We start from the raw sequence: 245,954 nt of genomic DNA, 5'->3' as shown, positions 1-245,954 counted from the left end.
AGGTGTGGGTCACTGCACTTGGCCATGACTTATTCTTCACCTCTCAATTCAGTTGGAACTTCCTTGGGGAAACCTTTCTGGATGCCCCAGTCTACTTTTAGGTTCCCTATTAGATGGTGTTAGCATCCTTGGTACTTCTCTATACCACTTATTAAAACCATCATGTAATTAATTACTTGTCTATTGTTAGTTTCCCCTGTTAGATTCTAAGCTTGAAGTATGAGCTTAACTTCAGTGGCCTCTTGCTGCATGTTGCAAAACCACCTTCTGTCAAAGATATGAGAAGTTTGCTTTTCCTCTGAATACAGCTAATCAGCTAACACAGTCACCTTATCAGGTGAATCTAGGATGAACTGTGTGTGACAACTGGTACTGTTAAGTCCTCTTACTGGAAGACTAGTTATTGTTTATCTTGTGACCGTATATGTAATGCTTTGTATCTGCTTGGCTATATGAAAAGGTGAGATTTCTTTGTCCTTGCAATCTCTTAGCAGATTGCCTGTGACGGACATCACATTCTGGTTTAATGCTTATTCAACAAATGAAAGCGCTTTCTCTACTACCTTTGTGGAGAGGCTTTCTGGGTTGGGAAAATATTTTGTTTTTAATTCTGTTTCCCCAACAGAGGCACTCAGAAAATATTTGTCACAGGTATGAGTGGGTTACCATGGTAATGGAAGAGATTACCATTATCAGGAATAGACTGAGGAATATTTTCTAATATCATACATTCAAAATCCTTATAAAAGAGTCCCTCTTTGAATCAGATCATTGCTTCACTCCTGTGGCATTTTAAATATAATAATAATCACTAACATCCCCTAAGTTTCTGCCCACTACATTCTATCCTTAGAACCATAGGGGCCACAGCTTCTAAGGGACTAAATCTAGTACCATAAACATTTCTGGATGCATAAATCAATACATCTTTACCTAGAGTCAAAGATATATGTTGAATATGTGTGTGTGTGTATTTATTTATTAATTTATTTTAGGTGGAGTCTCGCTCTGTCACCCAGGCTGGAGTGCAGTGGCACGATCTTGGCTCACTCTAACTTCTGCCCCCACTAGGTTTAAGTGATTCTCCTGCCTCAGCCTCCCGAGTAGCTGAGACTACAGGCGCACGCCACCTTGCCTGGCTAATTTTTGTATTTTTAAGAGAGATGGGGTTTCAACATGTTGGCCAGGATGGGTCTCAATCTCCTGACCTCGTGATCCACCCACCTCGGCCTCCCAACATGCTGGGATTACAGGCGTGAGCCACCGCGCTCAGCCTATATTTCCTATATACATGCCATTTAATAAAATACTATAATATTCACTTTGATTTACTTACTATTTGTTTCAAACCATACTTTTATCCTACTTAGAACAGTAACAACAAAAAGAGTCTCTGAAACACATTAATTAGTTGTATTATAAGCAGTTTCTCAGTGTATCAAAGTATAGTTCCAAGCCCTGTGGGTACCTGGACATCTTTTCAGGGGCTCCTTAAGGAACTCTCTTTTCTAACTATGTATCTGTGTGAGGCCAGATTTTCTTCACTTAAGTCGGCCTGACGCACTGTCTCATACCTATAATCCCAGGACTTTGGGAGGCCGAGGTGGGCGGATCACTTGAGGTCAGGAGTTTGAGACCAGCTGATTGACATGGTGAAACCCCGTCACTACTAAAAAAATACAAAAATTACCTGGGCGTGGTGGTGGGCGCCTGTAATCCCAGCTACTTGGGAGGCTGAGGCCGAAGAATTGGTTGAACCCGGGACATGGAGACTGCAGTGAGCCGAGATAGTGCCACTGCACTCCAGCCTGGGCGACAGAGCGAGACTCCATCTCAAAAAACAAAAAACAAAAAAACCCTCTCCCTGAGACAGAGCACCTGGGGGAAAGGGCGGCTGTGGACACAGCTTCAGCAGACTTAAAGGTCCTTGCCTGATGGCTCTGAAGAGAGCAGCGGATCTCCCAGCACAGCATTTGAGCTCTGCTAGGGGACAAACTGCCTCCACAAGTGAGTTCCTGACCCCCGTGTCTCCTGACTGGGAGACACCTCCAGTAGGGGCCGACAGACACCTCATACAGGAGAGCTCTGGCTGGCATATGGCAGGTGCCCCTCTGGGACTAAGGTTCCAGAGGAAGGAACAGGCAGCAATCTTTACTGTTCTGCAGCCTCTGCTGGTGATACCCAGGCAAACAGCATCTGGAGTGGACCTCCAGTAGACTTCAGCAGACCTGAAGCAGAGGGGCGTGACTGTCAGAAGGAAAACTAACAAACAGAAAGGAATAGCATCAATATCAACAAAAAGGGCGTCCACTCAGAGACCCCATCCGAAGGTCCCCAACATCAAAGACCAAAGGTAGATAAATCCACGAAGATGGGGAGAAACCAGTGCAAAAAGGCTGAAAATTCCAAAAACCAGAACGCCTCTTCTCCTCCAGAGGATCATAACTCCTCGCCAGAAAGGGAACAAAGCTGGATGGAGAATGAGTTTGACAAGTTGACACAAGTAGGCTTCAGAAGGTGAATAATAACAACTCCTCCGAGCTAAAGGAGCATGTTGTAACCCAATGCAAGGAAGCTAAGAACCTTGAAAAAGGGTTAGATGAATTGCTAACTAGAATAACCAGTTTAGAGAAGAACATAAACGACCTGATGGAGCTGAAAAACACAGCACAAGAACTTCATGAAGCATATACAAGTATCAATAGCAAAATCAATCAAGCAGAAGAAAGGATATCAGAGACTGAAGATCAACTTAATGAAATAAAGCATCAAGACAAGATTAGAGAAAAAAGAATGAAAAGGAATGAACAAAGCCTCCAAGAAATATGGGACTATGTGAAAAGACCAAATCTATGTTCGATTGATGTACCTGAAAGTGACAGGGAGAATGGAACCAAGCTGGAAAACACTCTTCAGGGTATTATCCAGGAGAACGTCCCCAACCTAGCAAGGCAGGCCAACATTCAAATTCAGGAAATACAGGGAACGCCACAAAGATACTCCTCGAGAAGAGCAACTCCAAGACACATAATTGTCAGATTCACCAAAGTTGAAATGAAGGAAAAAATGTTAAGGGCAGCCAGAGAGAAAGGTCGGGTTACCGACAAAGTGAAGCCCATCAGACTAACGGCGGATCTCTCTGCAGAAATCCTACAAGACAGAAGAGAGTGGGGGCCAATATTTGACATTCTTAAAGAAAAGAATTTTAAACCCAGAATTTCATATCCAGCAAAACTAAGCTTAATAAGCAAAGGAGAAATAAAATCCTTTACAGACAAGCAAATGCTGAGAGATTTTTGTCACCACCAGGCCTGCCTTACAGGAGCTCCTAAAGGAAGCACTAAACATGGAAAGGAACAACTGGTACTAGCCACTGCAAAAACATACCAAATTGTAAAGGCCATTGATGCTATGAAGAAACTGTATCAACTAACGGGCAAAATAACCAGCTAGCATCATAATGATAGGATCAAATTCACACATGACAATATTAACCTTAAATGTAAATGGACTAAATGGTCCAATGAAAAGACACAGACTGGCAAATTGAATAGAGTCAAGACCCATCAGTGTGCTGTATTCAGGAGACCCATCTCACATGCAAAGACGCACATAGGCTCAAAATAAAGGGATGGAGGAATATTTACCAAGCAAATGGAAAGCAAAAAAACCAGGGGTTGCAATCCTAGTTTCTGATACAACAGACTTTAAACCAACAAAGATCGAAAGAGACAAAGAAGGGCATTACATAATGGTAAAGGGACCAATTCAACAGGAAGAGCCAACTATCCTAAATATATATGCGCCCAATACAGGAGGAACCAGATCATAAAGCAAGTTATTAGAGACCTACAAAGACACTTAGACTCCCACACAATAATAGTGGGAGACATTAACACCACACTGTCAATATCAGACAGATCAATGAGACAGAAAATTAACAAGAATATTCAGGACTTGAACTCAGTTCTTGACCAAGCAAACCTAACAGACATCCACAGAACTCTCCAGCCCCAATCAACAGAATATACATTCTTCTCAGCACCACATCACACTTATTCTAAAATTGACCACATAACTGAAAGTAAAACACTCCTCAGCAAATGCAAAAGAATGGAAATCAGGCCGGGCGCGGTGGCTCAAGCCTGTAATTCCAGCACTTTGGGAGGCCGAGACGGGTGGATCACGAGGTCAGGAGATCGAGACCATCCGGGCTAACACAGTGAAACCCCGTCTCTACTAAAAACTACAAAAAACTAGCTGGGCGAGGTGGCGGGCGCCTGTAGTCCCAGCTACTTGGGAGGCTGACGCAGGAGAACGGCGTGAACCTGGGAGGCGGAGCTTGCAGTGAGCTGAGATCCGGCCACTGCACTCCAGCCTGGGCGACAGAGCGAGACTCCATCTCAAAAAAAAAAAAAAAAAAAAGAGAGAATGGAAATCATAATGGTCTTTCAGACCACAGTGCAATCAAATTAGAACTCAGGATTAAGAAACTCACTCAAGGCTGGGTGCAGTGGCTCATGCCTGTAATCCCAGCATATTGGGAGGCCGAGACGGGTGGATCATGAGGCTAGGAGTTTGAGACCATCCTGGCCAACATGGTGAAACCCCATCTCTACTAAAAATACAAAATTAGCTGGGCGTGGTGGCGGGCACCTGTAATCCCAGTTACTTGGGAGGCTGAGGCAGGAGAATCACTTGAACCTGGGAGGCGGAGGTTGTAGTGAGCTGAGATCGTGCCACTGCACTCCAGCTGAGGCGATAGAGCGAGACTTTGTCTCAAAAACAAACAAAAAACAAACAAAGAAACAAACAAACAAAACTCACTCACAACCGCACAACTACATGGAAACTGAACAACCTGCTCCTGAATAACCTACTGGGTAAATAATGAAATGAAGGGAGAAATAAAGATGTTCTTTGAAACTAATGAGAACAAAGACACAACATACTAGAATCTCTGAAACACATTTAAAGCAGTGTTTAGACGGAAATTTATAGCACTAAATGCCCACAAAAGAAAGGAGGAAAGATGTAAAATTGACACTCTAACATCACAATTAAAAGAACTAGAGAAGCAAGGGCAAACAAATTCAGAACCTAGCAGAAGAGAAGAAATAACTAAGATCAGAGCAGAACTGAAGGAGACAGAGACACAAAAACACACAAAAAATCAATAAAGCCAGGAGTTGGTTTTTTGAAAAGATCAACAAAACAGACCGCTAGCCAGATGAATAAAGAAGAAAAGAGAGAAGAATCAAATAGATGCAATAAAAAATGATAAAGGGGATATCACCACCGACCCCACAGAAATACAAACTACCATCAGAGAATACTATAAACACCTCTATGCAAATAAACTAGAAAACCTAGAAGAAATGGATAAATTTCTGGACACATACACCCTCCCAAGACTAAACCAGGAAGAAGTCAAATCCCTGAATAGACCAACAGCAAGTTCTAAAATTGAGGTTGTAATTAACAGCCTACCAACCAAAAAAAGTCCAGCACAAGATGGATTCACAGCTGAATTCTACTAGAGGTACAAAGAGGAGCTGGTACCATTCCTTCTGAAACTATTCCAAACAATACAAAAAGAGGGAATCCTCCCTAACTCATTTTATGAGGCCAGCATCACCTTGATACTAAAACCTGGCAGAGACACAACAACAACCAAAAAAAAACAAAATTTCAGGCCAATATCCCTGATGAATATCAATACAAAAATCCTCAATAAAATACTGACAAACCGAATCCAGCAGCACATCTAAAAGCTTATCCACCATGACTAAGTTGGCTTCATCCCTGGGATGCAAGGCTGGTTCAACATATGCAAATCAATACACGTAATCCAGCATATAAACAGAACCAATGACAAAAAACACATGATTATCTCAGATGCAGAAAAGGCCTTTGATAAAATTCAACACCCCTTCAAGGTAAAAACTCTCAATAAATTAGGTATTGATGGAACGTATCTCAAAATAATAAGAGCTATTTATGACAAACCCACAGCCAATATCATACTGAATGGACAAAAACTGGAAATATTCCCTTTGAAAACTGGCACAAGACAAGGATGCCCTCTCTCAACACTTCTATTAAACACAGTATTGGAAGTTCTGGCCAGGGCAATCAAGCAAGAGAAAGAAACAAAGGGCATTCAAATAGGAAAAGAGGAAGTCAAATTGTCTCTGTTTGCAGATGACATGATTGTATATTTAGAAAACCCATCGTCAGCCAGGTGCAGTGGCTCATGCCTGTAATCCCAGCACTTCGGGAGGCCGAGGCAGGTGGATCACCTGAGGTCGGGAGTTCAAGACCAGCCTGACCAACATGGAGACACCCCATCTCTACTAAAAATACAAAATTAGCTGGACATGGAGGCGCATTCCTGTAATCCCAGCTACTTCGGAGGCTGAAGCAGGAGAATCGCTTGAACCCAGGAGGTGGAGGTTGCAGTTGGTCGAGATTGCGCCATTGTACTCCAGCCTGGGCAACAAGAGCAAAAACTCTGTCTCAAAAAAAAAAAAAAAAAAGTAAAGAAAGAAAACCGTATCGTCTCAGTCCAAAACCTCCTTAAGCCGATAAGCAACTTCAGCAAAGTCTCAGGATACAAAATCAATGTGCAAAAATCACAAGCATTCCTAGACAACAGTAAGAGACAAACAGAGGGCCAAATTATGAGTGAATTCCCATTCACAACTGCTACAAAGAGAATAAAATACCTAGGAATACAGCTTACAAGGGATGTGAAGGACCTCTTCAAGGAGAACTACAAACCACTGCTCAAGGAAATAATTGAGGACACAAATAAATGGAAAAACATTCCATGCTCATGGATAGGAAGAATTAATATTGTGAAAATGGCCATACTGCCCCAAGTAATTTATAGGTTCAATTCTATCCCCATCAAGCTATTATTGACTTTCTTCACAGAATTAGAAAAAACTACTTGAAATTTCATATGGAACCAAAAAAGAGCCCATATAGCCCAGACTATCCTAAGCAAAAAGAACAAAGCTGGACGCATCATGCTACCTGACTTTAAAATATACTATAAGTCTACAGTAACCAAAACAGCATGGTACTGGAAGCAAAACAGATAATATAGACCAATGGAACAGAATAAAGGCCTCAGAAATAACACCACACATCTACAACCATCTGATCTTTGACAAACCTGACAAAAACAAGCAATGAGGAAAGGATGCCCTATTTAATAAATGGTGTTGGGAAAACTGGCTAGCCATATGCAGAAAACTGAAACTGGACCCCTTCCTTACTTATTATACAAAAACTAACTCAAGGTGGATTAAAGACTTAAATGTAAGACCTAAAACCATAAAAACCCTAGAAGAAAACCGAGGCAATTCAGGACATAGGCATAGGCAAAGACTTCATGACTAAAACACCAAAAGCAATGGCAACAAAAGCCAAAATTGACAAATGGGATCTAATTAAACTAAAGAGCTTCTGCACAGCAAAGCAAACTATCATCACAGTGAACAGGCAACCTGTAGAATGGGAGAAAATTTTTGCAATCTATCCATCTGACAAAGGGCTAATATCCAGAATCTACAAAGAACTTAAACAAATTTACAAGAAGAAAACAAACTACCCCATCAAAAAGCGGGCCAAGAATATGAACAGACATTTCTCAAAAGAAGACATTTATGTGGCCAACAAACATATGAAAAAAAGCTCATCATTACTGATCATTAGAGAAATGCAAATCAAAATCACAATGAGATACCATCTCACACCAGTTAGAATGGCGATCATTAAAAAGTCAGGAAACAACAGATGCTGGAGAGGATGTGGAAGAATAGAGACACTTTTACACTGTTGGTGGGAGTGTAAATTAGTTCAACCATTGTGGAAGACAAGTGTGGCAATTCCTCAAGGATCTAGAACTAGAAATACCATTTGAACCAGCAATTCCATTACTGGGTATATACCCAAAGGATTATAAATCATTCTACTATAAAGACACATGCACACGTATGTTTATTGCGGCACTATTCACAATAGCAAAGACTTGGAACCAACCCAAATACCCATCAATGATAGACTGAATAAAGAAAATGTGGCACATATACACCATGGAATACTATGCAGCCATAAAAAAAGATGAGTTCACGTCCTTTGCAGGGACATGGATGAAACTGGAAACCATCATTCTCAGCAAACTAACACAAGGACAGAAAACCAAACACCACATGTTCTCACTCATAAGTGGGAGCTGAACAATGAGAACACATGGACACAGGGAGGGAAACATCACATACCAGGGCCTGTCGGGGAGTGGGGGGCTGGGGGAGGATAGCATTAGAAATACCTAACGTAGATGATGGGTTGATGGGTGCAGCAAACCACCATGGCACGTGTATACCTATGTAACAATCCTGCACGTTCTGCACATGTACCCCAGAACTTAAAGTATAATAAAAAAATAAAAAAATTAAATTCTGAAGGAAAAAAAAACTTTTGCCCTAGAATAGTATGTCCAGTGAAAATATCCATCAAACATGAAGGAGAAATAAAGACTTTTCCAGACAAACAAGAGCTGAGGGGTTTCATCAGTACCAGACCTGTCCTACAAGAAATGCTAAAGGGAGTACTTCAATTCAGAAAGAAAAGGATGTCAGTGAGCAATAAGAAATCATCTGAAAGTACTAAACTCACTGGTAATAGTAAATACACAGGAAAACACAGACTATTATAACACTGTAACTGTGGTGTGCAAACTACTCTTAAGTAGAAAGACAAAAATGAACTAGTCAAAAATAATCACTACAACAAATTTTCAAGACATATATAGGACAATAATAAATAGATGAGATAAAAAGTTAAAAAGCTGGGGAATGAAGTTAAAATGTAGAGGTTTTATTAGTTTTCCTTTTGCTTGTTAGTTTGTTTATGCAAGCAGTGTTAAGTGGCTATCAGCTTAAAATAATAGGTTTTAAGACAGTATCTGCAAGCTTCACGGTAACCTCAAATCAAAAAACATAACGGAAACACAAAAAATAAAAAGCAAGAAATTCAATCATACCACCAAAGAAAATCATCTTTACTAAAAGGAAGACAAGAAAGAAAGAAGAGAAAACCAGAAAAGAACCGGAGAACAAATAACAAAATGGCAGGAGTAAGTCCTGACTTATCAATAATAACACTGAGTGTAAATGGACTAAAGTCTCCAATCAAAAGACATATAGTGGCTGAATGAATTAAAAAAAAAAAAAAAAAAACAAGACTCAGTGATCTGTTGCCTGGAGGAAATGCACTTCACCTATAAAGACACACAGTCTGAAAATAAAGGGATGGAAAAAGATGTTCCATGCCAATGGAAACAAACAAACAAAAGAGCAGGAGAAGCTATGCTTATTCAGACAAAATAAATTTCACGACAAAAACTGTAAGGGACAAAGTTATTATATAAATGATAAAGGAGTCAATTCAGCAAGGGGATATAACAATTTTATTTTGTTTTATTGAGATGGAGTCTTGCTCTGTTGCCAGGCTGGAGTGCAGTGGCACCATCTCGGCTCACTGCAACCTCTGCCTCCCGGGTTCAAGTGATTCTCCTGCCTCAGACTTCCAAATAGCTGGAACTACAGGCATGTGATACCATGCCCAGCTAATTTTTGTATGTTTACTAGAGACGGGGTTTCACCATGTTGGCCAGGATGGTCTCAAACTCCTGACCTCAGGTGATCCACCTGCCTCAGCTTCCCAAAGTGCTGGGATTACAGGCATGAGCCACCATGCCCGGCCAACACTTAAATATCTATGCACTCAACACTGGAGCACCCAGATGTTTAAGGTAAATATTAGTAGAGCTAAAGAGAGAGACAGACCCCAATACAATAATAGCTGGAGACTTTAACATGCCAATTCTCTACAATCTCTTTCAGAAGATTAGAGTTAGAGAAAACAATTCTTGCTTCTTTTTTTTTTTTTTTTTTTTGAGATGTAGTTTCGCTCATCTCCCAGGCTGGAGTGCAATGATGCGATCCTGGCTCACTGCAACCTCTGCCTCCTGGGTTCAAGCAATTCTCATGCTTCAGCCTCCTGAGTAGCTGAGATTACAGGCGTCCACCACCACACCTGGCTAATTTTTTGTATTTTTTGCAGAGACAGGGCTTCACCATGTTGGCCAGGCTAGTCTCGAACTCCTGACCTCAAGCGATCCACCCATCTCGGCCTCCCAAAGTGCTGGGATTACTGGTGTGAGCCACTGTGCCTGGCCTGAGAAAATATTTCTTAACTAATTATATAAGTCCAGCATTACCCTAATATCAAAGCCAGGCAAAGACAGTGTAAGAAAGCTACAGACTAATATCACTCATAAATATAGATGCAAAAATTCTCAACAAAATACAAACAGTCCCTAACTCACTATGGGTCTACTTAAAGATTTTTGACTTTATGATGGTGTGACTGTAATAACCATTAAGTAGAAATAGTACTTCAAATTTTGATTTTTGATCATTTCCTGGGCTAGTTATATGCAATATCATACTTGCTTATGCTGGGCAGCTGTGGTAACCTGCAGCTCCCAATCAGCCATGCGATGATGAGGGTAAACAATGAATACTGTACTATACTGTATTCAATATATTCAACAATTTATTATAAAATAGGCTTTGTCTTAGATTATTTTGCCCAACAATAGGCTAATATAAGTATTCTCAGCATTTTTTTTTTTTTGAGACGGAGTCTTGCTCTGTCACCAGGCTGGAGTGCAGTGGCCCAATCTTGGCTCATTGCAACCTCCATTACCCGGGTTCAAGTGATTGCCCTGCCTCAGTCTCTCGAGTAGCTGGGACTACAGGTGCACGCCACCACACCTGGCTAATTTTTTTGTATTTTAATAGAGACAGGTTTTCACCATGTTGGCCAGGATGGTCTCGATGTCCTGACTATGATCTGCAAATCTTGACCTCCCAAAGTGCTGGGATTATGGATGTGATCCACCATGCCTGGCCAGTATTCTGAACGTATTTAAGGTAGGCTAGGCTAAGCTATGATGTTTGATAGGTTAGGTGTACTATGCATTTTTTGATTTATATTTTCAATTTACAATGGGTTTATTGGGACTTAACACCAACAAAAGTTGAGGAACATCTCTATTAGCAAATCCTGTGCAAAAAGAATTATATACCACAACTGAGTAGGATTTATCCCAGATATGCAAGGCTGGTTTAACATTTGAAAATCAATTAACAGCCAGGTGCGGTGGCTCACGCCTGTAATCCCAGCACTTTGGGAGGCCAAGGTGGGCGGATCACTTGAGCTCTGAAGTTCAAGACCAGCCTGGCCAACGTAGTGAACTCCTGTCGCTATTAAAAAGTACAAAAATTAGCCCAGCGTGGTGGCACGAGCCTGTAATCCCAGCTACTTGGGAGGCTGAGGCAGGAGAATCACTTGAACCTGGGAGGTGGAGGTTGCAGTGAGCCAAGATCACATCACTGCACTCCAGCCTGGGCAACAGAGCGAGACTGGGTCTCAACAACAACAAAAAAAGAAAATCAATTTACATAATCAATCACATGAGCATATCAATAGATACAGGAAAAACACTGGACAAAATCCAACACCCATTCATGATAAGAACTCTCAGCAAACTAGGAATAGACAGGAATCTCCTCAACTTAATAAAGAACATCTACAAAATACCTATGCTAACATCAGATATAATGGTGAGAAACTCAAAGCTTTCCCTTAAGATCAGGAACAAAGTAAGGATGTCCTCTCTCACCACTGCTTTTCAACATCATATTGGAAGTCTTAGTTAATGCAATAAGATAAGAAAAGGAAATTTTATACAGATTGGGATGGAAGAAATAAAACTGTCTTTGTTAGCAGATGACATGACCATCTATGTAGAAAATCTGACCAGAAAATCCCTCCTGGAACTAACAAGCAATTATAGCAAGGTTTCAGGACACAGAATTAATATATAAGAGCCAATCATTTTCCTATACCAGCAATGAGTAAGTGGAATTTGAAATTAAAAACACATTAGCATTATGTTAGCAACACCCAAAATGAAATACATAGGTATAAGTCTAACAAAATATGCACAAAACTTGGATGAAAATCTTCAAAGAACATCTAAATAATTGGAGATACATTCCATATTCATGGACAGGAGATTTACTGTTATCACTTCTGGCTGGGTGCGGTAGCTCATGCCTGTAATCCCAGCACTTTGGGAGGCCGAGGCGGGCAGACCAAGAGGTCAGGAGTTCGAGACCAGCCTGATGAACATGTAAACCCCATCTCTACTAAAATACAAAAATTAGCCGGGTGTGGTATTGTGCGCCTGTAATCCCAGTTTCTCAGGAGGCTGAGGCAGGAGAATCACTTGAAACCAGCAGTCAGAAGTTGCAGTGAGCCAAGATTGCGCCATTGCACTCCAGCCTGGGTGACAGAGCGAGACTCCATCTCTAAATAAATAAATAAATAAATAAATAAATGTCAGTACTTCCTCACTTGATCTACAGATTCAATGCAATCCCAATAACAATTCCAGCAAGTTATTTTGTACATATTGACAAACTGATTCTAAAATTAATATGGAAATGCAAAAGATCTAAAATATTGAAAGACAACATCATCAGAGGACTGCCACTACCCAACTTCAAGACTTGCCACAAAGTGACAGTATTAAAGACAGCGTAGTACTGGCAAAAGAATAAGCAAATGCAGCAGAATGGAGATCTCAGGAATAGATCATGAATATAGTAAACTGATCTTTGACAAAGGCACAAAGGCAATATTAATGAAGCAAAGATAGTCTTTTCTTTTTTTTTTCTTTTTTTTTTTTTTTTTTTTTGAGACGGAGTCTCGCTCTGTCACCCAAGCTAGAGTGCACTGGCCAGATCTCAGCTCACTGAAAGCTCCGCCTCCCGGGTTCATGCCATTCTCCTGCCTCAGCCTCCCGAGTAGCTGGGACTACAGGCGCCCGCCACCTTGCCTGGCTATTTTTTTGTATTTTTTAGTAGAGACGGGATTTCACCATGTTAGCCAGGATGGTCTCGATCTCCTGACCTTGTGATCCGCCCGCCTCGGCCTCCCAAAGTGCTGGGATTACAGGCTTGAGCCACCGCACCTGGCCGCAAAGATAGTCTTTTCAACAAATGGTGCTGGAACAACTGGACAGTGACATGCAAAAATATGAATCTAGACAAACACTTTACATCCTTAAAAAAAAAATTAACTCAAAATGGGCCACTGACCTAAATGTAAAACATAAAACTGTAACATTTGTAGAAGAGAAAACCTAGATAATCTTGGGTTTGGTGATGACTTCAGATACACCACCAAAGCACAGTCCATGAAATAAAGAACTGATGAGATGGACTTGCTCTACGAAAGACAATGTTAAGAGAATTGTAAGTGAAGCCACAGACTGGGAGAAAATTTTGCAAGTCACTGCTGATAAAGGGCTGTTATCTACAATATACAAAGAATTCCTAAAACGCAACAATAAGAAAATGAATAACCTGATTGAAAAATGGGCAAAAGACCTGAACAGACACCTCGCCAAAGAAGATATATAGATGGCAAGTCAGCATATGAAAAATGTCAACATCCTATGTCATTAGGAAATTGCAAATTAAAACAATATGATACCACTACATATCTAGTAGAACAAAGAACAAAGAAACCCAAAACACTGACAATACCAAATACCGACAAGGATGTGAAGCAACAGGAACTCTCATTCATCGAGTATAGAAACTTTGGAAGGCAGCCTGGTGGTTTCTTAATAAACTAAATATATTCTTACCATATGATTCAACCATCTTGATCCTTGGTATTGATCCAAATGAACTGAAAACTTATGTCTATACAAAACCTTGCACACAGATGTTTATAGCAGCTTTATTCCTAATTGCCAAAACTTGGAAGCAACCAAGATGGTTTTCAGTAGATGAATGGATAAACTGTGGTAATTCAGACAATGGAATATTATTCAACTCTAAAAAGAAATGAGCTATAAAGCTTTGAAGATAAATGGAAGAAACGTAAATGCATACTGCTAAGTGAAGAAGCCAGTATGACTATATGACATTCTGGAAAAGACAGAACTATGTAAACAGTAAAAATGTCAGTGGTTTCCAGGGGTTAGAGAAGAGGGAGGAATGAACAGGCAGAGCACAGAGGATTTCTTAGAGCAGTGAAACTATTTTGTATGATACTACACTGGTGAATACATGTCCTTATATACATGTCAAAACCCATAGAATATACAACACCAAGAATGAGCCATAATGTAAGCAACAGACATTGAATGCTTTGAAAAAATCATGCTGTGCCTATATGCTGGACTGTATGGTAACTTCATCAAAGTGGAAATTCCAAAAGAATTAAATTAATACAATGGAAAGAGGCACCAAAAAACGTGGGTATGGGGATCATCTGCTCCTTAAAATTGCTTCTTTTCCTCCCAGAAATTCTGAAATCTAAATTTTAATTCATCAATAGCATGCACTACCCTGACAATTATTCTATCACAGTGACTTTATTTCTCTCACATACATGTTTAAATAACACACTGGTGGCCGGGCGCGGTGGCTCAAGCCTGTAATCCCAGCACTTTGGGAGGCCGAGACGGGCGGATCACGAGGTCAGGAGATCGAGACCATCCTGGCTAACACGGTGAAACCCCGTCTCTACTAAAAATACAAAAAAAAAAACTAGCCGGGCGAGGTGGCGGGCGCCTGTAGTCCCAGCTACTCCGGAGGCTGAGACAGGAGAATGGCGTAAACCCGGGAGGCGGAGCTTGCAGTGAGCTGAGATCCGGCCACTGCACTCCAGTCCGGGCCACAGAGCGAGACTCCGCCTCAAAAAAAAAAATAAAATAAAATAAATAAATAAATAAATAACACACTGGTGGCTGGGCATGGTGGCTCATGCCTGTAATCCCAGCACTTTGGAAGGCCAAGGCGGGCGGATCACTTGAGGTTAGGAGTTTGAGACCAGCCTGGCCAACACGGCAAAACCCCGTCTCTACTAAAAATACAAAAATTAGTGCTGGGCGTGGTGGCACGCACCTGTAATCCTAGCTACTTGGGTGACTGAGGCACGAGAATTGCTTGAACCTGGGAGGTGGAGGTTGCAGTGAGCTGAGACCGCACCACTGCATTCCAGCCTGGGTGACAGAGTAAGAGACTCTGTCTCAAAAAAACAAAAACAAAAACAAAAAAACCCACATTGGTGAAAACATCAGTGTGTGTGTCAACTGACAGTACAAAGTTCCAAAGTATACACATATCTCATATATATATGATGGATATGCCTATATATATGAGATATATATATATGCGCTATAGGTGCATGCCACTACACCCAGCTAATTTTTGTATTTTTGGTAGAGAAAGAGTTTTGCCATGTTGGCCAGGCTGGTCTCGAACTCCTGGCCTCAAGTGATCTGTCCACCACGTGCTGGAATTACAGACATGAGCCACCATGCCCAGCCTCTAAAAAATATTTCTAAAGGTGTTTTTGCAAAAATACTATTTGGAAAAAAGTACACTAATTTTGATGTTATTATATCACACTAAAAATAATAATAACCTTAAAAGAATCCTTTCTGACAACTGTAATATTCTGAGTTTTTGTTTTTTGTTTTTTTTAACGACAGGTTGGTCTTGAATTTCTGGCCTCAAGCAAGCCTCCTGCCTCAGCCTCCCAGAGTGCTGGGATTACAGTGTTAGCCACTGCACCTGGCCAGATTTTCATTCTCTTAAAGCCCATCAGAGTGTGTATTTTGTGGGGGCTAATCCAACTTTTAATATTCCAAATACACCATTTAAAAATAGAGGTGCTCTTCTAAGAGGCGGGCGAAGTCATTCACATAATCCAGAAGCCATTTTAAAACGGTGTTCCTTCTGCTCAATGTCATCTATCAGTATCTAATCAGATTTTGATATATTTTTCCCTTAAATATAGAAGACTGATGCTAAAGTTCATCAGCATCGTAGCATAATAAGGTAATTACTTCCAAGATATGAATTACTTGTGAGATTCATTTTCTAAATCTGTTATTCAGCCTAAAAATAGAAAAATGAAAACTGACAATGAAATATTTTTTGTACAATCAATTCTAATGACTGCTTTACACTGACAAAAACGAAAACAGTAATTATATATACTTTGTACAATAAATAAAATGTAAAAAAATATTTCAATACATAAATAGAAGCTTTACACATCTAAAATACAGTAAATATATATGAAATATCTCTCTAAAATTCAATGAAATACTACAAACTACTATAATTTTCATTTATAAATTATATATATTTCAATATAGAAATATTTTTCTTTAACATTTTAAATTTCAGAGATAACCTGCATGGTAATATTGTGGAGAATAATTTTATATACCAAGCTTTTTAGTAATTAATTGTAATTAGTAATTCAATGGAAGGGCATGATTGTGATAATATGAAGAAAAATTTCTTAATTATGTCAAATACCATTTTTAGGAATATAAAGATACAGTGTTCTATTTCTGTATAGATGGTAATGCTGAAAATAAAACGGAAGGTATGAGATTTTTTCAGTGTCCGTCTTGAGCATAACTCTGTGGAATAGTGTGGGCCAAACTGAGGGGTTTCTATAAAGTCAAATTACTAGATTACCATCCCATCTCACTACTTACAAAAATTACTTTAGAAGCAGTCTTCTAAGGCAAAATGTATTTTAATATGTCTCAAAAAGTTAATAAAAATACTGCTTCTCAATGTTTCAAAGCCTGTATGATAAATAAACCTCCACTTTATGTACTTTAAAGCATGGTCTTTATATATAAACTGACAAACTAATAACTTAGGGGTAATGGAGAGAAAATTGAAGACATTTATTCCTCTATTCGAATAAAGGTGAGGAAAAGTTATGATGATGATGCCTAAGAATACTAGGTAAGTGTCGAAAAGGGCAGGAGTTCAATATTTAATACCATTCTGGTGTTTGCCTATTTTATAATATTTGGCCCACTGTATTAGTTATTCAAGGAGAACCTTAGGTAACTTTAAAATGACTTGAGAAAGTTTATTCTTTCTGAAAGTGTGTATGTAGTGTTTTCACATACATACATGTATTTATATATTTATGAAATTATGTTGGGGATTTCTGAAGTTCTTGAGAGTAATTTCTTATTCTCAAATGTATGTAATCTTTCCAGTAAAGAATACACATTTGAGTTAAAATCTGTTATAACTGTACTTACTTTCAGAAAGAATCATTACTGTAGCTTGTAAGGAAATTTGTTTACAAATATAAATTAATCTGCATTAACATCTTTTTTCCATATATCCCATGGCATATAGTCACTTAACAGAGTATTTGTATTCCAAATTTTATCCTTTAAATAGAGCCTGCAATTTGGGAGTGTAAATGTACAGTCTGATTAAAATGTTAAGACATACTAAATATGTAGAGTATATAACAATTTAATTGCTACTGATCCACTGATACTTATTTTCTGTTTCTTCTTTTTGGACTCTTTGTTCTTCTCGGTGATTAGCTGCAGCCCAAAATGTTATTTTTTTGAGTACTTGTTGCAGAAGTTTAGGAGGTAATAAAGATATCTGACTTTCTAACATGATAGAATTTTTACCAATGCAGTCAAGGCATGACCTGTAAATAAAACATAACAGAATTATTAGTCTTGAACCTGAGGTTATAATATAAAAGATTTATAGTTAAGAATTCTTTCTTTTTTAACATTGTAGTACTGGACTTCCACCTTTTTTCAGTTTTAATTTTTGTCAGTACATAGTATGCATATGTATTTATGCAGTACATGAGATGTTTTGACACAGACATGCAATGCATAATAATCATGACATGGAAAATGGGGTATCCATCCCCTCAAACATTTATCCTTTATTATAGTTAAGTATTCCTAAAATTTAAAATCATCATAAAAATTTTACATGGCAATGCATTCATTTGTCTTGTTTGGAACATGATAGGATTTTTTTCCCCAGAGCACCACAATAATCATATATTTTTATAGCATAGAGACTAAATCTGACCAAAATCCAACGGAAACAGAATATACGGCTTACCATGCATAATGTTCTTTAAGTAAAAATGATTCAGACTTAATTTCAAACCAGATGAGTCTACAGCAGCTCCTGTTTATGTTATCCTTTCAGTCAGCCCAAAAACCATATACCCGTCTCTCAGAACTGCCCTTTGCTTCTGTCACCTCAAGATGAAACATCTAACATCTATTTTTATATCTGCTCCATGTTTCCTCCATGAACAACTGCACGGGGGTTACATACTTGACTTATCTGACCCAGAGAGAGCAGGTTGAAAGACAGGAATGGAGCAATACAGAAAGTGCCAAGAGACCACTTGGGTTTCTACTCTTCTGGGGGCCTGGGTGTTCATTTCTTTTCCCCTTTGATTCCATTAGACTAGAGGGCAGTATCCTTCCAAGTATAATGCCCTTTTAAATCTTACGCTATTTTGAAGAGGATTTTGTACTTTAAAACCAAAAGAAACTTAAGAACTATCAAAAAAGCACCTGTTTCAATTAATAAACTTTAATTCAAAAAAATAAGTGTTAAAAAAATTTTTTAACAGACTCATTTGATTCTGCTGTGGTTTAGTTGTCATTTTTACAAGCACTTAGACTCTTAGAGATTTAGATGTTCTTCCATACTCTTATGAAGCTTTTTCCCTCCGCTCTGGAAAAACTCTAAACAAGAAGTGAGTTAAAATGTCCTGGGAGGTCAAAGTACAGGTACAGGGTTCTGTGGGAATCAGAGGAAAAGAATAACTAAGACAACCTTAGCAAGCCCAGGGAAACTCTCCCGATGGGAGGTCCAAGCTGAGACCTTGAGGTTCTCAACAAATTAAAGGAACAAAGGTATTCCAGCTAGAAGAACCACATTGGCAAAGCCCTAGAGATGAGAAATAAGATTACAGAAACTGCACTTCTATTGTCTAAATACAGCTGGAAGGCAGAGCATTAGAGTGGGGCATGGCCAGAAGTGAGACAGATAAATGGAGGCCCTGAGTACCACTCGAAGGAATCTGCAGTTTGTCTCTGGCAGTGGGAGCCAAGCAGGAATCATCACAATACAACAGGTGATATGTCAGCCTTCCATAGGAATATATAAGAATATTTCATGACGAAATTTTTTTTTTTCCCTGAGATGGAGTCTTTCTCTGTTACCTAGGCTGGAGTGCAGTGGCCTGATCTCGGCTTACTGCAACCTCTCACTCCTGGGTTCAAGCGATTCTCCTGCCTCAGCCTCCTGAGTAGCTGTTATTACAGGTGTGCACCATATCACGCCCGGCTAATTTTTGTATTTTTAATAGAAATGGGTTTTCGCCATGTTGGCCAGGCTGATCTTGAACTCTTACCTCAAGTGATCCGCCCACCTTGGCCTCCCAAAGTGTTGGGATTACAGGCATGAGTCACTGTGCCCGGCCTCATGCCTAATTTTTATAATAGCCCCAAACTGCAGATATCCTAAATATCTATTAATAGACTAGTTCATAAATGTTTTTTTTTTTTTTTTTTGGGATGGAGTCTCACTCTGTTGTCCAGGCTGGAGTGTAGTAATGTGATCTCGGCTCACTGCAGCCTCTGCTTCCCAGGTTCAAGCAATTCTCCCACCTCATCCTCCTGAGTAGCTGGGACTACAGGCGCATGCCACCACACCCAGCTAATTTTTTTGTATTTTTAGTGGAGATGGGGTTTCACCACCTTGGCCAGGCTAGTCTCGAACTTCAAACTCCTGCCCTTGGGTGATCCACCTGCCTCGACCTCCCAAAGTGCTGGGATTACAGGCTTGAGCCATTGCACCTAGCCAATAAATTGTATTTCCACGAGATAGAACCTATATAGCCATTACTAACAAGTACAGATTTATTACACTGAATGATTATTTACATGAAAGATATTACAAAACAGCCTGCATAATTTGATCCTTTATACACACTCACATATACATATATGTGTACTGCTCTTGCTGAGGTTTCCAATGACCTCTTAGCATGATTAAGTCCACTCTAATCATTTAATAAAATCATTAAAATCATGTTTATAGGGTTATATATTGATCATTATATAAATGATTTATATATAAAATCTCTCTCTCCTGGGTGGTGTGGCTCATGCCTGTAATCCTAGCACTTTGGGAGGCCGAGGGGGGCAGATCATGAGGTCAGGAGTTCAAGACCAGCCTGGCCAATATGGTGAAACCCCGTCCCTACTAAAAATACAAAAATTAGCCGGGTGTGGTGGTGCATGCCTGTAATTCCAGTTACTTGGGAGGCTGAGGCAGAAGAATCGCTTGAACCCGGGAGGCGGAGGCTGCAGAGAGCCAAGATTGCACCACTGCACTCCAGCCTTGGCAACAGAATGAGACTCCATCTCAAAAGAAAAAAAAAGCAAAAAAAAAAAAAAAAAAACTCTCTCTCAGTATATATATATATACACACACACACACACACGTATACACATGTACAATTTTTATAATTTTACTAATACATGTGTATATGTATGTCCCCTACGATGGTTCATAGGTGATTTTTTTACCATATACTTTTCATATTGTATGAATTTTCTTGGTAAATACATCTTTTTACAATCAGAATAATATAGCTCTTTCTTTTAATTTCTTATAATATTCTTTTATATCCAAAGGTATGATGAACACGATCCCACAAATCTACTAGACAATATAAGCCACTTTCTATCATTCCTACATTTCTTCATCTACCGCATTACTGCTTATCTTCCCTCCCAAACCTGGGTTTTCTGCTTTTTGGAACACCAGTTGTATGTTCTATAAGCACCCCTGCTTCCTCTGACTTTCTGAAATCAAAGAAAATTGTTGTGTGTGCAGCTTTCTTGAGAAAATAGTACTCCCTCGTCTCCATTTTCACAGTCAAGGATCCAGTGTCTGTAGTCTCACTCCTCACCACTGCTTCCAGGTTATATCATTTCACATGCAGGTGTTGCCATCCACTAACCTCTGGCTCATTTTCCCCCAGTCACTGAAGACTTTGGCCTGGCTCACCACAGTCCCTTTTCTTAACTGGTTTTAGCATCTGTGTGGAGAACCCTTTTCATTCTTTATGATCTCGCTCAGGACAGTTCCACCTGTGAAATCTTAAACTCCCATCCTCTTCTTGGACCAGAAACCTCTTATCCTTTTAATTCTTACACTCCCTTACTGCTTGGACTCTTCTGGGTTCTCCAAATAATAAGACCCTTCCAGTTTTAACTTTCTTTTGTATCCAGCCTAGTTCCCTGAACTTCTTTCTCTTGCCAGCAATTTTAATCCTCTTCTCCGCCGTTTCTGTTACCCATCCCAGCCAAACTGCAATGATGGATAAATTCAGCCGGTCATCTCCTTTCTGCACCTGCGACCCAGCTGCTTAGTGCTACTGGGGAAAGCCATGTTTCTCAGCTATGGTGACACTACACATCGATGATATTCTACCACAGCTGCATGCTCCTTTGTTATATATCCCACAGACAGAAGTCAGTATCTTCCTGCTGTCACCTAGGCAGCTACTTCAAATCTTCACCATTCATCTTAAGTTATTATCCTCACCTCTCTTTTCTCTTATCAGATGACCTCACTATCAACTGGAACTTCTCAATATCCTGCCCCAACCAAAAAAGTTTTCTATCTATCCATACTTCCTTCTTTCTCCACTATTTTAAAGAAAAGAATCCTTTCTCCAGTCAAGGACTAATTTAAAAATCTTTTTGCTAAAATCACCTTCTCAAGACAGTGCTCTACCTGCTTTTCCTACATTTTCTTGTTTCTAACAACCTACTCTGCATTGGCTTCTCCTGCCCAACCAGCATATAAACAAACATACTCAGCCTCCCTTGGTCTTGGTGCTCTTCCCCAGAAGTCATCTGGCTTCCACCTTCACCAACAGAGAAACGGTGGAGAAGGGGATTAAAATTGCTGGCAAAAGAAAAGAAGTGCAGGTGAACTAGGCTGGATACAAAAGAAAGTTAAAACTGGAAGGGTCTTATTATTTGGAGAACCCAGAAGAGTCCAAGCAGTAAGGGAGTGTAAGAATTAAAAGGATAAGAGGTTTCTGGTCCAAGAAGAGGATGGGAGTTTAAGATTTCACAGGTGGAACTGTCCTGAGCGAGATCATAAAGAATGAAAAGGGTTCTCCACACAGATGCTAAAACCAGTTAAGAAAAGGGACTGTGGTGAGCCAGGGCCAAAGTCTTCAGTGACTGGGGGAAAATGAGCCAGAGGTTAGTGGATGGCAACACCTGCATGTGAAATGATATAACCTGGAAGCAGTGGTGAGGAGACTACAGACACTGGATCCTTGACTGTGAAAATGGAGACGAGGGAAAATGTGTACTATCCACAGTGCTTTTCAATCCAAATATTCTGGGATCTCTTTACAGTAGTCTTTCCTTGTTCAGATCTCCCTTCTCTTGGTTTTTGTGCTACCATTATCTCCTGGCTAGCCTTCAACTTCTCTGGTCACTCCCTTGCTGCCTCCTTTTCTTCTCCCTACCTCTCAAATGTAGTAAGTTCCTAATGCTGAGTTGTTGGCTTCCTTCTTACTCCTAAAACTCCTCCTGGCCAGAGCTAATCCACACTTACTAATTCTCCAGTGATTCTGAAATTTTATGTCTGGCCCAGACCTTTTTCCATATATTTAAGCATTTAATGAATAGCTCCACTGGAGTTCCCATAAACACTTAGCACATCCAAAACCAAACTCATCATTTCTACCCTTATCCCATCTTCAGACCACTGCCTTTCTCCATATTCCTATCATTAATTCTTCCCACTCCTTTTCCTTGGCATCTATTTAACTACCAAGTCCATTCTCTCTCCTAAATATCTCCATCTCCCTTCCTTCTCCAGCCCCATTGATACTTTCCAGATCAGATGTTCACTCTGTACCTGACCACGGTAATAGTCTCTTTACCGATTTTCTTTCCCAATCACATATCCCTTCAATTTTTCATCCACTCTGTTGCCAGAGGAATTGTCTAACTTGTAATTTGATCATCTTATTCTCTTGCTCCAAATTTTTGAATGGCTCTTGATCTCTTTTACACCAGATACTGTAAAAGAGAGATAAAGTTCTAGATGACATATGATTTCTGATTTCTTGTCCAACATCATTTCTTGCAACTCTCTGCCTCATACTACATTCCAGGGATGCTGAAGAATTCAGTTTCCAGAACACACTATGCTTTTATATATATCTTTACACTAACACCCTTTCATTGTTTGTTCATGGCAAATTCTTAGCTCAAACCCTTCTTCTGTGAAGACGTCCCTAACCTTTGCCATCTTAATCATAGACAGACAAAAGGCCTTCTTCTCCAGTATTCTCATAAACTTTGTATATGTTTCTCTTAAGGCAATTTCCTTTTTCTATTGTAGAAAAAGTCTGAAAGCTTGAAAGTCTACCTTCTATATTATTAGCAATTTTAGGGAAAGGCCAAGCCTTTTTATTTCATGGCACAGTGCCTTCCCAAGTAGGCACTCAAGTGTTTCTTGATCCCCGCATATGAGGAACCTGCAATCCAAAGTGCAGGCCACACCCTGGACTAATTAAATCACCACCTGTGGGGGCAGAACACAGGCATTAATTTTTTTGAAGCCCCTCATGAGAGTTTAGTTTGAGAACTACTGTGCGAAGAGAAGGGGTAGTTAAGAAAGATATTAGAAAGGTCCAGTTTGAGCTAGTCTAATGGTTTTCAAGTGGTTCATGTTACAGAATATCTAAATGTTACAGTATACTCCTTGAAATATAGCATGTCCTCTCTCTTTCTCTCTCTCTTTCTCATATGTCTTCACTTATGTTATTCCCTCTGCATAAAATTCCCACACATGTTCACTGGGCAACTTCTACGTCTCTCAAATCCTGTCTCCCAACTCTCATAGATAGAAATAGGGGTTTCTTCTATAATCCTCCCACTAAACTTTGTATGGACTCCTTTTAGAGCAAGAATGTATGAGCTAAGACACTATAAGTCATATCACCAACTTAATACTAGCTTTGGGGTTAAAAAAGAAATTCTTCGATATTAAATGTCTGTGTATGTGTATATATACAGTCAGCCCCCTGTATCTGTAAGTTCCTCCTCTGTAGATTCAACCAACTGCAGACTGAAAATGTAGTTAGGCTTATGAAGGTTGTATCTGTACTGAACATGTACAGACATTTTTTTTCTTGTAATTATTCCCAAAACAATACAGTGTAACAATTACTTTCATAGTATTTAAATTGTGTTAGGAATTATGAGTAGAGATTATTTAAAGTATATAGTAGGATGGGCATAGGTTTATATGCAAATATTACATCACCCTATATAAGAGACTTGAGCATTCATGAATTTTGGTATTTAAGTGGGGGTTTTCCTGGAACTGATTCCCACAAATACCAAGGAATGACTGTATATAACATATATATGATATATATTATTAGGCAATTCTAATTTCCAAAAAGTTAAAATGTGAAAAATGTCAGGCTTAGAATTAAGGAAATACAGTATGTTTAATATTACCATATAAACTAAAGGCAATTTTACAAACAAAACAGTGACTGTATTGTATGTATACATACACACACACACACACACAAAATATATATACACACATGTATGTATATATGTGTGTGTAATAAATATTTATTTATTTATTTTTGTAAAATAATAAATGTAAAATATTATTTATTTATTTTTGAGACAGGCTTTCAGTCTATTTCCAGGCTGGAGTGCAGGAAACATGATCACAGCTCACTGCAGCCTCAAACTCCCAGGCTCAAGCCATCCTCCCACTTCAGCCTCCCCAGTAGCCACAGTAGCCAGGACTACACACGTGAGCAACCATGCCAGCTACTTTTTTTTTTTTGTAGAGATGTGGGTTTCATGATGTTACCCACGCTGGTCTTGAACTCCTGACCTCAAGTGATCCTCCTGCTTTGGCCTCTCAGAGCACTCAGATTACAGGTGTGAGCCATCACACCAAGCCAGTATATTTTAATTTTTAAAACTCACATTGGTGTATAGTTCGCCATTATAAATTTGATTATACTCTTAGGAAGATGTGAACATATTCTTGAATTCATGTCATAAACAACCTGAAAACTATTTCAACTCTTCCCAAAAATGAGAAAGAAATTATCATATATTCATAGCAACTATATAGAAAATATTAAATTTGCTTACCTGAGTAGTGAATAAGGCTGTGTTTGAAAGATCAATAAATCATTACAGTGGCCCTAATCAACATAAAAAAGGCATGATTGAGTTTTTGATAAAAAAACAATGAGTTAGTAAGTGAATGTTTTTTAATTTTATAAATGTAAAAGATTGTATAAGGCAGCAAATAAATCTTTCTAGCTGTTGACACATAAATTCATGCACACACATAAACATACACGTACATACATATACCTGCTACCTACAAACTTTGAGTTTGTGGTTTCCAATTTTCAGTGACCACATTTTTACCTAACCAATAGCCTACATAATTACAAATTTGAAAAGAAGAAATACATTCTTCACCAAGAAGTGAGTTAAAAAATAACAGTAGTGGTTTTCCTTTTTTTTTTTTTGAGACTCCAGTCCCACTCTGTTGCCCAGACTGTAGTAGAGTGGTACAATCTCTGCTCACTGCAACCTCCAGCTCCCAGGTTCAAGCGATTCTCTTGCTTCAGCCCCCTGAGTAGCTGGGATTACAGGTGCCCACCACCATGGCTGGCTAATTTTTTTTTGTATTTTTAGTAGAGACAAGGTTTCGCCATATTGGCCAGGCTGGTTTCAAACTCCTGACCTCAGGTGATCCACTTGCCTCAGCCTCCCAAAGTGTTGTGATTACAGGCGTGAGCCACCACACCCAGCCCAGTAGTGTTTTCAAAACCTTTTTTTTTTTTTTTTTTTTTTTGAAGACAGGGTCTGGCTCTGTTTCCCAGGCTGGAGTGCAGTGGCACAATCAGAGCTCACTGCAACCTCTGTCTTCTTGGCTCAAGCCATCCTCCAACCTCAGCCCCACAAGTAGCTGGGACCACAGGAACAGGCTACCACGTCCAGCTATTGTACAGACAGGGTTTCACCAGGTTGCCTTGAGTTCAAGCAATCTACTGGCCTCAGCCTTCCAAAGTGCTGGGATTACAGGTGTGAGCCACCATGCCTGGCGCTTTTTTTGTTTTTAAGCTGAACTTTTTCTTTCAAATAACTCATATGTTAAAATTTCCTCTTCACTTTGTCCTCCTTTTCCAGGTGGTCTCAGGATTCCCCGGAAATCCTTTTTTTTTTTTTTTTTTTTTAGTTCGGAGTCTCACTCTATTGCCCAGGCTAGAGGGCAGTAGTGCGATCTCGGCTCACTGCAACCTCTGCCTCTCAGGTTCAAGTGATTCTCCTGCCTCAGCCTCCTGAGTAGCTGGGATTACAGGTGCACACCACCACACTCTGGCTAATTTTTGTAATTTTTAGTAGAGATGGGGTTTTGCCATGTTGGCCAGGCTAGTCTCGAACTCCTGACCTCAGGGTGATCCGCCCACCTCAGCTTCCCAAAGTGGTGGGATTACAGGCGTGAGCCACCACGCCCAGTCCTCCCCGGGAATTCTTAATTTGAAAGTCAAGATCTCAAGATTATTTGAATAATGACTCTCTCATCTAAAAGTTAATGTGGTAGAAAAGTCACAGAAAATTTATCTAATCCTTTCAAATAGGTCTTTCGAATTTCATAATTTATGATCATACTTTTGATCAGAATTCCTATTTTCTTTTTTTTTTTGAGACAGAGTCTCACTCTGTCACCCAGGCTGGAGTGCTGTGGCCGGATCTCAGCTCACTGCAAGCTCCGCCTCCAGGGTTCACGCCATTCTCCTGCCTCAGCCTCCCGGGTAGCTGGGACTACAGGCGCCCACCACCTCGCCCGGCTAGTTTTTTGTAGTTTTTAGTAGAGACGGGGTTTCACCGTGTTAGCCAGGATGGTCTCGATCTCCTGACCTCGTGATCCGCCCGTCTCGGTCTCCCAAAGTGCTGGGATTACAGGCTTGAGCCACCGCGCCCGGCCACAGAATTCCTATTTTCATGATAAACTTTGCATCCTAAATGAAGATTTCTAGTGCCAAGAAAGAGAAGACAAACCACAAAATTTGCTTTTTTAATAAATGCAAAGTTGTAATCTTTTAGTGAAGCACTGAATTCTCAGCCAAAGAAAGCTCTAAAACTTTCAATATACAAAACATTTAAGTTAGGGGCTTCATAACTACAAAATAAAGCAAATTCCCTGGAGAGAAGCCATCCTGTTTTGGAGTTTGCCACTCCATAGGAGAAGCTCTGGAGATAACTGCACCTGAAGAGATGAAAGGGAGCTATTGTCCTCTGGGTTAGTCTCTGGCTCGCAGTACCCCGTCCCTGATGGCTCAGAATGCTCTATTTTTGAGTGCACTACACAAAACCAGACAAATCGTTCCTGAACTCCTGTCCCATTGTATATAGTATATAAATATGGCCACCCTGCTCTGAATTTCCCAGGGTGCTAGGAGTGAAATGCTACTCATTTATACCTTTGACCTTAGTTTTATCAAATTTTAAAATTGAAATGCTATAAACGTAAATGTAAAACAGCTGAGTAAAGCAGTGGTAAAAGATACACAGCAAAAAAGAGAATAGGCCAGGCACGGTGCTGATGCCTGTAATCCCTGCACTTTGGGAGGCTGCGGTGAGTGGATCACTTGAGGTTACGAGTTCAAGACCAGCCTGACCAACATGGTGAAACCTCATCTCTACTAAAAATACAAAAAATTAGCCAGGCGTGGTGGCACACACCTGTAATCCTAGCTACTTGGGAGGCTGAGGCAGGTGAATCGCTTGAACCCAGGAGGTAGATGTTGCAGCAAACCGAGATCATGCCACTGCACTCCAGCCTGGGTAACAGTGAAACCCTGTCTCAAAAAAATAAAAAAAATATACTTGAAATATTTCAACAAAGTAGTTTCCTCTTGAGGGGAGAAGCTAGTAGGTAAGATTCAGAAGGAATAATCAAGTGGCTTCAACAGTACTGATGATGTTCTAACTCTAAAATTAGCTAACAAAATTCATGGGTATTTATTATACTTAGAATCTACATGATTAATATTCTTTTTATGTATCAAATATTAGATACAAATATATATTTCTTTGAGACAAGGTCTCGCTCTGTCACCCAGACTGGAGTGCAATGGCATGATCTTGGTTTGTTGCAACCTCCACCTCCTGGGTTCAAGCGATTCTCGTGCCTCAGCCTCCCGAGTAGCTGGGACTACAGACACGCGTCTCCGCACCTGGGTCATTTTTGTATTTTTAGTAGAGATGGGTTTTTGCTATGTTGACCAGGCTGGTCTCGAACTCCTGGCCTCAAGTGATTTGCCTGCCTTGGCCTCCCAAAGTTCTGGGATTAGAGGCGTAGGCAACTACACCTGGCCTACATACAAATATTTTAATTCAGTAATATTAGAGAAACCCATGTAAGAGAAAAGAGAAACAGGAGTCATCCTTTAAAAGGTCTTCTTAATAATTTGGCTAATCAAACTAATAGACCTGTTTTGATTTGTAAATCCAAAATATCTAGAAAGGCTTCATAAAAGCCAGTCATTCTTGCTGGGCGCGGTGGCTCACACCTGCAATGCCAGCACTTTGGGAGGCTGAGGCGGGTGGATCATGAGGTCAGGAGATCGAGACCGTCCTGGCTAACACGGTGAAACCCCGTCTCTACTGAAAATACAAAAAAAATTAGCCAGGCATGGTGGCGGGCGCCCGTAGTCCCAGCTTCTCAGGAGGCTGAGGCAGGAGAATGGCATGAACCTGGGAGGCGAAGCTTGCAGTGAGCTGAGATCATGCCACTGCACTCCAGCCTGGGTGACAGAGCAAGACTCCATCTCAAAAAAAAAAAAAAAAAAAAAAAAAGCCAGTCATCCTGAAGATCATTTAAACCACAGAGTAACATTTCATGCCCTTCATATTTTGCAATGTTAGAATATCAACATTCTTGCTGAATAGCCATTTAGGCTGAAAAACACAACTACTCAGAGGACATATTTAGATATAAAATTTTCTTACTGTATCCAAGGCAAGTAAGTCATCTTTGCTCCCACCAAATACCATTATTTCATTTTCTTTTCCCAAACAGGCTGTGTGCCATAACCTGTGATTGAAAATTATAAACAGAGTGAAACACTGTCATGGAAGAAACTGTATATTATACATAAATCAATTCTAAATTTCATACTCTAAAATGTAATTTATTTAAAAGAGACATGATTGAACTTGAACCTTTGGAATATCCTAAAAGGGGTTATAAAGATTCCTCTAGAGTACATTAAATCACACCATTAAGGAGATGACGCTCTCTGTTTTTTGTTTTTGTTTTTTAAAGAGATGAGGCTAGTTTTGAAATCCTGGGATCAGGTAATCCTCCTGCCTTGGTCTCCCGAAGTGCTGGGATTATACGCATGAGCCACCACATGCAGCCAGAGATGACTTAATAACTCTATTATATCCTTCAATATTTTTATAATCTTTTTCTCTCATACATATTATTCCTACAGTGAAATAAATTAAAAAGGAACTGATCACCTTATTGCTGAAACAGGCACTTTCCCAGTTTTCTTATTACTATCTGCCATGTTACTGTTCTTATAATTTTTGCCTCTTTTTTTACTACTCTATGCTCCCCATCACCCAACAAATCCAGTTTGGCACTCCTTCACATTTCCATTGTTACACTACTCTTCACTCTGAGTACAGAACAGCATAATACGTTCCGTTCCTAGTTTTTCAGTCTCTCATCTCCCCCAGCTACACATGGCTAATAACAAATATTTTTGAAATATTGTTTCTAACCATGGAAATTTCCTGATGAGGAAGTATCTGTGCTACCAATGGCTGTTTTTCCTAGCCTAATATTTGTGATCAACCACTGTTTCTTTTTCCCACAAATCTAAATTCTTGGCTTCTTCCTAAATGAGCCCTCTACTTAGCTAAATTCATTTCCTTGCTTCCCCTATGAGAAAAGCTTATTATCTATCTCTAGACTTTTGTTCACTCTGTTTCTTATGCTTAGAATAATAAGCCATTCTTACTGGGCCTTAAAAACAGGCTCCAAATACCCAGGAAGTATTCCAAATACCTACCCCAAACTGGTTCTGTTACCATCTCTATTCAGCACCCTTTAATGTTTATGTGCTCATTTTATACTCGCCTCACTTATATTTGAAGATGAACTGCTCTGTATGCTACTTTAGCTGTTTGACTAGCTACCTAAGGTTAAGAGGTCCTTGAGGTAAGAAATTGTCACAGTGGTGTGCTGGAATCGGCTTACTGGCTAGCAGAAGCTGATTGTGCGTATCTGCATCCAACTCCACGTGCAGTGACATCATGTTGGAAGCTTGAAAGTGGCCAGGGTAGGAGTATTTACACCTTGGAAATCAGGAAATGCTACAAATTAGGGCATCCTCACACTCTGAAGAGTGGTTGTTGGCCATTACCAGCACACCATGGGAACCTGGGGAATCTAATTTTATGGTTTCTTAAAAATGCCTCATGTGGTGTTCTGTACCCAGTTTTCTGCTCAAAAACTTGTGAATAACAAAAGCAAACATGAGGCTGGGCGCGGTGGCTCAAGCCTGTAATCCCAGCACTTTGGGAGGCTGAAGTAGGCAGATCACAAGGACAGGAGTTCAAGACCAGCCTGACCAACATGGTGAAACCCCATCTCTACTAAAAGTAAAAAAAAAATTAGCTGAGCGTATTGGCACGTGCCTGTAATCCCAGCTACTTAGAAGGCTGAGGCAGGAGAACCGCTTGAACCCAGGAGGTGGAGGTTGTAGTGAGCCAAGATCACACCACTGCATCCCAGCCTGGGCGACAGAGCGAGACTCCAACTCAAAAAAAACAAATGAACAAACAAAAAAAACAACCAAACAAAAGCAAACAAGAAAAAAAAAAACATAATATATTCAGTGATTAGATACACAAATTATTTCTCCATGCACTCCAGCCTGGGTGATAGAGTGAGCCTCCGATTCAAAAAAAAAAAAACAAAACAAAACAAAAAAACCAACCAACCTAACAAAAATAAACATCAAGAAACAACATAATATATTCAGTCATCATATATACAAATTATTTCACAAAGGAGTAGAGCATCTAATGTTCTTTTGGAAGTGGTCTGATAGCTCACGTCTATTTCCAATATCACATTATTAACAAACAGTAATTTTCTCCTGTAGTCCCAGCTACTTAGGAGGCTGAGACAGGAGAATCGCTTGAACCCAGGAGGCAGAGGTTGCAGTGAGCCAAGATCACGCCACTGCACTCCAGTCTGATGACAGACTGAGACTCCATCTCAAAAAACAAAAAAACAAAACAAATACTAATTTTATAGTTTTACAAAGTTGAATATTTCCAGAGTATGAGAACTCTCAAAAAACTTTCCCAATTTTAGAGGGTAAATTAGGGATTTTTACATAGTCATTGCTTTGACTTTTAGAGTACTTTGATTCCTTTTCTTTTCTTTTTTTTTTTTTTTGAAACAGGATCTGGCTCTGTCACCCAGGCTGGAGTGCAGTGGCACAATCTCCACTTCCTCCATCCTCTGTCTCCCCGGCTCAAGCAATCCTTCCACCTCACCTCCTGAGTAGCTGGGACTATAGGCACACGCCACCACACCTAGCTAATTTGTTTTTTGTTTTTTTTTCTTCAGAGATGGGGTTTCACTGTGTTATCCAGGCTGGTCTTGAACTCCTGGGCTCAAGCAATCCTCTCATCTTGGCCTCCCGAAGTGCTGGGATTACAGGCGTGAGCCACCACACCTGGCCTTGATTACTTTTCTTAATATACCAACTGTTGAAGCAACAGATACCTAAAACAATTATAAATCATAACTTACTTTATTACCACACAACTTATTTTATTTTTTCTACTTCCCAGGAACTGGGACACATAACTAATTTTTAGTATGTGAATCCCTTTTACTTAAATTTCACAAGTGCAAACAGTGGAATTATGCACAATTCGTTAAACCAAATACTTTCCTCAGACAACCATGTACACATTTAATGACAAATGCACTTGTGGCCCAAAATGGAACCAAGTCATTAGGAGATGTTGTTTGGGAAATACTCTGCCCAATTCTCCAACTTTTATCTTAGATGATACATTGATATAAATCTTCAACAAGAACCCAGACTATGTGGTGGGGTTGAGGATGGAGACTGGAAGAGGGTTAGGTAAAGGAGAGAGAATACAAAAAATGCCCTCATACATGGGAAGGAACAGAATAATTTCCTGGAGAGAAGGCTATGTGTAACCTTGGCAACACTCACCAGATCCAACAGTACTTGGGGCTCTATACACTAACATTTTCTCCAACATCTTTTTCAGACACATAAAACAGGGTCCTTGCTGACAGCCAACTCTACAAGCTATCAGGTCTGGCTACATATATGGCTTTTCAGCCATAGGTTTATTGAAGGTGAGACCCAGAGAATAGGAGTGCTACACTGTAGAACAGTTGTTCTCAACCTGGGGCAATTTGTCCCCTAAAGAGGCATTTCACAGTATATGGAGATATTTTTAGTCGTCACAACTTGGGAGAGAAAAGGTAGTACAACTGGCATCTACTGGGTAAAGGACAGGGATACTGCTAAACATACTACAATGCACAGGACACTCTCATGACAAAGAATTATGTCGTCTAAAATGTCAGCAATGCCAAGGTTGAGAAACCTTGCTATAGAGTTCTAAGAGGAGAATTGGGCAGCTTACATTTCAAATTACAACTTGAAAAGTTTGCACAAAATGCTTAAAGATCTTAGCTAAATTGTCACTTTTATAAAAATTAGTATATATATATACACACACATATATATGTTCTCCTTACACTCAACTGTATCCCACCTGTTCTCCTCCTCACCTCATACCTGTAGATCTGCCTCTGTCTTATCTGCCTTAGGGAAACTCTGGCCTGGATTTCATCATCGAAGAACACTGGAAAGCCTTTCCTGCCTTGATTTTGGTGACATCTAGCTTGCAACCTGATGTTTTTTCTACAGACTGATAGTTTATGTCCTTTCACAGCTGCTCTAAACTTATCACCTAAACATTCTAATAAAGCATATTATTTACATGACACATCAGCTGAATTAAAAGAAATCTCTTTACATAGCTCTAGTTCTAACTAATAGTATATTATAGATAATAGTTGTGTTGCTCTAATTACTCATTAAGGGTTGAAATATAAAATAGGAGCAACTTTAAAATTAAACATTTTTACTAATACTTTGGTCTATAATTAATGCATTCATACAATCAAATAACTGGAATAAACTAAGAGATTATCTAGTCCAACTCTCTTATTTCAGAGATGAAGAAATCGATGCTCAGTTTCTTTTTCTTTCTTTCTTTTTTTGAGACAGGGTCTGTGTTACCCAGGCTCGAGTGCAGTGGCGCATCTCAGCTCACTACAACCTCAACCTCCTGGGATCAAGTGATCCTCCCACATCAGCCTCCCGAGTAGCTGGGACTACAGGTGTGCACCACCACACCCGGCCATTAAAAAAAACGAAACTGTAGAGATGGGGTCTCACTATGTTGCCCAGGCTGGTCTCAAACTCCTGGACTCAAGTGATCCTCCTGCCTCGGCCTCCCAAAGTGCTGGGATTAATAGGCATGAGCCACCACACCTGGCCAATGCTCAGTTTCTTTAAGTGACTTTTCAAAGCCAAAAATGTAGGTAGTAGCTGAGCAAGGACTGGAACTCTGGGCTCCCATGTCTTAGTACAAAACTCTTTACATCAAAAAAAAAAAATTTCAAAAAAGCCAGAATTGTTAAAGTAATACATTCCAATGAATGTTTTTACATGAAAACATAAGAATCACAAATGCAATTATGAATTCTAAATATATTGTGAATATTAATATAGACACATATAAATATTTTCAGGTCTTTTTCTCAAGTAAGCTGTCATTTATTAAATAACAAAAATACATATCATTAAATTGATTTCACACTAGCATAATCTGTATTTTTAAAATTCTAAAATACATAGCATAAAAAAGAATTACCAATTATAATGATCATAATGTACTGAATCTGAATTTCCTATGAAGATATTATTATACTATTCAATAAAATTAGAAAAAAATAAGAATTATAGTACAAATGTAGTTTTCTTTTTAGTCTAATAACAGTATATAACTTCTAAAATTTTTAATCCTATGATATACCATAAATAACATTTTCATTTTCAAAAAATTCCCATCACTGAATACATCATGCAGCTAATAAAGATTAATAATAACCTGCCATCCACTGGATCAACATGGAAGCAAATTTCCTGATTAATTTGCTTTAAACCTCTTCCAAAAACAAATAACTACTATTAAAGCCAACCCCATTTTTGCCTGCTTATGAAAAATATTAACATTAAAAACATTAATCTCATATGATGCTTTTAATTATCTTAATTTTCACAGTTATCAGGCAAGATTATGCATTTACCTAAAATAATAACATTTTCAAATATGCAAATATGGGTGAAAACTGGATAGATCATTTCTAACAATCAGATATAATTAAAATAATAAATTATTTAGGTAACATCAAGCTCATTTGAAAGATATCCTTCTTAATGGCTTATGGTTTCAATGGTAAACACTATAAATTCGGTACTATATTTTAATACTTTAAAAATTCTTAACTATTTTACTATTTGTGAATTTCTAGACTTACCTAGGTCTTGTTTTAGGTAAATGAGTAAGTTGTTTCCAACAATTTGTTGTGACATTATGAATCCAACCATCACCTGCAATATCATGACGGTTCAGAAATTAAGATTAGGTCTTTGAGATACAATTTTAATTTTCCCCCAAATGTATCATGCTACATTTAAATGACTATCTTTTCTGAGTGCGCCTATTTTACCATACAAATTTTCAAACATTTACAAAAGTAGAGTGACCATGACAATGAACTTCCATATATTGCAGATTCAACAACTATCAAGACTTTGCTACATGTGCTCCACTTATCTTTTTGTTATTCTCATTGCTTAATTTTTCTAAATGAAATCCTAGATTTCCTATCATTTTCCCCATACATACTTCAGTATGCATTACTGAAAATAAAAGGACATTTTTTACATAACCACAATGCCATTATGACAGTCAACCAAACAAAAAAATTTCTTGGGATCATCGAATATCCATATGACCAAATCTTATACTGAAACGGAATCTTTAAGGGAGAAAATAGACTAGCTTATGAGTTAGGACATTTAATTTCCCATAGGTCAATGACCAAAAACAGAAAACAGGACCTAAAAACACTAGAGATCATGAAGATATGATATTAAACAGCCCCTAGTGAAATGTACAGATGTTAGTTTTTTGTTAGATTCCAAATCTCTTTTAATTAAAAATCTGACAAATTGGAGAAGTATAATAACATGCAAGAGGCCGGGCGCGGTGGCTCAAGCCTGTAATCCCAGCACTTTGGGAGGCCAAGACGGGCGGATCACGAGGTCAGGAGATCGAGACCATCCTGGCTAACACGGTGAAACCCCGTCTCTACTAAAAATACAAAAGCTAGCCGGGCGAGGTGGTGGGCGCCTGTAGTCCCAGCTACTCGGGAGGCTGAGGCAGGAGAATGGCGTAAACCCGGGAGGCGGAGCTTGCAGTGAGCTGAGATCTGGCCACTGCACTCCAGTCCGGGCGACAGAGCGAGACTCCGCCTCAAAAAAAAAAAAAAAAAAAAAAATAATAATAATAATAATATGCAAGAATAACTAACATCTCCTACTAGGAACTGTTGTTTCTCCAGCTAACCTCTGGAATTTGTTTGGTGGCCAGCTGACTGCCAGACACACAGCTGATGCTCAATAAACTTTTGTTGAAAAATAGTTGTTTCCAGACCCTAATATATAATTATATAAATGTTTTAATAGTATATAATGTTTCTTAATGAAAACATCTCTAGCCATAGAAAACTTCTGGGTTAAGAAAACAGAAAACGGCCGGGTTTGGTGGCTGACACCTGTAGTCCCAACACTTTGGGAGGCTGAGGTGGGTGGATCACGAGGTCAGGAATTCGAGACCAGCCTGGCCAACATGGCGAAACCCCACCTCTACTAAAAATACAAAAATTAGCTGGGCATGGTGGTGGGCACCTGTAATCCCAGCTCGTTCCTCAGGAGCCTGAGGAATGAGAATTGCTTGAACCTGGGAGGTGGAGGTTGCAGTGAGCCGAGATTGCGCCATTGCACTCTAGCCTGGGCCACAGAGCAAGACTCCATCTCAAAAAAAAAAGAGGAAAAAAAAAGAAAAGAAAATAGAAAACACAAAACATCTAACATGCCAAATTAAGAAGTCGATATTCTTGGTCATCTGTCTATCCTGATGCCACTATTTTACTGCTGAAAGAAAACCTGCATTCCAAAACCCATAGCCACTGGGACCAGCAATGATAGGAGTTTAAAAAACCTAGCTAAACACTTTCCTCTACAGCTCTGGAACAAAAAGAGAAGCAACTGGGCTTCCCACTTTGTCTTTCCAGGGCCTTCTAAGAAAACCCCCTAGCCTGGAGTATAGCACAAGCGAACACAGTGCAAGCATCCTACCCTACAGTACAAGCATCTGGATCAAAAATCAGTGGACAGAGAATCACAGAATATAGTAGTAGAAAGGGGCTTTATTTAATCTAGCTTCAATCACCCTTCCTCTTCTCTTTCCCTAGAAAACAGGTGAATGTGGAGAGCCAAGGGTACAAAACCAAAGAGGTCACAATTCATGCAAGAAAACAGTTGAAGATAAAGGCAAACCAGAAAAACAGGAAAAAAGAAAGATTTACTTCACTGTAAGTATGAAATACAATTAAGAAAAAAGAATGAGATAATAATTATAGGCAAAACTTCAATCAACTTACTTAATGGGATATTATCTGCACTTAGTCCACCACATAGGAAAAGTTTATCATCAGCTATAGGTGTTAAAGTATGCCATGACCGATGTTTTGGGCTTTCTCCATTAATAGTAATCCTGTGGCAAGGGGGAAAAAAGTCTAGGTACTATGTTAATCAAAAGAAAAGATTTTTAATCATCTTAGATCCTGAAAAAAAATCTGCCTTCACTGTTCCAAAATACTTTTACTAGTCCCACCTACATGAATATTTGAAAAACATTATTAAATTCTTAGATGAATTTTAAAAATCTTTCCATTTAATGACCATTCCACTTCGCTACAGAGTGAAAATAAAAGTCAATTCTCAGCCCAACATGGTGGCTCATGCCTGTAATCCCAACACTTTGGGAGGCCGAGGCGGGTGGATTGCCTGAGCTCAGGAGTTCGAGACCAGACTGGGCAGCACGGTGAAACCCCGTCTCTACTAAAATACAAAAAATTAGCCAGGCATGGCAGCATGCGCCTGTAGTCCCAGCTACTCGGGAGGCTGAGGCAGGAGAACTGCTTGAACCCGGGAGGTGGAGGTTGCAGTAAGCCAAGTTTGCGCCACTACACTCCAGCCTGGGTGACAGAGCGAGACTGCTTCTCCAAGAAAAAAAAACAAAAAAAACCATCAATTCTCCGTTAATTCACAATGCATACTCAGCATCATTCTTATTGGCTAATCAGCTGCTCCCTCGGTTTTTCAACACAATTTTTTTTTCATGTCTGTAACTTTTTACTGTTGTTTCATGGTTAATTTTGTGTTTTTAGCTGATTTCCCCAAGGATATTACGGGTTTTTATAGTGTTGTTTTTACTTCGATCTACTTCTAGAATTTCCCAAAACATTATCCTCCTCTGAAAAATGCTAGCTATTCTAACTTCAAAGTAAAAGCATGAAAGTCATTCCAGATCCAGGGTAAACCTCTAAGGATTTCTAAAAAAAATAAAAATAAAAACAAGGCCAGGCACAGTGGCTCACTTCTGTAATCCCAGCACTTTGGGAAGCCAAGGCAGGAGGATTGCTCGAGTCCAGGAGCTGGACGGACCATCCTGAGCAAAATAGAGACATTATCTCTTAAAACAAAAGAAAACAGGACAACAAGAATAATCATAGTAATAAGAGGGACATTTAAAAGAAATGGGGCATGAAAAATAAAAACATAAGCATAAGTGATAGCTGGGCCTAGTGGCATGCGCCTGTAATCCCAGCTACTCAGGAGGCTGAGGCGGGAGAATCCCTTGAACCTGGGAGGTGGAGGTTGCAGTGAGCCGAGGTCGCGCCATTGCATTCCAGTCGGGGCAACAAGAGCGAAACTCCGTCTCCAAAAATAATAATAATAATAAAATTAAATTAAAAAGTGTAAGTTAGAAGCAAAATAATTTAAGAGGTGAGAAGATACCATTCTTCCACATTCTGGAATGTTCCAGAATAACACAGGCCATTTTTGGAAGATATAATTTGTTTTTTACAAAATGGAAATATTTTTACTGTTTGTGTTGATTATAAGAAACTTTTTTTTTTGAGGCAGAGTTTCACTTTTGTTTCCCAGGCTGGAGTGCAATAGCGTGATCTCAGCTCACAGCAATCTCCGCCTCCCAGGTACAAGCAATTCTCCTGTCTCAGCCTCCCAAGTAGCTCAGTTTACAAGCATGTGCCAATACAACTGGCTAATTGTTTTGTATTTAGTAGAGACCGGGTTTCACCATGTTAGTCAGGCTAGTCAAGAACTCCTGACTTCAGGCGATCCAACTGTCTCGGCCTCCCAAAGTACTGGGATTACAGGTGTGCACCACTGCGCCCGCCACATTTTATTTTTATTATTATTATTATTTTTTGAGACAGAGTCTCACTCTTACTGGCCAGGCTGGAGTGCAGTGGCATGATCTTGGCTCACTGCAACCTCCACCTCCTGGGTTCAAGTGATTCTCCTGCCTCAGCCTCCTGAGTGGCTGGGATTACAGGCATCTGCCACCATACCTTACTTTTCTTGTATTTTTAGTAGAGCCCGGGTTTCACCATGTTGGCCAGGCTGTTCTCAAACTCCTGACCTCTGGTGATCCATCGGCCTTGGCCTCCCAACGTGCTGGGATTACACGTGTGAGCCACCACACCCGGCCTAGGTTGAACACCTTTTAAAAATAATTTTTACCTATTATTATTTCTTCTGTGAGTTGTTCATGCATGTTCTTTGTCCACTTTTCTGTTAGATTATTTGTCTTTTTTTAAATTGATTTACTGAGTTCTTGTGGATCTTTGCCCTGACATCTCTCTGTTAAAAATACTGCAGATATCAGCCAGGTGCAGTGGCTCATGCCTGTAATCCCAGCAGTTTGGGAGGCTGAGGTGGGCAGATCACAAGGTCAAGAGATCGAGACCATTCTGGCCAACATGGTGAAACCCTGTCTCTACTAAAAATACAAAAAGTAGCTGGGCGTAGTAGTGCATGCCTGTAGACCCAGCTACTCGGGAGGCTGAGGCAGGAGAATAGCTTGAACCAGGGAGTCGGAGGTTGTAGTGAGCCGAGATCACGCTACTACACTCCAGTCTGGTGACAGAGCGAGACTCCATCTCAAAAAAAAAAAAAAAAAAATTCCAAATATTGCTTCCAGTTTTTTTGTTTGTATTTTACAATTTGCCATTTAATTTTTTGTGGCACATTTTTCTATAGAGAAATATTTAATTTTTAAGTGGTCTTATCGATCAGTCTTTTCATTTATGAATTTTGAGTTCATAAATGAAACGATATGTCTTTACAAAGCTTTCTCCATGACAATATTTTTTTTTTAGGATTTTTTTTCTTTTTATTTATTTTTTATTATTATACTTTAAGTTCTAGGGTACATGCGCACAACGTGCAGGTTTGTTACATATGTATACTTGTGCCATGTTGGTGTGCATCCATGTCAAGATTTTAAAGATAATATGCTATATTTTCTTCTGAAATTTTCATGGTTTTATGGTATTTAATGGTATTTATACTTTGGAATAATATATAGCTCTGATTCCATCTCATTATATAAATTGCTAAGTTGATAGCTAAATATATTTGTTCTATTATTAAATACATATTATGAGCTACAAATAAAATCTGACTTTACTCCATTACTTGTTTACCTGAGATGACCCCATTCAACCACTTCTTCATTTCTTCTACTGATCAATCCTCAAAAAATACTTAGTATAAAACCAGTACTTTTATATAATCTAATTTCAACTGTTAGTATTTTCATGTTTAATCTTGTTTGGTTAAGGAACAAACTCTATTTAAATCTATATAGTCCTTGCTTAAACATACAATCTGAAGGAAAAAAATGCCAGTTCAGTTTTAAAGACCCACATTTGGATTATGGACACATACAGACACACACACATGCCTATAGATTAAAATGTACTTAGACTTCAAACTTACCTTCCAGACCAAGTCCAGTTGTCTAGGTTTAGATAGTGCAAATCATTCATCCTAGTTTGCTAAAAGAAAAGTGTGTTACATTGGTCAGTATTTCACATCTTTTATCAGCTAAAATTTTTCTTTTAAAGTAAGTTCAGATTAAAAATAGACTATCTCTATTTTACTTCACATGAGAAGTTTAAATATTGGAAAACAATAATAATTAAGACTGACACAGAGCTCCCAAATCAAGGTGTCAAAGGGGAAAGGAAGAAATAGGTTTAAATTCACAGGCTTTAGATGACAAGAAACTAATTTTTTCTGATACTGCACTGAAAGATTCTCATTAAAATATGATTTATAATCATCTATGATTGTTCATGTATTGTCTGTTTACGAATTAGAAGATAAATAAAAGTACTGAATGCCATTTTAATCTCTAGATTACATGAATGTTCAATTATTCCACGAAATCAGAGGATAAATTTTTATAAGGAGCATTGCACATTTCCATTAAAAACACTCACCAAAACACGTCCGCCAAAGATATAACCCTTATTTCCAAGAACTGCACACGTATGCGCGGCTCGTGGCTGTGGTGGAACTCCACCCTGCAAGTAGAAATCAGAACAGATTGCAAAGACTTGAAATATCTGTAATAAAGTTACATTCCTATGCTCAGTATGAGAAAGTCTTAATCACTAAGTTATCATTACCTATGTAATTCAATTAAAAATGCTAATGCAAAAGTTTATTCTGAATAGTACTAATTGCAGACAAATACTGTTTGTCAGAATAAATTTTATTCTCCCTGATCTTTACTTTTGCAAATATTTTTCTTGTATGTCTGACACTATTTAGCAAAATAAGGTTTCATGTAAATTTTTGTTTGAAATACTGTATAAAGATTTTTAAATCAAATTTTACAATTTTCGCTCTCTCCCTCTCTCCTCTGTCTCCCTCTCTCACACAGAGTTCCTATTAGAAGTGAGCGGCGCATATTGCGATTATCTCAGAAACTCTGTAAAATTAAAAATGGCTCCAAAACTCTTGATGCCTCAAATTTACAATAAGAAGTTCACTCTTGGCTTAAGTCAGACAGTGCTCTCTCTTACTAAAACTCTTAACATTGGTAATACTTCTCTACACTTTATTTTGAGTAAATACAGCAGATCTTTTCTTCAGAGAAGTTTTGTTTTTTGTTTTGAGGCAGTCTTGCTCTGTCACCAAGGCTTGAGTGCGACAGTGCGATCTTGGCTTGCTGCCACCTCCACCTCCCAGGTTTATGCAATTCTCCTGCCTCAGCCTCCCGAGTAGCTGGGATTACAGGCGCGTAACACCAGTCCCGGCTAATTTTTGTATTTTTAGTAGAGATGGGGTTTTGCTTTGTTGTCCAGGCTGGTCTCAAACTCCTGGCCTCAAGTAATCTGCCTGCCTCGACCTCCCAAAGTGCTGGGATTACAGGTGTGAGCCACCATGCCACCCTAGAGAGGTTTTTAATTGGTGGCAAAAGCAAGTATCATGGGTAGATGAATGAATAAGATTTAAGGGAAGAATCTTCTGCATAATTTCCATGTTTTCATGGTGAGTGCCTTTATGTATGCATTTTTTTTTTTTTTTTCTTCGAGACGGAGTCTTGCTCTGTCGCCCGGGCTGGAGTGCAGTGGCCGGATCTCAGCTCACTGCAAGCTCCGCCTCCCGGCTTTACGCCATTCTCCTGCCTCAGCCTCCCGAGTAGCTGGGACTACAGGCGCCCGCCACCTCGCCCGGCTAGCTTTTTGTATTTTTCAGTAGAGACGGGGTTTCACCGTGTTAGCCAGGATGGTCTCAAACTCCTGACCTCGTGATCCGCCCGTCTTGGCCTCCCAAAGTGCTGGGATTACAGGCTTGAGCCACCGCGCCCGGCCTTATGTATGTATTTTAATTCCAAGTCCTGAAAGAACCTGACATTCTCAGCTCACTGGCTACTCAAACTGGGTATAGGAAATTAAAGCCCTGCATCCAATATCAAAACTTCCTAAACTTTTCAGGCTTATTTGAATAACTGTGCTGAGGTCAACTTGGTAAGACATAATTCAGATATTACCTATATAACACTTAAATGAGAACCATTTAAGAATGTTGGTTCCCAGCCCTTCCAGCAGAACAAAATTTTTATTATTACCCCAGGCTTGATCTGAAATTTTGGAAGAATTCTTCTACTATATAGAAGAGAACAGAGAAGCACTGGAAATCTGAAATTTACTGCCTGGAAAAGAGGATCCAGAGAATGGCCAAACTCTAACACTTACTATTTTGCATAGACCTTCCCATCATTTCCATGAACAGAAGCTGGACTGTAAGGAATTCTAGTCATATATGTGTATTAGTAGACACATATGTAACTGCGCATATACAACCTGCTTAGCATTCCACACTGTTCAATTCTGGTAAGCTTATCAGTCACAATACCCTGCTGTCCCTAGCAATGAACATGTGACTCAAGACCGGCCAATCATCCCTTTGGCATCAGGAATTGCTGTAAAGCGTAGGAACACGCCCAAGTAGAGGCCGAGTCCTTTTCTTGTCCTTTTCTTTCTTTTTTTTTTTTTTTTTTTGTAGAGATGGAGTCTCATTCTGTTGCCCAGGCTGGAGCGCGGTGGTGCAATCTCGTCTCACTGCAACCTCGGCCACCAGGTTCAAGTAATTCTCCTGCCACAGCCTCCTGAGTAGCTGGGACTACAGGCGCATGCCGCCACACCTGGCTAATTTCTTTTGTATTTTTAGTAGAGACGGGGTTTCAAGGTGTTGCCAGGATGGTCTCAAACTTCTTAGCTCAGGCAATCCGCCTGCCTCTGCCTCCCAAAGTGCTAGGATTACAGGCATGAGCCACCAAGCCCGGCCCTTTTCTAAGACTAATAATATAGACGTTGAGAGAGTACAATACAAACAACTGTGTGTGTAACCAGGACCATATTCCCTTCTAAATGAGCCAATGTGTCTGCCATAGACGGAATGAAACAAGCACACAAAGAGAAGCAGAGAAAAGCAGACAGAAAGACAGAATGTATTGTGAGGATGCTGAGTAACCTGCTCCAGTTCCTGAGGCCGTGGTCCCTGCGGCTCTTCCTTCTACTTTGTGAGCCATTCCAATATGTTTTCCAGCTATGTGAGAATTCATTATTGCTTAATCTAATTTGAATTTGTTTTTGGTCACTAACAAATGAAAGAATACTGATAATGTTACTTTTTGTCATGCCATAATTGCATCTACCTCTGAATTCAAGGGTATATAAAACATGGGCTTTGTTATAAAAGGATTTTAAAAAATAGGCCTTTATTAAATCAGGGCATGACACCTGTGGAAAAGAATGATGATGGCAGGCCGGGCGTGGTAGCTCAAGCCTGTAATCCCAGCACTTTGGGAGGCCGAGACGGGTACGAGGTCAGGAGATGGAGACCATCCTGGCTAACACGGTGAAACCCCGTCTCTACTAAAAAATACAAAAAACTAGCTGAGCGAGGTGGCAGGTGCCTGTAGTCCCAGCTACTCGGGAGGCTGAGGCAGGAGAATGGCGTAAACCCGGGAGGCGGAGCTTGCAGTGAGCTGAGATCCGGCCACTGCACTCCAGCCCAGGCGACAGAGCGAGACTCCGTCTCAAAAAAAAAAAAAAAAAAAAAAAAAAAAGATGACGGCACCTCATTAAAAGATTTTTTTCTAGAAAACCTTAGCTGACATGGAGAAGAATATGCATTTTTTTTGTTTTATTTATTTATTTTCAGAGATGGGGCTTCGCTATGTTGCCCAGGCTAGAATGCAGTGGAGTGCAGTAGCTATTCACAGGTGTGATTGTAGCACACTACAGCCTCAAACTCCTGGACTAAAGTGATCCTCCTGCCTCAGCCTCCTGAGTAGTTGGGACTACAGGTGCCATCTATAGCTCTGATATTTTTCTTAATGCTATTAATGAAAGTACTCTAGAGAACTACTTGGTATGTGATTACAAACCAAATTACAAAAATTCAAATAACAGGTTGGGTGTGGTGACCTATAATGCCTGTAATCTGAGCACTTTGCAAGGCGGAGGTGGGCAGATCGCTTGAGGTTAGGAGTTCGAGACCACTGTGGCCAACAAGGCGAAACTCCATGTTTACTAAAAATACAAAAATTAGCCAGGCATGGTGGCCCATGCCTGTAGTCCCAGCTACTCGGGAGGCTGAGGCAGGAGAACCACTTGAACCCGGGAGGCGGAGGTTGCAGTGAGCTGAGATTGTGCCACTGCACTCCAGGCTGGGCGACAAAGCAAGACTCTGTCTCAAAAACACAAAACAAACAAACAAAAAAACCCCCAAAATCCACAGTAAAAAATTGATTTTTAAATACAAATATATAAAGATGACTTTTTACAACACTTACTTTAATTTCTGGTTGAAACCAAGTCTGTGTCTTTGTGTCAAATATATGGACATCATTATGCCATCCCCAGAATATCTGCTCTTCCTAAAAGAGAAATTTTTTAAATATCTAAAAGCTTTAATAATTTTTACATTATTATTACAGTTTTATCACATATTTACTGGTAAAATAATAGACACCTTACAAAAATAGAGTTAAGTGTTACCACAGTCACAAAGCCAATGGATACATGGGTTCCTCCCAAAGCATGGTCCCCAGACCAGCAGCAGCACCACCTGGCAACTTTTCTTCTCATAGTAATGTTTGCAGTGAATCATAATTTTACTTGTTGACAATCTTTCAATTTTCTCAAAGGATGATCATTTTTAAAATTGCAGAGGGTGGAATAATTTTTACATTTTTAAATCTGTTTTCCTAAAGTACATGCTCAGAACTCATTTTTGCCATAATAAACTTTAGAGGGTGGGCATGGTTCCTGTTTCCAAAAACTTCTAATCACTTCTACTTCACCAAGCAACTGGTTCTTATAGATTAAACTTATGACCACTCTCTTCTTTTTTTTTTAAGATTTCTTTCTTTCTTTCTTTCTTTCTCTCTCTCTCTCTCTTTTTTTTTTTTTTTTTTTTTGACAGAGTCTCTCTCTGTTGCCCAGGCTGAAGTGCAGTGGCGTGATCTTGGCTCACTGCAACCTCCATCTCCTGGTTCAAGCGATTCTCCTGCCTCAGCTTCCCAAGTAGCTGAGATTACAGGTGCCTGCCACCACACACGGCTAATTTTTTTTTTGTATTTTTAGTAGAGACCAGGTTTCACTGTGTTAGTCAGGATGGTCTTGATCTCATGACCTCGTAATGTGCCCACCTCCGCCTCCCAAAGTGCTGGGATTACAGGCGTGAGCCACCACGCCTAGCCAACCACTCTCTTCTTTATATCCTAAGATATAAAATTCTTTGTCAGCAAGGTAAAGACTTAGCAGCTATACTGTATTTAGCATCTCCCAGGGTGCTGAAATCCTCTATCACTACTCTAGATGATGTCTGTGCCAGTTTTATATTGTGTGTCAGAAATACATCATTTATTTTTGTCAGGCTTTGTCAAGCAAGACAAATAAGCTAAACAATTTACTTAGTTTAGAATCTATTTTTTAATTTTATTTAAATTGAAATGGTCTCACCATGTTACCCAGGCTGGTCTCAAACTCCTTGGTACAAGTGATCCTTCTGCCTCAGCCTACCTAGTAGGTGGGATTATAGAAATGTGCCACCACACCCAGCTCATTTAGAGTCTAAATGAAAAAAAACCCATTTCTGTTCCAGAAACTTCAGGACATGATATTTAGCTTAGTAACTGTATTGTAGGAGAAAAAAATTGAGTTATTTCACTGATGAATAAAAATAACTAGATATAAATAGAAGTTATATTCCCGAAAATTCTCAGCAATAATTTAAGTAGCAAAGCTTTAATGATATATCATTTTTAAAACTCAAAAACGACATAGAAACATGGGGAATTTTCAAAAATACCCATATACAAAGCAATATACATGAAATATGTGTGTGTGTGTATATATATACACACACATATATACATGTATATATTTATTTACATTAATAATATAGAATAATACACACTAGTAGAAGGTAAAACTAATAAGACTGCATCTTGGTGAGAGGATCAGTGGTTTTTTAAATCATCTGTTTAAAAATTTCATTTTTGTAATTCATGACTTATTTCATTAATAATGATTACTGTCTAATCAGTAAGAATAAGTAGAAAAATTAATATCACTACCCATGGACTCTTACCTAGAGGCCAGTCTGACCTATGAATAATTCTAGTGGACATATCTAAAAAGAGATGTATGCCAACAAGAGCTATTGTGGTTAAATATGAACATAATTTTTCTAAGTTGCACTAAAGTCACTACCTGTCTAACAGAAGCAGGTATCTGTGATTAATGATATAAGAAAAGAAATTACTCTGCCAATAGCCATGAAGGCTAACACCACTAGATGAGATACCTCTTGCCAAATGGATACAAATGTTAAAGAGAAAAAACACATTTTTTCATAGTGTCTGGTAGTTCCAAAAATGAGAAAGACCAGTCTCATTATTTCTAAGAGGTTGAGGCTATACTGAATTGGAAGGAAATGTAAACAGTGATTACCATCTTACCCAAGATGCATCATGAACATCAAAACAGTCTTGGAGTTCACTGTGTCTCCTACACCCATAACCACCAAAATATATTAGTCTGAAAAACAAACACGAAAGGATACACTTTAGGAATTCTGTTTCCAGTTTGTTCATAGAAAGCTGAAAAAGATCCTCTCACCTTAACAACCCAAACACAAAATCACAGTTTAAAAAGAATAATTTCAGAGCTGAGGGAACAAAGAGACCTAAATAAACCAGTTCCAGAAAGTGATGAGCTCTCAATGGGAAAGAAGAGACCCATAGCTGCTTTCATCCCTTGTGTAACAGCAAGAGGAAGAATCCAGCACACACAGGGTTTGTAAGAAGAAACTACTCAAATTTTTAACAGCTACATTTATATTGGCATGGCAAATTAGATTTATGTATTCATTCTTTTTGAGATATGGTTTCCCTCTGTCACCCAGGCTTGAGTGCAGTACCATGAACATGATCTCGGCTCACTGCAATCTCCACCTCCCGGGTTCAAGCAGTCCTCCTGCCTCAGACCCCTGAGTAGCTGTGACTACACGTGTGTGCCACCATGCCTGGATAATTTTTGTATTTTTGTAGAGATGGGGTTTCACCATATTGCCCAGGCTGGTCTTGAACTCTTGGGGTCAGGTAATCCTCCCACCCTGGCCTCTCAAAGTGCTGGGATTACAGGCCTGATATGGTTTGGCTGTGTCCCTACCCAAATTTCATCTTGAATTCCCATGTGCTGTGGGAGGGGGACCCAATAGGAGGCAACTGAATCATGAGGACAGATCTTTCCCAGGCTGTTCTCGTGATAGTGAGTAAGTGTCATGAGATCTGATGGCTTTTTTTGTTTTTTTTTTTTTTGAGACAGAGTCTCACTCTTGTCTCCCAGGCTGGAGTGCAGTGGTGTGATCTCTGCTCATGGCAACCTCTGCCTCCTGGAGTGAATCTCCTGCCTCAGCCTCCCGAGTAGCCTGCCACCATGCCTGGCTCATTTTTATATTCTTAGTAGAGACAGGGTTTCACCATGTTGGCCAGGCTGGTCTCGAACTCCTGACCTCAAGTGATCTGCCCACCTCGGCCTCCCAAAGTGCTGGGATTACAGGCATGAGCCACTGCGCCCACTGATCTGATAGTTTTCAAAAGGGGAGTTTCCCTCCACAAGCTCTCTTCTCTTATCTGCCACCATGTGAGACTTGCCTTTCACTCTGAGCCATAATTGTGAGGCCTCCCCAGCCACATGGAACTGTAAGTCCAATAAATCTCTTTCTCTTGTAAATTGCCCAGTCTTGGGTATGTCATTATCAGCAGTGTGAAAAACGCCTAATACAAGGCTTGAGCCATGGCGCCCGGCCCCAAATTAGCATCTGAAGAAACCCAGCCGCTCTCTTCCACAGGAGGCCTACACGCCGCCGCTTGTGCTGCCGCCATGTCTCTAGTGATCCCTGAAAAGTTCCAGCATATTTTGCGAGTACTCAACACCAACATCGATGGGCGGCGGAAAATAGCCTTTGCCATCACTGCCATTAAGGGTGTGGGCCGAAGATATGCTCATGTGGTGTTGAGGAAAGCAGACACTGACCTCACCAAGGGGGCGGGAGAACTCACTGAGGATGAGGTAGAACGTGTGATCACCATTATGCAGAATCCACGCCAGTACAAGATCCCAGACTGGTTCTTGAACAGACAGAAGGATGTCAAGGATGGAAAATATAGCCAGGTCCTAGCCAATGGTCTGGACAACAAGCTCCATGAAGACCTGGAGCGACTGAAGAAGATTTGGGCCCATAGAGGGCTGCGCCACTTCTGGGGCCTTTGTGTCCAAGGCTAGCACACCAAGACCACTGGCCGCCTGTGGCCACACCGTGGGTGTGTCCAAGAAGAAATAAGTCTGTAGGCCTTGTCTGTTAATAGTTTATATACCTAAAAAAAAAAAAAAAAAAAGAAAGAAAGAAAATAAAAAGAAACCCAGCCATAGAGGGAATTTAACTTACTCCTTAACTCTTTCGCATAATCTTCAGGGAGGGATGGGGGTCAGTCACCAACAGCTGGAGGCAGAGAATTCCTTTAGGCAATCTGAGCTTTGGACTACTAAACTTTGGGATGCAAACAGGAGATCTGAAAGAAACATCTCAGGGGCATGCCAAACATTTACACCCTATAGAGTACCTGCCCTCCAAAGGCCAGGGGAGGAGATGCAAGGCTGAAAGAGGTCTTCCAGGGTGCAGAAAGCATAACGTGGGATTAGAGAGCAAAGAGAACTGCCTCATGACCCAATGACCTACCAACTGGACTATAAAACATGGAGAGATCTCCCACAGTTCTGAGCGATAGGAATGCAGCTGTGAAGCACAGCAGAAAATCTCAGTGCTCAAATAGGGAGCCCCAGTATAGGAAAGTACTGTTCTAAAACATTTGAAGCCAGAGGTAAAACTCAGTCAAACTAAAGCTACAACAAAGCTCAAATACAAATTACCTATAAGTTAGACTGACTCAGCTCTTACTCTAGCACCTAAAAAAGAAGAAAGGGCATATCCCTTTCTGAAGATAAATATAATTTATTCCAATCTTTACTGTTCTTTCAGACAGAAGATCTGGCATATAATTTAAAAACTACAGGGAGGTTGAGGCAGGCAGATTGCTTGAGGGCAGGAGTTTGAGATCAGCCTGGGCAACATAAGGAGACCTGTCTCCACAAGAAATTAAAAAAAAAAAAAAAAAAAGGAAAGAAAGGTGTGGCGGCGCATACCTGTAGTCTCAGCTACCCAGGTGGCTGAGATGGGAAGACTGCTTGAACTCAGAGTTCAAGGTTGTACTGAGTTATGATCACACCACTGCACACCAGCCTGAGTGAGGTGGGACCTTGTCTCAGTTGTACCCAGTTATGATCACATCACTGCACTCCAGCCTGAGTGAGAGTGAGACCTTGTCTCAGTTGTACCGAGTCACCACTGCACTACAGCCTGAGTGCGAGTGAGACCTTGTCTCAAAAAAATAAAAATTACAAAATACACAGAAAGGCACAAAAAAGCGGCCCATGATGAAGAGAGAAAAGACTCAATATAAATAGACTCAGAAAGAGGTGGTCTAGATGATGGAATTATCAGAAAGGGCCTTTAAAAAAACTATGATGAGAATACTAATAGTGGAAAAATGTGAACAACATGCAGGAATAAATGGGTAATTTCATCAAAGAGGTAGAAACATAAAAAAGAACTAAATGGAAATGCTAAAAATAGAAAATAAGATGTCAGAACTAAAGAATTCATTATATATGTTAAACAGCAAACTTTTAAAAAAAATTTCCTTTCTGGAACTTGATAATTAACAAACTTGACACAGCAACGGAAAACATCAGTAAACTTGAAGACAAGTCAATAGATTCATAAAAAATATCCAAGTTAAAACACAAAGAAAAGGAAAGAATGGAGGAAAAGAAACAGGTAGCCAAAGCTTTGTGGAACAGTATCAAAATGGTCTAACATGCATGTAATGGGAGTCCCAGAAGGGGAGACAAAGAAATATGGAAAAGAAATATTTGATAATTTAATTACTAAGAAACTGATGGAAGCTATCAACCTACAAACCCAAGAAGCTCAGCACACTCCAAGTAAGATAAATACAAAGGAACTACACCAAGGCATAATTAATCAAATTATTTAAGGACAAAAACACAGAAGAGATAAAGAAAAAAAAAGACATATACAGAGAAACAAAAACACAAATGAGGGTAAATTTGTCACAAAAAAGATGGAAGCCAGACCCCAGTCTGGGTCTGGGTCACACCTGCAATACCAGCAATGTGGCAGGCTGAGGCAGGAGGACTGCTTGAACCCAGGAGTTTCAGGTCAGCCTGGGCAACATAGTGAGATCCCCATCTCTACAAAAAATAAAAAAAGGCTGAGTGCTGTGGCTTATGCCTATAATCCCAGCACTTTGGGAGGCCAAGGCAGGCGGATCACCCGAGGTCAGGAGTTTGAGACGAGCCTGACCAACATGGAGAAACCCCATCTCTACTAAAAATACAAAATTAGCTGGGTTTGGTGGCGCATGCCTGTAATCCCAGCTACACAGGAGGCTGAGACAGGAGAATTGCTTGAACCCAGGAGGCAGAGGTTGCGGTGAGCCAAGATTACGCCATTGCACTTCAGCCTGGGCAACAACGGCAAAGCTCCGTCTCAAAAAAACAAAAAATAAAAAAAAATCAGCTGAGTGTGGTGGCATGCACTTGTAGTCCTAGCTACTTGAGAGGAGGAAGGAGGAACACTTGAGCCCAGGAGTCTGAGGCTGCAGTGAGCCATGATTACATCACTGCACTTCAGCCTGGGTAAGTGATGGAGTGAGACCATCCCTATAACATAAAAATAATAATAATAAATAATGGAAGGAAATAAAAGTAAGAAAGGAAGGGAGAAAAAAGAGAAAGAAAAATGGAGGCCAAAAAGCAGTGTAATAAAACCTGTAAAGTGCTGAAAGAAAAAAAATCCTGTTAACCCAAATGGTCAAAGAAGAAATCATAAGGGAAATTAGAAATTATCTTGAGATAAATGAAAACAAAAACAACAAAACTTATGAGATGCAGCGAAGGCAGGGCTCAGAGGGAAATTTATCACTATAAATGCCTACATTAAAAATAAAATCTCAAATCCATAACGTAACTGTACAAGTTAAGGAAGTAGACAAGAACAAACTAAACTTACAGAGAGCAGAAGGGAGAAAATGATAAAGGTTGGAGGCGAGATAAAATAGTGAATAGAAAAACAATCAAGAAAAACAACAGACCAGACAGGGTGGCTTCTGGCTGTAATCCCAGCACTTTTGAGAGGCCAAGGCAGGCTGATCACTTCAGGTCAGGAGTTCGAGACCAGCTTGGCCAACATGGTGAAACCCCGTCTCTACTAAAAATACAAAAAAATTAGGTGGGTGTGGTGGCAGGCGGCTATAATCCCAGCTACTTGGGAGGCTGAGGCAGGAGAATCGCTTGAACCCAGGAGGTGGGGGTTGCAGTGAGCCGCGATCATGCCACCGCACTCCAACCTGGGCAACAGAGTGAACAGAGACTACGACTCAAAAAAAAAAAGAAAGAAAAGAAAAGAAAGAAAAGCAACAAAACAAAAGTTGATTCTTTGAAAAGATCAACAAAATTGACAAATGCGTAGACAGCTGCACTAAGAAAAAAGTGAGCAGATTCAAATTACTAAAATCAGAAGTGAAGATACTACAGAATAAAAAAGATGACAAAAGAATACTATGCTGGGCATGCTGGTTCACATCTTTAATCCCAGCACTTTGGGAGGCCGAGGTAGGCAGATTGCCCGAGTCCAGGAGTTCAAGACCAGCCTAGCCAACACGGTGAAACTTTGTCTCTAAAAGTACAAAAAAATCAGCTGTGCGTGATGGCGTGCACCTGTAGTCCCGCCTGTTTGGGAGGCTGAGGTGGGAGAATCACCTGAGCTTAGGAGGTAGAGGCTGCAGCAAACCAAGACAGCACCACTACACTCCTGCCTGGGCAACCAGAGTGAGCCCCTGTCTCAAAAACAAACAACAACAACAACAACAACAACAAAAAACAGAATACCATGAAGAAGGGTATATCAACAAGTTGGATAACTTAGATGAAATGGAAAACTTCCTGGAAAGACCCACACCCTCAGTGCCGGGCACAGTGGTTCATGCCTGTAATCCTAGCAATTTGGGAGGCTGTGGTGAAAGGATCACTTGAAGCCAAGAGTCTGAGACCAGCCTGGCAACATAATGAGACCCTATCCCTACAAATAATAAAAATCTTAGTCAGGGATGGTGGCACGTGCCTGTAGTCCCAGCTACTCAGGAGGCCGAGGTGGAAGGACTGCTTGAGGGTTCAAGGAGTTCAAAGCTGCAGTAAGCCATGATAGCACCACTGCACTCCAGCCTGGGTAACAGAGAAAGACCCTGACTCTTATAAAAACAAAATATATCTCAAGAAGAAATAGAAAATCTGAATAAACCTATAACAAGTAAGACGATTGAATCAGTAATCAAAACCCTCCCAAGAAAGAAAAGCCCAAGACCAAATGGCTTCACTGGCAAATTCTACCAAATATTTTTAAAAGAATTAACACCAATCCCACTCAAACTCTTCCAAAAAAAAAAAAAAAAAGTGAGGAAGGAATACTTCCTAACTTAGTTTGAGACTAGCATTACCATGATACCAAAGCAAGACAAATAAAATACAACTAAATATATTGATAAGGGATCAACACCCAGAATACATAAAGTACTACTGTAACGTAACGTCAAAAAGACAGACAACTCGTTTTTTTAAATGAGTAAACAATTTGAATAGACATTTCTCCAAAGAAGATGTACAAATGTCCAATAAGCCAACATCATTAGTCATTAGGAAAATACAAATCAAAATCACAATGAAATGCCATTTCACATCTGCTAGTATAGCTATTATTAAAAACACACACACACACACACCCAAAATAAGCATAGGTGAGGATGTGGGGAAACTGGAACCCTTGTTCCTTGCTGGCAGGAATGTAAAATGGTATAATCACTAAGGAAGATAGTTGGTGGTTCCTCAAAAACTGAAACATAGATTCACCAAATGACCCAGCAGTTCTATTCTTAACATATATACTCAAAAGAATTGAAAATTGAATCAAACAAAGTTATACGCCAACACTGACAGCAGCATTATTCACAAATAGCCAAAAGGTAGAAACAACCCAAGCATCTATCAACATATAAATGGCTAAACAACATGTGGTATATATATACAGTAGAATATTACTCAGCGATAAAAAGGAATAATATATGCTACAACATAATGCACCTTGAAAACATCATGTTAAGTGAAATAAGGCAGACAAAAAGAACAAACATTTTATAATTCAATTTTTATGAAATACCTATTATCTGCTTATTCGTAAATTATTATAGATGGAAAGATTAGAGGTCACCAGAGGTTGGAAAGAAGGGAGAATGGGGAGATATTGCTTAATGGGTACAGAGTTTCTGTTTGGAGTAATTAAAAAGTTTGGAAGTAGGTACTGGTGATGGTTGCACAACATTATGAAGGTAATTAATGCCACTGGATCGTATACTTAATATAGTTAAAATGAAAAATTTTATGTTTTATGTATTTACCACAACCTTTCAAAAAGGTGTAGCAAGCCGGGCGTGGTATCTCATGGCTGTAATCCCAGCACTTTGGGAGGCTGAGGTGGGCAGATCACCTGAGGTCTGGAGTTTGAGACCAGCCTGGCCAACATGGTGAAACCCCGTCTCTACCAAAAATACAAAAATTATCTGGGCATGGTGGCAGGTACCTGTAACCCCAGCTATTTGGGAGGCTGAAGCAGGAGAATCCCTTGAACCAGGAGGCAGAGGTTGCAGTGAGTGGAGATCATGTCACTGCACTCCAGCCTGGGTGACAAGAGCTAGACTGTCTCAAAAAAAAAAAAAAAAAAAAGAAAGCATAGCAAAAGGCAAGTCTCCCTCCTACTCTGTCACTTAATTCCCTTGCCTTGCTAGGGCAATCACTGTTACTGGTTTCCTTTACATATTAACAACAACAAAAAAACCTTTAAAGATCCAAAAATATAGGGTAGATTAACCTGGAAAAACAAAGGCAGAAAACCATAGTGGCTTACAGAAACACATGTCATTGTCATAAGCAAAGATATTCCCTTTATACAAGCCTATGTAAGGTTCAGAGACACAGTTCAGTCCTATGTTTGCCTCTAGCCCTTAAAATGCTTTTTGCAAACCAAAATGACAAAAAGTTAAGCGTAACCAGGAGGCAAATCAATAAAGCTATCAATTACTCCTCCTAAAAAGTTATGTATATACCTGTGAATAAAATTCAACAATACGTTGAAATACTTGTTACAACCAAGTAAGATTTATATCAGAAACACGAGTATATCATATAAGAAAATATTTAATGACATCATTAATATGAGATTAAATGAGAAAAAAACCTCAAACGATTTCAAAAGAAAAAGTATTTAATAAAAATCAATAGTCATTGCTCATAAACATCTAGGTTTAAAAGGTAAGGCTATGTTTTATCTTTTATTTTTTATATATATATCTTTTTTTTTTTTTTAAGACAGAGTCTTGCTCTGTCGCCCAGGCTGGAGTGCAGTGGCGCAATCTCGGCTCACTGCAAGCTCTGGCTCCCGGGTTCACGCCATTCTCCTGCCTCAGCCTCCTGAGTAGCTGGGACTATAGGCGCCTGCCACCGCGCCTGGCTAAGTTTTTGTATTTTTAGTAGAGACGGGGTTTCACCGTGGTCTCGATCTCCTGACCTCGTGATCCGCCCGCCTTGGCCTCCCAAAGTGCTGGGATTACAGACGTGAGCCACCGCGCCTGGCCTATTTTTTTTTTTTTTTAGACAGAGTTTCACTCTTGTCACCCAGGCTGGGGTGTAATGGTACAACCTCAGGTCACTGCAACCTCCACCTCCCAGATTCAAGCAATTCTCCAGCCTCAGCCTCCTGAGTAGCTAGGACTACAGGTGCCTGCCACCACGCAAAAAAATAATTTTTGTATTTTTAATAGAGATGGGGTTTCACCATGTTGGCCAGGCTGGTCTCGAACTCTTGATCTCAAGTGATCTGGCTGCCTCGGCCTCCTAAAGTGCTGGGCTTACAGGCGTGAGCCACTGCGTCTGGTCTGTATTTTATATTTTATATATACTTTTATATATACTTAATATAATAAAGTAGGCTGGGCGTGGTGGCTCACGCCTGTAATCCTAGCACTTTGGGAGGCCGAGGCCGGCGGATCACGAAGTCAGGATATCGAGACCATCCTGGCTAACACGGTGAAACCCCGTCTCTACTAAAAATACAAAAAAAAAACAAAAAAAATTACCCGGGCGTGGTGGCAGGCACCCGCAGAAAGCTACTCAGGAGGCTGAGACAGGAGAATGGCGTGAACCCAGGAGGCAGAGCTTGCAGTGAGCGGAGATCGCACCACTGCACTCCAGGGTGGGTGACAGAGCGAGACTCCATCTCAAAAAAAAAAAAAAGGTAGCTATGGGCCAGGCGTGCTGGCTCACGCCTGTAATCCCAGCACTTTTGGAGGCCGAGGAGGGTGGATCACAAAGTCAGGAGTTCAAGATGAGCCTGGTCAACATGGTGAAACCTCGTCTCTACTAAAAAATGCAAAAATTAAGATGGGTGCGGTGATTCACGCCTATAATCCTAGCACTTTGGGAGGCGGAGGCAGGAGGATCACGAGGTCAGAAGTTCGAGACCAGCCTGGCTAATATGGTGAAACCCTGTCTCTACTGAAAAAAAAAAAAAAAAAAAAAAAAAACTAGCCAGGCATGGTGGCACATGCCTGTAGTCCCAGCTTCGGGAGGCTGAGGCAGAAGAATCGCTTGAACCCAGGATGCGGAGGTTGCAGTGAGCCGAGATTCCACCACTGCACTTCATCCTGGGCAATAGAGGGGGACTCCGTCCGTCTCAAAAAAAAAAAAAAAAAAAAAAATTAGCCGGGCATGGCGGCAGGTGCCTGTAATCCCAGCTACTTAGGAGGCTGAGCTTGCAGGAGAATCACTTGAACCCAGGAGGCGGATGTTGCAGTGAGATGAGATTGCACCATTGCACTCCAGCCTAGGCAACAGAGGAAGACTCCATCTCAAAACAAACAAACAAACAAACATAGCTATGAAGTACTTTTTATTTGCTCCCAAACCAACAACCAACACAAGAACATTAATTTGCTTAAGTTTCTAGATCTAAGTACCAATTTACAGAAAATAGAAGGTGTAGAGGAATACGTTAAATGATATCACAGAGACACAACCAACACAGTGCAGACTATTGGGATTCTACAGCCAAATGACATGGTTTCTTTATCAAATAAATTTCAAGAACAAAACAACAAAAAAAGACCAAAAGGAAATATCTAGAATAAAAGCAACTTGAAAGGCATATTGGCCGGGTGCAGTGGCTCATGCCTGTAATCCCAGCACCTTGGGAGGCCAAGGCAGGTGGATCATGAGGTCAGATCAAGACCATCCTGGCTAACATGGTAAAACCTGGTCTCTACTAAAAATACAAAAAATAGCCAGGCATGGTGGTATGTGCCTGTCGTCCCAGCTACTCAGGAGGGTGATGCAGGAGAATTGCTTGAACTTGGGAGGCAGAGATTACAGTGAGCCGAAATGGCACCACTGCATTCCAGCCTGGGCGACAGAGATTCTGCCTCAAAAAGAAAAAAAAAAGAAAAAGAAAAAAGAAAAAAGACATATAAATTGATTGCAAAGTATAGACCTTACCTAGTCCTCTACTGAACAAATTGTTTAAAAACATTTAAGAGACAAACAAGCAAATCTGAAAACTGGAAATTGAATACTGAATGATATTTTAAAACACAAATAAAATTTAATAAAGTAATTAGCAATGAAGAAAACCCTTAAAACAAAAAATATAAGAACTCAAATAACAGAGTTGATGGCCATGAGGAGCTGAAACAGAATTGTTAGAAATTAGGAAAGAAGGCCAGGCACAGTGGCTCACACCTGTAATCCCAGCACTTTGGGAGGCCAAGGCAGGTAAATCATGAGGTCAGGAGTTCGAGACCAGCCTGGCCAACATGGTGAAACCCCATCTCTACTAAAAATACAAAAATTAGGGCCAGGCGTGGTGGCTCATGCTTGTAATCCCAGCACTTTGGGAGGGCTGAGGCTGGGGGACCACAAGCACAGTGGATTGAGATCATCCTAGCTAACACAGTGAAACACAGTCTCTACTAAAAATACAAAAAAAATTAGCCAGCGTGGTAGCACACCCCTATTGTCCCAGCTTCTTGGGAGGCTGAGGTAAGAGAATTGCTTGAACCTGGGAGGTGGAGATTGCAGTGAGCTAAGATCGCGCCACTGCACTCCAGCCTAGGTGATGGAGTGAGACTCTGTCTCAAAAATAAATAAATAAATAAAATAAAAACACAAAAATTAGCTGGGCATGGTGGCAGGTGCCTGTAATCCCAGTTACTCAGGAGGCTGAGGCCAGAGAATCGCTTGAACCCGGGAGGCAGAGGTTGCAGTGAGCAGAGATTGTGCTATTGCACTCCAGCCTGAGTGACAGAGTGAGGCTCCATCTCCAAAAAACAAAAAATTAGGAAAGAAATAAAAGGGGAGAAAAATTCATTTCAGAAATGAAGACAATGTCACAAACAGCAAAGAGACAGTTATCACAGAAGATACAGCAAAGGACATAAAGAATAAAAATGTGAAAAACCACAAAGAATAGTTAAAAAGAATTAGCAAGAAATGATAAACAGGGAGTGGGGAGCTAAAATGTTCATCACTAAAGTTCCCCTTCTTTCCAAAAATGGAACAGAAAGATTACAAATGTAACTCACAAAAACTGGTGTTGAAGGAATGGGAGGGAGAGAGGGATGAAGAGGCTACCATCTAGTTTTACTGATGCTCAGAGTAGGGGAATGATAGATGTTGTTCAGAGAAAAAGAATGAGTAATATATGAAAGTGTAAACATAAGCACTGGATTTACTCAAGGTCCTACCCAGTGCAATAAGGAAACAAAAAGTTTAAAGATTAGAAAGGAAGAAATACAACGGGCAGTATCCACAGATACTCCGATTATTTAGAAAATCAATTGCTATCCTGAAAAAACTCACACCTTTAAGCATTCTGTATTTTAGCCAAAAGTTATTATCTTTGCTTAGGTAGACATAATGCATTAAGTGCAACTGCTGCATTACCTGTCTTTATATACCCAGCAGGAAAGTTTATCACGTGGTGTGGGTGGTTGTCCTTCAAAGTTGGTAATTTTTTCCCAAATGTAGGTTCCATCTCTTGTTCGTAAATTAACAAAATAAAGCTTTAAAAGACGAGAACACTATTAGCAGACACGGCATTTAAAAATTAAATCTACATCAGAGGCAATGTGATCCAATAATTAATACTATTTTTTTCTTTTTAATAGGTAAGTTTGTTACCTATTAAAAAATTAAAAATTGTAGAATTAATAAAAACAAGACTGTTTTAGGAGTAAAAATGATATATAAAACATATTAAAATAGGTCTTTTCCATCCTGCTCTTATCCTATGAATATCAATTAAATATGCAGTTAATTCTGAAGCAGAAAGACACAGAAGAAGAGCAGAGCAGAACTGCTGCATTTTCAATCTAGCTTTAAAATCTTTAATCATAAGTTTAAGGTTTTCTATATATATATTCTTTTTAAAATATTTGTAACTTGTGAGATGAAATGATACATTAAATATTACATTTTGCTGCACTCTTGAATTAAAGAAATTATTACTCGATTGCTGTATCCTTTGTCATCATATCCTCCAAAAATGTACAGCTTTCCATTAATGCAAGCACCACAGCTTCCTGACATGGAGGCTGGGAGTTCTCCTTCCATGAGGTGCATTCTCCTGCAGCAAGAATAACATGGAATCCCATAACTTTCCAGAAAGGCAAATTAAAATTCTCTTTAAACTCCATGAGTACTTTTGTCAGTGAAAACTGTCACTGTCAGTTACAATTATAATGTAATGGTGACTAATAATGTAAAAACTCTAAGAAGATCCAGGGTAAAAATTTTTCAATTTGCTAGGAAAAAAAAAAAAAAAATCACAAAATTTCACACGTCACCAGAACTGGGAATTTGCAGAATAAAACAAAATCTTCAGAGACAGCACTGTTCTTGAGAGAAATACTAAAAGACAAAAAATGGAGCAGGGAAGACAGCAGGGGAATGAAAGCATCAGAAAATTAAAGCATTGAAAGAAAAGGAAAGAGAGACTTCAAAAATGTAGCAGTATATTCAAAGTATGGTCTCAAATTCCCTAAAGTCTACAGAAACATTTATAATAGAAATTAAGATCAGACAGTATGCAATTTAAAATTACTTACCACAACCCACTATCAATATCATAGGTCCAAATTTCATCATTAGGCAAATATACTTCATTGTCTTCAATAGACTAAAAATACAGAATACATAAAATTATGTTTATTAAGTACATAGCAAACAGTTACACAGCTTCTCAGGATGAGAAAAATTGCTAGGAAAATACCATAAAACACAAAAGAAGGCTCAAGGATTTTTTTCAATATAAAATAAAATGTATCAAAAGAAAAGGAAAGAAAGATTTTCTAAGAGAAAGTGGGAAAACAATAAAAGATCCAAATAAAACATAGCAAGTATATAAGTCTCAAGAAAATACTTAGGACAATTAAACCTTTAAAAGGGGCTTTATGTAAAACAAAACAGCAAAACAATAAGATTTAGAGCAGAATATTAAATACTATAAAGCCAGGAAGAAAAAGATCATCAAAAAAGGGCAATATATTTTGGGTGACAGGAAGTATCAATGGAGGAAATTTTTAAAAGATACAATTAAATATCTTATTAAGATATCTCAGATACTTTAATTCACTGAACATATTTTTTGAGTGCCTACTATATGCAAGGCATAGTATTAGTTGTTCATTAAATCTAGAATATAAGGATCACAATACATTTAGTCAAAACGACAACTCTGAACTTGAATAATCTCTAAAGAAGCTGATCACAAATAGAATGGCACATTTTTACATTCATGATGAAAAGAGAAGTAAGACTTGTATAACAATCTTACTTACTTTGAGCTTAAACAAACTTAGGGCTTAAAATCAATTTTTACACAAATCTGTGATAGTTCTCAGAATCTATATAATAATTCAAACATAACCAGTGGGGCGCAGTGGCTCAGCCAGCACTTTGTAATCCCAGCACAGTGTAATCCCGGCATTTTGGGAGGCTGAGGCAGGTGGATCACCTGAGGTTAGGAGTTTGAGACCAGCCTGGCCAACATAGTGAAACTCCACCTCTACTAAAAATACAAAAAACCTAGCTGGGCATGGTGGCATATGCCTGTAATCCCAGCTACTCAGGAGGCTGGGGGAGGAGAATCGCTTGAACCTGGGAGGCAGAGGTTGCAGTAAGTTGAAATCGTGACACTGCACTCCAGCCTGGGCAAAAGAGTGAGAATTCGTCTCAAAAACAAACAAACAAACAAAAAAACTAGAATTTTAAAATAGCACTTTAAGAATTTCTAAAACTATATAATACATAAGTTATTAACATGCTAAGAAGATTTAGCTGTTTCTCACTCTATGTTCTTTAAATTTAAAAATAGGCCCGGTGTAGTGGCTCATTCCTGTAATCCCAGCACTTTGGGAGGCCAAGGCAGGAGGATCGCTTGAATCCAGGAATTCAAGACCAGCCTGGGCATCATAGCCAGACCCTGTCTCTAAAAAAAAAAAAAAAAAAAAAAACCAAAAAATTAGTTAGGCCTGGTGGCACACACCTATAGTCCTAGTTACTCAGGAGGCTGCAGTGGGAGGATCACTTGAGCTCAGGAGTTCGAGGCTGCAGTGAGCTATGATAGTACCACTGCACTCCAGCCTAGGTGAAAGAGGCAGACACTGTTTCTTAAAAAAAAAAAAAAAAAGGCTGGGTGTGGTGGCTCACACCTGTAATCCCAGCACTTTGGCAGGTAGAGGCAGGTAGATCACGAGGTCAAGAGATCGAGACCATCCTGGCCAACATGGTGAAACCTCATCTCTACTAAAAATACAAAAATTAGCGGCGCGTGGTGGCGCGTGCCTGTAATCCCAGCAACTCGGGAGGCTGAGGCAGGTGAATCACTTGAACCCCGGAGATGGAGGTTGCAGTGAGCTGAGACTGTGCCACTGCACTCTAGCCTAGGCAACAGATGGAGAATCTGTCTCAAAAAAAAAAAAAAAAAAAAAAAGAGTATCTCGTCTACCATGTCTCTCTCTCTCTCTCTCTCTGTCACACACATACACACACACACACACGTAAAAACAGAAAACTGTTGTATTACTTCCAAGGAAATTAAACTTACACTCATGTCTGAGTCTTTTCAATAGATGGTGCAAAAGAATAAAACTAGACTCCTATCTTTCACCATATACAAAAATAACATCAAAATGGATTAAAGACTTAAATCTAAGACTTCAAACTATAAAACTACTACAAGAAAACAGGGGGGAAACTCTCCAGGACATTGGTCTGGGCAAAAATTTCTTGAATAATACCCCACAGGCACAGGCCACCAAAGCAAAAATGGACAAATGGGATCATATCAATTTTAAACGCTTCTGCACAGTGAAGGGAACAATCAACAAAATGAAGTGACAACCTACAGAATGGGAGAAAACATTTGCAAACTTCCCATCTGACAAGGGATTAATAACCAGAATATATAAGGAGCTCAAACGACTCTACAGAAAAAAAATCTAACAATCTAATTTAAAAATGGGCAAAATATTTGTATACACATTTCTCCAAAGACATATGAATGGCAAACAGGCACAGGAAAAGGTATTCAACGTCACTGATCATCAGAGAAATGCAAATCAAAACTACAGTGAGGTATCATCTCACTTCAGTTAAAATGGCTTTTATCCAAAAGAAAGGCAATAACAAATGCTGGCAAGGAAGTGAAGAAATGGGAACCCTCATACACTGTTGGTGGGAATGTAAATTAGTACAACTACTATGGAGAACACTTTGGAGGTTCCTTAAAAAATTAAAAATAGAGCCACCATATGATCCAGCACCCCCACTGCTAGGTATATATGCAAAAGAAACGAAATCAGTGTATCGCAGAAATATCTGCACTCCCATGTTTGTTGCAGCACTGTTCACAATACCCAAAATTTGGAAGCAACTTGTGTCCATCAGCACATGAATGGATAAAGAAAATGTGGTACTCATACACAATGGAGTACCATTCCACCATAAAAAAGAATGAGATCCTGTTATTTGCAATAACATGAATGGAACTGGAGGTCATTAGCTAAGTGAAATAAGCCAGACACAGAAAGACAAATATCACATGCTCGTACGTGAGATGTAAAAATCAAAACAATTGACCTCATGGAAACAGAGAGCAGAAGCACGGTTACCAGAGGCTAGGAAGGGTAATGGGCAGGTGGGGGTGGGTGGGTAGGGATGGCTAATGGGTACCAAAAAATAGTTAGAAAGAATAAGACCTAGTATTTGATAGCACAATAGGGTGACTATAGTCAATAATAATTGTACATTTCAAAATAACTAAAAGAATGTAATTGGATTGTCTGCAACACAAAGGATAAATACTTGAGGGGATAGATACCCCCATTTTATATGATGTGACTATTATGCATTGCATGCCTGTATCAATATCTCATGCATCCCATAAACATATATACCTACTATGTACTCACAAAAATTAAAATAAAAAAATTCAAACAGTGAAAAAACATAAACTTACATTCATGTCTGACTGAGGAATCCATATTAAATGTCTAAGTAAACAAATAATTTTAAGAAGGGGAGCTACTGTATAAGCATTAGGTTCCAGTAGTCTCATGTGCACTCCTTTACAAAAGAAATATTATAGGCTGGGTGCAGTGACTCACATCTGTAATCCTAGCACTTTGGGAGGCCGAGGCAAGCAGATCACAAGGTCAGGAGTTTGAGACCAGCCTGGCCAATATGGTGAAACCCTGTCTCTACTAAAAATACAAAAAAATTAGCCAGGCGTGATGCCGGGCGCCTGTAGTGTTAGCTACTTGGGAGGCTGAGGCAGGAGAACTGCTTGAACCCAGGAGGCAGAGGTTGCAGTCAGCTGAGATCATGCCACTGCACTCCAGCCTGGACGACAGAGCAAGATTCCATCTCAAAAAAAAAAAAAAAAAAAGAAATATTATGAAAGTGAATTGTCATTATTCTGTTTAAGTCCTTTCAATGGCTCCCTATTACTTTTAGCATAATCTAAAATGTTTATGATTCTGTATTATATAGTACCTGCTATCCCTTGAAATTTCAAGTTGCCTTTCACACACAGTACGCGTTCAGTACTTAAACATCTCCTAGTTCCTTGCTATGATAGGACCATTCATGTATTCTCTTTTCTCTTCTTGTAGTGCTCTTTCAGAGTTTGCCTAACTCCTCCCTTTTTGGGAATCAGCTTAAAGGTACTTCTTTAACCTATTCTCTATAATAGTTTAAGTATTAAGGTCCCCTATTAAAGGCTCTTATAGTCCTGTACTTTCCCTGTGAAGTTCCTTGTCTGTATCACACCCACTCTCACCACCACCAATACTACTAAACTGTAAGCTTCATGAGTACAGGGATCTTGTCTATCTTGTTATGCTCCCAGAGCCTACTACAGTGCCTCACACATAAAAGACAAATATTTATCGATTGAGTGAACGGGTAAGTGAATAACATCTGTTAAACTCACTGCACAGTCACTTCAAACTGGTATTTTTTAAAAGTCAGTTTCACTAATATCTCAACACAGATAAAGCACAGAATTGAAAAGTTTAGACCTAGTTCCTTCTCACTTTCTCAGAGACTTCCCTCCTACATTATCCCTTCTTTTCCCCAAGTTTTCCTTCTCTTTTCTTTTTTTTTGAGATGTAGTCTCACTCTGTCACTCAGGCTGGAGTGCAGTGGTGCCATCTTGGCTCACTGCAACCTCTGCCTCCCGGGTTCAAGCGATTCTCCTGCCTCAGCCTCCCGAGTAGCTGGGAAATAGGCACCTGCCACCACACCCAGCTAATTTTTGTATTTTTAGTAGAGACAGGGTTTCACCACATTGGCCAGGCTGGTCTCGAACTCTTGACCTTGTGATCCACCTGCCTCGGCCTCCCAAAGTGCTGGGATTACAGGGGTGAGCCACTGCGCCCAGCCCAAGTTTTCCTTATTCCTATCAATACACAAACATGCCTCATCTCATCTTTCAAAAAAAAAAACAACTCTCCCTTGACTCCTCTTCCCGTTTCTAGGAATGGTTAGAATATGTTTGACAAGGCCAGGCACAGTGGCTCATGCTTGTAATCCCAGCACTTTGGGAGGCCAAGGTGGGCAGAACACCCGAGCTCAGGAGTTCAAGGCCAGCCCGGTCAACATGGTGAAACTCTGGCCTCTACTAAAAATACAAAAAATTAGCTGGGCGTGGTGGCAGGCACCTGTAATCCCAGCTACTCAGGAGGCTGAGGCACAAGAATTGCTTGAGCCTGGGAGGCAGAGGGTGCAGTGAGCCCAGATTGCACCACTGCACTCCAGCCTGGGCGACTGAGCGAGACTCTGTCTCAAAAAAGAAAAAAAAAGAAGAAAAAAAAGAAATAAAAAGACAAGCTATAAATTGAAGACATATTGAACTCACACAATTATGTATTTTAAAACTTGTATAAATTAGTTTTTTTAAAAAAGCAAATAACCCAATAGAAAAAAGAGCAAAAGACATGAGCCAGCATTTTTACGGAAGACACAAATAGTCCATAAAGTTAGACACTCAATTTTATCAGTAACCAAGGGAAATGAAAACAAAAACTACAATGAACTATCATGTGGCACTCACCGGAATGGCAAAAATGTAAGGCCAGATGGTACCAAATGTGTTGTCAAGGATATGGGGCAAGGAAGTGGCTAGTGGGAGTGTAAATTGATACAAATGTTTTGGTAACAGTCTGACATTTCCAAATAATTTTGGAGATGTGTATATCAAGTGAACCAACATTTCATTCATTGGTAGATTCCCTAGGGAATGTACATGCCCTTATGAATACACAATAGGAAGCATGTTATAAGAATGCCTGGCCAGGCGCGGTGGCTCAAGCCTGTAATCTCAGCACTTTGGGAGGCCGAGACGGGCGGATCACGAGGTCAGGAGATCGAGACCATCCTGGCTAACCCGGTGAAACCCCGTCTCTACAAAAAAATACAAAAGATTAGCCGGGCGAGGTGGCGGGCGCCTGTAGTCCCAGCTACTCGGCAGGAGAATGGCGTAAACCCGGGAGGCGGAGCTTGCAGTGAGCTGAGATCCGGCCACTGCACTCCAGCCTGGGCGACAGAGCGAGACTCCGTCTCAAAAAAAAAAAAAAGAATGCTAATAGCAAAAAATTAGAAACATTGAAATATTCACCAATAATGGAATGGATAAATTGCAGTAAACTCATATAGTAGAATGTTATATAGGATAAACATCAAATGAATAGATCCAGAGATGATTTTCAAATTATTTAACAACTGGCTCACACCTGTAATTCCAGCACTTTGGGAGGCCGAGGTGGGTGGATCACCTAAGGTGAGGAATCCAAGATCACCTTGGCCAACATGGTGAAACCCTATTTCTACTAAAAATACAAAAATTAGCTGGGTTTGGTGGTGGGCACCTGTAATTCCAGCTACTTGGGAGGCTGAAGCAGGAGGATCACTTGAACCCAGGAGGTGGAGGTTACAGTGAGCTGAGATCGTGCCACTGCAATCCAGCCTAGGCAACAAGAGTGAAACTCTATCTCAAAAAAAAAAAAAAAAAATTCATGAAAGAAAACATATGCTATGATTCCAAACCAAATAATAATTGTTTAGAGATATACGTGAGGTACAATTATAAAGAAATTTAAGACAGTGGTAACCTGTATGAGTGGGGGTGCTGGGAGCAATGCAATCAATGCAGGATAAAAGGAAGCTTCTAAGGTATTGTTTATTTCTTAATCTAGAAAATAAACAGTTGTTTACATTTAAATAATACTTATTTTATACATTCTTTTGTACATATATTTCAAATTCAAAAATTAAGTAAATAAAATGGTAAGAAATGAATATTAAGTAGCTCACAGAATCATCAGGGAGGCTGGAGAACCAGCCTCTGGTCTATGTAAGGAAGAGCGAGGTCTGAAACCATGCCAAGAGAGCAGGTCTGTGGTCACTGGTGTACACCACACTGCTGCCTTTTATGCAAAGAACCTTGATCTTCCTAAACTGTATTGCAGGCTAAGAATCTTCTACAGGTCGTGGTTTTTTATATCTTTATTCCCAAGTCCAGATCTAGCACAGATTCATTTAACCAATGGAGTCCTAGCCACTTGACTGCAACCTAGCTGCAAGTGAGGCAGGAAAAGTTAGTACCTGACTTTCAAGTATTTTTATTGGGTACCTACTATGAGTTATAACCAGTTCTAGACATTGAGGATACAACAGAGAACAAGTTATATATCTTATATTTTATGAGGATAAGTAGGAGACAACTAGAATGAATACCCTGACAATATTCACTCACTAGGGGAATACCACAAATAGAGAAAGGAGGTTTATATTGTGGTCATTTAAAAAGAATGATAAATGTCTTCCATATGACACAGATGACCAATGTGATCATTTATTAATATATAAAGTGGAACTATTAGGTTAAAGAGAAAACACACCTTACACTTTTGATACACATTGCTAAATTTCTCCTCAAAAGTTACACAAACTTGTACTCATATTACCAGCGTACTAGTAATTCATTTCTCCATGCTCTTCATCAAAATTCTTTCTAATCTTTGCAAACTGGAGAAGAAAAACCTCATTGTGATTTTTACCTGGGTTTCTTTCGTTTGTATGATATTTGTATTTATTTTGTAAATTGTACTTATCCATTGCTCATTTTTCAATGGGGATGTTATCTGTACCTTTTTTTTTTTTTTTTTTTTGAGACAGAATTTCACTCTTGTTGCCCAGGCTAGAGTGTAGTGGCGTGATCTTGGCTTACTGCAACCTCTGCCTCCCAGGTTCAAGCGATCTCCTGTCTCAGCCTCCTGAGTAGCTGGGATTACAGGCACATGCCACCACACCCAACTAGTTTTATATTTTTAGTAGAGACGGGGGTTTCACCATGTTGGTCAGGCTGGTCTCGAACTCCCGACCTCAGGTGATCCATCCACCTTGGCCTCCCAAAGTGCTAGGATTACTGGCATAAGCCACCGTGCCTGGCCAAAAATCAGTTTTTTAAAAGTCTGATCTGCCAATTTTTTCCATTATAGTTTTTTCCTCAAGATTTTAGAAGTCATATATTCTCTTCCAGTATTATATAGCTTAATTTTTCTGTATTTAACCCTTCAATCCGAAGGCACCAATAATATTTTCCTCTAGCTATCCTAGGATCATTTATTGCATAAGTGATCATTTTCTCAGATTTGAAATGCTACCTTTTAAATACAAAATAGTCTTATATTTTTCTCCTTACATGCTTGGCTGTTTTTGTAGTTTTTTCGTTTTTCTTTTTCTTTTTTTTTTTGAGATGGAGTCTTGCTCTGTCGCTCAGGCTGGAGTGTAATGGCGCGATCTTGGCTCATGCAACCTCCACCTCCCAAGTTCTAGCAATTCTCCTACCTCAGCTCCCCGAGTAGCTGAGATTACAGGCATGCGCCACCACACCTGGCTAATGTTTTATTTACATTTTTAGTAGAGACGGGGTTTCACCATGCTGGCCAGGCTGGTCTTGAATTCCTGACCTCAGGTGATCTGCCTGCCTTGGCCTCCCAAAGTGCTGGGATTATAGGCGTGAGCCACCGTGCCCGGCTGTTTCCGTAATTCCTTTCACATTTCATTGTACTATCTCTACTTGCATCAAGTCAACTAATTATTATGGTATTGTGATATGTTTTAATATCCGACATGGTAAGGCTTCCATCTTCACTCTTTTCAAACATTTTCTAAATTGATGCTTTTTCCCTTTAAGTCCATATCCATAGCAGAAACACGTAGTTAAGCATATGTATACAAATATTTCTTTCAAGTGACAGGGTCTCTGTCACCCAGGCTGGAGTGCGATGGCACAATCATAGTTCACTGCATCCTTGAACACACGGGCTCAAGTGATCCTCCTATCTCAGCTTCCGAAGTAGCTAGGACCATAGAAGCACACTACCATGCCCAACTAATTATTTTCTTTTTGGCAGAGACAAGGGTCTTGCTATATTGCCCACACTGGTCTCAAACTCCTGGACTCAAGCAATCCTCCTGTCTTGGCCTCCAAAAGTGCTGGGATTACAGGCCTGAGTCACCACACCCAGCCTGTGAAGACACTTTGGGAGGCCAAGGCGGGTGGATCACCTGAGGTCAGGAGTTTGAGACTAGCCTGACCAACATGGTGAAACCTCGTCTCTACTAAAAATACAGTAATTACCTGGGCATAGTGGCATGCACCTGTAGTTCCAGCTACTCGGGCGGCTGAGGCAGGAGAGTCAGTTGAACCTGGGAGGCAGAGGTTGCAGTGAGCCGAGATCGCACCACTGCACTCCAGCCTGGGCAAGAGCGAGACTCCATCTCAAAGAAAAGAAAAAAAAAAAAAAACGTATTCAGAGCAAAACGTATTAATATCAACTATATTACAGAAATAAAACGGTTCAAATGATTAGGACCATAAAAGGAAAACCATACTATCTGCAAACATGCCAAGACATCGAGTTTTCTCCCTAAATTTGGAAAAGCTATTCACAACTTTTAATGTTCCTTGCAGTAGCACCAAAGTCTGTGTGAATTTCTGTAATGTGGAAATGATGTAGAACTAAGAGCAAAATCATATTCTGACACCAATTAGAATCGACCATTTACTTTTTTGATATTATCATTCTTACCTCTGGGAGGGGTTATTTTCAGATACTAATATAATGGCCTTCAGAATATGTTTGACAATGGAGCAATTAGTAATTTAGACAGATATCAGTGAGCTTTAGAACATATGTTTGTCCATTTTAATACATTGTTTGTGTCAATGAAGAGGAAAATTGTGACTGGAATATCTGGAACCATCGATCATTATACTTAACTACTGAGTATTGAATACCACCAGATTCCAGGGCCTTTTAACTATCTTCTGTTTAGAACGATGGGAATAAGATAATTGTTAGAAGAATTCTACTTTTTCTCCTGATATGCCATGTCTTCTGATTTTTTTTTAAAGCCTATACTACCCATATGTTTTCTTTTTTGCCTCCTACTCTCCCTTTCCTTCCACTTATGCCTTAGACACTTCTTGACTGCTGATAATCCTTGGAATTTAAAAAAGTGGTAGACTCAGGATCTACATCTGTATTGTATTTTCCAGAGTGGTTCTTACAGCATCTCTACTGACTAGATTAATAAACAGGAGAAAAAGAAGTATTTCAATTCAATAACTGCCACCTAAAGAACTGTGATCTTATCAATTACACAATTTTCAAGATTAAAATGAGATGTAAAAAATTCAGATATTTAGGCCAGGCACAGTGGCTCACGCCTATAATCCCAGCACTTTGGGAGGCTGAGGCGGGCTGATTGCCTAACATCAGGAGTTTGAGACCAGCCTGGCCAACATGGCAAAACTCCGTCTCTACTAAAAATACAAAAATTAGCCGGGGCGTGGTGGCGCATGCCTGTAATCCCAGCTTCTTGGGAGGCTGAGGCAGGAGAATCGCTTGAACCCAGGAGGCAGAGGTTGCAGTGAGCCGAGATGGTGCCACTGCACTCCAGCCTGGGCAACAGATGGAGACTCTGTCTCAAAAAACAAAACAAAACAAAAAACAAAGGCCAGGCGTGGTGGCTCACGCTTGTAATCCCAACACTTTGGGAGGCTGAGGTGGGCAGATCACTATGTCAAGAGTTTGAGACCAGCCTGGCCAACATGGTGAAACCTCATCTGTACTAAGAATATAAAAATTAGTTGGGCGTGGTGGCATGTGCCTATAATCCCAGCTACTCAGGAGGTTGAGGCAGGAGAATATCTTGAACCTAGGAGGCGGAGGTTGCAGTGAGCTGAGATTGTGCCACTGCACTCCAGTCTGGGCGACACAGCAAGACTCCGTCTCGGAGAAAAAAAGTTTTCATTTATGGGCTCAAAAGAAATCTATACAGATATATTACAGATTGCTATTTTAAGTGAATTTTTCACTTAACTTTTACAACATCAAGAATACAGCAGATGAAGTCTGACACCTCTACAAGTGGCAGAACTCAAAACAATCAAAGTTTATTTCTCATGCATATAGCCATCTTTATACTAGACTCTTTGCATCAAGAATAAATGGTGGAAATATCAGACACTAACAAAGCACAATCCCCTAATTTATCATTAAAAATTTGCCTTTGGAAATCCAATACATGTCGGTTGGTATCTGCTGCCCTTGAGGTCCAATGGCCATTAAAGTCACTTACTCTAATCGACTCATTTTCCTTATTTATACTGTAGGGATATGACCTACTTTACGGGAATACAGTAAGAATATGTAAGATTAGGGATGTGAGAGTACCTAGCACATGCCAGATGTAGTAAGCACTCAAAAGTTAGTTCTCATTTTCCCCCACTGGTACTGAAACAAATTAAAAATAAACACACAAAACAACAACAAAAACCAACTTGAATCTGAGAATTATTTAACATACACAGTACAGGCATACCTCATTTTATTGTGCTTTGCTTTACTATGCTTGACAGATATTGCATTTTTTAAATAAATTGAAGGTGTGTGGCAACTCTGCATCAAGCAAGTCCATTGGCACCATTTTTCCAACAGCATGTGATGCTCACTTCGTGTCTATGTCACATTTTGGCAATTCTCACAGTATTTCAAACTTTTGCATTACTATTATATCTGTTAGGATGATCTGTGATCAATGATCTTTTATGTACTACTGCAATTGTTTTGGGGCACCATAAACTGTGCCTGTATAAGATGGCGAACTTAACTGATAAATGTGTGTGTTCTGACTACTCCGCTGACCAACCACTCCCCCGTCTCTCTCCCTCTCCTTGGGCCTCCTTATTCCCTCCTTAGTCCCAACACTCTGGGAGGCCGAGGCGGGCGGATCATGAGGTCAGGAGATCGAGACCATCCTGGCTAACACGGTGAAACCCCGTCTCTATTAAAATTAAAAAAAATTAGCTGGGCGTGGTGGCGGGCGCCTATAGTCCCAGCTACTCGGGAGGCTGAGGCAGGAGAATGGCGTGAACCTGGGAGGTGGGGCTTGCAGTGAGCCGAAATTGCGCCACTGCACTCCAGCCTGGGCGACAGAGTGAGACTCCATCTCAAAAAAAAAAAAAAAAGTAAGTAGGCCAATTAGTAACTCTACAATGGACTCTAAGTGTTCAAGTGAAAGGAAGAGTGGCAAGTCCCTCACTTTAAATCAAAAGCTAGAAATTAAGCTTAGTGAAAAAGGCAAGTCAAAAGCTAATACAGGCCAAAAGCTAGGCCTCTTGTGCCAGTTAGCCACATTGTGAATCCAAAGAGAAAGTTCTTAAAGGAAATCAAAAGTGCTATTCTTTTTTTTTTTTTTTTGAGATGGAGTCTCGCTCTGTCGCCCGGGCTGGAGTGCAGTGGCTGGATCTCAGCTCACTGCAAGCTCCGCCTCCCGGATTTACCGCCATTCTCCTGCCTCAGCCTCCGAGTAGCTGGGACTACAGGCGCCCGCCACCTCGCCCGGCTAGTTTTTTTCTATTTTTTAGTAGAGACGGGGTTTCACAGTGTTAGCCAGGATGGTCTTGATCTCCTGACCTCGTGATCCGCCCGTCTCGGCCTCCCAAAGTGCTGGGGATTACAGGCCTGAGCCACCGCGCCCGGCCCAAAAGTGCTATTCTAATGAAAAATGAGTAACATGAAAGCAAAACAGCCTTATTCCTGACGTGGAGAAAGTTTTAGTGGTCTGGATACAAGATCAAAGCAGCCACAACATCCCCGTAGGCCAGAGCCTAACCCAGAGGAGGGTCTTAACTCTCTTAAATTCTATGAAGGCTGAGAGAATTGAGAAATTGCAGAATTTTGAAGCTAATACGAGTTTTTAGGAAGGAAGCTGTTCTTCATTACATAAAATTGCAAGGTAAGGCCAGGCACGGTGGCTCACACCTGTAATCCCAGCACTTTGGGAGGCCAAGGTGGGCAGATCTCCTGAGGTCAGGAGTTCGAGATCAGCCTGGCCAATATGGCAAAAATACAAAAATTACTAAATTACTACTAAAAATACAAAAATTAGCCAGGAGTGGTGTCATGCACCTGTAATCCCAGCTACTCAGGAGGCTGAGGCAAGAGAATTGCTTGAGCTCAGAAGGCGGAGGCTGCAGTAAGCTGAGACCTTGCCACTGTACCACAGCCTGGGCAACTCTGTCTCAAAAAAAAAAAAAAAAAAAAAAAGTGCAAGGTGAAGCAGCATGTGCTCATGTAGAATCTGCAGCAAGTTATCCAAAAGATCTGGCTAAACCCTGTCTCTAGTGTAGCTACCTGATGAAGGCGGCTACACTAAACAATAGATTTTTTTTTTTTTTTTTTCTGAGACGTAGTCTTGCTCTGTCGCCCAGACTGGAGGGCAGTAGTGGGATCTCAGCTCAGTGCAAGCTCCGCCTCCTGGGTTCTCACCATTCTCCTGCCTCAGCCTCCCGAGTAGCTGTGACTACAGGCGCCTGCCACCACACCCAGCTAATTTTTTTTTGTATTTTTAGTAGAGATGGGGTTTCACCATGTTAGCCAGGATGGGCTCGCTCTCCTGACCTCGTGATCCGCCCGCCTCAGCCTCCCGAAGTACTGGGATCACAGGTGTGAGCCAACACGCCCGGCTGACAATAGATTTTTAATGTGGATGAAACAGCTTTATATTGGAAGAGGATGCCACCTAGGACTTTCATAGCTAGAGAGGAGAAGTCAATGCCCGATTTCAAAGGACTGGCTAATTCTCTTGTGAGTGGCTAATGTAGTAGCTGTCTTTAAGTTGAAGCCAATGTTCATCATTCTGAAAATCCTAGGGCCCTTAAGAATTATGCTAAATCTACATTGCCTATGCTCTAACAACGGAACAAGAAAGCCTGGATGACAGCATGTCTCTTTAACAGCACGGCTTACTGAGTAGTTTAAGTGTACTGTTGAGAACTACTGCTCAGAAAGTATCACTCACTGCTCATTGACAACGCACCTAGTCACCCAAGAGCTCTGACGGAGATCTACAAGATTTATCTTTTCATGCCTGCTACCCAATATCCATTCTGTAGCCCATGGATCAAGGAATCATTTTGACTTTCAAGTCTTATTATTTAAGAAAATACATTTCATGGCTGGGCACAGTGGCTCACGCCTGTAAAAAATACAAAAATTAGCCAGGCATGGTGGTGCACACCTGTAATCCCAGCTACTCAGGAGGCTGAGGCAGGAGAATCGCTTGAACCTAGGAGGCGGAGGATGCAGGAGAGACTCCGTCTCAACACACACACACACACACACACACACACACACACACACACACACACAATCAAACTGCATTGCATGCTACAGAGAAATATTTTGTGAAAGGAAGGGTCAATGTGGCAAACTTCATTGTCTTATTTTAAGAAATTGCCACAGCCACTACAACCTTCAGTAACAACCACCCTAATCAGTCAGTAGCCATCTACATGGAGGAAGACCCTCCATGAGCAAAAAGAATACAACTCACTGAAGGCTAGATAATTCTTAGCATTTTTAAGCAATAATTTTGAAATTAGGTATGTACAATTTTTCGTTTTGTTTTGAGACGGAGTCTCCCTCTGTCGCCCAGGCTGGAGTGCAATGGCGCGATCTTGGCTCAGCCTCCCGACTAGCTGGGATTACAGGCATCCGCCACCACGTCCGGCTAATTTTTGTATTTTTAGTAGAGACGGGGTTTCACCATGTTGGCCAGGCTGTTCTCGGACTCCTGACTTCCGGTAATCCACCCGCCTCAGCCTCCCAAAGTACTGGGATTACGGGTGTGAGCCATCGCGCCCGGCCAGGTATGTACATTTTTTTTTTACACATAATACTATTGCATACTTAACACACTACAGTGTAAACATGACTTTTATATGCACTAAGATATCAAAACATTCGTATGACCTCGCTTTATTGCAGTGGTCTGGGACAGAACCCGCCATACTTTCGACGTATGCCTGTCTGTTGGTCATTTCAATGTGATTCAGTCACGTTACAGGTCTGTCACATAATGGTAGCGAGACAGAAGATGTAGGTTCTACTATCAGTAGAACTTCCAGATGGCTTAAGAAAAAAAATCTGTAAACTAAGAGGGTTGGCATATAGTATTCCTGTTTTCCAGCTTTACCATTCTTGCTTCTATAATTCTGTGATTATGGACACACAACACACACATACGTTCAAACCTCCATTGTAATAAGAATTTTAAAGCATAATATTTCTTAGCATATTATTGCTAACATGGGTCTATTTTGAGACCAGAAAAATATTCATAGTCATTAGTAAAGAAACACCACTAATAATAGCTTAGAAATATTTAAATATATAGGCCAGGCACGGTGGCTCACGCCTGTAATCCCAGTGTTCTGGGAAGCCAAGGAGGGCGGATCACCTGAGGTCGCGAGTTCGAGACCAGCCTGACCAACATGGGAAACCCTGTCTCTACTAAAAACACAAAATTAGCCGGGCATGATGGCACATGCCGGTAATCCCAGCTACTAGGAAGGCTGAGGCAGGAGAATCGCTTGAACCTGGGGTGGCGAAGGTTACAGTGAGCTGAGATCGTGCCATTGCACTCCAGCCCTGGGCAACAAGAGCGAAACTCCATCTCAAAAAAAAAAAAAAAAAAATTTAAATGCTTCAGTGATTTCAATATTTTATTTCGAATCGCGCCGTGGGAATAAGGAAATATATACAAAATGATACAGCGCGGCGTCCTCGGGTCCTTCTAAGTCTGCGCCAGTATTTAAGGATAATACTTAATCGCGCTGTAACTGCCTTTGCATTGGGCAAACCTGGGTTACTGAACTGCTGGGGGTGGGGGGTGGAGAGGGGAAAGACGCCCGGAACCGGGTCTGAGGCTTTAATAGAAGAAGTAACGGCGGGACGACGTCAAGCCCTGGCGCGGTTGTGGGGGCGGCGGCCAGCGGAGGGGCTGGGGGGGCTGCAGGCGCCGGGCGCGCCAGGCCTGGGCCGCGGGCTCGGGAGCGGGTGTGGCGGGCGCTGCGTCCGCTCAGGCCGAGCGTCTCCCGGCGCGAGTTCGCCCCGTCCCGCCTCTTCCCCTTACCACGTAGCCCCCCCACACGTAGAGGAAGTTTCCGTCCACCACGGCGCAGTGGCCGCTGCGTTCCTCCGCCACGCAGAACAGCTGTGAGTCCGCCATTCGCGCCGTCGCTGGCCCGCCGTTTGCCGCGCCACAGCCCCTGCCCGCCCGGCGGCCTAGCCTCCAGTCCCGACTGCTCCACGCACGAACGGAACGCGGCGAGGGTCGAGATTGGTGGAAGGCGGAGTCAGTGCGTCTGCGACGTCCCGCGGCTCTCGCTCGGGAAGTCGAGCGAGGGGCGGCGCGGCTGCGGAGGGACGTCTGGCTCCTCGCAGTGGGGAAGGGGTGTGGGCTTCCCATGCGCAGATTCCTTCTCTCTTGGAATTGTGTTTTGGCAGTACAGCCTCATTTAGTAGTCAGTCTGTAGTCAAATTCCTTGATTATCTCAAAATGTCGTTTCTACAGTTGGTTTGTCCAGCATTGTATTTCGTTGTTAACGCCTCTTAAGACTTTATGTCTTTTTTACTCTAGAATAGCTTCTCTCCCTTCTCTCTTGTGCCATTGGTTTGTTATATGGATTAGTTTTCTTATTTTCCTACAGCCTTCTGGGTTTGGTTCCTCAATGTCCTTTCTCATTAACTTGTGCAAGCTTTCACCATATTTCTTTTAGGCTGGAAGCTGTATATAAAAGCTTTATTAGATTCTAGTTCAGATTTTTTTTTTGGAAAATACTTCATATTGCATCACATTAGAAGGCACTTAAGTGTGGTGCAACTTAAAGATACTTTCTATTGTTTATTTTTGACGATACAAATAAACACAGAGTATCTGCTCCTTTTCTTACACAAAAGGAAGTATATACAGTGTTACTTAACTTGCTCTTTTCACTTGAAGATCCATATCAGGGTACAGCGGTCTCCTCAGTCCTTTTTATAGCTTCATAGCACTCCACTGGTTGGAGGTGTCAGAGCTTATTCAAACAGGTTATTGATGGACATATCGGTTATTTCCAGGTTTTTTGGCTATCATAAATAATGCTGCGATGAATAACGTTATGCATATGTTATTTTGTATTTGTAGAAGCCTATCTTTGGAGTAGAGTTCTATATGTGGAATCCTATTTAACTTTACAAGACGTAACTGGATTTCCCTCAATAGGAGTTTTGTGCCCGGCGCAGTCGCTCACGCCTGTAATCTCACCCCTTTGGGAGGATGAGGTGGGCGCATCACTTGAGCTCAGGAGTTTGAGACCAGCCTGGCCAACCTGGGCAATCCTGTCTCTACTAAAAATGCAAAAATTAGCATGGTGGCGCATGCCTGTAATCCCAGCTACTCGGGAGGCAAAGGCAGGAGAATCGCTTGAACTAGGAAGGTGGAGGTTGCAGTGAGGCGAGATCGCGCCACTGCACTCCAGTCTGGGCGACAGAGCAAGATTCCTTCTCAAAAAAAAAAAAAAAAAAAAAAAAGAAAGAAAGAAAAGAAAAGAAAAAAGAAAAATTCAAGATAGACAAAAGTGATCTATGGTAATAGAAAGCAGAAAAGTGGTTATTTGGGAGTAGGGAGGTGGAGGGGATTTGATAAAAAGGAGTACAGGAAGTGTTCTGGAGTGATGAAAATGTTCTACTGTATCTTGATTGAGGTGGTGGTTACATGGGTGTATACATTTATCAAAATGCATTCAACTGCATACAGATATGTGCATTTTACTTAGTGTAAACTCTGTGTCAATTATGATTCTCACTCCATCACTTTGTTGTTACTAGTAATATTGGTATTGTATTTTTGAAATGGAGCACTTGTCCTCCTGGACTGTAGAGTCTGGTGGAGTCTACAGACCAGCAAACAGACAACATACCGTGCAGTAAGTGTGAAAATAGCAAAAGTCCAGGGCAGCTTGGGTTTACAGAGGTCCTTTAACTCAGATTAAGGGGAGACGGAAGGTTCCTGAGAGAAAGTAAAGTCTAAGCTAAGAACTGAAAAATGAATGGAAGTTGTTCAGGGAACTTTGATTTGTGAGAGGGAAGAGTCAAGGATATGCCTAGTTTACCAGCTTGGTCACTGGGTGGAAGGTGGGTGGAGCCCTTTACTAGGTTAGTCAATATGGGGGGAGGAACAGGTTTTGGTGGTGGTCGGGGAGGGCAGGGGCAATGGTGAGTTCATTTAGAGACACAGTGAGTTGGATTTGAAGTCTAAGAGAGCTAAGGGCTAGAGATAGGGATTTTGGAGTCATCAGCATATAATTGTTCATTTAAGTATTGGGACTTTATGAGCTGGCCAGGTGAAGGAGCCATAGAGGAAGAAGTTGAAAATGTATGAGAGAAACAGAATTGTGATTGGGAAAATGTATGGGAAAAGGGGAATTGTGAGGTCAGATTGTGAGAGGAAGCTGGGCAACTGGAATTGATTATTTTCTCTCCAATTTCTTAATATAAAAAATAGCAAACAAAAAAAGTTGAAAAAATAGTTCAAGGAGTACCTGTGTATCTTCCACTCCAGGTTAATAATTATTAATACTACCATGCTAGTTTTATGTTTGTTGGTATGTGTGTGTGTGTCTTTTTCATTTTGTTGAATTATTTGAGTGGGAGGTATAATGTTGCACTTCAGCACGCATTTTCTAAAAACAGGGATGTTTACCTACATAACCACAATGTTATTACTACACGTAAGAAAATCAACTTTTTTTGTTTGTTTGTTTGTTTGTTGAGACGGAGTCTCTGTTGCCCAGGCTGGAGTGCATTGTCACATCTCCGCTCACTGCAAGCTCCGCCTCCCAGGTTCACGCCATTCTCCTGCCTGAGCCTCCTGAGTAGCTGGGACTACAGGCGCCCGCTACCACACCGGGTAATTTTTTTTTTTTTTTTTTCAGTCGAGACGGGGTTTCACCGTGTTAGCCAGGATGGTCTTGATCTCCTGACCTTGTGATCCGCCCGCCTTGGCCTCCCAAAGTGCTGGGATTACAGGCGTGAGCCTCCACGCTTGGCTGTTATTTCTTGATATAATTTGATATTCAGAATTCCTGAATTGTATTCTAACTATAGCTTTTTCTTCCAAACTGGGACCCAATCAAAGCTTACCTATTGCATTTGGTTGTTAAGTTCTTTTAGTCTTTTTTTTTTTTTTTTTTTTTTTTTTTTGAGACAGAGTCTTGCTCTGTTGCCCAGGGCAGAGTGCAATGGCACAATCTCTGCTCACTGTAACTTCCGCCTCCCAGGTTCAAATGATTCTCCTGCCTCAGCCTCCCGAATAGCTGGGATTACAGGTGCCTACCACGACGCCCGGCTAATTTTTGTATTTTTAATAGAGATGGGGTTTCACCATGTTGGCCAGGTTTGTCTCGAACTCCTGACCTCAGGTGATCTGCCTGCCTCATCCTCCCAAAGTGCTGGGATTACAGGTGTGAGCCACTGCGCATGGCCGGTTTTTGTTGTTGTTTTTTGTTTTTGAGACGGAGTCTCACTCTGTGGCCCAGGCTGGAATGCAGTGGCATGAACTTAGCTCACTGAAACCTCTGCCTCCTGGGTTCAAGCAATTCTCCTGCTAAGTTTGATACTTGATTAAGGTGGTAACCTCTGAATGTTCCATTGTAAAAGTGCATTTTCCCCTGTATAATTATCAGTTATCCGGAGGATATTTTGGGACTGTGCAAATATCCGTTTCCTAAAACACTTTACTTAATAGCTTTATCATTTTATGTCCCTATTCCCCCTCCTTTCCTGCCCGTAGGTAACCACTTATTCCTTGTTCATCCTTCTAGGGGGTAAGCAAATAATCCCCATTATTTGTGCATTCCTTATTCGCGAAATTCACCTATTCACTAACATTTATTTGTAATGCCCAAATCAATGTTGGAAGCTTTCATGGTCTTTTTAGGATATGCATAGAGAAGCAGAACATTTGAGTTGCCTATCACGTACATTCCCAGATAAGGTTAAACAGAGTGACACTACCTTCTCGTGTCATCTCTCATACTATAAGTAAATGTCCCTTTTCTGGTACATTTAGTGCTGTATTTTCAGCATTTTTGCTATTTTTGTTGGTGATTTTGCTGTTTAAAGTTGCCTCCAAACACAGTGCTGAAGTTTTGTCTAGTATTTGAAGGCACAAGAAGGTTGTAATGTGCCTTATGGAGAAAATACATGTAATAAATAAGCTTCCTTCAGCTATGAGTTATAGGGCTGTTGGCCCTGAGTTCAGTGCTAATGAATCACAATATAAAGAGTCTTTAAATAACAACACACATAAAACAAGGTTATATATTGGTCAGTTGATGAAAACATTGTCACCAGACGCTCACAGGAACTTAATTCTGTACTTCCCCTAGTAGCAATGGTTTAGTATTCACTAATTATTTGTTGGTGGCTACTTATAAAATCTAACTATCACAGGTACAGTAATGAGAATTAACTGTATGTCTTTCTATTCCTATCTCCTATTCTTTCTTACATAAAAATTAAAAATTTCTTTGTACTTTTTGTCTTTGAAAAATATTTCACTAAATAAAGAGAACTGTGTTCAAAAATCACTTGTGATGTTATGTTACCAATTTAATATGCAATTAGGTGTATCAGTTTTAGTATGCATTCAATTTTAAGCTCACCTTTTTATTTTCTATTTTTTGAATACGTAAGACACACACATGCATTAAAAGTCTCACTGTAAAGAAAGTTTTCACTTTCATCCCTATCCCCTCACCCCTTTATAGTTAATCATTTTTGTGGTCTCCGGTTTAACCTTCCAGAGTTGTTCTGTTGTTGTTGTTGTTTTGAGACAGTCTCGCTCTTGTTGCCTAGGCTGGAGTGCAATGGCACCATCTTGGCTCAGGGCAACCTCCGCCTCCCGGGTTCAAACGATTCTCTTGCCTCAGCCTCCCGAGTAGCTGGGATTACAGGCATGCGCCACCATGCCTGGCTAATTTTTTTGTATTTTTGTAGAGATGGGGTTTCTCCATGTTGGTCAGGCTGCTCTCGAACTCCCGACCTCAGATGATCCGCCCACCTTGGCCTCCCAAAGTGCTGGGATTACAGGCGTGAACCACTGCGTCCAGCTTTTTTTGTTTTTGAGATAGAGTCTTGCTTTGTTGTCCAGGCTGGAGTGGTGGCACGATCTCGGCTCACTGCACCCTCCGCCCCTGAGGCTCAAGAGATTCTCCTGCCTCAGCCTCTCAGGAGCTGGGATTACAGGCACGCGCCACCACACCTGGATAATTTTTGTATTTTTTTTGTATTTTCTTTTCTTTTTTTTTTTTTTTTTTTTTTTTTGGTAGAGACGGGCTTTCACCATGTTGGCCCGGCTGTTCTCGAACTCTTGGCCTCAAGTGATCTGCCAGCGTCGGCCTCCCAAAGTTCTGGGATTACAGATGTGAGCCACCGCACCGGGGCCCAGAGGTTTTTTAAAATGCGAAAACGAATACATATATTTTTGTTTCCCTTCCTTCATTAAACTGCGCTTTAAAAAAAAAAAAAAAAAAACTGTATACGTTGGAGGTCACTTTATATTGGTAATGCAAAATCATCCTCATGTTTTATAAGCCGCGTGTTTACTTATAGTACTCCATGGTTTAGTCAACTCATTGGAGCAAGCGTTTTGAAGTGTGGCAGATTGACAGTCCACTTGGAATCAGAATACCTGAGTTCAGATCCTGACTCCACCACTTAACTCGTCGTTTCATCTTGAGCAAGTCCTTTATCATTTTTGTGTCTCAGTTTTCTCATCTGTAAAATGAGGCTGTTGTGGAAAAGACAGCACACAGCTCATCGGGCTGTCATGAGCAACACATCAATTCACACATTTAAAGTGCTTATGACAGTGCATGGCGCATACGAAGCCCTCAAGTTAAATAAAAGTGGGGTAGGTGGGAGCGATGGAGACTTATAACAGCTTCCAGTAAATGTCGAGGCACAGTATTTCCAGAGCTTGTGCGAAGTAGGGAACCCAACAGCTCTCATGGCCTTCAAAGCAGGGGGATCCTGGGTCCGGGAAGCTCGGCCGCAGTCGTGGAATGTCTAGGGCAGCGGTGAGACCGCTGTGGCTGGCTCAACGCAGCCCGACACCAGGGAAGAAGCTCTGGCCCTCAGTTTCCCGGCAGCAAAGGAGCGCGAGGTGATCTCCACTTTCAGCCTACTCGGTCCGGGGTTGCGAACTGCTAGGTGCGAGTGGCTGCGGCGCGGCAGCATGGACCAAGCAGGGATCTTAACAGGGTCGAGCGCGACCCGGGACAGGTCCAGGGGCGGAGCTGGGCCGGGGCGCGCCCGGGAAGGGGCGGAGCTGCGGCGGTGGCGCCAAATCGCGAATATGGCGCCGGAGCGGTTGCGGAGCCGGGCGCTCTCTGCCTTTAAGTTGCGGGGCTTGCTACTCCGGGGGTGAGTGGGCTTGGGCAGCTTGAGGGGCGAGAGGAAAGAGCTGGGGCCCAGCTGCCTCGTGCGGCAGCGGGACTCACCGCGGCGGCTCCCCGCTCGCGGAGAGGGGGCTTGACCTTAAATGACAGAGTTCTAAGAAGCGGCCGGGCGTGGTGGTTCACGCCTGTAATCCCACCACTTTGGGAGGTCGAGGCGGGCGGATCACGAGGTCAGGAGATCGAGACCATCCTGGCCAACATGGTGAAGCCCTGTCTCTACTAAAAATACAAAAATTAGCTGGGCGTGGTGGCGCGCGCTTGTAGTCCCAGTTACTCGGGAGGCTGAGGCAGGAGAATCGCTTGAACCCAGGAGGAGGAGGTTGCGGTGAACCGATATTGCGCCACTGCACTCCATCCTGGCGACAGAAAGAAACTCCATTAAAAAAAAAAGTTCTAAGATCTTGAGGCTGCCGTGCCTTCTTTGGTTTCACCGACCCGTGCAAGGAGTTTAATGTTTCTTCTAGGCCGGCCCAGTCTCTTTTCACGTGTCAAACTGAGCCCGAGAAGCGGCAACCTGTCTATGGCAGCCGGTTATCAGCGTTGTGACGTGGTCAGCTCTCAGGCTCCCGGGAAGGTGGCTGAGACATCAGATGAGAGACCCAAAAAAGCCCGCTCGCACGTCTACAGTTGCCAATTTATGTGAAAGTCAGGTTTCCTGGGCATATCTGTGTTTTTGAGGACCTATAGAACATATTAACCTTTCCAAGATTTTTCTCATTAAATCTGTTACTTGTTTTAGAGTTCTGTGTGTGTGTGTGTGTGTGTGTGTGTGTATGTGTTTGAGACATGGTCTCACTGTCGCCCAAGCTGGAGGGCAGTAATGCGAACTTGACTTACTGCAGCCTCAACCTCCTGGGCTCAAGTAGCTGGGACTACAGGCGTGGGCCACCATACCTGGCTAATTTTTTGTTGTTGTATTTTTTGTAGAGACAGGGTCTGGCTATGTTGCTAGCCTGGTCTTGAACTCCTGGGCCCAAGTAATCCTCCCGCCGTGGCCTCCCAGAATGCTGGAATTACAGGCGTGAATCACCGCGCCTGGCCTAGAACACAATATTTTATACATATTTAAATACCTGCTGAACTGGATATACCTCACTGTATCAGTTTTTATTGCTCTCGTGTGTGTAGATTTTTGGTTGTTTTTTGTGAGTTTTATGGGACTTTTGACTGTACTTTTGGTTAGTAATGGATATACCTTGGGGGAAAATAATGAGTTTTGTTCAATTGGTCCTTGACATTGTGAAAGCATGAGCAACTGATGAATTATTCTTTTCACTTAGAATTTGACCTAATATTAAGCTTTTGTCATTAATTATTTCAGTCATAAGTATACTTAAATCTGTTAGCTGCAAAGCACTGTGCTAGGGCAAGGGGGTGCAAGAGAGAGCAAGAGCTTTGTAGGGGGCAGATAGTGTATTCTATTGCTGCATGACAAATTACCCCACAACTTAGAGGCTAAAACAGTGCACATTTATTATCTCACATTTTCTGTGGGTTAGGAATTCAGGTGTGGCTTCGTTGGGTCCTCAACTTCAGGGTCTTTTCACAAGGTTGCAGTCAAGATGGATCATCTCAAATGTTGACCAGGCAGCATTTGCTTCAAGCTCATTCAGTTGTTGGCAGGATTCAGTTCCTGATTGCCTTGCAGGCTGTTGGCTGGAGGCTACCCTCAGTCCCTTGCCATGTATGCCCCCGACATGGCTTCATCAAGAGAGAGAGTCCGCTAGTAACTCTGAAGTAACCTAATCAAGGAAGTGACATCTTGTTATTTTTAAATTTTTTCTTTTCACTTTTAAATTTTACTTTCAAAATTACAATACAGTAAGTTTTTCTATCCCTTGTGCTATATCCTATTTTTAAAAACAAGTTACTAGGTCCAGCCCACACTTAAGGGCAGGGGATTACATAGGTGTAACTACTAGGAGTAATGGATTATTGGGGCGGCCATCTTAGAAGTCTGTCTACCATGGATATTAAATGACTATTTCACAGCTATTTAATCTCAGTTGTGAAAGGGATTTCAGGAAAGAAGTGCTATGAGAGTGTATAATAATGTGTATAAACTGCTGTAGAGTCAGGGAAAAACTTCACTTCAGAAGTGGTTTGGGCTGACTGTTAAAGAATGAGCAGGACTTGGCCAGGTATGGTGGTTCATGCCTGTAATCCCAGCACTTTGGGAGGCTGAGGCGGGCGGATCACGAGGTCAGGAATTCGAGACCAACCTGGACAACAAAGCGAAACCCCATCTCTACTAAAAATACAAAAATTAGCCGGGCCTGGTACTGTGCGCCTGTAATCCCAGCTACTCAGGAGGCTGAGGCAGGAGAATAGCTTGAACCCGGGAGGTGGAGGTTGCAGTGAGCCGAGACCGCGCCACTGCATTTCAGCCTGAGCGAGAGAGCAAGACTCCGTCTCAAAAAAGAAAGAAAGAAAAAAAAAAAAGAACAGGACCTGACTAGGTGGAGAGAAAAGTGGGAGAAAATGGCCACGTAAAGACCCCGAAGCAGGAGAGTGCCAGGAAGGCCAGGGACATGGTATGAGCTTAATGGGATTTGGTAGGGGCAAGATCCTGTATGGCTTTACAGGCTTTGGTCTATGCTAAGAACTGTCCCAAGACGCACCCGAAAGGTATATGATTTTAGGGACTCAGTGGTCAAATATTTATGGACCACTTTCAAGTGTAGTTAGAACCCCGTGGAAGGATGACACAGAGTTCTAAGTTACAGTTTTTTGTTTTTTGTTTTGAGACGGAGTCTCGCTCTGTCGCCCAGGCTGGAGTGCAGTGGCCGGATCTCAACTCACTGCAAGCTCCGCCTCCCGGGTTTACGCCATTCTCCTGCCTCAGCCTCCCGAGTAGCTGGGACTACAGGCGCCCGCCACCACGCCCGGCTAGTTTTTTGTATTTTTTAGTAGAGACGGGGTTTCACTGTGTTAGTCAGGATGGTCTCGATCTCCTGACCTCGTGATCCGCCCGTCTTGGCCTCCCAAAGTGCTGGGATTACAGGCTTTAGCCACCGCGCCCGGCCTAAGTTACAGTTTTAAAGTTATCTATAATAACTCAGTTCTCAGTTATCTATAATAAATTGGAGAGATGCAACACCTACACACAAAACAACTAATAAGCAACCCAACATATAGAACAATTAGTGTGATGACTATAACAATAATATGTGAAATGTTAAGTTGTGTGCTACAAATACAGAATGGCATGTAATTAGCTAATTGTTTAATACTGTAATCAGCAATAATATTGATATGAGGTGTAAAGTTGTGTGCTGCAAATACAGAATGGCATGTAAGGGCATGTAACTAGTTAATAATGTTCATTCTGATCATTTTGGGATTTAAGTCAGGAATTAATGTGATTTTATTTTATTTTATTTATTTATTTATTTTTTGAGACGGAGTCTCTCTCTGTTGCCCAGGCTGGAGCGCAGTGGCGCGATCTCCGCTCACTGCAAGCTCCGCCTCTCGGGTTCACGCCATTCTCCCGCCTCAGCCTCCGAGTAGCTGGGACTATAGGCGCCCGCCACCACGCCCGGCTAATTTTGTTTTTGTATTTTTAGTAGAGATGGGGTTTCACCGTGTTAGCCAGGATGGTCTCGATAGCCTAACCTTGCGGTCTGCCCACCTCGGCCTCCCAAAGTGCTGGGATTACAGGCGTGAGCCACTGCACGCCCAGCTGTGATTTTTTTTTTTTTTTTAAATGATGGTCAGACTCATCCATGAAGCAGGTGGCAATGCCTTAACAATATGCGTATTGTCAGGCCTGAGGGCCTCTTCCATCTTTGTCGAGGGGAGTGCCAACCTCTCCTTTCATATAACACAAATTCATGTGATTTTAATGAGTGTTGCTTCTATGATTATATTTCAGATGTCATAGTTTTTTTAAGCCTTTTTCTTTTTTTGAGATGGAGGCTTGCTCTGTCGCCCAGGCTGGAGTGCAGTGGCACGATCTCGGCTCACTGCAAGCTCCGCCTCCCGGGTTCACGGCATTCTCCTGCCTCAGCCTCCCGAGTATCTGGGACTACAGGTGCCCTGCCACCATGCCTGGCTAATTTTTTTGTATTTTTAGTAGAGATGGGGTTTCATCGTGTGTTAGCCAGGATGGTCTCCATCTCCTGACCTCGTGATCTGCCCGCCTTGGCCTCCCAAAGTGAGGGGATTACAGGCGTGAGCCACCGCGCGCGGCCAAGCCTATTTTCTTTTTCTTTTTCTTTTTCTTTTTTTTTTTTTTTTTTTGAGACGGAGTCTCGCTCTGTCGCCCGGGCTGGGGTGCAGTGGCCGGATCTCAGCTCACTGCAAGCTCCGCCTCCCAGGTTTACGCCATTCTTCTGCCTCAGCCTCAGGAGTAGCTGGGACTACAGACGCCCGCCACCTTGCCCGGCTAGCTTTTTGTATTTTTTAGTAGAGACGGGGTTTCACCGTGTTAGCCAGGATGGTCTCAAACTCCTGACCTCGTGATCCGCCCGTCTCGGCCTCCCAAAGTGCTGGGATTACAGGCTTGAGCCACCGCGCCCGGCCTTTTTTTTTTTCTTGTTTTATAATTGAAAACAGTGATTATTGGAATTTACTTTGAACAAGTGCATTATGAAATTAAATATATGAGTGTCTGTTATGTTCAGAATATGGTGCTTGACATTGAAACAGATGGACTCTTGCCTTAAATGTAGGGTAGTAAGTAGTACAAGGCTAATGTGATATATCAGATCTAAGGTATATGTAAATATGATTTTTAACAATTTCAGAAGAAAGGGAAGATTGCAGCAGGTAGAGCTGGTCTAGGAAGGATTCTTAGAGGAACGATGTGATTTGAGGCTTTATGTTAGCAAGATATAGGAGGATGATTTTGTTCAGAAAGCACAGGAAAGATGAGTGCTATTTGAAGAGAGAAGTTAGTGTTCTTCCTTTCAGTGCCAGATTGATGAGTGTTTGCCGCTCTTTGGCAGAAAACTTTTAGCCTTTAATTACTAATGACCTGCCTCATTTTTTCTTTCCTTTTCTTAGTGAAGCTATTAAGTACCTCACAGAAGCTCTGCAGTCTATCAGTGAATTAGAGCTTGACGATAAACTGGAAAAGATAATTGATGCAGTTGAAAAGCAACCCTGTAAGTAATATTTTCTGATAACTCCTAAATTGTTAATATAGTTCTGCATTTCAGTTAGATGTATAGGTTTAAAGTGAAGTTGAGGCTTCAGTATTAAGATGTCCCAGTGTTATAAGATGTATGCATGGTAGCATTTCTTTCCAAGGGGTAATACCTTTAGTTTATTTTAATTTTTTTTTCTTTCTTTTTTGGGACGGAATCTCGCTCTGTTGCCCAGGCTGGAGTGCAATGGCGCTATCTCGGCTCACTGCAACCCCCACCTCCTGGGTTCAAGCAATTCTCCTGTCTCAGCCTCCTGATTAGGTGGGATTACAGGCACACACCTCCATGTTGGGCTAATGTTTTGTATTTTAGTAGAGACGGGATTTCACTGTGTTGTTCAGCCTGGTCTCAGACTCCTGGGCTCACGCAGTCCACCCACCTCAGCCTGCCAAAGTGCTAGGATTACAGGTGGAAGCCACCATGCCCGGCCTTCTTTTTTATTTTAACTGTTGAAGACATCCAAACCTTTAATTTAGTTGGAACCTCAAGATGTTCCCCAAGGGCCCTTTTATAGTTCCTCTCCCCTGGTGGAGGTGTCACCACCGTGTTTCCTGCACTTGGCTTCTCATTTTGATCTGGTCTTTTACAGTCACTTTGTCTCTCCTAGTGGCTATTACCATGTCGTATTTAAGTGAGGTACTCCTAAATGTTTGGGAGGAAAAAAGAGTAAAGTAAGCAGAGCTGCCATTCTCTTCTTAATTTCTTCAGGGAATTTTTTTTTTTTAATAGAATGGCTAGTCGTTTTAACTTAATTTTGTAAGTCTAATTTAAAGGGCAGAGATAGTAACTTTTCAGTAAAAAGCAATTCTACTAATGCACTGATAATGAATATACTAAACAGAGTTGGAAAGCATTTTACTGAAAGCAAACTACAGAAAATAGACTTTTTTTTTTTTTTCCAAGGAGTCTCTCACTGTCACCCAGGCTGGAGCTACAGTGGTGCGATTTTCGGCTCACTGCAACCTCTGTCTCCTGGGTTCGAACGATTCTCCTGCCTCAGCCTCCCGAGTAGCTGGGATTACAGGTGTGCACCAATATGCTTGGTTAATTTTTGTGTTTTTAGTAGAGACGAGGTTTCACCGTGTTGACCAGGCTGGTCTCGAACTGTTGACTTCAGGTGATCTCCCGCCTCAGCCTCCCAAAGTGCTGGGATTACAGGTGTGAGCCACCGCGCCTGGCGAAAACAGACATTTATACAAAATTATATAACACTTGTGATAAGAATAAGTGGGCCCAGACATGGTGGCTCACACCTGTAATCCCAGCACTTTGGGAGGCCGAGGCTGGTGGGAATGCCTGAGGTCAGGAGTTCAAGATCAGCCTGGCCGACATGGCAAACCCTGTCTCTACTGAAAATACAAAAATTAGCCAGACATGGTGGCAGGCGCCTATAATCCCAGCTCCTTGGGAGGCTGAGGCAGGAGAATCGCTGGAACCTGGGAGGCAGAGGTTGCAGTGAGCTGAGATTATGCCACTGCGCTCCAGACTGGGTGACAGAGTGAGACTATGTCTCAAAAAAAAAAAAAAAAAAAAAGAATAAGTGGATTTCAAGAAAAGCGCATTCTATAAAAGATGGTCATTTTTTTTCTTGAGTATACCAAAGTTATGAAACATAAGGTGACCCAGGAAGGTAGAGGTTTGGGAATTCCTTCAAGGATTTCCTTTCTACACAGCGCTTCCCTCTTCTCCTTCTTTTTTTTTTTTTTTTTTTGGTAAGAGGGGGACAGAGTTTCACTCTGTCGCTGTCGCCTAGGCTGGAGTGCAGTGGCGCGATCTCGGTTCACTACAACCTCCGCCTCCTGGGTTCAAGCGATTTTCCTGGCCCAGCCCCCTAAGTAGCTGGGACTACAGGTGCATGCCACCACACCCGTCTAATTTTTATATTTTTAGTAGAGACAGGGTTTCACCATATTGGTCAGGCTGGTCTTGAACTCCTGACCTCAGGTAATCCACCCACCTTGGCCCCCCAGAGTGCTGGGATTACAGGCGTGAGCCACCACGCCCGGCCCCTCCACTCCTCCTTCGTGTCTTTTTTTGGAAATTCACATCTGTTGAAACACGCCCAAAGAAGCTAGAATGGGACCACCAATACATGTACTAAACCTCTGTTCCACTGTTTTTTTGGTTTTTTTTTTTTTTTTTTTTTTTTTGAGACGGAGTCTCGCTCTGTCGCCTGGGCTGGAGTGCAGTGGCCGGATCTCAGCTCACTGCAAGCTCCGCCTCCCGGGTTTACGCCATTCTCCTGCCTCAGCCTCCGGAGTAGCTGGGACTACAGGCGCCCGCCACCTCGCCCGGCTAGTTTTTTGTATTTTTAGTAGAGACGGGGTTTCACCGTGTTAGCCAGGATGGTCTCGATCTCCTGACCTCGTGATCCGCCCGTCTCGGCCTCCCAAAGTGCGGGGATTATAGGCTTGAGCCACCGCGCCCGGCCCCACTGTTTTATAATTTGCAGTCCATTTCAGCCGTATACCTGGGGGAGTTTTCTGAAAGACCTCTCTATTCAACCTGTCAGTAAAACTGTATCAGCATGTTTCTTCCTGCCACTGCCACACTGCCATAGGGATTCAGGGACCTTTTTGTTAAATACTTAATACCACAAGCATGGGCATGGAAAGAAGAAATGCTCTTGCCCTCGGAAAAAAAGTCTGATATTTATAGCACCCTAAGGATAGAAGCAGGTATGGCTCACTCTCCACTTGATCTTGGTAGCCAAAAGGCTGAGAAGTGCTGAGTTTACTCTTAATGTTATATAGATGCTAGTCTCTTCAATTATATAGGAAGAAACATACTCCGTGATATAGGATAAATGGTTATTATATCTCATTTTCATTCCTAAAGGCAGAATTTTACATATACCTTTACTTAAAAATTCCTTTACATTTGAAAATTTAGAAAATGATACTTGTCTCACGCCTGTAATCCCAGCACTTTGGGAGGCTGAGGCAGGCAGATCACGAGGTCAGGAGATCGAGACCATCCTGGCTAACACGGTGAAACCCCGTCTCTACTAAAAATACAAAAAATTAGCCAGGCGTGGTGGCGGGTGCCTATAGTCCCAGCTACTCAGGAGGCTGAGGCAGGAGAATGGCGTGAACCCAGGAGGTGGAGCTTGCAGTGAGCCAAGATCGCTCCAGTGCACTCCAGCCTGGGTGACAGAGTGAGACTCTGTCTCAAAAAAAAAAAAAAAGAAAAAGAAAATGATACTTGTCTCTGTGTACATTGATTTAAGATGGCACATGGTATTTTGCTTGACAGCATATCAAAGTGATTAAAAGAGCCCACTCTGGAATCAGACCTGGGTTTTTGTTGCTTTCTATCTCTTCTAGTTTTTGGGCAAAATTTTCAACCTCTTAAAGTTGTATTTTCCCTATCTATAAGATATGGGCATTTTAACATCAGTCTTACAGGACATCTACCTAATGGAATAATACTTGTAAATAAAGTACTGAGCATGGTGCCCCACATTTACTCAGTGCTTAATAAGTGGTAGCTGCTATTGTTATTATTGTTACTATCATGCTCATTGAAACTGAGTAGTTATGATGATAAAGTTATACTAATGTAACCTTATTAAAAGTGGGAGCTTAGGGAATTTTTTTTTTTTTTTTTTGAGATAGTATCTCACTCTGTGGCCCAGGCTGGAGTGCCAGTGGCATGATCACAGCTCACTGCAGCCTCCACCTCCCTGGGCTCAGGTGATCCTCCTACCTTGGTCTCCTGAGTATCTGGGACTATAGGCGTGTGGCAACCCACCCAGCTAAGTTTTGTATTTTTTGTAGAGATGGGGTTTCACCACATTGCCTGGGCTGGTCTCAAACTCCTGGGCTCAAGCCATCCTCCTGCCTCGGCCTCCCAAAGTGTTAGGATTGTAGGTGTGAGCCACTGACCCTGGCTCAGAAATGTTCTTATAACTAAACAGGGTTTAGAAAATTAAGGCATTTGATTGTATATTAAGGTATTGTAACTTTGAGTGTGGAAAACTTTGCAGTGAGCTGAGATTATGCCACCGCACTCCAGACTGAGAGTCTGGAGTGGAAAATTAAGGTATTTGAGGTAAGGCTTTTGTTATTGTTCTGACCTAACACTTTTTTTCTCCAAGAACTGTATAATGAGAATCCCAGTATTAATATTTGCAAATTATTTTTGGGAAAAGAGCTGTCTGTGGAAAGAACTAATTTTTTTTTTTTTTTTTAATTTGACTCTGCAATTCTCTTTTCAGTGTCATCAAACATGATTGAACGATCTGTGGTGGAAGCAGCAGTCCAGGAATGCAGTCAGTCTGTTGATGAAACTATGTATGTGGGTATAGTTAACTTTTTTCCTCATAGGAGGTGTTATTGAGCACTTAGTTTTAATTATTATCTTGGAAAATTATTAGTGATCAACATTTCCACAGTGGTTACTGTTGTTATTTCTGTATGTCTTTTTAAATAATGGCTTTCTTTGCAAACCTCATTATTAAATGATTCATCTTTACTGGTTTTTCCTAGGATTTGAAGTTACAATGTTGCTGTACCATTCATTACTAACTTTTGCTGCCTACCCAACCAGTGGATCTGACTTTTTATTCTGTATGCTACAAATGAGTTGAATTGAAATGAATATTCAGAAGTATAATTTACTTTGCTCTTAGGAAAGTACCACGCCCAGAGAAGTTCAGCAACTTTACTTGGTCACATGGTGAATGGCAAATGAGAGTAGGACCTCAGTTTTGTGACTCTACTATCTCATGTTTTTAGGTTTAAGAATTTATATGGCAGTAATTCTTCTGGGTTTTATTTCTGTGAATATCCCTCTTGATATGATACTTCTATCCAAATTCATGGCATTTAACTGGAAGGAAAACACTGGGGAAAATGGGCTGAGAGACAGTTTTAACATTGCCACTTCTTTCCTATTTGGGGTAATAGAGGTGATTGAAAGGAGTCATTATCTTTATTTTAGTCAGAAGTTGTAATCTTCTCCGTGTCAGAACTTGTAACTGCTAAAAAAACAAATAAATAAATAAATACAGAAATTGAGGATTTTTAATTTTAAAAACGCTTGCAAACTCATTTAAAATACTAGTGTGACCAGGCACAGTGGCTCACGCCTATAATCCCAGCACTTTGGGAGGCCAAGGTGGGTAGATCACTTGAGGTCAGGAGTTCAAAACCAGCCTGGCCAACATGGTGAAACCCCATCTCTACTAAAAATACAAAAATTAGTCGGGTGGTAGTGGGATGCACCTGTAATCCCAGCTACTTGGGAGGCTGAGATAGGAGAATCACTTGAGCCTGGGAGGTGGAGGTTGCAGTGAGCTGAGATCATGCCACTACAGTCCAGTCTGGGTGACAGAGTGAGACCCTGTCTCAAAAAATAAAATAAAATAAAATAAATACTAGAGTATAATGAATGTTCCCTAAAGCAATCAATAGAAATTCAAAATGATTATATTAAGGTTTAAGGATTATTATCCTAAAATAGACATTACTCATTGTTTACCCTAAAGTTACCTGTTATTTATTTATTTACTTATTTTCCTCCACATCAATCTGCATTCACTTTATTCTTCTGTTTATACATTCTCCTGCTCCCAGATTTGGAGGCAGAACATAATAATAAGAGCTCAACAGTCCTGCACAGAGCCATGTACCATATCCCATCAGTTTTCCTTTTCCCAACCCCTGTCCCACCCCCACTTAGTAAAGCTCCTTGTCCAGGTGTTGCTCTTGGGGGTAAGAAAGCAGAAAATCAGGCTAGGCACAGTGGCTCATGCTTGTAATCCCAGCACTTTCGGAGGCTGAAGTGGGCAGATCACCTGAGCTCAGGAGTTCGAGACCAGCCTGGCCAACATACAGTGAAACCGCATCTCTACTAAAAAATACAAAAATTAGCTGGGCATGGTGGTGTATGCCTGTAGTCTTAGCTATTTGGGAAGCTGAGGCAGGAGAATCATTTGAACCTGGGAGGCGGAGATTGCAGTGAGCCAAGATCGTGCCACTTTGCTCCAGCCTGGATGACAGACGAAAAAGAAAAAGAAAAAAAAAGAAAGAATGGGTAGAGACTCCAGTGAGGGATGGGAGCCTCTTTCCAAGGCACAAGGGGCTACCTTCTCAACATGGCCACTGCTTCGTTCAGATTTGGGTAGTGTGCTGGCCAGGAGCTGGCGGCTGCAGTACCTCCAGCTGATTGAGGAGACAAGCATTGTGAGGGTGCTGCAGCAGGTCCACAGTGATCACTGAGGCCAGGAGCTGCCACACTCCTGAAGAATGCATGGGGCTTTGTAGGATGCTGTGTTGGTTCTGCACAGCAAGGGCCACACTGTCACGTTTCCTGAACACCATTTCATAAGGGCCTTCCCCAAACATTATGGCATGTATCACACAGCCCAGGGACCAGACATCAGTCTATTCATCAGTGACACTGACTGCTCAGGGAGGAGCTCTAGGGCTCAGTAGGAGATGGTGCACTGCTGGGTCACCTAGTCCTGCAGGGTCAGGGCCTGGTGGGAGACCTTCACTCGAGGCATGTTTGATTCATGGCATCCAAGTCTATTAAAACTGGCTGCCCCTCATCTCCAAGCAAGATACTGGTGGGCTTCAGGTCCCTGTGGGTCTAACCCTTGGTATGAATGGCCTCATGGCTGCTATAGATACCCAGCAGCAGCTGAAAGATTTGATCGTAAGTGAGGAAGTTGCCATCATCCTTCGGCCTTTCTCTCCATTCCACAGTATACCTCTCTTAAAGAATGGAAGCAGCAGCTAGGCCTCATGCTTAGCACCCTGCTCCCTCAGACAGTAAGCCGTGAGGTAAAGGATGTTGGGGTGATTGAAGAGGCGATGCATGTTCTCTTCTTGGCTGGGCCTCCTCCCGGTCCTGCTGCTTGTGACGCAGGATTCACTTTAGGGCGTAGAAGTGTCCATCCTGTAACACCTCCACTAGGTCCACATAGCTGAACCCACCCTCCCCCAGGTTCTGGATGAAGAAATAGCTATTGTCAATGATGACATTTCCCTAAGAGCAGGCACACAGTGTGTGGCCCATGATGTCTCACTCATCCTCCTCAAGGACTGTCTGAGGCAGCCAAAGGGCTCGTCCAGGGTGAGTGGGCTCTTCCAGGCAATGCACTATGCGCCTAGGGATCATGATTCTCATCTAGAGTAAACAGGTCCTGGTGATGCCAGTTCCAACAAGGGTGGGGTCAGGTGCCTTAAAGCCTCAGGACACATAGCAACTACTAGGCTGCTTCCTCCAACCCCAGCCCACCTTTGGGCAGCCCCTGCTCCCACACCTGTCAGGCCTCAAAGGCAGGGCACAGTTTCAGAGGAGGTGCGAGGCTCAGGCCTATCCCTGGCCTCAGTGCGCAGTGCCAGGGTCGGCCAGCCCGCACTCTTCACTGACCTGGCTCAGCTATTTCTGTCAGGCTGTTTATATGTTACAGCCAACCTACATGGAGGTCCAGTGAGGACTGAACGGTGAAGGATTTTTGTACCTTCAGTTGTCAGAATCATTATATCATACCACAATAGAGGCTTTTGTTCTCATAGATGAAGAGATGGCATGAGAAGTTCAATAACTTACTCAGACTGATCCACCAGAAAATAGTGGAGCAGTGTCTGGAGTCTAGGGTTTCCTCAAGTTCACTGATTCTCAGCTACTCTATACTTGTTACCTCTAGGGTAGCATTAACCTTTTTTGATCATTTTCAATTTGGGAGATAAACATATAATTTTAGGAAAGATTTTTAGGTTGGGATATTTATACAATAGTGCTGTGGAAATTTTTAACTTCTTTTAAACATGGTTGTATTATTAAAAGTGTCTGAAATTAAATAATTTTTTTTGGTTTTCCATCTCTAACACTATATATATATTGTATAAGTCTGAAAGATATGGCCAGAATTGGGGGGGGTTCTTTTTCCATTGTATAACTTTTCCTGGGACACTTTTGCATAACATTTTAGATTTGGCAGGATGCGGTGGCTCACGCCTGTAATTCCAGCACTTTGGGAGGCCAAAGCAGGCAGATCATGAGGTCCGGAGTTTAAGACCAGCCTGGCCAACACAGTGAAATCTCGTCTCTACTAAAAATACAAAAATTAGCTGGGCGTGGTGGAGGGCGCCTGTAATCCCAGCTACTTGGGAGGCTGACGCAGGAGAATTGCTTGAACCCAGGAGGCAGAGGTTGCAGTGAGCCGAGATTGTACCACTGCACTCCAGCCTGGGTGACAGAAGTAGACTCCATCTCAGACAAACAAGCAAGTAACAAACAAAAAAAATTTAGATTTTTAAAATTGTTGGGGTTGGGCATGGTGGCTCATGCCTGTAATTCCAGCACTTTGGGAGGCTGAGGCAGGTGGATCACTTGAGGTTAGGAGTTTGAGACCAGCCTGGCCCCTATGGCAAAACCCTTTCTCTACTAAAAATACAAAAATTAGCTGGGTGTGGTGGCACATACCTGTAATCCCAGCTACTTGAGAGGCGGGAGAATTGCTTGAGGCCAGGAGGAAGAGGTTGCAGTGAGCCAAGATCACACCCCAGCCTGGGCATCAGAGTGAGACTGTCTCAAAAAACAAAACAAAAACAAGAAAAATTGTTGGAACTTAATCATATCCTTTGATAATACTGTAGCTCATGGCTGGGCATGGTGGCTTATGCCTACAATCCAGCACTTTGGGAGGCTGAAGCAGGCGGATCACCTGAGGTTGGGAGTTAGTGACCAGCCTGACCAACATGAAGAAACCCCGCCTTTGTTAGAAATACAAAATTAGCCGGGCGTGGTGGTGCATGCCTGTAATCCCACCTACTCGGGAGGCTGAGGCAGCAGAATCTCTTGAACCCTGGAGGCGGAGGTTGTGATGAGCCAAGATCGACCCATTGCACTCCAGCCTGGGCAACAAGAATGAAACTCCGTCTCAAACAACAACAACAACAACAACAACAACAACAACAACAACAACACTGTAGCTCATAAAAGTAGAGATTTCTTTAAGATGTGACTATTGTTTATATAATTGTTCTTTTTCAACAGATGAAATTCTTACCTGGAAGTTAACTTGATTAATTTTTTTTTCTCGTGAGTTTTGACAATGCTTTCTTGTCCCTTGAGATGAAAATGCACAAGCTAAACATTTTACCTCCATAGTACTTTTGATACTACAAGAAATTGTGGGCCGGGCATGGTGGCTCACATCTGTAATCCCAGCACTTTGGGAGGCCAAGGTGAGTGGATCTCCTGAGGTCAGGAGTTTGAGACCAGCCTGACCAACATGGAGAAACCCCATCTCTACTAAGAATACAAAATTAGCTGGACATGGTGGTGCATGCCTGTGATCCCAGCTACTTGGGAGACTGAGGCAGGAGAATCACTTGAACCCGGGAGGCAGAGGTTGCGGTGAGCCGATATCATGCCATTGCACTCTAGCCTGGGCAACAATAGCGAAACTCTGTCTTAAAAAAAAAAAAAAGAAAAAGAAAAAGAGAACGAAATTGTGTGCCTGGCCTGAGAAAATGTGAAAAGTATGTTATTACAAAGACTTATAATGCAAGTTATCATGTTCACCTAGAGTACTTATGTTTTTAGTAAATCAGGTCTGTGTTTTGTGGGATGTTTTTCAGAGAGCACGTTTTCAATATCATAGGAGCATTTGATATTCCACGCTTTGTATACAATTCAGAAAGAAAAAAATTTCTTCCGTAAGTATGCCATCCACTGATTTTAAGTTAATTTCAAATGTTTTTTCCAGAAGGTATATAGTCTCTTGCTTCACTTTTGGCTCACCTTTGTGTATTATGATAGTCATTCTTTTTTTCTAGTCTGTTAATGACCAACCACCCTGCACCAAATTTATTTGGAACAGCAAGAGATAAAGCAGAGCTGTTTCGTGAGCGATATACCATTTTGCACCAGGTAAGTTTGGTAGCGGGCGGAGGGGAGGATACTAGGTAAACGGAGAGAAAAAGAGACTGTTTCAGTTAGGGAAATCTCAGGGATGTTTAATGAATGGAATTTTGTGGTCCAAAGTTGGTCATTCAATAAACTGTTGTTGAGATTTCTGTGATTGAGACCATGTAGAAGATACAGAGATGAAAAAGCTATTTTCCCCTTAACGACAATGATGATGGTAAAAATAGTAGTTACCATTTAATACATGATATGCCAGTTAGCACTTAACATACATTATTTACCTCATTTAATCCTCATAATACTAATATATGTGTAAATGCTATTATTATCCCCATTTTACAGATGAGGAAACTGAGGCTTAAGGAAGTTTAGTAACTTGCCTATAGATCACATATAGTAAGACATGATTTCAATCCAGCCTGACTCTAAAGCCCAGCCATTGCCTACTATACTTTACTACCTTCAAATAGCTTACAGTCTATGGGATAGACTGTAGCTGGGATAGCTTATGTCTATGAATAGACATTTGTGCAAATATATAAAGTAGAATTTTATACGTGCTATAAAAGAGATACAAACAATGTATTCAATAAAAGAATCAGGGAAGGCTTCAAGGAAATGATGGCATTTGGCATGGACCTAGATTGCTTTAATCTTGTGGAAATGGGGAAAGGGTGGTGGTGATTGTGAACAAAGGTACAGCAAAAAATAGACTCTGTGCAGGAAATGATGAGAAAATCAGGAGTAGCATGGGATCAGTTTGGAAAGGCAAGTGGGAGCCAAATTGTAGGAGCACTTTGGATGCCACCCTTGGGAGTTGGGACTGTTCTCCTTATGCGAGGTGCTTTGGAATACCAGAGAAAATCGCAGCCAGGTTTTTTGAGTGCTTCCTCCACCAGCAGATATGGGGATGACTTAAGAGTGTGAGAGAAGCCTTCTAGAAGTCTGTGCTATTAGTCTTGGCATAAATGATAGCCTGGACGAAGGAAGTGGCAAGGGGTGTAGAATGAGGGCATCACACTCAAGCAGCAGAAACTATAAGCACATGGTGACTGTCTGGATGTGAAGGAGAATGGAGGGGGTGAAGAATCAGAGATGAGTAAGGCCTGGAGTCTGAGAGAGTAGAATATAGAATAATACGTTAAACAGGAAAAAGAGAATGTTTGTAGAAGGTGATGGCAGTTTCTGTTTTAAGCATTTGAGTTAAGATTGCCAGGAGAAGTAAAGTGTACATCTGGAGCTAAGGAAAGAGAGCTGGTAGCATGAGAGATTTGGGAGCATCTGCATAGAGTAAAAAATGGAACTGCAAGGACGAGACCCTGGCAGAAAGAGAAGTGACAAAAAGAGAAGAGGGAGGCTAGGCACGATGGCTCACGCCTGTAATCCCAGCACTTTGGGAGGCTGAGGCGGGTGGATCACCTGAGGTCGGGATCTCGAGACCAGTCTGACCAACATGAAGAAACCGTGTTTCTACTAAAAATACAAAATTAGCCAGGCATGGTGGCGCATGCCTGTAGTCCCAGCTACTCGAGAGGCTGAGGCAGGAGAATCGCTCGAACCCGGAAGGCGGAGGTTGTGGTGAGCCGAGATGGCGCCATTGCACTCCAGCCTGGGCAACAAGAGCGAAACTCCATTTCAAAAAAAAAAGAAAAAAGAGAGAAGAGGGGAAGAGGATAGATAGAACTTGGGGGCCAGGCGAGGATGGTGTTATATGGCAGAAGCACAAGAAGGCTTCAAGGAGGAACAGATGGTCAGCAGTAAGTTAAATAAAGGTCGAAAAGAATGATCCTTGAGGAAACAGTATCCTCTGCTGCTTTCATTGCTGACATAGTGTTGCCAGGTTAATCTGCCCAAAGTGTAGCTCTGACCACCTCATGGGTTTTGCACAGAAGTCTTTCAAGGAAATTCACTGCCTATTCAATGCAGATTATCCTTAATATGTAAGATCTTCTCTTACACATAATTGGCCTAATCTCTACTTTTCCTGTAGTCATACTCTGTGCTGGAGCCAAAACTGAAACATGGAATTATTGTTTCTGTTTCTTTCACTACTTCTGTGACTTTGTTTATCCTGTAGACTGCTCTTCCCTCTTACCTCCACTGTTGAAACCGTCCTAATTTTGGAAGGCTCTTCTCAGATTCCTCCTTTCTGGAGCCCTTCTTGATCTTCAGTTGGATGCAATCTTTTTCTTTTTTATTTTATTTTTGAGATGGAGTCTCACTCTGTTGCCTAGGCTAGAGTGCAGTGGTGCAAACTTGGCTCACTGCAACCTCTGCCTCCTGGGTTCAAGTGATTCTTCTTCCTCAGATTCCCAAGTAGCTGGGATTATAGGCACATACCACTACACTCAGTTAACTTTTTTATTTTAGTAGAGACGGGGTTTCACCACATTGGCCAGGCTGGGCTCGAACTCCTGACCTCAAGTGATCTGCCCACCTCAGCCTCCCAAAGTGCTGGGATTACAGGCCTGAGCCACCATGCCTAGCTGAATGCAGTCTCTTTCTGCTTGAACCAAGTAGTATGTCTTTTTTTTTTTTTTTTTTTTTTTCCTGAGACAGAGTCTTACTCTGTTGCCCAGGCTGTAGTGCAATGGCGCAATCTCGGCTCACTGCAACCTCTGCCTCCCAGGTTCAAGAGATTTTCCTGCCTCACTCTCCTGAGTAGCTGGGACTACAGGCACGTGCCACAACACCCGGCTAAGTTTTTGTATTTTTAGTAGAGACGGGGTTTCACTGTGTTAGCCAGGATGGTCTCCATCTCCTGACCTCGTGATCCACCTGCCTCGGCCTCCCGAAGTGTTGGTATCACAGGCGTGAGCCACTGAGTCCAGCCGAGTAGTACATCTTTTATGTCACTGACTGGACTTGGCCCTACCTTGCATTTGAGGTGTTTACCCTGTGATTAGACTGTGAATTCCTTGTTTATCTCCTCTGCCACATTTGGCACTGTCCTTTATACAAAGAAGGTGCTTAGTAAACACCATATTTCTTTTTCTTAAGTATGTTTTGAAGTCTATTCTGTTATTGTGGGTGTGCCACTTATCCCTTCTGAGCCTCATTTATTCATCTGTGAAATAAACAGGTTGAAGTTCAGTCCATTCATATTTTCATTGCAGTTATCTTCCAGAAAATCAATCTGATGTTTTCATTATCCTACTTCAAAATCTTTGTTTCTCATTGTCTATACGACAAACTTCTTGGCTGGGCATACACAGTTTGTATTGTCAGGGCTTTTTGAGTTGGAGGTTACGGAAACTCAAACTGATTAAAACTGAAAAAGGAATATATTGGTTTAGCTTGTATTATGAAGTCTAGAAGTCCACCAGTTTCAAGCCTGGCTGGATCCAGGTGTTCACACAATATCAGGAGGCATCTGTCTCTTTCCATGTCCCACCTCTTTTAAAAAATTGATTTTACTTTCAAATAGGTTCTCCCTATAAAGTGACAAAGATCTCCACTAGTAGCCTTAGCAACTCTTGGAAAGAGAGTTCCTCTTTTCTAATAGTTCTAGCAAAAGTCTTGAATCTGTCTTTTTTGAGCCTACCTTGAAGCACTTGCTCATCCTTGAACCAATCACTGGCCAAAAGGATGGAGTACTTTCACTTTCTAGGCCTTGAATTCCTATCTATAGAAAGGGGAAGGGGTATCAATCCTACCTAAACTATATGGACTGAGAGTTGGGGAGGGAAGTATCCCCACATGGATCTTACTAATCTCTGGCCTTGTCTGCACTCCATAATTCAACTGTATTAAACTTTGCATAGCTTCCTAAATACTCTAACTCTGATGATTTCTCTGCCTGAAATGCTGTGGGGTTTTTTTGTTTTTTTTTTTTGTTTGTTTTTTTTGAGACAGAGTTTCGGTCTTGTTGCCCAGGCAGGAGTGCAGTGGCACGATCTCAGCTCACTGCAATCTCTGCCTCCCAGATTCAAGCAATTCTCCTACCTCAGCCTCCTGAGTAGCTGGGATTACAGGCACCTGCCACCATACCGAGCTAATTTTTGTATTTTTGGTACAGACGGAGTTTCACTTTGTTGGCCAGGCTGGTCTCGAACTCCTGACCTCAGGTGATCCGTCCTCCTTGGCCTCCCAAAGTGCTGGGATTACAGGCGTGAGCCACTGTGCCTGGCCCTGAAATGTCTTATCTCAGCCTCCTTTTCTTTCTTTCTTTTTTTTTTGAGACAGAGTCTCGCTGTGTCACCCAGGCTGGAGTGCAGTGGCGCGATCTTGGCTCACTGCAAGCTCCACCTCCCGGGTTCATGCCATTCTCCCGCCTCAGCCTCGGAGTAGCTGGGACTACAGGCGCCTGCCACCACGCCCGGCTAATTTTTTGTATTTTTAGTAGAGACAGGGTTTCACCGTGTTAGCCAGGATGGTCTCGATCTCCTGACCTCATGATCCGCCCGCCTCGGCCTCCCAAAGTGCTGGGATTACAGGTTTGAGCCACCGCGCCCAGCCTCCTTTTGTTTCTTACTATCCAAACCTTATTTATCATCTGGGCTGTTGTTCAATGGCCCCTTTGGCCTGGGGTACAGTCAGCCCTCACAGTACTTTGTTGTGTGGTGGCACTTCTCTTTCAGTAGCCCCAGTGCTCTCAGAGTGACACTTGGTTGTTCTTCATACCCTCAGTCTACAATGTGCTGCTGCCATACGCACAATAGACCTTTAAAATTTTTACTTTTATTTTTTTAATTTTAAAACTTATATTACTAGATATTTGTATGTTAAATTATGTGGGTTTTCAAATCTGTTGAGAATAAGTAATAGAGACATTAGTTTAAGGACAATGTTTCATCAGGACACTATTTTAGTGAATCTTATGTTTAAATGTCTGTTTCAGGAATTCATGTGAATCTTTCTTTTTTATAGAGGACCCACAGGCATGAATTATTTACTCCTCCGGTGATAGGTTCTCACCCTGATGAAAGTGGAAGCAAATTCCAGGTTAGAACATTATTCTAGTTATGTAGGGGATATAAGTGTATAAGTTTAATATTTGTTGCTTAATTCTAATTCGTTGAATTTTAAATGAAAATAAACTACTGGTAACTGTTTAGCTAACTGGACTGGCTGCATGCCCACTTTTGATATAGTCCATTCCTAGAGTCCTGTGTCCCACAAATCTCTAACAGAAGCTACTGCTTCCTTTGAGAAGGCCCTGATCCAATGCTAGCCCCAGATACACTCTGGCCTCCAAGATAGCTTCCTAGCCCATTTGGATACTACACTGGCTTTCTGATAACTTTTCAACATTTCTTTTCTTGCCCTCACTCATCCCTTAGTGACCATAGCACTGAGGAACTCAAATACTGGTTTCTTGCCCAACTCATCCCTCGTGACCACACACACAGTTATTGAACTAGAATGTGTTACATTGGTTGAAGTGAAAACTTTACTTAAGGTACTAAGGAAACAACATTTATAGAATGAATGTGAGAACACAAATGGATCCCACAACCTGGGCAACATAGCAAGACCTCATCTTTACAAACAATAAAAAACATTAGCCAGGCATGGTGGTGTGCACCTGTGGTCCCAGCTACCTGAGAGGCTGAGGTGGGAGGATGACTTGAGCTTGGGAGATTGAGGCTGCAGTGAGCTGAGATCATGCCACTGTACTCCAGCCTGGGTGACAGTGTAAGGACCCCCTCAAACAAACAAACAAAACTTTTATTAGAGTATAAATTAGGTTTTAGAAATTGGCATTACTTATATTTCCCTACCAAAGATCATCTATATGTTTTCTATATTAGGTTTTCTCTGGCAACTGAGATGCCCATAGCCCAGGAGCCTTTTCCCTCGTCTCCTCTTTGACAAAGCAATTTTAAGGCTTAACTAAATAATTACTCTTTTCGAACTGTCTAATTCTGTATCTGTGATGGCACATACCCTACTTAAATTACATTTATCTACCTGTATGATAATATCCCTTTACAGATTGCAAAAACGATGTGCTAAAAAATACTGTTATTTTTACTTCTCCTGTGTTGTTTAAGGTCTCTTTTTTTTTTTCTTTTGATAGAGACATGAGGTCTCGTGATGTTGCCCAGGCTGGTCTTGAACTCCTGGCCTCAAATGATCCTCCTGCCCCAGCCTCCTGAGTAACTAGGACAATAGGTGTGCACCACTACACTTGGCTAGGTTCTTTTCCCTTCCCTTCCCCCTTCCCCCTTTCCCTTTTCTTTCCTTTCTTTCTGACAGTCTTGCTCTGTCACCCAGGCTGTAGTACAGTAGTGCAATCTTGGCTCACTGCAACCTCCTCTTCCCAGGTTCAAGCAATTCTGCCTCAGTCTCTTGAGTAGCTGGGATTATATGTGCACATCACCGTGCCTAACTAATTTTTTTGCGTTTTTAGTAGAGATGGTGTTTTGCCATGTAGGCCAGGCTGGTCTTGAACTCCTGACCTCAAGTGATCCATCCGCCTCAGCCTCCCAAAGTGCTGGGTTTACAGGTGTGAGCCACCACGCCCAGCCCTACGTTCATATTTTTTAAGAGTAACTCCAGTATTAAATGTTAATGTGATTATTATGGAACGATAGGATTGTATAAGTTTTTATTTCTTTCTTGTCTATATTTTAAATTTTTTTCTATAGTAAACATGAATTATTTGTAATAAAAAAACAAAGATAAAACATAAAGATAAAAGAAGCTCCACTTGGTAATTTCTATAAATATGAAAACTTATATATCCTTTTATCTAGCAATTGTGTTTCTAGAATGTGTAGAACTTTATTCAACAGTTATTATCTGTAGCTGGATGCAGTGGCTAGTGCCGGTAATCATGGAGACTCAGGGGGCTGTGGTGGAAGGATCACTTGAGCCCAGTTGAAGGCTGCAGTGAGGTATGAGAGTGCCACTGCACTCCAGCCTGGGCAATGTGAGACCCCATCTCAAAAAAAAAAAAAGAGAAAAGTTTCTATCGCTGTTGTGGGCCAAAGAAAGGTGCACAGAAATATTAAAAATTGTTTTTATTAGTAGAAAACTGGGAACAACTTAAATGTCCTTTAATAGGAGTTTGATGAAATAAATGGTCATATGTATAATATAGATATCTCTATTCTTTAAACAGAAGGAAATTTATATGTAGAAAAATGGAAAGCTATCTCAGATATTAACTTCAAAAAGTTAAGTTGAAGAATAGTACATATACTATGATTTCATCTTTGTGAATAAACTGTATAGGTGTGTGTCATAAATTATGTATGTATTTACATATATTTAGGATTACATACAGAAAAAGTTGGAAAGGATTTTTATTTGTTTATTTATTTATTTTTATTTATTTATTTTTTTTGAGATGTAGTCTTGCTCTGTTGCCCAGGCTGGAGTGCAGTGGCACGATATCAGCTCACTGTAAGCTCTGCCTCCTGGGTTCACGCCATTCTCCTGCCTCAGCCTCCTGAGTAGCTGGGACTACAGGCGCCCACCACTACGCCCGGCTAATTTTTTGTATTTTTAGTAGAGACGGGGTTTCACTGTGGTCTCGATCTCCTGACCTTGTGATCTGCCCGCCTTGGCCTCCCAAAGTGCTGGGATTACATGTGTGAGCCACTGCGCCCGGGTGGAAAGGATTTTTTACAATGGTGTCCCAATTTTTACTACCTTGAACTTTCTGATTAGAAAAAAAGATCAGATTGAGAATGTAAATAATAATGAGAGCCTTTTAAAATACTAAGTAAAATTAGAATATATATTTTTAAATAGCTTGCTAATTTTCAAAAGGTACTGTTCAAATAAAATAAAATTGATATCTTTTCTATATTTGAAAAATAAATGTACTTATCATTATTCGGAATGATAGGGTGTGGATTCCGTCATTGGTAGGAGCCTGAGTTGATGTGGTGTTTCTTTAGGCATGATTCTTCTAGGCCATCATACACTTGATCTTACAGCTTTTTTGTAGGACAAAATTAAACATCCTAAGTTTAATTTTACAACTTTATTTCCATTTTATTTGATTTTCTACTGTAAAGTAGCTATAAATGCTGAAATGTGTACCCCAAATTTACTTATTTATAAAAGTTTAGTTTCTTGAAAGAATGTATTTATAGTCTTTAAAATTTATTTTGTTTTATTTTAGCTTAAAACAATAGAAACCTTATTGGGTAGTACAACCAAAATCGGAGATGTGATTGTTCTTGGAATGATAACGCAGTTAAAAGAGGTAACTTAATAAACATCAAACTTTTAGTTTTGGCCTTGGATTGATGAAATGTCGGTTACATAGAACATTTTTGTGGCGGGCACAGGAATGTACTCTTTATTGAAAACTCGCCTCACGAACAGAACAATATTGGAATAGTGGTAATATAAGGAAATAGTATCATCATGTTAGAAGCCTTGGAATGAGGATAAATAATGGCTGTTGGCCAGGCACGGTAGCTCACGCCTGTAATCCCAGCCACTTTGGGAGTCCGAGGCGGGCGGATCACCTGAGGCCAGGAGTTCGAGACCAGCCTGACCAACATGGAGAAACCCTGTCTCTACTAAAAGTACAAAATTAGCCGGGTGTGGTGGCACATGCCTATAATCCCAGCTACTCTGGAGGCTGAGGCAGGAGAATTGCTTGAACCCAGGAGGTGGAGGTTGCAGTTAGCCGAGATGGTGCCATTGCGCTCTAGCCTGGGCAACAAGAGCAAAACTTTGTCTCAAAATAAATAAATAAATAAATAAAATAAAATAATGGCTGTTCAGCAGAGAAACCCATTTCCTGTCTCCATAGGGCCTGTTTTACAATGATGTAAAAATTAGGTCATGTACATTTTCATATTAGACTTTTTGTTAAATAAACTTTTGTAATAGTCAAAAAAAAAAAAACATAAAAAAACAAAAAACAGAAAACAAAAACACAAAAAACTTTTCTCAGTTACCAAGTGTCTTTTTCGTTTGTGTTTGGTTTCCTGAGTAGACATCAGGACAGAGTGTCTTGTCCGGGAGCCCAGTTTGCATAGCCTGAAATTAGGCCCCTAGTGACCTCTGGATAAACAGAGAGTACTGGGTTTCTGAACAAGCAATCTGCAGAGTATGTGCTGGTCACTTGGCGATGCTGTTGGCTGTCTTAGAAGGTACCTGGGGAGACCCTCCCCATGGCAGACATTGAGTGTCCCTCTTGCCATTTCTTATCTGTAGGAGTCATTCTCCATTTTGTACCTGTGAGGAGTCAGAATCTCAGTTAAGTGATTAGTCTGGGGTTATCAGACTAGTAAATGGAAGAGCCTGGACTAGAAATAATAGCTGATTTTTAAAATCCACTTTTCTCTCGACTGTATTCTGTTGTCAAACTTGTAGTTTAATTTTTTTGTCATAGTTTTCATTGTTACATAAATGTGGATTTATTTCTTTTCATTTTTTTTTTTAGGGAAAATTTTTTCTGGAAGATCCTACTGGAACAGTACAACTAGACCTTAGTAAAGCTATATCCTTCACTTGTATTTTTTAAAATCTGCATTACGTGAATTGGGGAAATTGACTATATATCCTTCTAAAATTTACCTATTTGGGTTCTCAATGTAACTTCTCTATGTTGCTGGTATAGGAATATAGAGATATAATCCTAAACAGAGACAGAACAACTTTAATTTCCTCTTATTTGAAGAATCTAGACAAATGACTGATGAAGTTTATATCATGGTAAGAATGATCCACCTTGTCAATATTACCAAGAATTAAACATGAGGACATTTAAACCTAAATTTTTTAAAGCTCTTTCTAAGCTGTGGTCTATTCACAGTTTCAAATGGGAAGTCTTTGAATTTATTATTTAGAAGCCTTGTTGGTCTCAAAATGTATGTTGACTTTATTACTGCCTCAAGAATAGAATTATTTTCCTCAGCTGTTGTGTACCAGTTCCACAGTGGTTTATACACAGAGGCATGCTTTGTCTTAGCAGAAGGTAAGTCAGTATACTTTGTTACTGTCCTCCTTCTCATTCTCCAGTAAAACTATTTCTGCTTTGGGTAAAATATGTTAACATGATATAATTTGGGATACCATTAATTAGAAGAGCATATTTTTGGCAAAATAACTGTTAATGGGCTAATAGAAATCTTTCTGGGGTGATGAAAATGTTCTGAAATTAGATAGTAATGGCTACACAACTTATGAATATACTAAAAATCACCAAACGACACACTTTTTTTTTTTTGAGACAGAGTCTCACTATGTCACCTAGGCTAGAGTGCGGTGGTGCGATCTCGGCTCACTGCAACCTCCGCCTCCTGGGTTCAAGCGATTCTTATGCCTCAGCCTTCCGAGTAGCTGGGATTACAGGTGCATGCCACCATGCCTGACTAATTTTTTTGTATTTTAGTAGAGACGGGGTTTCACCATGTTGCCTAGGCTGGTTTCAAACTCCTGAGCTCAGGCAATCCACCTGTCTTGGCCTCCCGAAGTGCTGGGATTACAGGCGTGAGCCTTGCCCGGCCTGAATTATGCACTTTTTTTTTGTTTGTTTGTTTTTTGAGATGGAGTCTCACTTTGTTGCCCAGGCTGGAGTGCAATGGCACAATCTCGGCTCACTGCAAGCTCCACCTCCTGGGTTCATGCCATTCTCCTGCCTTGGCCTCCCTAGTAGCTGGGACTACAGTTGCCTGCCACTACACCTGGTTAATTTTTTTTTTTTTTTTTTTTGTATTTTTAGTAGAGATGGCGTTTCACCATGTTAGCCAGGATGGTCTCAATCTCCTGACCTTGTGATCTACCCGCCTCAGCCTCCCAAAGTGCTGGGATTACAGGCGTAAGCCACCGCGCCCGGCCCTGAATTATATACTTTTAAAGGGTGAATTGTATAGTATGTGAATGATATCTCAATAAAGTTGAAAAAAACACTTAATTTTATATAGGCCATAAAATGAAACATTTCCTAATATGTATTTCAACACGTACTGCCAAACTGAAAAGTGAAAAGTTATGAATCTGTTTCTATTTAATGAACTTTATAAGTTGAGACTCTCTGTGGATCTAAAGTTGTTGTGTGGTTCATTGAGGCTGGCAACCTCTGTAATTAGTTCACAGGGCATGAGACTAGCCTGGCATTACTGCTTTGTTGTAACATAATTTTGTCTTTTCAAACACAGAGGATTAGACAAATGAAAGTTATGTTACTTTTTTTCAGGTTGGTTTGAAGATCAAGTGTTTCATGTCAATGCCTTTGGATTTCCACCCACTGAGCCCTCTAGTACTACTAGGTATTAAAATGTTTGGTTTATACTCTACGGGAATTTGATAATGCTGGCAGGATTGAGTGTAAGATAGTACGTCATATCTCAGTTACTACAAGGTGTCAGGCTTTGTGTCAAAATGGAAAGAGCAATGGAAAATGAGAATTAGAAGACTGGGTTTTATATGTAATGTGAAAACTCACAGATTGGCCAAAGATTAGTTGCAATACCGTCTTTGTACTTCAGCTTTAACTGGGAAAGATTTCCAGTCTATCTGTTTTATCTTTGGGGTTGATGAGAAGTTCAAGTGAGATAAGAGAGATAGAATAACACTTAGAAGAATATAATTCCATGTTAATATAAAATTCTCACTTTTATATTCTAATGAACAAAAGTTATGTGAGGTAGCTTATAGCTCCTTAATATAAGTAAAAGCATCATAATATTAGAGCTATTCCAAAATGGCCTTCTCTTAGAGGAAATGAGCTCCCTGTCACTTGAGTTATTTGGGCAGAGGCTGTATGATAGTATAAAAGTTGTACTTGGTGGCTCATGGGTTGAAAGTAGTCTATAGACCTTTCTTTTCTTCTCCCCACTTTGAGGTGTTTAAAAACATTTTGAGTTAGTTTCCATTGTATAAAAATTAGAAGATTTCTCATAAAGGTCTAGGTTTTGGAGTTCTCTTTTAACAGTAGGATCTGGCAATAGAGTGCCTGAATTCTCACATGGCAAAAACTAAACTGCAGTGGTTGCCCACTTTGGGCAGGGCAGGTATGTCTGCCCTAGTTACTGTCAGTGGACTGCTGCTTTGCTATTTGGTGTTATCTTTTTGGAGCCTGTAAGCATTCGAGTTTGCCACCTCTGGGGGAATTAAAGTAGTTGACTTCTAATCATGAGATTCTATATGATGGTGATGATATCAAAAGGAAGCATAAGGATTAAGATTTTAGTTTTATCAGGAGGCAGAGGTTGCAGTGAGCTGAGATTGCGCCGCTTCACTCCAGCCTGGCAACAGAGCGAGACTCCATCTCAACAACAACAACAACAACAAAGATTTTAGTTTTAGTATGCCTGTATAAATTCAGGATGCAAAGGCAACATTTTCTGGCTGGGAGTTGACTGGCAGGGCAGCCTTTGCAGAGCATCTACTCTTCCTGTTGAAGTAACTAAGGGAAAGGTACTGATCTTGCTAAGGAGAACAGAAGCCCTAATCAAGCCAATCTCACCTCGATTTGAGTGCTTTTGGTGCAGTTTGTGGCTTTTTCCAATATGGTAAGTTTCCTTTGGAATATGTTTAGAGCAAAATTGCCATTGTTGTGTTTTGTTTGTTTGTTTTTTTTTTAATTATACTTTAAGGTCTAGGGTACATGTGCACAATGTGCAGGTTTGTTACATATGTATACATGTGCCATGTTGGTGTGCTGCACCCATTAACTCGTCATTTACATTAGGTATATCTCCTAATGCTATCCCTCCCCCAGGCCCCCACTCCACAACAGGCCCCGGTGTGTGATGTTCCCCACCCTGGGTCCAAGCGTTCTCATTGTTCAATTCCCACCTATGAGTAAGAACATGCGGTGTTTGGTTTTCTGTCCTTGCGATAGTTTGCTCAGAATGATGGTTTCCAGCTTCATCCATGTCCTCAAAAAGGACATGAACTCATCCTTTTTTATGGCTGCATAGTATTCCATGGTGTATATGTGCCACATTTTCTTAATCCAGCCTATCATTAATGGACATTTGGGTTGGTTCCAAGTCTTTGCTATTGTGAATAGTGCTACAGTAAACATACGTGTGCATGTGTCTTTATAGCAGCATGATTTATAATCCTTTGGATATATACCCAGTAATGGGATGGCTGGGCCTAATGGTATTTCTAGTTCTAGATCCTTGAGGAATCGCCACACTGTCTTCATAATGGTTGAACTAGTTTACAGTCCCATTAACAGTGTAAAAATGTTCCTATTTTTCCACATTCTCTCCAGCACCTATTGTTTCCTGACTTTTTAATGATTGCCATTCTAACTGGTGTGAGATGGTATCGCATTGTGGTTTTGATTTGCATTTCTCTGATAGCCAGTGACGATGAGCATTTTTTCATGTGTCTGTTGGCTGCATAAATATCTTCTTTTGAGAAGTGTCTGTTCATATCCTTTGCCCACTTTTTGATGGGGTTGTTTGATTTTTTTCTTGTAAATTTGTTTAAGTTCTCTGTAGATTCTGGATATTAGCCCTTTGTCAGATGGGTAGATTGTAAACATTTTCTCCCATTCTGTAGGTTGCCTGTTCACTTGAATGGTAGTTTCTTTTGCTGTGCAGAAGCTCTTTAGTGTAATTAGATCCCATTTGTCAATTTTGGCTTTTGTTGCCATTGCTTTTGGTGTTTTAGTCATGAAGTCCTTGCCCATGCCTATGTCCTGAATGGTATTGCCTAGGTTTTCTTCTAGGGTTTTTATGGTTTTAGGTCTAACATTTAAGTCTTTAATCCATCTTGAATTAATTTTTGTATAAGGTGTAAGGAAGGGATCCAGTTTCAGCTTTCTACCTACGGCTAGCCAGTTTTCCCAGCACCATTTATTAAATAGGGAATCCTTTCCCCATTTCTTGTTTTTATCAGGTTTGTCAAAGACCAGATGGTTGTAAATGTGTGGTATTATTGCTGAGGGCTTTGTTCTGTTCCATTGGTCTATATCTCTGTTTTGGTACCAGTACCATGCTGTTTTGGTTACTGTAGCCTTGTAGTATAGTTTGAAGTCAGGTAGCATGATGCTTCTAGCTTTCTTCTTTTGGCTTAGAATTGTCTTGGCAATGCAGGCTCTTTTTTGGTTCCATATGAACTTTAGTTTTTTCCAATTCTGTGAAGAAAGTCATTGGTAGCTTGATGGGGATGGCATTGAATCTATAAATTATCTTGGGCAGTATCACCATTTTCATGATGTCGATTCTTTCTATCCATGAGCATGGAATGTTCTTCCATTTGTTTGTGTCCTCTTTTATTTTGTTGAGCAGTGATTTGTAGTTCTCCTTGAAGAGGTCCTTCACATCCCATGTAAGTTGAATTCCTAGGTATTTTATTCTCTTTGAAGCAGTTGTGAATGGGAGTTCACTCATGATTTGGCTCACTGTTTGTCTGTTATTGGTGTATAGGAATGCATGTGATTTTTGCACATTGATTTTGTATCCTGAGATTTTGCTGAAGTTGCTTATCAGCTTAAGGAGATTTTGGGCTGAGACAGTGGGGTTTTCTAAATATACAATCATGTCATCTGCAAACAGGGACAATTTGACTTCCTCTTTTCCTAATTGAATACGCTTTATTTCTTTATCCTGCCTGATTGCCCTGGCCAGAACTTCCAACACTATGTTGAATAGAAGTGGTGAGAGAGGGCATCCCTGTCTTGTGCCAGTTTTCAAAGGGAATGCTTCCAGTTTTTGCCCATTCAGTATGATATGGGCTGTGGGTCTGTCATAAATAGCTCTTATTATTTTGAGATACATCCCATCAATACCTAGTTTATTGAGAGTTTTTAGCATGAAGGCTGTTGAATTTTGTCAAAGGCCTTTTCTGCATCTATTGAGATAATCATGTGGTTTTTGTCTTTGGTTCTGTTTAAATGATGGATTACATTTATTGATTTGCATATGTTGAACCAGCCTTACATCCCAGGGATCAAGCCCACTTGATCATGGTAAATAAGCTTTCTGATGTGCTGCTGGATTCGGTTTGCCAGTATTTTATTGAGGATTTTTGCATCAATGTTCATCAGAGATATTGGCCTAAAATTCTCTTTTTTTGTTGTGTCTTTGCCAGGCTTTGGTATCAGGATGATGCTGGCCTCATAAAATGAGTTAGGGAGGATTCCCTTTGTTTCTATTGATTGGAATAGTTTCAGAAGGAATGGTACCAGCCCCTCTTTGTACCTCTGGTAGAATTCGGCTGTGAATCCATCTGGTCCTGGACTTTTTTTGGTTGGTAGGCTATTAATTATTGCTTCAATTTCAGAGCCTGTTATTGGTCTATTCAGGGATTCAACTTCTTCCTGGTTTAGTCTTGGGAGGGTGTATGTGTCCAGGAATTTATCCATTTATTCTAGATTTTCTAGTTTATTGCATAGAGATGTTTATAGTATTCTCTGATGGTAGTTTGTAGTTCTGTGGGATATATGGTGATATCCCCTTGATCATTTTTTAGTGCGTCCATTTGATTCTTCTCTCTTCTGTATTAGTCTTGCTAGCAGTCTATCAATTTTGTTGATCCTTTCAAAAAACCAGCTCCTGGATTCACTGATTTTTTGAAGGGTTTTTTGTGTCTCTATCTCCTTCAGTTCTGCTCTGATCTTAGTTATTTCTTGCCTTCTGCTAACTTTTGAATGTGTTTGTTCTTGCTTCTCTAGTTCTTTTCATTGTGATGTTAGGGTGTCAATTTTAGATCTTTCCTGCTTTCTCTTGTGGGCATTTAGTGCTATAAATTTCCCTCTACACACTGCTTTAAATGTGTCCCAGATATTTTGGTATGTTGTGTCTTTGTTCTCATTGGTTTCAAAGAACATCTTTATTTCTGCCTTCATTTCATTATGTACCCAGTAGTCATTCAGGAGCAGGTTGTTCAGTTTCCATGTAGTTGAGTGGTTTTGAGTGAGTTTCTTAATCCTGAGTTCTAGTTTAATTGCACTATAGTCTGAGAGACAGTTTGTTATAATTTCTGTTCTTTTACATTTGCTGAGGAGTGCTTTACTTTCAACTATGTGGTCAATTTTGGAATAAGTGCAGTGTGGTGCTGAGAAGAATGTATATTCTGTTGATTTGGGGCGGAGAGTTCTGTAGATGTCTATTAGGTCTGCTTGGTGCAGAGTTGAGTTCAATTCCTGGGTATCCTTGTTAACTTTCTGTCTCATTGATCTGTCTAATGTTGACCGTGGGGTGTTAAAATCTCCCATTATTATTGTGTGGGAGTCTAAGTCTCTGTAGGTCTCTAAGGACTTGCTTTATGAATGTGGGTGCTCCTGTATTGGGTGCATAAATATTTAGGATAGTTAGTTCTTCTTGTTGAATTGATCCCTTTACCATTATGTAATGGCCTTCTTTGTCTCTTTTGATCTTTGTTCATTTAAAGTCTGTTTTATCAGAGACTAGGATTGCAACCCCTGCTTTTTTTTGTTTTCCATTTGCTTGGTAGATCTCCCTCCACCCCTTTATTTTGAGCCTATGTGTGTCTCTGCACATGAGATGGGTCTCCTGAATACAGCACACTGATGGGTCTCAACTCTTTAACTAATTTGCCAGTCTGTGTCTTTTAATTCAAGCATTTAGCCCATTTACATTTAAGGTTAATATTGTTATGTGTGAATTTGATCCTGTCCTTATGATGTTAGCTGGTTATTTTGCTCATTAGTTGATGCAGTTCCTTCCTAGCATCGAAGGTCTTTACAATTTGGTATGTTTTTGCAGTGGCTGGTACCAGTTGTTCCTTTCCATGTTTAGTGCTTCCTTCAGGAGCTCTTGTAAGGCAGGCCTGGTAGTGACAAAATCTCAGCATTTGTTTGTTTGTAATGGATTTTATTTCTCCTTCACTTATGAAGCTTAGTTTGGCTGGATATGAAATTCTGGGTTGAAAATTCTTTTCTTTAAGAATGTTGAGTATTGGCCCCCACTGTCTTCTGGCTTGTAGAGTTTCTGCTGAGAGATCCGCTGTTAGTCTGATAGGCTTCCCTTTGTGGGTAACCCGACCTTTCTCTCTGGCTGCCCTTAAAATTTTTTTCCTTCATTTCAACTTTGGTGAATCTAACAATTATGTGTCTTGGAGTTGCTCTTCTTGAGGAGTATCTTTGTGGTATTCTCTGTATTTCCTGAATTTGAATGTTGACCTGCCTTGCTAGGTTGGGGAAGTTCTCCTGGATGATATCCTGAAGAGTGTTTTCCAACTTGGTTCCATCCTCCTCGTCACTTTCAGGTATACCAATCAAATGTAGATTTGGTGTTTTCACATAGTCCCATATTTCTTGGAGGCTTTGTTCATTTCTTTTTACTGTTTTTTCTCTAAACTTCTCTCTTCATTTCATTCATTTGATCTTCAATCACTGATACCCTTTCTTCCAGTTGATCAAATCGGCTACTGAAGCTTGTTGCATGTGTCACGTAGTTCTCATGCCATGGTTTTCAGCTCCATCAGGTCATTTAAGGTCTTCTCTACGCTGTTTATTCAAGTTAGCCATTCGCCTAATCTTTTTTCAAGGTTTTTAGCTTCTTTGCGATGGGTTCGAACATCCTCCTTTAGCTTGGAGCAGTTTGTTATTACCGATTGTCTGAAGCCTTCTTCTCTCAACTTATCAAAGTCATTTTCTGTCCAGCTTTGTTCTGTTGCTGGCGAGGAGCTGCGTTCCTTTGGAGAAGAAAAGGCGCTCTGATTTTTAGAATTTTCAGCTTTTCTGCTCTGGTTTCTCCCTATCTTTGTGGTTTTGTCCACCTTTGGTCTTTGACGATGGTGACGTACAGATGGGGTTTTGGTGTAGATGTCCTTTCTGTTTGTTAGTTTTCCTTCTAACAGTCAGGACCCTAAGCTGCAGGTCTATTGTAGTTTGCTGGAGGTCCACTCCAGACCCTGTTTGCCTGGGTATCACCAGCGGAGGCTGCAGAACAGCAAATATTGCAGAACAGCAAATGTTGCTGCCTGATCCTTCCTCTGGAAGTTTTGTCTCACAGGAGCACTGGGCTGTATGAGGTGTCAGTTGGCCCCTACTGGGAGGTGTCTCCCAGTTAGGCTACTCGGGTCAGGGACCCACTTGAGGAAGCAGTCTGTTCTCAGATCTCAAACTCCATGCTGGGAGAACCACAACTCTCTTCAAAGGTGTCAGACAGGGAAGTGTAAGTCTGCAGAAGTTTCTACTGTCTTTTGTTCAGCTATGCCCCGCCCACAGTGGTAGAGTCTACAGAGTCAGGCAGGCCTCCTTGAGCTGCAGTGGGCTCCACCCAGTTCAAACTTCCTGGCCGCTTTGTTTACCTATTCATGCCTCAGCAATGGCAGATGCCCCTCCCCCAGCCTCGCTGTGCCTTGCAGTTTGATCTCAGACTGCTGTGCTAGCAGTAAGCGAGGCTCTGTGTGCGTGGGATCCTCTGAGCCAGGCGTGGGATATAATCTCCTGGTGTGCCATTTGCTAAGACTGTTGGAAAAGTGCAGTATTAGGGTGGGAGTGTCCCGATTTTCCAGGTACCGTCTGTCACAGCTTCCTTGGCTAGGAAAGGGAATTCCCTGACCCCTTGCACTTCCTGAGTGAGTTGATGCCCCACCCCGCTTCGGCTCACACTCTGTGGGCTGCACCCATTGTCTGACAAGCCCCAGTGAGATGAACTGAGTTCCTCAGTTGGAAATCCAGAAATCACCTGTCTTGTGCATTGCTCATGCTTGGAGCTGTAGACTGGAGCTGTTCCTATTCGGCCATCTTGGAACCTCAAGCACCGTGGTGTTTTTGTTTTGTACAAACTTCAGAATTACTACTTTGGAAGAGAGGTATATTTGAGTTGGCTGGCTGTCAGTTTACCGTTTGTTTCTCTTCAGCCAAGAGATCATTATTATAATGTTTCAAATAATTTTCCACATAAATTATACCATTTTCTCTACATCCAGCTGTTCAGTATATGCTTAGTAAACCAAAGGACTGGTAATGAGGTGTAATAAAGTACATTAAAATGAAATAATCATTTTATTCTTGTTAGGATTATAAATTACTTTTCTCTTAAACTGCCTTCAAAATACAAAATTCAGGGTGCTAAATCTGGTGGCAGACAATCAACTCAACAACTAATATTTTACTGAGTTTTTTTATGTGTAAAATACTGTTTTAGAAATAAGTGCAAATAGGTCTACAGCATGGTCCTATCCTAAAGAGATCTACACTGACTTAATAGCCTCCCTACCATTGTGTAGTTAATGCAAATAATTTTTTTAATGGAAGATGTGAGTAAGGGTTTTCTGAAGTTTAATTTCTCAATATTTAGCTTAATAGGTGTTTCTGTGATGCTCTGGTTTATGTTTGGGTATATGCTTAACTGAAGTCATCATATAATTATATCTACTTACTGCATTCCTCTAGCAACCGCAAAATTATTACCGTACCTTTGAAAATGCCAGTTGGTCCACTTGGTGGGAACAATATCAGTTACCATGTCTAAGGGCTCACAGTGTACTAAGTACTGTGCCCTATCTGCTTTCTGTACATTATCACTTTTATTCCTTCTAGTAAACCTGTGCAGTAGACATGAGTTTAGTTTTTTTGCATGAAGAGTTAGGTTAAGAAGTGTTGATTTCGGAGGCTGAGGTGGGTGGATTGCTTGAGCTGTGGAGTTCAGGACTAGCCTGGGCAACACGGTGAAACCCTGTCTCTATTAAAAATACAAAAATTAGCCAGGTGTGGTGGCATGTGCTTGTAGTCCTAGCTACTTGGGCGGGACAATCGCTTGAACTTTGGAGGTGGAGGCTGCAGTGAGCCGAGATCCTGCCACTGCACTCCAGCCTGGGCGACACACTGAGACTTTGTCCCTCTACCCCCCAAAAAAGAAGGGTTGGGTAATTTTTCCACGGTCACAAACTTTTTTTTAAGATGTAGTTTCACTCTTGTTGCCCAGGCTGGAGTGCAATGGCACCATCTCAGCTCACCGCAACCTCTACCTCCCGGTTTCAAATGATTCTCCTGCCTCAGCCTCCCAAGTAGCTGGGATTAGAGGCATGTGCCACCTCACTCAGCTAATTTTGTATTTTTAGTAGAGACGGGGTTTTGCCATGTTAGTCAGGCTGGTCTTGAACTCCCGACTTCAGGTGATCCACCCGCCTCGGCCTTCCAGAGGGAGGCTGGGATTATAGGTGTGAGCCACTGAGCCCGGCCCAAACTTTTTAGTGTTAGAGATGTGCTTTGATCCCCAGGTTTCTGACTCAAGCTGGTATGCTGCACTGGAAAAGTAGTTGGGTCTTGAAAAAAAAAAGTTTTTTTCTTATTAACAATGTAGTTTATGATTGCAAAAAAAAATTAGAAAATATACAAAGGCACACAAAAGGAAAGGAAAATCACCTGTAATTTTACTAAACAGAGAAAACACTGTTAACATTACTTTTTTTTTTTTTTTTTTTTTTTTTTTTGAGGCGGAGTCTTGCTCTGTCGCCCTGGACTGGAGTGCAGTGGCCAGATCTCAGCTCACTGCAAGCTCCGCCTCCCGGGTTTACTCCATTCTCCTGCCTCAGCCTCCCGAGTAGCTGGGACTACAGGCGCCCGCCACCTCGCCCAGCTAGTTTTCGTATTTTTAGTAGAGACGGGGTTTCACCGTGTTAGCCAGGATGGTCTCGATCTCCTGACCTCGTGATCCGCCCGTCTCGGCCTCCCAAAGAACATTACTTTTTATATGTATATACAGTTGTGTATTACATAGCAACAGGGATACATCGTGAGAAATGTGTTGTTAGGTGATTATGTCATTGTGCAAACATCACAGTGTACTTACACAAACCTAGATGATATAGCCCACTGCACACTAAGGTTGTATGGTACAGCCTGTTGCTTGTATGCTACAAACCTGTATGACATGTTGCTGTATTGAATACTATAGGCAACTGTAATACAATGATAAGTATTTGTCTATCTAGATGTAGAAAAGATAAAGTAAAACTATGGTGTAAAAGATAAAATTGGTACACCTATATAGAGCACTTATCATGAATGGAAGTTACAGGACTGGAAGTTGCTCTGGGTGAGTCAGTGAGTGAGTAGTGAGTGAATCTGAAGGCCTAGGACATTACTGTACACTACTGTAGGCTATTAACACTGTACACTGAGGCTACACTAAATTTGTTTAAAAAGAGTTTTCTTTTTTTTTGAGATGGAGTCTCACTCTGTCGCCCAGGCTGGAGTGCAGTGGTGTGATCTCAGCTCATTGCAAGCTCCGCCTCCTGGGTTCACGCCATTCTCCTGCCTCGGCCTCCTGAGTAGCTGGGACTACAGGCGCCTGCCAGCATTCCCGGCTAATTTTTTGTATTTTTAGTAGAGACGGGGTTTCACTGTGTTAGCCAGGATGGTCTCGATCTCCTACCTCGTGATCCGCCCGCCTCGGCCTCCCAAAGTGCTGGGATTACAGGCGTGAGCCATCGCCCCCGGCCAAAAAAAGTTTTCTTTCTTCAGTAAGAAATTAACCTAGGCTGGGCACAGTGGCTTACACCTGTAATCAATCCTAGCACTTTGGGAGGCTGAAGTGAATATTGCTTAAGGCCAGGAGTTTACGACCAGCCTAAACAGCATAAAAAAACCTCATCTCTACCAACAACAACAACAACAACAAAATTGGCTGGGTGTGGCAGCGTGTACCTATAGTCCTAGCTACTTGGTGAGCTGAAGTGGCAGCATTGCTCGAGCGAGCCCAGGAGTTCAGGGCTGCTGTCAATTATGATTGTGCCACTGTACTCCAGCCAGAGTGACAAAGCAAGACCCTGTCTCAAAAGAAAAATTTTTTGGCCGGGCGCGGTGGCTCAAGCCTGTAATCCCAGCACTTTGGGAGGCCGAGACGGGCGGATCACAAGGTCAGGAGATCGAGACCATCCTGGCTAAGCCGGTGAAACCCCGTCTCTACTAAAAAATATTTAAAAAAAACTAGCCGGGCGAGGTGGCGGGGGCTTGTAGTCCTAGCTACTCGGGAGGCTGAGGCAGGAGAATGGCGTAAACCCGGGAGGCGGAGCTTGCAGTGAGCTGAGATCCAGCCACTGCACTCCAGCCTGGGCCACAGAGCGAGACTCCGTCTCAAAAAAAAAAAAGAAGCAAAAAAAAATTTTTTTTAATGAAATTAACTGTAGTTTACTATAACATTCTTACTTTAGAAACTTTAAAAAATTTTAAACTTCTTGACTCTTTTGTAATAAACAGCTTAAAACAAACACATTGTACAGCTGCACAAAAATTGTTTCTTTATATCCTGATTTTGTAAGCTTTTTTCTTTTATTGATTAATTGACTTACTGACAGAATCTTACTCTCTCTTCAGGCTGGATTATAGCTCATTGCAACCTCAAATTCCTGGACATAAGTGTTCCTCCTGCCTCAGCTTCCCAAGTAGCTAGGAATGCTAATTTAAAAAAATTTTTGTGTAGGGATTAGTCGGCGGGGGGGGGGTCTCACTATGTTACTCAGGCTGGTCTTGAACTCCTGGCCTCAAGCAGTCCTCCTGTCTCAGCCTCCCATAGTGCTGTGATTACAGGCATGAGCCACTGTGCTCAGCCACTTTTTTCCATCTTTATATTTTCTAAAAATGTTTTTTCTTAAAAACTAAGACAAATGTATTAACCTACGCCTATACACTGCTAGAGTCATCAGTATCACTATCTTTCACCTCCACATCTTTTCCACTGGAAGGTCTTCAGGGGCAATAATTCATGGAGCTGCCATCTGTAGTAACAATGCGTTCTTCTTGAAGGACCTCCTGAAGGACCTGCCTGAGGCTGTTTTACAGTTAACTTAAAAAAAAAAAAAGTAGAAGGAGTACACTCTAAAATAATGATTAAAAGTACAGTAAATGTTTACATATTTACTAGTAACATAGTCATTTATTATTGTTATCAAGTGTTACATATTGTACATTATTGTATGTGCTCTACTTTCCTGCAACTGGCAGCTCAGTAGGTTGTATACACCAGTGTTTCTACAAACACAGTAATGTGTGGCACTAGGACATTTTGACAGCTAAGATGTCACTAGGCAATAAGAGCTTTTCAGTTCCATTGTCATTCTATGAAACCACTCATATATGCAGTCCGTCATTGCCAAAACGTGTTATGCTGTGCACGACTGTCCATATATAGTAGATCCTCATTATTTACAGATTTGTGCTAAAATGTTTTTGTACCTCCTAAAGTCAATACTAAAGGTGCTTTAGTCATTTATGCTCAGCAGAACAGCAAAACATTTTGAGTCACCTGGCATGCATGTTCCCAGCTGAAGTCGAACAAGACCACACTGCCCTCTTGTTTCAGCCTCATTAAGAGATGACCAGAGGGGCCAGGGGCGGTGGCTCACGCCTGTAATCCCAGCACTTTGGGAGGCCAGGGCGGGCGGATCACTAGATCAGGAGATCAAGACCATCCTGGCTAACACGATGAAACCCTGTCTCTACTAAAAAAAGAAAAAAAAATTAGTGGGGGTGGTGGCGGACGCCTGTAGTCCAGCTACTCAGGAGGCTGGGGCAGGAGAATGGCATGAACCCAGGAGGCGGAGTCTGCAGTGAGCCAAGATCACGCCATTGCACTCCAGCCTGGGTGACAGAGCGAGACTCATCTCAAAAAGAAAAAAAAAAAAGAGAGATGACCAGAGGACAGAGACTGCAGGGAACAGTACAGGGTAGTGCAAGAAGCTCTGGCCCTGGGGCCAGTTGTGAGTGGGGTGGCGGGGGGGGGAGCATTTGAATCTTAGCTCTGGCACTTGTTTTTGGAGCAACCTCAGACAAGTCACTTAAACTTTTCTCATTTGTAAATTAGAATCTACCAGGATAAATTCGTTTTAGGACTTAAGACTATAAACAATCCATGTATATATATGTACAAATTTTCTCATGGAGCAGTGGTTCAGTGTTTGCCAATTCATTGTGGAGATTTTATAGAACATGACTATCACTAATAACAAGAATCAACTGGCTGGGCATGGTGGGCTCATGCCTGTAATCCCAGCACTTTGGGAGGCCGAGGAGGGCGAATCATTTGGGGTCAGGAGTTCAAGACCAGCCTGACCAACATGGTGAAACCCCATCTGTACTAAAAATACAAAATTGGCTGGATGTGGTGGCACGTGCCTGTAATCCTAGCTACTTGGGAGACTAAGGCAGGAGAATTGCTTGAACCTGGGAGACAAAGGTTGCAGTGAGCTGAGATTGCACCATGCACCACTGCACTCCAGCCTGGGAGACAGAGTGAGACTCCATCTTTAAAAAAAAAAAAAAAAAAAAAAGGAAATCAACTATAACAGGGTATGTATGTGTATCTGGAGAGTTTCTTTTTATGCATGAATGCAGAGGTCTATATTCCCTTTTTTTGGTACTATAAATGGATACATACTGTACCTTGCTTTGTACGTGTTTTTCATCTAATAATATGCTATCAGCATTTTCTATTACTGTGAAATATTGTTTTATAGCATGATTTGTGACATTTAGGAAATATGTTTTGAGCACATACTGTTTTGCCACTAGGTGGGGGAGACAGACATGAAAGAATCGCCCAATTACAATTGACCAATTACAATTTTTTTTTTTTGAGACTAAATCTTGCTTTATCGCCCAAGCTGGAGTGCAGTGGCACGATCTTGGCTCACTACAACCTCCGTCTCCTAGGTTCAAGCGATCCTCCTGCCTCAGCCTCCCAAGTAGCTGGGATTATAGGTGCCTGGCACCACACCTGACTAATTTTCATATTTTTAGTAGAGACTGGGTGGATTTCACCATGTTGGTCAGGCTGGTTTTGAACTCCTGACATCAAGCAATGCCCCCACCTCGGCCTCCCAAAGTGCTGGGATTACAGGTGTGAGCCACCCTGGCCTGATTACAAATTTGATAAGATCTGCAAAGGAGAAGCGCAGGTTCCTATGAAAGTGTATAATGGGAAAATCTAACCTCTTTTGGGATCCTCAGAGGAGGCCTCTGGGGTATTTGCATTTAAGCTGGGAACTGCAAGATGTCAGTGTAGACTGGGCAAGAGTGGTCGAGGCTGGGAGTGTGTAGATTACCCACTTTCCTACTGACCCTTGCTTGGTGAGCGTTGAATAAAACCAAGCTTTGAAGGAACCGTTGAATAATTTTTTTCACAGTTCTTGGATATAGGCTAGTCTCTGTATATATCCTTAATTCCTTAGGATTAACCATTCCAGAAGTGGAATTACTTGGGCAGATGGTTAGCACATATTTTGAGGTTTCTATTAGGTATTGTTCAAATGGTGTACTCATTTCTCTTACTTTCAGCGACATAGGAAATTGTTATTTTAATGTTTGCTTTAGTCAGTTTTAAGACACAGATATAGCCTATTATTTTATTTACTGCTTCCATATTGCTTGTCTTATTTTAGAATATTTAGATAACCTTTGTACTTTTAAAGTATTACAAAGAGTACATTTTCACCTATTTACACTGGAAAATAACTTCATTAGATAAAAAGAAGCTAAGTGTATAAAATTATTAGAAAAATATCTCTAGTAGTATATAGAAGATAATTATGTTATAATTATCTAGGGCATACTATGGAAATATTAATTTTTTTGGAGGTCCTTCTAATACATCTGTGAAGACTTCTGCAAAACTAAAACAACTAGAAGAGGAGAATAAAGATGCTATGTTTGTGTTTTTATCTGATGTTTGGTTGGACCAGGTGGAAGTATTGGAAAAACTTCGCATAATGTTTGCTGGTAGGTCTTATTTTTTTTCTTCTTTCTTGAACTCTTATGAGGGTTCATATCTTAAAACTTTTTGAGTATTATATTTATCTTTTTGAGTATTCTATTTTAAAAAAACACTGAGTTAACAATGAGATAATTTAAATTAGATTTCATTTTAAAGACTTAAATTTTTACATTAAGAACAAAACCTGTGTGTGTGTTTATAGTCATGATAAATAAGAATTGGTCCTGAAGTTCAAGACCAGCTGGCCAACATAGTGAGACCCCATCTCTAAACAAAAACAAAAACAAACTGGGTTTAAGTGTGAGCCTATTACCTTGGGCATGTTATTTAACCTAAGTCTCAGATTATATGGACATTCTAAGGAGTAATTAAGCCAGTGCAGGCCTGGCCTATAGTAAGTGCCCAATAAATGAGTACTGTTATTAGTATTATTTTAGTAAGTTATTAAAATGTTATTTTAATTAAAATAAATTTTTATTATTAAAAAGTCATAGTTAAAGGTTTTTAACTTGATTTGTAGACTAGAAAAGTATTGTTCATTACTCTTTTATTCTTTAGGTTATTCACCAGCACCTCCAACCTGCTTTATTCTGTGTGGTAATTTTTCATCTGCACCATATGGAAAAAATCAAGTTCAAGCTTTGAAAGGTATTAAGGGTCTATTTAATAAGAAGTGTTTCTATAGTCATATAAACTAAAGTAATAAGGAATTATCCATAATATTTTAATTAAGAATATACAGAATTGTGTCTAATCAAATATAATTTTTATGGCATTATATGCAAATTTAATTCAATACCTTTTTAAAATTTTAGATTCCCTAAAAACCTTGGCAGATATAATATGTGAATACCCAGATATTCACCAAAGGTAATGATCTCACCACTATATATCTTTTTCACCATTTTGCTTAAAAAAAAACCAAAAAATGAATTTTTGTTTTATCAGCAATAATTATTACAAAACTAAGGAAGAAAGATAAAGTTGAGAAAATTAAAAAAGCTAAGAGATAAAGTTATCCTCACATTGTACTAGAGGTTTATAATGAAAAGTACTGAAAGGGATAGAGGTAATTTCAGCCATACTTGGAATTTCTTCGTGACATTACTCTTAAGAGTCTAGAGCTTCACTCTCCAATATGATAGTCACTGGCCACATGTCTCTTTAAATTTAAGTTTAATTGAAGTTAAATAAAATATAAAATTCAGTCCATCAGCTATGCTAGCCACAATTCAAGTGTTCAATTGGACAGTGCGGATATAGAACTTTTCTATCATCACATTACTAGACAGTGTTGGTCTGGAGACTTAATAGTTCATTTATTATAATGCATGAAATTTAAACATTTTTTAATTTTAAAGTGAAAACAAAGGGAATAACTTGTTTTTAAGCTATTGGATAGTGTTACAATAATATTTTGAAATGAATTGTGTTGAATTTTGCTACAGTAGTCGTTTTGTGTTTGTACCTGGTCCAGAGGATCCTGGATTTGGTTCCATCTTACCAAGGTAAGTTTTGTTCAAATTTTTGCAACAGTGTAGAAAATGTTGTAAAATTTAAAAAGATAAACTATATCACATAAATTGTTTTTATAGGCCACCACTTGCTGAAAGCATCACTAATGAATTCAGACAAAGGGTACCATTTTCAGTTTTTACTACTAATCCTTGTAGGTAAGAATTAGTATTTTGTGTTAAACATTTTTCCTTTCATTTAAAAAATAACTCAGCCAGCTGCGGTGGCTCATACCTGTAATCTCAGCACTTTGAGAGGCCGAGGCAGGCAGGCTGCTTGAGCTCAGGAGTTCCAAGACCAGCTTGGGCAACACAGTGAAACCCATCTCTACAAAAAATACAAAAATTAGCTGGGTGTGGTGGCACACGCCTGTGGTTCTATTCAAGAGGCTGAGATGGGAGGATCGCTTGAGCCTGGTCGGTGGAGAGGTTGCAGTGAGCTGAGAATGCACTACTGCATTCCAGCCTGCAGCCTGGGCGACAGAGTGAGACCCTGTCTCAAACAAACAAAAAAAAAAACAGCAAAAAAAACCTAACTTGATTCCTAAAGTGTGTCTCTGAATTTCAACTGTTATGGAATAAATATAAGAAAATTTATTTTTGTTTTAGGTTTCTCAAAACTTTGAAAATAGTTTAACTATATTTAAATAATTTATTGGTAGTGAATTCAGACTCTTGAATAATGGATAGCGATTTAAAAATAGATACTATTATTACACATCCTTTAAGAAAGGTTACAAAGGAAGAATACAAAGATTACTTATTTACTGTTGGTATTGCTCATTGTAATCATGAATTCTTCCTGTAGGAATACTGTCAGAGTCAGCCTTGGTTGGCCTCTCTTTTCTGCCTACATTCACTCCTTTGCTGGCCTTCTCCAGTGTCCTCTGGCTTTAAGTATCATCTGTGTATTGACACCTCCCACATTTATATTTCCACCTCAACCTACCTTCCAAACTCCAGACTCAGGTATCCAGTTGCCTACTTATCACCATCCCAACCTAAGTGAACTCCTGATCTTCCTCCCCACCAGTGCCCCTAACCTCTTCTGTAGACTTCTCCATCTTAGTTCGTGGCACCTTCATGGCCTGAATAACAATTATTCCAGTTGTTCAGGCCAAACACTTTAGGGTTTCTCTCACATATGTTTTTTCAGGAAGTCCTATTAACTTCAAATTATATCCAGAATCTGCCACCTGTCTATACCTCCACCTCCACAACCCTCTACCACAGTGGTACCCAACCTTTTTGGCACCAGGGACTGGTTTTACAGGAGACAGTTTTTCCAGAGACCCCAGGGGGCTGGGGGTGATTTTGGGATGATTCAAGCATGTTACACTTATTGTGTACTTTATTTCTGTTATTATTACATTGTAATATATAATAAAACAATTATACAACTTACTGTAATATAGAATCAGTGGGAGCCCTGAGCCTGTTTTCCTGAAACTAGATGGTCCCATCTGGGGATGATGAGACAGTGACAGATCATCAGGCATTAGATTCTTATAAGGAGTGTGCAGCCTAGATCACTCACATGTGCAGTTCACAACCGGATTCATGCTCCTGTGAGAATCGAATGCCCATACCGATCTGACAGGAGGCAGAGGTCAGGATGTAATGCAACTGATGGGGAGTGGCTGTAGCTACAGATGAAGCTTTGCTTGTTTGCAGCCTGCAGCTCACCTCCCGCTGTGTGGTCCAGTTCTTAACAGACCATAGACTGCTACCAGTCCGTGGCCCAGGGGTTGAGGAGCCCTGCTCTGCCATCTTGTTGGCCTGGATTATTACAATAGCCTCCTAATTGGTCTCCAGCTTCTACCCCTTCCCCTCCATATTCTACTCTTAATGCAGTGTGAAAGTGATCCTGTAAAGCATAAGACATATCCAGTCCATCTTCCTGATCCTGGAAAAAGGGCCCCCTCATGTGATTTAGTGACAGCCATATCCTTGCAGTGGGAATCAAGGCCCTGTGTGATCTGGCCCCGTTCTCTCTGATTTCCTCTCCTCCCCATTTACTCCAGCCACCCTAGCTTCTCTTCTGTTTCTCAAGGATGCCAGGCGAGCTCCAGTCTGAGGGCCTGTGCTACATCTGTTCCCTTTGCCTGCAGTGCGCTTCCTCTGGATATCTGCTTGACTAAGTCCCTCTTCCGCTTCAAGCCTGTGCTCAAGTCATACTAAATTATGAGCCCTGCCTGTTCTGATCATCCTATTAATATGCCAGCCTTCTAGGCTCTCTCTTCCTACATATGTTATCCCTCTTAGCCTGTCTTTTTCTCATACACTTAATTATCTTAAAACATACTATATAATTATGTTTGCTTTTTATTTTCTTAGCCCCACTCCTCACTAGAATATAAACTGTATGAGGGCTGGGATCTCTTGGTTCTGTTCGCTAATCCCTAGAATGAGGTAGGCACATATTAAGAGCTCAATACATAGCTGTTAAATGAATGGATGAATAGACAGACTCTGGTTGAAGTTTTGTGTGGTGAACAGTTGATGTGGGAATGGGGTTGTATTCTAAGAGATTTTACCTTTAAAATTAATCTCATTTTTTTCTGAGAAGTCAAATTCAACTACTGTTTTCATTTCAGAATTCAGTACTGTACACAGGAAATGATTGTCTTCCGTGAAGATTTAGTAAATAAAATGTGCAGAAACTGCGTCCGTTTTCCTAGCTAGCAATTTGGCTATTCCTAATCATGTAAGTGAAACATCTTTTTTATTAAACTGTCTTACATGTTGCATTATATAAAATTTTATGAAGCCACTTAATAATTTGTCCTTGGGTTAGGACATTTATTTATGGTTCAAAATAGTTTGAACATACTTTTGTCAGTAAGTTAATTTTTGTTAGTGAAGTCAGTGTTTCACAGCTTTCTACCAAAGTGCATACCCTAAAGGACAGAGAAAAGCTGAGAATAAGCAGAAAATTTGTTTCAAGCTTTGTGTTTTACCTTTTAAACTCTTAAATCATACTTTAAAATATATGTATATTTGTTTTAATAAACTGTTCTTATTTATCCCATTGGTTACATATTTTATATAGTATGTCCATATCACAAGAATGTGCAGTATTTATCTTGTAGCTTCAAGGTTCCCTCACATACAGTTGTCAATCCCAGGTTACATATACCTCCGTTTGAGAAGTATGGAAATAGATGTTACAGAGCATTTGTGTTACTCATTTTATAATATTTAAAGTTTATGGACCAGGCGCAGTGGCTTATGCCTGTAATCCAAGCACTTTGGGAGGCTTGTTTGAGGCCAGGAGTTTGAGACCGGCCTGGGCAGCATAATGATGTATATATATATGTTATTATATGAAAACTCATAGACTTTTTTCCCCTAAAATACAGAATAGTTCATTTCGTTTTTAAATTAGTGTCTCCCAAAGCTCTGTGAGTCAAAGCTTTCCTAGTTGTTTCTCAAATTTTCTGGTTCCTTTTGGTTTAATTTGAAGTTATTTGTTTAGCTATTTTCACTTTTGCAAATGAACTGAAGTATGCTTTGTTTTGTGCTTTTTTGTAGTTTGTAAAGACTATCTTATCCCAAGGACATCTGACTCCCCTACCTCTTTATGTCTGCCCAGTGTATTGGGCATATGACTATGCTTTGAGAGTGTATCCTGTGCCCGATCTACTTGTCATTGCAGACAAATACGATCCCTTCACTATGACCAATACTGAATGCCTCTGCATAAACCCTGTAAGAATGTAATTAATCTTATATAGTCATTATTTGTCAAGATTAGAGTGCATTTTTTAATTTAAAATATGTATTTAGGCCGGGCGCGGTGGCTCAAGCCTGTAATCCCAGCACTTTGGGAGGCCGAGACGGGCGGATCACGAGGTCACAAGATCAAGACCATCCTGGCTAACACGGTGAAACCCCGTCTCTACTAAAAAATACAAAAAAAACAACTAGCCAGGCGAGGTGGTGGGCACCTGTAGTCCCAGCTACTCGGGAGGCTGAGGCAGGAGAATGGCATGAACCCAGGAGGCAGAGCTTGCAGTGAGCTGAGATCCGGCCACTGCATTCCAGCCTGGGCAACAGAGCGAGACTCCATCTCAAAAAAAAAAAAATATATATATATAATAAAATTACTGTTGAAGTAAAAATATGCTATTAATGAAACACTGAATTAAGTTTCTATACACAGAAAGTTCTTAAATTTTCAGTATAGTATGTGACTATAAAGTAATGTGACTTAAAAAAAAAAGCAAAAAAAAAAAAAAACACCATACCAAAACATGAATCCAAAACAGTATTTTCTCCTCTTTAAAACTTATATTGGGATTCCCTTCTGGGAATTGCTTCAGAGTCTGTATATTGGTGGTACCTGTTCTTTGAAAATGATTTTGATTTTTAGAAATTGCACAGGTCCCAAAAATCTAAGCCTGATTAATGTAGAAACCTCATTGGTACACATTTTATTACTTTTTATGTAGAACCTTGAAATTGCTTCAGAATTTTGACGTTGCTTCAGAATTTCTACAGAAATATAATTGACTTTTAGGCTGGGCGTGCTGGCTCATGCCTGTAATCTTAGCACTTTCGGAGGCCGAGGCGGGTGGATCATGAGGTCAGGAGTTCAAGACCAGCCTGACCAACATGGTGAAACCCCGTCTCTACTAAAAATTACAAAAATTAGCTGGGCATGGTGGCACACGCCTGCAATCCCAGCTACTCAGGACGCTGAGGCAGGAGAATTGCTTGAACCCGGGAGGCAGAGGTTGCAGTGAGTGGAGATCACGCCATTGCACTCCAGCCTGGGCAACAGAGCGAGACTCCATCTCAAAAAAAAAAAAGAAAAGAAATATAATTGACTTTTGAACTTGGAGAATAAATACTGCATAAACAATGACATAAGCACAGTTATGTCAAACAAAATATTATCTCCACTAGTGATTTTTGAATTGCATGCTTCCTTGATTCTTGTGAATTTTAGACTTTACTAATTTTTTGTTTCATCTGAGTAATTTTTAGAAACATCATGCCTTAGTTTTGGCATGATGCTGGACCTGTAATCCCAGCACTTTGGGAGGCCGAGGCAGGAAGATGGCTTGAGTCCAGGAGTTCACAACCAGCATGGGCAACATAGGAAGGGCCTGTCTCTACTTACTTTGCTTTCCTCAAACACACAGTTTGTCCGGCTTCCTCTAAGACGTGGCTTATCAGCCTTGGCACTTTCGACATTTTGGACCAAGTAATTTTTGGTTGTGGGGGCTATCCTGTGTACTGTAAGCTGTTTAGCAGCATCCCTGGCCTCTATCCACTAAATGCCAGTAGCATCCCCCAGCTGTAACAATCAGAAGTGTCTCCAGACATTGGCCAAATATCCCCCTGAGGGACAAAGTAGCCCTGGTTAAGAACGTCTGCTTTCGCCGGTCATGGTGGACAAAGTAGCCCTGGTTAAGAACGTCTGCTTTGGCCAGGCACGGTGGCTCACGCCTGTAATCCCAGCACTTTGGGAGGCCGAGGCGGGCGGATCACGAGGTCAGGAGATCGAGACCATCCTGGCTAACAAGGAGAAACCCCATCTCTACTAAAAATACAAAAAAAATTAGCGGGGCGTGGTGGCGGGCACCTGTAGTCCCAGCTACTCAGGAAGCTGAGGCAGGAGAATGGCATGAACCCGGGAGGTGGAGCTTGCAATGAGCCAAGATGGCGCCACTGCACTCCAGCCTGAGGGACAGAGCGAACCTGTCTCCAAAAAAAAAAAAAAAAAAAAAAAGTCTGCTTTAAGGATGAACACAGTTAACTGATTTGATTTGGTTTTATTGCTTAGAAATTTATGACCTCATTTTTATTCACATTGAAATAGTCTTTCATGGTGATCCTATATCCTTACTTAAACTTTGGGCATTCTAGTTAATGCTCTATTTGAATACAACTTATTTCTGAATTTTTCTACTTTTTCGTTCCTGTGAGTAAACCACCACCTCCTACACCATCATTATATCTTTTTTGCCTTATTTATACCTTTTGGGCAAGCTCAAAACTAGCTTTAGACATTACTTCATCCTTTCTTGAAGTTTATTCACATTAACGAATGCCTGCTATAGGCTAGGCGCTGGGTTCAGTGCTTGGGGCACAAAGACTGAAAAGACAGGGCCTCTGCTCAGCCACTTCAGAGTTTCATAGTAGACAATTGTATGTGTGATTATTGCTCAGTTGCTTTACAGGCACATAGGAAGGGAATCAAACAGGCACATAGGAATGCAAATCAGATTTGCATTAGAGGGAGGGGCAGGAAAGACTTCTTGAACTTGCTGATTGTCTCACATGCATATTTGGCATCACGCAGTCTATTTCTTATACTAAGTAGAGCTCCTCCTCAGCATTTCCAACCTCATCTTTTAGCATAAGACTGTCTAGCCAACTCGAAAGACTTGCTTCAAGTGGAGATATTTTATAGTAACAACTCTGTACAGAGATCATGTAAAAATCTGTTGTGTTACTTTATAGTCACATCTTGTCATTTTAAGTCATAACCAAGGAATTTAATTTAAAAAACAGGGATTATTTTATAAAACTTGAGTATTCAGCTGGGCACGGTGGCTCATGCCTATAATCCCAGCACTCTGAGAGGCCGAGGTGGGCAGATCACATGTGCCCAGGAGTTCAAGACCAGCCTGGGCAACACAGTGAAACCCCACCTGTCTTTACAAAAAAATACAAAACTTAGCTAGGCGTGGTGGCCCATGCCTGTGGTCCCAGCTACCTGGGAGGCTGAGGTGGGAAGATCGCTTGAATCCTGGAAATGGAGGTTGCAGTGAGATTGCCCCCACTGCACTCCAGCCTGGGTGATGAGAGTGAGACCGTGTCTCAAAAAAATAAAGAAATAAAATAAAATATATATATATAGTTTTTAAAAATTTATTTTAAAAAAAGTTGGAATATTCACTTACAGGCATTTTTCTCCCCCAAAGGGCTCTTTTCCAAGAAGTGGATTTTCATTCAAAGTTTTTTATCCTTCTAATAAGACAGTAGAAGATAGGTAAGTGTGTGCACAGACACAGTAAAAAAGATCTTTCTCTAGGTGTTAAATTACTGAAAATTAGATGTTCTATCAGTGTGTTGAGATTTTTTGAAAATGTCTACACTGGCCCGTAAGAAATATTATCGGCTGAGCTTATCATGGTTATGCTATGTGACACAGAATTGTGCATACATGACAGTACGTTTGTGTTGAAATAGATCAAGAACTGTTTTTTGGGGGAAATCTCAGGCCAGCTGTGGAGGTGGGCTAGTTCTCTTATAGGCTGACTCCTGATGATGTTCTCATTCTTCTGAGAGGTCAGCCCTACTTTCCCTTAAATTAACAGTGAGGGAGCTGTGTGTGAGTTTGGTGATGGTATGGGGTTGGAGTTACAGAAAGGTCTTGGGAGAGAAGAAAATAACTACCTAGTGGGTAGTAGTTTTCACAGAGTGATCTATATAGATCACCCACATCAGAATCCTCTGGGGTCCTTGTTAAAAATGTTAAGTTTTAGGATTTTATCCCAGACTCATCAAATGACTTTCTAATTGTAAAGAATAGGCATTTTAAATATTATTTCCCTTGATTTCAGACATCCTAATGTGATTTCTCAGATAACTATATTTTGAAAAAGCTCCCAGCACTGGTTAAGAACAAGTGACCAGGCAGGGCGCAGTGGCTCACACCTGTAATCCCAGGACTTTGGGAGGCCGAGGTGTGTGGATCACAAGGTCGGAGTTCGAGACCAGCCTGACCAACATGCTGAAACCCCGTCTCTACTAAAAACACAAAAATTAGCCGGGCCTGGTGGCATGTACGTGTAATCCCAGCTATTCAGGAGGAGGAGGCTACGGCAGAATTGCTTGAACCTGGGAGGTAGAGGTTGCAGTGAGCAGAGATGGTGCCACTGCACTCCAGCCTGGGCAACAGAGCGTCTCAAAAAAAAAGAACAAGTGACCAAATCAAGTAACTCCCCTCCAGATTCTCGTCAGAGAATATAATCTTGAATACAGCCCAATTGTCTTTTTCTTTTTGGAATTAACATATTTATTTAAATAAAAGTGAATACAAAATGAATAACAAAATTTTCAAAATAATGCTTACAAATATAAAATTAAGAAGGAGGCCGGACACTGTGGCTCAAGTCTGTAATCCCAGCACTTTGGGAGGCCGAGGCGGGCAGATCACCAGAGGTCAGGTGTTTTGAGACCAGCCTGGCCAACATAGTGAAACCCCATCTCTACTAAAAATACAAAAAACTAGCCAGGCATGGTGACACGCACCTGTAGTCCTAGCTACTCAGGAGGCTGAGGCAGGAGAATCTCTTGAACCCAGGAGGCTGAGGTTGCAGTGAGCTGAGATTGTGCCACTGCACTCACAGCCTGGGTAACAGAGCGAGACTCTGTCTTAAAAAAAAGAGAGAAAAGGAAAAACACCTCTGTTTCCTAATCCTGAAACCATGATTAAGTTTCTTAAATATATTTATTTTAGAAAATTTTATGCATATATTCTTGCTGCTTAATACTCATGGAAGATTTAAGTCCATTTATTCTATGATATATTCTAAATTTTATTCTTGAATTTGCTTATTTTACATACAGCTGATTCTTGCTGTATTCCAAGCACAGCTTAGTTCTTGGAATATAGGCAGATATAAAGGTCATAGATATTCTAGCCCCTAGTTTTATGAAAGCCTAATGTGTATTTGATTTTACCTAGCCCACACTGAATACTTAAAAAATTGATTTGGAATGCCTTTAGGTAAGGGACAGACATATGCTCTTTTCCAGTCCACTTGTCTACGCTGGATATCCTGAGGGCACTTGATTTTGTGACCTCAAGACTAAGTCAACTCTGAGGGCTGTCAGCCTGGAGCATATGGTCTTGTCCACTGTTAGAATGACTTTTACTAAAGTAAGATTTGGCATAAAACTTGTAGACATAAAATGGCCTGCAGCCATTCGTGGTGACTCACACCTGTAATCCAGCACTTTGGGAGGCTAAGGCAGGGAGATGGCTTAAGTCAAGAGTTTAAGACCAGCCTGGGCAATATAGCAAGGCCCTTTCTCTACAAAAAATTAGCTAGGCGTGGTGGCCCACGCCTGTGGTCCCAGTTACTGGGGAGACTGAGGTGGGAAGATCACTTGAGCTCGGGAGTCGGAGGCTGCAGTGAACTGATTGGTCCACATTGCACTCCAGCCTGGGTGACAGCTGTTAAGTACCGTCTCATGGTACTTGTAGTTGATGCTCACTCTTTGTCGAACTGAAATAGTTGCTTCCTTTATCTGCTGTGGCCTCAGATGCTGAAAGCCTTGACATACTTTCCAAACTATAATTTTGTATTGGTAACTGGGGAATCTTTTCAATGCTAGATCAAACAAATTGATCTAAGTTTATGTTTTGGGAAAACAGAGAAGTTTCAAGATATATTGAAATAATCTGGTCTTCTTGCCACTTAGTTTCTTCTAAGAAGTCTTCTGTTAGAATATTTGCGAAATTATATTGTGGAATTAATCACAGAAATGTAGTCAAAGTTGATAAAATTAACCCTATTTCAACATGACTTTCAAGTAGTTTTATTTAAAAACAATATTGGTGATGTAGTGGAGGAAAGACACATTCTCACATGTACTTGGTCAGAATGAAAAATGGCAAAAACCTTTTCGGAGGACAATTTGACAAGATTTATTAATGCCTACACCAACAATTCCACTTTTAGGAATTTATCCTAAAAGGAATTTATCCTTAAGGTATACTTAAGCCTATGTATACAAGTACATCATGTAGAATTAGGTACAATTGGCTTTTTACTGCAGTTTTTTTTTGTGAGACGGAGTCTCACTCTGTTGTCCAGGCTAGAGTGCAGTGCCACAGTCTCGGCTCACTGCAACCTCCATCTCTCAGGCTCAAGTGATTTTCCTGCCTCAGCCTCCCAAATAGCTGAGATCACAGGCACACACCATCACACCCAGCTATTTTTTGTATTTTCAGTAGAGATGGGGTTTCACCATGTTGACCAGGCTGCTCTCAAACTCCTGACCTCAGGTGATCCACCAGCCTTGGCCTCCCAAAGTGGCTGGGATTACAGGCATAAGCCACTGTGCCCAGCCTTTTTACTGCAGCTTTTATACCAAGAAATTTTAAAAATGTATATATATATCTAAATGTACCTATTCAGAACTTTCTGATTTACTTAAATTTCAAAGCCTTAAAAAATTAAATATAAATATAATGTATTTACTACTCATGGAAAAAAGGTGTAGAAAGTATGCATAACATCCTAAGACCACATATACATGTGCTTACATAGGATTAGACTTACTTTTTTTTTTTTTTGGAGATGGAGTTTCGCTCTTGTTGCCCAGGCTGGAGCGCAGTGGTGCCATCTTGGCTCACCGCAACCTCCACCTCCCGGGTTCAAGATCTCAAACTCCAGATCTCAGGTGATCCATCTGCCTCTGCCTCCCAAAGTGCTGGATTATAGGTGTGAGCCACGGCGCCCAGCTACCTTTTTTAAAAATTAGCCTACCTTTATAAGGACATACAGTTATTGGCAGGGCGCGGTGGTTCATGCCTCTAATCCTAGCACTTTTTGGGAGGCCGAGGCAGGTGGATCACTTGAGGTCAGGAGTTCGAGACCAGTCTGTCCAACATGGTGAAACCTTGTCTCTACTAAAAATACAAAAATTAGCCGGATGTGGTGGCGGGTGCCTGTAATCCCAGCTACTCAGGAGGGTGAGGCAGGAGAATCACTTGAACCCAGGAGGCAGAGGTTGCAGTGAGCCGAGACTGCGCCATTGCGCCCCAGCCTGGGTGACAGAGTGAGACTCCATCTTGAAAAAAAAAAAAGGATATACACTTGCTTTTTGGGGAGCAGAAAAGGGGCGTGAGAATGACTTATTTTTTAGAGTCTCCTTTTGAATTTGAAACAGTATGTATGTAGTAACCTACTTTTTAAAATCAATTATACCTATTTTTAAAAATTAACTACAACTAAGTATTAGTAAGTATACAACTTAGGTTTCCAAATATTTAATTTTCTTTTTCTATTTTCAGCAAACTTCAAGGCTTTTGAGATCCTGAAGACCATCTGAAGAAAATTCATCAGTTTTCTGCTTAACTCTGTATCTTATGTGATTTTGATATTACAATAAAATTATGGTCAACTTTAGGATGTTCTGCTTAAATTTGTATTTTGTGGAATTTTGATACTAAGTGATAAATATGATGGTATACTTTAGAAAGTTTTCTAGGAAAAATATTTTCTGCATATTTTTAAGAAAAATATATGGGGGCCAGGCGTGGTGTCTCACACCTGTAATCCTAGTGCTCTGGAAGGCCGAGGCGGGTGGATCACCTGAGGTCAGGAGGTCAACACCAGCCTGGCCAAGATGGCAAAACCCTGTCTCTACTAAAAAAAATACAAAAATTAGCTGGGCGTGGTGGCGGGCACCTGTAATCCCAACTACTCAGGAGGCTGAGGCAGGAGAATCACCTGAACCCAAGAGGTGGAGGTTACAGTGAGCCAAGATTGTGCCATTGTACTCCAGCCTGGGTAACAGAGCGAGACTCCGTCAAAAAAGAAAGGAAAGGAAAGGAAAAGGGAAGGAAAGGAAAGGAGGAAGGAAGGAAGAAGAAAAGAAAGAGAGAAAGAGAAAGAAAGAAAACTATGTGGATATGTGTTAAGATATACTCTTTTTTTTTTTTTTTTGGAGACAGTCTCGTTCTGTCACCCAGGCTGGAGTGCAGGGAGAATTGCTTGAACCTGGGAGGCAGAGGTTGCAGTGAGCCAAAATCGCACCACTGCTCTCCAGCCTGGGCAACAGAGACTCCATCTCAAAAAACAGAAAAGACAAAAAACCCCAAAATTCAATAATTAGCTGGGCGTGATAGCACACGCCTGTAGTCCCAGCTACTCAGGAGGCTGAGATGAAAGAATCGCTTGAGCCTGGGAGGCAGAGGTTGCAGTGAGCTGAGATCAGGCCACTGCACTCCAGTCTGGGTGACAGAGTGAGACTCTTGTCTCAAAACAAAACAAAATTAAAAAAAATGAAGAACCTGGACTGGAAGACATTGCTTTCAAAGGGAATTAGCTTTTGAGAGAAAATAAAAATGACACAGTGAACGGGAAATTCCTCAAGGAAATTTAATATGAATGCAGTGATAAGTGAATTTAGCAGCAAGGACATGACAATCTGACATGTGGTTTGGGGATGGAAAATTGGATGTTAGAAGGGGCCTAATGTTAGAAAAGCAAGGTTTAGCTTTAATTTCAAGAATAACCTGGTAAAATCAAAATTTAAAGATGAAATCAAGACATAAATTTAAACAGGGCTTAGAAAGTGGCAGTAAAATACACATGCAAGGCTGCTGGTCCAGTTATGAGAGTCACAGAGCTAAATATGAATGATGATGGGCAGAAGTTTATAAATGGAAATTGAAATCAAGGTGTCCTCTCATTCACTGGTTACATAATTACTTCTATAATTAGAGGTATTTTGAGATCTTTTCAAGAACACAGTGAAAGTGGGGTGTATTTAGGGATTAAACAAGATGAAGTGAAGTGAAACAAGGCAGTTAACCCAGAGCAGTAAATTGCCAGAAGCAGGCCATCAATAGAATAAGGTAAGGCAGGAGCGAGAACCAGGTGAGGATCAACATCATTCAGAGATGGAAAAGAAAGCCAAAGTCTGTGAGAGGAGACAGCAGAGGAGCTGGTGTGAAAGAGTGTCTGGACTTTGCTTTAGTAAAGAACAGAGACAGCATGTTCCCAACTGGGTGTTTAATCAGCTGAAGCCCAGCTGATCTCACTGCTGCAGTCTGTTTAGGAGGCACCATTAAGTAAAGGTGCACCTCAGAGCAGGAGCCAGATTATTAACACACAAAAGATTTCTCTACTATAAAAGCAAACACGTGGTCTCTATAGGGAAACCATGGAAAACCAGAGACTGGACAGACCGAATGAAGCATTCTTTAGCCACGGGCGGCCATGCAGGAAAACCAGGCCTATAGGGCCATTTTAGAGAAATCTGGATTTTTTGGTACAATATCCTGACTTCGCAAGCACAAATTTAAATTGCAGTTTGCAACCAAGAAGACATGCTTACAGATTGGATTGTGCTCACGAACTGTTTTCTCTCCTTTATAGGCACAGGAATTTAATTTTGTGGTCCATAAGATATCCCTATTAAGCAAAATCAGGTGAGCCCCAATCATTCACCACCATCTGTGAAATTTAGTGTCCTCTTGTAATGGTGACGAGGGAAGGTAAACAAAATGGGACATTTCATTCTGATCCTGTGCCCACATACACGTTTTCTCTGGAGCTAAGGCTCCTACACACTATTCAAAAGCTCCACTTTTACTGTTTTTATTGTGCTTACACTTTGGGCTTCATTTTTAGGCAGGTTTTCTGAATTAAAGGGCTGGGGGGTTGCGGAAAGGGTTGCAAGACCGTTGCTCCAATTCCTTAATACATGTATTAAATGTTTACTATGTTAGGCACTGTGCTAAGTGCTTATTCATTGCGCAGTTTAATCCTCATTAGGTTCACTATTACCTTTAGTTATACATGAAGAAAACAGGCATAGGGAGGTTAAATAAGTTGTCCAAAGTCACACAGCTGGTAAGGGTCACAGCAGAGTTGATGCTGGGTTATCTGACTGGAACCCAGGCGCCTCACCAGCATAGTATTGTCTTGCCTTCCTCTACTTCCTTACTGAACATGCTACTGAAGCTACAAAAGATCATTTATCTTGAGCAGTGTTTCAGACTGAAGGTCAAACTAGTCAGTGGGTTGAAATATAAACGAGTCACGGCAGAACAGAAAATTCCAGTGCATTAAGTTTTGTCTCATGAAGCTGTTTGTTATGTATTAGGATCTGGCATGTGCTATCACAGTGTCTCACTTAAGTCAGTAGGTCTCAGCCATCTACTCTGGACCTCTACTTCCCAATAAATAGAACAATGGCATCTGAAGAGAGCAAAAGCAGTATTTGTGGAAGGACAGGATAAGACAGGTTGCACGAAGGGGTTAATAACTGATAATGGCTCTAATACTTAGGACCTTCTCCCTCCAAAAGGCATTAATTCTTTTTTCTTTTTTTTTTTTTTTGAGACGGAGTCTCATTCTTGTCGCCCAGGCTGGAATGCAATGGCACAATCTCGGCTCACTGCAACATCAGCCTCCCGGGTTCAAGCAATTCTCCTGCCTCAGCCTCCTAACTAGCTGGGATTACAGGTGCCTGCCACCACTCCTGGCTAATTTTTATATTTTTAGTAGAAGTGGTGGTTCACCATGTTGGCCAGGCTGGTCTCAAACTCCTGACCTCAGGTGATCCACCCACCTCAGCCTCCCAAAGTGCTGGGATTATAGGAGTGGGCCACTGCGCCTGGCCCATTATTTTTTTTAAGGACAGCTTTCTTTAATGGATGAATTTTAGTCAAGGGAACATTTGTCTTGGGCAAGGGGGCTCTTCCACAACTACACTGTCTTTTCCCAAAGAGACTCTTCTGGGAAAGAGAACATCACATAGTAAGAAATTTGGCAAAGCAGAGGGTAGGAACCCTCAGAAAATCTAATGAAAGCTACGGGCCCTATGGGCCTCTACTGAGACCCATGTCCCCCAGCCCCACATGAACCTACCCCTACGTGTAATTTCAGAGGGTTCAGGAACCCTAAAGGCCATCATTACTTCTAAACAACCAGTTGTCTTTTGAAAAGTATGGTGTGTTCATGTTTGGAAATGCCTTTTTTAAGGTCAAACGTCCAGAATTTTGACATTACAAAGGTGAGTGAAAATAAGTTGACAATCCTTGGTTATGCTCACTGACCTCAGGGTTATAATAGAGAAGAGTGCAATTTTACACATCCCTCAGGTACTTTTTTTAAACCTTTTGGAACTCATCTTTATGTCTCAAAGCTATTTTAGATGCAAAGCTTTAAAACCTAACAGCAGGGTGTTCTAAGACTTTTTACTAAACAAGTTCATAGAAAATTATAAAATATAAGCAAGCATAAAGAAAAGTTTTAACAACCTGCAATTCCACTATCAGAAATATTGTTAATATTTGGTAAATATGCTTCCAGATTTTTCTCTATGTATACATTTTTCCTATAAAAATATTTTGGGATCATACTATACGTACTAAACTTGATTTTTTTCTTTACTATATTAATTCATCTGCCTGCCCAATAATGTTCTAGGCATCAGAGAATGCAGTGGTAAACCAGAAAGGCAAGGTCCTAGATTTCATGATGCTTCCCTTTTCAAATGGGGAGAGCCATACCCTATGACAAGAAAATACCAAATATAAACCATGGTTTAAAAAAAAAAAGTCAAGCATGGTGCCTCACGGCCATAATCCCAGCACTTTGGGAGGCTGAGGCGGGCAGATCACTTGAGGTAAGGAGTTCGAGACCAGCCTGGCCAACATGGAGAAAACCCCATCTCTACTAATACAAAAAAAAAAAAAAAATTAGCTGGGCATGGTGGTACCTTCCTGTAGTCCCAGCTACTTGCAGGCCGGGGCATGAGAACTGCTTGAACCCAGGAGGCAGAGGTTGCAGTGAGCCGCCATCGCGCTGCTGCACTCCAGCCTGGGTTACAGAGTGAAACTCCATCTCAAAACAAGAACAACAAAAAACGTTGCTGGCCATAATTATATAAGGTGTTGGAGGTGGGAGAAGCATGTTGCAGGGGGTCACTAAGGTGACATCATTTTAGGTCTTGAGGTTCAATGGCCTGTACCCAGGCTGCACAGGAGTCAAGAGTATTCTGACATTAGATTGATCCAGGGAAGAAAATTAGATAGTGAATATGAAGAGGGTTAGGGATTAAGTGTAGACACATGTAAGGAACCTGGATATGAAGCTACCAGGTTTTCAGCAGAGAATGATGTAAATTGATTTGATTTTAAAGATCACTAAAGCAATTGTGTGGAAAAGAGATTGTCAGAAGGGAAGAGCTGAAGAGACCAATTGGAAGCTATTGCACTAGTCTGCGATGGAGATGATGGTGGCTCACAGCAGAAATAGAAAGAAGTGGATATATTTGGAGTGTACAAGAAGAGGCAACAGGACTATGTAATTGAATGGCAGCAGGGTGAGGGAAAGAGGAATCGAGAATTATGCTTATGTTTTAGGTTTAAGTAGCTGGGCAGGCAGTATCATTTAGTGCAACTGGGGAGAGAACAAGTTCAAGATGTAAAAATCAAGATTTCTATGTAGAACTGTTAATGTGAGATGCCCATCAAACATCCAGGTGGAGAACTCTGTGGGGCAGTGGCATGTAAGTCTCTTAAGAGTTCAGTGGTCAGATAGAACTGGAGATACCATTTTGGAGTCACTAGTCTCACCCCAGATGAAATCCATGAGGGCAAAGTTTTTTATTTTTTAACAAAAAAACCAAAGTTTTTTTTTCTTTTTTTTAGGCTGAGTAAGGTGGCTCATTCCTGTAATCCCAGCACTTTGGGAGGCTGAGGAGGGTGGATCACCTGAGGTCAGGAGTTCGAGACCAGCCTGGCTAACATGGCAAAACCCCGTCTCTACTAAAAATACAAAAATTAGCCAGGCGTGGGTGGCAGGCATCTGTAATACCAGCTACCCAGGAGGCTGAGGCAGGACTACTGCTTGAACCTGGGAGGCGGAGGTTGCAGTGAGCTGAGATTGTGCCACTGCACTCCAGCCTCGGTCACAGAGGGAGACTCTGTCTCAAAAAAAAAAAAGTACATTTTTTGACTTTAAAAGATACATAAAATCCATTGTCAGTGTACAGCACAATGAATTTCACAAATTGCACACCCGATGTAACCAAGATTAACAGACCCTCACCCCAGAAGCTCTCCCAAAATGGCCATCACTAGTTTGGCTTAACAGATTTATTTTGCCAAGTTTTATCTATTATATGACAGAGTCATATGTATTATTTTACATCTGGTTTCTTTCAAGCACCATGATGTTAATCATATTCATCTATACTGTTGAGTAGTGCATTGTGTGGGTGGGTATTTACCATTTATTTATCCATTCTACTGTGAATGAGAATTTGGGTTGTTTCCAGAATTTGTCAGTTATGAATAGTGCCGCTATGAATACACACATTGTAGTACATGTCTTTTGGTGGGGATACGTGTTTCTGTTGAATGTGTATCTGGGAGTAGAATTTCATTGTCATAAGCATTATGTTAACAGGGTTCCAATACAGACTCTCAGGATATGAAAGTGTAATTGCTGGCTGGGCATGGTGGCTTGCGCCTGTAATCTCAGCACTTTGGGAGGCTGACATGGGCGGATCACCTGAGGTCAGGAGTTCGAGACCAGCCTGACCAATATAGTGAAACCCCATCTGTACTAAATAATACAAATATTAGCCGGGCATGGTGGTGGGCCCCTGCAATCCCAGCTACTTGGGAGGCTGATGCAGGAGAATCGTTTGAACCCAGGAGGCGGAGGTTGCAGTGAGCCAAGATCGCGCCATTGTACTCCAGCCTAGGTGATAGAGCAAGACTCTGTCTCAAAGAAAAAAAAAAAAAAGAAATGCAACTGCTTCACATCCTTGTTAATTACCTATGTAATAAGTGCAATGAGCACACAATAAATATTTCTTGAAAGGACTAATTTGAACACAGATGGCATTTAAAACTATGGGCCTGCATAAGACATCTTGAAAGAAATATGATTAGGTAAGAGGGCTGATGAACAAAGCCTTGGGTGACTCCCACATTTGGAAAACTGGCAGGAGCATAAAGGAGGAGGAAAATGGGAGAGTTTGGAATTCTGCAAAACATGAGAAAAATGTGTTTCAAGGGGGCAGTCAACTGCTTTGAATGCTTCCAAGAGACTATAAGATGAGGCAGTGGTTTGGGAAGACAGTCAGGAGTTCTGTCCGATCTTGATCATTTCAAGCCTGAGTAGCTTATGCATTAATCACTCAAATGGACACCTCGAATGTGCAGCTGGATATAGGAGTGTAAAACCTGAGTGTAAGACAAGTATGTGTGAGTGTAAATATATTTCTGAAGGAGAGTATAGATGGGTAAGAGACTGGGTCCTAGTTTTGGGGCATTTCCATGTAGAAGTTGAAAAGAAGTAGATACCTACAGAGCAAAACTATGAGAGTGACTGATGAGATAGAAATCTGGAAAGTGTCTTGTCACTGAGGTAATGCCAACATCAACTGTATTAAATGTTGCTGAGAATAGAAAAATGATCACTGAATTGACCAATTACCAATGAATAAATAACTACTCTAGTAAATAAACATACTTCATATGATCATTTTGAATGGTTGCACAAAATTCTGTTGTGTGGCTCTACCAAAACCTGCTCAATCAGTTCCATTGTTGAATTTGTAGATTCTTCTCAAACCTTTAGAATCATAAATGATGTCACCTTGAGAATGTTCTAAGAGTATTGTGTCACATACTCTAAGGGCATTTGGGTCAAAAAAAAATACGCACATTAGAAAGGTTTTAGGCCAGGCGCGGTGGCTCATGCCTGTAATCCCAGCACTTTGGGAGGCTGACATGGGCAGATCACTTGAGGTCAAGGGTGGGAGACCAGCCTGGCCAACATGGTGAAATCCCATCTCTACTAAAAATACAAAACTTAGCCGGACAGTGGTGGTGAGTGACTGTAATCCCAGCTACTTGGGAGGCTGAGGCAGCGAGAATTGCTTGAACCTGGGAGGCGGAGGTTGCAGTCAGCCATGACTGCACCACTGCACTCCAGCCTAGGCAAAAGAGTGAGACACCCTCAAAAAAAAAAAATAAAGGGTTTTGGACCTGGTGTGGTGGCTCATGCCTATAATCCTATAATCCCACCACTCTGGGAGGCCAAGGTGTGAGGATCATCTGAATCCAGGAGTTAGAGACCAGCCTGGGCAACACAGTGAGAACCCTATCTCTACAAAAACTTAAAAAATTAGCCAGGCATAGTGGCGCATGCCTGTAGTCCCAGTTACTTGGGAGGCTGAGGCAGGAGTACTGCTTGAGCCCAGGAGGTTGAAGCTGCACTCCAGCCTGGGCAACAGAGTGAGACCCTGTCTCAAAAATATATACATACATACACAAATGAATAAATGGTGTTGATATAATTGCACAACCGCTCTCTAGAAAGATTTTACTAAAGTCTACTCCCACCCCAAGGAAACACAATAACTACAAGGATCTTTGCTATTTTGGTAGTTTAAATGTGGTATATTTGCATTTTTATTATTAATGTAGTCTTATATGTTCACAGGCCACTGGCAATTGTTTATGAACACCCTGCCCATATGTCTTGCCCTAAATGAGTTTTTACTGGGTAAATATTATAGTGGAATCGCCAGAAAATGCAAAGGAGGAACACTGAGATTGAAAGGTTGGCCAGTCGCTCTCATCTGTAATCCCAGCATTTTGGGAGGCCGAGGAGGGTGGATCACCTGAGGTCAGGAGTTCAAGACCAGCCTGGCCAACATGGTAAAACCCCATCTCTACTAAAAATACAAAAATTAGCCAGGCGTGGTGGTGGGCACCTGTAATCCCAGCTACTCGGGAAGCTGAGGCAGGAGAACTGCTTGAACCTGGGAGGCTAAAGCTGCAGTGAGCCAAGATCTCGCCACTGCATGCCAGCCTGGGAGACAGAGTGAGACTCTATCTCAACAACAACAAAAAAGATTGAAATGTTGGTTTAGCAAAGTGAAAAAACGCAGATAAACTTAGGTTTGGATTCGCCTGTTGAATACACTGGCTATGTGACCTTGGTTCAACTTCTCAGGTCCCATCTTCTTGTTTGTGAAAGGGGGATGAGGTTTTTATCTTTAAGTGGTGTGAGCAAGGAATGGGATAATGCACGTAATGCTGGAAATTATGACAGTTACTACAATAGTTATTCTGCAGAAGTAACTGCACCATGGCACAGGAATCTATAAAACAGAGAAAGTATGGCGGTGGGTTAATTTGAAGAATCTAAGAGGGCTATTTCTGGCGTTTTCACTATTCCACCATTCTTTCTTTTTTTTTTTTTTTTTTTGAGAGCCTTGCTCAGTCGCCCAGGCCAGAGTTCAGTGGCGCGATCTCGGCTCACTGCAAGAGCTCCGCCTCCCGCGTTCACGCCATTCTCCTGCCTCAGTCTCCCAAGTAGCTGGGACTACAGGCGCCCCCTACCATGCCCGGCTAATTTTTTTGTATTTTTAGTAGAGACGGGGTTTCACCGTGTTAGCCAGGATGGTCTCAATCTCCTGACTTCGTGATCCGCCCGCCTCGGCCTCCCAAAGTGCTGGGATTACAGGCCTGAACCACGCGCCCGGCCTATTCCAACAAGATTTCTACCCCTCCTCCCGAATGGAAGTGGTGTCACTATGGCAACAAGCACGCGCTGCTCAAGGCTCAATTTTCCAGCCGTTACCGACCTCCACCGCGTCACTCTCCGCTGCCCAGAGACTCTGAGGCGGATCCCCCAACCCAGTCTCATATTGATCCCCCTTGGCCAGAGGGCGAGAAGCCACAGGGCAGTATGGCCAAAGCTGAGGCCTCCTCGTCGCTGGAGGACTTAGACCTGAGTGGAGAGGAGGTCCAGCAGCTCACCTCCGCCTTCCAGGACCCGGAGTTCCGGCGAATGTTCTCCCAGTACGCCGAGGAGCTCACCGACCCGGAGAACCGGCGGCGCTACGAGGCGGAGATCACCGCGCTAGAGCGTGAGCGCGGGGTGGAGGTGCGGTTCGTGCACCCGCAGCCGGGGCACGTGCTGCGCACCAGCCTGGACGGGACACGGCGCTGCTTCGTGAATGTCTGCAGCAATACGCTGGTGGGCGCGCCCAGCAGCCGGCCCGGCTCCGATGACGACCGGGGTGCAGCTCCTGGCAGTCACTGGTCCCTGCCCTACAGTTTGGCGCCAGGCCGTGAGTACGCGGGGCGCAGCAGCAGCCGATACATGGTCTACGACGTGGTCTTCCATCCAGACGCGCTAGCGCTGGCCCGGCGGCACGAGGGCTTCCGCCAGATGCTGGACGCTACGGCCCTGGAGGCCGTCGAGAAGCAGTTCGGCGTGAAGCTGGACCGCAGGAATGCCAAGACACTGAAAGCCAAGTATAAGGGGACCCCCGAGGCTGCGGTGCTGCGCACACCCCTGCCCGGGGTCATCCCGGCCAGGCCTGAGGGGGAGCCGAAGGGTCCTCTCCCGGACTTCCCCTACCCCTACCAGTACCCAGCAACCGCCGGGAACTCTGCAACCCCCGGGCCCCGGGCGCCCTGCCCTCCGGAAGCGGCCTTGCAGCCCGCCCCCACCGAGCCCCGCTACAGCGTGGTGCAGCGCCACCACGTGGACCTCCAGGATTACCGCTGCTCCCGGGACTCAGCCCCGAGCCCCGTACCCCATGAGCTAGTGGTCACCATCGAACTGCCGCTGTTGCGCTCGGCCGAGCAGGCGGCGCTGGAGGTGACGGGAAAGCTGCTGTGCCTCGACTCAAGGAAACCCGACTACCGGCTGCGGCTTTCGCTCCCGTACCCAGTGGACGACGGCCGCGGCAAGGCACAATTCAACAAGGCCCGGCGACAGCTGGTGGTTACGCTGCCAGTGGTACTGCCGGCCGCGCGCTGGGATCCCGCCGTCGCCGGCTCAGTCGCCGCCGCCGCGCCGGAAGAGTCCTTGGACCCGTCCGGAACTGACGGCCAGGCCTGCGCTTCCGTTCGCGAAGGGGAGGCGGGACTCGCGGGGAGTCGCGCAGAGGACGAAGGCCGGGATACCTGCGTGGTTGGGGCTCTGAGCTCTGGGGTCACCACCGTGGGCGACCCCGAGGTGGCATCCCCGCCGGCCGGCGCTGGAGAGGAGCGTGTCCCCAAGCCGGAGGAGCAGGACTTGAGCAGGCACGCGGGGTCGCCTCCGGGCAGCGTGGAGGAACCATCTCCCGGAGGAGAGAACTCACCTGGTGGCGGAGGCTCCCTTTGTACGTCCTGCCGGGGCCTTGCCTGGGAGTCTTATGCGGGAAGAGAGAGTGCGCGCGGAGATACCGGTGTGGAGACGCGCGAGGAGTCGGAGGACAAGCGCTGCGAGCGCTCAGCCCGCGCCATGGGTGGTCCGGGGACCAAGAGCGGGGAGCCTTTGTGTCCTCCGTTACTGTGTAATCAGGACAAAGAAACCTTGACTCTGCTCATTCAGGTGCCTCAGATCCAGCCGCAAAGTCTTCAAGGAGATTTGAATCCCCTCTGGTACAAATTACGCTTCTCCACACAAGACTTAGTTTATTCCTTCTTTTTGCAATTTGCTCCAGAGAATAAATTGAGTACCACAGAACCTGTGATTAGCATTTCTTCAAACAATGCAGTGATAGAACTGGCAAAATCTCCAGAGAGCCATGGACATTGGAGAGAGTGGTATTATGGTGTAAACAACGATTCTTTGGAGGTAACAGTTCTTTCCAGAGTCCTCATATTTGAAATATCCCATCTCACTTTAAAAATTTGCTATTACGGGCCGGGCGCGGTGGCTCACGCCTGTAATTCCACCATTTTGGGAGGCCTAGGCGGCCAGATCACGAGGTCAGGAGTTCTGGACCAGCCTGGCCAATATGATGAAATCCCGTCTCTACTAAAAATACAAAATTAGCAGGGCATGGTAGCGGGCGCCTGTAGTCCTAGCTACTTGGGAGGCTGAGGCAGGAGAAAATCGCTTGAACCCGGGAGGCGGAGGTTGCAGTGAGCCGAGATCGTGCCACTGCAGAACAGTCTGGGCGACAGAGCGAGACTCCGTCTCAAAAAAAAAAAAAAAAACAGCCATTACGGGCACCCTTTCAGTTTATCCCCCCCCCCCCCCCCCCGCCTCAGCCTCCCAAAGTGCTGGGATTACAGGCCTGAGCCACCGCGCCCAGCCGCAAATCTTCTGTATCTTATTCATAACCATTTCTGTTATATATTCCTTGGGTTAACTAAAAATTAAAATATTTGCTGTATTATTTGCAATGAGTCAAAGATGATGTCTTTTTCCAGAGGCATGAACCTTAGAAATGCTTTTGATGGGGATGTTTCTGTAACTCAGTGTTATTCTGGATCTTCAAATAATAGCAAGGCCAATTACTCTAAATGTAAAATTTTTCTGTTCACAAGGTTCACTTTTGTTTTGGTAGGTTTTCACGATTTTAAATACTGTTTAATGGAAGAAAAATATACAGCCAGGCATGGTGGCTCACGCCTGTAATCCCGGCACTTTGGGAGGCTGAGGCAGACAGATCACGAGGTCAGGAGATTGAGACCATCCTGGCCAACATGGTGAAACCCCGTCTCTACTAAAAATACAAAAATTAGCCGGGCGTGGTGATGCGCACCTGTAGTCCCAGCTACTTGGGAGGCTGAGGCAGGATAATTTGTTGAACCCGGGAAGTGGAGGTTGCAGTGAGCCGAGATGGCGCCATAGTACTCCAGTCTGGTGACAGAGCAAGACTCCCTCTCAAAGAAAAAAAGGTGTGTGTGTATGTGTGTAGAGAGAGTTTATTTGGGCCAAAATAGAGGACTGCAACCCGGGAGACACATATTCAAGTTGCCCTGAATATATGTTCCCAATAGAAGATAACTTGAAACTTGTTTCTTTCTGATATTTTCTACCTATTTGGACCAAACAATGAGCTGTGTTTCTTTTGTAATTACAAAATTTGCTTATATAAAAGTACAAAGGAAAACATTTTTATTTGGGGCAACAATGAACTGCTTTTATAAATTAAGTAATTTAAAATATGGTTATTCTCCCCACACCCTAACTATATACCTGTATTCACTTGACATGAACAAACTGCTTTGTGTTTGAATTCAGGTAAAAGAGTGATTTTTGCATTTCCTAGTAATAGTTTGGAAATCTTTTTGTGTCAGCATCTCGAAATCTACCTCATTCTTTATTTATTTATTTTTGGAGACAGGGTCTCACTCTGTCTCATCCAGGCTGGAGTGCAGTGGCGCAATCATGGCTCACTGCAGCCTCAACCTCCCAGACTCAAGCCATCCTCCCAGCGTAGCCTCTGGAGTAGCTAGGACCACAGGTGCATGCCACCACTCCTGGCTAATTTTTGTATTTTTTGTAGAGACGGGTTTTGCCATGTTGCCCAGGCTGGTCTCGAACTTCTGGCTCAAACAGTCCACCCGCCTTGGCCTCCTAAAGTACTGGAATTATAGGCATGAGCCACTGTGCCCAACCTATTTTTTTTTCATAATTTACCTTTTCTCTGGAGCGTAGATTCAAAATGCCCTGAACATATGCTCTCTACTTCATTCTTTTAATAACTATACAGTTTGCTAATGTCACACTGGAGTATCCCAGTGCTTAAAAATACAATACACTTCTTGACTGGGTGTAGTGGCTTACACCCGTAATCCTAGCACTTTGGGAGGCCAAGGTGGGAGGACAGCTTGAGTCCAGGAGTTGGAGACCAACCTGGGCAACAAAGTGAGACCTGTCTCTACAAAAAACTTAAAATTTTTTTTTTCTTTTGAGACAGAGTCTCACTCTGTTGCCCAGGCTGGACTCACTGCAGTCTCTGCCTCACAGGTTCAAGTGATTGCAGTCTTAGTAGAGACAGGGTTTCACTATGTTGGCCAGGCTGGTCTCGAATTCCTGACCTCAAGTGATCCACCTGCCTTGGCCTCCCAAAGTGCTGGAATTACAGGCTGCCACACCCGGCCCAAAAAATGTAAAAATTAGTTGGGCATTATGGCATGCACCTGTAGTCCCAGGTACCCAGGTACTTGGGGGCACAGGTGGGAGGATTGCTTGAGCCAGGGAGGTCAAGGCTGCAGGAAGCTATGAGTGCCACTGCATTCCAGCCTGGGCAACAAATTGAGACCCTGTCTCAAGGGAAAAAAAAAAAAAAAAGGCTGGGTGTGGTAGTGGCTCATGCCTGTAATCCCACCACTTTGGGAGGCCAAAGCAGGTGGATCACTTGAGTCCAGAAGTTTGAGGCCAGCCTGGGCAACATGGCAAAACCCTGTCTCTACAAAAAAATACAAAAATCAGCTGAGAATGGTGGCATGTTCTGTGGTCCCAGCTACTCTGGAGGCTGAGGCAGGGGAGGGTCACTTGAGCCTGAAAGGTCACGGCTGCTGCAGTGAGCCGTGATTACGCCACTGCACTCCAGCCTGGGTGACAGAGCAAGACTGTCTCAAAAACAAAAATAAACAAAAAAACACACCACTTCTTTTAAATAAAATACTGTAATTAGCTCTTACCTGCCCAAGAACTATAAGGCAAACTGGTCACGTAAAATTTGAATAGCTCCTTTCATGTATATTTCTTAGTCACCTCATTAGGAAATGTTTTAAAGCTGAATTATATTTTGTATCTGGGATCCCATTTATAGCCCTAGAGATGATGTTATTCTTATGAAATACTAAAAGAGGCCAGGTGCAGTGGCTCACACCTGTAATCCCAGCCCTTTGGGAGGGCAGGGCAGGTGGATAGCTTGAGGTCAGGAGTTCAAGACCAACCTGGCCAACATGGTAAAACTCCATCTCTACCAAAAACACACAAATTATCCTGGCGTGGTGGCGGTTGCCTGTAATCCTAGCTGCTCTGTAGTCTGGGGCAGGAGAATTGCTTGAACCTGGGAGGCGGAGGTTGCGGTGAGCCGAGATTGCACAACTGCACTCCAGCATAGGCAACAGAGTGAGACTATGTCTCAACAAAACAAAACAAACAAAAAAAGAAAGAAGAAATACTAAAAGGTCAGATTTAATAGACAAAGTACCAAGACCTCTTTCTTTTAGGTTCTTTTCCTATACATTTATGTTTGTTCTCAGTATAACTCTTACTGCTCTGTAAAATACCAAACTTAAATTTTTCCAAGACAGCTCATAGGAATAACATTAAAATAAACATTTTAAAAAATGTATCCCTGAACAATGTGAGAAATTTTGTGAGCTGCTTTGAGATACAACTGTGTCAAGTGTGACTTATAAGGCAAAATATTTTTTCCCTTTTTATTTTAGGAAAGGTTATTTGTCAATGAAGAAAATGTTAATGAGTTTCTTGAAGAGGTCCTGAGCTCTCCATTCAAACAGTGTATGTCCTTAACCCCACCATTAATTGAAGTTCTTCAAGTTACTGATAATAAGATTGAAATTAATGCAAAGGTAAGGAAGTTTGTGGGCTCTATAGAGGAGTAATGAAGCACAGAGTTAAAACCTAACAAATTATTGATTTCTTAATGTCATAACTTTAAACAAAATGAACATAATGGTGGAGCAGAGTGATGTTAAGAGAAGAAAAGTCTTTTTTTTTTTTTCGAGATGGAGTCTCACTCTGTCATCCAGGCTGAAGTACAGTAGCGTGATCTCGGCTCACTGCAACCTCTGCCTCTTGGGTTCAAGAGATTCTCCTGCCTCAGCCTCCTGAGTAGCTGGGACTACAGGAGCGTGCCACCATGACCGGCTAATTTTTTGTATTTTTAGTAGAGATTGGGTGTCACCGTGTTAGCCAGGATGGCCTCGATCTCCTGACCTCGTGATCCGCCCGCCGCGGGCTCCCAAAGTGCTGAGATTACAGGCGTGAGTCACTGTGCCCGGCCAAGAAAAGCCTTTTGTCTGTGTATTTATTATGTGCTAAACACTTTGCTGTTCATTTTCACGTCATCTCATTTAATCCCAAAATAACCCTACAATGAGAAACAAAGAGAGAATAACACTTAGGAAGTTTGAGTACTATTCCAGGGACATACAATCTTTTTTGACTCTCAAACCATGGGAACTATGTCATAACATTCTTTCTAATTCAATCTTAATTTTGGTCATTTTTATAGTCTTCAGTATTGAAGATGCAAATAATTTAGTAACTACCACAATTGACAGACATATGTATTAGAAGGGCGGCTCCGAAAAATTAGAGGAATTCAAGAAAATTCAAGAAATTCAACAATGTGCTTATAAGAATAACAAATAGTTTTGTAGACCATGATGAAAAGTATGGATTATTGTTGTGAAAGGATATAATCAGGATATTAATGCCAGGCTTACATTGTTAAAAAATGACTGGCAGTAGGCTAGGTGCAGAAGTTCACAACTGTAATCCCAGCACTTTGGGAGGCCGAGGTGGGCGGATCACCTGAGGTCAGGAGTTTGAGACCAGCCTGGCCAACATAGTGAAACCCCGTCTGTACTAAAAATATAAAAATTAGCCAGCTGTGGTCATGGGTGCCTATAATCCCAGCTACTTTGGAGGCTGAAGCAGGAGAATCGCTTGAATCTGGGAGGCAAAGGTTGCAGTGAGCCAAGATTGTACCACTGCACTCCAGCCTGGGCGACAGAGCCAGACTCAATCTCAAAAAAAAAAAAAAGAAAAAGACTGGCAGCAAACCAGTTGTGATGGTTCATGCCTGTAATCCCAGCACTTTGGGAGGCTAAGGAGGTGGATCATTTGAGGCCAGGAGTTAGACACCAGCCTGGGCAACATGGTGAAATCCTGCCTCTACAGAAAATACAAAAATTAGCCGGGCGTGGTGGTGCATGCCTGTAATCCCCTCTACTTGGGAGGCTGAGGCAGAATTGTTTGAACCCAGAGGCAGAGATTTCAGTGAGTTGAGATTGTGCCAGCCTGGGCAACAGAGCAAGACTCCATCTCAAAAAAAAAAAAAAAAAAAAAAAAATCATCCTTCAAATGCTGCCCGTCTTTTTCTTTTTTTTTCTTTTTTCTCATTCTTTCTTTTTTTGACAGGGTCTTACCCTGTCACCCAGACTGGAGTACAGTGACACTACCTTGACCCAGTGCAACCTCTACCTCCCGGGTTCAAGTGATTCTCCTGCCTCAGCCTTTCAAGTAGAGGGGATTACAGGTGTGCATCACCACACCCGGCTAATTTTTGTGTTTTTAGTAGAGATGGGGTTTCGCCATGTTGGCCAGGCTGGTCTCGAACTCCTGACCTCAAGTGATCTGCCTGCCTTGGCCTCCCGAAGTGCTGGGATTACAGGCGGGAGCCACAGTGCCCAGGCTGGCGGATGAATTTTGACAGGGAAGCCTGGACGTTTATCAGCAGGTGTGTAAGGACTATTACCTCACAACTGTTAAAAATTTTATTTCCAGAGGGTAGTACAATTTAATTTTATATTATTTCAAATAATTATTAATTTGTTGTTTCTCTTGACACAGTTGCAAGAATGTGGTAACTCTGATCAGCTACAAGGAAAGGAAGAAAGAGTAAACGAAGAAAGTAGTCTAACTGAAAAGGAATATATAGAACATTGTAACACCTCTACAACTGATTCTGATTCATCTATAGCAGTTAAAGCACTACAAATAGATAGCTTTGGTTCAGTTACATGCTTTCAACAAGAGTCTCTTGATGTTTCTCAAATGATACTTGGAAAATCTCAGCAACCTGAGTCAAAAGAAAAAAGTGCTACTTGCTCAAATGAGGAAAAAGATAACTTAAACGAGTCAGTAATAACTGAAGAGAAAGAAACAGATGGAGATCACCTATCTTCATTACTGAACAAAACTACAGTTCACAATATACCTGGATTTGACAGCATAAAAGAAACCAATATGCAGGATGGTAGTGTACAGGTCATTAAAGATCATGTGACCAATTGTGCATTCAGTTTTCAGAATTCTTTGTTATATGATTTGGATTAATTCTATATAATTTTGGACTTTTAAATATTAAGGTTAAAAAATGCCTGTATCTAAAATTGATTCTGTTAACTGTTGTCTTAAAACCAAAGGCATTAAAGTATAAAATTAAAATTTGCAATTTTTTTTTAAAAATTGAAGTTTTGATTCTCATGGGGGAAATTGGAGATTTTTATTTTTTTTTTACCTCTGGAGTTTAAAGTTTCCTTATGGAGATAAGTTTGTGATTCCTGTAATAGATGTGTATATTTTTCTATTTGAGAGTTAAACATTGTTTAATACAACCTGTGTATATATACTTCTGTGTTAAATTTTGCTTTGTCATTAATAAAATTTCAAAATAAATATTCACTAAGTTGTGTTTGTCAAACAAAGTAATTCTCAAGAATGCAATTAACTGGAATTGTGAGTACATGTGTCGGGGGTAGAATTTCAAAACTGTTTCTCAGTCTCTAAATAGGACATATTTAAGCTTGAAATAGAACTTAGAGGGGAAAGAACTTTACTAACCAATATTAATCTAAATAATTACGATACAAATACACCAGATAAAATACAGTATTTTTCATCAACTCTATATTTTACTTTGTCACACAAACTATATATATTTTTGTCACAGAAAGTATATATAATAGATTTAGTTATTTAGTAATGATTTTGAAAATTCAATTTTGAAGAATTTCTTGTAAGTTATTGAAATATTAAAACATCTTGTAGTTTTATAGAAATTTAAGAGTAAAACTGGAATTTTTAAAATCTGGCAATTTGCTCTGATAGGAAAATTGCCTTCATTATATTATTACACACACAAAAAAACAAAAAAAGCCAGTGTTTCCTAATCACTTCCTTTCTTTCAGAGATAGGGTCGGCCGGGCGCAGTGGCTCACGCCTGTAGTCCCAGCACTTTGGGAGGCCAAGGCGGGTGGATCACAAGGTAAGGAGATCGAGACCATCCTGGCTAACATGGTGAAACCCTGTCTCTACTAAAAATACAAAAAATTAGCCAGGCGTGGTGGCAGGCGCCTGTAGTTCCAGCTACTCGGGAGGCTGAGGCAGGAGAATGGCATGAACCCGGGAGGCAGAGCTTGCAGTGAGCTGAGATCCCACCACTGCACTCCAGCCTGGGCGACAAAGAGAGACTCCGTTTCAAAAAAAACAAAAACAGATAGGGTCTTGCTATGTTGTCCAGGCTGGATTCAAACTCCTAGGCTCAAGCGATGCTCTCATCTCAGCCTCCTGCATAATCAATTTCTTTTATAACACCTAAAATGTGAGGCAAAGAGAAGATCCTAACAGGTTTTTTTCTCACAAAAAATTTTAGGGCAGCCAAAGAACATTAAAGGAAGGAAATGCAGAAAGGAAAAGAAAATGAAGAAGGGAAAACATTTGTTGATCTAATCACTAACCCCCAAAGCCAGGAGCTGATCTATTTGTTTCAAAAACAGCTACTACTTCAGACTCTGGCCTTCTTAGCTCAGTCCTGGAAATAACCTAAGTTTTTAGTTCTTTGAACTAGTGATGTCAGGTCAGAATACCAGAAATAGGTAAAGAGCCTCCTGATTCACCCTTATTTATAACCCCCCAAATCTTGCACCAGATTGGGCTGTGAGGGTAAGTCTAAAGGTAGCTCGTAAAGCAAGAGAACTATTTACTTTACCTTGGATGAGCATATGTGCTCTTAAACCACTATGAATCTTAAATTGATGCAATAATTTTGAGACTACCATTTAATAGTTGTAAGTTTAAGTAACTTTTTTTTTTCTTGAGATGGAGGCTTGCTCTGTTGCCCAGGCTGGAGTGCAGTGGCATGCTCTAGGCTCACTGCAACCTCCGCCTCCCAAACTCAAAGGATCCTCCCACCTCAGCCTCTCAAGTAGCTGTTGACTACAGATGCACCACTACACCTGGCTAATTTTTTGTATTTTTGGTAGCGATGGGTTTTTGCCATGTTGCCCAGGCTGGTCTCAAACTCCTGAGTTCCAGCAATCTGCCTGCCTCAGACTCCCAGAGTGCTGGGATTACAGACATGAGCCACCATACCCAGCCCCTAATAGTATCTTTACACAGAAATTAGTCTTTTATGAGAAATTTTTGGTTGAATGCAATTACAAATTAAGGGAAACTTCTAGAAACTTCTACATCAAATATGGAGCAAAATTTAAGCCTGTTTCCTATAATTTTCTGTATCTGTCCTTTTAAAAAGTATGATTTAAGTTAAAGCCGGCACTAGAAGGTATTTCACTTTGGCATGACTGAACTTTGTACCATTTCTGGCTTTCAAAAACAATTTAGGCTGTATTTACCTTACACAGCAACTTTTTATTCTTCATTATCTATGCCTGGGTAATTTGAAAGCCAAACAGTTTCTTGCACAGGGAATGCATTGTCATGAGCTGAGTTTTATTTCAAAATCAATTATACAATGTAGCAATAATAAATATTAAAATGTAATGCTAACTCAAAACTTGTAGAATGCCTTCACTAAATTTGGTATAAAGAGTAAACAAAACTTATTCTGCAAAAGGATTAGGAACCTTTTTATGCAAAAATGAGTATTTTATTTTGTCAGCACTAAAAGAAAAAAAAAAAACAAAACCACTGTATTTCTACATTGAGGTGAAAACAATGTTTAAACTTTCTTATCAATCAAATACATTCCAAAAGAAAGTGTGTTCTATGAAGGTTCCAAAGCACACTCAAAACACAATAGTACAGGAATCTAATACTGAAAATGACTGTTCTGACAGGGTGTTTTAACAAACATAACTTTTTAATTATTAAACCAGTGAAGCAATCCCTTCCTAGTAAGTGTGTCAATACAGTGAAACTGGGTTTGTTCCATTAATACCCTAACAATTTCATGGTAATACTTTTTACTGCTTTGACAGTTTTTTTTTTTTGCTGTACTTAAAATAGGTTTTAAAAGTGGAAAAGTGTACAAAGTTTCAGATAAAAAGACTAATAGATGCAATTTAAATCAAATTTCCCCTCCTCTATCAATCACCAATAATCAGTTTTAGCAGATACAGATGGAGCTTTAAAACCCTACTCCCAAAATGAAACCTTCAGTTTTAAATCTTAATCAGACATAATTGGAAAAGATTACTATATATTTGGACACCTTTTACAAGATTTTGTTTTTGTATTAAAGCAGAAACCAGTTCCTAAACTCTTTTATTCAATTGTATGTCGTGTCCTGTTTGGACAAATATCAAAAATAGAAGACTGTCACTTTTGCTTCTGTAATTGTGATTTTCACTGCAGTCTTCTATAACTTTTACAGAGTTCATGGTCCCTAATATCTCCCCACCCTCCATTTTTTCTAGGTGGGGAAATGGCTACCATAGTAAACTTCTCACTGATAGTTAGAGTTTCTGGAAACATGTATTGTTTGTTATTATTTAAGAGTGACTCAATTTGGGCACTCTGGGTGGATGGCCTACAGGTTTTCTTGTGATGCATACCACAGTCTCCAGCATGAAAAATCCTAGGAACTTGAGGAACTAGCACTTTCCAGAATTTTGGAAGACAAGATACAGTCAAGTATTGAAGAGTCCAGTCCCAGTTATAATCATCATAAGTACAGAAAGTGTCTGTGCACTCGATCAGCTTCTGATAGGCATTCCGGGTCAAGGCTAGACCCATATTGTGCTCTGTGGATTTCCAAGTTTTCACATCTACCTTGTCAGCCATGCCATAGAAACTGCGACTGGCAGTATAGGTCCCCAGGGAGAGAACATCACATTCAGGGCACTCTTGCTGCTTCAGTTTCCACATCTTTTTGAAGACATGGTAAAAGTCTGGGGCTAAGTAGTGATCCTCTTCTAGGAAAAGTATAAGGCCAGCATAATCTCGAAGAATTTTGACTCTTTCCCACACAAAATGCAGCTTCCACCACCAGTGATGTTTGGTCTGGGAGAATTTGGCCTCTCTATAATGGCCGAAGGAGTCGGGATACTCAGCATTGATGCACCCCAATTTCAAAGCGGCATTCTTCGACAGGTCTCTGGGACAATCTCTAGGGTCACTGCCTGGAAACTCGTTAGGGTACAACTGAATGCTGAAAGGAAAGAACACCTGCAGAACCGGACAGAAATCCACCCCGGCGATCAGCTGATTGATCTCGGTCGACCAGAAGTCGTGGCTAAAGATGACGAGGACGTTGTCAATTCCCTGGGCTTTTCGAAGTGAGTCCAGCAGCAGTCTGAGGTATTCGGGCCGGTTATGCACCTGGACCACCAGCACCAGCTCCCGGGGGGCCCAGTTGCCAGTCTTATCTACATTCCTCAGCGTCTGATCAAAGTTCAGCTGGTACACCAGGGACCGGTACCGCAGCGTCAGGTTGTCCGCCTCGGGCTGGGGGACCGCCGGGATCAGGGGAGCCGCCGACTCGTTGGAGACCCTGCGGATGCCCACAGCCACAGAGGGGTGGTCCCCGCCACGGCTGCCGGCACCCCGCACGGGTTCGGCGTCCACCAACGGCGGGGCGAGGGCCTCGTTCTTCCTTTGTCGCCCATTGCTGCTCCAGAGGACGAAGCCGCAGGCGGCCACCACGAGCGTCAGGATTAGCACCTTCCGTTTGTAGATGCGGAACCTCATGGTCTCCAGGGCCGGGAGCGCGGGCGGGCGGGCGCGGAAAGGAGTAGCTGCTTCTGCACGGATGGGGCGGGCGGGCGGCGGCCGTCGCCTTGGCCTGTCACGGTCGGAACTGGACCCCGCGGCTGCCCTCGCTAACTCATCCCGGGCCCCGGGGGTCCTGGGGCCCGAGACCTCTCAGCTACCCCGCGCCGCCTGCGCTCCACACATCCTCGCCTGGCAGCTACAGCTCCGGCATCCGCGCCGCCGCTAGGAGCCGCGGCTCGGCTTCGTCTGGGTCCTCTCCATTCAGCACCACGGGTCCCGGAAGAAACCCAGCAGCTGCCCCACCGCACCCTAGCTTCGTTACCTGCGCCTCCAGCGGCCCTGCGTCCTCTGCGTTCTCATCCTTAAGTGGGCCCTAGACGGCCAGGACTGAGCGACGCAGCCTCGCCCCACTCCGGTGGCGACAGTTCTGACAACCCGCAACTGGCCCGCTGAACACCGCGGCCCTCCGGCCCACACCCCTCCGGCCCGCCCCTTAGACCGTTGGTTGGTGCTTTCCAGACGCGACCGAAGGCGCTTGGCCGCCGTGACCGGCTGCCTATTGGTTCGCAGTACTGTCGCTCAGGTGCAATTCCTACTTCCGCTTCTCTCTTCCCTTTCCTGTTAGGCGAGAGCTGCGCTACGCGAGGGTGTCGGACGCCGTTTCTCGGTAAGCTAAGAACGGGACTGTAGCGGTTCCAATAGGAGCCTCCGTTGCTCAAAATCCGGGGTAGGACTAGGCCTTCTTAGGAAAGGGAAGGCGAGACCCACGGCCCTCGTCGGCCTTAGTTCGAGAGCAGGCTTCTCCCTTCAGGCATGGCGGCTATAGGATCGCGAGGCGCGCCGGCTTGATAAGGACACGTCAGCCCTCTAGGCTGCTGACGGGTGACCGTGCTTCGGAGGGGAAAAGTGATACCACCCTGATGTGGTTCTCGGAGAAGGAACGGGGCGGGTCGTAACCGTAGCTACGACGTCGCGCACTGCCCCAGCCATTCTCTAGAGTTGGAAAATGGAGGAGGTGGGTGGGGGAAAGAGAGTCAAAGAAATTCTTTTTTTTCTGCGGAAGAAAATTAGATGAACCGCACATTTCTTTTGGGGCAGCCACAATAAATTAAACCCATTTCGTACAGAAAACTGACTGTATTGGGCGTCCTAAAGCTACTGCTCTTGGTTTTCGTGAGTCTTGTTCTATATGAGAAAAGAAAAATGGCTCGGAGCATTGTGAGTTACTTGAGGTCTGCAAAATTTGCTGGGCCCAGAGAGACAGGACTATGAGACTTCAGACACCTCCCCACTTCATGCCCGGCATTTTATTCCTGACTAGCTGCTTCACCCATTATGTCCGTGCTCATGGAATTTGTCATAAAAAGAACGATGTATAGCCAACCAATCGCTTGTGTTATTTTAATGTAAATTCTTGGTAAACAACTTAGGAACTGCCGTTTTTTTCTCTAAAAACCCGCTTGCAACTGCTGCTATTCACGGCAATTTGAATCTGTGCTCCGGGTTGCAATCTCAAACTTGGCCCAAGTAAACACTCTACTTAGAATTTTGCCCCAGTTGTTTTTTTGTTTTTGTTTTTGAGGCGGAATTCCGCTCTTGCTGCCCAGGCTGGAGTGCAGTGGTGCGATCTTGGCTCACTGCAACCTCCGCGCCCCGCGTTCAAGCCATTCTCCTGCCTCAGCCTCCCCAGTAGCTGGGATTACAGGCATGCACCACCACGCCCGTCTAATTTTGTATTTTTAGTAGAGACGGGGTTTCTCCATGTTGGTCAGGCTGGTCTCGAACTCCCAACCCCAGGTGATCCGCCCACCTCGGCCTCCCAAAATGCTGGGATTACAGGCATGAGCCGCCGCGCCCGGCCTTGCCTCAGTTCTTTAGGTTGACAAATTAGTCCTCCAGTAATTTAAACGAAGTGTTTAAAAAAGGTATGCACTTATATGTGCATTTATTCATATGGAAAATGAGTTAGTGGTGGGTTTATATTTATGTATACGGTTTTCGTATATCTACTTGTGTAGCACTTTCACTTTTCGGAAGGTTTAATGTCTGCTATCTTATTTTACTAGTTTTCATCATAGACAACAGCCCTGCTGCAAAGATGGTCAATGTACCTAAAACCCGAAGAACCTTCTGTAAGAAGTGTGGCAAGCATCAGCCTCACAAAGTGACACAGTATAAGAAGGGCAAGGATTCTTTGTATGCCCAGGGAAAGAGGCGCTATGATCGGAAGCAGAGTGGCTATGGTGGGCAGACAAAGCCAATTTTCCGGAAGAAGGCTAAGACCACAAAGAAGATTGTGCTAAGGCTGGAATGTGTTGAGCCTAACTGCAGATCCAAGAGGATGCTGGCCATTAAGAGATGCAAGCATTTTGAACTGGGAGGAGATAAGAAGAGAAAGGGCCAAGTGATCCAGTTCTAAACTTTGGGATATTTTTCTTCTGATTTTGAAGAGAAAATGTTGAAGCCATAGAAAAATTACCTGAGGGAAAATAAATAGTGATATTCTTACGCAAACCTTTTGTGGTTTTTACTTATAAATAGAATTCCATGTTTAGTGTAGTCCCACCTCAAACTTTACTAACAAGTTTATATATATATTTATCTATATAAACATATATATATGAAGGGAAAATACTGTATTATTTTGTTTTCTAGTCAATTTTAAATGTTGAGTGAATTCATAAACATTGAGCAGCTTAGAAGGGTCTTTTAAGATTTTGCAAGAGAAGAACAAGATATGCTAGGCTTGTGTATAGCAGGCTGGGTTAGGCAGAGGATCACAGTTGGGGGATATTAAGAGCTGATGGCAAATGTTCCGTCTAGTAGGGGTCACTAGCCAGGTAATGTGCTTCCTGTTAGGCTAGTCACATTTAGTACTCAACAGCCACATGTGGCTAGTTTATTGAACAACAAAGATATGAAACATTACCACTGTAGAAAGTCCTTTTGGACAGTATAGACTATGGCCTTGAGTATAAAAGAATAGTTCAAAATTGACTTCAAACTAAAGTTAATTGAGTGAAAGTCCAAGATAGCATAAATTTTGTTTTTTGAACCTCTCAGAACACTAGGAGGTACGGAAATTTTTTTTTTTTTTTTAGACAATCTGTCACCCTGGAGTGCAGTGGCACATTCGTGGCTCACTGTGGCCTTTCAGGCTCTATAGGCTCTACCTTAGCCTTGGGGTAGTTGGGCACCACCATGCCTGGCGAATTTGCCTGGCCTTTTTTTTTAAGATGGGGTCTCACTATGTTGGTCTGGGCTGGTCTCAACTCGTGGGCTCAAGCAATTCTCCCATCTCAGCCTCTCAAAGTGTTGGGATTACAGTGTCTGCTACTGTGCTTGGCCAGAACTTACTGACAGTTGGGAAGGTTTAGGAGTTATAAACTGAAAACAAAAAGGTTGAAATTCACAATGAAAAAAATTGAGCCTTGTAATTATGAAAGGCAAGAAAAGTTCAGCATCAAATGAAAAGCTGGGAAAAGGTATGGGTTATAAGAGGACAAATTCTGCCTTTTGTATATGAATTTAAGTTGACTAAGATACATGGGAATGACTGAAGAGAGGAATGCAAAGGGCTAGGGTGTGTAGGAATAACATGGTTTGCACATAATCCCAATAATTGACGATTATAGCTGCATTTGTTGATTGTAAAAATCATGTATACAAGTTTATTTTTAAATACGTCACCATCACTTTTTACTTTTTTGGAGACAGGGTCTTGCTCTGTTGCCCAGACTTGAGTGCAGTGGCTTACCCCGCTCACTGTAGCTTTGACCTCCCAGGCTCAAGCTATCCTCTCACCTCAGCCTTCCTAGTAACTGGGACTGCAGGCACGCAGCACTATGCTCGGCTAATTTTTGTATTTTTTATAGAGACGGAGTTTTGCCATGTGGCTCAGGCTGATCTCGAATTCCTGGGCTCAAAGGATCCACCCATTTCAGCCCAAAGTGTTGGGATTACAGGCGTGAACCACCTCACCTGGCCTACCATCACTTTTTAAAGAACGTTTTAATGCAGCTGTTTTGTAATATTTATGGACAATCCCTCACCAATCTACGAGTTTAGAAAATCCTAAAATATTTTACTTAGAGAATTCTTGGTTTTAAAGACCAAAAGTGAATTAACTAGAAGATAGTAGCCTGGGCTTAAAATCTGATCTGGGTTCATAGTACTTCCTTCGTAGGATGATTTGTAAAGAATAAATGCTTATAAAACACCTGGAATGGCTGGGCACAGTGGGTCATGCCTGTAACCCCAGCACTTTGTGAGGCCGAGGTGGGCGGATCACTTGAGGTCAGGAGTTCGAGACCAGCCTGACCAACATGTGAAAACTCTACTAAACATACAAAAATTAGATGGCCAGGTGCAGTGGCTTATGCCTGTAACCCCAGCACTTTGGGAGGCCAAGGAGGGTGGATCACAAGGTCAGTTCGAGACCGGCCTGGTCAACATAGTGAAACCCCGTCTCTACTAAAAATGCTAGTGAAACCCTGTCTCTACTAAAAATGCAAAAATTAGCCAGACATGGTGGCACATGCCTGTAATCCCAGCTACGTGGTAGGCTGAGGCAGGAGAATCACTTGAACTCGGGAGGCAGAGCAGAGGTTGCAATAAGCCAAGACCACGCTATCACACTCCAGTCTGGGTGACAGAGCAAGACTCCATCTCAAAAAACAAAAACAAAAACAAACTGCATCTACTCAGGAATATCTGAACTTTCAAAAAAGAAAAAAAAAAAGCCCCAAATAAACATTTAAAGGAGACAAAGGCAGTAATTATTTTGTAAGAAATAATCTTACAGAGACCCTGCTAACAAGCCCAAAACAGCAATTATATTATGTTAACACTGGAGAGGGCTTTTCTCCAGTAACTTTTATTCTTTCCTTTGTTCATAAAAACCAGTCTGAGGTTATTGCAATGTTCTGGTGGAGAGGCTGACGAGGTTGGTCAGTGGGAATGAACAGAATGAAAAAGTTAATACTGGTTCTATTTTCCATGAGTCTTTCAAGTTGGTTATTTTTCCATTCCTTATGCCCTAGTTCACGTCATCTTTTTTTGAGACAGGTCTCCATCTGTCACCCAGGTTGGAGTGCAGTGGCATGATCTTGGCTTACTGCAATCTCCCAGGCTCAAGTGATCCTCCTACTTCAGCCTCCAGAGTAGCTGGGACTACAGGCATACGCCACAATGCTCAGTTTTGTATTTTTTGTAAAGATAGGATTTTGTCTTGGTGACCAGGCTGGTCTTGAATTCCTGGGCTCGAGCAATCTGCCACCCTCAACCTCCTGAAGTGTTGGGATTACAGGAGTGAGGCACTGCACTGGGCCCAAATCACCATTTAGCTGGTGTATTGCCACTCCTTTTAAAATTAAAAACATTAAACATTTTGTCATTTAATATGACAAAAATAATATATTAAACATTTTGTCACTAATACATTTTTGTCATCTTATGTGACAAAAATAATTTAAAAACCCACCCTAATAATACAAAATGTAATCAGCAAAATGTAGCAATTTTTGGCCAGGTGCGGGGGCTCACGCCTGCAATCCCAGCACTTTGGGAGGCCGAGGCAGGCGGATCACGAGGTCAGGAGTTCGAGACCAGCCTGGCCATCATAGTGAAACCCTGTCTCTACTAAAAATACAAAAAAATTAGCCGAGTGTGGTGGCACACGCCTGTAGTCCCAGCTAATCGGGAGGCTGAGGCAGCAGAATCGCTTGAACCTGGGAGGCAGAGGTTGCAATGAGCCGAGACCATGCCACTGCACTCCAGCCTGGGTGACAGAGTGAGACTCTGTCTCAAAAAAAAAAAAAAAGTATCGCAGGGCGCGGTGGCTCAAGCCTGTAATCCCAGCACTTTAGGAGGCCGAGACGGGTGGATCACGAGGTCAGGAGATCGAGACCATCCTGGCTAACACGGTGAAACCCCGTCTCTACTAAAAACCACAAAAAACTAGCCGGGCGAGGTGGCGGCGCCTGTAGTCCCAGCTACCCGGGAGGCTGAGGCAGGAGAATGGCGTGAACCCGGGAGGCGGAGCTTGCAATGAGCTGAGATCCGGCCACAGCACTCCAGCCTGGGTGACAGAGCGAGACTCTGTCTCAAAAAAAAAAAAAAAAAAAAAGTAGCAATTTTCTGTTCCCGTTCCCATACCACCCAATCCCAAGGCACGGTGGCTCAAGCCTGTAATCCCAGCACTCTGGGACGCCCAGATGGGTGGATCATTTGAGGTCAGGAGTTCGAGACCAGCCTGGCCAACATGGTGAAACACCGTCTCTACTGAAAAATACAAAAAATTAGCTGGGTATGGTGGTGTGCACCTGCAACCCCAGCTACGCAGGAGGCTGAGGCAGAGGTTGCAGTAAGCCGAGATTGTGCCAGTGCACTCCATCCTGGGAGACAGAGAGAGACTCCATCTCAGAAAAACAAAAAAAGAAATCACAACAATTACTATGGGAACATTTTTAAAAATTATGAAAGCTAAAGTCTTTCCCGAAACAATTCCTATGTTTTGCTTGGTAAATGTAAATTCCACATGTAGAATAATGTATCTGAAAAACACAAAAAGTGGTATGCTTAAAAACTTACATATAATTTCATAATAAACAAGTTTTCACCATAATTTAGGACATATTAGCCCTCCAACAGATATTTTCTGCACACAGAAACTCAGATGTGTTGAACTGAAATGCAAGAAGAAAGTTAGTAAAATTCTTACGAACAGAGTAATTGGGATCAGTATCTGTTTAACATTAAAAGAAAACTCCACAACCCATCTTGGAAACTTTAGGCTGAAATAACCACAAGTACAATAAACTAAAAAAAAGTTAACCCCACAGTAAAATTAAAATTGGTTTTAATAAAAGTTTTAGAGTCAAATGAGTAACTATACACATTCCTCCTCTCCAGCAACTATACAGAAATCTTCCCTTACTCCACTTTGACATCGCAAAATCATACATGCATCCCAAACTGATCTGTTATTGAAATTTCTTTTTCTGGTCTCACCCATTACTTTAACATATCAGAGGAATTTACATAACAGCCTAGAGAACAGAAATAAGAGACAATAGGTGCTTCAGTACCACCCATATTATCTACTAAGACGACAGTGTGGGCAACAGAATGCAGATTCATGGTAGTAGTTCCCTGAATGAAAGAGTTCAGACAGAATCTTCCACAAACACAGGTTTTTGCGGTATCCAAATCTTGGCAGAGATGGAATGGAATGATATGAGAGCCATATGGAATCCTATTGGAAAGAATGATAAAAATATTTTATAACATGTTACTAGATTCAGGACATGAATTATTAGGACATGGAATTGTAACAATGAAAAATAAAATTATTAAGTGATTAGTATATTTAAAATATACTAAAATACAGCATATGACGTATTGTACACTTCAGATACGACACCATAAAATATCTTCCAGCACAACCACTTAATAGCATAACTTCCTAAACAGAATGAAAAAGTCACCTGTCCTTTATATAGGCTCTTTCAGGGATCAACTGTTCAAAAGGGAAATTTAAACTCTGTAAGACAAATTTAAAATACATGTTACTTGGGACATGAGTTTTACTTTAGTGGCTGGGCAAGTAAGGCTAATCTTACCTTGCTTAAGGCATTTCACTCTCACACTTAAAACCCTTCAATGGTGCCCAAGTCGAACTTCCTATTTTTATTTTTTGAGACATAGTCTCACTTTGACACCCAGGCTAGAGTGCAGTGGCGCGCCATCTCACTACAACCTCTGCCTCCTGGGTTCAAGCAATTCTTTTGCCTCAGCCTCCCAAGTAGCTAGGATTACAGGCACCTACCATCACGTCCAGCTAATTTTTTTTTGTATTATATTTTTAGTAGAGATGAGGTTTCATCATGACGGCCAGGCTGGTCTCAAACTCCTGACCTCAGGTGATCCGCCAGCCTCAGCCTCCAAAAGTGCCCCGTTCCTTCTCCAAGAACCACATCAGCGTGGTATCACTTTTCCCCTCCGAAGCACGGTCACCCGTCAGCAGCCTAGAGGGCTGACGTGTCCTTATCAAGCCGGCGCGCCTTGCGATCCTATAGCCGCCATGCCTGAAGGGAGAAGCCTTCCTAAAGTGCTGGGATTACAGGCTTGAGCCACCGCGCCCGGCTGTTTTTTGTATTTTTTAGTAGAGACGGGGTTTCACTGTGTTAGCCAGGATGGTCTCGATCTCCTGACCTCGTGATCCGCCCGTCTTGGCCTCCCAAAGTGCTGGGATTACAGGCTTGAGCCACCGCGCCCGGCCAACTTTGGTCAGTTTTAAGAGACCCTCCCCCCTTAAAAAGTTAAGAATTTCTTATTTGAAATATGATCCTTCTACCATTTTATAGGCTTTCAGGAATACTTTGGTCCACATCTTAGCTTCCACACATGCATTCAAGAAGCCTAAACAGGCCAGGTGCGGTGGCTCACATCTGTAATCTCAGCACTTTGGGAGGCCAAGGCAGGTGGATCACAAGGTCAGGAGTTCGAGACTAGCCTGGCCAACATAATGAAACCCTGTCTCTACTAAAACTACAAAAAATTAGCTGGCCATAGTGGTGGGTGCCTCTAATCCCAGCTACTTGGGAGGCTGGGGCAGGAGAACTGCTTAAACCTGGGAGGCAGAGGCTGCAGTGAGCTGAGATCATGCCATTGCACTCCAGCCCACGCAACAGTGAGAGAGACTGTCTCAAAAAATACAAAGCAGCCTGAACAATGGCCGGGCATGGTGGCTCACGCCTGTAATCCTAGCAGTTTGGGAGGCCAAGCCAGGTGGATTGCTTGAGGCCAAGAGTTCAAAATCAGCCTGGCCAACATGGTGAAACCCCATCTCTACTAAAAATACAAAAAATTAGCTGACCATGGTGGTGGGTGCCTGTAATCCCAGCTACTTGGGAGGCTGAGGGAGGAGAATCACTTGAACCCAGGAGGCACTCAAGCTTGGGCACTGCACTGCAGCTTGGGCAACAAGAGCGAAACTCTATCTCAAAAAAGAAAAAAAAAAAAAGCCTGAACAAAATGAATCTGGTGCTCAGGGTGTCATGAAACCAAATGCAGTTAGTGTTGTTTAAAGACAAAGAGAAGAGAACCAACAGCTACCGAATCCTACTATATGCCAAATGCTTTGGCATTACATTAGCTCATTTATTGTCACAACTCTGTCAGGTGGGTATTATTGTTCCTGTTTCACAGCTGAGAAAATGGAATCAAAGAGGTTAAATAGGTCGGGCGTGGTGGCTCACGCCTGTAATCCCAGCACTTTGAGAGGCTCACACCTGTAATTCCAGCATTTTGAGAGATCGAGGCAGGCAGATCACCTGAGGTCAGGAGTTGGAGACCAGCCTGGTCAACATGGTGAAACTCCATCTCCACTAAAAATACAAAAATCAGCTGTGCGTGGTGGCACACCCTTGTAATCCCAGCTACTTAAGAGGCTGAGGCAGGAAAATTGCTGGAACTCGGGAGGCAGAGGTTATAGGTGAGCTGAGATCGTGCCACTGCACTCCAACCTGGGCGACAGAACAAGACTCCATCTCAAAAATTAAAACAATAAGGCCAGACACGGTGACTCACACCTGTAATCCCAGCACTTCGGGAGGCCAAGGTGAGCAGATCACGAGATCAGGAGTTCAAGACCAGCCTGAACAACATAGTGAAACCCCGTCTCTACTAAAAGTACAAAAGAAATTAGCCAGGTGTGGTGGTGGGTGCCTGTAGTCTCAGCTACTTAGGAGGCTGAGGCAGGAGAATCGCTTGAACTTGGGAGGCAGAGGTTGCAGTGAGCCGAGATGGCACCATTGCACTCCAGCCTGGGTGACACAGTGAGACTCTGTCTTAAACAAATAAATATAACGAAAATACAAAAATGAGCCAGGCATGGTGGCAGGGACCTGTAATCCCAGCTACTCAGGAGGCTGAGGCAGGAGATTCGCTTGAATCCGGGAGGCAGAAGTTGCAGTGAGCTGAGATTGGACCACTGAACTCCAGCCTGGGCAACAGAGTGAGACCCTGTCTCAAAAAAAAAGAGGTTAAAGTCATACAAAGTGGTGAAGCCAGGAATCAAACCCAAGTCTGACTTCAAAGACCACACTTCATCACTGTGCCAACTCTCTAATTTTACAGTACATGAAAATCATCTGGAAGACTCACTAAAACACAGATAGCTGGACCCCACTCTCAGTTTCTGATTCAGTAGGTCTGGAATGTTAGAACTTGCATCTCTAAGAAGTTCCTAGGTGATGCAGATTCTGCTGGTCTGGGGAGCACACTTTGAGAAACAATGTCATTCATTCCTTTAACTACTTATTGAGTGCTTAATATATGCTAGGAGCAGGGGATACACAGTTTAGATCCTAGGGAAATAGTGGAGAATAAAACAACATCCAAATGCTCATGGATCTTACATTCTAGTGGGGAAAACTGACAGTAAACCAAAAAAAAAAAAAAAAGTTTAAAAATATATAATAGGCAATGAGTCCTGTGACCAAAAAAAAAAAAAAAAAAAAAAAAATCAAGCAATGTAAGGAGGTAAGAAATAAAATTTAGATAGAATGGACAGGTAAGACCTTTCTGGGATGACACCTGGGCAGAGAACCGAATGAAGTGAGGGAGTGAGCTATGAGACTTCCTGGAGAAAAATCATTCTTTTTTTTTTTTTGAGACGGAGTCTTGCTCTGCCACCCAGGCTGGAGTGCAGTGGCCGGATCTCAGCTCACTGCAAGCTCCGCCTCCCGGGTTCACGCCATTCTCCTGTCTCAGCCTCCCGAGTAGCTGGGACTACAGGCGCCCGCCTCATCGCCCGGCTAGTTTTTTGTATTTTTTAGTAGAGACGGGGTTTCACCGTATTAGCCAGGATGGTCTCGATCTCCTGACCTCATGATCCGCCCGTCTCGGCCTCCCAAAGTGCTGGGATTACAGGCTTGAGCCACCGCGCCCGGCCGAGAAAAATCATTCTAAGTAGAGGTAAGGAACAGCAAGAAGACTATTATAGCAAAGGGTTAGACTGTGCATAGTATTGTAAGCAATGTTAGACTTTATTACTCTGAGTTTGATGAAAATATCAGAATGCTATCAAAGACACCACATTACATGACTATTAAAATCTTACCTATTATATAATATGGTTCGTGCAGAAGATTCCAATAAAGTTAACGGTGCTTGCAGCTTTATTACTGGAAGGACTTTTGGTTGTTCAAAAGTATTTCCAAAAAGATCCAAGTATTCAAGGGATAAATTTCTAAATTCACTAGGCAAAAATGGAAGCTTATTTCGAGCTGCTGACAAAAAGCGAAGGTTTATTAGTTGTCCTATCTTGCAAGGAAATTGAATCAATTCATTATCGTCAAGTTTTAAATTCGTAAGTTCGTGGAGCTGGCAAAACTGCACAGGGAGTGCCTTAATTTTGTTCTTGCTGAGGTCCAAAGTCCGAAGTGACTTCTGGAGTGTAGACTGACACAAAGCTACACTAAATGACTCCAAGTGATTGTCATTCAGGTTAAGTTCTTGAAGGTGTATGAGGTCTCCAATTGTAGCTGGAAGCTTTTTTATATGGTTGTGACTCAAGTCTAATTTCCTAAGGTTTTTTAAGCAAAGCATACGCATATCAACTCGGACAAGCCCACAGTAAGAAGTCTGAAGATGTTCCAAGGAATATGGAAAGTTCTTACTTAGAGGATAGTCTTTTTTGGATGTGATAACCATTTTAGTTTTAAAGTTTTCAAATTCTGAAGTCTTCACTGGTGTGAGCGTTGAAACTGGTATATCAACCTTACAGCCTCTGTGAGCCAGTCTCACAGCTGAAAGGAAACCTTTTAAACTGCTGGAATTGGCCTGAATAAATAAAAGTTGTAGAATTATAAATTCCACTGGAGACAATGCATACATGCTAGTTCTTCCCATAACAAATTCTATAGCATTTCTTATTAATGTGACACAATAATTTATTGAAATTGGCTGTAAAACTTTTCTTAGTACTTTGACTAAATTTCAAGTTTAAAAGTTTTTGAAAAAAAATTACATGGAGGGACACATTCTAAATAAAACTGTTCAAAGGGAAATCATGCCAACACTTTGGGAGGCTGAGATGGGACGATCACCTAAGCCTAGGAAGTAGAGGCTGCAGTAAGCATGATAGTATCACTGCCCTCCTGACTGGGCAACAGAGTAAGACTGTCTCAAAAAACAAAAATTAACAAAAATAAAGGGAAATCATAAGAGTATAAAATAAGACAGGAAAGGATTGAATATTCTACTTAAGATTTGAGTTTAGGTGGGGTGCAGTGGCTCACACCTGTAATCCTAGCACTTTGGGAGGCCGAGGCAGGTGGATCAATTGAGGTTAGGAATTTGAGACCAGCCTGGCCAACATGGTGAAGCCCCGATTCTACTAAAAATACAAAAATTAGCCGGGCGTGGTGGCACATGCCTGTAATCCCGGCTACTTCAGAGGCTGAGGAAGGAGAATCGCTTGAACCCAGGAGGCGGAGGTTGCACTGAGTCGAGATCATGCCACTGCACCCCAGGCTGGGCAACAGAGCGAGACTCCGTCTGAAAAATTAAAAAAAAAAAAAAATTGAATTTAAGGCCAGGTGTAGTGACTCAACGCCTATAATCCTAGAACATTGGGAGGCCGGGGCAGGTAGATTACTTGAGGTCAGGAGTTTGAGACCAGCCTGGCCAACATGGTGAAACCCCTTCTCTACTAATATATAAAAATTAGCCAGGCAACGTGGCGCACGCCTGTAATCCCAGCTACTCAGGAAGCTGAAGCAGGAGAATGCTTGAACCTGGGAGACAGAGATTGCAGTGAGCCAAGATCACACCACTGCACTCCAGCCTGGGTGACAGGAGTGAAACTCCATTTCAAAACAAAAACAAACAAACAAACAAAAAGGCTGGGAGTGGTGGCTCACGCCTGTAATCCCAGCACTTTGGGAGGCTGAGGTGGGCGGATCACCTGAGGTTAGGAGTTCGAGGCCAGCCTGGCCAACATGGTAAAACCCCATCTCTACTAAAAATACAAAAATTAGTGGGGCATGGTGGCAGGCACCTGTAATCCCAGCTGCTCGGCAGGCTGAGGCAGAAGAGTTGCTTGAAACTGGGTGGCAGAGGTTGCAGTAAGCCATGATCATACTACTGCATGGCAGCCTGAGCAACAGAGCAAGACTCCGTATCAAAGAAAAAAAAAGCTATTTTTTATTGGAATGTGGAAGCTATGTAGAGCAAAAGATTGGAAATATAATATGAGGACAGATTGTAAATGAGCTCAGATGCCAGTATAACGTGGAAGGATTTTAAGCAAGAAAGTTACATGACAAGAGCTAAATACTATTTTGGTAGCACTGTACACAATGAACCAGGGTAGGGAAAAGTCTGGAGAAGACCTGGGTCAACTAGGTACTATAAAACATACTGGCTCACAGACTTGGGAGTCACCCATATAACAGCTGAGCTATCAAACGGAAGGCAGGTATGACAGAAAACAGCAGAGGACTGAAATAAAGCCTTTATTCTGGGTATAGAAAAAAACATTGCTGGAAGCAGGAGACAAAGAAGTGACTAAGAAAACTGAAGGTAACCCATAGTGCCCTATCACAGATACCAAGAAAAGAGTTTTATTAAGAAAAGGGTAATTATCATTGTCAAATTCTACAGAGTGCAAAAATAATGAGAAATGATACTGTGATAGACAAGTGAAAAGATCATTGATCTCTGAGGCAGTGTTTTCAGTAAACCAGTAAAAGTAAAGGTCAAAAGATAGAAAGTGGAGACAATGAGTTCAGCCTTGTCTTTCTAGAAATTTGTTTTGTTTTTTTAAAATCAGTAAGATCTCAGCTTGTTTTTAGATAGAAAGGAGGAATTAGTGAAAGAATAAGCTGCAAGTCAAGAAAAAAATGAAAAATCACAAGGAGGATCAAATGGACAAAATGATTCCATTCAATCCAAACTCCTTAGTTATTAAACTTTTAATGTTGCAAAGCACTTTGCTTGGAGTTAATAACAATGCACAGTTGGGTCAGATGTGGTAGATCATGCCTATAATGTCACCACTTTGGGAGGCCACCGTGGGCAGATTGCTTGAGCCCCAAAGTTTGAGACCAGCCTGTGCAACAAGCTGAAACCCTGTCTCTACCAACACAAAAAAATTAGCTGGGCATGGTGTTGTGCTCCTATAGTCCCAGTTACTTGGGAGGCTGAGAAGGAAGTATCACCTGAGCCTGGAAGGTCGAGGCTACAGTGAGCTGTGATGGTGTCACTGCACTCCAGCCTAGGTGACAGAGTGAGACCCTGTCTCACTAAAAAAAAAAAAAAAAAAAAAAAGTAAGGTTGAACGAGACATTGTTTCCACCCACCAGGAAGGGAAAGAGGAAAAGGGGAGAGAGGGCAAAAAAACCCCACTAGTTTTAAAATTCTAATGATTTATATATTTTTGTTTGAGAAAGGGTCTTGCTCTGTCACCCATGCTGGAGTACAGTGGCACAATCATAATTCACCAAAGACTTGAACTTTTTTTTTAGACAGGGTCTCCCTCTATCAACCAGGATGGAGTGCAGTGACTGCAATCACAGTTCACTGCAGCCTTGACCTTCCAGGCTCAGGTGACCCTCCACCTTAGCCACCCAAGTAGCTGAGATTACAGGTGTACACCACCGTGCCTAATTTTTTTGTAGAGATGGGGTTTCACCATGTCACCCAGGCTGATCTTGAACACTTGGATTCAAGCAATCCATCCACGTAGGGCTCCCAAAGTGCTGGGACCATATACATGAGCCACCATGTCTGGCCTCCAGCTTCTAACTTGTGGGATTAAGTGATCCTCCTGCCTCGGCCTCCCAGGTGTGAGCCACTGCACCCAACCAATTTATGGTATTTTTGTTTTGTTTTGTTTGAGACAGGGTCTGACTCTGTCGCCCAGGTTAGAGTGCAGTGGTGCAATCTTGGCACACTGTAACCTGCACCTCCAAGGGTCAAGTGATCCTCGCACCTCTGGCTCCCAAGTAGCTGGGACTACAGATACGAAAACCATGCCTGGCTTTTTTTTTTTTTTTTTTTGTGGAAATAGGGTTTCACTATGTTGCCCAGGCTGGACTTGAACTCCTGAGGTCAAGTGATCCACCAGTCTTGGCCTTCCAAAGTGCTGGGATTAGAGGTGTGAGCTATGGCACCCAGCCTCAGTTTATGTTTTCATAAGAATGACTACAGTCCAGGCAAGGTGGCTCATGCCTATAATCCCAGCACTTCGGGTGGTTGAGGTGGGCGGATCACGAGGTCAGGAGTTTGAAACCAGCTGGGCCAACATGGTGAAACCCATCTCTACTAAAGATACAAAAAGTTAGCTGGGCATGGTGGCAGGTGCCTGTAATCCCAGCTACTCGGAGGCTGGGGCAGGAGAATCGCCTGAACCCAGGAGGCGAAGGTTGCAGTGAGCCGAGATCGCGCCATTGCATTCCAGCCTGGATGACAAGGAAAGACAGTCTCTCTGTCTCAAACAAACAAAGAAAAAAAAGTGATTACAGTAGGGGCCAGGCGTGGTGGCTCACACTTGTAATCCCAGCCCTTTGGGAGGCTGAGGCAGGTGGACTGCCTGAGCTCAGTTCAAGATCAGCCTGGGCAACGTAGTGAAACCCCATCTCTACTAAAAATACAAAAATTCACCAGGAGTGGTGGTACCCACTTGTGGGTTGCAGTGAGCCAAGCTCTTCCCACTGCACTCCAACCTGGGTGACAGAGTGAGACTCCATCCCCAAAAAAAAAAACAAAAAAGAAAAAAGAATGATTATAGTAAATAAAATACAAGACAGTTCTAATTGAATTTTTCCTCTTTTATTACACCAAACTTAAGGTTTGTAACCTGTGGTTTAGCTGGCAAAATGTAGACCTGTGCAGTTGCCTTATGGCGTTCCAGTCCAAGAATACCCTAGGGCTCCATCTTCGGCACAGAAGCAAACCCAGTTTTCTTCCCATCCTGGGAATCCTACTGAGGCAGACTTTGCCCTTTTAGAAGGCACGCAAGCATATTTGGGAAGCTACCTCTTGTGCCATTGCCTCTTCAAACAAACCTGCAAGAGTCTGTCCCTATTCAGCTATATGGAATATCAGAATGTGCAAACAGCCTTCTTTAAAGAAAATACAGGCCAGGCCAGGCCACAGTGGCTCATGCCTGTAATCCCAGCACTTTGGAAGGCCAAGGTGGGTGGATCGCCTGAGGTCAGAAGTTCAAAACCAGCCTGGTCAACATGGTGAAACCCTGTCTCTACTAAAGATACAAAAAAAAAAAAAATCAGCCAGGCATGGTGGCAGATGTCTGTAATCCCAGCTATTCAGGAGGCTGAGGCAGGAGAATCGCTTGAACCCAGGAGGCAGAGGTTGCAGTGAGCCAAAATCGTGCCACTGCACTCCAGCCTGGGAAGCAAGAGTGAAACTCCGTCTCAAAAAAAAAGAAAAAAGAAAAAAGAAAAAGAAGGAAAGAAAATACCTGCCAGGCCAAGCATTGCTTGAGGCCAGAAGTTTGAGGCCAGCCTGGGCAACATCATATCAAGACTCTGTCTCTACAAAAAGTTATTTAAAAAAATTAGCCGGGAGTGGTGAAGTACATCTGTAGTCCCAGATATTTAGGAGGCTCACTTGAGCCTAGGTGTTCGAGGCTGCAGTGAGCTATGACTGTGCCAATGTACTTCAGCTTGGGTGACAGAACAAGATTCTGTTTCTAGAAAATACAGCCAAACATTAACCATTAATGTTTTTAATACCATACCTTACTTAGACAGATATCCACAGGAGGCTCCTTTAACCGAACAGTGGCCTTCCCCTCATCTACAAATTTGGTGAAGAATTGCTCAATGTTCTCCCTTAGCTGCATAAAACCAGTGGGAAAAAAGAACAAAACTAACTGTTGTTACTCAGTAACATTTATTACAACTAGAATGTGCCAGTCACTTTGCCAGACTGTGGTTTGGCTTTTAGTCCTTGAGTCTGAGTGTTTTCATAGTTTTAAGTTTTAAAGCTTTTTATCACGCCACTGCACTCCAGGCTGGGCAACAGAATGAGACTGTTTCTCAAACAAACAAACAAACAGTTGTTTTGTTTGTTTTTATTGAGATGGAGTCTCACTCACTCTTGCCCAGGCTGGAGTGAAGTGGTGCCATCTTGGCTCACTGCAACCTCCGCTTCCCAGGTTCAAGCAATTCTCCTGACTCAGCCTCCCTAGTAGCTCAGATTACAAGTGCATGCCACCATGCCCGGTTAATTTTTGTATTTTTAGGAGAAACAGGGTTTCATCATGTTGGCCAGGCTGGTCTAGAACTCTTGGCTTCAAGTGATCCGCCTGCCTGGGCCTCCCAAAGTGCTGGGATTACAGGCATGAGCCACGGCGCCTGGCCAAGTTGTAAAGTTTTTTTTTTTTTTTTTTTTTTTTTTTTTAGCAGTTGGGAAGTTATACTCCCCATCTAGCTGGCAGTGGATGTTACTGCTCTGTCTGTCCAGTAACTCTCCTTTGAGAACAGGATCACCATGTTTTGAGAGAATGCTCCTCTTCTTCCATTCCAACTATGTAACTGTAGGTAGAGGTGCCAATAGTAGTTACTTGCCTTCATAACTTCAGTCCATTAGCCTGGGGTGGGCACACCTCCCAGTAGATTATATACAAACTCCATGAGAGCAGGAATCTTGTCTCCTTTGCTATTCTATCCTGAGTGCAAGAACGGTGACTGACACATAATGGATGCTCAAAAAAATGACTATCATCTATATAAATGGAATATTTAAAATTTAAAAAAACTAACGATTGCTGTTGCATCTGCTTTAGATTTCAACAACTATTGAGTCACAACCCACTATGTACCAGGTACTCTAATAGGGGCTTGGGACATAGCAATGAATAAGACTGACAGGGTAACTACACTTAGAGTTGACAATCTAATGAGAGAGCGTTATTAAACAAGTACTTATAACAAATATCAAGACAAGGCAAGTGCAGGGTGCAGGATGCTATGACCTGCTTTTTTAAGCTAAGGAAAATACTGTGGGAGAAAGAATTCACTGAACAGAAGTGAAGTTATTTTACTATTCCCCAATTGGACCGCGGCTTCATTTGCAGTTGTTTCACGCAAAATTTCAGAAGCTTGAAACAGGCGGGATTGCCATCCACTACTAAATAACAACACTGTAAATTCAAAGTCGTAAAAGTGGGGAGGAAAAATAGCGAAAAGGTGCACTCTCAAAAGCTTTCTTCTTTCGGGTCCGTAGGAAGACGCACAGGACCCTGGGGTCGGGTTGGTGGTAGGTCTCAGGGATGGGAGTTCAGGAACCCCCAAGGCGGGCTCTCGCCTAGGGAGCAGGCGGGCGCATGAGGACCGAGGGCGGCCCGCGTGTCGGCTTCCGAGAAGAACTCGAGGCTGACAGGGCCTGCCCACTTAACGCACCTCATAGCGGGTCCCGCGCTTGTCCTTCAGGGTGGAGATGAGCAGGAAGGCTCGGGCCGACGGCTGACTCCTGGAAGTCTGCTGACAGAGGCTCAACACGGCTCGGACGCCCTTGCCCCGGTTCCTAAGCCCCAAGGCGGGCAAGTGCCGGCTGATCACCTCCACCTCACAGTGTAGCTTCATCTCGCCCATAGGCCACAACCAGGCCACCTGGCTTTGAAACTTCCTCCTTCCCGCCACCCAGCGCCGCCACCGAGGTCCTCACGCACGCGGGCTGCCCGCGGATCCGCCTGCCTGTTGGACTTGTCCTCGACTCGGGCTGTCTTAGTACCTTGGCTCTATGAAGCCCGCGGGAAACGGCTTTCCTTCTCCCTTAGCAGCGCCAGGTCCTCGCCGTGGCTGCGTACCGGGACTGACCACCTGAGATCCAGGCTCGCGCCCCCGGAAACCGGCAATCGGCCGGGGCGCAACGTCTTTCCCCCCCGAGCGCGCAGCTGGCAGGGGTGGTTGTTTCTGTTTGGGGCGGATTCCGAGGGTTTCAGCTGTTGACGCTTTACGCGTTGCCGGCGCACGTCGGGCCGCTGTTTCCCAAGGGAAGGCAGGTGTGCCTCTGCGTTACAGGGAAAGGGATTTAGAACTGTCCGCGTGGCCCCTCAAGCCAGCTAGGGCGCATTTCCCGGCGCGGACGGGCTGCTGGTGGTTTTGGTGGCTACTCTCCGGAGGCAAACCTGGCACGTCGGAGGGGGGCTTTATATGGCTGTATTTGACTTGTTAATTCCTGCTGAACAAATAATTTTCCATGGCGAGTAGGGTGGATGGAGTGTGACTGGCTTAACTGCACGTGAGACGTGGAAAGACCATCCAGACCGCACAAGGCCTTCGTACTCTTGATTTTCTTGATTGATTGAACTAGGGCGGGGCCCGGCTGGGGAGTGGGAAGCGCCTGTGGAGCAAGTGTTAAGGAGGCGTTCACTGTCGGGGTAGTAGTCTTGCCTCCTTAAAATGTGTGCTCTAGGCGCCTCCCTCGCCTTAACCTAGTCCTAGCCGTATATTAAACATTTTATTTTGTTTGAATTACACTTCCGTAATGGTAAAATGACGTTCAGAAATACCGATTTTTCAATACAACTGTGACAAAATGTGACTTATTCTCAAATGAGCGTCCCTATTTACATGTTGAACCTGAGGTGTCGGTTAATTCCTCATTCTTTAAGACGTAATCGTTCCTGAAAAATAGTGATTAAAATAAAATTATGGCCGGGGGCGGTGGCTCACGCTTGTAATCCCAGCACTTTGTGGGGCTGAGGCAGGCAGGTCGCTTGAGCCCAGGAGTTCAAGACCAGCTTGGGTAACATGGCAAAACCCCGTCTCTACGAAAAAATACAAAAAACTAGCCGGGCATTGTGGCGCGTCTGTAGTTTCAGCTACTCGGGAGCATCACTTGAGCCTGGGGAGGTCGACAGATTGCGGTGAGCCATAATCACGCACTGGGACTCCAGCCTGAGTGACACAGTGAGACCCCATCTCGACTCAAAAAAAAATATACTTCCCCTCCATTTAGTATTCTTACATGTACATCTAGTAGAGCATTAAAACGCTACTCAGCATTTAGCAAAACTTAACTTTATGGCTAAAGAGAAAACGGACACTACAATTTTCAGACTATTACACTTTACAGGAGTTACCTGCTTTTGTTCTTTGAGAAGGTAATAATATAGAAAAAATAAAACACCAGCCTAAATTATTACAAGTACATTAAATGGACTCTGAACTTCCAGGTACAGTTGGGAACTAGGAAAACTAAAAACTGTTATAATTTTCATTAGAGTAGAAATGTTCTGCCAGGTGCGGTGGCTCACGCCTGTAAGCCCAACAATTTGGGAGGCCCGAGGCAGGAGGATCGCTTAGCCCAGGAGTTCGAGATTAGCCTGGGCAATAGTGAGACCTCGTCTCCACGAAATATTTAAATTAAAAAATGAGCTAGGCCGGGCCCGGTGGCTCACACCTGTAAGCCCAACAATTTGGGAGGCACGGCGTGGTGGCGCGTGCGTGTAGTCCCAGCTACTCGGGAAGCTGAGGCAGGAGAATCACTTGAACCCAGGACGCGGAAGTTGCAGTGAGCCGAGATCGTGCCACTGCACTCCAGCCTGGGCGACAGAGCAAGACTCTCAGAAAAAAAAAAAAAGAAGAAAGAAAAAAAATTAGTTGGGCGGGGCGGCGCGCCCTGTAGTCCCAGCTTGAGCCTGGGAGGCGGAACTGCCCTCCAGCCTGGGCGACAGAGCGAGACCTTGTCTCAAAAAAAAAAAAAAAAAAGCTTCAATCTCAATCCTTTATTTGGTGTTACTTAGGCTTGGGTTGTTGAAGCATGGATTCAGTAATTAAATAAATAGGTGAAAGTTACATAACAGTTCAACGGTGATTTTAGAGTGAAACAGTGTATATACTGCCGAAAACGTGTCTTCCTGTCAGTCTCAAAAAAGAGGTAGTTTTGGTCTTAGTGGATTGCTTGTGAAGGAAAGAGCCCTTTGAACTTTACCACCATACAAATAAAATCTGCTCTTTGGTCTCTACCCTTAATTACCTCGAGTTAGTTTCCCTTGTAGACAGACTGAAAATGGAAATACATAAGGAGTTTAAAATAATTGGGCTACAAGTTTTTGACAAGAGAAATAAGAGATAAAACATTTAGATTTGTTTTTCTTCTATAAAATTAGTTCCTCTTCTACCTGGCCTACAAACTACATTCTTTTCTTTCTGTTTTGTTCATACTAATTAATATTATCAAATTCCAGTTCAGTTTCCGCTAAACCTTCTTTAGCATCTTGACTTTCCTTTTTGCAAGCTCCGATTGCACTTTTCGTTTATTTCCCTGGCTTTCTGGCACATACTAGGCATTCAACAGATAATGGATTCCCTTGGATTGAATCCCCTCCACTCCCCTCCCCTCCCCTGCCCTCTGTTTCCCAGGCTGGAGTGCAGTGGCAAGATCTCAGCTCACTGCAACTTCACTCTCCCAGGCTCAAGCGATTCTCCTGCCTCATCCTCCCGAGTAGCTGGGACTACATGTGCCCGTTACCACGCCCGGTTAATTTTTGTGTTTTTAGTAGAGACGGGGGTTTCACCATGTTGGCCAGGCTGGTCTCGAACTCCTGACCTCTGGTGATCTACCCTCCTCGGCCTCCCAAAGTGCTGGGATTACAGGTGTGAGCCACTGCGCCCTGCTGATAATGGATTTCTTGAACGTTTCATTTGTAGTCATAGTGAACTTTGCTCACATTGTAGCTCACTAGATTTGAGCTAGTAAAATCACAGTCACATCAGAATTTTTTTTTAAGTTTAGTTTTGGAGACAGGGTTTCACCCAGGCTGGAGTACAGTGGCAACATTCATAACTCACTGCAACCTCAAACTTCTGGGCTCAAGCCATCCTCCTGCCCTAGCCTCCTGAGTAGCTGAGACTACAGGTGCATGCCACCATGGCCAAATGTGTGTGGTTTTCTTTCTTTTTCTTTTTTTTTTTTTTCACTTTTTGCTAGAGATGAGGGTTCTTGCTATGTTGCCTAGTCTGGTCTTGACCTCCTGGCCTCAAGCTGTCCTCCTGCCTCAGCCTCCCAAAGCACTCGGATTACAGGTATGAGCCACCATGCCCCACCCACATCAGATTCTTAAAGAACTAGGTCACAAGCTATGGACAATGTAGACTTGCTTGCCCTAGCACATTTGATCCAGATGTTGGAGTTAGTTTTTTTTGTTTTTTGTTTTTTTTTAGTGGTAAACATCATCTAAGACTCAGTACAGCTAAATAGTTAACAAATATGAACCTAAACACCAGACCTCTTTCAATATCAAGAAAAAAAAAAAAAAGACTGGAGAAAAATGTCTCCAAATATGTTGAATTTATTCAGAAATGGGAAGAGAATATTAGAATTCAGGATGCATGAAATGGCAAGCCAAAAGTATGTCCAGTGAGGGAAGGGTAAAAAGAAGCTTTTATTGGCAAAAAGGGCAAGTTCAAATAAAGCTGCTTGGAAACAGAAACAAGAGTTCTGTTCAATGAACAGAGTTCATTGGTTCCAGAGGCTCAGAGCCAGAGTTGTCATCGTTTCATTAGTGGAGATGCTGTTACTGGGCAAGTGTTCTTTTGAGAGCATCTTATCTAAATTACTGCAGTCCTAAAGAATGATAAGCTTTGTCATAGAAACATATGTATATGTCTGAAACCTGCCGACTGTGCAAAGGAGGACATGTGTGAAGGATGTGAACTGATCTCTTGTGGAGCTTTTAGAAAGTCTTCAGAAATAGTTCTTATCTCAGACGTACAAACATGAGCCCCTTCCTTTGTGCCTTTCTGGCCCTATTTTGTTTGGTTCTGACAAAAGTAATTTCATCCTGGTATCTGCAACTTTTACTCCTCTCAGTGCTGCCTTTCTTCAGTGACACTTTGATTATGTCTTATAGATTGTGTTTCCACGATTATTTACTAATGAATGACCACCTTTCCATTCTTAGCACTGCCGTATCAATTCAGAGCTGCATTACTTTGCTACAGAGCTGTTGCAAAATTTACAAGGTCTTCTTGCTTCAATACATTTATTCATTCATTTAACACAGGGTTTTTTTGTTTGTTTGTTTGTTTGTTTGAGACAGGTTCACACCCTGTCCCCCAGGCTCTGAAAGTTCTGGAAAACCTTTGAAAAATTTTAAGAAGAATAAAATTCAGACCTAATCAGGAAAGGTTCTTGTGGTCAGTAAAAAGATGATTTTGGAGGTAGAGCAAGCCTGAAAGCAGATGTATCAGGAGGCTGTTGTAATAATCCACCATCTATACTGCAGCCAAATTAAATTTGTAAAGGGATATCCTATCATAGAATCCTCAAGTTTTAGAGCTGAAATGTTGATTACAGATATTTTACTTCAATTCTCTCATTTCGCACAAGAGGGAATGGAATTAAGAGTAAAGGTACACTATTTGACCATGACCTCATAGATAGTCAATGTTAGACTAAAGAGGTCTAGACCTCAAGTCTCAGATGCTGTATTTAATTTCTCCCAAAAACCTTCATGGATTTCCACTCTTCACAATTTAATTAAATACAAAGATTTGTCTCTTGCCCAAAGGCTTGTCTGTTGCTCGCTTTGGAATCCAGGTTATATTTAATATTACTTAGCAGGACAAATCGCCCCAGGACAGCCTCTGGTTTTTGAGTTCCCACTTAGCACCTGCCCCCAGTATACCCCTTTCTTGTGAGCTCACCTCTGCATTTTAAAAGGTTTTTTTTGTTGTTGTTGTTGTTTTGTTTTTTTTTTTTGAGACGGAGTCTTGCTCTGTCGCCCAGGCTGGAGTGCAATGGCGCAATCTCAGCTCACTGCAACCTCCACTTCCCAAGTTCAAGTGATTCTCCTGCCTCAGCCTCCCGAGTAGCTGTGATTACACTATGCCTGGCTAATTTTTATATTTTTAGTACAGATGGGGTTTCACCATGTTAGGCTGGTCTCAAACTCCTAACCTCAGGTGATCCACCCACTTTGGCCTCCCAAAGTGCTAGCATTACAGGCATGAGTCACTGTGCCCAGTCAAAATGCCATATTTTATCCAGCACATTTGGGAGTTGATGGTAAGAGGAATTTTATTCTGTTCAAAATATTGCTATATGATTACTTATTTAATGCTTATCTTCACCTCTAGATGATATGCTTCCTGGCTTCTGAGTCACTACTATTATATACAAAGCCTAGCATAGTGTTTATATGCAGTCGGTACTCAATGCATATTTGTAGAAAGAATAAAAAAATACTGCTTTTCATTTATTCATTTAGCAAATATTTGTGAAAGCATGCGTTGTGCTAGAATACAGCAGTCTTACATGCTTGTGTTGGGATAAGTAGCCATTTGGGAGGGGAAAAGAAGCTGAATTTCTCCCTCATTCCTGGGCAACAGTGACACAAATTTTAGGTGGTTTCAAGATTTAAAATAAAAACTTTAAAAATATCACAGGAAAACACATGTAACCTTTAAATAATTTTGATGCAAAACCTAAAGGCAGTAGTGTGACAAGTTAATACATTTAATACATAGACGTTTGTCCAGGCACAGTGCCTCACGCCTGTAATCCCAGCACTTTGGGAGGCTGAGGCAGGTGGATCACCTGAGGTCGGGATCTCGAAACCAGCTTGACCAACCTGGAGAAACCCTGTCTCTATTGAAAATACAAAATTAGCTGGGGTGGTGGCACATGCCTGTAATTCCAGCTACTCGGGAGGCTGAGGCAGGAGAATCGCTTGAACCCGGGCACAGAGGTTGTGGTGAGGTAAGATCACGCCTTTGCACTTCAGCTGGGCAACAAGAGCGAAACTCCATCTCAAAAAAAAAAAAAAAAAAAAATCGACTTTAAAACTTTTTGCATGGTGCTGGTCTGAGTGCAGTGGAGTTTACAACTAAACCAGTTACAGATTTATTTGTTCCTTCTCCACTCCTACTGCTTCACTTGACTAGCCTAAAAAAAAAAAAAAAAACTTGTTGCATGGAAAAATATACTATAAACAAATTTTAAAAATAAATAATCTGGGATGGTGGCAAAGAAAATAACTTTGCATCTTATCTGAAGTCAAAGGTGTATTTCCTTATACATAAGTATTTATAAATATATAAACTCTAGATTACCGATGGATTAAAAAATTGGGCTGTGGACTCAAAAAAGTTCCCAGATAAAGATATATGTCTGGCTTATAAACATAGGAAATTATGCTCTGTCTCATCAAAAAATCAAATTGAATCTTGCTAAATGGACTTCAAAAAATCAAATTGGGGTGAGGCGCAGTGGCTCACGCCTGCAATCCCAGCACTTTGGGAGGCTGAGGCAGGCAGATCATGAGGTCAGGATATCGAGACCATCCTGGCTAACACAGTGAAACCCCGTCTCTACTAAAAATACACAAAATTAGCCGGGCGTGTTGGTGGGCACCTGTAATCTCAGCTACTCGGGAGGCTGAGGTAGGAGAATCATTTGAACCCGGGAGGCAGAGGTTGCAGTGAGCCGAGATCATGCCACTGCACTCCATCCTGGGTGACACAGCAAGACTCTATCTCAAAAAAAAAAAAAAAAAAAAAGAATCAGATTGGGCCAGGCGTGGCACCTCATGCCTGTAATCCCAGAACTTTGGGAGGCTGAGGCGGGTGGATTACCTGAGGTCAGGAGTTTGAGACCAGCCTGGCCAACATGGTAAAAAACCCGTGATTACTAAAAATACAAAAATTAGCTGGGTGTGGTGACTTGTGCCTGTAATCTCAGCTACTTGGGAGGCTGAGGCAGGAGAATCACTTGAGCCAGGAGGCAGAGGTTGTCCTGAGCTGAGATTGGAGATTGCATTGCACCATTGCCCTCCAGCCTGGGCAACAGATTGAGACTGTCAAAGAAACAAAAACAAAAACAAAACAAAACAAAAAAACCTCTAAAAACTGCTAACTTGTTGGTTTGGACTGGGAGACTGGGAAAATAGGGGTCTAGGGTTGGAGAAAGACTTACTTTTAACAATATATTTAATGTATGCATGTATTATGTACTTTTTTTTCCTTTTTTGAGTCCCCTTTCCTGAAGTATGTATGTTTTACTTTAAATTATAATATGTACAGTTAATTAAAATTTAGTATTTGCTAAAATAGATATGGACAAACACATAACACTATTGAACAACTGAGCTTTTTTGAAGTGTTAATAATTATTAATAAAGACCTAATTCTGGGTGGGCGTGGTGGCTGACTCCTGTAATCCCAGCACTTTGGTAGGTCGAGGGGGGAAGATCACTAGAGGCCAGAAGTTCGAGACCAGCCTGGCCAACATGGCAAAACCCCGTCTTTAATAAAAACACAAAAATTAGCTGGGAGTGGTGGCGCACGCCTGTGATCCCAGCTACCCAGGAGACTGAGGCAGGAGAATCACTAATGCCCGGGAGGTGGAGGTTGCAGTGAGCCTAGATGGTGCCACTGCACTCCAGCCTGGGTGACAGAGTAAGACTCCGTCTCAAAAAGAAAAGAAAAAAAAAAGACCTAATTCTAACCGGGGCATGACACTGAAGTGTGCATATTGTAATAACCAAACATGCAAAACATGTATTTTAGACTCTGTCTCTGGTAAAACAGGTTTTGTAAAGTTTAGAGGAAAAGTATGATTCTATTCCTAAAGAATCTATTGTGTTTTTTTTTTTTTTTTTGGGACGGAGTCTTGCTCTGTCGCCCAGGCTGGAGTGCAGTGGCGCAATCTCGGCTCACTGCAACCTCTGCCTCCTGGGTTGATGCCATTCTCCTGCCTCAGCCTCCCTAGTAGCTGGGACTATATGTGCTTGCCACTACGTCCGGCTAATTTTTGTATTCTTTAGTGGAGACGGGGTTTCACTGTGTTAGCCAGGATGGTCTCGATCTCCTGCCTTGTGATGCGCCTGCCTCAGCCTCCTAAATTGCTGGGATTACAGGCGTGAGTCACCATGCCCAGCCTCCTAAAGGTTCTGAAATTGAAAGTAACTCAAGAGCAATGCAGGGTTTTTTGTTTTTTGGTTTTTTTTGAGATGGAGTCTCACTCTGTTGCCCACACCAGAGTGCAGTGGTACAATCTTGGCTCACTGCAACCTCCGCCTCCTGGGTTTAAGCAATTCTCCTACTTCAGCCTCCAGAGTAGCTGGGACTACAGGCGACCGCCACCATGCCTGGCTAATTTTTGTATTTTTAGTGGAGACTGGGTTTCACCATATTGACCAGGCTGGTCTCAAACTCCTGACCTTGTGATCTGCCTGCCTCAGCCTCCCAAAGTGCTGGGATTACAGGAGTGAGCCACCACGCCCGGCCAGGTTTTTTCTTAAAAAAGTTTTAGTTTCAAGGAAACATGTACAGGTTGGTTCTATAGATAAACTGTGTGTCACAGGGGTTATTATTTCATCAACCAGGTAATAAGCTTAGTACCCAGTAGGTACTTTTTGAATCCTCATCCTCCTCCTACCCTCTACCCTCAAGTAGGCACTGCTGTCTGTTACTTTCTTTGGGTGCATGTGTATTCAGTGTTTAGCTCTCACTTATAAGTGAGAACGTGGTGTTTGGTTTTCTGTTCCTGTGTTAGCTTGTTTAGGATAATGGCCTCCAATTCCATCCATGTTGTGGCACAGGACATGATCTTGTTCTTTTCTGTGGCTGTGTAGCATTCCATAGTGTATATGTACTACATTTTCTTTATTCAGTCTACTGTTGCCTAAAAAATTGCTATTCAGGTTGATTTAGTGTGTTTGCTATTGTGAATAGTGCTGCGATGAACATACACATGCATTTGTCTTTATTGTAGAATGATTTATATTCTTTTGGGTAAATATCCAGTAATGAGATTGCTGGTCAAATAGCAGTTCTGTTTTTTTTTTTTTTTTTTTTTTTTTTTTTTGAGGCGGAGTCTTGCTCTGTCGCCCGGACTGGAGTGCAGTGGCCGGATCTCAGCTCACTGCAAGCTCCGCCTCCTGGGTTTACGCCATTCTCCTGCCTCAGCCTCCCGAGTAGCTGGGACTACAGGCGCCCGCCACCTCGCCCGGCTAGTTTTTGTATTTTTAGTAGAGACGGGGTTTCACCGTGTTAGCCAGGATGGTCTCAATCTCCTGACCTCGTGATCCGCCCGTCTCGGCCTCCCAAAGTGCTGGGATTACAGGTTTGAGCCACCGCGCCCGGCCTAGCAGTTCTGTTTTAAGTTCTTTAAGAAATCACCTGTTTTCCACGGTGCCGAAGTAATTTACATTCCCATCAGGAGTGTATACGCCTAAGATGAAGGTTCTTAAATGATAAAATTCTGGATAGACGATCACAGAAGATTGTAGAAATTTGAGAAAGAAAATTAAAGACATCTTGAATAATAGTGTCCTAATATGCATATTATTCCAATGTACTTAAAAATAAGATCTATACTCTGTAGTGTTAGAATGCTTCAATTTTACAGGTATATTACTTTTATTTTTTCAAAAGAAAAATATTAGTAGGGTTATCTGGGCAAGGACATTATGGCACTTTTTTCTTTTTTTTTCTTTGTACTTTATTGTACATTTTTTAAAAAACAAAGAACCCAACCCAAGAACTATCCTATTAAAGGAAAATGTGTTCTAGAAGAAGAGGCATTTCAAAGTTTCAAAGCCATGTATAAAAGAGAACTAAGATGGCTCACGCCTGTAATCCCAGCACTTTGGGAGGCTGAGGCGGGCAGATCATGAGGTCAGGAGATCGAGACCATCCTGCCTAACACGGTGAAACCCTGTCTCTACTAAAAATACAAAAAGAAATTAGGCAGGCGTGGTGGCGGGCCCTTGTAGTCCCGGCTACTTGGGAGGCTGAGGCAGGAGAATGGTGTGAACCCGGGAAGTGGAGCTTGCAGTGAGCCAAGATAGCACCACTGCACTCCAGCCTGGGCGACAGAGCAAGACTCGGTCTCAAAACAAAAGGAAAAACAAAAACATAAAAGCTCTTGATAAACACTGAGTTAAAATGAACTTTTAAAGCTGTTCTCAGTTTATTGAAAAAGAAATGCGTAATTCCATTGTTTGGGATAGATGATGTCACATTATCTTTTTTTTTTTTTTTTTTTTTTGAGACGGAGTCTTGCTGTGTCACCCAGGCTGCAGTGCAGTGGCACGATTTTGGCTCACTGCAAGCTCCGCCTCCCAGGTTCACGCCATTCTCCTGGCACAGCCTCCAGAGTAGCTGGGACTACAGGCGCCTGCCACCACGCCCGGGTAGTTTTTTTGTGTTTTTAGTAGAGATGGGGTTTCACCATGTTAGCCAGGATGGTCTCGATCTCCTGACCTCGTGATCCACCCGCCTCGGCCTCCCAAAGTGCTGGGATTACAGGCTTGAGCCACTGCTCCTGGCCTATGTCACATTATCTTAAAACTGAAAGGAAGTACGACTTCTTAGCTGCACTTTTGCAATATCTATCAAAGAGAATAATCTATAGACTAGAATAAGCATCAACAATTACTTAAGTATTCAGATTAAGATTGTTCAAGTACAACTAGTTGCTTATTTGTCTTTTTTTCTCTCCTAAATGAATTCACTTATTTAGGTCCAAAGGATTATATATCAGAGTACTAAAAATATTTACGGAATTGATCTCAGAACCACTGTAATCTTTTAAATATTATGGAGACCAACTAGGAGAGGCCTGAGAAAGTGTGGACAAATGTTAGATTAGCTTTTGTGAGGCAAACGGCTTTTGGAAACCACACATTAGTGACTGATATAAATTATAGGAAAGTTGTAGAAACTTGACATTGGATATTGCCCAATGAGGCTTTAAAATAAAATACCTTTTCATTCCTATCACTAGGCCTTTTGTGCATCTTCTATTCTAGTTACACAAAGTTGTTTGCCTTACCTCGGCTCAAGTGCTTTCTTTCAACAGGCATTCCGTTCTGTCAAGTGCTGCCTGTAGAAATCCCATTCTTCAAGGTCTTCCTCAAAGGTCTCTCAAATGTACCTCAAGCTGGAACTAATTTCTCTTCTTGGCTCCTCTCATACTTCATGAGCACACCCATCATTGAATACAGAATATTTTCCTTAGTTGTATATGTGTTGCTGGTGCACAAACATTGTATGTTGAGGTCTTGGAGATAATCCTGTTTTCCACAGTAGATTAGATTAGAACATTTTGAGGGCAAGGAACAAGTTATATGTAGTTTACAAATCTCTGACTCCTCTCCTTCCTTAATCATATAATACAATGCCTAACTTAATGATTGGGTAGGGGGACCCCACTAGAACCCTGACATAACATACCTTAAAGAAGTGTTGTATTTCAATTTATAAGAGTTTATATGTAAAAGTTTCTTGAATTGTTGCACCCTGTGCTACATTTTATAAATCTAGTTAAAGCTTTGATTTCAGAGCAGTTTTATCTGGAGGCATTATAAATGACCCATATGGAATTTTAGGCATCTTTCAGCAGAAATTCGTTTATTGACTTTTTTTTTGCATTTTTGCATTTGCTTTTCATTAGTTGTTTTGTCACCAAATTATCTGGTCAAAGCAGCATACACTGCACATTACTTGCTTACTACTTTACATTCAGCCAATTGCATTTAAGAATCAAATACACTAAATGCCAAAGAATCTCATTTTTTTTTCTGGAATGGTGTAGGTGTATTTCTTGGAGGAGTGTGTCAAAAAAATAAATTTGAAAATGTACTCTGTTTAACAAAACAAAAGCAAACCCTACCGTTGACTCGTGATTATTACAGCTGATTTTAAGTTGTTTTGTAAATTTATTCCAGTAGGTGTCACTGGTGAGTCGAGGAAAAAAAATCCTTTCCCAAGTGTAACGTTTTAATGAAAAGAAAGTAAAAGATTTAATCAATAAAAGAGGCTATGAATATGTATTTCTTTAGAGTTCAAAATTAACGTATTTATTGTTCAAAAGAGACAGGGTCTCGCTATGTTGCCCAGGCTGGAGTGCAGTGGCTATTCACAGGCGCGATCCCACTACTGATCAGCACGGGAGTTTTGACCTGCTCCGTTTCCGACCTGGGCCGGTTCACCCCTCCTTAGGCAACCTGGTGGTCCCCCGCTCCCGGGAGGTCACCATATTGATGCCGAACTTAGTGCGGACACCCGATCGGCATAGCGCACTACAGCCCAGAACTCCTGGACTCAAGCGATCCTCCAGCCTCAGCCTCCCTAGTAGCTGGGACTACAGGCACGCGCCACCGCGCCCGGCGGTCAGATAGTGGCGCAGAATAGTACTAGAAGCTGTGGTGTGGTGACGTCATCAACTGGGACGGCCCACAACGACTCTAAGACTTCATTTTATTCACCCCGCGAAACAACCTGACCACACTGCGCACGCGTTTCCTTTGAGCACTGCATTCTGGGTAAACTGTCTCAAAAATTTGAAGAGCGCATGCGTGGGCGAGCTCCTTCCTTTTACCTCGTTGCACTTCTGAGAGCAGGATGGGTCACCAGCAGCTGTACTGGAGCCACCCGCGAAAATTCGGCCAGGGTTCTCGCTCTTGGTGAGAAATAGTTTGTGATTTTGGGGAAGCGTTGCCATGGAGCGCTAAGCTGCTTAGAATCTCAAGTAGAGGAGACCACGGGCGGCACGAGGGAGCAGGCCGACTGGGAGCCGCTGGTGCCGCCATTACAGGCCTGTGCCGGGGCCTGGGAGTCCCGGGATGCGGGTAGTAGCCGTCTGAGTGCGGAGTCTTGTAATTTCTGTGACCTGCAAAGCCGCTCTCTCTTTTCTTACAGTCGCGTGTGTTCAAACCGGCACGGTCTGATCCGGAAATATGGCCTCAATATGTGCCGCCAGTGTTTCCGTCAGTACGCGAAGGATATCGGTTTCATTAAGGTAGGCGTCTGCAGGCGTGCTCCACGTTTGTGTGGGCGGAGGTCGTGGTGGTTCTTTATTTTTTCTGCGAAAGACAACCGACAAATCTTCCCTGGGGTGGTAATTTTGAGCATTCGACCAAGAGCTTTTCCTCTTTTTTAGTTGGTAGCTGTTGACAGTGTTGATGGTTTGGACAATCAGACTTAATAGAATGGAGAAGGTGAAGAAGGACTTAGTCTTTCCTACCCCCTTTTACATAGATAGCTTAGTCAGTTTTAGGTGCCAGTGTATTGTGTTGGGTGAAATTATTCACTTTACAGAGGCCACTAAAATTGTTTTACATTTCTTTCACTTATCGATCTTTTAAGTACCTATTCTCGAGACAGGGTCTCTCTCGGTCGCCCAGGTTGGAGTGCAGTGGCGTTGTTTTGGCTCACTGCAACCTCGAACTCCTGGTCTCAGGCGATCCTCCTGCCTTGGCGTTCCGAGTAGCTGGGACTAAAGGCTTTCGCCACCACGCGCGGCTTTACCTAGATATCTTCTAACCAAATAAATGTATTAACCACTGACCCTAAGTTTCTTTTTTTTTTTTTTGAGACGAAGTTGCACTCACCCAACCTGGAGTGCAATGGCATGATCTCGGCTCACTGCAGCCTTCGCCTCCCCGGTTCAAGCGATTCTCCTGCCTCAGCCTCCTGAGTAGCTGGGATTACAGGCGCTCGCCACCATGCCTGGCTCATTTTAATTTTAATTTTTAGAAGAGACAGGGTTTCACCATATTGGTCAGGCTGGTCTCGAACTCTTGACCTCGTGATCCGCCCGCCTCTCAAAGTGCTAGGATTACAGGCGTGAGCCACCGCGCCCGGCCACCCTAAATGTTCGGTAGGGTCATATACTGGAATGGAATGAACTAAAAGTTTGGGGTCAGAAAGATAATTGTTAATATTCAGCAAACAAGGGTCTGCCATTTAGTGCTTCTATCTCTTGATCACCTTAAGCAAATGTTTATATGAAACTTTTGGCTTCTAAAAGTCTTTTAAATAGTAATTTGGGGTTTGTTTAAGGTGAAAACGAATTTATGATGGACTCATTGAGAAAAATTCACCAGCTTTTTGATTCTTAATTATTTTGTATTGGACAATACTGTTCTATAATGATGTAAATTTTTTTTTTTTTTTTTTTTTTGGAAACTGGGTCTCCCTCTGTTGCCCAGGCTGGAGTGCAGTGGTGTGATCTCAGCTCACTGCAACCTCCCCCTCCCGGGTTCAAGCAATTCTCCTGCCTCAGCCTCCCGAGGGGCTGGGATTACAGGGGTCTGCCACCCACCACGCCCGGCCTGTTTTTTGTGGAGATGGGGTTTCGCCGTGTTGACCAAGCTGGTCTTGAGTTCCTGACCTCAGGAGATCGGCCGCCTTGACCCCTCAGAGTGCTGGTATTACAGGCGTGAGCCACTTGGCGCCCTGTTGTAAATTAATATGAATTCTGCAGTGCAGCAGGGACAGAGAAAGTACCTTTAAATTCAGGCTTGGCAGCCTTGAACAAATACTTCAGTATATGCTTCTTGTTAAAATGAGAAGGTTCGCCTAATTCGAGAGGTATATCACACATAAGAAAATGGATCTTGGCCCACGCCCTAGCTCTGTGTCCTAGAGAAACTGTGGGCCAGGCCAGGTGCCTCTCGCCTGAAATCCCAGCACTTTGGGAGGCCGACAAGGTGGGCGGATCTCTTGAGCCCAGGATTTCCGCTAGAAGCCTTGCCAACATGGCGAAAACCTGTCTCCACAAAAATAAGCTTTGTATGGTGGCCCGCGCCTGTGGTCTCAGCTACTCACGAGGCGGAGATGGGAGAATTGCTTGAACCCAGGAGGCTTAGGTTGCAATCAGTGGAGATAACTCCATTGCACGCCAGTCCGGGAGACAGCGAGACTGTCTCAAAAAAAAAAAAGATGAACCTTGTAATTATAGTTGCCTACTGAACAACTATCCTGTGCATTTGGTAAAGATCATTTACTAGTGTTTTGTTTTGGGAAACATTACTTTGATGGAAGAAGCGGGATAGCATTACCAAAAATCATTCTAAAACATAGTTGATTCTGCAGTAGGCATTCAATAAATATTTAAACTATGTAGAACCTGGTGTGGTTAGTTTGGGTAGGTCAGAGGTCCAGTTAAACATTCTATAATGAGCCATTTTTTTTTTTGTGAGAAGTAGAGATTAAAGCATTTTGAAATAAATCATTATCTGCTTTTTTTTTCAGTTGGACTAAATGATCTTCCTTCAAAGGATTATCCAAGGCATCTACTCAGTGAAAAACCATGATAGTTCTTTGTACATAAAATAAACATTTGAAAAAACCCTTCAGTTTATGAGTGTTTGATCTTCCTTCAAAGGATTATCCAAGGCATCTACTCAATGAAAAACCATGATAGTTTTTTGTACATAAAATAAACTTTTGAAAAAACCCTTCAGTTTATGAGTTTTAATATGACGAATAGTTAATTGATTATAGAAATATATATATATATATTTTGAGATGGAATCTTGCTCTGTCGCCAGGCAGGAGTGCAGTGGCACGATCTCTGCTTATTGTAACCTGATTTCAAGCCATTCTGCCTCAGCCCCCACGCTCAGCTAATTTTTGTATTTTTAGTAGAGATGAGGGTTTCATCATGTTGACCAGGATGGTCTTGGTCTCTTGACTTCGTGATCCGCCTACCTTGGCCTCCCACGAAGTGCTGGGATTTCAAGCGTGAGCCACCATGCCCTGCAAGAAATCTTCTAAAAATTTAAATTTTATTACGTTCTCAATACATTTGTCTCGATGGCTTATTTTCCCTGAGTTAAAAAATTGTACCAGCCAGTAAACGTAAATGCCAGTTTTACTTTTATACTTTACAAAATGTGTCAGGTTCATGCCAGTAATCCCACTACTTTTGAAGGTCAGAGTGGGAGGATTGCTTGAGCCCCCGAGAACACCCTGGGCCACATAGTGAGACCTTGTCTCTAAATAAATTTTTGTTTGTTTTGTTTTGAGACGGAGTCTCGTTCTGTTACCTAGGCTGGAGTGCAGTGGCGCCATCTCGGCTCCCTGCAAGCCCAGCCTCCCGGGTTCATGCTGTTCTGCCTCAGCCTCCTGGGGGACTACAGATGCCCACCACTAAACCCGGCTGATCTTGTGTATTTTTAGTAGAGATGGGGTTTCACTGTGTTAGGATGAGAAAAAAATGTTTTAAGGAATTTATGTATGTTCACACACTTCTGAAGAGATACAGGGGCTTATCTGTCAATGTGTGCATGTTCATATTTGTGGAGAAAAGCAGTTGGGAGTATTTGGAGGGGTTGTGCAAGTTGTAGAAAATCATGGTCCTGAAAGACGTCTACTGGGGGACTCAGTAAAAGGTGAAGTGTAGTTGTAGTGTGTGGTTGCTTCAACATTGGTAATGCAGGTGACTGACATGAGATGGAATAAATGAAGGTAGGTGAAAATTCTTGGAACTTGACATGTTGTCATCTGGAAGTCTATTAGAAATGCCCTGTTCGGGTATACCCTGTGCCTCCTGAATTGGTGTACATTTGAACAAAAGCCCCTACGTGATCCAGGTTTGGAAAGTAGTGTGCTACCACTTGTGGACAATTGTACAAATACTTGAGTTCCTATATGCCAGACAGAATTCTGTAGTGAATGAAAAGTTCTCTATTAAATTTATATGCTGATAGAGCAGCAATACATGATAATGCGCGTTATTTGAAGAAAAGCAGGATAAAAGAGGTATATGTGCTAAATGTTGAGGTCAGAGAAGAAAGCCATACTTACATTTGGCTTATGAACTTAATAGAGGTTACAGCATAGATTGTGTGGGGAAGAGAATTCCTGAATGGAATCGGAGAAATAGCAAAGTTGTGGATGAAGAGTAAGAAAGTTGGTCAGGGTCTGTAGTAGCCTTGTAGGTTATAGTTAGATATTGTGAGATTAGCATCCGTTTGGAAACTTATTTTCGTAGAGGTGGGGTATTACTATGCTGTCCAGGTTAGTCTGAACTCTTGGGATCGAGTGATGCTCCTGCAGCCTCCCAAATAGCTGGGACAACAGGTGTGCACTACTGTGCCCAGCAGTGAACTAAGTTCTTAAGAGCCAAACATACTTCAGTGAGGCAGAGGTAGAAATAAAGTTATTGCAATAGTCTAGGCAAGTGATTTTGGCTTGCATTAGGATGGATGGGAGTGGTTGAGATAGTCACTACTTTTTTTTTTGGGGGGGGGGGCTTTTTTTTTGAGACAGTCTCGCTCTGTCGCCCAGGCTGGAGTGCAGTGGCCGGATCTCAGCTCACTGCAAGCTCCGCCTCCCGGGTTTACGCCATTCTCCTGCCTCAGCCTCCCTAGTAGCTGGGAGTACAGGCGCCCGCCACCTCGCCCGGCTAGTTTTTTGTATTTTTTAGTAGAGACGGGGTTTCACCAGGTTAGCCAAGATGGTCTTGATCTCCTGACCTTGTGATCCGCCCATCTCGGCCTCCCAAAGTGCTGGGATTACAGGCTTGAGCCACCGCTCCCAGCTTTTTTTTTTTTTTTTTTTTGGCAGAGTCTTGCTCTGTCACCCAGGCTGGAGTGCAGTGGTGCACTGCAGCCTCAATCTCCTGGGCTCAAGCTATCCTTCCATTTCAGCCTTTTGAAGCTGGGACTACAGGTGTACACCACCATGCCAGGATAATATTTTGTGTTTTCAGTAGAGACGGGGTTTGTTGTCCAGGCTGGTCTTGAACTCCTGGGTTCAAGTGATCAGCCTGCCTTGGCCTCCCAAAGTGGATTACAGGCGAGGGCCACTGCAACCAGCCTTACTGTGGGAGACAAGGTTTGTTGAAGGAACCGATATGGGAGATAGGAGTAGATAATGACTCCTAGGGGCTGGGCGTAGTGGCTCACTCCTGTGATCCCAGCACTTGGGGAGGCCTAGGCGGGAGAATAGCAAAAATTTAAAAGAGAAAATTAGCCGGGTGTGGTTGTGCCTGCCTAGCTACTTGGGAGGCTTGTGCCACTGCACGCTACCTGGGCAACAGAATGAGACCCAGTCTAAGAATGACTCCAAGGATTTTGGCCTGAGCAACTGGAAGGATAGAATTACTGTTGAGATAGGTCTTCCCAGATTTGGGAAGAATAGAAAGTTCAGTTTGGACATGTTGACTTTGAGACATGTCTTATACATCCAAATAGAATCTGTTTTAAGCAGAGAGTGAGTGATCAACTGTATTGTGTGCCTGTGATTAAGACAGAATTAGTAACCCCAGTTTCATCTGAGAGGAGGGGAAGTGTGACAGAAGGGAAGCTGGAATGAGCATCTTAACTGGTTGCAGCTAAATTATCTTTGCCAATTTTTGTTTGTTTGTTTGTTCTGAGATGGAGTTTCGCTCATGTTGCCCAGGCTGGAGTGCAGTGGTGTGATCTTGGCTCACTGCAACCTCCGCCTCCCGGGTTCAAGCAATTCTCCTGCCTCAGCCTCCTGAGTAGCTGGGATTACAGGCATGCACCACCATGCCCGGCTTGTTTTGTATTTTTAGTAGAGACGGGGTTTCTCCATGCTGGTCAACGGCTGTTCTCGAATTCCAGACCTCAGGTGATCTGCCCATCTCAGCCTCCCAAAGTGCTGGGATTGTAGGCGTGAGCCACCGCGTCCAGCCTTTTTATTTTTCTTTTGAGATGGAGTGTTGCTCTGTTGCCCGGACTGGAGTGCAGTGGCATGATTTCAGCTCACTGCAACCTCTGCCTCCCGGGTTCAAGCGATTCTCCTGCCTTAGCCTGCCAGGTAGCTGGGATTACAGGCATCTGCCAGTGTCTGGCTGATTTTTTGTATTTTTAGTAGAGGTAGGGTTTCACCATGTTGGCCAGGCTGCTCTCGAACTCCTGACCTGAGGTGATCCACCTGCCTCAGCCTCCCAAAGTGCTAGGATTATAGGCATGAACCACCGCACCTGGCTGCCAATTTTTTGAAAACATAATTGAACACATTCCTAGTATATTTCCCTTAGAAGGAGCTTGTAGAAGTTAGGGACACTGGAGCTTAAGTTTCATAAGCTTCATAGTAAATCCACCTATGCGCCTAACCCTGAACCCCAGGTGTATGTGATGATAAAGTTGGTGTTGGGGAAGTGTCTAGGAAAGAACCAGGTTTCAGTCTGGGTAAGGAGGTGGGAAGAATATTGGGAGATGAGGTTGAGGATGTAAAAAAGGTTTATTGGTAATGGGATGAGCTGGTATTGCAGATAGAGTAGATGAGAAGCTGTGTCAGCTAAGCAAATGTAAAAAAAGTTTGGGAGATGATGAGAGAAGCTTACATATGTAGTGGTGAGTTAGGTCAACAAGGGTGTGAGATGTGTTTAATTTGGTCATAAGAGTCTCTTGGATGAGCTGGGCTCTGATCTAGTGTGATGGCCTGGTGTAAATTCCGTAAGAGACGTGCAGTGCCTTAGGTAATGGAAGGGAAACACTTCCTAGCCAGTCCTATCCCTGTGCATACATGGTGGTAGTAAGTGGGAAGGCTGCTGTGGATAGGTGGTCTGGCTTTTCTAGTAGGGGTTGAATAATGCTTACTTTATAAAGATTCTGTTTTAAAATGTGTTACGTGCCAGACATTATGCTAAGTGCTTTATACACATTGCCTTTTTCAAGTCTTTTCAGTAGATGTTATCATCATCACATAACCAAGGAAACTGAGGCTCAGAGATTAAGTAATTTTCAAGGTCTCCCAAAGAAAGAGACAAAAGGACTGGAACTGGGTCTGTCTGACATCAGTGCTTATGCTCTTAATATCTAGAACACACTTATTGTAAGGTGAAAGGGCTGTGCATCTCTTATTCCCAAAGATCACTTAGTTACTTGAGGGCAGGAGTAAGTGTTTCCTTTCATATTTACATATATACCAAGCACATAGCAAGATGCCTTGTAGATTAATAGGTCCTCATTTGTTGGGGAATTGAACTAAATTACCTAGTAAAAGCTCAATAAGTGTTGATGGCAAAAGATGGTAGGTGCTATAGGAGAGGCCCAAACAACCATTGGAACATAGAGGATCTATTCTTTCTTTTTCAAAATTTGTTGTAGAGACAGGGTCTTGCAATGTTGCCCGGGTTGGTCTTACACTCCTGGCCTCAAGTGATCCTCTTGCTGGGACTACGTGTGTGAGCCACTACTCTGGCAGAGGATATATTCTTAGGTTTGGATTCTGTCTTAGTGTCTTTGGGCCACTGTAACAAAATCGAGTAGACTGAGTGGCTTAAATAACAGACATTTATTTCTCACAGTTCTGGAGGCTGGGAAGTCTGAGATCAAGGTGCTGGTAGATTTCATGTCTGATGAGAGCTGTTTCCTGACTCATAAATGGTGCCTTCTCATTGTGTCCTTACACGGTGGATAGGGCAAATGAGCTTTCCTGGGCTTAATTTATAAGGGGACTAATCCCATAAGGGTTGACCTCTCATGGCCTAATCTCTTTCCAAAATGCCCCACCTCCTAGAACCCATAGGCTAGGGTTTCAACATGTGGATTTTATGGGGAACACAAACATTTTGGCTATAGAATCTCCTTTAATACAACAACTCCCTGAGGTACAGTTCCCATTTTATAAGTGAGGTGACTGAGGCACAATGAATAAGTAACTTTCCCAAGATTGTATAGCTAGTAAGAGAGATTCAACCAGGTAGTGTGTCTTGAAAACTGCTCTTACCACTAAACTGTAAATGTTCAACAAAAAGTGAAAGCTGGCTGGGCGTGGTAGCTCACACCTGTAATCCCAGCACTTTGGGAGGCCAAGGCAGGTGGATCACAAGGCCAGGAGTTCAAGACCAGCCTGGTCAACATGGTGAAACCCCATCTCTGTTAAAAATACAAAAATCAGTTGAGCGTGGTGGTGTGCGCCTGTAATCCCAGCTACTTGGGAGGCTGAGGCACAAGAATCGCTTGAACCTGGGAAAGGGAGGTTGTAGTAAATCAAGATCATGCCACTGCACTCTAGCCTGGGAGACAGAGTGAGACCCTGTCTCAAAAAAAAAAAAAAAAAAAGTGAAAGCTTTGGTAAATATTGGTAGTCTACAAAATTGCTGAAAGAAAAAATTTTTTATAAAAAGTGAAAGATTGTATATGTGCTACAATTTTATTATGTTAAACTACACAGGGAAAAAAATCAGAAGGAAACATGTCATTATGTTAGCAGCATTTGACTTTGGGTGATGTGATTTATGATTTGATTTGCAGCAGTGTCTGATTAAGACTCATTTAGAGATTGAGTAACCAGAGACTGCAGTATATAATGTCCCTGGTACCAATATTGCTAGTGAGGCTTCTACTCCTCCTAAAACAGCTCATTCTATTTTTAGATTGCTTTGATAGTAAGGTTTTTCTTAGGTTGCTATGATTTCATTCTACTGATTTTGACTGATACTCATTGATATTAATTCTGTGTTGTCCTGTACAAACCAAGTCTAATCTCTGCCAAAAAAAAAAAAAAAAAGGGCTAAATATTTAGGCATGAAGGCTCTCATATTTTCCTAGAATCTTCTTATTTCCAGTATAACCATCTCTGATTATTTCAACTGTTTCTCTAAGACATGATTTAGAGTGATCTTTGGTGTTCTCTGAATTAATTCCACTCAATCTAGATCCTGATAGTGACATAACATGTTTCACAGGGCAGGCATGCAGTAAAAATTTATTGAATTTGGTTGGGCATCATTGCTTTTTCACTTTTTATGGGTCCTCTTTTACCATTACAGAAAGACCTGAGCTCTTTTCTTTGGCACTAGCCTATGGAGGTGACACCCATCTCCTCCATCATGGCCATCCTCAGACCCCTTGCGAAGCCCAAGATCATCAAAAAGAGCACCAAGAAGTTCAGTGGGCACCAGTCAGACTGATATGTCAAAATTAAGTGTAAACGGTGGAAACACAGAGGTATTGGCAACATGGTTCATAGAAGGTTCAAGGGCCAGCTCTATGCCCAACATTGATTATGGGAGAAACAAACAAACAAAAAAAAGACAAAGCACATACTGACCAGTGGCTTCTGGAAGTTCCTGGTCCACAATGTTAAGGAACTGGAAGTACTGCTGATGTGCAACAAATCTTACTGTGTTGAGATCACTCATGATGTTTCCTCCAAGAACTGCAAAGCCATCTTAGAAAGAGCACCCCAGGTGGTCATCAGAGTCACCAATGCCAGTGCCAGCCTACACAGTGCAGAAAGTGAATAGACAGCAAATGTGTTTGTTTTATTGGGATTTAAATAAAACCAATAAAACTGTAAAAACAAAAACAACAAAAACCAGAGACCCTGGCTTTTGGACAGTTGTTTGTGTGGCTAATCCCCCAACAGTTTTATTTTTTAAAATTTTATTATGTATTGTTTTTGAGATGAAGTCTTGCTCTGACTGGAATGCAGTGGATGCAAGCTCAGCTCACTGCAACCTCCACCTCCCAGGTTCAAGCGATTCTCCTGCCCCAGCCTCCCAAGTGGCTGGGATTACAGGTGCCCACCACCACACCTGGCTAATTTTTATATTTTTGTAGAGATGGAGTTTTACCATGTTGGCCAGGCTGGTCTCGAACTCTTGACCTCAAGGGATCCTCCCACCTCAGCTTCCCAAAGTGCTGGGATCACAGGTGTGTATTAGTTCATTTTCACACTGCTGATAAAGACATACCCAAGACTGGGAAGAAAAATAGGTTTATTGGACTCACAGTTCCAAGTGGCTGGGGATGCCTCACAATTATGGTGGAAGGTGAAAGGCACTTCTTAGATGGCAGCGGCAAGCGAGAAATGAAGAAGACATGAAAGCAGAAATCCCTTATAAAACCATCAATTCTCGTGATACTTATTCACTACCACGAGAAAGTATGGGGGAAACGGTCCCATGATTCAGTTATCTCCCACTGGGTCCCTCTCACAACATGTGGGGATTATGGAAGTACATTTCAAGATGAGATTTGGGTGGGGACACAGAGCCCACAAACCGTAATCAAGGCATGAGCCACCACGCCCGGCCTTCAACAGTTTTAAAGCAGACTGCTTGCATAACCTCTGCTAGGACATCGTTCTTTAAAACTATCTTTAATGGTAATTGGTATATTAGGGATTTGGGTTTTTAGGTAGGCAGAGAAAAAGCACTTCTAGTAGTACGATTAAGAAGGGTATAATAAAGTATCTTAATTTCCTCAATATCCACAAAAATTGAAAAAAGAGGCCAGGCACAGCGGCTTATGCCTGTGATCCTAGCCTTTTGGGAGGTTGAGACAGGAGGATCGTTTGATGCCAGGAGTTCCAGATCAGCCTGGGCAACATCAGGAGACCCTATATCTACCAAAATTAAACAAAAGTACCCCAAAACAATTAGCCAGGCGTGGTGGTACGTGTCTGTAGTCTCAGCTACTCAGGAGGCTGAGGTGAGAGGATCACTTGAGCCCAAGAGGTCCAGGTTTCAATGAGTCGTGTTTGTACCACTTAAAAAAAAAAAAAAAGGCTGTACTATTAGCTGTTTCTCAGGAAGGTTAATGCAGAACATAAGAGGCTCAGTTTGTAATATGTGTGTGTAGGAATCAAGGCTATACAGGGTCCAAAAATTAGCCTAGATTATGTGTGCTAGTTCTGGTTATCTTCTATCTTTTAGAATTTTAAAAGAATAGAGGCAGAAAGTCACAACTTAATCTAGATGAGGTAATTATCATTTAATGTCTTGAACATAAAGTCATTTGCTAAATTAGAATTTTTTTTTTTTTTTGGACATGGCCTTGCTCTGTCACCCAGACTGGCATTTAGTGGCACAAACATGGCTTATTGCAACCTCAACCTCCTGAGCTCAAGTAATCCTCCTACCTCAGACCCCAAGTAGCTAGGACCATAAGTGTGCACCACAATGCCCAGCTAATTTTTATAAAATTTTTCATAGAGATGGAAGTCTCACCATGTTGCCCAGGCTGGTCTGGAACTCCTGGGCTCATGCAATCCTCCCTCCCTGGCCTCCCAAAGTGTTGGGATCACGGGGGTAAGCCACTGTGCTCAGCCAGGAAATAATTTAGAGAAGCCAGAACTGGCTTCCTTTGGTGAAACTCCTTTTGTTAAATTCAGCCTATTATGTATGTTGATGGTGACCACACTTTGAGCAGATTCCAGACTGGACCTTCTGACTGCTATAAACAAATGGTGGATTCCCATTATTAGTTTATGGGACAGAAATATTGAAGGCCTGTAGAACTATAATGCCTTCCCCTTCCTTCTTTCATTCACCCACTTCATTGGTCCTATTAGGCCCCTTAGAAAGAGATCCCTGATGCCAGGTACAGTGGCTCACACCTGTAATCCCAGCACTTTGGGAGGCTGAGGCGGGTGGATCACCTGAGGTCAGGAGTTCAAGACCAGCCTGGCCAACATAGTGAAACCCCGTCTCTACTAAAAATACAAAAAAATTAGCCAGGCATGGTGGCAGGTGCCTGTAATCCCAGCTACTCGGGAGGCTGAGGCAGGAGAATGGCGTGAACCCGGGAGGCAGAGCTTGCAATGAGCGGAGATCGCTCTGCTGCACTGCAGCTTGGGCGACAGAGCGAGACTCTGTCTCAAAAAAGAAAAAAAAGAAAAAGAAAGAGACCCCTCGCTGCCCATATAGCTGTATAGTTTGAGAACCACTGATCCTGGGGCAAGGGCTCAAAGTCTCTGGCTCTAGAAGTGGCTGGTGTGGACCTCAAGTGGACCCTGTTCCAAGAGTCCAAAGGACACATTTCAGGAAGCTGTGCTCTAAGCCTAAATGACCAACCTTGCCTTCACTTTGGACATACACAATCTGGTCATCTTCCTTGATTTCTGTTCTTTCCTCAGGCCTTCCAGTTTCTTCGTGGGTGACCCCTCCTTACCAGTGCTTTGTTCCGAGTCAGCTCACCAGACCCAGCAGGCTGCCACTAAAGGTTTATTGTAAAACCTTGATTAATTCAGATAACCTTGAAATACTTACATAACATCACTGACAAATAGGAAAGGGACTGCATTTCCATTGATAGAGACTATGGCTAGAGTTACTAAGGTCTGGAAAAAAGGTAGGAGAGTGAAGTATCTGGAGACGCAGGGAGAGAAAGAGACTGGTGTTAAGAGAAAAATCACACCTTTTTCCTGCTTGTATCTTACAGTGGTTCTACCACCAGTAATGCAGGATCCCTCTGGTCTCTCTGAACACATTTTAGGACAGGCCCGTATTCGGGAGCTGAGTTTGTAACTTCCTACTGTGTGTAATCTAGGTTCGAATGGGATCATCGTAGGTGTGTTTATGACCTTAACTGTAACAGCTATGAAATAAAAAAAAATGGTTTAGTTTAATAATAATGTTGTAAGAGTATAAGTTCCAGTAGCTTCATGTACATTGTGCAACCCAATAATAATTATGCTGACCATGTAAACAGCTCCCTCGTGTAGACTGAGACTCCATTGCCAAACATCAAGCATTAACAGCAAGTGCTAGAAAAATCAATAAGCCTTTACCCAGGGAACCAAAGATATGTGGGTTACTAAAACCTCTAACAGTTGCCCACAAAGAGTAATATCGCATTATTTTAATGCCAAAGGAGGTTTTCATTTCATTTCCTAAATAATAACAAGATCGCATATTAAAGGACAAGTTGATGGAGCGATAAAATTCCTGGCAGCACAGACAAATCAATAACAGGCTAAAATAAAAAGAAACGAAACTTGTCTCTTGGCAGTCTATTTAGTTGAATTTCATAGACTGAGTCTGGTTCACCCTGGATTTTCTTTTCACACACCCACACATCCCATTTCATGATGACACTTGTGCATCTGTTCTTCCTTTGATGGTAATTAACTCTTATTAACATTCATGAAGACTAAGTGTGGGCCTCTAGCACAGATGACATATTCAGACAACCACAAAAAGATAGGGTTTATAAAAACTAATGTGTATTTGGAACCGAGGCCAAAAGATAAAGATGGTTTACTCCACTAGTGCTGACATGCTTGAGAAATCCAAGGGGTGCTGACTCAATGTAAAAAGGATATAGGAGCCAAACTTTACCATTGTGTAATTTTGTCTTAGGCCAGTTCTGTCAAATATAGCTTCTGAAATTCTGAATAGTCCTCTGCCCAGTGTGGTTTAATTGTTGGTGTTGTCAGGACTCTTGGGGAGAAGTCACCTTTCTCTTTTTTTTTTTTGATTCTAGCTCTGTCGTCCAGGCTGCAGTGCAGTGGTGCGATCTTGGCTCACTGCAGCCTCTGCCTGCTGGGTTCAAGAGATTCTCCTGCCTTAGCCTCCGGAGTAGCTGGGATTACAGGTGTGCACCATTACACCCAGCTAATTTTTATATTTTTAGTAGAGACGGGGTTTTGCCATGTTGGCCAGGCTGGTCTCAAACTTCTGACCTCAAGTGATCCGTCTGCTTTGGTCTCCCAAAGTGCTGGGATTACAGGCATGAGCCACCACACCTGGCCTATTTTTTTATTTTTTGTATTTTCTTTTGGTAATTTTCTTTCTCTCTTCTCTCTCTCTCTCTCTCTCTCTCTCTCTCTCTCTCTCTCTCTCTCTCTCTCTCTCTCTCTCTCCTTTCACAGGGTCTCACTGTGTCATGCAGGCTGGAGTGAAGTAGTGTGATCTTGGCTTACTGCAGCCTCAACCTCCCAGGCTCAATGCAATCCTCCCATCTCAGCCTCCCAAGTATCTGGGACCACAGGCATGCATCACCAGCCTGGCTAATTTTTGTATTTTTGATGAGATAAAGTTTTGCCATGTTGCCCAGGTTGGCCTTAAATTCCTGGGCTCAACAGATCCACCTGCCTTGGCCTCCCAAAATGCTAGGACTACAGGCATGAGTCACCATGCCAGGCCAGGGTAATCTCTTTAAACACAATTTTCTTTAAAATTTTCTACATGGTCAGGAGACTTCATTATCTGATTTCTTTCTTTTTTTTTTTTTTTTTTTTTTTTGAGACGGAGTCTCGCTCTGTCACCCAAGCTGGAGTGCACTGGCCAGATCTCAGCTCACTGAAAGCTCCGCCTCCCGGGTTCACGCCATTCTCCTGCCTCAGCCTCCCAAGTAGCTGGGACTACAGGCGCCCGCCACCTCGCCCGGCTACTTTTTTGTATTTTTTAGTAGAGACGGGGTTTCACCGTGTTAGCCAGGATGGTCTCGATCTCCTGACCTTGTGATCCGCCCGCCTCGGCCTCCCAAAGTGCTGGGATTACAGGCTTGAGCCACCGCGCCCGGCCATTATCTGATTTCTGAGTGCCATAGCTTCTTTACTGCCAAGGGAGCAAAGCATGATGACAATGACCACCTCTCATTTGTATCCTTCATTATAAATTTTTCTAAATACACTTGCTCCTTGTTAGTGACTTTAATTTGTTCCTGAAAACACCACCACCAAGTTAAAAGCTATTAAGTTAAAAAATTCCATTAAGTTTTCAGAAAAAAATTATTTTTTTCTATGACACTACAAGGTACTTGAGTACTTTTCACAAAAAGAAGAATATACTAGTTAAACTTGGAAAAAAAGCTAATAAAAGTAATGTACAATAATTTGAAAGTATTCTGACCCCAACTGGTATATTGAAATTCAATTCTTGCACTAGCTAGGGTTAGAGAAGACCCCACAAGTTAAAGGGCATGATCCCAAACGAGGTTGTCCTCACTTTTGATGCCAGTCACACTTTGGGAGTCCCCAGTCAATTGGCTACAAATCTAGGGGTTTGGCCGGGCGTGGTGGCTCACACCTGTAATCCCAGCACTTTGGGAGGCCGAGGCAGGTGGATCACCTGAGGTTAGGAGTTCGAGAGCAGCCTGGTCAACATGGTGAAACCCCATATCTACTAAAAATACAAAAATTAGCAGGGCATGGTGGCCGTCGCCTATAATCCCAGCTACTTGGGAGGCTGAGGCACGAGAATTGCTTGAACCTGGGAGGCAGAGGTTGCAGTGAGCTGAGATGGCGCCACTGCACTTCAGCCTGGGCAACAGAGTGAGACTTGGTCTCAGTAAAACAAAACAAAACAAAACCAAAAAAACCCAGGGGTTTCTGAAGATTTCCTTCAGGTTTGCCGTTTTGCTAGAATGACTCACATTACTCAGGAAAATACTGTATTTACAATTATGTTGTATTATGAAGGATACAAGTTAGGACCAGCCAATGGAGAGACACATAAAGTAAGATCTAGGAGGGCCCTGGATGCGAAGCTTTTATGTCCTGCATTGTGGAATCAGGGTGTATCACCCTCTCAACACATTGATATGTTCACCAACCAGGATGCTTCACCATGGTTCAGTATCTAAAGTTTTTATTGGGGTTTTATGATATATGTATAATTGATTGAATCACTGGGCAAGTGATTGAACTAAATCTCCACCCCTACCCCTTACTCTGGAGGTCAGGCTGACCCAAAGCACCAACTATCTAATCACATAGTTGGTCTTGCTGGTAACTGGCCTCCATCTTGAGTCATCTCATCTTCCAGCATAAATTCAGGTGTGATCCAAGAGGCTCATGAAAAACAAAGATATCCCTGTTACTTAGGGAATTCCAATCATTTTGAGTCTGCCTCCTAGGAACCAGAGACAAAGGCCAGTCAAATTCTTTACTATAAAACAGAAAGCATATGAAAAAATATTGTGCACACTGTGTCACATCACAAACATAAGTTTATTGAACTTGCCAGTGGTGGAGTGTTGGTTGATAGGAGAGGTCTGAGAGCATCATTCTTCGCAAAGTGTATTCTTTCTGTACCATTTTCTTGACCAATTTTCACCTTTTCTGGGGATTATTACTGTTTTGCACTCAAACTACTGTTAAAAATAAAGCTACAGTGCAGGAAAACTTCTTCAAGGCACAATAAAGGCTAAACTCATGGAAATGGTACTCATTCATCCACACAGAATGAAGCCTCTCAAGATGTTTCCTTTTATTCCTACTCAGTTGGTGCATGTACCCAAAACAAACATTTTGAGTTCGTCCAAACACAGTTCACTTTTGTTCTATATGTCCTCTGTTTTGTTGTGTAAATTGGTGAGTGTCTCTTTGCCTGAAGTTGTAGTGTTGAAAGATCAGTTCTGATAGTGTATTTATTTAGAGCATTTTAGAGCAAAAAAAATGTATATTGGTATCCTAGGGGTTCCTAAGACCACTCTCAGACTCAGTGATTTACTAGAAGGCCTCAAAGGACTCAGAAAAGCTGTTATACTCACCGTTATGTTTTATTACAGTGAAAGGATACAGGTTAAAATCGGAAAAGGGAAAAGGCACATAGGGTGGAATCCAGGAAAAATTGGATAGAAACTTCCAGTTGTCCTCTCCAGTGGACTCACGCGGACACTGCCTACTTCCCTAGCAAGGATGTGTGACAGCGCGTGCAAAGTGTTGTTAATCAGGGAAGCTAACCCAAGCCTTGGCATTTAGGGTTTTTATTGGGGTCAGTCACATAGACATGCAGCACCCACTGACCTGAGCTCCTCAGACACTGCTCCTCAGAACTCACATCGACACAAAATGACCCAAGGCTTCAGCAATAGAAAAACATTCTTAATAGGCTTATTATTCCAAGGGCTCAGAGTTTATCTTTTTGGAGTGAGTCAAGGGCCAGTCCTCCTGAAGACAGGACTTTCTTTGGAATGTGTAGTGCCTGAACCACCAGGGCCTGCTGACTTACTGCTTTACTGCATAACTGAGAAAGAAGGTATTTTCTTTTCTTTCTTTTTTCTTTTCAGATGGAGTTTTGCTCATTGCCCAGGCTGGAGTGCAATGGCGCGATCTCGGCTCACCGCAACCTCTGCCTCCCAGTTTCAAGCAATTCTCCTGTCTCAGCCTCCTGAGTAGCTGGGATTACAGGCATGTGTCACCACACCCAGCTAATTTTGTATTTTTAGTAGAGATGGAGTTTCACCATGTTGGTCAGGCTGGTCTCAAACTCCCGACCTCAGGTGATCTGCCTGCCTTGGCCTCCCGAAGTATTGGGATTACAGGTGTGAGCCATGGCGCTTGGGCCAAAAGAAGGTATTTTCAAGAGCCATTATGATGGAAAATCATTTATGAACAATTGATGTGCAGGATACATCTGTACTTTGTTTAGAAGCTGGAGTCACTGGACCATTCGTGCTGTATAGAAAGAACTAAAAACACTGGCTTGGGAGTCAGGATACCCAACACTCCTGTCATAACCGTGGTGTGTGACCTTGACCTAGCCTCGTTTGTATCTTCTGTGAAATGAAAGGGTTATTAGACCTTTAATAGCTAAGGTTCTTTCTGGCTACAAAAGTCTTTTTCTACGAAGCCTTGTGTTATGGTTGGAATGTATCCCCCAAAGTTCATATGTTGATCTCCAGTGCAGCAGTATTGGGAGCTTTAAGAAGTGTTTAAGTCACAAGGGCTCCACCTCATGAATGGATTAATGCCATTATTCAGGGAGTGGGTTTGTTATCTTGGGGCTGGGCTCCTTATAAAAGACTCAGTTTGGCCCTCTCTTGCACTCTCTCTCTCTTTACCCTTCTGCCATGGGATGACATGGCATGAAGTCCCTTGCCAGATACTGGCACCCATATCTTATACTTCCTAGATTCCTGAGCTGTGAGAAAATACATTTCTTTTCTTTATAGATTACCCAGTCTATGGTCTTCTGTTACACAGCACAAAACAGACCAAGATACCTTGGTAACTTGCTATATGCAGTAATACCTCCTTCCTCTATACCAGATTTCTTACCTCTTTTTCAAAATTTAGAATAGCAGACTCAGGTGACTCATCAAGATTTCTATAACAGGCAGTTGTTAAACTTAGACTTTTCTGAGGTAAGAAATTTACGACTCTATGCTGGTTTATATCATGTTGCTCCTTTGTATTGTGTCTCTGTGAAGAGCAAATGAACAGAATGGCTCTGAGGGTCTCACTATTTCCTGACTCTGTCATTCACTCTTTGTATGATCAATTTCTTAACCTCTGGGTGAAAAACATCAGCAAAATGGTGACTTCCTACTTCTTTTTTTTTTTTTTTGAGACAGAGTCTCACTCTGTCACCCAGACTGGAGTGCAGTGGTGGGATCTTGGCTCACTGCAACCCCCACTTCCCAGACTCATGCCGTTGCCATGCCTTAGCCTCCCGAGTAGCTGGGGCTACAGGCGTGTGCCACTACAGCTGGCTAATTTTCATATTTTCTTTCTAGCAGAGATGGGTTTTGCCATGTTGGCCAGGCTGGTCTTGAACTCCTGGCCTCAAGTGATCCACTTACCTTGGCCTCCCAAAGTGCTGAGATTACAGGTGTGAGCCACTGCACCCGGCCCCTACCTCTTTCAATGCAATACAATGTTGAAAAAATGAGACAATATCTGTAAAGTTTTTTGAGAGTAATTGGCCCGTAAGTGCACATGCTCTGCCTTGTTATAATTGCAGGGGATGCTAGGTTTTGAGACCTTAACTAAACCTAATTGCATTATGTGGATGCCTGTGCTGAGAAGAATCCTCAGGCCTGCCTGGAATTAGTAGGTCTGCTTTTGGGCAAGACTGAAGGTAAATCTTCCTAGGAGATGAGGGAGGGAAGGGTAGAGATGGGGAGCGGTGAAGATAGAGGAGTTGGGAGATGCGATAAGTGAAGCTCATTTCCTGAATTTCTGTAAGGCAGGATAGATCAGGATCTGATCCAGTGGAGGCAACCTGCAGGCAAGAATATTTATTAAACTCTCTCCTCGTTAGTCTGAGACCAGCCTGGCCAACATGGTGAAACCCTGTCTCTATTAAAAATACAAAAATTAGCCAGGTGTAGTGGTGCATGCCTGTAATCTCAGCTACTCAGGAGGCTAACGCAGGAGAATTGCTTGAACTTGGAAGGCGGAGGTTGCAGTGAGACGAGATTGCTCCACGGCACTCCAGCCTGAGCAACAGACAAACAAACAAACAAAACCCTCTCCTAGCTGATATTGAAAGCTTAACTTCTTTTTTTCTCTTTTTGATCTGTATTTACATAAAGACTAGCTGGTTTACAGTTATCTAATCACTAAAATAATCCTTCCTGTCCTAGTGAAAAATTCCCAGTTGGATAGTTGTTTTCATAATACAATGTCAATGAAATACGGGTCAGTCTAGAAGATAATCTCATCTATAAAATAAGCACCGAAGTGTTGCAAGTACCAAATAAGTTAATGTGTAAAAAGGGCACAGATAGCTGACTGTGGATGGTTTTGATGGTGCAGGGCCTTGAAGGCTGGGGACTTAAGGTATAAATCATCTCCAGGCATCTGAGGACTCAAGGGGAGGCCGTGCACATGAGGAACAAACATCTTACCCTTGTTGTTTTGCCAGATAATCAGCTAGAATGGGAATTACTATGACTCTGGGGGCCTGAAGAGTATGTTGGTCCTCCTGGCAAATCTTCAGGGAGCACAATCTCAACCCACTATGGAATGGGTGCCTCGGTCACCCCAAGGAGTCACACTTTTTCCAGAGATGCCTTCCTATTTTCATTGCCGCTGTTCTCATTCCAGTGGTCCTTGCAACATCCAGGCTCCTGATCGGGAGTGCTAGGCCTGCAAATAAAGGGACTTAGCATTTACTAGACTGAAACACTGAGATGATGGACTACTCAATCTCAGGACAGCACACGGGGAAAACCAAAAGTGAATGAAACCAAACTGTCAAGAGCTTGAAGTTGAAAACATTATTTATTGAGAAAGCTGTTGACAAGAACATTTTGAAAGCATTTGAACACAGGAAAATAGGGGGCTTAATTCGTTATTATTATTTTTATTTTAGAAATGGAGTCTCGCTCTGTCATGCAGGCTGGAGTGCAGTTGTGAAATTGTAACTCAGTGTAATGAACCCCTGGGCTCAAGGGATCCTCCTGCCCAGCCTCCCCAGTAGCTGGGACTACAGTCGTGCAACACCACACCGGACTAATTTTTTTTTTTTTTTTTTTTTTGAGACAGAGTCTCACTCTGTCGCCTGGGCTGTAGTGCGGTGACATGATCTTGGCTCACTGCAACCTCCATCTCCCAGGTTCAAGTGATTCTCCTGCCTCAGCCTCCCGAGTAGCTAGGATTACAGGTGCCCAGCACCACGCCCAGCTACTTTTTGTATTTTTAATAGAGACGGGATTTCACCATGTTGGCCAAGCTGGTCCTGAACTCCTGACCTCAAGTGATCCACCTGCCTCAGCCTCCCAAAGGGCTGGGATTACAGGTCTGAGCCACCACCGTGCCTGATCTTCTTCTTCTTTTTTTTTTTTTTTGAGACGGAGTTTCGCTCTTGTTGCCCAGGCTGGAGTGCAGTGGCACCATCTCAGCTCATTGCAATCTCTGCCTCCCAGTTCAAGTGATTCTCCTGCCTCAGTCTCCTGAGTAGCTGGGATTACAGGTGCCTGCCACCATGCCTGGCTACTTCTTGTATTTTTAGCAGAGATAGGGTTTCACCATGTTGGCCAGGCTGGTCTCTAACCCCAACCTCAGGTGGTCCACCCTCCTCAGTCTCCCAAAGTGGTGGGATTATAGGCCTGAGCCACCTCTGTGCCCAGCCTTCTTTTTTTTTTTTTTTTTTTTTTGAGACAGTCTCACTCTGTCACCCAGGCTAGAGTGCAGTGGTGCAGTCTTGGCTCACTGCAACCTCCGCCCTCCAGGTTCAAGCGATTCTCTTGCCTCAGCCTCCCGAGTAGCTGGGACTACAGGCGCCCACCACCATACCTGGCTAATTTTTGTGTTTCTAGTAGAGATGGGGTTTCACTATGAGCCACTGCGCCTGGCCTCTTTTTTTAAAGATGAGATCTCACTATGTTGCCCAGGCTGGTCTTAAATTTCTGTCCTCAAGTGATTCTCCCCCTTCATCCTTCTGAGTAGTATCATTTTAGAATCTGTAAATATCTGTTGGTCTTTTGTTTGATGCTTTAAATCTGCAAGGGCTGTATAGGACTACACTGCTGCCACACCAGGGAGATATTGCTCGGCATACTATAGACTGCCATTGCCTAAACCAATGATTTCATCAGCTTGTTCTATAAGTTCAATTTTGTTTCTTTCCTTTTTTTTTTTTTTTTTTTTGAGGCGGAGTCTCGCTCTGTCGCCCGGACTGGAGTGCAGTGGCCAGATCTCAGCTCACTGCAATCTCCACCTCCCGGGTTTACGCCATTCTCCTCCCTCAGCCTCCCGAGTAGCTGGGACTACAGGCACCCGCCACCTCGCCCGGCTAGTTTTTGTATTTTTAGTAGAGACGGGGTTTCACCGTGTTAGCCAGGATGGTCTCGATCTCCTGAGCTCGTGATCCGCCCGTCTCGGCCTCCCAAAGTGCTGGGATTACAGGCTTGAGCCACCGCGCCCGGCCTTCAATTTTGTTTCTTTCCATAGCTGACTGGAACAGACTCCCATTCCTCACAGCAGTGAGGCACAAAAAATTTCTTTAAAGCAAAATCAGTTAGAATCCAGAAACTGTTGTCTTCTCCAGTGCACATATCCTTTAAAATCTTCTACAAAGATGCCAGCAAGGTGCTGAAGAGGGTAAAAGTTTCTATATTTAGGAAGAAAGAGAGAGAATGAGTGAGAGAGAGAAGGAACCAACATGAAAAAATTTTTTTTTGCTTTGATTTAAAGAGCCAACATTTTTGATTACCCATTAGATGAAATTCCTGGACCAGGAACTTTCTAAGTACCATCTCCGTTTACTTTTTTTTTTTTTTTTTTTTTTTTTGAGACAGAGTCTTGCTCTGTCGCCCAGGCTGGAGTGCAGTGGCATGATCTTGGCTCACTGCAACCTCCGCCTCCCGGGTTCAAGCAATTCTCCTGCCTCAGCCTCCTGAGTAGCTGGGATTACAGGCGTGTGCCACCATGCCCAGCTAATTTTTGTATTTTTAGTAGAGACGAGGTTTTGCTATGTTGGCCAGGCTGGTCTCGAACTCCTGACCTTGTGATCCACCCGCCTCAGCCTCCCAAAGTGTTGGGATTACAGGCGTGAGCCACCGCGCCTGGCTTTCTGCTGATAAACATTTGAGTCAGGCCAAAGCAGGCCAATTGGTTGAGCTCAGACATTTGAGACCAGCCTGAGCAACATGGTGAATTCCTGTCTCTATAAAAATGCAAAAATTAGCTGGGCATGGTGCCATGTGCCTGTAGTCACAGCTACTTAGGAGGCTGAGATGGGATATTAGCGTGATTTTTTTCCAAGTCTTTTTGTGGACACGTCTTTATTTTTCTTGGATAAATTTCCAGGAGTAGAATCACTGGCTCATATGATAAGTGTACATTTAATTTTTTTTTCAGAGATGGGGTCTTGCTCTGTTGCCCAGGCTGGAGTGCAGTGGCATGATCATGGCTCACTGCAGCCTTAAACTCGTGAGCTCAAGTAATCCTCCTGTCTCGGTTCCCCAAGTAGCGGAGACTACAGGTGTGTGCCACGACATCTACATAATTATTTTTATTTTTGTTTTAAGTAGAGACAGTGTCTCACTTTGTTGGCCAGGCTGGTCTCGAACTCCTGGCCTCAAGTGATCCTCCCACCCTGGCATCCCAAAATGCAGGTATTATAGGCGTGAGTCACTGCACGCAACCTCCTCCTATACTTCAAAAAATAAGTGAATTATACAGGCGTGAGTCACTGCACACAACCTACTCCTATACTTCAAAAAATAGATGAATTTGCGTATCTAAAGATTGTGACCTGGCATAACCACTCTTCAGCTACATCTCAGCTTAAATATCCAGTTTTGCTTATATTGCAGTTTAAGACATTTGGAATTAGAAACATTTGATGCGTCATCATCTTAAACGATTTTGACAACTTTTTAAAATATTGTTATGATTTATTCATATTTGTTGGGTGTTGCTATATGTCATCATTTATGACTGTTGTACAATGTTCCATTATGTGAATATATCCCAGTTTATTTATACAGGGTTTTTTGTTTGTTTGTTTGTTTTTTTGAGACAGTGTCTCACTCTGTTTCTCAGACTGGAGTGCAGTGGCATGATCTTGGCTCACTGCAACCTCCACTTCCTAGGTTCAAGCGATTCTCCTGCCTCAGCCTCCCAAGTAGTGAGGATTACAGGTGCCAGCCACAACACCCAGCTATTTTTTTTGTATTTGCAGTAGAGATGGGGTTTCACCATTTTGGCCAGGCTGGTCTCGAACTCCTAACCTCAAGTGATCCATCCGCCTTGGCCTCCCAAAGTTCTGGGATTACAGATATGAGCCACCACATTCGGCCCATCTAGCATTTCTTGAAAGGCATTTGCTTCCTTAGCATGTTTTTGCCATTGTGGAGAGTACTGCTATGTACATTATCATATGTGTTTTTTTTTTTTTTGGTGTACATTCTTTTGGGTCTATTCCTAATAGTGGATGGAATGCACTTTAGCATGTATATTTAGCTTTAATAGATATTGTCAAATGTTTTTCCAAAGTGATTGTATCAATTTACACACCCACTCTTAAGCTTAAAGATATTCCATGGATCTACCTCTTCATCAACACTTGTAATTGTCAGTGTATTATTTTAACTTTGCCAGTAAAACAGGCATAAAATGATACAACATTAGAGTCTTGATTGTTATTTTCCTGATAATCAGTAAAATTGAATATCTCTTCATATTTTTACTGTTCTGTGAAATGCCTATTCATGTTGTTAACCCAGTTTTTAATTGGGCTATTTGTCTTTTTCTTATTAATTATAGGAGTTCCTTATAAATTATTATTATTTTTTTGAGACAGAGGACCCAGGCTGGAGTGCAATGGCGCAATCTCAGCTCACTGCAATCTCTGCCTTCCAGGTTCAAGCAGTTCTCCTGCCTCAGCCTCCTGAGTAGCTGGGATTACAGGTGTGCATCACCACACCCGGCTAATTTTTGTATTTTTAGTAGAGAGTATTTTTCACCATGTTGACCAGGCTGGTCCTGAACTCCTGACCTCAGGTGACCCTCCTGCTTTTGCCATCCAAAGTGCTGGGATTATAGGCATGAGCCATGGTGCTGGACCTTTATATATTATTAATATTAATCCTTTTTCATTTATGCCCATTGAAAGTAATTCTCCCAGTTTATAATGTCACACTTTCTTTAAGATGTATTCAGTGAATGAAAGTGATGGTTTTAATATACTAAATTTGTTAATCTTTTATAGTTTGTACTTTTGGGTCTTGTTTAAGAAATCCTTGACTTCAGTAAAGTATCAGGATACCAAATCAATGTACAAAAATCAGTAGCAGTTTTATATACCAAAAATATTCAAGCTGAGAGCCAATCAAGAAGCAACGCCAGCCAGGTGCAGTGGCTCAAGCCTGTAATCCCAGCACTTTGGAAGGCTAAGGTGGGTAGATCACTGCAGGTCAGGAGTTTGACACCAGCCTGACTAATATGGTGAAACCCCATCTCTACTAAAAATACAAAAATTGGCCGGGCGTTGTGGCACACACCTATAATCCCAGCTACTTGGGAGGTTGAAGCAGGAGAATTGCTTGAACCTGGGAGGTGGAGGTTGCAGTGAGCTGAAATGGTGCCATTGCACTCCAGCCTGGGACACATAAGCAAAATTCGGTCTCAAAAAAAAAAAAAAAAAGAAAAAGAAAAAAGAAAAAAAAGAGAAGCAATCCCATTTACAACACACACACACACACACACACACACAGAAAATACCTAGGAATACATTTAACCGAGGAAGTGAAAGATCTTTACAAGGAGAACTATAAAATACTGCTAAAACAAATAATAGATGACACAAATGAAAAAACATTCCCTGCTCATTAATTGGAAGAATCAATATCATTAAAATGGCCATACTGCCCAAAGCAATCCATAGATTCGATTCCTATCAAACTACCAATAACATTTTTCAAAGAATTAGAAAAAACCAATAATATGGAACAAAAAAAGAGGCTGACTAGCCAAAACAATCCTAAACAAAAAGAACAAAGCTGGAGGCACCACATTACCCAAGTTCAAACTATACTATAAGACAACAGTAACCAAAACAGCATGGTACTGGTACAAAAACAGACACATAGACAAATGGAACAGAATAGAGAGCCCAGAAATATAACTGCACACCTACAGCCATCTGATCTTTGACAAGGTAGACAAAAACAAGCAATAGGGAAAGAACTCCATATTCAATAAATAGCGCTGGGATAGCTTGCTAGCCACATGCAGAAGAAAAAGACTAGATGCCTACCTATCACCATATACAAAAATTTACTCAAGATGGATTAAGATGTAAATGTAAGACTCCAAACTATAAGAACCCTAGAAGCTAAATAGCTAATGTATGCAGGGCTTAATACCTAGGTGATGGGTTGATAGGTGCAGCAAACCACCATGATACATGTTTACCTGTGTAAGAAACCTGTGCATCCTACACACGTGTATTAGTCCATTTTCACACTGCTGATAAAAACAGACCCGAGTCTGGGCAATTTACAAAAGAGGTTTATAAATGGACTTACAGTTCCACATGGCTGGGGAAGCCTTCCAATCATGGCAGAAGGCAAGGAAGAGCAAATCACATCTTACTCGGATGGCAGCAGGCAAAGAGAGAGCTTGTGCAGGGAAACTCCCGTTTTTACAACTATCAGATCTCATGAGACTTATTCACCATCACGAGAACAGCATGGGAAAAACCTGCCCTCATGATTCAATTACTTCCCACCAGGTCCCTCCCACAACGTGTGGGAACTCAAGATGAGATCTGGGTGGGGACACAGTCAAAACATATCAACATGTATTCCAGAACTTAAAAAAAAAAAAGAAGAATCCTAGAAGAAAACCTTGGAAACACCACTCTGGACATCAGTCTTGGGAAATAATTTATAACTAAGTTCTCAAAAGCAATTGCAACAAAAGCAAAAATAGACAAGTTGGACCAAATTAAACTAAATAGTTTCCACACAACAGAAGAAACTATCAACAGAGTAAATAAACCACCTACAGAATGGGAGAAAATATTCACAACTATGCATCTGACAAATTTCTAATATCCAGAGTCTATAAGAAACTTAAACAATTGAATAAGCAAAAACCAAATAACCCCATTAGGCCATGCTTGGTGGCTCATGCTTGTAATCCCAGCACTTTGGGAGGCTGAGGTGGGCAGATCATGAGGTCAGGAGATCGAGACGATCCTGACCAACAACGTGAAACCCCGTCTCTACCATAAATATGAAAAGAAATTAGCCGGGCGTGGTGGCGGGCGCCTGTATCCTAGCTACTCTGGAGGCTCAGGCAGGAGAATGGTGTGAACCCAGGAGGCGGAGCTTGCAGTGGGCCAAGATCACCCCACTGCACTCCAGCCTGGGCGATAGAGCGATACTCTGTCTCAAAAAAACAAAAACAAAAAAAAACAACAAAAACAAAACCATTAAAAAGTGGCCAAAGACATGAACAAACACTTCTCAAAGGAAGACATACAAATGTCCAACAAACATATGAGAAAATGCTCCACATCACTAACCATCAGTGAAATGTAAATTAAAACCACAGAGATACCATCTCACACAAGTTAGAATGGCTATTATTAAAAGTCAGAAACCAGCACATGCTGGTGAGGCTGCAGAGAAAAGAGAATGCTTATGCACTGTTGGTGGGAATGTAAATTAGTTCAGCCACTGTGGAAAGCCGTTTGGGGAGTTTTCAAAGAACTTAAGACAGAACTACAAATCGACCCAGCAATTCCATTATTGGATATGTATCTGAAAGAAAACAAATCTTTCTACTAAAAAGACACATGCACTCACGTGTTCATCACAACACTATTCACAATAATAGCAAAGACGTGGAATCAACTGAGGTGTTCATCTATGGTGGATTGGGTAAAAAAAAAATGTGGCGCTTATACATCATGGAATACTATGCAGCCATAAAAAACAATGAAATCATGTCCTTTGTACAGCATCATGGATGCAGCTGGAGGCCATTATCCTAAGCGAATTAATGGAGAAAGAGAAAACCAAATACTGTATGTTCTCACGAATGAGAGCTAAACATTGGGTACTCATGGAGATAAACATGACAACAGTAGACACTGGGAACCACTAAAGAGGGAAGGGAAGGAGGGGGCCAAGGGTTGAAAAACTATTGGCTATTATGCTTAGTACCTGGGTGGTGGGATCATTCATAACCCAAACCTCAGCATTACCCAATAGCCCTGGGTAACAAACCTGCATATGTATTTTCTAAATGTAAAAGTTTGAAAAAATAAAAAAGGGATTCTTTAATTTCCCACATTCTAAAAGATATTCACCTATATTTAATACTTAAGAGTGTTCAAGTTTGTTTTTGATACTTAAATTTTTACTTCATCTGGAGTTTATATGTATTTGTAGTCATTCATATGAAAAGAGATGAAATACTATATATGAATATATGGTATATACACCATTTATATATGGTTCTTTTTATTTTATTAAATAGTTCTTTTTATTTTATTAAAGTCTCTTTTCTTCCCATTCATGTGTCAAAATAATTATTGAAATGTGGAAATAGCAGAAAGAGATTATTGGGAATCCTTCAAGTGAGGTTCTGGGCTTGATTCTGTAATGGTTGAACAATTTACAACTCTGTAGGAAGAGAGATTAACTTAAATATTTTTTTCTACTAGAGATGTAAATAATTTCTGCCTAATATAACAAATAATCTTAGATAAATAGGGACTGATTTTCCATAAACCCAAAACTACCTAAAATTTCTTTTTTTACATTGCCTCTATACACATCTAACTCATTAAATGTTCTTTGGGCTAATTTTAGCATCTGACAGATTTCCTCATTGATCAATGAATTGAATAAAATCTTTTGCATAAAAGAATTTTTTTAATCCGTTAGAAAATTATACTTTAACAAATCTGATATGCAACCTCTCTCATATACTGAAGTTTCAAACATGCTTGGGTCTGTTTCTGAGCTCTATTTTCTATTTTAGTGCTCTATTGGTCTATTTTTGATCATACTGTTATAATTGCTACAGCTTCATAATAAGTCCTCACATTTGGTAGGGCAAGTCTCCCCCTGCATTTTCTTATTCAGAAATATTCTGGCTATTCTAAAATCTTTACTTTTCCATGTACATTTAAAAATCATTAATATAAGAAGGCAGGAATGTCAGGCCTCTGAGCCCAAGCCAAGCCATCGCATCCCCTGTGATTTGCTCGCATAAGCCCAGATGGCCTGAAGTAACTGAAGAATCACAAAAGAAGTGCAGATGCCCTGCCTCGCCTTAACTGATGACATTCCACCACAAAAGAAGTGAAAATGGCCGGTCCTTGCCTTAAGCGATGATATTATCTTGTGAAATTCCTTTTCCTGGCTCATCCTGGCTCAAAAAGCTCCCCCACTGAGCACCTTGTGACCCCCACTCCTGCCCGCCAGAGAACAACCCCCCTTCGACTGTAATTTTCCTTTACCTACCCAAATCCTATAAAATGGCCCCACCCTTATCTCCCTTCCTTGACTCTCTTTTCAGACTCAGCCCGCCTGCACCCAGGCGATTAAAAAGCTTTATTGCTCACACACACAAAAAATAAATAAAAAAAAATAAAAATCAGCTAGTTAAGTTCAGTGAAAAATCCTGTTGAGATTTTGTTTGGAATTTCATTGAATCTGTGGATCAGTTTTGGGAAAATTAATATCTTTTTGATAGTCTTCCTGTCAGCAAATATAGTATACATCTAATTTGGATGTTTTTCATGTCTCTTAATAAGTTTTTATTTTTCCCTGTAGTGTTCTCGTACATCTCTCAGTAGAATGAATCTTAAGTACTTGATTTTCTCTAATTCTATTTTAAATGGTATATTTCTTCAAATTACATTTTCCAGTTGTTTGTTGCTGGATATAGAAAAGAAATTCAAATTTTGCATAAAAATCTTACATGTAATCACTTCGTAAACCCTCCGGTTATTACTTATTTTAATGTAGTATGATTTATCAAAATTTATGGTTTTTAAAAAAACTTACTTAAAAATATTTCCCTCATTGAAGATCATGAGAATGTTTTTCTGTATTATCTTCTGGAAGTTTTATTGTTGCTATGGTCTCAATGTTTGTTCCTGGCCCCTTGTTCCCTCCATCCATGTGTTGAAACCTAATCTGCAGTGTGATGATATTAAGATGTGGGGCATTTGAGAGGTGATAAGGTCATGGGATTAGTGCCTATGTTAGTCTGTTTTGTGTTGCTATAACAGAATGCCATAGACTGGGTAATTTATGATGAACACAAGTTTGTTTGGCTCACAGTCCTCGAGGCTGGGAAGTCTAAGACCAAGGCACCAGCATATAGCATGGGCCTTTGCACTGCGTCTTCCCATGCTGGAAGGACAAGAAAGGGTGTGAACAAGAAAGCAAGAGAGGGCTAACTTTGCTTTCATAAGAAACTTACTCCCTTGATAATGACATTAATCCATTCATGAGTGCAGAGCCCTCATGACCTAATCACCTCTTATTAGGCCCCACCTCCAATACTTGTTACGTTGGGGATTAACTTTGCAACCCTTAAACTTAGGGAACACATTCAAATTATTGCAGTGCCCTTATAAAAGAGGCTTCAGTGGCTGGACCTTAGGAATGGGGCAGGGGAGGGGTGGGCCTCAAAATGTAATTAAAAGTCTTTGATCACAAAGCCTTCAGCCTCAACTCCTATCCTATTTACTACTGTAAGATAGTATAGTTATATGTTTGTTTGTTTGTTTTGAGATGGAGTCTCGCTCTGTCACCAGGCTGGAGTGCAGTGGTGCGATCTCAGCTCACTGCAACCTCCGCCCCCTGGGTTCAAGCGATTCTCCTGCTTCAGCCTCTCGAGTAGCTGGGACTGCAGGCATGCACCCCACCATGCCCAGCTAATTTTTGTATTTTTAGTAGAGACGGGTTTCACCATGTTGGCCAGGATGGTCTCAATCTCTTGACCTCGTGACCTCGTGATCCGTCTGCCTCGGCCTTCCGAAGTGCTGGGATTACAGGTGTGAGCCACCACGCCTAGCCAGTTACATGTTTTATATAGAAGAAGTGTAGAATATAATAACAGTAATAATAACTACCATTTGTTGAGGATTTACTATGCATCTGTTCCTGCCAAACACTTTAAAATTCTCACAAAAACTCTGCGAGGGAATTATTATTAGTTTCATTTAACACATAAGGAAATTTGGTATTCAGAGAAGTTAGATCAATTACTTCTACAGTGCTACAAAAAAGGTAGAAATGGGATTTGAATTCAGGCTGTCTGACTTCAAAGTTCAAGGTCTTAATTACACTGCCTGTGACAATGCACAAAGGGATGTTAAATAAACTGAGTATTTTTTTTCCTCAATTTTGTCTCAGTTTTTGGGAAACTCTGGTTACCGTATTGTATGAATGGTCATGGTCATGTCTTTGTTAAATAAGTAGTATGCTTTTGGAATACTCTTATTTAAGCTAAAGGGAAGTTATCATTGTGCTTAGTACATTGTCCACAATGTGATATCTGAGGTTCCTGACTCTTCTGGGAAAAGCCATGATTCATCCAAGCTGGTTTAATGAGACAACTGGGAAATCAAAGGGATCCCTGAGCCTAGATGTGACCCCTTCAATGACACTCAGGCTGTGAGGCTCAGACCTGAGGCTGAAAGCCTGGGTGAATTGCCATGTTGCCTCTTCTCTTGTTTATTCATTTATTTATTTGTTTGTCTGTTTATTTTATTTTATTTTGAGATGGAGTCTCACTCTGTCTCCCAGGCCGGAGTGCAGTGGTGTGATCTTGGCTCACTGCTACCTCCGCCTCCCAAGTTCAAGGGATTCTCCTGCCTCAGCGCCCTGAGTAGCTGGGATTACAGGCACCCACCACCACGCCTGGCTAGTTTTTGTATTTTTATAGTAGAGATGAGGTTTCTCCATATTGGCCAGGCTGGTCTCAAACTCCTGACCTCAGGTGATCCGCCCGCCTCACCCTCTCAAAGCACTGGGTTTACAGGCGTGAACCACCATGCCTGGTCTGTTTGTTTATTTAGACAGAGTCTCACTCTGTTGTCCAGACTGGAGAGCAGTGGCAAGACTATGGCTCACTGCAACCTCAACCTCCCAGACTCATGTGATCCTCCTACTTCAGCCTCTCAAGTAGCTGGGACTATAGATGTATATCACTATATCTGACTAATTTTTTTATTTTTTTAATTTTTTGTAGAGACAGCATTTTGTTAAGATGTTGCCAGGGCTGGTCTCAAACTCCTGGGCCAACAGATCCTCCTGCCTCTGCCTCCCAATGTATTGAAATTACAGGTGTGAGCCACTGCACCTGGCTGTCCCTTCTCTTTTAAATTGAGTCTGGGGACTTTAGAGAAACCCAGTGGAATATATAGCCCTTTATTCTCTTGCTACCTGATTTCCACTCCTCTCCTAAAATGGCTAGTAAAAAAAATAAGGTCTCTTAGAGGAAAAAAAAAAAAAAAAAATTGGGGCCGGATGTGGTGGCTCATGCCTGTAATCCCAGCACTTTGGGAAGCCGAGGCAGGCTGATCACGAGGTCAGGAGATTGAGACCATCCTGGCGAACATGGTGAAACCCCATCTCCACTAAAAATACAAAAAATTAGCCAGGCGTGGTGGTGGGCGCCGGTAGTCCCAGCTACTCGGGAGGCTGAGGCAGGAAAATGGCGTGAACCCGGCAGGCAGAGCTTGCAGTGAGCCAAGATTGTGCCACTGCACTCTAGACTGGGTGACAGAGTGAGACTCCATCTCAAAAAAAAAAAAAAAAAAAGGTAAATTCATGACTTTCTTACAGGCATAATTCATTAATTTATGAGGGAACCAGAGAGATTTTACAGCTATTTCAAAGAGGAACTTGAAAGAGTAGAAACAAAAATAGGCCATGAAATAAATTTACAAATGAATGTAAAACTGGCTTTTCCTACTGACAAAGATTCTTTGCTTGACTAAACTTTAGTCAGGCTCTTGAAACTTCTCCTAGGCCCATTTATGCACTTGTAAAATCCAATTTTAGTAAGAACTCTGGTAAGGCATTTTAACAAAAACCCTCTACTCTCAATGTCTGATCATCTTCTACCTTTGATCCTCCATCATCCCCCAGGTGATGTCTGATCACCCTGGCCTGTCTTCAGCAAGACTCCTGTTAGGTGGGTTTATGCAGAGTCCCCTTTACACCTTGATGTTTCCTCATAGTAATTTTCCATCCACTGACCTCCACCCTGGTTCTTGACTGTAAATTTTCTCTTGCTCATGCTGTATTTGGAATTGGGCACAATCTCTCTCCTTCTTTACAAAATCCTGTTGTAGTGGTCCCTATATTTATCTAAATGGTTCTGAATAAAGTGTGCCTTACCATGCTTTAACAAGTATCATTGAATAATTTTTTCTTTCTTTCTTTTTTTTTTTTTTTGTTGAGATGGAGTCTTGCTCTGTCACCTAGGCTGGAGTGCAGTGGCATGATCTCGACTCACTGCAACATTTGCCTCCCGGGTTCAAGCGATTCCCATGCCTCAGCCTCCTGAGTAGCAGGGATTACAGGCACCCACTACCACACTTAGTTAATTTTTGTTTTTTTAGTAGACATGGGGTTTGCCATGTTGACCAGGCTAGTATTGAGCTCCTGACCTCAGGTGATCCACCCACCTCAGCCTCCCAAAGTGCTGGGATTACAGGCATGAGCCACTGTGCCCGGCCATAATTTTTTCTTTAACACTATGGGTGGAGGGAAATCAGTGTTTCCTCCAAGCAGTCAGAATCTACTTGCATGTCTGTAGACAAGAATTTTTGCTTTGCTATCAGTTATTTACAGAGTTATGAGTAGGCCAAAGATAATAAAACCTAACAGTGAAGCGGCATCATCCATTCGGGGTAATACCTGAGGTACCTCTTGCCAAGGAAATCAAGGATGCAGACACACAAGGAGTGAGTTTAAGAGTGGAAGTTTAATAGGCAAAAAAGAAAAGCTCCCTCGTGCAGAGGGAGGTGGTTCCAAGCAGATCTCCTGGTTTGCAGCAAGGGTTGGTTGGTTTTATAGATGAGTTTGAGGAGACAGTGTCTAATTTACATATGGTGCAAAGAATTGGTTGGACCAGGTGTGCCATTTGCATTTTACCCTAATCTTTCACCACCCTAATCCTCTATTATGCAGATAGGTTCTCTACCTGGCCAGCATCATGTTGCCTGCTTCTTTACTGCATACTTCCTGACAAAGAAAAGGGAAGATGGAGCTTTCTATTGGCACAGCTGCCAGCATTTACCTATGCGGATTCCAGGTTGCTTAATCTGTCTGCAACTTGATTTTTCAGGCTGCTCTTTGTTAGAAAAGAAATGATTTTGGGGCTGCTTTTTATTGAAAGGGAAATCTTGCTGAGGACTCTCTTATCCTCAGTATCTGCCTAAATATTTTTTTTCTAGCTCATGTATCAATAGAATTAGATAAGCCAGGAGAGAGTACTGGACACAATACATTTTTTCCCATTGAAAGGTTGATTTAAAAAAACCAAACTCTGGAATATATTTAAAGAGGTTTGGCCGGGCGCGGTGGCTCAAGCCTGTAATCCCAGCACTTTGGGAGGCCGAGACGGGCGGATCACGAGGTCAGGAGATCGAGACCATCCTGGCTAACACGGTGAAACCCCGTCTCTACTAAAAATACAAAAAAAAAAAACTAGCCGGGCGAAGTGGCGGGCGCCTGTAGTCCCAGCTACTCGGGAGGCTGAGGCAGGAGAATGGCGTAAACTCGGGAGGCGGAGCTTGCAGTGAGCTGAGATCTGGCCACTGCACTCCAGTCCGGGCGACAGAGCGAGACTCCGCCTCAAAAAAAAAAAAAAAAAAAAAAAAAAAAAAAAAAAAAAAAAAAAGAGGTTTATTGTGAGCCGATATGAGTTACCATGGCCAAGGGAACAGTCTTAAGAGGTTCTGAGAAAGTTTGCCCAGAATGCTTGGGTTCCAGGTTGGTTTTATACATTTGAAGGAGAAAGGAATTACAGCTGAAATTATAAATCAATACATGCAATGTGTACATTGGTTCAGCATACAGAAGTGAGATATGTTGAAGAGGGGGAACTTACAGGTCATAGTTGGATTCAAAGATTTTCTAATTGGAAATTGGTTGAAGAGATAAACTTTGTCTAAAGACAATAGAAAGAAATGCTTTAGTTAAGATAAAAGGGGTTTAGGGGACTAGGTTCTTTTTTTTTCTTTTCGTGACTCAGCAGAAGAGACCAAGGTTCTTGCTATGTAGATGAAGCCTCCAGGTAACAGCCTTCAGAGAGAATAGACAGTAAATGTCTCCTTTTGAATCATAAAAGGTGTCACACTCTTAGTTAATCTCTTCTATATCCAGGAAAGGCATGACTATATTAATAAAGATTCTCTAAGATGCAAATTTCCCCTGTGAACGATAGCTTTTCAGGGCCATTTCAAAATATGTCAAATAAATATATTTGGGGGCAAAATATTTTCATTTTCTTTAGGGTCTGCTCTCTGTCATGTGATGCTATACCAGAGTCAGGCTGGAATTTGGTATCTTATTGCCACAAAGAGTCTGTTTTGTCAGTCTTATGATCACTGTTTTAATGTTAATGTTAGTCAGTTGTGCCTAAACTCCAAAAGGGAGGAGGGTGTAACGAGGCATATCTAACCTCCCTTCTGGTCATGGCTGGGAAGTCAGGTTTTCAGGTTTCTCTGTGGCTCCCTTGGCTCAGAGGGAGTCTTCAGTTGGTGGAGGGGCTTAGGATTTTATTTTTTGTTTACAGAAAACGCTCAGCTATCTTTTTGGTTCACTCTTCCCATCTGAGTATTAACCAGGCCTGACCCCGCTTATCTTCGGAGATCAGATGAGATTGGCATGTTCAGTGTGGTATGACTGTAGACTTTTTGGTCCATTTCTAAGTCTTTCACAATTTTTTCTGACAAATCACATTGTATATCTGATCACTTTATAATTGTTTCTTGCATTACAATTGCTCATTGAAAACTGCTGATGGCATGGGAAGCATACCTTTTTCCTACTCATTTTAAACTGAAAACATCTTAGAATTAGGTGTCTTAACAGAGAGAAAGAAATGTGTGTGTGTGTGTGTGTGTGTGTTGTGTGGTGGGGCCACTCTGGAAAAACACAGTAGATCACCAAGACCTCCAGGGCAACCGAGTGCAAATCCTTTAATAACAAAGGAGCAATTTCATAGGAAAAGATTCAGGTCCCATGTGGTATGAGAATAGCCTTGTCTCTATTTGCCACTCATGTGTTCACACTCTGCTGGCAACAGGGTCCCCTATCCTGAGGGAGATGAGGACATTTATTTCCTGATGTTGATGACTCTACTCAAGGACAGCGTTTTTTTTTTAAATTTAGTCGGAGGGATCTCACTATGTTGCCCAGGCTGGTCTCAAACGCCTGGGTTCAAACAATCCTCCCATCTTATCCTCCTGCGTAGCTTGGATGACAGGTGTGCACCACCATGTCCAGCTCTAAGGACTGTGATTTCATGTGGTCTCAAACCCAGGTTCAGGCCAAAAGTAGAGATTTCTCTTCATTTCCTAAGTGATATGTTACTATTGTCTAGGAACAATAGTAATTTTTAGTAGAGATGGGGTTTTTACCATGCTCGCCAGGCTGGTCTTGAACTTTTGGCCTCAAGTGGTCTGCCTGCCTCAGCCTCCCAGAGTGCTAGCATTACGGGCATGGGCCACTGCGCTTAGCCCTGGAACAGTAGTATTTCTATAATAAACACTATTCTGGGTAACTTAAGGGTATGTCCCATGACATACACAGACAACTAGAAAAAGCTTTCTCTTTTCATCTAAATTGATACGATTTAGTCAAACAACAGATGGATGAATGCTCGGTGATTTATTTGTTGGCCTTTCATGTTAACTTTACACAGTTTAAGTCCAAAATCTGCATTCCAGACACTTGAAAAGAAAGAACGCTGTTCAGCTGACCTTTATTTAACAAGAAGAAATTTCAACTGGCTCAGGGGTTCCTTACAACATTGTAGATTGACATTTCAAACAAGGACTGTTTCCTGTTGAGAAGGAGACATGATAATTACTGTTACTGTCGTGTGTGTGTGTGTGTGTGTGTGTGTGTGTGTGTGTGTATGTGTATGATCATTGAACATTAAAGTAATCTAAACCAAGGCATTTTAAACCAAAGCAGTGCTTATCCCTAATATATCCCAGGAGTATCTCATGAACAGCTATATAGGCTTAGGAAGCTAGATGGCAGAGTAATCACACAGTTAAAAGGCTTTATATGCAGTTGCAGGGAAAAACTAAGCTTTTCTTCAATTAAAAAAAAAAAAAAAAAAGACATTCCTGCTTACCTGTTTGAATGGTAAAAAAAAAAAAAAAAAAAAAGGTAGTCTAATATGGTGATTTAAAAGGAACAATTTTCAAGGTTAAAAAATCAGAAAAATTTCCCTTATGCCAGAGATTTGATAATAATAACCAACTTCATGCATTAGGGTTCTTTAAAAGAGTAATGGAGTGCATTTAGAGGCATAGACTTGGCAGCAGCCTGAATGAGTAGCCTCTCTTAAGTCTTTCTAATGATTAGCCTGTTACTTAAGTTTCTACCTATTATATTTCTTTCTTTTCTTTGTGGCTCTCATCTGTAAAGTATGTATCAATCCTTTACATTATGATGATCAGGGATAAATCCAAATGACTTGAAAGTACCTAAGATAATTGATGAAAAGGTTATGCAACCAGGGGGAAAATATAATACGTTAATAGGTACCTAGAGATCAGGAGTTGAATTACCAAGCTTCAAATTCTCAGTCCTGTGACCTTGGCCAGGTTGTTTAACTTTTTAAAGCACTGCTTTTTTTTATTAGTAAAAATGAGGGTCATAATAGTACCATGTCATAGACTTGTCATGGTTATTGTGAAGATTGACCACTGTTATGTTGTAATATAATAAGAAATATGTATTTAGTCTCTGCCATTTGTTTCTGACACACAGCTCCTAAATCCCTTGAAATTTCTTAAGTGGTAAGTGTCTTTTTGTATGCTATTGAGAAGACTGGTGGCCTGGGCTCTCAGATAGCCTTTGGAGTGGGGGTGCTGGTTGCCAGGGATACCAACCATGTGATTAGAGTCTTGGGACTTTCAACCTCACCCCTCAACTTTTGAATAGGGGAAAGAAGCTGAAGGTTAGGTTGATTTTCACTGGTCAATGATTCAATCAATCATACCTATGCAATGAAGCCTTCATAAAAACCCAGAATGACTGAGCTTGGGGAGCCTCTGGATAGCTGAACATGTGGAGATGCCTGAAGCCTGGTTTGCCCAAGAGGGTATGAAAGCTCTACACCCCGCCCCCCCCAGTACCTTGCCCTATTCATCTCTTCCATCCAGCTGTCAATCTGTATCCTTTGAATATCCTTTATAACAAGTGGGTAAATGTAAGTAAGGTGTTTCTTTGAGTTCTGTAAGCTGCTCTAGCAAATTAATCAAACCCTGGGAGGAAATCATGGGAACCCTGACTTACAGCCTTCTGGACAGAAGCACAGGTCACAACCTGGGGCCTGCAATTGGCATCTGAAGTGGGAGGCAGTCTTGTGGGATGAGCTCTTAACCTGTGAGGCCTGATGCTATCTCCAGGTTGATAGCATCAGAGTTGAATTGAATTAGAGGGCATCTATTTGGTGTCTGCTGGAACATTGATTGCTTGATGTGTGGAAAGAAATCCCCACATACCCCACTCTGGTGTCAGAGTGTTTTGTTGAGTCTGAGAGAGAAGGAAAAACACTTATTTTTTTTTCTCTATCTCTAAGAACCACAGTTCCTGGTGTGTAGAGAACAGTCTGTACATGTTAGTTATCAGTACTACTGCATTTTGTTTATATAACTTTGCACTTAAGTATACACATTTCTTTAAATCCTCACAACATTTTATCAGGTAAGTATTATTGTCTTCATTTACCTATGGTGGAGACTAGGTCAGATAGGTCATCAGCTTGAAATGGGAGCCTGGAACTCATCCAGACCCAATTCCATGTCCAGAGCTCTTCCCAGCCACCATTCTGCTTTCCAAAACCAAGAAAAACTGCAAATGAAGAACCCTGGGTTCTTTTTTAAATGCAAGCAATTCTAAACCCTCCAAGAAGTAAAACCTCTTAAGGCACGACAAGGTAGAAAAAGGTGTCCACTAGCAAACCATCCAGAGAGCCGGGGGTCTGTAGGATTAGAGAATACTTATGGTTTAGGTGCACAGTATCAACTGCCTGGAGGAGTGGGCAGAACGTGGCTCAGTCCAGGATATTGGTGAGCCTGCTATATAAGGTCCTTGAAAGCAGATATCATCATCTTTGTACTCCCTGTCTTATTGCTTGGCACAGTAGGTGCCTCATAAGTGTTTGTTGGCTTGTATGTACTAATACCCTATGAAAAAACTTCTTTCTATTATAATAACTATGTTGGGATGGGGTAAAAATTACTAATGTGATAATGTATTAGTCTGTTTTCATGCTGCTGATAAAGACATACCTGAGACTGGGCAATTTACAAAAGAAAGAGGTTTATTGGATTTACAGTTCCACATGGCTGGGGAAGCTTCACGATCATTATGGAAATCAAGGAGCAGCAAGTCATGCCTTACGTGGATGGCAGCAGGCAAAAAGAGAGCTTGTGCAGGAAAAATCTCCCTTATAATCACCACCAGATTTTGTGAGACTTACTATCACAAGAATAGCTTGAGAAAGACCTGCCTCCATGATTCAATTGCCTTTCACTGGGTCCCTCCCACAATACGTGGGAATTCAAGATGAGATTTGGGTGGGGACACAGCCAAACAATATCAGGGAGTATTCACGGACATTGCACCCCATATCCTGGAGCCCATTGAAAGAATTCTACAGGGGCCAGCCGTACTTCTCTATTGCCTTCTCTGCTGGTAAGTATTTCTCTCTCTCTCTCTCTCTGTGTGTTGGACAGTTATAAATTAGACCCCTGTATTTTTCTGCTCAGGCTGCCATAACAGAATACCACAGACAGAGTAGCTTAAACAACAGAAGTTTATTTTCTCATAGTTCTGGAGGCTACCAATCTAATATCAATGTGCTGGCTGAGTTGGTTTCTTTTTTTCTCTTTTGAGACGGAGTCTCTCTCTGTCGCCCGGTCTGGAGTGCAGTGGCCGGATCTCAGCTCACTGCAAGCTCCGCCTCCGGGGTTTACGCCATTCTCCTGCCTCAGCCTCCCGAGTAGCTGGGACTACAGGCGCCCGCCACCTCGCCCGGCTAGCTTTTTGTATTTTTTAGTAGAGACGGGGTTTCACCGTGTTAGCCAGGATGGTCTCGATCTCCTGACCTCGTGATCCGCCCGTCTCGGCCTCCCAAAGTGCTGGGATTACAGGCTTGAGCCACCGCGCCCGGCCCGAGTTGGTTTCTGGTGAGATTTCTCTTCCTGGCTTGCAGATGGCTGCCTTCTCATTGTGTCCTCACATTGCCTTTGTGTACATGTATTTCTGGTGTCTCTTCCTTTACTTTTTTTTTTTTTTTTTGAGACAGTCTCGCTCTGTCAGTTAGGCTGAAGTGCAGTGGTGTGATCTTGGTTCACTGCAACCTTTGCCTCTCGGGCTCAAGCTATTCTCATGCCTCAGCCTCCTGAGTAGCTGGGACTACAGGCGTGTGCCACCACGGCTGACTAATTTTTGTGTTTTTAGTAGAGATGGCTTTTCACCATGTTGGCCAGGCTGTTCTTGAACTCCTGACCTCAGGTGATCTGCCTGCTTTAGCCTTCCAGAGTGCTGAGATTACAGGCGTGAGCCACCATGCCTGACCTTCTCTTTCTTTCTTTTTTTTTGAGACGGAGTATTGCTCTGATGCCCAGGCTGGAGTGCAGCGGTGCGATCTTGGCTCACTGCAAGCTCTGCTTCCCAGGTTCATGCCATTCTCCTGCCTCAGTCTCCCAAGTAGCTGGGACTACAGGCACCTGCCACCACACCCTGCTAATTTTTTGTATTTTTAGTAGAGATGGGGTTTCACCATGTTAGCCAGGATGGTCTCAATCTCCTGACCTCGTGATCCTCCTGTCTCGGCCTCCCAAAGTGCTGGGATTACAGGTGTGAGCCACTGCACCCGGCCCCTTCTTCTTCTTTTTTTTAAATAAGGACACAGTTCTATTGAATTAAGGCTCCTCCCTTACAGCCTTATTTAATCTTAATTACCTCCTTAAAAGCCCTATCTCCAAAAACAGTCACACAGGGGGTTAGGGCTTTAACATAGAGATGGTGGACGGGGAGCACAGTTCAGTCCATATCAACCCTCTTCAATCCTAATTGAGATGTGTGGAGAAAATCTCTTCAACAATTATTCTGACTACTAACCACTGTACTTTGTGGCACAGTTCCAGGGCAGGCCCAGGTGGTTTGCTAGTGGTCACCTTTTTCTACCTTGTCCAGCCTTAAGATGTTTTACTTCTTGGCGGGTTTAGAATTGCTTGCGGTTCAAGTCTACACCTTACTAGAGTCACAAAGTGTCCTAAGTAGCAGAGCTGCCTTTGTGCATACCAGCACAGCTGGAGAAAGCTATCCTGGAACACAAGTTCTCTTTGGCTTTGAAGTTCACAGTTGGTTGACTCACTTTGGAGTCTCATCCTTCACTGGTGTTTTTGATTCCCTCATACCCAAATAAAACCCAGAAAGGATGACTTAGCACTATGTGCATTTGTTGATTGTTCAGTCAATGTGTGAACTGCATTTACCTTTTAAACCTTAGTCTCTAATTGCAGGAGAAAAGGTTTTTTAAGAATCAGCAAGTTGGCGGGGAGACATTTCTTTGGGTAGGGATCCTTGAAATCATCCTAGGCCTCCTTTAATATTGGCCTTGAGAATAGCCCTGATTTAGTCTCTTTGGATAGGGCCAGGAGGAGAGGCAGAGGAATATGTGGTCCTTCCAGAGGGCATCCTCAAGTTTGTAGGGGCTGCTGAAATCTATTCCTGGGTCCTGGGAAGCCCTGCCCTGGCACCTATGATGTGGTGGGACATCTCTCTCTCCTGACTGCCCCTCCTTGCTGTCTATTGCTGGCCCTCCTTTTCAACTGTACTAACCTTGCCCCAAGTTTTATCTGTTTTAAAGATCAAGACTTCCAGGTGTACATTTTTGCAATTGTCAGCCAGATGACCGTAATTAGAATCTAATGACTTTTATCTGATTACCTTTTAACCGTAGAATCTTCTCACTACCACTCTGGAACACAAGTCTATATCTCTTTTGTTATTTCCATTTCTGATAATTTTACTGACAAAGCAGTGTTGGAGCTGTATCCTCTTATTAGTTGGACCATCTCTAGAAAATACAAAGGGAGCTGCAAGGAAAGCCTGGCCCACTGCTGGACCCTAAATGTGGCCAACACCGATCTGTTCAGTGTTACTCATTGGCGTAGCCTTATATTGTTTCAAAATTCAGCATCCACATGACTGGGCGTATATAAAGGTAAAGTACTTTTTGGTAAAGTACTTACAACAAGTCACAAAATCAGCAAATAAAGCCTGCTCAGGCTAAATGGCATCACGTGTAGAAAGGTAATGAACAGCACCAGGAAGAACATGACAAGTAAATGAACGGTTAAGACAAGGCCTATGAGAGTTCTAATGAGGAAGACCTCATTGTAGAAGGGTGTGGCAAGAATCGCTTTGCAGAGGGGGTGGGCCCTGATGGGCCTGTTAGCATCAGCAGGAAGACCGCGAGTGAGAACTTGGAAAGAGAGGAAGGGAATGTGGCAGCAGGAGTGCAGGATAGCTTGAGAGAAGAACTGAAACCTTGTGAACAGTAATGATCACTGATTAGTTAACATTTATGGAGCCATTTTCTGTGCCTGGTACATTTTTTGGCACTCTATGTATGTGGTCCTATCTGACACATACCTGTGACCTTGGGAGGCAGACGTTATCCTCATGAGACAACCGGAGCCCAGAAAGTTTAGGTCATTTGCCCAGGGTGACTCATTCTATTCTCAACCCCTTCTTCTTTTTCTTTCTTTCTTTCCTTCCTTCCTTTCTTCCTTCCTTCCTTCCTTCCTTCCTTCCTTCCTTCCTTCCTCCTCCCTCCTCCCTCCCTCCTCCCTCCTCCCTCTTTCTTTCCTTTCTTTCCTTTCTTTCCTTTCTTTCCTTTCTTTCTTCTTTCCTTTCTTTCCTTTCTTTCCTTTCTTTCTTTCTTTCTCTTTCTTTCTCTTTCTTCTTCTTTCTTTCTTTCTTTCTTTCTCTTTCTTTCTTTCTTTCTTTTTCTTCTTTCTTTCTTTCTTTCTTTCTTCTTTCTTTCTTTCTTTCTTTTCTTTCTTTTCTTTTCTTTCTTTTCTTGAGATGGAGTCTCAGTCTATTGCCCAGGCTGGAGTGCAATGGCGTGATCTTGGCTCACTGCAACCTCCACCTCCCGGGTTTAACTGATTCTCCTACCTCAGCCTCCTGAGTAGCTGGGATTACAGGTGTACACCACCACACCCAGCTAATTTTTGTATTTTTAGTGGTAACAGGGTTTCACCATGTTGGCCAGGCTGGTCTCACACTCCTGACCTTGTTATCTGCCTGCCTCTGCCTGACCTGAAGCCCATGTTCTTAATCACCAACTGTCTCCCTGTGGGAAAGTGGTGTAGGCCAACTTGGTAGGAGATAAGATCTCCTGGAATTTAAAACACTGGAGAATTTGGTGCCTTAGGAAAGCGAGAAAGTGTTGGTCAGAATGTAAGTATCCCTGGTCTACAGGCAGTACTGGACCGCACTGGCCCAGGTAATTCAGACCTGATGTTTAGGGTTGTGGCACAAACCCTCACTGGGCAGGTAGCTCTCTGAAAAGAGATAACAGAATGACTCCACCATGGTTTCTTCAAGAGTAGGCCTGAAGCATTTACTGGGGAGAAATGTCTCCCATATGGAGGAAGGCAGAGAGAGAGTAAAAGGAAATAGAGAGCAGGCTCTGAGAAGGCAGAAATAATAATGTGAACAACAGGAGAGGAAAGGAGGTGGGCGGGCGGGTGGGTGAAAGCACAGATACATCATTATTGTTATAATCAAAGGGAGAGCGGATACTGGAGAGAACATTTCCTGTTAATAAAAGATCTAAAATGATGGAGGAAAGGACAGTAGCTGAGAGGCGGCCTTCTTTGAAAAATATGGCCACTAAAAGGAATTCACCTTTCCAATTTGCACTGCACTTTATAGTTTCCCAAGTGCTTTTTCATCTATTATTTATTCTGACATCAGTGCTGTGAAGTATGGCATTATCAACTCTGTTTGACATATAAGGAGGTAGGTTTCAGAAAGGAAAGGTCCTATTTGAGGTCCTATGACTGGTTAGATAGAGCTGGGACCAGAACTCAAGTCTTAGCCCTGCTGGACTTCACCCCCATCATAATGCCAGGAGGACAAACAGAGTCATCACATAGTAATTCAAACTTTGGGAAAGAAGCTGCAAGAGCTGGCTAGGAAAAGTTGAACGTGGTGGAAAATTTCTGGGGAATCTATTAATGTATAATAATGAAAAGTTTATTGAAATTCATCCAGTTAAGATTGAATTTATACAAACACTTTATTAATTTATATTCAGGTGACCAGAAAAAGTGACTCAATATCAAGAGTTTGTATTATCTGGTATTCCTTGTTCTAGCTGCAGAAGAGTAAAGATTAATTCTTGATCTTTTTTAATGGTCTGATGATTTGCCTTTGCTCTCTTTCCCCAAGGGAAAAAGTTTCTGTTCACTTTCTCCTTAATGATAGCACTTTGCATTTGTTTAATGTTACCGAGTTTCTATTGGTAGTGTACCCTACAGTAACAGAGGCCTCAATGAATTTAGGAGTCCAGTTTCCACTGAGCTTGCCATAGTTCATATTTCTTTCTGCTTTTTCTATATTGGCATGCTGATATCTGGAGAAGCATCAGTTTGCTTCTCCCAACGCCCTTTATTTACACAGATAACTCAATTTCCAGTGTAACCCCTCTTATTCCTAGTCTTGCTATTTTGCCCTTATTCTTCAATCAAACCACTGATATCTGGAATTTTATTGTCTTTCCACATTATTATTTATTGCTGTGTAACAGATTACCCCAAATTTTATAACAAATTAAAAAAACATTATCTCATAGTTTTTGTAGGTTGGGAACCAAGACACTGGGTTGATGTCTCTCACAAGGTTGCAGTTAAGCTATTGGGCTGCCATCATCTGAAGGGCTCCAGGATCCACTCCCAGCTCTCTCAGGGCTGTTGGCAGGAGGCTTTAGCTCATTCCCATGTGGGCCTTTTTATAGGACTGCTTATGACATGGCTTCCCTCATAGTGAGGGATCTAGGAGAAAGAGGGAGAGAGAGAGTGAGAACAGCAGGTGGAAATCCCAGTTGGATAACCTAATCTTGGAAGTGACAGTTCTATCACTTCATCCATATTCTAATCAATATATGTGACCCAGTAAATTCAGTCCACACTCAGAGGGAAATGAAACTCTACCTTTTAAGCAGAGGAGTATCAAAGAATTTATGGACATATGTTTAAAACGACCACATTAAATAATTATGTATAGTTTTTTTTTTTTTTTTTTAAGACAGGGTCTTGCTCTGTCACCTAGCTGGAGTGCAGTGGCATGATCATGGCTTGCTGCACTGTCAACCTCCTTGGCTCAAGCAGTTCTCCCACCTCAGCCTCCCTAGTAGCAAGAAGCACAGGCACACACTATGCTGCCCTGCTAATTACAATTTTTTTTTCTTTTTTAGAGACAGGATCTCGCCATGTTGCCAAGGCTAGTCTCAAACTCCTGGTCTGAAGTGATCCTCCCACCTCAGCTCCCCAAAGCGCTGGGATTACAGAGGTGAGCACTGTGCCCAACAATTATTTACAGTTTTACAACTATGTGCTAGACATTTGCTAGGCTTTAGGGATTTCACAAGGTTCTTGACCTCATAAAAATTTGAGTTGAGAAGCCATGCTATTTTCTTCTATTTCCTTTTTACTCCCTTTTGCCCAGGGATATGCCACTGAGATCCAATCTAGGAACTCACCTCTTCTCTAACACCATACTAATGGCAGCTGGTGGCCTAACTCAGTGTCAGAAAAGTTTCATTTATCTGGAGCCTGAACTGGAGGAAAACTGAGGTCCTTTTTAAATATTATGACTCTATCTGAGATTTTTGGAAAGTCAAGGGTTTTGTGGTTGTCCCACAGTTCTTTGGATATTTCGGTTTTCTTTTTAAAATCTTTTTTCTCCTTGTTCTTTAGTTTCAGAAGTTTCTATTGATATACACTGTAGCTCAGAAATTCTTTCCTCAGCTGTGTCCAGTCTACTAGTAGGCTTGTCTAAGGCATTCTTAATTTTTGTAATGTATCTTTGATCTTTAGCATTTATTTTTGGCTATTTCCTAGAATTTCCTTTCTCAGTTTACATTACCCATTTGTTCTTGCATGTGGTCTAATTTTCCCATTACAGCCTTTAACATATTAATCATAGTTGTTTTAAATTCCCAGTCTGATAATTCTAACATCTCTGCCATATCTGACTCTGGTTCTGATGTTTGCTCTGGTCTCTTCAAACTTGACTTTTGTCTTTTAGTTTGCCTTGTCATTTTGTTGTTATTGTTGTTGAAAGTTGACATGATATACTGGGTGTATTAGTTTGTTCTCACATTCCTATAAAGAAATACCTGAAACTGGGTAATTTATGAAGAAAAGAGGATTAATTGGCTCACAGTTCTACAGGCTGTACAGGAAGCATGGCAGCATCAGCTTCTCAGGGGAGGCCTCAGGAAACTTCCAATCATGATGGAAGGCAAAGGGGGAGTTAAGCATCCCACATGGCCAGAGCAGGAGCAAGAGAGAGGGGGAGGAGGTGCCACACACTTTTAAATGACCAGATCTCACAAGAACTCACTCACTATCATAAGAACAATACCAAAGGGGAAACCCACCCCCATCATCCAATCACCTCTCACCAGGCCCCACCTCCAACACTGGGAATTACAATTTGATATGAGATTTGGGCAGGGACACAGATCCAAACCATATCATTCCACCCCTGGGCCCTCTCAAATCTCATGTCCTTCTCACATTGCAAAATGCTATCATGACTTCCCAACAGTCCCCCAAAGTCTTAGTTCATTCCAGCATTAACTTGAAAGTCCAAAGTCCAAAATATCATCTGAGACAAGGCTCGTCCCTTCTGCCTATGAGCCTGTAAAATAAAAAAAAATGTTAGTTACTTCCAAGATACAGTGGTGGCATAGGCATTGGGTAAATACTCCTGTTCCAAAAGGGAGAAATCAGCCAAAAAACGGGGATACAGGTCCTATGCAAGTCTGAAACCTAGCAGGGCAGTCATTAAGCTTTAAAGCTTCAAAATAATCTCCTTTGATTCCACGTTCCACATCCAGGACACAATGGTGTGAGAGGTGGGCTCCCAAGGCTGTGGGCAGCTCCACCCCTGTGGCTGCTTTCATGGGCTGGTATTCAGTGCCCGTGGCTTTTCCAGGTGCATGGTGCAAGCTGCCAGTGGATCTACCATTCTGGGATTTGGAGGATGGTGGCCCTCTTCTCACAGCTCTGTTAGGCAGTGCCCCAGTGGGGACTCTGTGTGGGGGCTCCAACCCCACGTTTCCCCTCTGCACTGCCCTAGAAGAGGTTTTTCCATGAGGGCTCCACCCTTGCAGCAGGCTTCTGTCTGGACATCCAGGCTTTTCCATACATCCTCTAATATCTAGGCGGAGGCTCCTAAGCCTCAACTCTTGCACTCTGCAAACCCACGGGGTTAACACTTCATCAAAACTGCCAAGGTTTATGGCTTGCACCCTCTAAAGGGCCTGCAGCAGCCCAAGTTGTAACTGAGCCCCTTTGAGCTATGACTGGAGCAGCCGGGATGCAGGGAGCAGTGTCTTGAGGCAATACAGGGCAGCAGGGCTCTGGGCTCAGCCCATGAAACCATCCTTCTTAGGCCTCCAGGAGGATCTGCTTAGAAGGTCTCTGAAATGCTTTCAAGGACTTTTCCCCATTGTCTTGGATATTAGTACTTGGCTCCTTTTTACTTATGCAAATTTCTGCAGCCTTTGAGAGAGTTGGGATGGAGGTGCCAAACACTTTTAAATGACTAGATCTCCTGGAAACCTACTCACTATCACACGAAAAGCACCAAGGGGGAAATCTGCCCCCATGATCCAATCACCTCCCACCATGCCACACCTCCAACACTGGGGATTACAATTTGACATGAGATTTGGGTGGGGTCACAGACCCAAACCATATCACTGGATACAAATAAACTTCTCATAAATAGGCCTTAAGTGATGTGGTGGTAAGGTGTGGGAGGAGGGGAAGCAATCTGTAGTGTATGATTTGCTATGATTAGGGCTTTTAGTGAGCCTGTGCCCTTGGACTGTGAACTTCACAAGTGCTTCTCAGTTTATTCCCTTCTGAGGTTGGACAGAATGGCTAGGGAGTGCTGCAGTTGGGTGTTTCCCTTCCTTTGGGTTGGTTAGGTCTAATAAACCCCAATAGGTTAGGCTCTAGTAACCATAGTTTCTCTTGAGGGCAGGCCTTGATAAGAAAAACAAAATGCTCTGGTGCATTTCAAAATGATTCTTTTCCCCCTTTCCTGACTGGAAGCCAGAAGGGATTTTTCTCCAGTCTTCTCTCTGAGAATTTGGTAGAGGTTCTGGAGGTAAAACTCACAAAAATGTGGGGACCCCCCATGACTGGATACCCAGGGAGTTTGTCCACACTGAGCCTCCAGCAGTTCATGAGTTTTCCTACCCTGGAACTAGTTCCTGTGGAAGTTTATGCTCTGATAAGTTGCGATTCTCCGTATCTGTCTGTCTCTTCAATTTTATGGGCAGAAGTTTGCCTCATGACCTCACTTCTCTGACAGATCTAGGAGGAGTTTTTGGTTTTTCAGTTTTTGTTCATAGTTCACTTGTTAGAATAGAGTAGTGACTTCCAAACCTTACATGCTATACCATAAGCTAGGGGTTTTGTAACATCATCACCACAATCATCATATCATATTCTTTCTGGACTAATCATCATATCACATTCTTTCTGGACCATTTTCTGCTCAGACTTATTGAGCAATCACTATGTTCCAGGCGGTATTCTAAGTATTCTATCTGTATTGTGAACAACCCTATGAGAGTAGCACGTACTGATTTAGTTTGAGTTGCCTAGGAGCAGAGTCTGCAACAACATTTTGTATACATGAGATTTATTAAGAGAATGCTTTTAGGAAAAACTAGTAAGGGAGAGAGGGAAATAGAATAAGGAAAGAAGGTGCTACTTAGGGGTGGGATTTCAGGTGTGGTCTCAGCCTGATCCACTGGGAGCTCTTGAGTGTAAATTGCACTATGTCCCACTGTTGAGGAAGGGAGCAGGGCTATTGCACCCTTGTCCTATTAGTTACAAATCATGGTGAGGGCCTTCCTGCCTTTTCCATTTTTACAAACGAGGAAATTGAGGCACAGAGAAGTTGAAGAATTTGCTTGAGGCCACATGGCAAGTTAGTGGTGGAATTGAGTTTGGATCCCAGACATTCTGGCTCTCAAGTTATATTTTTATATTGCGTTTTATAAGGAACAACCAACTACTTCTCTTATTTGATCTTCCAAAACTCTATGAGGTAGTTGGGTACCAATGATTATTCCTGTTTTTCAGATGAGGAAACTGAAGATCAGATCTAAGTTTTTCTTTTTTCTTTTTTTGAATTCCAGGTCCGGGTCTTCTGTCTCTCTGTAGTGTCATTCTCTCATAAATCACTTAGAGATTGTTTCACTGACCAAATGACATAATATAAAATAACAATCACCTGATTTAGGAACATACGACTTGAAAACGATAGAGTTTCTGTATTCAGGTGATTCACACGATTTAATGGAAAACCTTATCTGGTCAGTAGGGGAGTGTTCCTAGCTCTTATTCATGTGTTACTTTAAATCACTGGCTGGTTTTCTCTTAAGTGAATAAATTTCCTGTTTTGTAATTACAAAGTAATAACAAGAACAGCATTCTGGTATTAAAAAAATTATTTATTTATTTATTTAATTTTTTCAAGACAGGGTTTCACTCTGTTGCCCAGGCTGGAGTGTAGTGGTGCAATCTCAGCTCACTGCAGCCTCAACCTCCTGGGCTCAAGTGATCCTCCTACCTCAACTTCCTGAGTAGCTGGGACTACAGGCATGTGCCACCATGCTTTGCTAATTTTTGTATTTTATGTAGAGATAGGGTCTCACTATGTTGCCCAGGCTGGTCTCAAACTCCTGGGCTCAAGTGATCCTCTTTGGCCTCCTGAAGTGCTGGGATTACAGGAGTGAGCCGCCACACCCAGCCCAGTATTCTGCATTTAATTCCTGATTGAAGAATAGTTAGAAGAGCTTATACCAGGTGGGAATTCAGGATCTTATTGGGGAGAATCATACAATTATTTATTATCTTCATTAATATTCTGGGAAAAAAAGGAATTATAAGTTATGAAGAGGTTATAAATTTCAACAGAAAAGAGGAAGGAGAAACTTGGGAAAAAGCTATTTCATCTGGGGCAGCATAATTTGAAACAGAGCTTTTTAATAAGTAGGCTTTTTGGAATTAGTTTCTTGAAAATCTTAAGAATACAGGAAGAATGCAAACAATGGAAGTTTGCACTGAAATACTGAAACAGCGCAAATTGCTGAAATGTGTGGTCTACATTTGCTGGTTCTGTTTCTTATTCCCCAATTCCTTTTAAATCTCGCAAAACCTGATTTCTAGTCATTTGTCAATTGCTCCTAGACTTATTCTCTACTCTTTTCCTGTTTTGTCTGTATCAAACCTACATTTCTGAGTAAGTGTGGACAATGAGAGGAACTGGCAGAGGATGTCAGGTGGTTTCTTTGGCAGTGGCTCAGTCTCCTTCATGATTCTAGGTTCTACAGCCCTTTTTCTGTAGTTGCAGCTCATGATAGGTAGTCTCTGCCTTTCTGATTTCCACTGGCAGGCCTGGCTCCTGGCTTTGGTATCACCCCGCTGTCTTGTGTCCTATCAGCCCTAGCAGTGGCAAAACTTCCAGGTATTGCTAATCTCTGCATTAACTCATTGTCTGTTTAGCTTCTCAGCTCTTCTACCACCCAAGTAATGAATTCCCTGTATTAAATTCTTCCTGCTTGAATTGTCTCCTTTCAATTTTATTTGTTGTTTTTATTATTATTTTTATAGAGATAAGGTCTCACTCTGTCACCCAGGCTGGAATGCAGTGGTGTGATCATAGCTGATCTTGAACTCCTTGAATTCCTGGGCTCAAGCAAGCCTCCTGTCTCAGCCTTCTGAGTAGCTGGGACTACATGTGTGAGCCACTGTGTCTGGCTAATTAAAAAAAAATTTGGTAGAGATAGCATCTCACTATGTTGCCTAGGCTGGTCTTGAACTCTTGGCCTTGAATAATCCTTCTGCCTTGGCCTCCCAAAGTATTGGTATTACAGGTGTGAGCACCATGACTGGCCTTCAATTTTTAATTATTTGTGCCTGTTATAGTTTTGTTCTTGCACTCTTCTTCTCCCCTCTCCTCCCCTCTCCTCCCCTTTCCTCTCCTCTCCTTTCCTTTCCTTCTTTGACAGGGTCTCACTCTTGCCCAGGCTAGAGTACAGTGGTGTAATCTCGGCTCACTGCAACCTCCACGTCCCAGCTTCAAGCGATCCTCCTGTTGCAGCCTCCCTAGAAGCTGGAACTACAGGCATGCAGCATCACCACTGGCTAATTTTTGTTTTTAGCAGAGACAGGATTTCGCCATGTTGGCCAGGCTGGTCTCGAACTCCTGACCTCAGGTAATCCGCCCGCCTCGGCCTCCCAAAGTGCTGGGATTACAGGCATGAGCCACCGCTCCTGGCCTCCTCTGCATATTCTTTAAGTGAATTAATCGACTCTCATGCCTTCAACCATCATCTCTGACTTATGTGTCCTTTTCCTTAGTAACATTTTTCTAACTGTCTAGAGGATGTCCCCACCTGGCAATGCCTCAAAAACCTTTGAGCTCTAGATGCCCCAAATTACTTAGAGGATGAAGGTAACTTCTGGGTTGAGAAACATACAGAGGTTTAACACCAGTGGCAGGGTATAACGACAAGTAATAAAGAATAAAGAATACTGTGGGCAATTACATGAAATTTAGGTGATTTTTCTGTTTTCTACCTGCATGGCTCTGGTCTGGGATCTCAAGCTGAAATGCCAGCAGAGTCCAGGCAAATACCGTAATTGAGTGAAGGGATGGGTAAAAGACAAATGGTCTCTTTTTTTCAGGAGATGGAATCTCGCTTTGTTGCCCAGGCTGGTCTCAAACTCCTGGGCTCAAACAATCCTCCTGCCTCAGCCTCCCAAAGTGCTGGGATCACAGGCATGAGTCACTGTGCCCAGCCTTTTTTTTTTTAAAGAGAAAAAATATTTTATTTTAGGTTTAGGGGTACATGGGCAGGTTTGTTATATAGGTAAGCTTGTGTCATGAGGGTTTGTTGTACAGATTATTTTGTTACCGAGGTATTAAGCCTGGTTACCCAATAGTTATTTTTTCTGATCCTCTCCCTCCTCCCACCCTCCACCCTCTGGTAGGCCCCAGTGTCTATTCCCCTCTTTGTGTTTGTGTGCGCTCATCATTTAGCTCCCACTTGTAAGTGAGAACATGCCGTATGTGGTTTTCTGTTCCCGTAGGCAGACAATCTCTTCATTTATGTTCATTTGATAAAGAAATACTTTGTGTGCATATTAAAACATAGGGATACTCTTCCCTTTCATAAGAAACATGTTCTCTTCCATTTTTCAGGAATAATTCTGCCTTCTCGGTCTATCTTTTGTTTTCCCATTTAGTAGAGACGTAAGTACAGAAAAGGACTTTTCTCTTATAAGGAAACACCATGCATGCATGAGGCTGATTGTCAACTCAAGGGTGAAAACTCACCCTCAGCCTCACCTGGGGAGGTTGTAGGGCCTGGGGAAAGCTGGAGAGGGTGTGCGCTATCTAGAGCAGCTGCAGTTACTCAGTTCCAGTTGAGTGCTGCCCTACAGAAAATAGATCTGGTGTTGCCAGATTAAAACAATTTTTTGTTTGTTTTGTTTTGAGACGAAGTGTAGCTCTATCGCCCAGGCTGGAGTGCAGTGGCGTGATCTCGGCTCACTGCAGCCTCTGCCTCCCAGGTTCACGTGATTATCCTGCCTCAGCCCCCCGAGTAGCTGGGACTACAGATGCCCCCGGCCACCACGCTCATCTAATTTTTGTATTTTTAGTAGAGATGGGGTTTCACCATGTTGACCAGGCTTGTCTCAAACTCCTGGCCTCAAGTTATCCCCTCCCCCCGCCTCAGCCTTCCAAAGTGCTGGGATTACAGGCGTGAGCCATTGCGCCTGGGGATCTTTCGACTTTTAAGAGAAGCCAGGAATCTACATTTTTATATGATTATTTCCTGATTTGAAAACACTTGGAGACGTGTACTATATCTGATTTTTTCTTGGATTTTCCAGTTATATCAGCAAACCTCCGATTTGAAAACCTATTTACGCCTATGTTGTATGGAATGTACTGCATCCATGGCCATTTTCTGGCATCCTATTGGGTTCAGCCAGTAAGAGGAACAGGTAGGAGGTGGAGGAAGGGAGGAGAATGGCGTCTCCAAGTAGATTGCTCTCATGGCTGGGCAGTGAAGATCACTCCTTTTGGACCATGGCTTTGGCTGTCACTGAGGAAATTATTAATCAAGTAACATTTCAACTTGATGCCTAAAAAAGCTAGGTCTACAACTCACAGGCATGTCCTTGACCAATCTTTGTATAGAGTTTTGCTTTCATTTATTGTTAGAAGCATGAGTTTACTTCTCATTGATCCGTTTTCATCAGAAGTGGGACCTTATTTCTCATTGGCTTCACGGCTTCCAGCTTTTTTATATAATAATGCCGGTAACTGGCCTGTCTTTTGCAATTAGTGGTTTTAGATGAGTAGAAAGTTACTTTTATTTTTGTTTTTTAAAATATTTAATTTTTGTGGGTACACAGTAGGTGTACATATTTATGAAATACATGAGAGGTTTTGATACAGGCATGCAATGTGTAATAATCACATCATGGAAGACAGGGTATTCATTCCTTCAAGCGTATATCCTTTGTGTTACAAAAAATCCAGTTATACTCCTTCAGTTATTTTAAAATGTGTAATTAAAGTATTTTGAGTATAGTCACCCTGTTGTGTTATCAAATATTAGGTATTATTTATTCTTTCTACGTTTTTTGTAGCCATTAAGCATCTCCACCTCCCCTCTGCCCTCCACTACACTTCCCAGCCTCTGATAATCATCCTTCTACTCTCTATCTCCATGTGTTCAATTGTTTTGATTTTACATCCCGCAAATAAGAGACTACATGGGATATTTGTCTTTACGTGCCTGGCTTATTTCACTTAACATAATGACCTCTGCTTCCATCCATGTTGTTGCAGGTAACAAGATCTCATTCTTTTTTATGGCTGAGTAGTACTCCATTGTGTATAAGTACCACATTTTCTTTATCCATTCGTCTATTGATGGACACTTAGGTCGCTTCCAAATCTTGGCTATTGTGGACAATGCTGCAACGAACACGGGAGTGCAGCTGTCTCTTTGATATACTGATTTCCCTTCTTTTGGGTGTTTATCTAGCAGTGGGATTGCTGGATCACATGGTAGCTCTATTTTTAGTTTTTCAAGAAACCCCCATACTGTTCTCCATAATGGTTGTACTAACTTACATTCCCACCAAGAGCATATGAGGGTTCCCTTTTCTCTACATCCTCTCCAGCATTTGTTAGTTATTGCTTGTCTTTTGGATACAAGCCATTTTAACTGCAGTGAGATGATATCTCACTGTAGTTTTGATTTGCATTTCTCTGATGATTGGTGATGTTGAGCACCTTTTCATATGCCTGCTTGCCATTTGTATATCTTCTTTTGAGAAATGTCTATTCAAATCTTTTGCCCATTTAAAAAATCAGGTTATTAGATTTTTTCCTATTGAGTTATTTGAGGTCCTATATATTCTGGTAATTAATCCCTTGTCAGATGGGTAGTTTGCAAATATATTCTTCCATTCCATGGGTTGTCTCTCCATTTTGTTGATTGTTCCCTTCACTGTGCAGAAGCATTTAAACTTAATGTGATCCCATTTGTCCATTTTTGCTTTGGTTGCCTGTGCCTGTGGGGTATTACTCAGGAAATGTTTGCTCAGACTAATGTCCTTGAGATTTTCCCCAATGTTTTCTTGTAGTAATTTCATAGTTTGAGGTCTTAGATTTAAGCCTTTAATCCATTTTGATTTGATAGGGATCAAGTTTCATTCTTGTGCATGTGGATATCCAGTTTTCCCAGCACCGTTTATTGAAGAGACTATTTTCTCCAATGTATGTTCTTGGCACCTTTGTCAAAAATGAGTTCACTGTACATGTGTGGGTTTGTTTCTGGGTTGTCTATTCTGTTCCATGATCTATATATCTGTTTTTATGCCAGTATTATGCTGTTTTGGTTACTATAGCTCTATAGTATAATTTGAAGTCAGGTAATGTGATTCCTCAGGTTTTTTTCTTTTTGCTCAGGATAGCTTTGGCTTTTCTGGGTCTTTAGTGGTTCTACATAAATTTTAGAATTGTTTTTTCTATTTATGTGAAGAATGTCATTGGTATTTTGATAGGGGTTGCATTGAAACTGTAGAATGCTTTGAGTCGTATGGACATTTTAACAATATCAATTCTTCCAATCCATTAACATGGAATATCTTTTTTTGTGTGTGTGTGAAAAAGTTTCTCGCATCAGTGTTTGATGGTTTTCATTGTAGAGATCTTTCACTTATTTGGTTAATTCCTAGGTATTTAATTTATTTGTGGCTATTGTAAATGAGATTATATTTTGATTGATTTTTCAGATTTTTGATTGTTGGCATATGGAAATGCTACTGAGTTTTATATGTTAATCTTGTATTCTGCAACTCTACTGAATTTGAATTTATCACTTCTAGTAGTTTTTTGGTAAAATCTTTAGGTTTTTCCAAATATAAAGTTATATAGGCTGGGAGCGGTGGCTCACGCCTGTCATCTCAGCACTTTGGGAGGCTGAGGTGGGTGGATCACCTGAGGTTGGGAGTTCGAGACCAGCTGACCAACATGGAGAAACCCCATCTGTACTAAAAATGCAAAATTAGCTGGGCGTGGTGGCACATATCTGTAATCCCAGCTGCTCGGGAGGCTGAGGCAGGAGAAACGCTTGAACCTGGGAGGCAGAGGTTGTGGTGAGCTGAGATTGCGCCATTGCACTCCAGCCTGGGCAACAAGAGTGAAACTCTATCTGAACAAAAAAAAAAAAAGGTTAAATAATTTGGAAATAAGGATAATTTGACCTTTTCCTTTCCAATTTGGATGCCCTTTATTTCTTTTCTTCTCTTGTCTGATTGCTCTAGCTACGAGTTCTAATACTATGTTGAATAACTGGTGAAAGTGGACAGCCTTGTTATGTTTCAGATCTTACAGGAAAGGCTTTCAGTTTTTCCTCATTCAATATGATAGTAGCTGTGGGTCTGTCATATGTGGCTTTTATTATGTGGAGGTATGTTCCTTCTATATACATTTTTTGGAAGGTTTTTTTTTTTATCATGAAGGGATGTTGATTTTTATCAATGCTTTTTCAGCATCAGTTAAAATGATTAAATGTTTTTATCCTTCCTTCTGTTGATGTGATAGATGATATTGATTGATTTGCATATGTTGAACCATCTTGCATTCCTGCAATAAATCCCACTTGGTCATGATGAGGGATCCTTTTTTTTTTTAACTTTTATTTTGAGTTCAGGGGTACATGTGCAGGTTTGTTACGTAGGTAAACTTGCATCATGGGGGTTTGTTGTACAGATTATTTCATTACGCAGGTATTAAGTCTAGCACCTATTAGTTATTTTTCCTGATCTTCTCCCTTCTCCTATCCTCCACACTCCAAAAGGCCCCAGTGTGTGTTGTTCCCCTCTATATGTTCATGTGTTATCACCATTTAGTTCCCACTTACAATTGAGAACATATGGCATTTGGTTTCTGTTCCTGTGTTAGTTTGCTAAGGATAATGGTCTCCGACTCCATCCATGTCCCTTCAGGGGATATGAGATGAGTGATCTTTTTAATGTATTGTTAAATTTGGTTTGCAAGTATTTTGTTGAGGATTTTTGCATCAATATTCATTAGAGATAATGACCTGCAGTTTTCCTTCTTTGATGTATCTTTGTCTTGTTTTGGTATCAGGGTAATATTGGCCTCATAGAATGAGTTTGGAAGGATTCCCTCCTCCTCTATTATTTAGAATAGTTTGAGTAGGATTGGTATTAGTTTTTCTTTAAATGTTTGATAGAATTCAGCAGTGAAGTCAGGTCCCAGGCTTTTGTTTACTGGGAGACTTTTTATTATGGCTTCGATCTTCTTACTTGTTGTTGGTCTATTCAGGTTTTGGATTTCTTCATGGTTCAATCTTGGTATGTTGTATGTGTATGGAAATTTAACCATTTCCTCTAGATTTTCCAATTTATTGGCACATAGTCGCTTATATTTGCCACTAATACTCTTTTGAATTTCTGTGCATCATTTGTAATGTCTCCTTTTTCATCTCTAATTTTATTTATTTGAGTTTGCTTTCTTGTTTTCTTTATTAGTCTGGCTAAAGATTTGTCAACTTTGTTTATCTTTTCAAAAAACCAACTTTTTGTTTCATTGATCTTTAGTGTTGTTTTCTTCATTTCAAAGTCATTTATTTCTACCCTGATCTTTATTATTTCTTTTCTTCTAATTTTGGGTTCAGTTTGTTCTTGCCTTTCTAGTTCTTT

The 245,954-nt window shown here is 42.0% G+C and overlaps 7 protein-coding genes, 1 non-coding gene and 2 pseudogenes across 13 annotated transcripts; 5 read left to right on the top strand and 5 right to left on the bottom strand.

Annotated features, from left to right (window-relative positions):
• Nucleotides 1–16,102: 16,102 nt before the first annotated feature.
• KLHDC1 (kelch domain containing 1) lies at nt 16,103–75,987 on the bottom strand. Its single transcript, XM_010389492.2, has 13 exons — nt 75,783–75,987; nt 59,837–59,907; nt 59,238–59,355; nt 58,674–58,792; nt 46,946–47,024; nt 44,774–44,857; nt 40,905–40,988; nt 40,399–40,457; nt 36,969–37,081; nt 34,779–34,851; nt 29,105–29,189; nt 25,226–25,278; nt 16,103–17,658 (listed from the first exon to the last, which is right to left on the bottom strand). The coding sequence occupies exons 1-13, from the start codon at nt 75,876–75,878 to the stop codon at nt 17,472–17,474; spliced, it is 1,221 nt and encodes a 406-aa protein (XP_010387794.1). The 5' UTR covers nt 75,879–75,987; the 3' UTR covers nt 16,103–17,471.
• LOC104682756 lies at nt 48,316–48,860 on the top strand (annotated as a pseudogene). Its single transcript, XR_750734.2, has one exon. The product of XR_750734.2 is annotated as a 40S ribosomal protein S18 pseudogene (transcript).
• Nucleotides 75,988–82,033: 6,046 nt separating the features above from the next.
• POLE2 (DNA polymerase epsilon 2, accessory subunit) lies at nt 82,034–135,432 on the top strand. Its single transcript, XM_010389494.2, is given in 20 exon segments — nt 82,034–82,120; nt 87,163–87,263; nt 91,525–91,600; nt 96,905–96,982; nt 97,103–97,196; nt 102,063–102,137; nt 105,274–105,357; nt 106,552–106,608; nt 107,037–107,085; nt 108,307–108,379; nt 122,591–122,763; nt 123,317–123,406; nt 123,574–123,628; nt 124,207–124,266; nt 124,354–124,431; nt 126,870–126,954; nt 126,956–126,979; nt 127,807–127,983; nt 131,211–131,278; nt 135,317–135,432. Coding segments are annotated over 20 exon segments (1,584 nt in total). The 5' UTR covers nt 82,034–82,052; the 3' UTR covers nt 135,336–135,432.
• Nucleotides 85,857–85,982, bottom strand: LOC115898039. The gene has a single exon (XR_004057800.1). It is a non-coding gene; the product is annotated as a U6atac minor spliceosomal RNA (small nuclear RNA).
• On the bottom strand, nt 93,422–94,331 carry LOC104682758 (annotated as a pseudogene).
• Nucleotides 135,433–144,630: 9,198 nt separating the features above from the next.
• Nucleotides 144,631–153,195, top strand: DNAAF2 (dynein axonemal assembly factor 2). 2 transcript variants are annotated; one of them, XM_010389496.2, is made up of 3 exons: nt 144,631–146,642; nt 150,206–150,349; nt 152,358–153,195. In XM_010389496.2, exons 1-3 carry the CDS (start codon nt 144,756–144,758, stop codon nt 152,841–152,843), a joined length of 2,517 nt encoding a protein of 838 aa, XP_010387798.2. In that variant the 5' UTR covers nt 144,631–144,755; the 3' UTR covers nt 152,844–153,195. The 2 variants fall into 2 exon arrangements, with proteins under 2 accessions (XP_010387798.2, XP_010387799.2); XM_010389497.2 differs by lacking the exon at nt 150,206–150,349.
• Nucleotides 153,196–155,219: 2,024 nt separating this feature from the next.
• On the bottom strand, nt 155,220–157,906 carry MGAT2 (alpha-1,6-mannosyl-glycoprotein 2-beta-N-acetylglucosaminyltransferase). Its single transcript, XM_010389498.2, has one exon. The coding sequence runs from the start codon at nt 157,437–157,439 to the stop codon at nt 156,096–156,098; it is 1,344 nt and encodes a 447-aa protein (XP_010387800.1). The 5' UTR covers nt 157,440–157,906; the 3' UTR covers nt 155,220–156,095.
• A 94-nt stretch (nt 157,907–158,000) lies between these two features.
• Nucleotides 158,001–159,977, top strand: RPL36AL (ribosomal protein L36a like). The gene is made up of 2 exons (XM_010389499.2): nt 158,001–158,130; nt 159,530–159,977. Exon 2 carries the CDS (start codon nt 159,562–159,564, stop codon nt 159,880–159,882), a length of 321 nt encoding a protein of 106 aa, XP_010387801.1. The 5' UTR covers nt 158,001–158,130; nt 159,530–159,561; the 3' UTR covers nt 159,883–159,977.
• A 4,328-nt stretch (nt 159,978–164,305) lies between these two features.
• LRR1 (leucine rich repeat protein 1) lies at nt 164,306–176,967 on the bottom strand. 3 transcript variants are annotated; one of them, XM_010389500.2, is made up of 4 exons: nt 175,901–176,322; nt 174,235–174,333; nt 168,589–169,310; nt 164,306–164,718 (listed from the first exon to the last, which is right to left on the bottom strand). In XM_010389500.2, the coding sequence occupies exons 1-4, from the start codon at nt 176,090–176,092 to the stop codon at nt 164,478–164,480; spliced, it is 1,254 nt and encodes a 417-aa protein (XP_010387802.1). In that variant the 5' UTR covers nt 176,093–176,322; the 3' UTR covers nt 164,306–164,477. The 3 variants fall into 3 exon arrangements, with proteins under 3 accessions (XP_010387802.1, XP_010387804.2, XP_010387803.2); XM_010389502.2 differs by lacking the exon at nt 168,589–169,310 and having other exon boundaries at nt 175,901–176,967; XM_010389501.2 differs by lacking the exon at nt 174,235–174,333 and having other exon boundaries at nt 175,901–176,120.
• An 11,797-nt stretch (nt 176,968–188,764) lies between these two features.
• RPS29 (ribosomal protein S29) lies at nt 188,765–199,185 on the top strand. Of its 2 annotated transcripts, none has more exons than XM_010389503.2 (3): nt 188,765–188,919; nt 189,155–189,254; nt 197,991–199,185. In XM_010389503.2, the coding sequence occupies exons 1-3, from the start codon at nt 188,858–188,860 to the stop codon at nt 198,018–198,020; spliced, it is 192 nt and encodes a 63-aa protein (XP_010387805.1). In that variant the 5' UTR covers nt 188,765–188,857; the 3' UTR covers nt 198,021–199,185. The 2 variants fall into 2 exon arrangements, with proteins under 2 accessions (XP_010387805.1, XP_010387806.1); XM_010389504.2 differs by lacking the exon at nt 197,991–199,185 and adding an exon at nt 191,492–191,595.
• Nucleotides 199,186–245,954: the final 46,769 nt, after the last annotated feature.

Source organism: Rhinopithecus roxellana, chromosome 5 (assembly GCF_007565055.1).
Source record: "Rhinopithecus roxellana isolate Shanxi Qingling chromosome 5, ASM756505v1, whole genome shotgun sequence".
Classification (NCBI taxonomy): Eukaryota; Metazoa; Chordata; class Mammalia; order Primates; family Cercopithecidae; genus Rhinopithecus; species Rhinopithecus roxellana.
This window is presented reverse-complemented; position numbering and strand designations above follow the sequence as displayed.

Bases quoted from the DNA above. Each gene is read 5' to 3' on its own strand.
- MGAT2 (XM_010389498.2), bottom strand. From the start codon at position 157,439: ATGAGGTTCCGCATCTACAAACGGAAGGTGCTAATCCTGACGCTCGTG.
- RPS29 (XM_010389503.2), top strand. From the start codon at position 188,858: ATGGGTCACCAGCAGCTGTACTGGAGCCACCCGCGAAAATTCGGCCAG. The intron at 188,920-189,154 runs GTGAGAAATAGT...CTTTTCTTACAG, and splicing joins GGCCAGGGTTCTCGCTCTTG to TCGCGTGTGTTCAAACCGGC. The intron at 189,255-197,990 runs GTAGGCGTCTGC...TTACCATTACAG, and splicing joins AGGATATCGGTTTCATTAAG to AAAGACCTGAGCTCTTTTCT.
- RPL36AL (XM_010389499.2), top strand. From the start codon at position 159,562: ATGGTCAATGTACCTAAAACCCGAAGAACCTTCTGTAAGAAGTGTGGC.
- DNAAF2 (XM_010389496.2), top strand. From the start codon at position 144,756: ATGGCCAAAGCTGAGGCCTCCTCGTCGCTGGAGGACTTAGACCTGAGT. The intron at 146,643-150,205 runs GTAACAGTTCTT...TTTTTATTTTAG, and splicing joins TAAACAACGATTCTTTGGAG to GAAAGGTTATTTGTCAATGA. The intron at 150,350-152,357 runs GTAAGGAAGTTT...CTCTTGACACAG, and splicing joins AGATTGAAATTAATGCAAAG to TTGCAAGAATGTGGTAACTC.
- KLHDC1 (XM_010389492.2), bottom strand. From the start codon at position 75,878: ATGGCGGACTCACAGCTGTTCTGCGTGGCGGAGGAACGCAGCGGCCAC. The intron at 37,082-40,398 runs GTAAGTTTGAAG...CCCTTGCCACAG, and splicing joins AACTGGACTTGGTCTGGAAG to GATTACTATTAATGGAGAAA. The intron at 17,659-25,225 runs GTAAGCAAATTT...TTTTATTTACAG, and splicing joins CAGCCTTATTCACTACTCAG to GTCATGCCTTGACTGCATTG.
- LRR1 (XM_010389500.2), bottom strand. From the start codon at position 176,092: ATGGGCGAGATGAAGCTACACTGTGAGGTGGAGGTGATCAGCCGGCAC. The intron at 174,334-175,900 runs GTGCGTTAAGTG...GGTTTTATGCAG, and splicing joins AGCGCGGGACCCGCTATGAG to CTAAGGGAGAACATTGAGCA. The intron at 164,719-168,588 runs GTAAGATTTTAA...TCTTTCCAATAG, and splicing joins CGAACCATATTATATAATAG to GATTCCATATGGCTCTCATA.